General features: G+C 38.7%; 1 protein-coding gene, 2 long non-coding RNA genes and 2 pseudogenes across 5 annotated transcripts; 3 read left to right on the plus strand and 2 right to left on the minus strand.

Annotated features, from left to right (window-relative positions):
• The first annotated feature begins 24370 nt into the window (after positions 1-24370).
• On the plus strand, positions 24371-209304 carry LOC106906001 (glutamate receptor ionotropic, kainate 2-like). The gene is made up of 10 exons (XM_088014033.1): positions 24371-24410; positions 25673-25840; positions 26999-27274; positions 55283-55464; positions 76727-76780; positions 84183-84356; positions 176771-176914; positions 179304-179411; positions 187728-187841; positions 208916-209304. The coding sequence occupies exons 1-10, from the start codon at positions 24371-24373 to the stop codon at positions 209159-209161; spliced, it is 1506 nt and encodes a 501-aa protein (XP_087870159.1). The 3' UTR covers positions 209162-209304.
• On the plus strand, positions 59852-60685 carry LOC148155165 (uncharacterized). Its single transcript, XR_015765687.1, has 2 exons — positions 59852-60245; positions 60566-60685. It is a non-coding gene; the product is annotated as an uncharacterized LOC148155165 (long non-coding RNA).
• LOC148155166 (uncharacterized) lies at positions 115837-116582 on the plus strand (annotated as a pseudogene).
• LOC148155167 (uncharacterized) lies at positions 137405-138567 on the minus strand (annotated as a pseudogene).
• Positions 209305-228357: 19053 nt separating the features above from the next.
• Positions 228358-237520, minus strand: LOC106913756 (uncharacterized). Of its 3 annotated transcripts, none has more exons than XR_015765686.1 (3): positions 236581-237520; positions 236388-236503; positions 228358-228440 (listed from the first exon to the last, which is right to left on the minus strand). It is a non-coding gene; the product is annotated as an uncharacterized LOC106913756 (long non-coding RNA). The 3 variants fall into 3 exon arrangements; XR_015765685.1 differs by lacking the exon at positions 228358-228440 and adding an exon at positions 231486-235089 and having other exon boundaries at positions 236581-237519; XR_015765684.1 differs by lacking the exon at positions 228358-228440 and adding an exon at positions 231486-236325 and having other exon boundaries at positions 236581-237519.
• Between the last annotated feature and the right edge of the window lie 41549 nt (positions 237521-279069).

Below are 279069 nucleotides of genomic sequence, written 5' to 3' on the forward strand. Positions count from 1 at the left end.
TGTCCCCTCTGAGCTTCCTTCTTGGTCTCTGTTACCTCCAAGAGCAGCTGATCTGCGGACCTGAGAGACCAATAGGGTATGTAGGGGTGAAGAGCCTCAGAGAGGTATTCCGGGGCAAGATTATGCATTGATTTAAAAACAAACATAAGAATTTTAAAATGAATCCTAAAATATACAGGCAGCCGGTGAAGTGAGGCCAAGACAGGGGTCACCTGCTCCCTCTGTTGAGTTCCTGTCCTAAGTGGTGCAGCAGCATCTGAACCAGCTGCAGACGTGAGAGCAGCAACTGACTGACTCCCAGATAAAGTGAGTTACAGTAATCCAATCGAGTTGAAATAAAAGCGTGGATCACTGTTTCAAAATGCTGCCTGGAAAGAAAAGATTTCACTGACGCCAATCGCCTTAAATGATAAAAACTGGACTTAACCACGGCTCTGATTTGGCTGTCCAATTTGAAATCACCGTCCACCTTAAAACCAAGTTTAAAATATACCTCCAAGGGTCCCAGGTCAACAGAGGAGGACTCACAGGAGCCACTGGGTCCAAACACCATCACCTCTGTTTTCTTTTCATTAAAATTTAAAAAGTTCAAGGCCAACCAAGCTTTAATGTCACCTAGATATGCCAGGAGATGTTTGATGGAATGTACATCGTTCTGCTTCAGGAGCAAATAAATCTGGCCATCGTCAGCATAACAATGAAATGAAATCCCATGGTTCCTGAGGATAGAACCCAGAGGCAGTAAATACAGAGAGAAAAGCAGTGGGCCCAGAATTGAGCCCTGCGGGACACCATATGGCATTGAAGCAGCAGATGACTCAGAGTCACTAATATTCATGGAAATTGTTCTGTCCTCCAGGTAAGACCTAAACCATTTAAGAACAGTGCCACCAATACCTACAACATGGTGTAATCGCGATATTAAAATGTCGTGGTCTACTGTATCTATCCAACAACTATTCGACTGCATCTATCATCCATCAACTTTGTTTGTGTCTACCCAGGCTGTTGAGATCTATGAGATGAATCAATAAGGTGCTCTCGGTCCATGATGAAGATTTTGAGAATTCCATGAAGTCATGCAGGCTGCGACCTTGAGACTGCAGTAGTATGTCATTACAAAATATGTTGATACAATAATGGGGAGCCATCAGAAGTACAGAGGCAGCTGTGTACTGAATGGGTGGAGCATGGAAGCAATGATCTTATTGTGCTGGCACTTCACAGAGGCAGAGAAAAGGCAAGAGTTTTCTCTGCAGACACATAAGGCTGTGGCTGTCTGACAACTGATCACATTCCCAGGTCTATGAACACTGGAATCTTGTCGGTTTCCTCTTGAGGAAGATACTCCCTTCCACCTTTCATGCTCATTTTGCTTCATATAAAACCTCTCTCACACATGGAAATGTTGCTGACTTAATCATTCTGTTAAATCAACAACTTTCTTGAACAAGGCTTTGTTTTTTAGAAGTTGCTGAATAACTTTGAAAACATTAAATTTTTGGCATGTCTGAGCCTTTATTTGTTGCTGTTTTTCATGTCCCAGCTCTGTGCAACGATGCTTATGTATTTTGTGTAAAATAAGCCCGTAATGGAATAAGTGTTTTACTGCAGCTGAGTATCACACCAGAGCATGTGGTGTAGCAGCTGGTCCACATGAAGACACCATCACAGAGTCAAGTTCTGCCTCATGTAGGCGTCAATAAACCGGTTTCTGGAACAGGCAGTGAGAAAAAGCAAAGTGGCAGAATAGTTTACCTTAAAGCACTTCTTTGCGTTTGTGCATTTGTGTTTCATAAATGTTTCTCATTAGAAATAGAATAGAAACAGCTTCATTGTCCCACAAAGAGGAAATTCAGGTGTAACAGGAGCACCAGATATAAAAGTTCACGCAAAAAGTGTTTAGTGTCAAAAGCTATATAATAAACAAGATCGACAGTAATAATAATAACATAATATACGGTACAGGCCTATAGCAAAAAATACTGTGCAGTTATTAGAAATATTCACTACCCAAAGGATCTTCAATCAAGTCAGATGACGTTTTCAAAAATGTACGAAATGGTAATGTGCAATTGTATTTAAAACAGAAAAAAAAGATACAGACTACTTACAGTACAGTATATTAGTGCAGAAAAACATATGCAATGATAGCTGAAATGTTATTTAAAAAATAGTAATACAGGTGATTGGGTAAATGCCCAATCACTTATGGATTTAAGAATCTAAACAGTTATTGATTTTGTTGGGAGCAGTAGTAATAACACAGTCTAACAACTGCTGGAAGGAAGGATCTTCTGTAACTCTTTTTTATGCACTAAGGATGCAGCCGTCTGTCACTGAAGGAGTTCTCCAGTTCAGCCACAGTTCCATGCAAGGTGGGAGACATTGTTCATCAGTGATGTTATTTTAGCCCAGAAGTGTTCAATACATCGATCGTGGAAGGTTTTGAGTCGATCTCTACAGTAGGTGACAAACTGAACGCCGCCAAGAGGCTGAAACCAGCGCGTTGTCTTCTGACGCGCTTATCAAAATATTCAAAGATCCTAAACGTTTGTAACTTTATTTACAAAAATAAAATAAAATAAAATAAACAAAACGTGTTCAAATTAATGATCTCAGTAATTATTTTTTCAACAAGGTCAGGGCTGTGCAGAGACCACTAAAAGGGCAGGTGCTCAAGAAAAAAAGGGCACATCTAACCGCATTTTAGGACAGAATATTAACAAAGCCACACAGCTTTCAGTTTAATAAACAATGATAAATTACACAATTGTAAGATATACAATCAAAGCTAAGGAAAATCTCTATATAGAGCATACAACTATGCATATGTAAAATATTTTATTAGTAATTTCTTTCTGAAGGTCTATTTTGTTATAGGAAAGTATTGTAATATTCAAACCCGCAATTTAGCAGGATATGTAAATCAGAGCTGGACCACCAGACATATTTTGTCTTTACAGAATTACACTATTAAAAATATAAACAAGGGCCCAATGCAACCTTTTAGTGACTGTAATCTATAAAAAAGAGCTGCCTGTTTGCTACACTTGCAGTGGAGATGAAGATGGTCCATTCAGGAAAGCAGAGCTGCATCAAACTTTAATGTGGAACTGGAGAAAAATGAAACAAAAACAAAACTTTAATTGTTAATGCATGTCACCATGAGAAAGGAATACTGAGTTTTGCTTTAAAAAAAACTTTTTTTTTAAATTAAAATCACATTTTTGTCTCATGAAGTGAAAAAATTATTTGCAAAACAAACTTATTTGTGCATATCATAAATCTTTTCTTAAGTTTTTGTTTGTGACTCAAAGTTTTGCTTGTGATTCTCACATGACGTCAGGGGCAGGGCCCAAAATAGCAACAAAAAAGATTTCTGATGTGTGCAAATAAAAGTTTGTTTGGCAAATAACTTTTTAAGTTCACGAGACAAAAATGAGTTATTTAATTTAAAAAAGTTTTTTAAACGTACCTTTTTGTTTTAAAAAAAATAAATCATTACAATTCCAAAAGTTTTGATTACAATTTTATTTTACTTAACTGAGGTTAGTTTTTTTTTATTATTGAATAATTGGGAAAAAAAATAACTTCATACTCTGTGAACCAGACCCTAAACTTACATAAAGTCTGGATTGAGTTTTTCCCCTTCATTAATGACACACTTTTATTACATACATTATATCTATCATGGTAATTCAGGGTGAGTTATTTTTAATTCTAAATGAATATCCTTGTTGGATTTTTATTTAAGTGCTATTCTCCTTCAAGACACATTTACCTAACGCTAGAATAAATTGAATGTAAATTATGCAGCAAAGGAAATTAGACAACATATATCCATTATGGAGATGGTCGGTTTTGGACGGTGATATGCCCCATTGCATAAGCGATACTGAAGAATGACTGATATCATTAACGATTCAGGGAAGAAGCTTTTCAGTTATTTTGCTTTGCTAGCAAAGTTGTTAGCTAGCAGCTAGCTAATAGCATAACAACAACAGCCTAATGTCTGTATGATAAAAAATACTGAATCGATAGATAAGAACAGTTTTTCCTCACCTGTCTCCTCCCCCTCAGTAGTTCTTCAGAGAAAAGCAGACGCAGAGGCCTGTCAGTGTCTGTGGTATCTCATTACCTCTCTGTTTAAACCGCTGAAGCAGAAACGATACTTCAACGTTTTCTGTCATCTGACAAGTAGCAAGTCTACTCCACTTTATTCACCAAAAACGTTTTTTTAAAAATTCATCAGAAACTGTTCTGTAATCTGGAACGTTCGCTACGTTGAGCTCCAGTTAGCCGCCTTATCTCACTGCGCGAGAGGCAACTGCATCATGTGTCACGGGTTAAAGGTCAAAGGTAACAAGGGGACCGGAGGGCTTATTATGTTGTACAAAAAAACCCAACAAAAAACAAAATAATTTTAGTACATGTTATTATGTGTCAGAAGAGGGCTTAGGAAATAATACAAAAAAAAATGACCAAAAGGGCACTTGGGGGCAAGGAGCAGGTGCTCAAGCCCCCTTTGGCACCCCCCCCACTGCACGTGCCTGTTGTTGAAACAATAATTACTGAAATTATTATTTTTGTTGGGTCATTAATTTGAACACCTTTTTTCTCTGTTCTTTTTTTTAAAGATTTTTTTTGGCTCTAGTGGCCTTTATTTGATAGTTAATTGACAGGAAAGTGGGAAGACATGCAGCAAAGGTTGCCAAGGCCAGTAATCGAACCTGCGACAGCTGCGTCAAGGACTAAGGCCTCCAAATGTGGGTTGTGCTTAACCCCTGAGCCACCACAGCACACCTTCTCTGTTGTTCTTTAATAAAGTTATGCACGTTTTGATAAGGAGCCAGAGGAGGACGTGCTGGTTTCAGCCTCCTGGCGGTGTTCAGTTTGTCACCCAATGCTGAGATCGACTGAAAACCTTCCGCGATCGACATATTGCGCCCTGCTCTAGCAAAGCATGAACAGTTCAGAAACAATATGAAATGGTAAAAAAGTTATTTATTAACCGATTAAGTTGTGTTTTAGACTGTTCTTGAAAAACTAATCAGTTGTGACTGATTAGTGGGTGAACTCACAGCTGCATAGTGAACCCACTGATTTTCTTCAGCTGACAGCCACTAATCTCCCTTGCAGGCATAGGCGTAGGAAGCGGGGGCACGGGGGGGACATGTCCCTCCCAATATTGGAGAGAGTCACATTCGTCCCCCCCAATAATTTCACCTCTGTTGCGAAGAATTTTAAAATCTTCCACTCGCGTGCTTTTATTTTGAAGGCGCACAACAGCGCATTCAGCAGAGCGCTTCCTGCCCCTCCCCCTCTGAACAGAGTAAAGGCAGCAGCGGACGGAGTCAGAAACTGTTTGAAGGAGGTAAACGATCTGTCAGGAATGTTGAATATCGCTCGTGTATAACATCTTGTTGTCAGTTTACTTTCATATATAGAACTAAATCTTTTAGGTTAAGCCGTTTTAATTCTGGGATAGTCACATATCCAAAATTTTACTGCTAACTTTGTTTAAAAGTTAGCTAGTCTAGTCATGATTTAGAATGAGACTGAAACAGCAGCAAAATTAGCCTTTTTATTATTTAAAGTGAGCAACATCTGATCATACTCGACCACTTAACATGTATTTATATATTATATTATATTATATTATATTATATTATATTATTTAGATATTTAGGAGAACAGCAGTGCTAGAATGATGTTGAAGAAAGGTGAAGAAGCTCTGGTGAGATCTTCATTTAGTTTACTGAAATATGTATTAACTGTTTTTAATTTTTAAATAAACTAAACTATTTTATTGTGAGAGGAGCAGGTCAGGGAAGACATAGGAGAGCCAGGTGGAGTTTCAGTGTAAAGATATAAAAATTATATTAATTACATTAAAAATTATATTAATTAATTATATTAATTATATTAAAAATTATATTAATTACAGGAGACAATAAAAAAGTACTTGAGGAGAGGTTTAAAAATAAATTAGTGAAAATTGTTGCCACACAGTAAATAGAGTTGCGATGTATAATAATGTATACATCTGAAAATTAAGTTGTTTAAATTCTCATTCTGTATGATAAAAACATACTTTTTATATTTAGTTCACATTCTGACACTGTACATTACTGAAGTGTCTGCTGTAAATACATGATCTATGCAGGAACATCAGGCTCCAGAGAGTCAGAGGGAGGCAGAGACAGAAACACATATCCGTAGATATTTTTGCGGCTGAAAATGACAGGAGAAAAAAAAAACATTTAGGCTTTTTGCTTCAGTGTTTTTATGGCTGTTCTTTGGTAAGTTACTGAATGCAGGGCTGGAAAGTGAGACTGAGTTAACAGTGAGGAGCTAAGGTGTCTGTTAGACGTGAAAAGTATAATTTTTATTTATTTTGTAGATCAAACTGTTGCACTGATGTAGAGAGTTGTTAAAGAAGAACAAAACTTGTTTAGATTTTATTTTTGTTGGTCAAATTGCTGTATTGAGTTTAAAACTGCCAAGTCCTATTTTATGAGCTGTTTTCTACTTTGGTTTTAGAAAGAGGCAGAACCTGTTCAATTACCAGTCAATTTATATCAATGCATTTTGACCAATAATCAAATGTCTTTTGACCAATAAAATATATCAGAATCTGGTAGCCTGTCTGAGCTGCCAGAGTATTTAGCTTGCTAGTTGTGTGAGGCAAATGCTAAAGTGAGTGTTCATCCTGGAATGACAGTCATTATACTGCATAACTTTAATCTGATTATTGGATTGTAAATAGTAACATGTTAGAATACTTGTTACTGAAACAAGGGTCAGATTAGAGTAACGCATTACTGATGTGTTGATGGCATCAGGCACGTGCAGAGGGAGGAGGGGCTGGGGATGCTTGAGCACCTGCCCCTTTTGCTCCTTGCCCCCAAGTGCCCTTTTGGTCAAACTTTTTTTTTTTTTTTTTGGTCTTATTTTCTAAGCCCTCTTCTGACACATAATAACGTACGAAAATTATTTGTTGTTTACATTTTTAATAGTGTAATTCTGTAAAGACAAAATATGTCTGGTGGTCCAGCTCTGATTTACACATCCTGCTAAATTGCAGGTTTGAATATGGCAATACTTTCTTATAACAAAATAGACCTGCAGAAAGAAATTACTAATAAAATTTCTTACATATGCATAGCTGTATGGTCTATACAGAGATTTTCCTTAGCTTTGATTGTATATCTCACAATTTTGTAAATTATCATTGTTTATTAAACTCTGAAAGCTGTGAGGCTTTTTAATATTCTGTCCTAAAATGCGGTTAGATGTGCCCTTTTTTTTGAGCACCTGCCCCTTTAGTGGTCCCTGCACAGCCCTGGATGATAATTGTTTGACAATTCTGCTAAAGCTATTTACTGATCTGTCAGGTTTCCGATATGCGTCCCCCCCAATGACAGACTCGTTCCTACGCCCTTGCTTGCAGGTACTGCGTACCCCCGCTAAATCTTTTAGGGGGACGCAGTACCTGACCGTACCCACCTACTTTCACCCCTGGACAGGGGTAAGGAGTTATGCTGGTATGGTGGTTAGAGCTGCTGCTGACTGACTTATCTGTTGTTAAGTGTGGTAAAAGGTACAGGGACAAGTTATGAATATCTTGGTATTTTCCTTAATTCATTAAATGTTATGGAGGCAACAGTAGTCTGTAGCTAAGTTGACTATGCTAAATGGTTGATAATATCACAGTCTATTCACCTCTCTTGGAGAAAAACTGTTACAAATAGACACTCTTGTCTTTTTCCTCTCATCTCTATTTTTTTAAAAACTTGACTTTATTATTTTTCTAGGCAGCATAGTAACTGCCACAGTCTTGTCTTGTCTTATACTGTATGGTGCTGAAAACATCTTAGCATCAAGCACACTAAGCAGGAACAAACCATTTAATGCAGATAAGGGGGGAGTTCAGTGCAAATATGGATGTGTGCTTTTTGGTCTGGGAGGGGTGACATTTAAATTTTACTGCTAAAAACAATTTTAAAAAATACAATAACAGTAATTGACAGGGCCTCAAATTTTTTTCTATTGCTGTAAAAAAAAAAAAAATGTGGTCAAGGGTCCTTAGAATTGTTATCACTCTCCCCCCTATACCGCCCCTCTGGCTGGTGTCCTGTAACTTTTAGATGTGTCCCTGGTTTAACACACTTCAGTCAAATGGCTGAATTACCTCCTCAGTGCAGCCAAGTTTTCCAGGCATGCTAATCACCTGATTATTTGACTCAGCTGTGGTGAAGCAGAACCACATCTAAAACCTGCAGGACACTGGAGCTCGAGGCCTGGATCTGAGGATCCCTGGGCTAGACCTTCATCCACCCATTATTTTCACCAGGGACTGTTTTCATTTTGGTGTTTAACACATAAATTATATGTCCATATAAAACATAGCTCCGTTCTTGAAGTGATAGTGGATGTCAAAGAAACTCTGCTAGATATGTCTTTTCACTTTTTTATTTAAACATCCCAAAACGTGTTCATTGTTAATTCATCATTTCTGTGTTATTCCAGTGTTTCAATGTTTTTCTGAGTGCCTGCCAGTTTACATGCAGGCTTCCCCCACCCAGTCTCACACTCACTCACACTTGCCCTCTGCCCTGCGTGAAATTCTCTCTCTTCATGAACAGCAGCAGATAATCTGAACTCTTCCTCAGTATGTCCCTGGTCACGTCTCTCTCCTCATGCTCTGACGATGATGATTCACCTGAATCATTATTCTCCCTCCCTCTCTGCTTCTGAATATACTCCAGTGGTTGAAGTTTGTGTGGTAAACATATTGGTTGGTTTCACACATTTAACTTATTTTTTAAATATGTTCCACCATATGAGTCTCAGGAAATGATTGTAGAAGAACTGTGATTCTGATGCTCAGTTATTCTGAGCTCTATGTGTCTGCAGTGTTGCTTCCATGATCTTTCCTGTCTGTCTACCAGTCTACTCTAAAACACTCACCGGCACATTTTCAAATTTGCCTCGTATTCAGCCTCTATGATGCTGTTCAGCCAGGGATGTGCTTCTTCCTACTCACGTCTGTATTATTGCAAGAGTTTCTGTCTCTGAGGACATGGTGAGACAGCAGGTGGACAATTTAAAACGGTGGAGATGTTTACAGCAGCATGATGTTTGTTGTCTGTCTCTACATTGTAAAAAACCTTTGTAATTTAGGGTAAAATTTTTCTTTGTAAATACAGCCGTCTGTATTTTACTGTAAATTACAGATCTTTTTTTTCAGTTTAGGCAACTGTGACAATGGGTTGCCAACCAAATAATTTTGTTATCATCATTGTATTAAGACTGTTTACCAGTACTTCCCTCTCCTCTATCCAGTAACTTTAGATTTGGAACATTGTCTATTTCTTATTTTTCAACATTTCTCCAATTTTTTTTCCTTAAAAAAATGTATTTAAAGTAAAAAAAAAAACACACATGGAGACATTAGTATTGCATTCAGTTTTTATGAAATAAAGATCTTACGCCACTAATTTGAATTGAAAAACACGTTTTTTCAGTTTTATTTTCAATCCAATCAATCAATTTTAATGAAAAATATTTTAAATGTGTCAGTTAGTACATTTTTCTGAAGTATTGTCCTAAAAATAAATTTCTTTCTTGAAAAACAGTGGAAATCTACTTCAGTGAATTTGCTGTAGGAAATTCCTGCAGAGGCAGCGAGTTGCTGTAAATGTGGCTGAAAGAAAACACTTGGCAACTTTTGCAAGATGTGTACAATTTAATAGACCTGTGTTTGTTGAAACTCTATTCAGCTAAGCAAACACTCCTTATTGATCAATTTACAGCTAAGAGACTTTATGGAGAGCTGGTATATGAGCTGACAGGAAATGTATACCTTAATTAATCAGAATAATTGACAGTCAAGGAAAGATGTGTACATGTGCAGTCATCAACTGATACTTTCCTGTTCCCTGAATATATCTGAAGAGCCCTCCCAGTACCCTTGAATAGACTTGGAGTATGTCGCAAATGGAAGAGGTCAAAAGGCTTTATGCTTCTGCAGCGTGAGGGAATATTCCCTTCAAGAGGAATCTTCCCCTGACCCTCTCATTTTCTTTATTTTTCCTCTTTATTTGAGATAATACCACTCACAGTCTGAGCAAAGAAAGTCAATAAGTTTCACCTTAGTTCAAAACCAAAGCTAGTCATTAAAGAAAGAGAGAGAAAACATACTGATCAGAGTAATGGTACAATGAGGGCACGTAAGCTGCAGTGACTGTTACCTTTGCTAAAAGTAGATCCGCAGTGGGAGAGATAGAATGGAGAAATCTCATTAAATACACTTCTTATTTTCTTGACAAACTTTAGTTTCTTTTATTGTTACAGGCATAGAATTGGCTTTCTTTACATATCAAACTGACAAAACTGTAGGCAGCAGGGCGCCGCCAGCAAACTTGGGCCCCATGACAAAAAAATAAATTGGGCCCCATACTGGTACAATTTCTTGAGTCTATTTGACCCATAAAATGCATCAAATTTTAAAGGCTTGCAACTGCCTTGCTTTCTTTGATACTAGGACAATATTTATTGCTAGTGAATTTTACATGCAACAGTCCGCATGCTGTATGCAAATAGCTCGCTTACACTTTATTAAATTAGTTTTAGATACTGAAATGTCTCTTTCCACAAGCAACAATCAGAGACAACATGCAAAAATATAAATAAAGCAATCAAGACTTCTCAAAAAAATATGTAGTTGCATTTCTTTAAAGTTGCAGTATGGTTCTTGGGATAATCTGTTTAAGCTGGTGCCGAGAGAGACTCATCTAGCCACTAACTAGCTACTAACCAGATGGCATGCGCTTTTTCAGTTAATGGAGCCAATCAACTGAGTAGCCCAGTAGCTGCATAACTCCAAGAACCACATCTGTTAACAGCATCTCTCTCTCAAACAACTTGAACTTGAACTTGTTTAGAAAGATTAACTTTCTAAACTCTAAGCTCCAATGGCATTGTTTATATTAATCTCTAAGATAACCACGAAAACCTCCAAAACTCTAGAACTATGCACCATTGGTTTTATAATCATCAAAAGAACTCTAATTAAAAGATGTCACCAGTAACTTGACTGTTCACAACTCGTCTTAGAATTTTCAATGCTTTTTTATTTTAGTAAGCTTTTAGAAAGGTTAAACAACAGCAAGAATTCCAACAATCAATAGTGATAAATTCAAAACACATACTCAAAATCAACTTTCTGTCCTTAACCACAACCACTAATACTAGGAGAGGCTTTGGAGGCAGTTCACTCATACCCCAGAGTCTTTGTTTCTCCGTAGCTCTTGTGTGCGGTCCCTCATAGATCTTCAGTCTGTGCGCCTGCTGACTTTGACTATGCGCTTTCTTCCTCTTTTCAAGGTCTTTTATACCTTTTCATCCCATGGTTGGGTATGGCAAGATATGCTGTGACTTCTTACCCATATTACTTAACATCCTTGGTGACTCACTTCTCCTTTTCAACTGCCATCTGGAGCTACTCACTTAAATTCACCCTTGCCCATGTTTTTGGTTCTGCTTTCACTGTGGTCAGAATCCTCTTTGCTTTTATCAACTTTCCTCCTTTCTGCACTCCCTTCTATCCCTTAGCTGACTGGCATCTCTTATATTATTAGGTCCATTTAATTTCTGTTAATAAAAATATTTTTTAGTTCACAACGCAACCTCATATTTTTAATTATCAAAGAATCACCACTTCTTTTCAGTCATCATTCACCAATTCTAATTAATATAAACATTTCTTACATGAAACTGGGCAGAACTCACCACAATATGCCAGTTTGCACAAGCTACAAACTTCAAACATAAAGCTTCTGCTTTTGCCTGTAATCTAAATACCAACTCCAAGGTGGGACAGTTATTCAATACAAGACTCCTTCTTTTATGGAATGGTTTGTTGAAGGCTTCTTTAGTTAGGGTTGACTAAATAGATCTTTGTAGTGGGTAGAGGACGCTGTGATTTCTGCATTCTCAAAATCTTCTTTTCCAATTGTAGTTTGCTCATTGACATTTCCAGATGTGCACAGTTCATGAAGGTGGTGACAGTGGAGGGAATCTGGCATTTTCTGTCTCTGCAAGTGCTTGACAATACCTGAGAAGCACTGACATTTGTGAAAGTGCCGAGCAGAGCTCTTGTAAGAATTTCTATTATGAGAAAGTGAGGTAAATTAGACATTATATCTGTGCAGTGATCTACTCTCAGAGGATATTAGCAGAAAATGACATGAAAAGACGAGTGACTGGGAAAGAGAAAACCAAGTACAGGAAGGAGGTAACAGAGAGAGGGAAAAGACATAAGCATAAAGAACAGAAGATAAAATACATACAACAGCCTAGTTGCAATTCTCAAGCGATTCATTGTGTGAAAGCGTCTACAGTCTTTTGCCTCTAAACCTCTTTCAACTGCAGCAGACAGCTCCCTGAAGTGTAAAAAGACTTCTGCTGTTGATCTTCTATGAAAAAGGTACAAACTGTTCAGTTCAAACAGGCCATTGAATAAAAATGACACATCGCTTAGAAATAAATTCACAAGTGCTTGTAGATTTAAACAGGCTCACAGAGAAAGAAGGCACTCACCAAAGAGAATCAGAGTATAAATCCCATTTTTGTTGCACATCAAATCTGCAAAATTTCCACAGTAAAAAGATTTGATTTTTCTCTAAGCTACAGAGAATACTAAGACAATGTATAAAATCATGTTAATATCCAAGTTACTGAACATATGATAGATCAGTCTGATTGTTGAATTTTTTGTTTCACAACATTCCAAGATGGAGCAGAGAATATCAGATGATCAAGACAATCTTTGTGAGTGAAAATGACATTGAGGCAATTACTCAGCACAACAATTTTGTATAGTGTAGTGATTGCAGTGATAGTGATGATATCATAGTTTTGAGGTGATTTAAAGGAAATTTGGATGAAAACTTGGACTTTAGGTGCTGCAGGGCTGAGGGTTTAATCTTGGCACCACAGGTTTCCAGAAATCCTACAGAACATGTGGATGTTCCAGGGTGGAAGCTAATCTGTGTCCCACCACACAATGGAAGATGTCTCATTTTGCTTACAATTTTCTTACTGGATCACAAAGAGTCTCATCAAAAATTGTTAGCATTAGTTTGGTCACAATCATATATGTCACTGTGGCTTTGCATGGTGCGGTGCCACTTCCATCTGATCTCTTCTTGCCCTCAGAAACAAAAACCCTACCTCTACCCTGCCTTCCTGTACGAAGATTTAACATGCTCTCAGAAAATGTCATGCTACACTTCCTGTTCTGCAGCACTGATATTTTGACATTGATCACCATCAAACTGTCAACAACATACATAGATGAGGCGCTGGGGTAGTAGGGAGGTGCTGTGGGATGATAACATGGTTTTCCTCATAAATGATTTTCTTTCAACAGAAAATGTGCACTGAAGCAGGACTTACTACTAATTTGCAATTTTTTCTTTGTGGGAGAAAATTGAGATGAATGAAGTCTGTGGTTACTGTCACAGAGGATGGATAATGGAAGTCTGCATAGCCAGCTGAAGTGCAGTGCTCACTGCTTTTAGTCACCCCGTATATAGAATAGAATAGAATATATATTATTGATCCCCAAGGGGAAATTGCTTATTTGTTGAAAGCTACTCCATCTTAGGTAATAAATACAAAGTTTGTAAAATATATATGTACCTAAGAGTGATGAGTTCAAAATGACTAGATATAAACAAATAAATAAATAACAAGCAATCACATGCAATATATTAATCAATAAATAACCTGTAAATAAGCGCAGAATAAATTGAGTCAATTAGCAAAGACTTGGGCGTTGTAAAGCCTGATGGCAACAGGCAGAAATGACTTTCTGTGTCACTCTGTGGTGCACACTTTGGCAAAATGAGTCTCTGGCTGAAGGTGCTCCTGTATCTGGCCAGCACGTCATGGAGTGGATGACACTCGTTGTCCAAGATGGCCTGCATCTTGGACAGGATCCTTCCTTCTGACGCCACTGTCGGAGAGTCCAGCTCCACTCCAACAATGTCACTGGCCTTCCGGATCATTTTGTTCAATCTGTTGGTGTCCGCCGCCTTCAGCCTGCTGCCCCCCCAGCACACCACAGCATACAGGATGGTACTGGCAACCACAGAGTCATAAAACATCCTAAGCAAGGTCCGGCAAATGTTGAATGATTTCAGCCGCCTCAGAAAGTAGAGGCAACTTTGGCCCTTCCTGTAGACAGCATCAGTGTTCTTGACCCAGTCCAGTTTTTTATCAATGTGGAGTCCCAGATATTTATAGCTCTCCACAATGTCCACACTGACCCCCTGGATGGTAACAGGGGTCACCGATGTTCTGATCCTCTTCCTCAAATCCACCACCTATTCCTTGGTCTTTGTTACATTGAGCTGCAGGTGGTTCAGTCCACACCATGGGACAAAGTTGTCCACAGCAGCCCTGTACTCAGTCTCATTACCCTCTCTGATACAACTAACCACAGCTGAGTAATCTGAGAACTTCTGGAGATGACAGGTCTCAGTGCAATAGCTGAAGTCGGATGTATAGAGTGTAAAGAGGAAGGAAGAGAGGACAGGTCCTTGTGGAGCTCCTGTGTTGCTGATCACACTGTCTGATACACAGTGTTGCAGGCGCACGAACTGTGGTCTGCCAGTTAGATAGTCCACAAACCAGGACACGAAGGGGGGATCCACCTGCATCACCGTTAGTTTCTCACCCAATAGAGCCGGACAGACGGTGTTGAATGCACTCGAGAAGTCATAAAACATAATTCTCACTGTGCTCGCCGACTGGTGAGTGTATGCGCGGTTCAGCAGGAAGATGATGGCATCCTCAACTCCAAGTTTGGGCTGATAGGCAAACTGCAAGGGGTCCAAGTGTGGTTGGACCAGAGTGCGGAGCTGCTCCAGGACGAGTCTGTCTAGGGACATGATCCTATCTACAGGATAACAGACAACATTTTGACTACAGTTACACTGTTACAGTTTAATAAAACAATAACATTTTATTTTAGCCCTATACTGTCCCAGCAGATTTCTATTTTTACATTGATATCTGAAAAGTGATTGAGTCTGAAAATGTGCTGCAAATATTTATTTCTCTCACATTCAGACTTGCTAAGCCATGAAAATCTAAAATCAACTTGAATCAAAGTGTTTATTGGTATTTATATCCACATTCAGTGTGTAAATCTAGCTTTGAACTCTGTTGATCCCTGGAGTCTGTCATTCCCAAGCTCAACATGGCCTTTACTCACTCTCAGAGAAGGATTAAGAGACTAGCAGACAAACAGATTATTTCTCTCCAGACCAAACAGCAAGGGTTGGCTGATAGAATCACCAAATGTAACCCTTTTTCTTCAACGCAATGATTTGCAACTTTCTGGAAAATAATTGTAAATAGTGTAAAATGTGTCAGTTTTAATTATGCTTTTTCAAAAACATATGTGTTTAGATTTATTACGTTAAAGTTCTGATTTCCCAAAAGTTTTTCCAAAACAACCGCGAAAGCCTTGGGCAAGAAATCAGTTGCAACTACTGTGTCTTACTTTGTTTTCCACATTTAAATCATTTAAGGCTTTTCAATATAATAATCTGTCTTTTCAACGTATTTCCTCTTGATTAATTCTTATACTACTTGTGTGTAAACATTTGTGATATTACATAAAATTCATGAATATCTGAAAGAAAAAAGGATAAGTTGTCATAACCTCTCCCCCAACCCAAGTAAGTCAGCACCATTGTTATAATAAATTTTTTAATCTGTTATTCTTCTCTGTGTTTACAATTTTTGGTTAACATTTTGTATTCAGGAAACGTGAAGCATTTAGGATAAGAAGTATAATTTTATTAAGAAGAATAAGGTTGTTGTTAGGTTCTGTGTTTTGAGTTTGAGTTTCTTTCTGTGTAGTCCTGTTTTCTCCTGAGTCTCTGTGCTGTCTTGATTGATCCCAGCTGTGTCTCATTCCTGTAATGACCCTCCCAGTGTATTTATTCCCACCTGTTGTCTGTATTCCTCGTTGGATCCTCAATTGTTAGCTGTGTGTGCATCTGTCTTCCCCGTTGCTACCTGTTGTGGATTATTCATCATTAAACATTATTTCTACATGACATCCTGGGGCCGCCAGCATCTATCTCACCACTCATGATTAGCACAGGGGGTAGAATTTCAATATGTTTATTCTTCTTCATGTTATTATTAATAATTATATTAAGTATTATATAACAATGACAATTAATAATATTATTAATTATTATTAATTAATAATAGTAATAATAAAATAAGGACGTATCCCAGATGCAAAAAAATCCAAGAAGAAGTTGATGTCATCACACGCCACAGTTGCAACCCTTTGAGTGTGTAGTGTGTGACAAACAGTGATTCTTTCTAAGTGTTGTAATGATCACACTGGGATTGTTGCCACTGGCAGAGTCATATTGAACCATTAATAACTTCTAGAGGAGTTGGGAGAAAGCTGTGGTGCATGGCCTGATTAAGATGGAATCTGGATGAAAAAAACAAAATGAAACAAAAAAAACAGGTGAATGCTGTATGCGCTGGGTTTTTACCTTAGAATGGCCAACTCTCTGTTATTCCTCTGTCAATTTGATACAGTAGGGGCTTCATTTCCCATATCTGTGTCCTCTGTCACTTTTATCAGCAGTTAAAACTGTTTAATCCGTTGTTAACTTGTGGTAACCTGTTTTTTTGACCCACCTTTAAACGCAACATGAGCTCTACGACACTTACGCTGGGTTTACACCTGTGCGGCAGTGAATGAGACCTGCTGCTGCTGTACAGAGCTATGCAGGTGTGTTAGAATCATGGCAGCAAACCAGCAAAACACAAAGAACTTTTCACAGTTTTTCCCCCAAACTAACAGACTGAGATGAGTAAAGCTGCTGGATGCAGGTAATGTTAGCTAAAAGATGACTAGCTAATATCAATACATCACCTTAAGCAGGGGTGAAAGTAGGCGGGTACGGTCAGGTACTGCGTCCCCCTAAAAGATTTAGCGGGGTTCGCAGTACCTGCAAGAAAGGGGAGCGGCTGTCTGCTGAAAAAATCAGTGGGTTCACTGTGCAGCTGTGAGTTCACCCACTAATCAGCCGTGACTGATTAGTTTTTCAAGAACAATGTAAAACTCAATCAGTTAATAAATAACTTTTTTACCATTTCATATTGTTTCTGAACTGTTCGTGCTTTGCTAGAGCAGGGTGCAATATGTCGATCGCAGAAGGTTTTCAGTCGATCTCAGCATTGGGTGACAAACTGAACACCGCCAGGAGGCTGAAACCAGCACGTCCTCCTCTGATTGGCTTATCAAAACGTTCGTAACTTTATTAAAGAACAACAACAACAACAAAAATAAATCAACAAAACGTGTTCAAATTAATGACCCAACAACAATAATAATCTCTGTAATTATTGTTTCAACAAGGTGTTGCGCAATTCTGTGCGTTTCGGTTCCATTACCAAAATAACTAGCAGAGCAGAAGTTTAAAATTAACTAATCAACCACCGCTGTGTTCAGGGAGGCCTATTAATGATGCAAAATAAATATCAGGCCTGCAAACCTAATATGGTTACGGACTGAATGTTATGTTTTTAACGTAATCTCTGGTCGGCTTGTGGACAGCAGGGCCGAGCGCAAATCGTGACAACGCACCTACTAATGGCACTTCCGGTGGCAGGTGTGACACCTGCCACAAGTGCCACTGCTTTCGGGACTAGCTGCCAGTGCTTCCACTGCGTTCGGCAAATGGACTACATATCCCATGATGCTTTATTACTAGTAGAAGAAGAACTTAAAGACAGACGAAGAAGACAGAATTTAATAAGAGTTTTTTTTCCGCAGAAATACCTATGTTAGCTGAATTCCTACACTTTTTCGTATATCATTATGTATGATCCGTTCATCCTATTTATTCACTAAAGTTCATCTGAATAATCCAGACGACTCCTTCGTCTTTGAATTGGTCAAATACACAGCAGGTATCAGGGATGCCATTGGTTTCAGCACCTTTGTAATAGCTGAGTCTGGCTTCCACTAGAGCTGCTGTTAGGTGTCCAGGATGTTTCAGAGCTGTCGCAACTGGTGCCGATGTTTTGGGGGATGGCAATGACAGTTTTTGGAAAACGTGTTACTTATATTGCCTGTTTATAAATTTGTATTTCAATGGTAATTGTATTGGTTAATTATCCTTGAATATTTTTGACTTAATTTAATTGAAGGAAGATGGCCAAAGTAATTGAATCTACCACTGTCACTATTACAGTGGAGCCTGTTGAACCCCGTTGGGTTGCCAGATAGGGCTTTGGCCAAGATGGAAATACGTAGCAGTTGTGTAAAACGTATATTGTAGAAATTAATAAAGTTTGAAAAATAATTTTTAAGAGTAATGATTATAATTTCTCATGGATGAATAATAAGTTATTTGATCCTGATGTAGTAAATTCACACGTTGACTAAACATGAATTGTACAGTAGACTTCAAATGATTTCAGAGAGGGATTTTATAATACACAAATATTTTAGTTCTTGGCTATTGAAAACTTAAATCATATGTTATTGCTGTTTAAAGTATTTACATACAATGGCTAATAAATATTGACAAATCAATTACTATGGATATACCTTGTGACATAAACTTTAAAAAATGTTGAAACATATTTGCCAAATAAAATATGTAAACAGCACAATTTTCTTTGAAAAATAATTTGCATCTTAAGTATAACCCAAAGTAATTTTTATTTCCAAAAATATGTAACAATCTTGTTCTTAATGCTGCTTAAGATTCACACATTGTCAAAGTTTTTGAGGTGTACATACTTTGTGTTTTGACTTATCAATATTCAATATTAGTGTAAAAAATTTGAAGGTGGTTTAACTTGAAAGTGAAAGTCCTCCTCCCTTGAAAATGCTGTTGAAATGTATTTTGTAGCTCAGATTTTAGTCATTCTCTCATCTTTGAATAAGAAAAGTTTGAAGACAATGAACAGAACCAGAAACAAACACAGAGAAGCAACCTTCATGTATGCCACACAAATCTGTAATGTACTTGACAAATAATGAAAAATAGCAGATTAAATTTATTAAATAATAACAAGCAATAACTCTTTAAAACTGGTTAACAGGCATTTTTGGAAAATTACGATAACATGTTTTTTGAAAAATTGCATTATCTTAAATAAAACACTTAAAGTCATGACATCCTGTGCACTGTCATGGAACCATGCTGAACATAATGTCACTCTGGAATTGTCAATATCTCATGTTGCCACTGTCACTAATATTAACTAATAAGTCAATATTAGTGAACTTACCCGGTTTAATAATCAATAGCATTATATTAAGGTCACTGTATGAAAATAATTATAATACGGAACTGACAGGAGCTTGTCAGCACTGACATACCATGGCAACCTAGTGTCAGTTGTAGTGGTGGGTACCTAGTGGTAGCTATTATCAGCTGTTGCAGAAGAGGTCCCATCTGACAGTGCAGGAGTTGTCTTTCTCTGTTTAAGTCTGAACACCGGCTGTATATTTAAATATGTATGAGAATTATGTTGGAATTAAGATATATTTTATTTCTATTTGTTTGAACTAAAGTTATTCATATGCTACATTCTGTCTGAAACAGATAGAGAATGAGGTTAGCAGCCTGTGGCACCCATGGCCACCTTACTTGTGCCACCTTACCCAGAAGCCCGTGGCACAAGTGACACCTTATGGCAGCTGTCAACATGTTTTCACTGAGGCTTTTTATTGGAAACTGAAATTTGAGACTGTATAAAAAATAGACCAGGGTATATTTGCTTTTCTAAGGGAACAGAATACTTAAGAGAAAATGCAATACTTTGTGCCAGATCCACCATTATTTTCATTAATTATAAATTTATTCATATTAAATCTGACACAGAAGCTGTCACCAAAGAATATTCTATTCCTATTCTATTGTTTTCCCCACTAAGCATATTTAAATATGCTGAAGTATGTATAATACAATTAAAAATACTTTAAAAATACAACTGTTTATAAATATGGCTGCATGTATAAGGTTTCCAGTAACAAAACAGCATGTTATGAAAGATTAAATGTTCAAATACATCATTGTGCCTGTTAAACATATAACGCTGAGTGGAGCGGTCGAACGCTATAAGATGGCCGCCCTAAATCTCGTCATCAAAAATAGGCGAGAGCGGTCCGTGAGGCGTGGGAGGTGCCAGTATGAGGTCGTGGAAACCCTTGGAAGGTGCCGAAGTCAGCCGAAGTCAGCTGAACGCAGTGGCAACACTGACAGCTAGACCCGAAAACAGTGGCACTAATGGCAGGTGTCAGATGAAGTGCCAGTACGAGGTGCCGAAGTCAGCCGAATGCAGTGGCAACTCTGGCAGCTAGACCCAAAAACAGTGGCACTTGTGGCAGGTGTCAGCGGAAGTGCCAGTACAAGGTGCCGAGGTCAGCCGAAGTCAGCCGAACGCAGTGGCAGCACTGGCAGCTAGTCCAGAAAGCAGTGGCACTTGTGGCAGGTGTCAGCGGAAGTGCCAGTACGAGGTGCCGAGGTCAGCCGAAGTCAGCCGAACGCAGTGGCAGCACTGGCAGCTAGTCCAGAAAGCAGTGGCACTTGTGGCAGGTGTCACACCTGCCACCGGAAGTGCCATTAGTAGGTGCGGTGTCACGATTTGCGCCTGCTGTCTCTCCTTGTGGAGCGCAACAGGAGGTTGCCATGGCAACGGGTGTGCTTAAATGACAAAGAGACGGAGAATAAAAAGGTGCGAGTGGTTTAGAGTTGATCGATGAAGTGGAACTGGAGGATCTTAAGAACAAACAGGTCATGATGCTGGACCCCTAACCCAACATTACAGCCAGTGGGCTGAGAGAAATTCAGCTTTATTTTGTAGCAATTCAAGAGCTACCAGCTTTTATCACTTTGCAACAATTTAATCAGCACAGAAACTCAAAAGCACACAAAGAATTAATTGTATATTTTGTTATATATATATAATAATATATATATATTTTTTGGTCATAGTACCCCCAAGAATTTAAAACTACTTTCACCCCTGACCTTAAGCTTAACAAGTAGCCTGTAGGCTACTGATGTTGTTGTCTATGTCCAACTACATACATTCATTTTGCCCCCCAAAAAAGTTAGAGACAGGGAATCTCTAAGAATCCTCCTCTTCTCCCCCCCATCCCCCCACCACCACACGCACACACGTACACACGTCGTTCAACCAGATAGCCATTTGTAATCCATGGGGGGCTCAGGAAAAAACTTTTTGGAACCACTGCAATAGATAATGACATATAATAGATACATTTTAGGAACTAATTAAGAAAAAAAAAAAAAAAACTGACTGATTTTTCCAACTGTAATAATTAATTGTTTTTTCGCAGGTTGAATGGTTTATGCTGATATGAGTGTTATATAAAGATTGCTTCTTTTGTGTCTTTCACAACTGCCATCAAGCTTTATAGAAGCTATATAGAAACTCCTGGTACTCTGTACTCTAACAACTTAATCTTAAAGTTTAACAAAAAAAAAAAACTTTACAAGGTGATTTAATGTGTCCTGCCCTCATTCTGTCTAGTATTTTTAGTCCACATTATCTTGAACTCTTAAATGATTAGTGTATTGAAAAAGTTTTAGTTAAAAGCTCTAAAATCACTGGCGAAATCACTGCAGGGAGCATTGATCAGAGCTGGTCTGCTCTGTAATAATCGCTTGTGACATGAGGGACCTGCAGTACTCCTTCAGCCTTTAGTGATGTGAACAGATTTCATTTTGGCTTGAACAGAGCTCTCCAGTTAAGTGTTTGTATTTAGAGTAAATAAAGCTTGGCTCCTGGTTTGCCTCTGACTGACACTGAGCCAGAAAAACCAGGCCATAGGGCTACCCCAAACAAAACACTTCAATCTGTAAACATTGCTTTCCACGACTCCCAAAGGACCTGATTGATCTGGAGGCCAATCAGAGTACATCGATCACATATTCTGCCTCCCTTCTACCAGCTCCTTTAGACTTCATTGTATCGCATTCATTTACTTCCTGTCAGAAGTACAGTGTTCCCCAGGAGAGCCATTGCTGTAAAGGCTCACAGTTTGGCATCCTTTTATTTGGAAAAAGCTGTTGTGGTGGATTTCTTTTGAAACAGTCTGCCAAAGGAAATGTGCTTACACTTCCATTATATTACATTATTGTTTTTATTTATAATTAAGCAATAAAAAGCTTATTCAATATTTAGTTAGAGATTATGAGCTACAACAAGAGATTATCATGCCACCACTGACAGTCTGTGAAATCCCCATATCCTCTGATGGTGAGCCACCTGGCACAGCTAAATATGCTGCTTAAGCAACAGAATGTTCACTTATTAAGAAACTGTATCATTTTTAAGTTTGGGATACACAGTTAATCTATTTGCTGGGTTAGTCAATGTGCTGGACTATAATATTAGTGGATGAACAGTTTAAATGGTTGACATTAATGTTCCAGGCAACACAAAATAAGTTGCAGACCTACTTTTTACTGCAACTGCAACTATCAGAAAAATGACCATTGACCTTTGCGACGTCTTCCTCTTATCTCAAGACTCACTTTTCTGTCCATCTGCTGTGAAATAAAGGCCACTAGTCAAAAAAATCCTTTAAAAACAATGAGCGGTAGAACAAATCTTTCAAGAAAATCCATTTTCAGTCAATTTTCCAACATGCCACATGACAGGTTTTGTTTCAGCTTATTTATTTTGCAATGTGTTGTGTTGCTAATAAGATTTAGATAAATTATATTGTATAAGAAATTAAATGCAGTTGAGACTTGATATTTGCATTGACTGTAAAAAAGACACATATACAGATAGAGTGTGTGACCTCTATTATATTCCTCTTGCTGAAAGTCATCATTTGTGTGCAGTGATTTTTCTTCTTTTATGGGAATTCAGTTCTAACAAGGTTGTTTGAATGTGCCTTTAAACTGTGTGAAGACCTTGCATCAAGAAATTAAATTATAGGAATTACTTTGTTTTCCCTTGGTAATGTCTCCATGTGGGCTTTTTGTGGTTCCTAATGGAGTGTGATGGCTCACAAACATTTTAAAACATGCATAAATCTTTCACAGTGAGACTGTGGTGGTTTATATTTGTGATGGCTGCATATCAAAGTATTAAGGAGTCTGGTTGTGGTACTGACAGTGGTGGCAGCATGTTCATTACACAGCGTCAGCACAATTGTGTAGTTTCTGACAATCTATGGGTTTTTCTGCCATATTCCAAGAGCTCACGTCTTTTGTTCTCAAAACTTAATACTTTTGCTTACATTTTTATTTTGAAAGCAGGTCTTCATGTCTTTCTCCTCAAAACCTGTAATGCCTGTACTCAAAACTTGTCCTCGCACTCAGACATAGTTTCTGCTTGGATTCTCTGCTCGCTTACGAAACATTAGCCGTGTCCGAATTCAGGGTTTGCATCCTTCGAAGGACGGATTTGTAGACCATTTGGGTCATAGCACGGCGACAAGGCCTGTCTGAATTCAGGCCGCATTTGAAGAATTCTTCAAATGCGGCCTTCAAATATGTCCTCGTTTTCACCAGATTTGAAGGATGGGTCCGGTGTATCCTTCATGGTCCACCATATGCCATTATTCATTGCGGGTCCAAACCAGGGATTCAGGCAAAGCGGCAAAGGTGGTGAAGTGCGACAAATTACTTTGCTATATATTTTGCTATAGCATGAGGCGAAAATATAAGCGTGTAAGTCTCAAATATCTGCTTGGTTCATCAATACATAACCTAAATGCAATATTGCTCCAACATTTTTGGAGATATCTGTACCCGCTGCATTAACAGCCAGGTCCTTTCGCCAGCTGTCAGCTGGCCGGGCGCTCCAGGTTCAGTTTACCGGGAGAGAACGCTTGACTCCCAGCACATTGTTATAAAAACCCCCGCTAGCTTTTCCCCAAAGAGATTATTCAGACAGGTAATATCTAGTTGTAAAATGTTTGGTTTACTAAAGTATTTAATTTATTTCTGACCAAATCGACTCTTATAACATAGTAGTTTTATTTAACTGTAATGTCTTATCTGACATCTGGAGAATATTATATTTGAAAATGAATAATTTGCTTATATTTATTCCTTGTAGAAATGTGCAATACATGTTTGAACATTTTAGAATCAAACTAACAGATTTATTTTGTTTTACAATGGAATACCCTTTACTATAAAAAGTAATGCATGACTCAGGAGTAATACATAGCTATAAAACAAACTTCGACTCCGTTGTTTTTGTCTTCGCCGCTCTCTGCTTCACGCCGTCACAGTTGCTATGCAACATGAGTTACTCTGAGGTTGGGGCGGGGACAGTTGGTGAAGGTTAGACTTGTCCAAATTCAAAACTTTTCTCTTCCGGTCTTCGTTTATTTGCAGTCTTTGAAGGACCTGTCCTATGTAGACCCGGTCCTTCCAAGAATGCAGACCCTGAATTCGGACACAGATATTTTTCTGCTTGCTTTTAGAACAAATAATGCACAGTCACCTGGCAACCTCCGAGCCAGTATAATGAAAGTGTTGTACTGGGTGTGTTTGTTTCCTTCTTGCAGGTGTGGCTGTGTGGCTACTATTGATTGTAGCAACCTGCGCCACCCACTGGATGCAGGGAGAAACAACCACCTCAGCTTTCTGCTCCGTGTTACACTAAACCAGTGTTTCTCAACCCTGGTCCTCAGCGCTCCCCTGCTCTGTATGTTTTAGATGTGCCTCTGTTCCAGAACAGCTGATTCAAATGATTTCATGACCATCAAGCACTGCAGAAGCCTGTTAATCACCCAGGGATACAATTCAGGTGTGTGGCAGAAGGGAAATACCTAAAACATGCAGGACAGGGGGGGTGAGGACCAGGGTTGAGAAACACTGCACTAAACATTATCCACAAGCAGTGTGCTACTGATGTTAACAGCCTTCTGACATTAGGCAGGAGTTTGTTCATCCAACAAACTCCCTACATCCAGTGGGTGGCGCAGTTTGCTACAATCGATAGAAGACACACAAACACACCCACTACAAGGAAACAAACACCAAGTACAACAATTTAATTCTATTGGCTGAGAGGTTGCCAGGCGACGGTGCCAAACGCTGGTTCCAAAAGCAAGCAGAGAATGCTCATAAGTGAGCAGAGAGTTCTGCCAGTGTGCGTGAAGTTTTGAGAAGAAAGACATGAAGTTCTGCTTTCAAAATGAAAATGTAAGCAAAAGTATTAAATGTTTTGGGAACAAAAGACCTGCTTTCAGATTGAAAATGTGTGCTATGGAATTATGGCAGAAAAATTCCCCCATATTATATTAGATTGTAAGTAATTTATTCACTCAAATGTTTTGATTTTTTAGACAGCTGCACCATGGCTCAGGTTGTTGCTTATTTTACAACTTAAAGATCTGGAGTCAAATCTCAGTTGGGGCAGTTTTGTTTAAACTGATTATGAAATGTTTTAAATTGCAAACCAGAAGTTTTTATTACTCTGTTCTTATGAGTCCAACTGAAGTGTTTCACCAGTTTTCATAGTGTAACAACTGGAGTTGATGATTGTATTTTTTAAATTTATTTTCAACAGCTTATAACTCTTCTGTTTTCTTTCACAGGAGGGATATTTGAGTCCATTGAAAGTGGTCCTTCAGGTGCTGAGGAACTAGCCTTCAAATTTGCTTTAAACACAATCAACAGGAACAGAACCCTACTTCCAAACACTACTCTCACCTATGACATCCAAAGGATAAACATCTATGACAGCTTTGAAGCCTCAAGGAAAGGTATGCGTTTGTAGTTTGAAAGCTTTATGGGCTGAGATTATGCTCACTATAGTCAAGCAGTGAAACTATGCTGAGTTGTGGACATCTGAAAACAGAAAACTGATTAGCTTTTTCTAACTCTGCCCATAAATATGTGTATGTGTTTGCATCAGCCTGATATTTCGACTCTTTGCTCAATTAGACCCCACAATATTCTGTCTTGATGATTTACATAAGTCTCTTATACTAAATGTGCTCTAAAATAAAGCTAATACATTGGTAGTTAGTTGTTTAGGTTTCACCCAACTGCACTCAAATCATCTCAGGAACACTTTCAACTTCATGTCATGGAAACAAATTCAAGGTTGCAGCATTTCATACACAGTGATGAAATGCTGCAACAAAATATGAAACAAAAACTGACTGTATTTATTTGAGCAATTTAAATAATCCTGCTTATGGCACAGAATATTATTGCTTGCTGTTCTTCCCTTTATGGAGTAAAACTGAAACCTACAGCAATGTTAGCTGGCCAAGAAGCCAGTTAACATTAGAGCATGGCCAGATGTAGCATGGTCAGACATGCTACTTTAGACTTTAAATATTCAAGAACTGCTTTAAATTTTGCTTTAACAACAGTCTCATTAGTTTTTATTCCATAACTTCCTGAATAGATAATCTTTTTTCTTGGAAACAAGAGAACTCAGAGTAACCTAAGATGGTGAAACAGATTTAAAAAAGGGCAAATGTGCAAAAGTGGAGCAGCATGAGTAATTCCAGAACTTTCTTTTACATTTTATATAGCTTTAACTATTATAACTCTTATTTTATATTCATGCTTCATGAACTTATTAGAGAAAGACATAGTACAAATAACAAATGTCTTAAGAGCCCCTCATTTGTTTACTTTTCTTTATACAATAGTTTACAGTTGGACTAGGTTACTGATCCTGTGCTATCAAGGTCTTTAAATTAGTCTTGGCTGATTAATTCACTTAAAATCCAATGGAAAAATATTCTGATTTCAGAAATAATGTAGAATTTTTTTTTTTAATTATTTGTTTTAAAATCTGTGTAAAGGCTTGGTACAACCCAACTTCTTTAATAGGCTATAACTTAACAAGTGGAACAGTTTTAGATTGTAAATGTTCTGCATAATACAAGCATGTAACTAATTACTCTGTTTCCTCTCTTTAGCTTGTGACCAGCTTTCTCTTGGTGTGGCAGCCATCTTTGGTCCCTCTCACAGTTCCTCTGCCAATGCAGTCCAGTCAATTTGCAATGCTTTGGGTGTCCCACATATTCAGACCAAGTGGAAGCATCAAGTATCAGACAACCGAGACACCTACTATGTGAGCCTGTTTCCAGACTTCTCCTCCCTCAGCCGGGCTATTCTGGATCTAGTCCACTTCTTCAAATGGAAGACAGTTACTGTGGTTTATGATGATAGCACTGGTAAGAGTATTAACATGTCCTCTATTGTGTTGGTTCCCAGTATCAATCCATGTTTTTAATTTATCTACAGATCATTCTTAATTGCTTTGAAAATGATTCATGTAGAGGTTTCGTGATACCAGTTTTTTCCAGACTAAGTAGGAATATGAGTACTTCAATACCAAATATTATTAACGAGTAGTTAACTAATTAGTATTTATAATTCACACAATAACTTTTAAAAGCAAATACATTTAGAACAGTGTGGCTCTTCTTTTTAAGCTTACTGTCATGGTCTGTCAGTAAGCTTTTAACCCACATGCACAATCAATCAGCGGACACCAGGCTGAAATGACAATCAATGTTTATTTACAACATTTACAAACTTTCTCTATGTGAGCCTGTTTCCAGATTTTGCCGGGGATTTGGGTTCAGTGATGCCTGGAGATGAGACTGAATTAATAAAATAACTGAAGGTTTGGGTTTGACAAGGAGATTCTTTGAATGAGGAAGTTAAAAAGTTATGTTACGGTTTGGAGGAGAGCAATGTGAACATTTGGGAGAAGTTTAAAATCTGTCAGTGAAATCACAAATGGTCCAGTTTGCCATATGAGGTTTGGCTCGAAGGAGTTTGGTCCCAAAGAGCTGCTTGCAGATAATCCGTGGGAGAATGAACAGGCAGAAGGACTTGAGAGGAACATGGAGTTCAAAGGGCTAGAGAGTAGCAGTACAGAGGGATTATAAGGTGAGGCCACGTTGTCAGCAGCCACACTACTGCACATGTTGCCTTCAGAATTCAAGCAAGAATATTTTATTCTAACTATTTAAACTATTTACAATTAGGCTGATAATATACAACTCACATCCACCATAGATCACTTCTCTTGGCCAGGCGCAACTCCCACACGCAGCTTTGTTTAAAGTTGTCAGAAGACTTTTTTTTAGCACAGCATCACTGTACCTCACACTGCCGACCGTTCAAGCCGCTGAATTTTTTATTTCTGAAAGCTTACTTTATCACCCGCCTTGATGCATGCAGCTACATCTTCATTATCCCTCTAATTATGACCAAAATGTGAAGAAATGATTGTATTTTATTTGTCCCCTTTATATGAATATTAATTTCTTTTTTCAAAATAAAAACTTACATTTTAGGAAAGCCCTATTCTGGTGCCCTTTTTGCTCACCATGTATATGTTTGTCTTATTTAGAGGGACTTGACATATCGATAACTGATGATCTTACCTTGAACAAATTGCTTTAATATTGCTGGGAAGTAATATCCGACTCATTTATCAACTCACCGCATTTAATGCTTATGGCTCATTATGATGCATCTCATTCACTAAAGTCAAATTTTTAGAATAACTTATTTTGTTACATTGTGATGAACTGCTTTAGTACGCTGACGACATGCTAGCTAATTTTAAAACAAATGTGGGTAACCATGGTAACCAGTGAGCATCTAAAGCTCTTTCAGCAGTCAAATTGCACGCTCATCCACTGTATTTACAAACAAATAATCCCTCTATAGATTAATCACCAGGTGTCGAATGCTTCTCCAAAAGCTCCTTATATCCAGCATTAGGCCTTCAACATCAAAGCCATGACTGTGCTTTAGGTGACTAATCAAATCTGATGTATTAAAAGCATTGTTTTTCTCCTCGCCAAACTTTCTTTCAACATGTATTAATTGGGTAATTGATATTGCATTTTTTTATTATTATTGAGATTATGCCAGATGTTCTCTGATATAAGGAAATTGTAAAATGACTTATTCCAGCTGTAAAGCTGTTTTCTCCAATTATACAGACACCAGTTGAACTCTGTGCAGGTCTCATACAGTTGAAACACTTGATTAAAAAAAAAAAAAAAAACACCCACACCATCTAACATGTTGTTGGTGCTATACGTTATGACATCAGGTTGATAAGAATGACTCAAAATTTCTTATCGACTGATAAATATCGAGCCTGTAATTATTTTGCATCCCTTGTGATAGGCTTACGTGATATTATTATTATTATTATTATTATTATTATTATTATTATTATTATTATTATTATAAGTATCCTTATAAAAACACTGCATGAAAAATTATCTAGTAACAGAGAATATTCACATTTGCCAAATTACTACAAACTAATATATGAGGTGGCAGTTGAAAATATATATATTAAGCCGTTTGGGAGCCAAAATTGTCTGCAAGGAGTGACCTTCTTCCACTAGTGAAGAGAAAGAGAAAGTCTTTGTCCTAGGAGTGATGTCTGATGTCCCTGTGACATCAGAGTTTTCTTCCTGAAACTCCTCCTTTTTCCTGCTGCTGGGACCAGTGTTCCAGCCATCCATCTGTCCATTTTCTAAATACTCGTATGGCTAGTGGGGTCACTGGAGGGGGTGATGTCTATTTCCACTGGGCGAAAAGTGGGGTACACCATGGTTATACCAGCCCAGGACCATTATCATAATGCAATAAGTCCAATCATAAAAATATCTTGTTACTAAATATTCCACACCAAGATGCAGCAAATGCAAACTTGATATCATAGGCATTCCTAATCTACAAATAACATGCAAACATGATTGCACTACTTCCTGTTTTTGGCATTATACAGGTGGATTAACCAAACCACTTACACATTGGATTAGTGTGGTTATGAAAATGAAGTTTACTGAAAGTTTCAAAATAAAACTCTGAAAAATCCACTCACAAAAGTGCACCTCCATAGGCGGTGCAATAATATTAATCTTTTTTTATGTTTTTTTTCTCATTTTCTCATTTCGCATTTCATGGGTGTCTCAAAGACAGAAATCCTTCCCCAGCTTTCTGTCTCACACACACACAGCAGTTGGCTGAGGGCCAATCGCTATAGCAACAGAATCCAGAGAAAGGCAGAGCTGCTGGTTTGGACTACAAACCAGCAGCCATAACTGCCATAACTGTAGTTCTATCTATGGCCAAGACTCAGTTAAAACAGAGGCCTGAGCAGCATGTCAGAACTACAACATGGCGGAACACTCAATTATTACAGAGGAGGAGTTGGCTGGTATTATAAACTACTTGTGCTTTGAGCATTATATAACTGATTTAACCCGATCACTATTACACATGGAATTAGTGTGGCAATTTCAAATGAAGCTTATTGAAAATTTTCAAAATAAAAGCCTTGACAATTTTTACATCATGTAATTGCTCTCTTTTGTGTTAGATAACTGGTTTAACCAAACCACTGTTACACATGGGATTAGTGTTGCCATTTCAAATGAACCTTACTGAAAGTTTCAAAATAAAAGCCTACATACTCCCCTCACGTCAGTGCAGGCGGTGCAAAAATATTATTCTTCTTTTATGTTTTTTTTCTCAGGATAGTGAACTGCTATCAGCAAGGCAGTTCATTAACATCAGCACAAACATTAGCATTTCACTGCCACCCACTAGTGCACTTCCTTGCACGCATTAGCATTTGACCTAAAATAAGCTTTTAGCCAATTTATTTACTTATTAGCCATGTTTAGAATACTGATTGGACTGAGTCAATGGGTGACACCATGGTGGTGATACCCCACATTCTACTGATACCATTCATGCTATTATTAGCATTTTTGGCTAATTTTACCGTATGCAACATACTGAATGGTACAAGTACAGCTTAGTCCACATGCTTCTGACTCTCCACAGGTTATTGACTACACTGAAGCTTTCTTTAGCATTAAGGCTAATTTTTAGCATTGGAATGCTGGGTCCAAACTGACGGGCACACTTTGGCAGGCCCCTTAAAATTTCTGCAGGAATTTTCTAGTTATTATTACTATTATTATTATTATTATTATTACTATTATTATTATTATTATTATTATTATTACTACTACTACTACTATAAACACCTCCTGGCTTTCATCTTTATCTTTATGACTTATTTGCTCTTCAAAACTCTCCATGATGACAGCTGGTATCATACAAAATCCTCATGAAAAGTGGACGGTCTGCCCCACTTTTATCTGTAATCAAATGCAACCACAATCTTTGTCAGTCGTGCAACATGCCCACTTACTGCACATGCAGGCTTTTTCCCCCCCCACAACTTAGTACTTCTTGTTTGTAATCTTTGCATATCAGGCCTTAACATTTTAGTGGTGATCTAAGCCACAAAGTGATTTTGTGAAATAACAGCAAGATCAGTGGATGCTGAGAGGCAAAGTGTACAGATGTGTCTCATGTTCTGAAAAGATTCCAACCTTTAAACTTCTGGTGGTTTTACAAAAGCTCAAGAACAATGTGTAGAGATACTCATGGAATAGATTCCTATGGCTAAATAGCTGCATCCAAATCTTCAAAAAAAAAAAAAGATTCAGTGGAGTCACAGATGTGATCTCTGGGTTTGGAAGCTTCCTGGAGGATGGAACATGTGTAATTGCATTGAGTCAGATGTGTTTATGTTGCTGAGCATGGCCTCTTTGTTGTGAAGTTAACTCTGAATGCATCAGCATGCAAAGGCATTTTGAACAATTGGCATATACATCCTGTCCAAAACAGAAAAATAAAAAAAAGGGGTTAAAGAAAATTTAAATCTTCCATCTTGAATTTTTTAGACTTTGAAATAGTGTAATTTTTATTATTCATCATGTCTGAGTGAATATTTATCTGGGAAAAGCTTTTTTACTGTTTAATTTTGCAGTCTTAGTTCAAAGGTGACATTATGCCAGTAGGTTGGATATATATGTAGCATATGCTGGAGGTCATATTGTGTGTGCTAGCTTAAGGTAAAACTGCCCGGCCTCCCAAAGCTTCATCTAGCCAGGAAGCTGGAGTTAGTATAGGCAGACTGGTCATATTGCATCATATGTTCACTATCTTACATATTTAGGCCTGAGTTTTGCTCAGACCTACACTGTATCTCTGTTTATATCTTCTCCCTGTGAGGATTTGAGTTTTCTTTGTGTTTATTTTGGTTTCTGTAGCTATGGAGTCTCCGTGTTGTCCTGGCTACCCCTTGATTGGTTACACCTGTTCCTTGTTTCCCCTGATTGTCTCCCTGTGTATTTAATCCCACCTGTGTTCCTTGTTGTAGTGATGGGCACATGAAGCCTCATGAAGCAATGAAGTTTTCCAACCCTTTGCTTTGCAAAAAGGTTAATCACTCACTAGTGACATCTGCTGGTGAAACTCTAACAGCCTTGTCACTCAGTTGAATCATACTTCTTAAAACTACTAAATGCAATATTGTCACAAAGTTTTCATCAAACTCATGTTTAGTAACAGGAGAATCAATTAAACCATATTTAATTGTCATTTCAATCAATCAATCAATCAAATTTTATTTGTATAGCACATTTCAGCAGCAAGGCATTCCAAAGTGCTTTACGTATTTAAAAAAAACAACATGTGACATTGAATAAACAGTAAGAAAGAGATTTTGAAAATTTTTTTTAAAAAAGATAACATTAAAACCCGCACCCCTTTTAGGACTTCAGTTAAATGTTGTTTAACTGGGTTAAACGACGTTTGTTTTAATTATTAAAATTATTTCCACCCAATCTAATCCTGGTATGTTGAAGGTCAGTGGTTGTGTTGGGTTTTCCTTTATGTCATAGGCGGATTTGACAATAAAGACATTTGAAGTTTTAGTGTCTTGTTCCACACATGGAATCATTGAATCTGGGAGCACAAGAGAATATAACGAGCCAGAAGTTAATGATTTTATTCTCTTAACACAGGGCAACGATCTATAGTCATTGATGTACAAGGCACCCCCCATTGCACTTCCCACACCTCCTGCTAGTGCGGGAGGTGCAACACTAGCAGGCACTGCATCTCGTGTCATGTGCCCAAGTGTGTGGGGTGGGGGCATGGCTGGGGTGGTGGGGGAGCTGGCTAGTAGGGTCATTTGCAAGCTCTGCAATGTCCGGTTCCCCACCCCCATTGTTGTCTCTCAGCATAAGTGGCACACCCTAAAAGATTTAGCGGGGGTACGCAGTACCTGCAAGAGAGGGGAGCGGCTGTCTGTTGTAAAAAATCAGTGGGTTCACTGTGAGTTCACCCACTAATCAGCCGTGACTGATTAGTTTTTCAAGAACAATGTAAAACTCAATCAGTTAATAAATAACTTTTTTACCATTTCATATTGTTTCTGAACTGTTCGTGCTTTGCTAGAGCAGGGCGCAATATGTCGATCGCAGAAGGTTTTGAGTCGATCTCAGCATTGGGTGACAAACTGAACATCGCCAGGAGGCTGAAACCAGCACGTCCTCCTCTGATTGGCTTATCAAAACGTTCGTAACTTTATTAAATAACCAAAAAAATAAATAAAAATCAACAAAATGTGTTCAAATTAATGACCCAACAAAAATAATCTCAGTAATTATTGTTTCAACAAGGTGTTGTGCAATTCTGTGCATTTCGGTTCCATTACCAAAATAACTAGCAGAGCAGAAGTTTAAAATTAACTAATCAACCATGGCTGTCTTTGCGGAGCGCTTATTAATAATCACAAAAAAATAAATATGAAGCCTGAAAACCTAATATGGTAACGGACTGAATGTTATGTTTTTAAAACTAATCTCTGCTCAGCTTGCGGAGCACGGCGGTTGCCACGGTAACTGGTGTGCTTAAATGAAAAAGAGAGACGGAGAATAAAAAGGTGCGAGTGGTTCCTGTTCAGGTTATTTTATCTTTGTTTACCTTTGCTGTGGCGCTTTACAGCCGCTGTAATTTCTGAACGTTCAATAAACAACAAACTTGGACTAATTATCTCGTTCTTTGTGACAATACATCATTTACAACAAACATCAAACACCGTAAATATGTTTCATAAGTATTTAACAAACAAATGGCTTCTACCGCAATAATTATGTGAAATTAAATTAACTGTCTAATATAAAAAAATATGTTGGGCATCTCGCTTTGAGCTCAGATTCTGAGAGGCTTTTCCTTTATCAAACAATTTTTTCTTTTGCCTCTTATTTCGTGGAAATATTGATGTTGATGAGACTTTCTCCAAAATAATAATCTTTTTCAATCTTTATAGCTCCACTGTTGAAAATGAGGCTCTAACATTAGAGCCTCATTCAGATGTTGGACTGAATAAAATCCAGTCCAACATCTGGTTTGAGGTGATTCCTCTGGAACCTTTTGGAGGAAAAATATCCCAACTTCAGAAGATGAGCTTTTAACCTAACAGAGCTCTGTGGTTCCTCCTATCAGTATGAGAGTCAGGGTGAGGAGGCATCATGTTAGGAAGACGAAGTGGAAGCTGCAGGATCTTCAGAACAAACAGGTCATGTTGTTAGGCTACTGATTATCCCTCTGTCTGGACACAGGATCAATATATTCAGTTTAAAAGCTAAAATGAATGGTTATATGCCAGACATGGAAAACTGGGATGCACTCCATGCCATGATGTTCAGAATTTAGGTCTCATGGTATCTCAAGGTGTCAACATTGCAGCCAGTGGGCTGAGAGAAATACAGCTTAATTTTGCAAGAGCTACAGTTAATTTTAAATCAGAAGAAGAACAATTATCTAACAATTATTTAACAATTAAAATCTTTTTACTAATTTTTATTCTTTCTTCTGCCCGGATTCCTTGATGTCGTCATTTGTATCAGCTGAACCACAAAGACAAACACTTTCCAAGTCCAATCATAAGAATATTTATCAGACGAACAACTAATTAAGCTGGCAAAACTCATAATAAAATCACAAACCAGCATCTAATTCAATATTTACCTTACTCCACAGACTTCCACACACCAAGACAAACTTACGGGGAACCATTTCACCGATGCACCGTTCCCCGGAGACAGCATCATGGGTAACCCCGGAGTGATCTGAAGTGAAGGTTCCAGGTCCCATACTTTTAAAGGGAGGCGTGTTTCGCTTCTCTGCTGTATTCAAATTAGGGGACTGTCCTTAGCTAAATTCATTTAAATCTAGTCGACTATGTTCCAGTAAAAACCTGTTTTTAAGATCAAAGAAGTGTTATTTTCTTTTGAATGAAGACAGATGTTTTTATGACCCTGTTCCAAGAGGAAGCTCTACTCTGTTGGCAAGACCAGATTATTTTACACCAGCTGTTAAATCTTATCAAAGTGGTCAAAAGGTTAAACTCACACACAGAGCCACGACCCCTTGTGAATGTCTGCTCAGTCCACAGAGAAACTAGCTGGGTTTTAAATTATAGAGAACTACAAGCTAAATTATTTTAATTCAACTTAGTGTATAATGTTTCAATAGAAATATCCTACATAAGAGATTACGCTAATTGAACCATGGATATAATTTGGAGTTAATTTTCTTATTTAAAATACTATTAATTTAATCTAATATTGAACATATGGTTAAGTTTTTACAACTAGCATATTTTACATTTATTTTCTTAACACTGCCCAGCTTTTATCGCTTCACAAAAATTTAATCAGCACAGAAACTCCAAAGCACGCAAAGGAGCAATTCCTTGACACTTTTGTCACAGTGCCCCCAAGAATTTAAAACTACTTTCACCTCTGGATGAGGGTAGTTTGGTTCCAAACCCTGAAACTCAGGCTGAGTGGTTTCCTTTATCCTGTCATTGGACAGGATAAAGGAAGCATTGGAAAGTTGAGGCGACAGGGAGAGGGCAAGGAGGTGAGGGCAACCACTGCATTGGTTAGGGATGTAGATCAGAACCCTTTTCTTATCGAATTCTCAGCATCTGAAATAATCTCAAAGTTGGGTGGGAGAGTGGTTCTGTTCTTGAACAGAGCCCTGTACTGTTCGAGAACACAACCAAGCGAAGAATGCCAGTATTGGTATTCGAGGGACCATTCCAGGCTAGTGACACAAATCCTCAATGGTGCCGAGAGCCAGGAATGTGTTCTACCAGTGAACCAGATCTGCGAAGCGCTTCGTCTGAAATGTAAAGTTGGAGGGCAGTTCCACGGGCTTGGGGAGTTCCGGACGAAAGTAGTCTCCAATAACTGGGAGTTCTACAAAACCATTCTGGCTGCTGAGGTGATGGGAAAATGGCACGGCCCCTGGCCCAGACAGAATCAGCAAAAAAGGGTTTGCTGAACTGGGACCCTCAGGGTAAGCAACTGGCATGACTGTACACGACAGAATGACATTGCTACCAGAGTCCACCAATCTGGCTGAGTTGCAGGATGTCAACAGGTGGTGGCCTGTGACCATCAGTTTGGTGGTGCTGAATCCCAAGGCGTTCCCAGGCCACCAAAGAAACATAGTCCCTCCAGAGTGCCCTGGGTCTTCCCCGGGGCCTTCTCCCGATGGGATGTGCCTGGAACACCTCACCAGGGAGGCGTCCAGGAGGCATCCTGACCAGATGCCCGAGCCACCTCAACTGGCTCTTCTCGATGTAAAGGAGCAGCAGTTCTTCCCTCCCGGATGACTGAGCTTCTCACCCTATCTCTAAGGGAAAGCCCAGACACCATACGAAGAAAATATATTTTGGCTGCTTCTATCCGTGACCTTGTTCTTTTGGTCATGACCCGAAGCTCATGACCATAGATGAGGATAGGTACGTAGCTTGACCGGTAATTGGAGATCTTCGCTTTTTGACTCAGGTCTCTCTTCACCATAACAGACCGGTACAGTGCCAACTTCATTTCAGACGCTGCGCCAATCCGTCTGTCAATCTCCCGCGCCTTCTTCCCTCATTCGTAAACAAGATCCTAAGATACTTAAACTCCTCCACTTGGGGCAAGACATCCCTGCCGACCTGGAAAAGGCACTCTCCACTTTTCCAGCTCAAGACCATGGCCTCGGATTTGGAGACATTGATCCTCATCCCGACTGCTTCACACTCTTCACACTGGAGAGCGAATCGCTCTCCAGTGAAAGCTATAGATCAAAACCTGATAAAGCCGATTAGGGCTGTAACAATTCCTTGAATGATTCGAATACCTCGATTATTCCTTTTTGGGAAAAGGTGGGTAATCTGAACTGTTGTTTGGCATGTAAGCACAAACAACAATCAGAATCCGTCCCCCCACTCATAGGCAAAGGAAGGCTAGCCTCTCGTTTAGCGGGGTAAATCCCAACATATAGGCATCAATATGGGGGGCAACAAGTATGCCCAGCTCCTCTCACCATGGACAGCTCCAGAGTAGAAGTATGTCCAACCCCTGTCAAGAAGACTGGTTCCAGAACCAGAGCCATGCGTTGAGGTGAAGCTAACTATTTCTAGCCGGAACCTCTCAACAACACACACTAAGCTCAGGCTCCTTCCCCATCAGAAAGGCGACATTTCTCATAACAAAAGTCAACTTCTGCAACCGAGGATCAGATTGTCAGGGTCCCTGCCCTTGGCCATCACCCACGTTGCCTCTTTGGGTTGAGCCTGGCCAGGCCCCATGGGTAAAATCCTGACCACCAGGCACTTGCTAGCGTGCCCCACCTGCAGGCCTGGCTCCAGGGTGAGGAATTAAATTGAATTACTGTTTTTTTCATGAATAATGTGTTAAAACTGTGGTTCATAATTGACTTTTTTATGTTTATCTTTATTTTTTATTTATTTATTAATTTTTTTACTGTTTATTCAATGTTACATGACTGTGATTCTGTTTTTAATGTTGTAAAGCACGTTGAAATGCCTTGCTGCTGAAATGTGCTATACAAATAAAATCTGATTGATTGATTTGATATTGGCTGCTGAGACATACTCAGCTGCATACCAACCATTTTGTCTTTGCTGCTTTGATGGATAAATGAAAAAAAGTAAAACTTTTGCCATCTGAAGGCACAGGGACCTTTAGATGGTTTAAACTGTAAGTTATCAGATGTGGAGAAGTAAGACATACATTTCTTGCTGAGTTAAGTTTTTATGGTACATCTCTGGTCATGTGCATTTTGCATGTGTATGCGCTTTGAATCTTAAATTAGAACAAATTTTTAGCGCAGCCTTTTCTGGTCATATATATCATGCATGATATATATGGTATATCAGCAATGGAGATAATTGTAGAAAATTGAGTAGTGTTTCAGGGAAAAGAGTAATTTTCAGGACAAATGAAAATTGTCACTGTAGGGTATTTAATGACAAGGATTATTTTTACTGTTTTAAGTGGCCCATATTTCCATCCACTGGTATATTTATAGGGAAAAAGCAGTTCTATTCATTCTCTGCCTTCATATGTCTGAGCAAATATTTTACACAGGCCTACTTTAATCCTTCTTCAACATGTCCCACACATTTATTTTAACATAAATAAGCAGCCAATGTGTTGAGGATCACATTAACATTGACCCTGGAAGTCTGCTGCTCAGTGAGTCATCAGCCATTACTTCCATCATGCAGCAGCAGAGATCAGTCGTCTCAGGGAATCACTCCAGCATCTGCATGGCCAATTATGATTAAGCAGCCCTGTGAAAGGAACACTTCTTTCTTGTCGGTGGCACTGCAAAAGGAGGACAGTAAGAAAGGGTAAGGCTTTGAGGGGCCATTCCCTCACAAGGATATTTATCACAGGCGGACTGCTCTGTTTTACGCTCAGGAGACTCCCATTCGGCTCTATAATAAATGCTTGCTGGAGATGAAATATTCATGCAGAGTTAAATATGGATCTTACCGTTGTCACTGCACATTAAACACTGCCAATACTGATCAGTTCTGATGCCCCTTTTACTGCTCCAAGTGGATTTCCTGTTGGCAACACTTGCAGATTTTGGAAAAGGGAAGGAACCAGTCATCAGAATGGAGGAAGACATGTTATTATCTGAGAGCTTGAAAAAAATCTCCAACGTGCTTATAATAAGCTCGTGCAACAGTTAAATGTGTCAGCTGCTTTTATCAATGTTAACTAAGCATAAAAGTGAAACTGCTGTTCCAGCAGAAGCTGTTTTTCTCCACAGAGCGTATGCAACACCAAGTTCTTACATGAGACGTACATGTGATCAAAAAACAGTTTTGTTTTCTCATACATTTTTTAGCATTAAAATCAATTTGAGCAAATTTAGTTTGGAAGCCCTAAAGTGGTAACAATGCAAAAACTCTGAAGATAAAAAAAAAAACTATTTGACTATATGGTAATATCAAAACTGAGACATTAGCCAAGGTAACAAACTAAGTCTCTTTTGTGTATTTCTCAGTTCGTATTTTCATTCAAAGATGAGCGAGTATTTTACCAAAAACAAATAGCTATCTTTAAATTTAATTTTTGACTAAACTGACTCCAACTAAGAGAAAGAAAAGATATGGTTAAAAACAACTGTCATCTTCCCCAGTCTGTGCGAAGACAGTAACATCTGCATTTTAATTCAACAGGTAAATGGAAAGTTGTAGGTGTATTTGGATTCAGATCGTGGGAGGTTGAGGGGGGATCGAGTCCACCCGCGTATCGCTAAAATCTACTGGGAGGGACAGATGAGGAGGGGAGGCTTAGTGCACTGTTAGAGTGAGGGGTGGCAGCATATGGCAAAAGGTGGTGGGGGTCTGGAGGTCTGACTGTATGCCGCCACCCCCCCGTGTACCCCCTCCCCCCCCCTGCTCTGACTTTACTGGGAAAGTATTCTCAAATTCAAAACATGACAGATATGCTATTTTATTTATATAATTATGAGTGATTATATAAACATTACTGAATTACTGTAATTTAGTAATGTTGTGTCTCCCAGAGGATTCCTCTTGTCATTATCTTTCATTAGAACATCATTGATGACTGTATGTTGAAGCACTGAGGAGTTACAGTTACTTGAAGCTTGTATATCAGGTGTTGTCCAAGTGGGCCATTTAGAGACTCCAAATGCCACACTTGGACAACACCTGTACATCTTCATAGATAACCATGTCCAAAATGACATTTCTTTTTTGTGCTATTTTGATCATTTTTGAAATCCATGAGCAGAATACTTTATTCTAAAGATTTATTGTATTTTCCAATCAGTACATTCAAAACTCAATGTGCATTTACAAGAAAAAAAAAATTAAGAAATGTGGGTGAAGCAAACTTTTTCAATTTCTTTTGTGTTAAAAACGTAATAGCTACAAACTACTTATAGTTCAATTATTTTCAATTATTTTTGACTGCAAAAATAGAAAATTTAGCTCGTCATCTTCATAAAGAGACCAAGCTTTTGAATGTACTCCAAATTGTTCAAGAACAGCAGCTGATTTAATTTGGGTTTATGTTTTCAGGCGTTTTTGGTGATTTTGGAGGCAAGTGTTAAGGGGTTAATCAGGAGCAGCGGCAGGAACAGTAAATTTTGCAGCAGAGTGACCACGAACAACTAACAGCTCATCTTTCTTAAGAATGAAAACTGTGAAGCTGTGATCAGATGGAGCTGCTGTTACAGTGTGAAACACCAGAAATAAATTAAATTGTGTTATGAATTTAATTTTTCATTTGGATTTAAGAAAAAATAATAATAATAAGGTTCATGTATCCTTTGACTCCATTACCTAGAGGTTTCACATTTAAAAAAAATAAAGTGCCAGATGTAATTACATTTAATGTATAGCAAAATAATCAGCTGATCTGAGTCTTTATCATCTCTATCAGTCTGCTCCTCAGACTCCTGCCTGGATGGAACAGTCTGTGTGCAGGATGGATGGAGTCCTTCAATGTGCATCTCCTGCATTGTGATGTGTAGGTCCATGGTGGAGGGCCCACAGTCCTCTGTGAAACCTTAACCTCTGCAGATCCATCCTCTCAGCAGCAGTGCAGCTGCCATGCCAATGATGATGGAGGTGCAGAGAACACTCATCACCACTCTCCAACACACCTCCTCAGCCACACTCTGAGGAGTGATAGAAGCTCCAGCTCTCTGCATCTTTCTGATGTAGTAGAGATGCTGGTGGGCCTTTGGACCAGACAGGAGGTGTTGGCATTCCTGTCTGCACCAGGGTCTGTGGTGTTAAAGACCTAGGAGGAATCCAGTAAGATCTGATGGGTATAAGAATTTTTGCTCTCCAGGTCGGTTAGGGCTGTGTGGACCACAGATGAGATGGCGTCAGAGGTTGAGCAGTTCCTCCTATAGGCATACTGATGTGGGTCCACAGTGATGTTGTTGGAGTCCTTAATGTGTGTCATGACTAGCCTCTCAAAGCATTTCTTGACTACTGATGTTAAGGCTATTGGTCAGTGGTCATTTAGGCCTGTTACTGAGGAGCACTTTGGGACACGGACAATAGTGGCGATCTTTAAGCAGGTGGAGACTCAAAGACAGTGAGGTGTTGGAGATATCCCCCAACTCCTCAGACAGGTGTTAGTGGTGGACATCCTTCTTAGTCATGCTGACGTGGGTGTTAGGAGGCATAGAACCTATTGAGTGCATTTGGGAATGAGGGATCCCTTGGGCATTGTGCATCCCTGATGCTGTAATTTGTGATGCACTTAATGCCCTTCCACATGCACCAGGTTCATTGATGGTGAAGTGACCTTGAATTTTATGGGCGTATGTGGCTTTGGCCCTTTCAATGCCTGCTGTCAGACCTTTCCTCAACTCTCAGACTGCTGATGCCTCACCTGTCCTGAATGCAGCAACCCTAGTTTTCAGCAGAGCTCTCACCTCGGCATTCAGCCAAGGTTTCTGCTTTGAATAACATGTTGTTGTCCAGGTGGTGGTGACATCATCAGCACACTTAGAGATGAAGCCTAGAACAGAGGAGGCATATTCCTCCAGATCCACCTCTCCCTCATATATATTCGCCTCTCTGAAGGCTTGCCAATCTGTGCCTTCATCAGTTCCATTTTCTTTGATTTGTGTCACTTAAAAGCTGCACTATACAAGATGTGTCAAGGGCAACTGGAAATAGAAGGTGCTTAAACAGAGTGGTTTGGATTTGTATATACCTTTTATTTTTCCCTTTAAAACTTCACACTTTTGGTACTCCTTAGCCTAGATAATGTAGGAGCTTTTCTTTTTCAACACAGAGATACCATGTAAAAATAGACTTCCCAGGAGCAAATGCCAGACTGCAGATAGGAAAACATTAAACAGCCCAAATTACTAAAATAAGGTAACTCCTTGCATTCATCAGCTTACACCTTATGCATTTCACCATAACTAAATGCTAACACATTTACAATACATCGTTTATAAGTTAAAGACTTCTCTTTTAATTTATACTCAACCTATGTAATGACAGATTATCTGTTGCCCTGGTCAAAACATACTTTGTGACACATCAGCAAACCTCGGTGAGATAAATTGAGTCATGTTTCTGTTGTGAGGCACAACTTGTAAGTCACTTTGTCAACTGAGAATTATATAGAACACTGTCAGTGTCTCACAGGTCAGCACTTTGAGGATATCAGCATTACATCGACAGAGTGCTTGATTTAATGAAGAACAGGGAGCCATTGTCACAGATGCAGCAGTCTGTGGGCTGGTTTCCCACAGAGCAGTACACTCATCTAGAAGCTGGAAGTAAACAAATAATGCCACAAGCCAAACAGCTGGTTATGCTGGGCTGTGAGCAGACACACATGAGACTTCTACATCAGTTTAGAACATGACTGCTTACAGAAGCAATGTCCAACTGTCTTTGCAACAGCACCAGGTCTGGTTGCTTTGTGATAAATCTGGTTAATACCCAGGCAATCTATGACAAAAATGTGTTAAATATGTTCTCATTTCATACATTCAGCAGAAAATATGTATAGGTCAGATGTTCAGTTGCTCCAAAATGTACTTTTTATTAAAAAAAAAAGTACTTTTTTTTAATAAAAAAATGCCCCCCCAACCCCCTGCCATTGCAGGGGGTGGGGGGGCTGGGGGGAAGCCGTCTGGATGAAAAAAAAAAAAAAAAAAAAAAAATGAACACTGTATGCGCTGGGTTTTTACCTTAGAATGGCCAACTCTCTGTTATTCCTATGTCAATTTGATACAGTAGAGGTTTCTGCACTTCCCATATATGTGTCCTCTGTCACTTTTATCAGCAGTTAAAACTTTTATCAGCAGTTAATCCGTTGTTAACATGTGGTAACCTGTTTTTCTGAGCCGCCTTTAAACGCAACATGAGCGCTACGACACTTACGCTGGGTTTACACCTGTTGGGCAGTGAATGAGACCTGCTGCTGCTGTACAGAGCTACGCAGGTGTGTTAGAATCATGGCAGCAAACCAGCAAAACACAAAGAACTTTTCACAGTTTTCCCCCCAATCTAACAGACTGAGATGAGTAAAGCTGCTGGATGCAGGTAATGTTAGCTAAAAGATGACTAGCTAATATCAATACATCACCTTAAGCTTAACAAGTAGCCTGTAGGCTGCTACTGATGTTGTTGTCTATGTCCAGCTACGTACATTCATTCCCTCCCCAAAAAAAGTTAGAGACAGGGAATCTCTAAGAATCCTCTTCTCCCCCCTTCCCCCACCACACATGTTACGCCCCTGTAAAGGAGAATAATGAAAACACGGACACGATGTTATTACTCTCATCTCCAGTGTTGTAATGATATTTCAAAACAGTTTCAGACATTACACTGTCACATATGCTGGCACAGTAAAACAAATCTAGCACACACAGAACGCAGCTAGCCAGGAAGCTAAGGTGAGTATAGTAGTGTAGAAAAGGGTATGGTTGTGTAGGAGATTTCCTATGCAGCCTGAACGCATCACAGGTGTGCAGCTTGGTAACCCCCCAGAGAAGAAAAAAAGGCAGCAAAGAAGCAGCCGAAAGACTGTGTGCGTTCATAAACCTGTACGTTTTTTGTTATTATTCATGCTGTTATGCAAGGGCGTAGGTTCGGTCTAAGTTTTGGTGGGGACCTTGATAACCCCCCCCCCCCCCCTCCCCCGGCAGCACAGTGAAATGCCCAAGAGCACCGAACATTTTTGAGAAGGGGGGGGAAACCACATTGGCTTAATAACCCCCTCCCCCCAACCATAACCATATCATACATCTTGTGGATACAACCAGATACAGTCATACTCAGCAGATCAGTTCAAGAACACTTTACTTTTTCCTTTACAAAATTCAGCAAACGTTGCAAGTAAGATCAAAAGAAATATCCTCTGGATACTCCCTGGTCACTGGCACTCACACTGACTGCCTCCTATAGAGCACACAAAGCGTAACCTGGTTTGTATTCACACTAGCTTAACTTAATTTAAGACTAACACTTCAAATGCCATATTTACTGAGATAATTTCACAGTATATTTCATATCTGAGAACTAACACCTCACCTGGAGCCCTGAAGCTCCAGCCACCTCTCCATCGTTCTGCTCTGCCCCTTGCTCTGTCTGAGCATCCTATGTGAAAAAATATTACATAATTAACAGACCTATTCTACCTCACATTCAGTGCTGACCTTACTAAACACCGGACTTTACAACAAATGCGTTGCGTGATAGATATCTAACTTATGGGTCCACTCACTGTACTTACAGCCGACGTAGCGAAATAACTTCTAATGTCTGTCCTTTTCTTTTTTGGTGGAGACATGGTCTCGGAGACTCAGAAGGAGACGCGTGTGCCCAGCTAGCCGCCGCCTTTTGCAGCTAATCAAAGAACGTCCGACGATTCAACTGACTCCCCCTCCCCCCACCCCCCCGACAGCGCCGTTCCGACACGGTCTCGGAGGCTCATAATAAATGTCAAACTAAGAAGCTTCCTTTCCGCGCACCGCCTGTTGCTGCTAGTCAAAGATCGTAGATCCACGTTCTTTGAGCCAATATGGCAAAAATTGGTCGGGACTTTTTCATATCCCGTGAATATTGGTCGGGACATGTCCCTACCGTCCCTACCCAAACCTACGCCCATGCTGTTATGTTTCTGTTTGAGAGAACCACACACACTTCCATGTATACCTGCTTCATGTACATTCTGTAAAAGCTATGAGAGTGAAAATTGAACGGGACTCTTCCTGCTTTGTTCCGCATCCACATACCACATAAAGCTAATAGGTGTTCTGATCCGACACTCTGAGGCGATTGCTGCCAGCCTGGTCCCAGACGTCTTCCCAACAAGTAGCTCTTAAAAAAAACTATAATTATCACAGCCACTACAACGCTCCCTGTTCATTCAACAAACATACTAAATAGCTTTAAAGTCACACCTTATATGTAAGTTGCTTTACCTGTAAATAGGAATAATGAAAACACGGACACGACGTTATTACTCTCATCTCCATTGTTGTAATGGAGGAGCAGAAGCGTCGAACAATTAAACTCTCAAAATTTAAATCTAAAAAGGTTGAACTTTTCAAGAATTATAAACATTCTTGAAATGTTTATAATTTCAAGAATGTTTGAAATTATAACATTCTTGAAAATGTTATAAAAGTAACATTTTATAACATTTTCAAAACCGGAAAAGTAACATTAAAAAAATACATTTTAAACTTCATTAAACTTAGGCTACTTGTTTTACTGTATCGGTCTGTAGTGCTGAACTTGAAAGACCAAAATAATCAATCGCAGATCACTAGATCTTGTTTTCCCTTTTTGTTATCTAAAATAGTTTTATAACCACTACACACACACGCACGCACGCACGCACGCACCACACGCGCACACACACGCACGCACACAGCTATTTGTAATCCATTTGGGGGGCCCAGAAAATGTTTGGAAACCGCTGCCTTAAAGTATCAACATGGTGAAGCATATAACTCAGAATTTTGCTGCCTTTTCCAGGATCTGCATCCTGATGATGACTTAGGTTTTCAGAACTACTAGAGACACTGTTGCTCTATGCATGCTCAGTATGAGAGATTGCTGTTAAGTCTATGACACAATATAATCTGCTGGGTTTCCTTAGAAACTGTTTTATTGAAGTTTCTCATTAACACTTGCATTTCAAAGTATCAAAGTAATCATATTTGGTAACACTTTATTTGATGAGGTGAGAGTAAGACTGACATGACACTGTCAAACATGACAACACCTGTCATGAATGTAAGTCTTCATGAATATTTATGACTGTTGTCATTAAGTGTCATTCGGTAAATCATGACATTTTTAATACAAAGTTGACATTATTCAAAATGTCTTTGTTATGACAACTTGACATTAACCAAGAATCAATATGTCATAAAAGCAGTCATAATAATGTCATTGTTCGCTTACCTACGTTATGATAAGTTGATCACCCATCCACGTACTAGTACCCCTAAATTATCCAACAATGTATGACAGACAGCCAGACATAGCTGACGTTCACTTCTGAAAGAGAAACATGCAACAGATCACGGCCTATGAGGATATAGAGCTACCCGTATTCCAACACAGAAACTATCATCAGCAAGATATTGAAACTGACATTGATCCTGATAACAACTTCTATAATGTCAGCAATGATAGTTGTCACTATTACAGCGATGATCAGTTCAACAACAGCATTAAAACGGAACAAAAGCTGTCAATAATTCACTTTAATAGCAGAAGCCTTTATGCAAATTTTGACAGCATCAAACAATACCTCCAACAACTTTCACAGACCTTCAATGTTATTGCCTTATCAGAAACTTGGCTCAATAGTGATAAGGGCATAGACTTTGAAATAAATGGTTATGAAATGGTTTGTAAGAACAGAGAAAACAAAAATGGAGGGGGAGTAGCTTTATATGTTGACAAGAAGATTAATTATAAGTTGATCGAAACAATGTCAACTGTGATGGACAACATGTTTGAATGTGTGACTATAGAAATACTCGTGGAAAAAAGGAAAAATGTCTTAGTGAGTTGCATTTATAGAGCCCCTGGATCAAACATTGAAGTATTCAACAACTGGATAGAAGAAAAATTTATAACAATTAATCAAAAAATAACATTTTTCTGTGGGGATTTCAATATTGACCTTCTCAATCCAAATAAACATAGAATGACTGAAGAATTTATTAACACCATGTTCAGTTTAAGCCTGTATCCTAAAATCACCAGGCCCAGTCGCATTACATCGCACTGCGCTACCTTAATTGATAATATTTTTACAAATGTGCTGGAAAATAATTTAACTAGTGGAATATTAATGAATGACATAACTGATCACTTACCAGTTTTCATAGTCTACGACTGTAAGTGCAAACCAGACGATCAAAAAATAGAGACGCATTACAGACGGGTTACGTCTGAAGAGACACTAAAAGCTCTAGAAGCTGAGTTGTTGGCCTACGATTGGAGATTAATATATAAAATGAATGATGTGAATTTAGCATATGACAAATTTTTAAAAACATTTAAAATATTATATAACAAGCACTGCCCAATCAAACAATATAACAGGAAAAGCAATCAAAAAAATGAACAGTGGATCACAAAAGGAATACAAAAGGCATGTAAAAAGAAAAACAAACTTTATAGAGAATTTCTAAAACATAGAACGTCTGAATCAGAAAACAAATATAAGAAATATAAAAATAAGTTAACTAATATTATAAAAACATGTAAAAAGGACTATTATCATAAATTACTGGATAGGAATAAAAACAACATTAAGGAAACATGGAATATTTTAAATAGAGTTATTAGAAAATCTAACAATAACAACTATCCAGACTATTTTATAGATAATGAACAGAATATTACTGATTTGAAAAGTGTCGTCAATAATTTCAATAGATTTTTTGTTAATATAGGACCTCAATTAGCAGAAAAAATACCGACTACAAAAACTGCAACTCAGCAATATCTAATTGAGAATAATCCCAGCTCCTTATATCTCAACCCTGTACTAGAAGAAGAAATCATAGACATTGTGAATAACTGTAAAAATAAGACTTCCACTGACTGTGATGATCTGGACATGAAAACTATTAAAATAGTAATTAAAGGAATCTCTAAACCACTAACTTATATTTGCAATTTATCATTTCAAACAGGATCATTTCCCAACAAAATGAAAATAGCTAAGGTCAAACCAATGTATAAAACTGGCAACAAACACCTCTTCACTAACTACAGGCCTGTCTCTCTTCTCCCACAATTTTCTAAAATCCTAGAAAAACTCTTTAAGAAAAGACTGGAACAATTCATAGAAAAACATTCGCTACTTATTAGCAGTCAATATGGATTCAGAGCAAACCGGTCAACATCGCTGGCTGTAACTGACTTAATAGAAGAAATAACCAACGCAACAGATAGTAAGAAACTGGCAGTAGGGATATTTATAGATCTAAAGAAAGCTTTTGATACAATAAATCATGAAATCTTACTTAAAAAATTAGAACGCTATGGAATTAGGGGAGTAGTTTCTGACTGGATGAGGAGTTATTTAAAGAGCCGGAAACAATTTGTGAAATTGGGAGATGTGGAATCTGATTGGCAGGAGACTGTCTGTGGAGTACCACAAGGATCAGTATTGGGACCAGTTTTATTTAATCTTTATATAAATGATATCAGTAAAGTGTCCAATGTATTAAAATTTATCTTATTTGCTGATGACACAAATATTCTAGCCTCTGGCGACAATTTAGAGCATCTTCTCTCAACAGTCACTTCAGAGATTAGTAAGTTAAAGATATGGTTTGACCATAACAAATTATCCCTAAATTTGGACAAGACGAAAATCATGGTCTTTGGGAACTGTTATAAAAATACTGAAATCCAAGTTCAAATAGAGGACGTAACTCTAGAAAGGGTTTTTGCTAATAAGTTCCTCGGTTTAATAATAGATGACAAAATCAGTTGGAAACCTCATATTAAACATTTACAGAGTAAACTCAGTAGAAGTATATCCATATTGGCTAGAGCTAGACATGTATTGAATGCTAAATCACTTCATATTCTATATAACTCTCTGATTTTACCATATCTATCATATTGCTGTGAAGTGTGGGGAGTTAATTACAAGAGCTCTTTACATCCGGTAACCGTCCTACAGAAACGAGCCATTAGAATCATCCATAATGTCGGTTATTATGAGCATACAAACCCACTCTTCATAAAATCCAGAATTCTCAAATTTGACGAGCTTGTAGAATTTAAAATGGCTCAATTTATGTTCAAAGTATCTAAAAAGTTGTTACCTGAGCACATACAGAGCACGTTTTCTGAAAGAGAAGGGGGGTATAACTTAAGGGGTCACTCAAACTTCAAGATCCGCAATTTTAGAACAACAAGAAAAAGCTTCTGTATTTCAATTAAAGGCGTAAAGTTATGGAACAAGTTACATGAAGATTTAAAACAAAGCAATAGTTTAACACAATTCAAAAGAAATTACAAAGAGGTAATTTTCAATAGATACACATACGGGTGATAGAAAGCAATAAGGTGTGTATTGCAGATAACTTGGTGTAAGGGTTTAGAAAGACAAACCAGCATAAAATGGGAAAATGTATAGGTAATTATTAGTAACTGTTACTTCTGACTGCCACTTTGATTTTGATTTTTTTAATGACAGTAGGACTCTAAAGTTTCAAGTGTTTAGGGGGTAGGAGTTTATAAGTTCTCACTTCTTCCTACCCCATTTTGAGCATGATATGTTAACTGAAACAAAAAAATCTGTATTTTCTCTTCTTTCTTATGCACTTCTTGTTACTGTGCACTATTTTATTTTTATATTTGTATCATGTTCGAATAAAATTTCATTCATTCATTCATTGTTATTACACTGTCAAAAGCTTTAACAAAACAATAATTAATATTTCCCCCTACCTGAAATAAAGCAGAACAAGTAGGACCAACAATGAAGATTTCATTAAGCTTTATTACTCTGTCAAATGATTTCATAACCATCATTAATAATCCCTCTTAAATCAAGTGGAACAAGATGTCATTAAGTGTTATTACAGTGTCATTAATATCACTAACCTCAAGCAAAGTGAAACAAGTAGCAAGAGTTATGAAAATCTGTGATTTATAAGCCTGGTGGCCCTCCATGCTTTACTATCCCCCTCCCCCCATACTTGTTTATGTTTTAACCCTCTGATGCTTAGTAAGTGGGTCCTTTTTGACCTGGTGAGGTCATCTTTTTGCAATATCTTTGTAATGAAAAGTTTTAATCACTTCATATTCCAGGTATTCCTTAAGAAACATGTTACTGATATCATGCAATTCAAATTTTTAATTTACCTTTTATACATTTTAAGAAATAGCATGTTTTATATCACTACCCCATTCTTCCATGAGTGGGTCCAAAATGACCCGCATTAATTTTCTATGGAATTTAAGCTACAACTCCTTGGCTGGAAAACATGAATTTTTATGTAGACATTATGTATATACGCATGTGCATACAAATGTGTAGTTTAATACATATTATTCAGTATTAATCATTATTTAATCATCTTTGTTTCTCTATGATTGCATAATTTTGTGTTTGTTAATTTTTTTAATATGTATTGATATTACTAAATAATATATTTAAAATATATGACTGGTTGTGTACTTTGTAAAATGCTCATCATAGATCAGTATCAAAATATTCTATTCCGAATCTATTCTGTTTTCCCCGCTAAGAATATTTAAATATGCTGAACCATGTATCAATCCAATTCAAAAATACTTTTAAAATAACATCCTTGTAAATGTAGCTATGATAGCTGTTTGAATAAGGTTTACAGCAAAAAAAAATCATGAAAATCTGCTTAATATTTAGTGAGTTATGATTGATTAAATGCGCTGATACTTCATTGCGCCTGTCAAACATATAAGCAGTCGACCGCTCTAAGATGGCCGCCCTAAATCTTGTTAGCGACAATAGAGAAGAGCGGTTCATGAGGCATCTATTCTTTATATATGTCTATGGTTATAGTTCCACACGACAGGATTTGTTGACGCATGCCTACGCCATGTGAAGGAAAGAGGAGATAAGCTGCACACGCAGGCTGAGAAGTGAGATAAATATGATCGATTTTGGTGATCGGCAACAAGAAACAGTGATTGCCAATCACCAATCATACACTTTTTCATGGAAATCGGTCAATTATGATTTCCAGCATACCTCTAGTAAATTTGTTTATATTTTATATTTGTCTTATATTCAAGTTGATAACAAAATCGATCAGCATCTGAGAAAATATTTTGTCTATTGAAACTGACTGAGTTGTGTTCCATGCTTAAATGGAGCCATGGAGATATTTTGCTGGTATTCAGTAGCTTGGACAGTATTGTGATAAGTATCTGTACAGTTAAATCATATTGTGTAAATTCTTTATCAAAAGTGAAAGGAAACTGTTCAGTAAATTGAGAAGAATTGATCCCTGTCTTTTATAGGCTTTATTCGAAGAGAAACTCATCCCCTGTCCATAAAAGAAAACAGATCAGCAGATGGAGATAAGAGTCATGCTTAAACACATTCTGTTCTTGATGGCTTCACCCACATTCTGTTGGACGTTTGGGTACATCCGTTACTTGTATTTTGTGCTAGATACTTGCATGCACTATTGAGCTGAGTAAAAGGAAATTAGACATATTTAAAATTTGCTTATTTACTGACAAGTCGCGCACTAACTGGTTAATATCTCCATTATATGCTTTGTTCCTCACGATTTTGGGCAGGTTGTGAGTGTGCAGCAGGTGAGGTCAACTCTCCATTGATGTTTGCAGGGACACTCAGCATTGGAGAACCTGATGGACTCAAATCCATCCATCCATTTTCTTACACCCTTATTCTACTGAGATTTTAAGGGGTGCTGGTACCTATTTTCAGCAGTCAGCCAGCGAGAGACGGCGTCACCCTAGTTAGGTCACCAGTCCATCGCAAGGCAACTTAGAGTCAGACAGGACAAACAACCATGCACACACACACACTCACACCTAAGGAAAATTTAGAAAGACCAGTTTACCTGACAGCAGTGTTGTGGTACTCGAAATTGGTCTTGGTCTCGAGACCGATCTTAAGACCATTTTTTGATAGTTTCGGTCTCGTCTCGGACTCGACTGCATTTTGTCTCGGTCTTGTCTCGGTCTCGGGCACTGAGGACTCGGCATTTTATTTCAAGACCAGTCGGACCGCAACTATGAAAATATCACTAAACGTACAGCATACTGTCCAGTTTATTTGTTAACATATTTGTTTTCAGTGGATGCAAAACGCACCGTTTAAAATCCAAGCAACTACATGTTTCTGTTACTCCCCCCTCCCCACCTTTCACTCGCCCGCCACGCTCCAGGACATGCGCAGTTGTTTTCTCTCAGCGGCAGAAAATGTTTGTCTAATCGTCAGTAATATAATAGCGCTGCAAAAATAGTAAGAAATCCGATGGCCACAGCTAACTCAGCAGCGCTTCGCTTTCACAGACGGTGGGGACAACGTCTAACTTTTTTCGTCACTTAGAAAAGTAGCTCAAAGAAGGTAAGATCTGTTATGTTAGCAAAGCTAGCTGTATAGAGACACGTTATTTGTGATGAAAAAAAGTTGTCACTCACTGTGCTGAATTATTGTTCGGAGATGTTGACTGACTTGTCGCATATATGGGACAACGCTGTGTCCAAAAGTCTGCAATATAGTGAGGTGACATTCAGAAACAGTCGATTCTTCTCCACGGCTCTTTATTTATTAGATAGGACTGGAGTGTCACTCACTGAGAGCCGTTGTTCTATCAGATAGCCATACGCTGTCAGAATAGCAAACATGCAGTGAGTACCATGCCTGCTCATGCGCATTAAGAAGTCCGACCGTCAGAGTAGTTGTCAGTTCACCATATGCCCATATGCAGCAAGTTATGACGAAAATAAGTCATTCAATTGTTTTCAATGATAACTATATAGATATGTGTTGTCATTGTTTCAAAGTGTATTTAAAGCAGGGTCTGGCTGCAGCTGGAGTCAGCTAAAACACACGCCACACACGCCCGTGTAAAACTCACTTAACCGCTAAGTCAGGATGCCATACAACTGTTAAAGTGTACGACGATCTACTCATGATTCTGTATTGCTAGCATACATGCAGTGAGTACCATGCCTGCGCATGCGCATTGAGAAGTCCGACCGTCAGAGTAGTTGTCAGTTCACCATACGCAACAAGTTATGACGAAAATAAGTCATTAAATTGTTTATAATATGAACATAAAATGATAACTAGATGGATATACATGCGTTGTCATGGTTTCAAAGTGTATTTAAAGCAGGTCTGGCTGCAGCTGGATGGCATACAGCTGTTAATAACTGTTAATAATGATCTACGTCATGATTCTATGTTGCTGATTAAATAAAATCATATGGTAATGACAGCGTATGCATGTCTGAGCTAAGCGTACGACTATCTGACAACGTATGCTGATCTGACAGAACACCGTGAGTTCGTGCTAAGCGTATGACGATCTGACCTGACAGAACACCCGTTCTTTGTTCTTGTAATGCTCTGAGTACACTGCATCATTATTTTATTTAATTATGTACGTTGATATTTAAATTAACAAATAACTAAAACACAAGAATGAAAGAGCACGTAGAGCATGCACATTGCTCTTTGATTGTTTTTGTTCAAAGTGGCAGCTATAATGTCTGCCATGATGTCAGACTACCTGGCTTCATGTACTGGGATAGAGTGAAAACAGTCACGGTGAGCGCCTTCTGTTTGGTTAATTCTTGCTTGTTGCTCCTTGGTCAGTGTTCATAGTTGAGCGTTATTTACCGTCAGGGCATTGCCTCAATTGCTATGTTTAATGGTACAACAGTGGTGGTTTCTTACATGAGCAATATGGGCAAATGCCCAGGGTGTTATGTTTTTAGGGATGGCACAAGACCATCACACATTGTAGCACAGAAATGGAATATTTAATATTGGTAAAATGTGTTAAGTATTTAATATCTAGGTGTTTTTATGGGAATATGGATCTTTCAGATTATTTTGAGAAGCAATTTCGATCATATTTTACATTTTATTGTGTCATGTAGCACGGCCGCTGGTCTTGGTCTTGACTCGGTCTCGACTTTCCTCAGTCTTGGTTTTGACTTGGTCTCGGACCCTAAAAGTCTTGGTCTTGTCTCGGTCTCGATACACTCTGGTCTTGGTCTTGTCTTGGTCTCGGGTTAGGTGGTCTTGAACACAACACTGCCTGACAGTCATGTTGTTGGACTATGAGAGGAAGCCAGAGAACCTAGAGAGAACCCATGCATGCTAAGGGAGAACATGCAAACTCCATGCAGAAAGACCTCAGGACCTTCTTGCTGCACGGACAATAGTGCTACGAACTGCACCACTGTGCAGCGCTGGACTCAAATAAACCCAGATATTACATTTTTTGTAGAAATTCATTGCTGGCCCAAATATAATGACATTTCCCTCATGGGAGACAAATCAATGATCTTATGTTAATGGAAGTCTAGGTTACAACAGTCATCTTAAATACTTTATATCCTATTACATATTACTGTATTCAGCATAATCCCAACATACCAGACATATGTACAAAATGTTCAGAAAAAAGAGGGGCACCATTTCATTGCATCTGGGAATGCAGAGAAATTAAAAAGTTTTGGAAAGTGATAAAACAAAGCATTTTGTCTCAAAGCACATTGTACCACATCTAGGTTTTCTCATACTGGGTCTGCATCCCACTTGGCATCATACTTTGTTTACCAAATATGAACAGTTACTGATTGATATGTACCCACTACAAGTTAAAACACTGATTGCACTTTTCTGGAAGAAAACAGAACCAAGTATCAAGCAATGGATCAGACAAATGCTGATGACTTCACCCCTGAAACACTTTACATATCTCCAAAAAGAGAAAGGCGACTAATTCGAAAACATTTCAGGATGTGTGTGAAAAATGTGGACATGCCTCAAGAGGAAGAACCCAACTAAGGACAAGTTGGAGAGTAGTAGAAGAAGAAAGTGAGGAAAAGTGATAATTTTGTCCTCTAGCAGCCTAAGCCTTTAGCAGCATAACTCCAGAGACCAGCTCAGGATAACCTGAGCCATGAAATGAGGGATGAGAGAGGCAGAGACAGGGGGAGTCGTTTTTCTGGATGTATCATTAGAAATGTCTGTAATTTCAATACACTAAATGGTGCAAAATGAAAGAGCAATTGTTACATCAGTAATGTAATTTACCAAATTTAACCCTCCTGTTGTCCTCGGGTCAAAATGACCCGAGGACAACAGGAGGGACTACGATTTAAAATTTCCAATAAATTTGCTTGATGAAATAGCTGTGATTAATTATATTGAAAGTGATCTGCTTCTGTGCTTGTCTTTCAGGTCTCATTCGGTTGCAAGAGCTAATAAAGGCACCATCCCGGTACAACATCCGTTTAAAAATCCGCCAGCTGCCTGCAGAAACAAAGGATGCCAAGCCTCTTTTAAAGGAGATGAAAAGGGGAAAGGAATTTCATATCATATTTGACTGTGGTCATGAGATGGCTGCTGGGATCCTAAAGCAGGTATGGACACATCTTTCAGCTTCGCTTTACGCTGTGTGCTGCTGCTTCCATGTAGAAGTGAATCATTTGAGCCCGAGAAAGCAGCAGAAGGTAGTCTGAAGCTGTGGATTGTACTTTCTCTGAGGAGGCAGGTTTTTTGGAACTGTATTGGTCACCTGATATTATCTAATATGCCACCATATTATATGTCAATTTCCGATTGTTACATGTCACACCACCAAATCTGCTCAAAATGTTTTGATCTTTTTGTTTTAAATTCTGCATGCTTGTTAATTATTTTTCATCTCCCATTTTATTATGCAGATTTGAAAGTGTTAATAGTGTGTTTAGAAAAGCACCAATAGTTGTACTTCTGTACATGTAAATGCATCGGGAACACTGCACATTTTATTATAGAACAAACAAAACATCTCACTGTACAGAAAATGAGGATGAAATAGTACTTGATTGTTTAGAACAAGAGTAACAATAGCAGTTTAAAAAACACATAAAAATAAACTCTTAAATGCTTGAAGATGTAGCTTTCTTGTGAATAATCACTGTTTCGGAGAACTGCTGCACCTAAATAAAGAGCAAATGTTTGGGTTTTAAGAAATCACTTCTTAAATTACATTTGAGTACACTTATTACAGTATACTCAATGAGTATTACAGTGTACTCATTTGTTGGGTCTTTTTATGCTTCTGTGTCTCTTATTCTGTGTTTGCATTTTCCTTTATGTTGGAATTACTGTTATTTGTTGTTTTTGTGTGCAGCACTTTGGCCAACAGCAGTTGGTCTTATATATATAAATCAATTTGATTTGATTGGAAATTTGATTGGACTTCTGTTTTTCACAGAATGAACTATCTCACAAATTGAATTTCTGTCATGATGTGGTGTGTGGTGGTGAGAATGAACGCAGATGAAGATGGTGATGATGAGGATTTAATTAAGAACAGCTTAGACAGTCCAGTTCAGGCAGCACGGCAGAAAACTTAGCAGCAGCTAAATACCGGTAGCAACTGAAAACTAAAGACTGAAAACAAGAGCTAAGTCGACACAAGACTTCTCAGTACAATTGTGTGCAACAACTGACATGCGACGACGACAACTTACAAACAACAAGGATCTGACAAGAGACAGAGACAACAGGTGGACTTAAATACACAGGGAGTAATCAGGGGAACTAGACACACCTGGGAAACAATTAGGGAGCAGAATAAACACAATAAACACAGAAAACTCAAATCGTAACACTTTTACATTATTATTTTGAACTTACTCTTTTCGGAATAAGCTACATGTATAACTAGACTGTAGGCTCTATTGTTTCTTTCTTACTCTATCACACCTACTAGTGATATTTTTTTGTCATCTAGAAATACTTCTCTATCAAAACAATTATCGATCTGGTTAGTGATGTTGGCCTCTTATTTTGAAGAGTGGGGGATTTTGTGATGAAAAAACTTTACACACTTTTTGTTAATTTATATTTAAGACATTTAGCTGCATACGGCTCAGGAATGAGAACACTTTTAAGATTGAAGTTTCTTCCCTAATGAAACAAACAGTTTGAAAATATGAATAATTTAGAAACAAACATGTCTCAGCTTTTAATTTGAGGTCAATATCAATATACTATTTGCCAAGAAATAATTTGCATGTAATAATTTATATCAATTCCAAGTTTTTTTTAACTAAACATTGTATATTGTATAGCAGTTGTCATGTGCCAATACTATTTGGATTTTGTTTTCTCTTGTGTTTGTATTTTAATTAGTGTTATTGATGTTATGGTTTCTCTATATTAGTTTATTCCTTTGTTTTCAGTTTCTTTGTTCTAATTTGTGTCTTTTTCTGTTAAATTTGGTTTAATTAGCTAAGGACTATTAGCTTTTCTCAGTTAGAACATGTGCATATCAGTTTCTCTTGTGCCCATTATTCAGCTTTTCCTTAGTTACCTGGTACTTGTTCAGCATTCTGTTGATTGTATCCACCTGGTATCCATGTCTCTCATCACTCTTTTCTTTCTTGTTTACTGTATATTTTCATGTTTTCCACCAATTCATTGGCACCTTGATCCTCCCAAGTTATTGTCTGAATTTTGGTTCTTTGTTAGATTCCTCTTCATGACAGTTATAGCTAGTTGCACTTTGTAATGTTTAAATTCCCAAAGCCATGAGAAATGTACAGGTTGTTCTTAATTTTAGTTTAAAGGTTTAGGTTAGGAATAGAAAAGTCCAGAATGCACAGTTTCTTTGCTTTGGCGTTAAATTAGAACAGAAGTGGAAACGCTACAGCACTATTGCAAACTGCTGCCATCCACTGAGTTCTCTGTGTTTTTTTTCTTCATGCTGTAAAACGTGGAGCCAGGCATGTTTTAGTAAAATACCCATAACTGTACTGTTTGTTCTTGAAATGCTACATTATTTACTGTTATGGTTTTTTACTAACCTTCATAATAGAAATTAAACAGACACAGAAATTACAGGGTTTTCCCCAGAAAATACTGCATGAAAAGTGGGATTTTTGACCCTGTATTCTGACGCGAACGCGGCTTGTGAGCGACAGATATCGACAGTTTTGCATTTTCTCTCACGGGAGTCGAATTCTGTCGATTGCGGAATCCCAGGAGGGGGGGAGTGGAGGTGCGGGGCAGCGGGCGGGCGGGAGGTGTTAACGACCATAGACATAATATAAGCATAGACGCCTCATGGACCGCTCCGGCGCAGGAAATACGGCGGCCATCTTGGAGCGGTATACCCTCCTACTTTGCTCAATCAAAACAGCAGAAGATGCCTCAGCACTGAGGGATATTGTTGTTCGGATCGATGGATTATTGATGTGAGGGCTCCACAGACAACGTTTCAGAAGTAAGATGGACATATTATTGTGTATATATTGTGATTAGAATATTACTTTACTGTATTTATGTCCACCGGCGAGATACCAGCTAATATTAGCTACAGTGCTTGGTGTAATACGGGTTCAGCCCCGTTATGAAGGCTAACTGAGATTCTGTTAATTTAAAAAAAAAAAAATTATTCTCTAACATTGACTTAGATTATCTGACACAAGGGCCTATATTAGAAATGAAACAATATAACACATATTATAAAACTTATATTATGTGTTATAACATTCATCGGCAAAGTTTACACAGGTGGTAAAGACTATTATTTATATTCTTTCACTCTGTCAAAAGTAATATACAAACTAAATCTTCCGTTTTTGTTTTGAAAATTTCCTAAAGACACGATGTGAGGAAGAAGAGGGAGAAATCTATAAAGAGAGACGGATTCACTGCAGCACGGATGAATCTCACATCGGATTTTGGATTCGTCGGCTGAAAAACATATTTTAGTTTATATATATACATATATATATATATATAATTCAGTATTAATCATTTATTTGTGCCATTATTAATCTTTATTTATTAGTGTTTGTATAGTTATATAAATATATATTGATATTACTAAATAATTTATTAAATAAATTATGAACGGCTGTGTGCTTTGTAATATGCTCTTCATACATCGATATCAGAATATTCCATTCCTATTCTATTGTTATAGCCACTAAACATATTTAAATATGATGAACTATGTATTAAAAACATACTTAAAAAATATAATTGTGTATAAATGTTGCTTTGATAGATGTTTCAATATGGTTTACAGTAACAAAAAAGTGTGTTATGATCGATTAAATCCGCTGATACGTCATTGTGCCTGCTAAACACATAAGGCTGAGTGGAGTGGAGTACCGCTCCAAGATGGCCGCCCTAAATCTCGTCAGCGACAATAGGCGAGAACGGTCCATGAGGCGTCTATCCTTATATTATGTCTATGTTAACGACTCTACTTAGCCTAGCATATGCAAAGGCGCTTCAGCAGACCCACGTGGATTCTCAGTCATTAGATGGAAAAACAATGACATCACAGTTCATCATTGACATGTAATTGGTTGGTTGATGTGTGCCCATTGGACAGCACTTATGTCTTTATAAATAAACCCCGCCCCAATCATTAATATTTTTAATGTTGAATTTTAAAAAATCTATATAAAAAATAAATGTTGTATTAAAATATTTTCATCTGATATTGCGGTAACACTTTATTTGAAGGGGGTTGAATAAGACGGTCATGACACTGTCATAAACATGACATAACACCTGTCATGAACATGAATAAGTCTTCATGAATAGTTATGACTGTTGTCATAAAGCGTCATTCGGTAAATAATGACACTTTTAATACAAAGTTGACGTTATTCGAAATGTCTTCATTATGACAACTTGTCATTAACCAAGAAATCATGATCTGACATAAATTTGTTATAAAAAGTATTACCGATTAAACTTAAAAAATTAGCTTTATGTAGTAATATTATATAGCTCTGCCATGTTGTTTAGTCTTAATTTTCTTAATTTAATCGATCCTAAAGTTTTACAGCAAGATGTCTACAAAGCACTTATGAACTTAGCATTTGAAACATTATTTAAGGCTGTTTTAACCCTTGTGCGTGCGAGGACTGAGGCAAACGTAGAGAACTGTGGCAAATGATAAAAGTTTTACGTGTGTGGGGTCGGTTGGTATGGACCCCATTTCTAAACACAAGGGCTAAGTAGTGCAATACACCATCTCCACCAGTGAGAGGCAGCAGTGCACAAACAGGCATGCAGTGTGTTGGTGAAGAAGAAATCTTCCATATTGTGGCGCAAACCTAACACAAGTTATAACGGCCAGACCTCCTGTTTAAAAAGAAGCCGAAGTTTGATACCTAATACATATGAGGTATGTGTCTTATTAACTTTACATTTTCTTTGAGAAAATAACATTGACTATGTTCTCTTTCTCTGTAATGTTAGCTATAAGCAATTCAAGCCAATCCTACCTTGCTGTAAGTTAATGTTAGCTAAAGTTATTAAACACAATTACTGTAGCGTTAGCCCTTAATATTAAATATATTTTAAAGACAGGCAAATTGGTTTTTCCCCCTCCAATTTTAATCTAGCAAATTAAAAGCTAATATATTAGTCAAAGTTATCCTTCATGTGCATTATTTAGCGACTTGGCTGATGTGACACAGTGCTTGTGTTCTTTGCTTTGGCAAGTTTAGCCACATGAAGACCCAGGCTAGCCTAAGGACACATGGTGGGGAGGACAAAGTTGGCTAATGAAGACATGCTACGAGTGTGGAGGATGATAATAAGGACCAGCCACCAGAGAAAGAAGTTCCTATTTTACCAAAGAGAAAGAAGCAGATGAAATATTCCTCAAGAAAATTAGGTAAGTCGTTTTTGTGTTAATATTTTCACCATGTGAAGTGGGGTGGGACAGCCAGGTAAGTGGGGAATGGGGAGCAGGAATCAACATTCACCAGCTGAGTTAAGTTACGTTTTAGACAACTAAAAACTGGTGTTAAATCTGTTTATTTATTAATAAGCTTCTTGCAAACAACCCTAAGTTAGAGTATCTGGTTAGAAATAATTTAGAATGCTCATTAAGTAAAAAGATGAATTCATGTGCCTAAAACTATATGTTAAATTATGCATTCGAATAACAGTGGCAGTCTGTCTGAATTTCTGCCAGACAAATATTTGATCAGAATAATTTTGTTCAGCTCCAGTTATTATTCCACTTGTATTAAGAAATACTTGTATTACACTTTATAACAACCAGTCATGTTAACTAGGCATTTGTCTGCCAGTCTACCATTCTGACAGTGTGCAGCAAGGGACATTTTTGAAATGGTATTTAAATAAATGCTGAATTATGATGACATTGTTTTTTGTTTTTGTTCTTTTTTTAAGTGACCACAATGAACTGAGTCATCACCGACTATGAGAATGTCCAGAAGAGATTCACCACGTTTCAATTCATGAAAAGGCTTTCGCCATTTCATGAATTGAAATGGCGAAATATGCTCAGCTATAATTTCTGAGCATTTCTGGACACCTTCAAAGAGCTGCTTCCAGGAAATGAAGACAAGAAGAAGATCTCCTGTTTTCAGAGCATTACAGGAAGACTATTACGAAGGAGATGGCTGACATAATCAAAGCAAAAAATGTTACTGTTGAAAGAACCTATTTTCTTAAGTTAAAGAATAAGTAATTCTATTTTAGTTTTTCAAGCAGCATTTCAGAGTAACAATATACTGACCAGACGTTAAACCCTCTGTTATCTTAGAACAAGTTATCTTTTGTTTTATTCCAATGTACAAAGGGTTTGTTCTACAGTTATGATGGTAGTTATAAGTAGTCCAGTGTGTTTCACTTCATTTGAGGTAAGACTTAATATCAATAAATCTGTTAGCATTGCATTTGACACTGTAATGCTAAATTACATCTTTATAATTATTGCTACTAGTTTCAATTTACTTGAGGTAAAAGTTAATATTAATGACACTGTAATGACACTTAATGACATATTTATAACTGGTGCTACTTGTTCCACTTTAGTTGATGTAAATGAAATTGTTAATGAGTCTGTTATTAAATCATTTGACCGTGTAATAAAGCTTAATGAAATCTTTATTGCTTGTTCTACTTGTTTTGCTTTATTTCAGGGAGTGGAAATATTAATCATTGTTTTGTTTTTGCTAGTGTAATAATTAAATCATTATGACTACTATTATGACAAATTTATGTTGGATCATGATTTCTTGGTTAATGTCAAGTTGTCATAACGAAGACATTTTGAATAATGTCAACTTTGTATTAAAAGTGTCATAATTTACCGAATGACACTTTATGACAACAGTCATAAATATTCATGAAGGCTTATTCATGTTCATGACAGGTGTTATGTCATGTTTATGACAGTGTCATGACCGTCTTATTCAACCCCCTTCAAATAAAGTGTTACCGATATTGCTTATATGCAACATGTTCATATATGAGGAACATAAAAGAGGCACAGAAGTTTTTTTTTTATTTCATTTTATTTATTTTTTTACTGTTTGCACACAAAATAAGACATAAATGCTTGTCCATTTCTGGACCATCTGGCAGTGTTTTTTTTTTTTTTGTCCAAACATGATCCAACATTATGTTGCGGTTTCTCCTGCAGCGTAGACCTGACATCTCTTCCTGTAGTATAGTCCTAATGTCATTGAGCTCCTGATTCGGGGAACTTAGGGTCTCAACCTCACCACAGTCCATTCTGACATCCCATCATAGCTGCCATCCTCCCAGAATGCCATCTCCTCTGCTGCCAGTACTCTCTGCCTTCCTCCATCAGCTGTTAACCCCTAGAACCCGACGGACCCACCGGTGGGTCCAGCTGCCACGACCTCGGCTCGCTCTGTAAACAAAGGCTCCACGTGCCTTTAAATTTTTTTTATTTTTTATTATCCGCTAAAAGAGGCTTTGATCTTTCAAAAACTATTCCGCATAAAGGTTTTGCCCAAAATGTTAAGTTTAAATTTATTTATACCCCCTGACGGTGTAAGAGGTTAATAGAGAACAGACAATCATTAAGAGCTACAGGCATCTATTAGTCATTATGAAACTACAGTGAAATTGGCAACTTCTATTTTAGTATGCACACATAAGACATTAAAACAAAAAAAAAAAACAAAAAAAAAAAACACATTAATACATTCTTACAGAAAATAAAAACTTTAATGAAAAAGTTGGAAACAATTGGAAGAAAAAATAATTAAAAGCAGTTGGTAATAAATAGTAAAACATAACTCAACAAACTCTGAGGTAGATAATTTGCTTTGATGGATTTTAATAAATCACAGTGCTTTAATCATTCAAGGAATTGTGACATCTCTAGATTAATAATAAATCTTACCTGCTTCTTTCTTGACCAACATCTGGATGACTGGCAGTAGGTCCTTGATGCAGCTGGAAAACATTTTTGTGCATTGTCAATACATAGTATAATTACATTATGTACATAAACAATATTGAAGCATAAAACATCAACATTCTAAAATAGTAGATACTCACACACAGTTGCATCTCTGTCCTCATCACGGACATCAGGACGTTCCTGAAGATTCTGATTGACACTAATGTGACTCCCATTCTGTGGAGTCTGTGGAAATAAATGTAAAATTTAAAAAATATTGTACCAAATATATCGCTTTCTCAAAAATACATAAGTAAATAAGTTAAAATTATTCTCAACCAGCCATTGTACAATCGGGAATCAACGCAGTTCTTTGTTAAAAATGAGTTATTTAATTTAAAAAAAGAAATCATTACAATTCCAAAAGTTTTGATTACAATTTTATTTTGTTTAACTGAAGTTAGTTTTTTTTTTTTCATTGAATAATTGGGAAAAAAAATTAACTTCATACTCTGCGAACCAGAACCTAAACTTACTTAAAGTCTGGATTGAGTTTTTTCCCCTTCATTAATGACACACTTTTATTACATACATTATATCTGGTAATTACATTGATACATTACATCATGGTAATTCAGGGTGAGTTATTTTTAATTCTAAATGAATATCCTTGTTGGACATTTATTTAAGTGCTATTCTCCTTCAAGACACATTTACCTAACGCTAGAATAAATCGAATGTAAATTATGCAGCAAAGGAAATTAGACAACATATATCCATTATGGAGATGGTCGGTTTTGGACGGCGATATGCCCCATTGCATAAGCGATACTGAAGAATGACTGATATCATTAACGTTACAGGGAAGAAGCTTTTTAGTTATCTAGTTTTGCTAGCATAGTTGTTAGCTAGTAGCTAGCTAATAGCACAACAACAACAGCCTAATGTTTGTAAGATAAAAATACTGAATTGATAGATAAGAACAGTTTTTCTATGGGGTTCCATTTGTGTCAAAAATAAGTAGAAGTCATATGTGTAGATGTCGTTGCTATGTGTCTTTGGTAGATGTCTTTAAGAGGCCCCATAGGCCAAAACTTACAAACTCTCTTACACATTCTATAAAACTCTCTTACATTTGCTATCAAACTCTCTTACATTCATAGTCAAACTCTCTTACACGTACTATCAAACTCTCTGAGAGTTTGATTGCAACGGAAGTGAACTTACAATTTCAGTTTCTGATTGGACCCTAGGCAGGCTTTTCAAAATAAAAGCAGACCTCCGGTTTATGTTGATTCATGTTTCTCTCCTGCAGCTTTAAAAATGTAAAACTTTGTGTTAATTGATTTGCTAAAGGAAATCATGTATCTGAAAATAAATTAAAACATATTATGTGGGCAAAAAATTCTGTAAACCACATATGTGCTACCTCAATCAAAATTCCTGACATTTGACATGCAAAAAAATCTTTCAGATTACATAAACAATACCTTACCAGGTACTTCTCTCACTTCAGGATGACACAGGGACACCTATAAGACCAATTTTAACTGAGGTTGCACATATGTGCTTTACAGGATTTTTTGCCCACACAATACTTTTTTTCAGATACATAATGTTGTTTTGCAAATTAAAACCCTATGGCATGGTGTTGCCCTCGGGCAACAAACCACATTTCTGTACCTCACGTTGCTTGGGGAGAATGATTTAAAATACCTGTAGACATATTTTTGTCCAAATAAAAAAGGTATTGAGGTTCATGTGACCTTTTACTTAGAAGAGGAGCAGTCCTTTTTATGAAGCAGAGGTGCATGCTACACCTTGCCTCCTACTTGTAAGTTATACATCCAGGGGTGAAAGTAGTTTTAAATTCTTGGGGGTACTATGACAAAAAAAAAAAAAAAAAAAAAAAAAAAAAAAATATATATATATATATATATATATATATATATATTAAAAAAAATTCCCTTCTCACCCTCCGCCGGTGGTCTCTCTTTCATCCTCTGAGCTCGGGTCCTCTACCAGAGGCCTGGGACCTTGAGGGTTCTCCTCCAGTATCTTGGCTGTGTCTAGAACTGCACATTTCTGGACTGAGACGTCTGATGTGGTTTATATATATATATTATATATATATATATATATATATATATATATATATATATATATATATATATATATATATATATATATATATATATATAGTTAATTTACTCAGAAGAGGAAGAATTAAAATCTTTTGACTTGTTTTATTCTCTCTTCTGCCCGGATTCCTTGATGCTGTCATTGTTTCAGCTGAACTATAAAGACAAGACAAAACGTTTTTCCAAGTCCAAACATTAACAACATTTATTAGACAAACAACTAACGAAACTGACAAAACTCAATAAAATCACAAACCAGCATCTAATTCAATATTTACCTTACTCCACAGACTTCCACACACCAAGACAAACTTACGGGGAACCATTTCACCGACGCACCGTTCCCCGGAGACAGCATCATGGGTAACCCCGGAGTGATCTGAAGTGAAGGTTCCAGGTCCCATACTTTTAAAGGGAGGCGTGTTTCGCTTCTCTGCTGTATTCAAATTAGGGGACTGTCCTTAGCTTGTGTTAAAATGTTAAATGTTAAAAACAGTTTAGAAAACATCTCTTGAGCTTCAATACCTTAAGGGAGAGAGAGAGCACAAAAACAGGCCTTTAGTGAATTTAAAGGTAAAGGGAGACATTCTCAAAAACTAATTTCTGACTGATTCTAGTTTAACACAAAACCTCACTATTGAATGTGATGCACTTATTTAAACAATTTGAGCATGATTCAGAGATGAAGGTTGACTTACAGACTGGATATCAATGAAAACATCTGAATTTCCAGGTTGATGGATCTGAAACTTCTCCCAAATTAGTAAGGTGGAGCAGGGAGGGGTACTGGCAGCAGCTGCAGGACTACATCATCTTCTGTATCAAACATAAGTTAGTGTTAAAATGTTGCAGTAACTAGAAAGCATGAAAACATTTTAGAGAACATTTCTTCTGAGCTTCAATACCTTGAGGGAGCAGACTCATCATGTTCTTGGTCATGCAGAAGGTCTTCGTTGAGAACAATGAGTTTGGGTTTCGCTTAATTCTCCTGAAGATCCTGGATGTAAAATTACAAAATCTATCAGAAAAGACAAAATCACAAATCAAACTTTAAGAATGACTGAATTAAATCTTATAGCTGTCTCCACTGCAAATAACTTGTAATTAGCCAGCAATTTCAAATGTTCAGAGTAATTTTATGTTCCTAAAAATAAAATATAGCACTTAATAAAATAAAATGACACATATAATTTAATTTAGAAGAAAAACATAACACGAACTTAGTGTTGAATAACTTTCAGCACCAACTTTAAATAAATGTATCAGTGATTCTTGAGAATAGGGAAAATGGGTTTTAATTTTCCCATATTTTTTTATTATTATTTCTCAACCTTATGTATGCAAATATGACAAATTATGTTTTGGAAATGTAAAGATGCTAAGGTGCAGGCTCCCACTTGCAACATTTTTTTTTAATTTACATTTTTAATTGACCTGACCCAGAAGTTTGTCATCACCATCTGACAAAAATAAATATAAAATGATTTTATAAAATACCCTATTAGTGATATTTTTACTCATTTTACAGACAAATGCTTCTCAAGAAACAAAAGAAATATTATTTAAAACAAAAAACAACAAAAATAAAAATATACATTGTATATTATTATTATTATTATTATTATTATTATTATTATTAATATACATTGTTGTGCTCACATGACCCAGGTTAGTTTAGTCAGATATTTGAATAAAATATACAAAATATAATTTTTTCAAATTTTGTGCTTTATCCATAGTATCTGTTTTGTCCCTATTCTCAAGAATCACTGGTACTATAAATGTATTTGTAGTTAATAGTAACAATAATAAAATTAGCAAACATTAACGTTAGATATAGTCTTATTTTTGCTTTTAACTTGTTGCCGAAAACCAGCGGGAGTTTGAAAGCAATGTGCCAGGAGACTGTCGTTCTCTCTCGGCTTAACGAGCCGCACCCGATGACCCGGTCAACTGACAGAGCGAGACGAGCCAGCGGCCGCAGGGGAGCGCTAAGTCCGAACACGTCCGAGAATGTTTGTAATTAAGCTATATGTTAATAAACCGAGCGCATAATTTAGGTTTACACAACTAATTTATCGCCTAATAACTTTGTAAAAGTTATTTTATTTTCAAAAAGCATAATATACCCAGTGGTGGGAAGTAACGAAGTACACGTACTTCGTTACTGTACTTAAGTACAATTTTCGTGTATCTGTACTTTACTTAAGTAGATTTAATAATGGATACTTTCTACTTTTACTCCACTACATTTTACAGTAAGTATCTGTACTTTCTACTTCACTACATTTTTACACAACTGTCGCGTTACTCGTTACATCCAAGTCGCGTTGCTCTTTTTTGTCCGTTAAAATGTGACGTTCAGGGTCTTAAGGTGGCGCCGTAAAATCCAAGCATAACGTGACTTAGTGTCTGTTGTCACCCATGCCTCCACCTTTACTCGCACGCGGAACTCCAGACATGCGCAGTGGTTTCCTCTGAGCGGGAGAAGATGTCTAATCGTTAGTAATATAATAGCGCTGCATAAATCATAAGATATGGCGACATGTAAAATAAGCAGCGCTTCGCTTTCACAGACGGTGGGGACTTCGTCCAACTTTTAGCGTCACTTGGAAGGAAAGCTTAAGGAAAGGTAAGATCTGTGGACGTGATGCTAGCAAAGCTAGCTGTACAGAGACACACATGTTGCATCTGCGATGAAAAAAGTTGTCAATCATGCGCTGAATTATTGTGTGGAGGTGTTGACTGAGGTGTCGCAAATATCGGACAACGTTGTGACCAAAGTCTGCATTGATATGACATTCAGGAACGATCCGATTCTTCTGGACGGATCTTTACGGATTACATTACACTCTAAGTATTTAATATCTAGGTGTTTTATGGGAATGTGGATATTTCAGATCAATTTGAGAAGCAATTTTGAAGGTAAAACTTAATGTTTTTGTGTCACGTAGCGTGGGGTGCTGGTCTTGGTCTTGACTACAACTCTGCTACTGGCTCCTTGGTTGCATGTCCTCCCTCACCCACCTTCTTTCCATCCCTTTTCTGTTGGATTTCTTTAAAAATAAATGCCACTAATGGCAAAAAAAAAAGTGAAGTTCATGCTATATTAAGACAGGAGACAAGATGTTTCCATCCCTGAAATTATGATGCATAGAATCACATATCTAAGTCTAAGCCAGGGGTCACCAACCTTTTTGAGACTGGGAGCTACTTCATGGGTACAGAGTAACACGAAGGGCTACTTGTTTGATACAGACATACATTTTCTTAGCTCACTCTTAATAACAATAATACATATGTACACATGATTACATGCGGTATGATCATATTAATGTTAGAGATTACTCACTATAGTTGTCAGTAACGATTTATCATGGCAGATATAGTTAATTGCTATTATGTGATCAGAAGTTCTTAGTTCAGAGTTTTAAGTTTGAGTCCCTTTTGGAGCTTTTCTGTGTGATTCTAAATTTCCTCCAAGTGACCGACAGTATGGATTATTGCAGCTGTAGCTGTACAGCTGTAATACACTTTGAGTTCCTTGAGATTTTCCTTTTAAATAAAAAAGAAAAGAATAGTAATTGTATATTTTATTATCTAACCCTCTTTACTATTAACAAAATTGTGGAGAAAAAACCATTTTGTGTCAAACCATCTTGTACGTAGCTCACATCAGTGTGAGTCTGTGGGGGTGGGCAGCAAAAGGCTAAATCATATTGGTCAGTTTACTTTTGTTAATTTGGTGCTTTTTCTGTGAGCTAAAAATGAATGAGCTCCTCCCGTTGTCCTAAGATCCTGCCTGAGCTTTTTACCCTGCGCGGTTCTGACGGTCGCCGGTTTATTATCCTTTTTGTGGTTTCGCAAACTGAAAAGCTGACAGGTCAAAAAAAAAAAAAAAAAAACTTAGACAGGTTGGAGAGTAGCACAAAACTATCACTGTCTGCACCTAACCAGCACAAACCTAAACCACAAAAGCAGTGGAGTTTTTTTTTTTTTTTTACAAACGATGCTAAATAATAGACATGAAAGCGAAGCCTACCCGTCTGATCCACAGAAAGACGGGATGTTGATTCCCAGGTTCAGGTGGTGTCAGACATCCAGAGGAGGAGAAAGTGATGCAACATTGTTTGCTTAGTTTTTACTCTTTTGGGGACTAGATTAAATTGTTTAGGTTTCTGAGACGCTCAGTAGATGTGACCCGCCAGAACCGCACACAGTATAAAGCTCAGCTGGGATCCAAATGACCGCTGTTAGAACTACGAGTGGGATCAAACTCCGCTCATTCATTTTTAGCTTACAGAAAAAGCGCCAAGCCGCCAAATAAACATAAACTGACCTGTGACATTTTGCTTTGACGTGCCCACCGCCATAGACTCGCTACTACAAGACGTTTTGAAAAAAAGAGGGGTTTTTTTCTGCACAATTTTGCTTATAGTAAAGAGGGTTAGATAATAAAAAAATCCATATTATTCTTTTCTTTTTTTAAAGTGGGTACAAAACATTTCATTGAATATTTTTTTGGCAGTGGTCCCTAATAACAATGGCTATTTTTAGAACTTGCTCCTGGGCCACTGACAAGGTCCTCTCGGGCGATCGGGGGCCCGCGGGCACCGTGTTGGTGACCCCTGGTCTAAACTATGTTACAGAGAGTAAACATAATAAAAACATGCTTTATCTGTGGCATTGTTCATTAAAATTGCACATTACTGATGTATTAAAATTAAATACGATCGGTTCACTTAATGATATTGTATTAGGAATTTGGTAATGCATTCAGCAAGTACTTTTACTTTTAATACTTTACGAACAAATATGATTGAGGTTATATTAAACTGAATTTAATTTACTTGACAAATTGTGCCCTTCCCCTTCATCTATTTTTCCCCAACATCCGTGTTGTAGCAACACTGAAGCTCTTTGTCAGAGGAACCTACCGTAATAAACATTTTAAATAACCATAAAAATAAATATCAAACATGTTTGAAATACATCTATTTATTTATAAAATCCTATTCACGTTGAAACTTTATCTTCTTTTTACTTACCATGTCTTATTTCAAAGTAGAGAAGTCCGATATGCAACGTTCACAGTCATGTTGAAAATGGAGGCTTGTGAAGAGGGGCGTGGCTTCTTCCAAGTTTCGCCTTTAACTTAACCGTTTGGGTAAATCTACCCAACTCCTGGCCCAACAGAAGTGTGCAAAATGTAGACTTCCAGTAAATTTCTGTAATTTTTTTTGTTGTTCTTTAATAAAGTTACAAACGTTTTGATAAGCCAATCAGAGGAGGACGTGCTGGTTTCAGCCTCCTGGCGGTGTTCAGTTTGTCACCCAATGCTGAGATCGACTCAAAACCTTCCGCAATCGACATATTGCGCCCTGCTCTAGCAAAGCACGAACAGTTCAGAAACAATATGAAATGGGAAAAAAGTTATTATCTGATTGAGTTGTGTTTTAGATTGTTCTTGAAAAATTAATCAGTCACGGCTGATTAGTGGGTGAACTCACAGCTGCACAGTGAACCCACTGATTTTTTCAGCAGACAGCCGCTCCCCTTTCTTGCAGGTACTGGGAACCCCCACTAAATATTTTAGGGGGACGCAGTACCTGACCGTACCCGCCTACTTTCACCCCTGTATACATCACTTTTCTTCATGTTTAAATTTGGGTCACTCTAACTAAAATTATTTTAATATCTGTGAGTATGTAAAGAAGCATTATAGATCATTTCAAGACAAATTTTTTTATAATTTATATGCTAAAACTGTGTTTTTTTGTTTGTTGCCTCAGGGCAACATTGCACAGTTAGGGCCCTTTTGCTCAGACAATATTATTTTAATGCAATGATATGCAATTGATTGCAAAATAATTATCAAAGCCAATTTTTTAAACTTTATTATTGACTAACAGTAACAGGAGATAGATGCAAGATCGTTTCATTCCCAATGAAAACATGAGGATCCACTGCACAACCATTATTTCATTGTTTGTTTATCCTCAAAACTGACTTCAGTCCCAAAGGGTGAAGAGCTGGTCATCAGTGAACAAATGGCCCCATTCCAAGGCAGGCAAAGACTGAAGCAATACCTGCTGAACCCAAATATACGGGTCTGCAGGGTACTTCATATGGCTGGAGCAGATGGTGTTCCTTACAACTTGAAAATCTACACAGGGCCAAATCTACCAGATATGGGAGCTGGTGGAAATGTTGTCCTCTGATTGGCTCAAATTCTACCAAAAAAAATCAGAACTACAAACTCTTAAAAAAAGAACCTGCAGCCCTAAGTCCTGTCACTGATGTGAATCTGGTCGCTACAACCCATAGATAATCAGATAAACAGATGGTGATTCCCAGGTACGCCAATTATCAAGTGCCAAAAATGTGATGCACACTTTTTTCACATCAGCAAGCAATTCCTTCCTGATGTTTAACATATAATGGGGAAAAAGACTGATTTCAACATCCTTAGTGATTCTAACTCTGCCAAACATACACATGTACAAACACACAAATGCTCGTTTTAGTAATTTGACCAAATGTACCATTCATTAATGAAAGTTAGTTGTTTATTTTATATTTGATGAGTTGGAACCATGTCTGATTTTGTCAAAAAAAAAATTTTTTTATATACATATAGTTTTTGTTTGATTTGTATTTAATTTCTCATAATCACTGTAGAAAACTTGCCGTTTTAGACCCCTTGTTGCCTCAGGGCAACATTGCAGGACCTGAAAGTGATTCAAGTTTTACTTGATGGTCAACCTGTGAAACTGTGGCAAATTTTAAATACCTCGAGTCATTCTGAAACCAAAAACAACTCTGTCTCAACTGTTTGCTGAAAGAACATGGAAGATGGCAGGAATACTTTAGCAGGGAGCATCCATCCTCATTTTTCATCAGTTTGGACCTCTGAGCTCATGAAGGTGTTACTTTATTTTCCTCTGGCAACTAAGAACATGTATTAGACGTCATTTATTGAGAGTGCAATAATTATTCTTAACCAAACTAAATAAAATTTACCTATAGCGTGCTAAGTATTTTGCTCTATTCACAAATTGTTGATAATCAATCATATCAATCAATCATATCTTTATTCCAGACACTAAAAAGGTCCATAGAAAAAGGTAAAAACAAGCAAAATAAGAAAAAAATAAACATGACATGATATTATTCACCGAGTCACAAATAAATTATGACGCCAATGATTCCATAATCTTGAAGAGAATCTCACAGTACTAAAAGCAAGATTTACTAAAATTGCAGTTATATTATTGCATGACGCAGATAATCGACACATGCATTTATACATAAGATTCCTGAGCACAGCTGCACATGTGGAAACAGCACATGTGGAAACAGCATTATGGCTAGCACTACTCCATCTAGGCACTTTGAGTAGTAGCCTCATGACATCATTGTATGACACAAGGTTTCTGCAGGCTACTTTTTTTGTATCGTCGCCACAGATGGGCCGTGTAATAATGTGATTCATTCATTTGTTTATTGACTTTTGCTCAATTAAATTTCTTACGTATACATTGCAAATGGTATTTTTATTATAGTTGATTATGTTGTTTTTCATGTCTCCTTATTTCTTTTGTTCTTCCTATAATTGATGGAGATATATAGAAATTATTTATAATGTATAAAGGTATTGTTTGTCATTTAATTAGCTCTACATCCTTAAGAAAATAAAAAAATATGTTGTTTTATAATGCCAGTAATGCCAGAATTAATAGTAAATAATAAAGCCTTTGTGGTATTCTGATTTAGTAATGTAATTATATTGGTTGGGTTACCACCCCCACGCCACTAGAGGCAGTAGCAGGCCCGAAAAGATGCGACTAAGGAGCCGATTTAGAACTACACCGAAAGCTACAGAATTTGCTAAAAACTGTGAGCTGCCGTGAAGTAAATAAAAGATTGAAGTTCAAATACATTCTGAGAGTGAAACTCCTTCCTAAAGGTGAAAATATATCACAGATTTCAAAAGAAAATAAAAGCGGAAGTGTAGGAAATAGCGCCCCCTTCACTTCCGGATTGCAATGGCCCCATTTCCAAAATAGGTAAGAGACTGACAGTGGTCCGTCCCCGGCCCTTTCTGTTTGCTGCAGTGAGGTGTACTTGCAGCGAACACATATGCAACATAGACCAACGACATCTACACATATGACTTCTACTTATCTTTGACACAAATGGAACCCCATAATTTGTGTCATTATTAATCATTATATAATTGTGTTTGTATAGTTATATAAATATGTATTGATATTACTAAATAATTTATTAAATAAATTATGAACGGCTGTGTGCTTTGTAATATGCTCATCATACATCAATATCAGAATATTCCATTCCTATTCTATTGTTATAGCCACTAAGCATATTTAAATATGATGAACTATGTATTAAAAACATACTTAAAAAATACATTTGTTTGTAAATGTAGCTTTGATAGATGTTTGAATATGGTTTCCAGTAACAAAATAGCGTGTTATGATCGATTAAATGCGCTGATACGTCATTGTGTTGCTGAGTGGAGTGGAGTACCGCTCCAAGATGGCCGTCCTAAATCTCGTCAGCGACAATAGGTGAGAGCGGTCCATGAGGTGTCTATCCTTATATTATGTCTATGTGTTGTACAAAAAACCCCCCAACAAAAAACAAATAATTTTAGTACATGTTATTATGTGTCAGAAGTGGGCTAAGAAAATAATAACAAAAGCAAAAAAAATAAAAAAATAAAAAATTGACCAAAGGGCACTTGGGAGCAAGGAGAAAAAGGGGCAGGTGCTCAAGCACCCCTAGCCCCCTCACCCCGTCCCTCCCCTCTGCATGTGCCTGACGATGGCTGTTGCTAGATAAGGTTTGGATTGGATCAGTTCCACAAGTAAGTCATGGCCAAATGGTGACCACCCAAAGGGGATATATATATATATATATATATATATATATATATATATATATATATATATATATATATATATATATATATATATATATATGTATATATATATATATGTGTGTGTGTGTTTGTGTAACTATGATTAAGTAGGGCCCCCACCTTGGCTCAAGCCCAGGAGCCCACGTCCTCCTAAATCTGGCCCTGGCTCCGCTAGTGAAATGCTCAGAGCAACAGAGACGCTTGCAAACCACATAAAAAAATTAAGTGATTTCTTTTTTTATTTTATTTTATTTTATTTTTCCCCTAAAAACATAAACAAGCAAGACTTGTTTATGGTGGGGGGCTAGTAAAGCATGGCAGGCTGCCAGGTTTATAATACACTGGGGAAACCCCTGAAATTATTTTGGTTCTAACAGCTCTTAGTTATTTACTAATTTTTGAAATCTTGTCTTCTTTTCATATTTGTCTTTTTAAAAGTACTGCATTCAATATGATGGAACCTTCTTGATGTTTGTTTCCTCCATAAAATGCTGGAGCTTGTCTTAGTTTCTCATCTGACATCAGCAGCTAAAATGTTTTTCCATCTAAAATCATCTGCTCCACAGAGAGCTAACTGGTGATTCATTGTGGTTTGGAGAAGAAGGCAGAGCTCCAGAAACATCACAGCCAGGCAGGATGGCTCACAGCCAGATACACGTGCACACACACGCACACACACGCACACACACACACACACACACACATGCACATGCACACACAGTGGAATGATAATAGAAAAAGGTGGCTTTACCTCAAGCCCATCTCATTTTCAGACATATCTTGGTGAGAGTCTGAATATGCACATCACCTGGAAGACACACAGTGGCTTTGTGAGTTGATAAGAAATTACAGAGTACATCTGAAAGCCAGTATTTATATTTATTTATGTTTTTTGCTTTACAACTTTCACAACTTTTTGTGAAATTGATAAACTGAGGTTTGCCTTTTCAGTATTTTATAAATTGTTTTTACTGTTTTCATGTATTAAAGCAGACAGTAAGCAACCAGTTGGTTGTGTTGCATAAATGTTAGGGATTGGGCTTCTTCATAACCAAATGCTCCTTGAGATCATTTTACTCAATTTAAATTTTTATTGAGTAGGAGCATGAATTTTCTTCTGAAGTTATAGTGTCTACTTTTGGATTTGTCTAATGGCTGGCCTGAACTGTATAAATGCAAGTCTGTCTGCCTTAGTATTGACAAAAAAATGTGTATACAATAAAAGCAGTATTGAAATCAGACCTGGAATAATCAGGGATAAACCCTCAGCCTACTAAATCATCTGTTTTATTTTTAGTTATCATTCTTCCGACCACTTGACCTTCTCTAGAGTCCAGTCTTTGTGCTCCCTTGCAGATGATAGCCTTTTTCTCCAGTTAGCCTCTCTGATTACTGGTTTTCTTAAGGCTGTACAACTGTTCCAATCCTTTGAATTCTCTTCACATTGTGTGGAAATTTTCTTACTTTCATAATTAAACATAGCCATGAGTTCTGCTGTTGTTTTTCTTCAATTTGATGTCACCAAATTTTTCAGTTATCACTGATCACGGTTATTCAGTGATTTTTCAAACCACATTTCTTCCTCCAAAAAAAAAAAAAGTAACCCCTTTCCTTTCAGTTTTTAATAATGCACGAGACAACTCTTCACCCAATTTTACCAGTTTCTGCAATCCCCTTAGAGGCTTTCTGTGTGTGATGTATGCCAATGATTTGACCCTTCTTAAACCACTAATATTTTTTACACAACCACAGAGTGTGTCTTTCCCCATAGTTGTTTAAGAATTGAGAAGCTACTCATTGTATGGTGGTAAAGAACTTGTTGTAGCTGGAAGACATTTGTCCATCCTGTAACTATCCAATAGGAAGCTCTTTATTATTAGGTCAGTTAATTCAAGTGGCAACTTTTTAAAATAAATTGAGATTAATCTACTCCAGTAAAGTCTTTTTAAAGACTTTATTATATTCCATGATGTAATTAATCTATTTTCAAACATTATATTCAGGAGAATCAACACTAGGAAACCATTATGAAGTAATCTCTAAGTGTTGCTACAGAGTTGCTGTGTGGGTTCTGCTTATAATGATCCAGATGTTCTTCATCTATGGAATTGTGCAATCCTCTATGCTCTATTATCTTAAATTTGCTCATTTTTTTTAGCCTGAGCTCAGTCTTTTGCTGACTTAGTGGGTGTTTACCTCTCACTCTTAAGCCTGTGGCTGCAGCAGTTGTGAAATATATGCCTTCTACATGGTAGTAGGAACATTGGATAAGGCAAACAACCAAACCAATATTTGTGTGTAAGCATTTGTGCAAATATGATGACATGGTCAAACTTATTTCTAAACCTTACGGCTTTCTCTCCTTCTGTCACTCTTTGTTCTAGGCTCTTGCTATGGGAATGATGACAGAGTATTATCACTACATCTTCACCACACTGGTAAGTACAGAAGTGGCAGAGCTGCAGATGCTTTGTTGTCTCTTGCTACAACAATAAAAAATTGATTGAATGTCTAAAATAGTTTTTATATTCTATTTGTTTACTGTTCAGACCACAACCCCGTTCCTCCTGGCCACTCACCCAGTGAACAACTGAAATTTTCATCAGTATATGTGCACAAATAAATGCACATGCATAACTGGCAAAACATGAAATGAAAGTTAAATTAAATATGTGTTTTACATAAACCAAGAAGAAAAAAAAAAAGACTGAAAACAAACAAGACCCCTTTACAACCTAACCACCACATACACTCACTTGCCACTTTATTAGGTACACCTGTCCAACTGCTCATTAACACAAATGTCAGCAGTATCTCAATGCATATAGGCATGCAGACATGGCCAAGATGATTTGATGCATTTCAAACTCAGCATCAGAACGGGGAAGAAAGCTGATTTAAGTGACTTTGAACGTGGCATGGTTGGTCTAAGTATTTCAGAAACTGCTGATCTACTGGAATTTTCACCCACAACAAGTGGTTGTGGGTGAAAATTGCATGGTTGTTCCCCCCACGGAGAATGACCGAGCTAAGATCCTGTGAGACTTCCAGATCCAGACAGACAAAATGGTTATGGCAAACCAACCGGACATTGTGGTGGTGGATAAAGCCATTGTGGTGGATGTAGCAATACCAAGTGATTACAACATCAGGAAAAAGGAGCACGAGAAGAAATACCAGGGCCTCAGAGAGGAACTGGAGAAGGCCTGGAAGGTGAAGACCACAGTGGTGCCTGTGGTCATCGGGGCCCTCGGGGCAGTCACCCCCAAACTGGAGCAGTGGCTAAAACTTGTCAGTCCAGCAATGTGCAGTTCTAGGCAAAGCCAAGACACTGCGCAGAACCCTCAAGCTCCCAGGCCGCTGGTAGAGGACCCGAGCTCAGAGGATGAGAGAGAGAGAGAGAGAGAGATCACCTGCGGAGGGTGAGAAGGGATTTTTTTCTTTTTTATATAGTACCGTGATCAGAATATTGTATATTGTATCGTATTGTGAGATTATTATATCACTACTATCACTACACCCCTACAAACTGGTACTAGCAAGGTGTACCCCATATATAGGTATATATCTATCTATATATATATATATATATATATATCAGTGACGTGCGGTGAGGTTCATTGCTGGTGAGGCACTGACTTATGACTTAGACACCATGCATGTTATTGGACGTACGGAAATTTCGCGCAGGCATACAACACTGGAGGGCAAAAAGACTAATCTTTTACATGTCATCCATAGCTGCGTTAACTCAGTGAAACTTAGAAATGTAGGTATTGATTTCGTGCTATGATCCACAGCAAAGTGATCTGTATTTGTCAAGCTACACAGACTCGCTGCCATAGCAACTGACAACAATGCCACTTCATGTTTTAGGATTCAACACCAAAAAACATTCAAGAATATTACACACAGAACAGAACATTTAGTCTGTTGTTGTAGTACGTTTTAGGCTTAATGTTTAATTAATAAATAATTGCTATGGTAGATTAGCTACCGCTTCTACTTAACTGAATTATTTAGACATACAAACTGCCCACAAAACACACATTTCATAAAAACAAACAAACATCTTATTGCTGTCTTACCTTTACGTATCAATGAAATCCATCCATCACTAATTCTGCACAAAAATATCCGTTCATCCAAAGCCAAGTCTATCACCGGCATGTCTTTTCTACTCCGTTTGAGAATCATCAAACTGTCTCGAAGCAAAACTTTCAGCTCCGGTGTTGGTCTTCCTTTAGTTATTATCTCCTGCTTCAATTGAAAATCCACTTTAGAAAACTGTTTAATTGTAGAAATGTAGTTTTTAATGTTGACGTCGGAAGAGAGGAGAAAACAAATATATCGCTGTACTTTACTTATTTACTGTATGGCTAGCTCCATGGCTTGCTCACTGTGTCTTACTCTGCACTTGTGGAATCACAATATCTGGGATCATGAGCGCCCCCTGCCATGAGGCAAGAGAACTCCCTGCTTCCCCTGGAGTCTGTTCTCTGCCGTTTCTGATCGCTCCTCCGCACACAAAACACGATACACACACAGTTGGTGACAAAAAAACACTGTACATTATATACATAAGCGAAATTATGGAAAATCAGTCCATATGTTAAATTTTTTTTAGCCATTTTATTACCGGCGTACAGACGGGACGAACATGCTTCCATAGAATGGCAGCCAGTGCAGTTCGCGAGAGGTTGATCAATCCCAGGTGAGGCTCAGCTCACTGCTGCCTCACCAGCTTCGCTTCTGAGCATTTGAATGGGAAAATGCGAAAATCCAGCGATTTTGAAGACAAAAACAATCAGAATTGGTTAAGCTAAGTAAAAAATGGATACTTTATAGTACTAACCACAGGGTGAAAATAGCAATATAAATGGTTTTATTATTACATATTATTTTTCCATGATGGCAGGTGAGGCTCTGCCTCCCCTGACTGCACGTCACTGATATAATAATTCCCTTCTCACCCTCCGCGGGTGGTCTCTCTTTCATCCTCTGAGCTCGGGTCCTCTACCAGAGGCCTGGGAGCTTGAGGATTCTCCTTCAGTATCTTGGCTGTGCCTAGTACTGCACATTTCTGGACTGAGATGTCTGATGTGGTTCCTGGGATCTGTTTTAGCCACTGCTCCAGTTTGTGGGTGACTGCCCGAGGGCCACGATGACCACAGGCACCACGGTGGTCTTCACCTTCCAGGCCTTCTCCAGTTCCTCTCTGAGGCCCTGGTATTTCTCCAGTTTCTCGTGCTCCTTTTTCCTGATGTTGTGGTCACTTGGTATTGCTACATCCACCACAACGGCTTTCCTCTGTTCTTTATCCACCACCACAATGTCTGGTTGGTTCGCCATTACCATCTTGTCTGTCTGGATCTGGAAGTCCCACAGGATCTTAGCTCGGTCATTCTCCACCACCTTTGGGGGTGTTCCCCACTTTGACCTCGGGGCTTCCAGTCCATATTCTGCACAGATGTTCCTGTACACTATGCCTGCCACTTGGTTATGTCGTTCCATGTACGATTTCCCTGCCAGCATCTTGCACCCTGCTGTTATGTGCTGGACTGTCTCAGAGGCCTCCTTGCACAACCTACACCTTGGGTCTTGTCTGGTGTGGTAGATCTGAGCCTCTATTGCTCTGGTGTTTAGGGCCTGTTCCTGGGCAGCCAGGATGAGGGCCTCTGTGCTGTCCTTGAGTCCAGGTTTTTCCAGCCATTGGTAGGATTTCCTGATATCAGCCACTTCAGTTATTTGTCGGTGGTACATCCCATGTAGGGGCTTGTCCTCCCATGATGGTTCCTCCAGCACCTCAACTTCTGTTCCCCATTGCCTGAGACATTCGCTGAGCACATCGTCCGTTGAGGCTTTGTCCTTGATGTATTTATGGATCTTGGATGTTTCATCCTGGACAGTGGCTCTCACACTCACTAGTCCTCTGCCTCCTTCCTTACGGCTTGTGTACAGTCTCAGTGTGCTGGATTTGGGGTGGAACCCTCCATGCATGGTTAGTAGCTTCCAAGTCTTAACATCCGTGGCCTTCATCTCTTCCATTGGCCAGCTAATTATTCCAGCAGGGTATCTGATTACTGGTAAGGCATAGCTGTTTATTGCACGGATCTTGTTCTTGCCATTGAGCTGGCTTCTCAGGACTTGCCTTATTCGTTGGAGGTATTTGGCTGTGGCTTCTTTCCTTGTGACCTCATCGAGGTTGCCATTTGCTTGTGGTATTCCCAGGTACTTGTAACTGTGCTCTATGTCTGCTATTGTTCCTTCTGGGAGTGAGACCCCTTCTGTGCGGACGACCTTCCCTCTTTTTGTAACCGTCCGACCACAGTTCTCTAGTCCGAATGACATCCCAATGTCAGTGCTGTAGATCCGGGTGGTGTGGATCAGAGAGTCGATGTCTCGCTCGCTCTTGGCGTACAGCTTGATGTCATCCATGTAGAGGAGGTGACTGATTGTGGCCCCGTTCTTGAGTCGGTATCCGTAGCCAGTCTTGTTGATGATTTGGCTGAGGGGGTTCAGGCCTATGCAGAACAGCAGTGGGGACAGAGCATCTCCTTGGTATATGCCACATTTGATGGACACTTGTGCAAGCGGTTTGCAGTTGGCTTCAAGGGTGGTTTTCCACAGCCCCATCGAGTTTGCAATGAAGGCTCTTAGAGTCCTATTGATGTTGTACATCTCTAAGCATTCAATGATCCAGGTATGTGGCATTGAGTCATAGGCTTTCTTGTAATCAATCCAAGCGGTGCACAGGTTGGTGTGTCGGGTTTTACAGTCTCGGGCGACTGTGTGGTCTACAAGGAGTTGGTGTTTGGCTCCTCTGCTGTTTATGCCGATGCCCTTCTGTGCCGTGCTCATGTATTTATCCATGTGTCCGCTTATCTTAGCCGCTATGATGCCTGATGTGAGCTTCCATGTTGTAGAGAGACAGGTTATTGGCTGATAGTTGGATGGGACTGAACCCTTTGAGGGATCCTTCTGTATCAGGATTGTGCGCCCTTCAGTTAACCATTCAGGGTGAGTCCCATTTTGTAGCAGCTGGTTCAGTTGAGCTGCCAGTCGCTCAATATATATATATATATATATATATATATATATATATATATATATATATATATATATATATTTATTAGGGCTGAAACGATTCCTCGAATGATTCGAGTACCTCGATTACTAAAATTCCTCGAGGAAAATTTACCTGCCTCGAAGCTTCGTTAATTTATGTTTTATTAGTTAGCGCACCGTGTTCCGGCCGGGACTTCATTTGCGTTGCGCGGAGCTCTCACTTCCGCCTCTGAGTTGTTGACAAAAGCTAAGTCTCAGCGGCATAAAGTCCAATCTTCAAGATTGGCCCGTGGGGATTTTATTGATTGATGATAATGCCCGACTTTTTATCGTTTTTGGGGAACCAATAAGCATCCTTAAAATGACTGGGGAATGCCTGGAGTACGGCAGCATTTCTCCTCCGGGGCTGCTGGTTGAAAGCGAACGGCGGGAAGAGCGCTGAGGTGAGCGGATAGACTGAACAGGGCGGGTGGCTGAGTAGCTGATGCTTACCGTGTAAATGTAGCTTTACCGACGAACCGCACAATAAATTTCATATCCCGGTCTAAAGAAACGGGTGGCGGAGCGCATCGTACATGGTTGGTAGATGAGTTTCTGAGTGTGACCAATGAAGGTGTAAATATCCCGTATTGCTTCCCCCCGTGTTCGTCCCCCGGCCTAACGGTTCGTCAGTCCGCTGGTCTATTTCCTCCCCTCCACCCCATCTTACGTTCGTTCATTCGCCCTCTCCTCCCACTCCAGGCGGCATTTCCCGTATTTTCAAACCCAAAGCGTGACAGGTTAGGTGGCAAGGTGAGTTTAATTAATCTATTAAACTCACTGAAGATGAATACATAAACTAAAAGCTGGATTGTAGACATTTTTATAAGCATATTTGTGAGCCTGCCTCTTTGTTATTAAATTCAATATAATTTCAGATTTTTCTATAACTTTTCTTCTGGTTAACTTAGAAAGTGAACCTGTAACAATACAGGTTAGTTTTCTAAACTACAAAAAAGCAACTGTTCGGAATGCTCAAATATGAAAAATTGGACTGATATTGATATCTGATAGTAACACCGGTATTATGCCAGATTTACCAATATTTCATTTTAGAATTTTTTTTTATCCGATTACTCGATTAATCGTAAGAATAATCGATAGATTACTCGATTACTAAAATATTCGTTTACAACAGCCCTAATATATATATATATATATATATATATATATATATATATATATATGTGTGTGTGTGTGTGTGTGGGCAAATGATGTTTACCACAGGTGATTGCTAGTGTCAAGAAATTTCATTAGCTTAGAGCAGTGGTTTTTGTGGAGGTGTGGGGGAGGATTCATGTGTTCACAGCTTCGTGAATTTAAATATTTAACCTGATATTATTAATACAGTATTTATCTATACAAACCACTGTATACATTTCTTGTGCCAGCATCCTGTATACACTCAGCTGATTATCAAAACATATGAATAAAAGAGCTGCTGCAACTTAAGCTTTATTGAAACTCATTGTATTGTTTTAAGTCTGAAAAGAATCCAAGTTCTATTCATTAGCTTAATTTTGACAATCAAGGCTTCTCAATCTGTAAGATTCTGAAAAGAGAAAAAAATGCCAAATTCACTCTAATGTGCATTTAGAGACCAAACTCGGTAACATTACACAACGTTATTTTGGTTACTTGTTGGATTCATCAGCTAATTCCTTTTTTAAAAAGCATAAAACTTTCTATACATTTTTTTTTGTTGCAATTTTTTTCAATATTATTTCCTCTACTTTGTCAGAAGAGATGAAAAGTTCATAACATTTTACATTCATAGTAAACCCAGGGTTATGTAGGCTTTTTTGTGTTTCTTGCTTTTTTTCTGCTACCTCCACTTGCTTTTTTCTTTTCATTGAAACAATACAATGCGAACCATTTTTTTTTTTTTGCCATTTCACAGCACTCGTTGTTAAGCCAAACTAAAATCACTTTGAAGGTTGTTACATTTACAGATATATAAAATAAATGAAAGCCCAATATAACATGTCCCTGGGATCATTAACGACACATAGCAGCAGAACCTGAAATGTGAGATCAGCTGGGGTGTGTGGGAGGGGGACGCCCCGTCCCCCTCCCACACACCCCACCGACACCCCACCGGTGTCAGTGTTGGTTGAAAACGACACCACGGAGCTGCATTACAGTAATATTGTGCTGAATGGGTCGGGGTTGCTGGGGTTACATATTGAAGCACTTGACTGGAAGAGGAACTATGAGTAAAGGACCACAAGAGCAAAGACTGAGGATGGGACAAGTCGGGTACATCATGTCTGCTTCCTGGTTGCCAGTCAGAGTAATATATGACCAAAAAGATTTCCAAGTTGCGCAGTATACATTTTAATCATTTTCCCATCCCACAGAAAACCTTTGATCAGAGTATCATATTGAGTAAAAATATCAGGCACTACAATAATTTATAATATCATAAGTGCATAGTTGAGCTGTGGTTTTATTACCACCATTTTAACTATGTTCACTCTGTCCCTCAACCCCAGTCTTAGTCTGATTTTCTTCTATTTATCTAATCTTTATTTTTTTGTAGGATAGGCTTTAAATTTAACAGGCATTTCTTCCATCTACTTGCTTAATTTGATTCCTAGATACTTATATCCTTTGAAATCTACTTTTAAATCCTGTTATCAGCATAGCTTCTGATTTGGTTCAGTTAATTTCAGACCAGATTTCTTCCAAGGTGAATCAAACTCTTGATTACCATGATTTCTTTCTTTCCAGGATCTGTTTGCACTGGACGTGGAGCCTTATCGATACAGTGGTGTGAACATGACAGGGTTTAGGATCCTTAATACCGAGAACAACCAAGTTGCCTCAATCATTGAGAAATGGTCCATGGAAAGACTACAGGCTCCACCAAAACCTGACTCTGGTCTACTGGACGGCTTCATGACTGTAAGTCTACTGAATTCTGTGAATTAGTGATAAATTTGTAGTTGTCAATGTGCTACCAGATTTGTATCATACGTTAAATATTTATATTTATTTGTAAAAAACAACATCTGTTTCTATTGCATGGATTAGTTGGAGATAACTAAATCTGCCTGACTGGTGACGCGCATTAGGGAGTCATCTCATCTTAATCCTCCTAAGATTGGCATAAAAGCTATTATATATCTTGGATTTTTAAATTCTTTTTATGAATTTTATTACTCACTTTAGGCTCACCTTATATAATTATTCATGACATTTTTGAACTTCTAATCCCAAATTCCAGTTTTAATGAATAAAGCTTCTTCTTTTACTATCTTGACAAAGTGGAAGACAATATAACACATTGTTTTGAGGGTTGAGGAGAGGTATTTCCTGGTCACAGGAGAGGTCCCCTCAGATTGCTCTTATGAGCTGTATGTACACTTTTTAACGAATGTCTAAGGGCAAAACATTTTTGCACCCCAGGGCAGAAATATGTCACCAATCAGACAACATATATGAACAAAATAACTTCACTCATAGTAACTATAAAATAGTAATCTTACACAACTAAAATAATATAAATATATTTCAAAAGTACTTTTATTATTTCATTTTTATTTAATCTTTTATTATCTTATTCAAAGTAATGTGGTGAGTGGTGGGGTGGCGCCCTTGTGCCCTCTAATGGCGCAAAAACCATTTATGAAATTAAATCTAACCTAATCATTGAACAACTACAACCTGAGAAAAAGTGGGTGTAAATTGCTTTAGTCTGCTGGATTCGAGCAGGATTGCTTCTGCATGTATTTAAAGCAAACTGCTCTGCAAATCCTCTTCAGAAACAACCCAGTTTCTGAGAGAAAACAGCTGTTAAAAAAAAGGAGATTGCATTGTTTTGGGAATCCCCCCATGTTTGATTGTGTGTTTTTATAAGATTCTCACACAATCCAGTGCGACATTCTACAAGAAGCTTTTAGTTTGCCAGAAAAAAATTAAAGATTTTACTGTTCTGAGAGTTTGTTATGCCTCCAAACTGTCTAATAATATAAGACATGGTAGGCCTGTATAGATGAATATGCAGATGTTATTCTGACTGTAATTCTCACTCATCCTGAGGGAGATGAGGCAAGACCTCAGTGCTCTGTGTTCCGAATGAGTCCTGGGTGTGATAAGAAGAGTCTTTGTCATTGGGATCTGAAACCTCCCTGATCAGAGCACGCTGCCTGTAATAACTGTTCCACCACACTGCTTTCATACCACTCTCTTATCTGGGAGCTCGGCCAAAATTGTCAATGCACCAGAGACATGGAATGCAAGGCAGAAAAAATACAATGAAAAGAGGGACCAGAAATGAGAAGAGGGAGACAGATGAAAAAGAGGAAAAATAGAGAGTGGGAAAAGGCAGACTAAGAGTTCCTATGCTTTATTCCCACAATGACTGTTGAGGTGTTAAATGTTAGGCTGTTTGGTCTGATTCCAGTTGGACAGAACTGCCGGCAGCAGCAGCAACATGTTGGCTGCTGATTAAAAACTCTTGCTTGTCTCTGGGGAGGAGCAGATCCTTTTTTTATTCCAAAAAAGCAATATCATGCTGAGTCATGTTTCCGGATTGATCTTGGAGAGTGGGTGTTACTCAGTTTAAGCTGCTTTTGTTAGATTTGTGGCTCAATCAATAGTTTCTCACTTGAGACCTGAAATGGACTGTGTGTGTAAGAGCTGGACATTTTTAAAACACAGAATCCGCAGGTGACTTTGTTGCTATTAGTTGCTAACAAAAGCTGTTGCATAAAACTTTAGAGTCAAACTAATTTCTAAAATTACACAAACAAGAATGAACTGACTTTATTAATATATTTGCTTTTCTCGTCTCTTTGACGAGAGTAAGTTGCTGCACCAAGCTTGGTGGGATTTCTTTTAATCCATAACAAGCAAAGATTTATAGGTGTGTAGAGTGCAGTGACTCTGCTCATCACTGACCTAATGGACATGAGTTTGAAGGTGAAAATTGATTAATTAGACCACTGCAACTAGTCAGTGGCTAATGCTTATTGGCAGGGTGAAAGCTTCTATAAGTCTTTGATTAATGGCTTCATCTGGGGACTGTGATTACAGCATTGGGAGCTTTTTCAGTGAAATGCTTATTTGCCGTAGCTTAAATAAGTAACACTTGTTTTTCTCTGGATCAGTGATCACAGCATTAAAGCTCCATCATATCAAACTAATAAAAACACTGATGTAGAAGTTTTATGGAGAAAAGGTGACAAGCACAGCTTTTTCAGCATTATTGAGCTGCTTCACAGCCTTACATTGCTGCATATTAACCACTGTAAACTGGTGGTAGGTATGCAGTTTACCTACCACTAACTGATGGTTACTACTAACCATCAGTTGGTAGTAATGGTTAGTAGTAAACTGGTGGTTTACTACTAAACCACCAGTTTACCACTAACCATTACTACCAACTGATGGTTACTACTAACTGGTTGTTAGTAGTAACCATCAGTTAGTAGTAATGGTTAGTAAACTGGTAGTCTACCACCAGTTTACTGATGTTGTTGATACACATGTACTTAGCACTCCCCTTGTGCCTGTTTTCTGTCCCACTTAGTAGAGTAGCAAAGGAGGAGCTTATGTGTGTGTCTGTGAGGAAAACGGCATCAAAGAGAAATAAAAAGCGTTATCTCTGTTCTGACCCTTTATAAAGAGTCAGTCAAAAGACTTTGTGAACTTAAAAACTCATTGTGGTACATCTCAGCTCTATTATTTTGAGCTGTAAACCTTGGTCTGTTATTGAAAAGTTGGGAATCTTAAAGTTTAACAACTGTCTACCTTTTGCTGTGAATACGCAGACACTGTTGTTTTGGTACAAATAATGATAGCTGAGCCAGTTTTGATAATTGTGTGTATTGATGGTATTAAATCCTGTACTGTGTAACAGTTTACTCTTTGGTTTAAAATACTCCTATCTCTGTTTAACACCAGTTTCTCGTCATACAGTAATGACACATCACATCTGCTCCTAAAGCAAACAATCAATTAACTCCTTTCAGTGGGAAGGCTTTAGAATATTGTTCTTGGGGACTCATGTTACTAAAAGCGAAACGGAATCATCTAAAATTGGTCAAAGGTGAAAGCTTTACATAAGCAACAAATCAGAAACAGGCCAATTCTGATCGGCACTGTTCTAGTACTGATTGCAGTTACCCCCCTACCACATTTTCCTCAGCCCCCAAAATATGCACACACAGCAGACTGCACTTTACATTTTAAACTAGACATTGCCCCTTATGTAGCAGATGCCAGGGTCTGCCAAACAAGAAAGCAAGTGCCTTTTCCCCATCATGACCTGATTCTTGCATTATGCCTGTTCACACTGAGAGGATGAGATCTGACTAACTGTCAGCATTATACAGAACAGGATTGCCAGTCACAAGAACCCCTGATGAGATCATTTTACCAAAAGCAAAATGAATGTACGCTGGTTGGAAAATAATGAAAACTTGATTTGACAGTCAAAAAATACATTTGTTTATTGTCTGTGTATCTGTCAGAAATGATCAGAAGACATGCATCCTCACACAAGACTGTCCAGTTTTACTAGAAAACTTGCACAGAAATGTTTGTCCATACTTCTAAAATGAAGATCTATCATTATCTGTACCTAAACATGTCAGATCGCAAACAGAAAAAGCCTAATTAAGGTGGGATTCCAGAGCTCTCGCTTAACATGCAAATGGTCATTCACACACCAACACCAGCTTCATCTGCTCAATCCTGCAGCACTGTCTATCTCACATGCATGAATATAAATTATTAAATACACCCATGCACTTATTTTCTTTTACTTAGATGTCTGTATGACAAATTAGATAAACTAATTCTGCATTTTAGAATTAGTTTAGTTATGATGTGATGGAGGAATGCTGTTCTCACTCTTGACTCAACATGCACAATGAGAGTGACCTTACAAGCTCCAAGCTCTCCATAATGCCTGTCCTTTTTAATTGCTTTAATTTCACCTGTTCTGCAAAATTAAAATAGTTCTTAAAGGAAAGATTGAATGTGAGTGTACTTTTTGCATCTATCTCTTTTGTCATAACTTTACAGTTTTATATAAAAAAACATGCTGCCACCAAGGTCATGTGTTTGTTTGTCACACCTCCAGAGCACAGTTGGTATTCAGAGCCACAGAGCTACAGCTGAATCACTTTGATTTCCACATTACCATAAATGTGCCATAGATCTGGCTATATTTAAATAGGATGGCGAAGGAAAGCCATTTCCTTTTTGACAGATATCATTTAAAATCTGATCCTCACAGAGTTATAAAAAATGTCACACAGACATCAGACATATTTCAGCATAAATGTTGTGTGAGCATTATTCTAACAGTCAGGCAGTGGGTGCAGAGGGAAAAATGATAGAATGAGTCATATCAGTAACATATTATTAAAAGGCCTGAAACTCTGTTGACGGCTTAACAGTACCCTGCAGAAAAAACCCTGCATTAGCATTTTACTGCTATTAGGTTGCTCCCATTAACTCTATTTACATTTCAGTTTTTTTTAAATTTTTCTAGTGTTTTTCTCTCATTTGTTTTTTTTAATCACCTCATTGCAAAGTATCCATTAAAACAATGATTTTTATACAGTTTATTGTAATAATTTTATTTCTGATTTTTCCAGCTTACAGCACTGCACCTCCATGCAAGTATTAGCAAACTTGTTAAAGGGGCCACCGGACAGGATATATTTTATTTTCTAGTTCTTGGGTGCTCCACCCCTTTCTGGTGCCATCCTGGGCAACTTCTCACATAGCCCATATCAAAAAGGTGTCAGGAAGTGGTTGTGGGTGGTGGTGAGGATAGACGCAGAGACCCAGGTTTCGGTGATGATGATGATGAATTTAATAATAAAGCTCAGAACAGTCCAAGAACAGGCAGCACGGCGGAGAAACTAGCACACAGCTAAACACCGGTAGCAACTGATAGCAGGACTGGAAATAGGCGCAAACTCTATCCAGGACTTCACAGTTCAACTGGAGCGCATAGACGTCAACACGACAACTTAGACAAACCTAGACATAGACAAGGACCCGACGAGGAACACAGACAACAGGTGGGTTTAAATACACACGGGGTAATCAGGGGAATGAGACACACCTGGGGAGCAATCAACGGGGAGGACAGGACTGAGACTCACAGGAAAAAACTCAAAAGTAAACACACAGAAACACGGATCATGACAAAAGGTTTTCAGAAGATGTTTAAGAAAATGTTTTGTCTCAAACCAAACATGTCTGAAGATTCTCAATTGTACAGGTTTTTATATTCAAGAAGGTTTAAAGGAAATCATTTTATGTTAAACATTAATTCAGAAATGTCCCTCTCCATTAATTTATATGTTCAATTTTTGTTGATGTCTACTGTTGTTGCCCTGTCGTTCATTGCTCCCCGTGTGTCAAGTTCATAGTGTTCAGCTGTGAACTAGGTTAACCCTCTGAGGGAGAGAGGCTTTTACGTCAAAATAGTAGTTCAATTAATCAGCATTATGTAATATTAATGTGGTAAAATTTTCAGATTAATTACATGTGTTAACATTGACAGCCTTAGTTTTAGTTGTAACTGTTTCCCAAAGAAATGTCAGTTTCACTCAGTTTGTTAAGACAATTCATTACTGGATACATTATAATTAACCATGTTCATGCTAACAGAACATTCCATTTACTACTAGTCAAAGGTAGCTCGGATCAAGTTGGGTTTGAGCCTTGCTTTTGTCATGTTTGAACGAAGGTTTCTGAACCACATGCAGAATCGGAAGCAGGATGCAAGGTAATTCAAAAATGTATTTACAATCTGTAATATAGAGGTACAACAGAAGTTCCCTTCTTGGGTCTGATCTGAGGTTCGTTTGAAGATGGAGAGATGGATTAGAGATTGTGGGAGATGTTGACGATGGTTATATTTGACTAGGAAGTGAGACAGGCTTACGTTCCCTTGAAGGTTTCTCAGAGGGAGGAGGAGGCAAGCAGGATCTGGGCAAACAGAGGTGTCTGAAGTGAGTCTCTCGTCTGTAGGGGGTGGAATGAGCGGAGAGCAGGCAGGCAGGGGAGGCTTCAAGCTGCAGGTGAGCTTTCAGTTTGGTTCTTGTCCTGGAAGCAGATGAATTCAACGGAATACCTGGGACAAGAAACAGAGATCAGGAAGCGAGGCACAAACGACAAGATGAGCTTTCTCACAGACGTCACAGATAGCATTTTCTCAGGAGAACTACTACAGAGCTGGAGACTACCATTGGTGAGTAATCATCTAGCGGAGAGTTGAGGTGTTGCAGCTTCTTAAATGCTCTGGCTGATAACCAAAAGTGCTGCAGGTCTGCTCCAGCCACTCCAGCAGGGAACCAATGGAGAGAAAACAGACTTGCAAAAAACAGATCCTGACAGATTTAAAAGAACTGTATTTAAGCTGTTTGCAGTTTCCTGGATGTTTGACCAGATTTGTGGTCCATAGAAGCTGAATGCTGCTTTTCCTTGTTTGGTTCTGGTTCTGGGGATGCAGAGCAGACCAGAAACAGAAGATCTGAGAGGTCTGGAAGGTTGATACAACAACAACAGATCTTTAATGTATTGTGGTGCTATGTTTACTGTTTATAAACTAACAACAGTATTTTAAAATCTAGTCTCTCAGTGGAAGGATTTTAGAACTGGTGTTATGTGCTCTATCTTCCTGGTTTTAGTGAGAATGCCGAGCAGCAGCGTTCTGGACCAGCTGCAGCTGTTTGATTGATTTATTAGACAGTCCTGTGAAGGCTGCAGTAATCGGTGCGACTAAAGATAAACACATGGATGAGTTTCTCTACATCTTGTTGGACATTAGTCCTCTAATCCTGGAAATGTCCTTTAGGTGATAGAAGTCCGACTTTGTAACTGTCTGTATGTGACTGAAGGTTCAGGTCAGAGTCCATCAGTTCACCTAAATTTCAGGGCTGAATAACTGAGGCTATGTGCTGACACTAGATCAGTCCTCTTTAGATAATGTCATACTCCTGCAAATCTATTTTGGCATTTAATGCTGGAGCACAAACAGTTGAATCATATTGATTTGAATATCTAAAAAAAAATTGCTGGATTGTTGTTGCAGCTCTCACAAACCATGTGTACCGCTTGGTAGTAGTGCAATTTTGTTGCACTACTACAACAAAATTAACACCAACTCAAATATCATCACTTAATTTCTGATTAGTGTACCCAATCTGGCTACATGAGAGAGAGAGAAATCACAGAAAAAGTGGCACTAGGCAAAGCAAAACACTATGTATCTGGGTTGAGTTGATTTTATATTTCTGTTTATAGAAGTTGGAAATGTTTGTCCTGTAAAGTGTGTTGAGGTGTTCAAACCAAATTGAACTTATCTCAACACACAAAATATTCACATCAAAAGTGACATACATTATTTGTGAGACGCAACAGAACTTGTTTCACAAAATCCCCTTTTGTCATGTTTTTTTTTTTTTTTTTTTACCTAAAATGCACAGCTGAATAAGAATCTTTATGACAGCAACTTTAAGAAGTTACAATTTTGGGCTTCAAATGAATCACATTTGTGCAGATTTACCGTATTTTCCGGACTATAAGCTGCACCGGAGAGATGAGTGCCTAACCCTAACCCTTCTAAACCACGTCCATCCTGACCTGCCCTCTCCTAAGTGAAATTAAAGCTGCAGTATGTAACTTTTATAAAATATATATATTTTTACATATTTGTTAAAACTGTCATTATGTTGTGACAGTATGGCATGAAAGATAACCTGCGAAAAATCTATTTCCTCTGCTTTCTCCCAGTTCTTTCTAGAAACAACCAGAGGCAGGAGGCGGGTTTTAGCGCCGTCAATCACAGTCTTGTGTCTGCTCAAACTCTGTCCCCTTGCTCTTGCGATGCTCTTCCTAGTGCAGCCTGTTGTGAATGCTCAGTCTAGTTAGCATATCTACAAATGACAGCAGATAAATAATATGAATGAATGACATTTTTCTTGTCATTCATTCACATTTAGCAGTGAATGAATGAGATTGATTGACAGCGCTAAGAGCATCCTCCTGGTTCTGATTGGTTGTTTTTGGTCAGAATGGCACATTTCTTTAGACAGCAGTATCAGCTCAGGGAGCAGGTGGAGGAGACTGATAGTTTTCACAGATTATCTGTCTCATAACGAACTGGCACGGCATGGCGACAGCTTTAACAAATATGGACAAAACTTATTTTTTTAATCAAAGTTATATACTGCAGCTTAAATAAAATGAAACTACAGACCATTTTTTTGAGAAGTCTGGATAGCTTCATGCATATTTTACATGTTGACTATCACTGTTGCTCATGGGGAGAGACATTTCAGTAAGTTAAACTAATAGAAAAATTTAAGCAACCTACTTGCATAGTGTATGTGGACTGTTGCATGTAAAATTCATGAGAAGTAAATATTGTGCTAGTTGTCAGTCTTGGACCAAAGAAAGCAAGGCAGTTGCAAGCCTTTGAAATTGTGATGATTTTATGGGTTAAATAGACACAAACTGTAACAGCAGCTGCGCAAAAAATTGCAATCTAATTTTCTTGTCATAGGGCCCAAGATTCCTAGCGGCGCCCTTGGTCTAAACAGAGGAGCTGGAAGCTTACCTTCAGGAAATAAATAACAGTGCAGAAGTTAGACTGTAACATCCGCTGCACAACCAATGCAGATGCGGCTCCGCCACTGTGAAGAACTAAACTTAACTCACCTGCGGTTTTAACAAATGGAGCCTTCCCTTCCCTCCCGCACCCAGAGAGTGGTGTTCTGGAGGAGCGTGGTTCTGCTTCCCCCATTTCAGGGAAGCGGAACTACGCAAAAACAAAACAAAACAAATCCTCTTTAAAGCACACGCCCAGACCGTGTACAGGGTAAAAACTTGCAGAGTTCAATCGATTGATTTGGATCAGACAGATCCAACTGACTGATGAACTAGCGCAGATTTCTCTGCAGATGCAATCAGGAGGAATTTGTGAGGCTGTGCCTTCAGACCCCAGCAGCTGAAGTGCTGGTAATTTAAGTAGAGTCGTTTAATTTAATTTATTATAAGTTATTGGGGCCACAGTCAGTGGTTTTTGTCACTACGGAGAAAAATTTAGATGCATTTATCTGCTTTATGTGTGATGGATTCACGGTTATTAACTAAATATTAACTAAACCGCATAAAAATGCAGCTCAATAGCCTAATGTTAATATGATTATAATTTGACGGGTAAAAATAGTACATGACGGATTTTTCTTTTTTTTATGTTGTCGGTCAAGATGACGGATAACTAAAAAGTCTAGCGCGACCTCTGTGCCCGAGCCACCTCCACTGGCTCCTCTGACATGAAGGAGCAGAGGCTCTACTCTGAGCGCCCCCCGGATGACCCAGCTTCTCACCCTATCTCTAAGGGAGAGCCCAGACAACCTGCGGAGGAAACCCATTTTGGCTGCTTGTGTCCGTGATCTTGTTCTTTCGGTCATGACCCAAAGCTTATGACCATAGATGAGGGTAGGAACGTAGATCGACCGGTAAATCAAGAGCTTGGCTTTTTGACTCAGCTCTCTCTTCACCATGATGGACCTGTACAGCGCGTGCTTCACTCCAGACGCTGCACCAATCCGCTTGTCGATCTCCTGCTCCTTTCTTCCCTCATTCATGAACAAGATCCCGAGATACTTAAACTCCTCCACTTGGGGCAGGACATCCCCCCGACCCGGAGAAGGCACTCTGCCTTTTTCCGCCTCAAGACCATGGCCTCAAATTTGGAGGCACTGATCCTCCAAATCTGGATCGCTGGAGCGCTCTCGCTGCGAACCGCTCCAGCAGGAGCTGCAGATCACGACCTGATGAAGCCAGTAGAACCACATCATCCGCAAAAAGCAGAGATGCAATCCTAAGGCCACCAAAATGGATCCCTTTAACACCTTGGCTGCACCTAGATATTCTGTCCATGAAAGTAATGAGCCTTAGCTGAGTCCAAACCTCGCCAGAAATGAGCCCGACTTACTGCCAGCAAGGCGGACCATACTCTGACACTGGTCATACAGGGACCTGACAGCCCGTATCAAAGGGCCCGGTACCCCATAAAACACATGTAGACTGGTTGGGCAAACTCCCACACATCCTCCAGGACCCTGCTGAGAGTGTAGAGCTGGTCCATTGTTCCACGACCAGGACGAAAACCACACTGCTCTTCCTGAATCCGAGGTTCGACTATCCTTGCCAGGGAGACTTAAGAGTGTGACCCCTCTGTAATTGGAGCACACCCTTTGGTTCCCCTTTTTAAACAGGGGGACCACCACCATTGCCATTCCAGGGGAGCCCCGATGTCCATGCAATATAGCAGAGTTGCATCAGCCGACACCAACCCAACAACATCCAAAGCCTTAAGGAACTCTGGGCGGATCTCATCCACCCCCCGGGACACTGAGGGGCTCTTTAACCACCTTGATGACCTTGTCCCCAGAGATCGGAGAGCCCGACCCAGAGTCCCCAGGCTCAGCTTCCTCAATGGAAGGCATGTTGGTGGGAATGAGGAGATCTTCAAAATACTCTGCCCACCGGCCGACAACGACTCAGGAGTCGAGGTCAGCAGCACATCATCCCCACTATAAACAGAATCGTATCGAAGCCGTATGGAAGTCTTTCTCCATGGCCTCTCCAAACTCCTCCCACACCCGAGTTTTTGCCTCAGCAACCACCCGAGCCGCATGCCACTTCGCCTGCCGGTACCCATCAGCTGCTTCTGGAGTCCCACAGACCAAAAAGGCCCAATAGGATTCCTTCTTCAGCCTGACAGTATCCCTCACCAAAGGTCTCCACCAACGGGTTCAAGGGTTGCTGCCGCGACAGGCACTGACAACCTTGCGGCCACAGCTCCGATAACCGCCTCAACAATGGAGGCACAGAACATGGTCCACTCAGACTCAATGTACCCCACCTCAAGCAACACAGCAAACAAGACAGCAAAAATAAAGAAACCAGAAAAGAGTACCACCACCCGGAAAGTCCACCACCAACACTGCGAGCTGGCCGTTCCTGTCAAAATAAAGGAAAAGGAAATGACATTCAAATTACATACATTAATTCACAATTATGCAGTTCAGTCCACAACAAATAATCAAGCAGCAACAGTTCAAATTAAGGATCCGACCTGGGACGAACTGCCACCCAGAGCAGCACTAGAAGAATCAGTCCGAGCTGGTCACAAACCAGCCCAAATCAGCAACACAGGAGAAGTGACAGGAGCCACCATTACGCCGACCAGGACAGCGGGCATGAAGCCAGCAACCAGGACGACAGGTAGGCAGCCGACAACAGATAACCAAGACGACAGGACTGCCAGCCAGGGACAAACAGGACAGCAGGCAAACAGCCGTCCCAGGACAAACAGCAGCCTCTATCAAAATTAAATGTCAGAAATGGAATCTGGAAGCATTCAAAAGATGAACATTTCACTTACCACTGAGCTCTATATGTAGTGCCTCTGACAGGAAGGGACATCATGCAGCTTGTATGGGCAGCCTGGATATACAACAGAAGTATAGCTAAAGCTAAGCTAAAAACATTGAGTGTGGGAAGCTTCTTACCACGAGGAGGATCAGAGCGTCGTTAAGCACACCGTTCGAGTGTGCATTAATATGTGGCTGTTATACAGAAAATGGAAATAAATCACAAGTAATAAGCTCGTTAAAGAGAGATGAAGCCTGCCTTACCTAGTGTGCAGCACCAGTAAACGCCAAGGTCTGAACCGGAAGGAAAACTACATGATGTCGACCAGGTGAGGGAGGGCCCTTTATATACAGACAACCAGCGCCACAACCAATTAGATTTAGGCACTTGTGTGGTGCGTTCAGAGCATACAGGCCATACTGCCGCGCATGTTCCAGAAGACTGTTTTATAATCCTTATATGACAATTGTATTGTGTTTGCTCGGCTGATATATCATGCTTTTGCTCCACAGTAGTTTTGTCTTGATTAAAAAAGAAACAGTCTTAGAGGCAGAAAGGCCAGTAATTCATAACCCATACTGATTTGTACTCATTTGTGTCTCTGGGCAAGGCACTTCACCCACCTTGCCTTCTGATGTTGGCCAGAAGGGTTGATGGCGCAAATCGCAGGTTGGTTTCTGTGAGCTTGCCCCAGGGCAGTCATAGCTACAATTCAGTAGTTTATCATCTTCAGTGTGTGAATGAACCCTTTCAGATTTCAGTTTGAGACACAAAGGGCATTATAAATTGATTATTTTTATTCACTCCCTTTTAGATGACGCCTCTCTGTTTAGTTTATTCCATCTGCTTGCTTCTTTGCATGAAACTGTCGCTTAGTCCGTCTCTCTGGCTCATACACTTGGCTCTGGCTTCCAGTACAGTTCACATGCCGGGGGAGGAATTTGGCTCTAACATGATTCTGGGACCCTACAGCAACAGCTGGCATTACTTGTGCAGAGGCTGTTGGTACTTGGCAGCACTCACTAGGACAAGGAGAATGCCTTTGGTACCTGAGTTTCTTCACCCTGATAAGAGTAGAACTTTACAATAATAATTTTACGGGACTTAAACGCTTCAGAAAGTAAACATTTTACCTGATAACATGACAAATACTGATTATTTTTTATTTACATTTGCTTCTTATGCATTTGACAAACATGGTGGAACCTTATATGTTACTCCACAACCTCTTTTATTATATAAAGTTAATACTTTAAATAGTATAGCAATGACAGTAATAATAATGTGGCTGTTTTTTAAATGTGGAATAATTGAAAAAAAAAAATTATAAATAGGAAATCTGAAATGACTTGTAATATTTGCCAGTAGCCGTGGTAATGGCAAATGGCTAGCGGCAATACACTGATGTATGTGAGATGTAAGGTGATAAGTAAAAAATCTCAAACTCATTCTTTAAATCCACATATTTATTTGCTGGAAACCACAGTAAATTGTTTTACAGTGGTTCCCAAACTTCTTCCTCCAGTCCCCCAGGCCTGATAGAAATGACTGCATGACCTCCTCTGCAGCCACTAAATGCTGCAGGACCTTATTAATAACCCATTCATTTAAGTGCAGTAATTGGAAGTAAGGAGACACAGGGCAGGGGTGTTTGAGGACCAGCTTCAGGAACCACAGATTAATAAGGAGTGATAAACTGCTTTGCAAAAAATGTGTTTCATTCAAGCCTGTAAAATAACTTCTACGTGAGGAATTAATTTTATTTATTTTATGTTCAGTATTCCTTTGATGCTGTGATGGGTTTCTAGTCTCTGGTGGCTGTTTATAGTAATTTTTGTTTATTGTTGTGGTTTTAAATATTGTCAGCAGTCCTGCTGCACAAATCTCACCTATGGAGACGTCTTTGGTCCGCACAATTTGTGGAAATGCAGCAGATATAAATTGCACCACGGTTCTGGGCTTTAGGCCATCATCCAAACATGATATTTGATATCAATTTTAGTATTATTATTATTATTATTATTATTATTATTATTATTACTACTACTGCTACTACTATTCTGTTAATGTTGTCGTGTTTCTATCATTGTATCTTTGCTTCCTTCTCGGGATAATTGTGTTGGGCGGATTTTGCACTTGCAAAAAGCAGGAAGTTAACCATATAAAACTAAGCAAAGACGACATAGGTCGTATTCCTTTTAAAATATAAGAGTCATTTGCACATTGTAGTCAATATTTTATCCACATACTTCCCAGATACTGCAAAATGTTCTTATTCTTAATCTTGACCTGTTGTCATTCTGTATAAGATATGGGACAAAAAAAAGAGTAACATGAATGAATCTGCTGTCAGATTCATGTATTATAATATTGAATTCAATTGTTCATTTACTAGGTTAAAGTTGTTTATTTGAGAAAATGACAAGTATGACTATGACATTTTTTTAGTTAAGAATGATTTGGAAATATATTTTTTGGGGCTAATTACGTATTTAATTTAATTGATCCACTATCGTTTGCTGTAGCAGCAGCTTTTTTATTGAGTGTGCAGTGCTTCAATTCCTCATAATCCTCAATCAAAAGTGTCATTTTGGTAACGACAAAATTATGTTTGGTGTGAGTTGTGGCGTACGCAATTTATCTAGCGTAGCATCAGTGATTGATCTCATCGTCTGATGAAGAAATCTGTGATTCACCTGAATTACTTAGGCCTGGCTCAACTTTGCCCCGCCTCCTGAGCCTGGTTTGGTCTTTGTGAGATGGATAAAGCCTGGATGAACTGATGAAGCTATGTCAAGCCTGGCTTTATGACGTATCCTGGATTTTGTAATCTTGCGTTTGTGAAACAGCCTTTTCAACTATGGTTTGATCACATATCAATCAATCAAGCAATCAAATTTTATTTGCATAGCACATTTCAAGCAGCAAGGCATTTCAAAGTGCTTTACATTAAACACAAAAACACAGAGACATGCAACATTGAATCAATAATCAAAAACATTCAAATCCCAATTGTTGTTTATGTTCCATAAGCAACTCTAAACAGGTGGGTTTTTAGTCGAGATTTAAAGGCTCTCAGTGTTTCAACTGTTTTACAGTTTTCTGGAAGTTTGTTCCAAATTTGTGGTGCATAGAAGCTGAATGCTGCTTCTCCTCAATTGGTTCTGGTTCTGGGGATGCAGAGCAGAACCAGAATCTGAGGGGTCTAGACAGTTGATACAGCAATAAAACATCTTTAATGTATTGTGGTGCTAAACCGTTCAGTGATTTATAAACTAACAGTATTTTAAAGTCTATTCTTTGAGCTACAGGGAGCCAGTGTAGGGACTTTAAAACTGGTGTTATGTGCTCTATCATCCTGGTTTTAGTGAGAACGCGAGCAGCAGCGTTCTGGATCAGCTGCAGCTGTTTGATTTATTAGTCAGACCTGTGAAGACGCTGTTGCAGTAATCAATGCGGCTAAAGATAAACGCATGGATGAGTTTCTCTAGATCTCGCTGAGACATCAGTCCTCTAATCCTGGAGATGTTCCTCAGGTGATAGAAGGCCGACTTTGTGACTGTCTTAATGTGGCTCTGAAGGTTCAGGTCAGAGTCCATCACTACTCCCAGGTTTCGGGCTGATCGCTGGTTTTCAGTTGTAATAACTGAAACTGAGCATTGATTCTACTTCGCTCCTCTTTAGGTCCAAAAATAATAACTTCAGTTTTGTTTCTGTTCAGCTGGAGAAAGTTTTGGCACATCAACTCATTTATCTGTTCTAAGCATCTGGATGGGTTCAGAGTCACCTGGTGACATCGTGATGTAGAGCTGTGTATCATCCGCGTAGTTATGGTAGCTGATCTTATTGCCTTTTATAACTCGAGGTAGTGGGAGCATATAAATATTGAATAAGAGGGGTCTTAGGATTGACCCTTGGGGTTCCCCACATGTGACCTTTGACCTCTTTGATGAGAAGTTTCCAATTGAAACAAAGTAATGTCAGGCTGTGTATGAATACTTGTACACATGCCTGAAAATGTACTCCTTTATAAAACAGATTTGTAGCCACAGCTCACATTTATTGTTTTGGACCCAGTTTGACACATTCATCTTTGACTTAACCATTAAGCATACCATCATAGAGATGAACATGTGGTAGTTATACCGTCAAACACTGTAGTATTCAGCTGTTTATCAGTTCAGTCACAGGCTTTTATGCATCTTTTACATTTTTCCAGACTGTTTGGATTTTATAAATGCAATAAAATGTATTCCTCTCTCTCAATGCTCTGGGGGCGTGTCTTAGAGGGATTCAGGATTAGTTGAACATGTTGGCCTAAATATGTTATAGTTTTCTTATAAACTAAGAAATCATAATTATTTAAAAAATGTACATCTTTTGTTATATTTTCACCCATTGAGGTCACCATTTTTCACTGATGGGTTGATGACCCATAATGGTCCATTCTGTACTGGAATCTGAAGAGTAAACATTCGAAGGCTAACTTTAACCGAGTAGTTGTTTATCATATTGCCTTTTACTGGTGTAATTTTAGATAATGCCACACTGTGTTGGCACTGTATTTTAAAAAAAAAAAAGAAAAGGAAAAGAAAAAAAAATGAGGCAAATCTGGATAATTTCCCACATGAAAGAAAGAAGAGCGCAGTGCCACAGGCGGTGCAGAAAACAACTTCTGAAGGACCTAATCTATACGCTAATCACTAGATTGATTGACAGATGGTATAATGTCAATTTTAACCAAATGCTTGCAAAAGTAAAAGCCTCTAGAACAATAATAAAAAGGACATATGCTCAGTTTGTTCTTATTAAAGACATGGATATGTTGTATTTTGTAGAGAGAAAGATCTAATGAGCATAAAAAATTTATAATATACAACCAAAGGTTGATTGGTCTTGTACTTTTCATGGAAATATTAAAACACAGACCCAATCACTGAAAAGGCACCAATCCCATGTTTAAAATTATTTAATTTGATTAGAAGTAATTTCACTTTCTCTTTATATTTTGTTTCAGTGTTGTGTAAGTTTTAGGCTCCTGTGTGCAGATTTTCATACAAGTTACTGATGTGTAGCTGCTGTTTAGGAAAGGCTGAGTGTTAGGGCTGCCTGCAGACAGCAGCAGCACCAACAGTTGGATTAATGACTTCTACTCCTGTGGCTTGCTGCTTAGACAGTCATCCCCTGAGATGCTTTACAGCAAAAGTACAGCTGTAATCTGGATTTCTAAAATGGATCAGACAACACTGACTCATAACCTTCTTTGCAAAATACCACCCCAAAACACCTGTCCTAATGCTTTCCCTCCTAAATGCTACATCAACATCTCTGCTTCCAGAGGTATGAAAGGCTGAAAGGAATTTACAGTGTTGGTCTGCTGCTTCTGTTGCTGTGAACCTAGCCTCTGAGCCAGACTAAAATAACATGTCTTTAAATCAGCAGTATATACATACAGTGCCTTGCAAAAGTATTTGCCCCCTCCCCTTGAACTTTTCAACCTTTTTCTGCTTTTCAGGCTTCAAACATAAAGATATAAAATTTGTGAAGAATGAACAACAACTGGGACACAATCATGAGGTGGAACGAAATTTGGGATCATTGTCTTGTTGGAAGATAAATCTCCGTCCCAGTCTCAGGTCTTTTGCAGACTCAAACAGGTTTTCTTCCAGAATGGTCCTGTATTTGGCTCCATCCATCTTCCCATCAATTTTAACCATCTTCCCTGTCCCTACTGTAGAAAAGCAGGCCCAAACCATGATGCTGCCATCACCATATTTGACAGTGGGGATGGTGTGTTCAAGATGATGAGCTGTGTTGCCTTTACGCCCAACATATTGTTTTGCATCGTGGCCAAAAATGTTTGCTGTGTCTCCCAGGTGGCTTGTGGCAAATTTTAAGCCAGACGTTTTATGGAGATCTTTGAGAAATGGCTTTCTTCTTGCCATTCTTCCATAAATGCCAGATTTGTGCAGTGTATGACTGATTGTTGTCCTATGGACAGACTCTCCCACCTCAGCTGTAGATCTCTGCAGTTCATCCAGAGTGATCATGGGCCTCTTTGCTGCATCTGTGATCAGTCTTCTCCTTATTCCAGATGAAAGTTTAGAGCAGGGGTGGGCAATCCTGATCCTGGAGGGCCGGTGTCCTGCCACTCTTAGATGTCTCCCTGATCCAACACACTTGAATCCAACAGCTGAATCACGTCCTAAGTGCAGTCAGGTTCTCCAGAGTCCTGCTAACGACCTCATTATTTGACTCAGGTGTGTTGAAGTAAAGACGCATCTAAAAGTTGCAGGAGACTGGCCCTCCAAGCCTGGAGTTGCCCACCCCTGGTTTAGAGGGACGGCTGGGTCTTGGTAGATTTGCAGTGGTCTGACACTCCTTCCATTTCAATATGATCGCTTGCTCATTGCTCCTTCAGATGTTTAAAGCTTGGGAAATCTTTTTGTATCCAAATCCAGCTTTAAGCTTCTCCACACCAGCATCTGAGACCTGCCTTGTGTGTTCCTTGGTCTTCATGATGCTCTCTGCACTTTAAACACAATCCTGAGACCATCACAGAGCTGGTGCATTTTTACAGGGACTTGGCTAAACACAGGTGGATTCTATTTATTATCATCAGTCATTTAGGACAACATTGGATCATTCAGAGATCCTCACTGAACTTCTGGAACTTCTGGAGTGAGTTTGCTGCACTGAAAAGTAGAGGCCGAATAATATTACACATCCCACTTTGCAGTTTTTCATCTGTTATAAAAGTTTTAAATATCCAATAAATTTCGTTCCATCTCACAATTGTGTCCCAGTTGTTGTTGATTCTTCACAAAATAAAACATTTAGATCTTTATGTTTATAGCCTGAAAAGCAGCAAAAGGTTGAAAAGTTCAAGGGGGCCGAATACTTTTGCAAGGCACTGTAACATTCGCCTTGCAACTGCATACTGCACAGATAACCCACACGGGTCATGCAGTGTACTGTCTGGTATATGTTTTAGTATACCAGACATATACCATATGTCTGGTATATGATAGATAGATATTATCATGACTATGTTTTCTTTGGTTGGTTGAACAAAATCCTGCCTAAGATCAGTAGCTGTTAGTGATCAGTAGCATAGAAAGAATAGACACCTCATGAACCGCTCTTGCCTATTGTCGCTGATGAGATTTAGGGCAGCCATCTTGGAGCGGTCGACCGCTCTAATCAACGTTATATGTTTGACAGGCGCAATGAAGTATCAGCGCATTAAATCGATCATAACTCGCATTCATTTAATTCATTTTACTTTTTTTAACAAGACAATTTTATTACTTATAAAAATGTTACATTCTCAATTCAAACCCAATATTTAGCACATTAAGTCACACTAACACTAATGCTACACTTTTCTGTTCTCCGTCATTTTGACCAACAGCATTAAAAAAATCGGTCATGTTCTATTTTTACCCGTCAAATTATAATCACATTAACATAGGCTATTCAGCAGGATTTTAAACATTTATTTGTATTCACCTAGTTGAACCGTGAATCCAGATCCCATCACACATAAACGCATCTAACTTGTTCTCCGTAGGTCCAAAAACCACTGACTGTGACCCCAATAACTTAAAATAAATTAAATTAAACGACTCCACCCACTGGGGTCTGAACACACAACCTCACAAATTCCTCCTGGTCGCATCTGCAGAGAAATCTGTTCATCAGTCAGTTGGATCTCATCTAAATCGATCAACTGAACTTTTTTTTTTGTTACCCTGTGCACAATCCAGGCCTGTGCTTTTACAAGGATTCTTTTACGTGGTTTCACTTCTCCAAAACGAACTGACGTTACGTTTGCCACGCTCCTCCTGAGCACAGCTCTCCTTCTGGGCGCGGAGAGTAACTGTTGTGATCTGTGTTTTCTGTTGTTCGTTATTCTGCAATAGCCAGCCACGCCTTAATCTCACCACCGACTGACTACTGACCAGTTCTCTAACAGGTCCGGAAAATCCCTGAAACCTGGGTCTTACCCTATCATAGGTTTACTAGAGAAATTCTGTTTTAACTGGCGGCGGAGAAAACTCGTCTAGCTCTAACTACCTTCAGATCCAGAAGTTACGGCCCTTTTCAGTTGAGAAACAGTCGGCAGAGTAGCCCTCACTGCCGCATAGCTTCAACAACCACTCCTGTTAACGGTAGCTTTCCTCCTGAAAATAACGTGCACTTGTTATCGGCTAGATTGGATTTAGTGACTTAGATTTAAGTCCCAGGGCCATTATTTTAACACTCACCAAAGGAAAGTACGAAGCCACCACATCTCTGGAATCATGTATGTTAATTTTACTTATTATCAAGAGAACCCTTAATGTTCAAACCGACTCAATTAATCTCAATGTCCACAAGTTCTATTAATTTTTGATAGGTAATTTATTATGCAAGCTTTAGCAGGGGTAAATAACAAGCAGAGTTTCTTTCAGAGATTACAATTCGTGACAATATAAAATCAAATTAAAATCGATCATAACCTACTCTCTTTCCTAACCCTAACCTGTGTCACTAGTTCCACTAAGCGAGGCTTTTGGGGGCAGTTCAACTCACACCCGGTGGCAAATTGATCTTGGCAGCTGAGGTCCTCAGATGTCCTTGGTCAGAGTCTCTGTCCTGACGGAGCAAAGTTCTCTTTTCAGAAAAGAAGCAAAGTCGATAAGTCCGTTGTCCATTAAACGAACAGGATCTTCATCACTCAGTGACCTTTGTCTTTTCTCCAAGTCCGCCGCAGTGGAATACGGATCATTGGGTGGAGGCAGAGGGGTCAGCCGAATCAGGAACCAAGGCTGGGGGCTGATGGATCTTGTCCCTTCTTTGCGGCGCGAAGTTTCAACTCTCCCTCGGTCCCAGGGTGTGGTCCTCTGCTGATCTTCAGTCTGCGCCCTTTCGTTGTCTCCTCCTCAGCGCCGCGGACAAAGAACGGTTTCCTCCCCAGCTCACTGGCTTTTAAACCCTCTTGGCCCATAGTTGTGTATGGGAGAGGTCTCATGACTCATCCTCCAGCGGAAAGTACCTTATTCTTTCCAACCCCTGCCCCTCCTTAACAGCGAAAAACCCCGAACCTTCCTCTCTTCTGTCTGACTGCTGCAACTCTTTTGCAATACTTCTCTTTTTTCTGTTAGCCATCTGGCAGTTATTGCCTTTTTTGGAGTTGTTCTGGGACCTCCGCCCAGCTCAGTACTGCTTGTAACACAGTTCATTCCTTCTTCTCATGTACTCAAATCTACAGTCCTCTTATAATGTACCATGAAACATAATCAACTCAAAACATATAATGCACCATGAAACATAATCAACTTGTTTTGTCATTATCTGAAATCATACAACAATTAAGTTGTTACTGTTATTACAGATCATGAATACAGATTATATATTTCAATTATACATTACAGACATTGTAATTACAAAACATCAATCATTCCAACGACTACACACATATGTATTTTGTATTTCTTTTCTTTAATCATCCTTAAATCAATATACAAGATCACTGTTACTCCTCAGGCCTTTACCCTGCTTTCTGCGTGTACCTAGAGAGATCTCACAAGTTCATGCCAGTTTTCTTGACACTGTGTATTTATTTTACGTTTTTCTGTGTTTATTAGTCTGTTCCCCTGTGAGTCTCTGTGTCTTCCCTGTTTGTTCCCAGCTGTGTCTTGTTTCTTTGATTACCCTCCCAGTGTATTTAGTCCCACCTGTTGTCTTTGTCTGTTGTCGGATCCTCGTCGTGTTACGTCTTGCTGCCTGTTGTTCCTCTGTGGATTATTAATTAAATTATTATCACCTTCATCCTGGGAGCTGCATGCATCCTACCTCACCACCCACTCCACAAATCATGACAGTAACGTCTTCCAGCTGCATTTGTTGAAACTGCTGCGTGAGTCAAGTTTAATTCTTCGCAGCGGCAGAGCCGCATGCATTAGTTGTGCAGCGGATTCCGCATGTTACGGTCTAATTAACTTCTTCGCCTTTATTTTTGTTTGTATGTTTAGACTATAAATGGATTAACACAACGTTGCATTCTTTTATTTCTCTGGTCTGTAATGGAGATTGGAATTAAACGCTCAATTTCTACCAAAGGTTTTGAATGCATTTTTGAATCAAACGTTCCAAAGCGTCCGGTCCATAACTCAACACACTGTCAGCTCCCGGTCAGAAAGACGCATTTAGTTCAGTGTCCAGGAGATGATATTCAAAAAAGATTTTGTTTATTAATTTTTGCCTCTACGATTAACTCTTTGCGTAAAGTCTATATCTGCCCCTGTGCACCAGTCAAGGGTGTTATTTATAACCTGTCAAATAACCAACGGTCTTCAAATTTTCTCGTTGTTTAAACAAAAATAACCGGTCAAATACATAAAATATTCCGTTAATGCGACCTCTGGGGCAGAAGGCACTCTGCAAGCGTCTCCACTTTGCCATGGTGGAAGTGGAAGACCTTCATTTATTTTACTTTTTAATATGACCAGGGTTGCACCAAGATTTTATTGATCCTTAGTGAGAATATAATTTAAGGCCACACTCTTCTGGTGGTTAAGAACATCACCATTGCTTACAATGTTACAGTACAGAGGAGCCAAGTTTAATTGGCCGAGCTTAAAAGCAAAAAGTTATAATTGGTTAATTATTTGTTGAGATGTAATTTTGAACAGACACTAAGATTAAACTTATAGCATCAGATATGACATCAAACTACAAACATTTTGGGATTTAAACTTTTAAAGCATTCGGCTTTAAAACTTAGGATTTAAAGCCGAATGCTTTAAATCCTAAGTTTAAATGTTAAAGCATTGCCATTGTCAACTGATTGCAGTTCTAGTTTTGTCTTATATTTTTAATTATTATAATCTGCAGTCAGCAGCTCAGTTTTCCTTTATGACAAGTTTCTGATCACCTTTTTTCAGCGTCAGTCAAGTCTTTGTTTTTGAACCCTTGTTGAATTAATAAGTTTTTATTTTAAAAAGATTGGCATGTTGTCTTTTGTCACTTGTTTTATTGTTAAACAGCCTAAAACAATAAAACAGTCTATTATGAGATTAAAATAACCATATATTTTTGCACCAATATATTGTATCTGCTTGTGTTGTAAAGTGCCTTGAAATTACACTTATTCTTCTTGTACCACTTTATTATGTCAACCAACATGTTTAACACGTTGCTGTTGTACATACTGACATTTTGAAATCCCCCAAAAAGTGTTTGTCTTTAACATGCTTCAAAAGGTTTTGAGTATTATTGGACTGTAGCCACCACTTTGTAGCACAGCCAGCATAACTGCTTATCAACAACCTTTGCTAATGAATAATGTTTTTGACCTTTTTTTTTATTTTTTGCAAAGGTTTTTATTTTGATGTACTGTCATGTTGGTGTAGCTATAAACTTCTAGCACAGATTTCTTTGGAAGCCATTATTGTTCAGGTGAGACACTGCAAGGTAGTGGAAAGAGTGGATGTCGACCTAAAAGTTTCACAGTTTCAATATTATTGCAAGTATTTATGAAAAATCTCATTTGTTTAGTGTTGATTAAATCAGACTATTGAACATTTGGACGACTTTGGTGTGCTTAACACTTTTTCCTGAGATATTTCCATGTAGATGGTGTTTTATGAAATTTTAAATCAGGGTCGAAGGAGATCGGCGGCAATAACGAAACCAAACACTGTTTCTGCTAGAATTAAATGTGCTCGATTTATTTCCCCACAGATTACAGCAAAATAACATGCATCAAACACTGTTACTGCTAGAACAAATATGCTCGATTTATTCCCCACAGAATACAGTACAAAACACTCTATGACTAAACACGTGATGCTCGATTCATTCAGGTTGTCAGCGCTTACCTCGTGAAACGTGGCCAGAGAGCCTTCGGCCTAGAGACAAGCAATAGCATCAACGTAGCTGGGCATTCGGACGCGATCCACAGCAGACCCTGACTCAAACCGCGGGCTTTTTCGTATTTTATCTCTTAAACAAAGGGATGCCTGCGTGCAAAGGGGGAGTGGCCATCTCCATCCTTGCAGGCGAGCCATCCAATCAGAGGTAGCCGCTCTCCGACCATGAGCCAATCATGGGCTGAGAGCGTGAACCAGCAGACCAATCAGAGCCCAACCCAAGTCAACCAGAGCCAAGTACGCCCTGTTCACGTGCTCCGTATGAGCACAATAATCTGAGCAGAATAAGTTTTATATCAAATTATAAAGCAAAGAACAAGTTAAAAGATAATAAAAAGAATAATGATTATCAAAGAACATAAAAGATAATAAAAAGATAATAAAAAGATAAAAATACAAAATACCATATCAACCATATCAGATGGTAAAGCGGCATATTTTATTATTACCTTTAATTCGGTCGGTAACACTTTATTTGAAGGGGGTTGAATAAGACTGACATGAAACTGTCATAAACATGTCATAACACCTGTCATGAACATGAATAAGCCTTCATGAATATTTATGACTGTTGTCATAAAGTGTCATTCGGTAAATTATGACACTTTTAATACAAAGTTGACATTATTCAAAATATCTTTGTTATGACAACTTGACATTAACCAATAAATCATTACTGTTTAAATTTTACCTTTAATAACATAAAGTTACCTAATTTTTAAAGTGCAATCATTAATTCTTTTATAACAAATTTATATCAGTAATGATTTCTTGGTTAATGTCAAGTTGTCATAACAAAGACATTTTGAATAATGTCAACTTTGTATTAAAAGTGTCATAATTTACCGAATGACGCTTTATGACAACAGTCATAAATATTCATGAAGGCTTATTCATGTTCATGACAGGTGTTATGTCATGTTTATGACAGTGTCATGACAGTCTTATTCAACCCCCTTCAAATAAAGTGTTACCATTCAGTCTTATTTACCTTCAGTTCAGATTTTCTATTTATTTCATTTTTGCTGTTCTGGGTCATCTACACAACCAGATATGACCTGGTCACTTTCATTAACATTACCCGCTCATATGGCCTCTGTAACAAACAAGGCTTGCAGAATAATTTCTGTAATATTCAACATGTAGGCCTGTTTCTTTAAATAATGTTATCTCCAGTACTTCATACTTGTACATCTGATAAAAAGGGATGTATCCCTAAAATTAATAAGCAGTTTTATAGACATTTTTTAAAAAGCTGCTCATAACGGTTCATTTTGCTACAGAGCCATCTTTATGCTCACTTTGGGTTGGTGGTTTCCACATAAAATGCATAGTGAGTTTGTTTTTCTGTGGTTCAGACTTGCATGTACATTGCACAGCTATAAGCTCATGCAAACCTTTTCTTGCTGTGCAATCTTTACACAGTCGATGCTCAGAGCCCACCCTGGCAAAGAAACTTTGTAGATCTCCAAAGTAACGCTCTGAGGGTCCTTACAGCAGATTTCTTTCTATGCTCATTATCTGCTTGCTGGGAAAAACTCATCAGATTCACTTGAGTGTTAAGACTATTAGTCCTCCTGACAGTGTGTCTTAGTCACGGCACAGTGGATTCTGCTGCTGAAGCAATATGGCAGAGCTCTGTTCCCAGTCATGTCTGCAGTCCATTCAAGGTCCTGGCATTAGGATGCCTGACAGAGTCTGAGGCTTTTTAATTAGCAAAGCACTGCATAAAGACTTAAAACTCATTTGTGTTTCTTTGAGCAAGAACAAATGCAGCAGTGTGAGTTTTATTTTCCTCTTCCTCTCATTTGGTTGTGGACTCTTAAAGTTCAATCTGACCTAATGGTCTGGTTGTCGTAGAACTACAGAAACCATTGGTCAGATGGGATGTGGCACATACTCAGCACACCCTGAGATCCAGCTGGACTCCCTCAGGTCAATGGGTGATAGATTATTTGATCATGATTTATTATAATATTGATTTTTTTTTATTATTTCATCCTAGCATTTAGTACAATGAGGGGACTGAAGAGTCAAATGCATGCTATTTTCAGGACAATCTATGCAATTATTTTATTGTCTGCCATGACCGAATTTACTGGAAGTATAAAATATCTTCTACATAAACTCATCTCAGAAGATTTTCAGATTTAGAAGAGGTGTGGAATTTTGTCGCAAGAGGCAGAGAACAGAGTTTGCTCACATTCACAAAGCACTATTATAATAACTACATTTAGTTTCATGTAGTGAGTGCTTAGTTTATTAAGCACTGAAAAGGTTTGCATGGTTGCCATCAGATTTTCACAACCAGTTAACATTTTGTGTAAACTTTCACGCAATGTAAATTTTTATTCTTCCTGGATTGTGCATAAATATTGGACCAGGAAGCTGAGATGCTGAGGAAAGGAAGTAATATTAGTAAACCCAAAATACAATACAGGAATTCATTGAAACATTAAGGTTTCTGTCTTTTGTCAACTGCACTGTAGTGATTCTGTATTCATAGGTGGCAATCCATTCTCGGTATGGCTAAAGCATTTTCACACATCCCTCTCACTGAAGAAGTCTCGTTGGTTTTAATGTGTTTCTGTCCTCTTTTACAATTTTAAACTTCCTCCCAAAGAGGGAATCATTGATATAGAAGCTGTTACATCTTGCAGAACCTGTTTTCCCATTCTCTAACTATGCTCAGAAAATGAACCTTCAGGTTTCATTGAAGTTCTGAAATGTACAGTTGTACAGTTTTAGTTTGAGTTTTATGTAAAAGTATTTATCTAAACACAATCATTAAAATTTCATCTTAGTTGTGGCTTAATGTCCTGCATTTGTTCCCAACATGACATGCATCCCCATCAAGTCTGAGTGCAGCAGTAGAACCATAACAGAGGAAGACAAATGTTGTTGGCATGACAACTGTCAGGGTATGATCACGTCAAAAATCAGCAGCTTTCTCTCACCATTTGGGATGTTTTCATGTTACCACAGGTATTTTCTGGCTTTTGCTTTCACATTTTAGTGCTGTAAAATTTGCTATATCTTGCGCTCAGTGTTTCATTTTACCTACACTCATTAACCAACACACACGCGTGCACACAATGTTTGAGGGATTGGGTGTGCTTTGTTGCTGTATAGCATTCCATGATGCATTCATTTCCAGTTACAAGTTGGACATTTACCCCTTTAAGCAGCTATCTATACCACAAAAACGTGTGAATGAGTTACAGAAATAAATGTTAATGACTATTTTTTGTTTCAAAGAAAAATAATTACTCGTATTTTCTGGACCATAAGGCGCAACGGATTATAAGGCGCATGCTAAAACATACGGTCAACAAAAAAAAAGTAACGGCAAAAAAACAGTAAGTTTAGTTGAACTTTATTCGACTGTGTAACAATATACTCACGTCATTTTTTTTATTCTTCTTCCACAAATCCATCAAAGTCCTCCTCTTCTGTATCTGAATTGAACAGCTGGGCAATTTCGCCATCAAACATGCCTGGTTCCCTCTCATCATTGTCAGAGTCAGTCTCGTTGCCAGGTGGCTGTTCAGCAATGATGCCGGCTTTCGCGAAAGCTCGGACAACAGTTAAGGCAGATACATTAGCCCAGGCATCCACCATCCATTCACACATGGTGGCGTAACTCGCCCGGCGCAGCTTCCCCATCGTAGTAAACGTGTGTTTGCAGTCTGTCATCCATCGCTCCCACGCCGCTCGCAACTTCTTTTTGAACGCCCTGTTTACACCAATGTCCAACCGTTGGAGTTCTTCTGTTAATCCTCCCGGAATGACGGCAAACTCCGAATTAGTTTGCTTCACTTCCTTTTTCACAGTAGCAGTGAGATGGGGTTCAAGGAGTCGCAGATGAACAAGGACGGTGATGCGTGAAAAAACCTATCTCCAATTGATAACAATTCTCTGATTGGTTTATTGCTGCCGGCTTACATACTGTACACTTTACGTCTCTGTGTCAGGGACAGATTTTGGAATTCAGGGCACACATAAGGCGCACTGCTGATTTTTGAGAAAATGTAAGGCTTTTAGGTGCCTTTTAGTCCGAAAAATATGGTAAATGTAAAACAAATTGTCATGCATATTTTAAAAAGGAATTGTAAATAATGACATATTATCCTCAGTAATTGTAAGAAAGGACAGTTAATTAGTGTAATTAGTTCCTCCCTACCCCTGTTGTTGGTGAATGACCTTGTCTCATACAAGATATGGATATTTTTACATTTTTTTCTGACAAAATAAAAAAACGAGTGATGAACTATGAATGGACAACTTCATTTAATGAATAACATTTAGATGTACACACATATTCAATTAGTTCATTTATTTAAGTAACTCCATCACTTAGTGAAACGCAATATAATTCAATTTCACACCAACTGATGCTTTCAAGCCTTCAATTCTGTAAGTAATTTTCTACTTGCAGCAACTCAAAGCATGACGCTTAAAATGAGATTATGTCAAACATCTTGAATACAGAAATGTGGTGGTAGCACTTTCTTAAATATATTACAAATCACATCTGAAATACAGTATGTCCTAACTTTGTTGATCCTGGAGTAGAATTTAATGAAAAGTATGTTTAAAACTTGATAAAGTACTTTTTTCTGACAAATTAACCTCATCGGAATACAGTCTACTTTAATGAATATGACTAGATCTTTTTATGGGTGAACTGGCACATCATGAGTTAATATATTATTAAAAAAGGGAGTATCCCACTAGTTTCAATTTACTTCACAACCTTGGACTGCAGACTGTGACTCTGGATGGTTCAAACCCAGTTCAGAAATACCCTTTATTATGAGTTTCCAGTGAGCTGCCTCCAACATGGAGGGTGCGCTATGGATAAAATTGATTGATTGCTTGATTGATTGAAATAAAACAAGTTTGTCATAACACAACTCACTAAGAGACAGGTTGGCTAGAAACCAAGTCAGAGCTGCAGACAATCTGGGAAACACTAATGCGAAACATGAAAGTTTCATAGTTACCAGAACAGGCACATGCAATTAAAGAAATCAGGGAGAGGGTAAATGGTGCATTCAAGGTAGGCTGAGAAAACGGATAACAGCTCAAACTGTGCACTAGCTCATAAAATAAAAAATGTTTGGAGACTACATTTTTAGCAGCAGCTAGCTGCTCACACCAATGTGAGCAGCTAGCTGCTGCTAGTTCCTCACATACTAGGAAGTAGATTTAGGGATCTGAGAGAAATCTTTTGTTTTTACTTAATTTTGTTGATTCATGTTGCAAATTGTGTATGATATTTTTTTTCCCTCAAACTTAAATCCATTTATAGTAACTCAGAGCCACTATAAGAATCTTATATCAGCCTGTCCTTGGTATACAATGACGATAAATTAGTTCTCCATTTCCTATAAACCAAATGAGGTGGTTTATGGGTATGGACATGTTAGGCTTATCACAGAGGATAAATGGCTCTGCCAAATTGTGCTGAATACAAACTCATTCAAGCCCTTTGTGTAGGAGGACAAGTCCGACTTAATGACCATCTCACTAATTCAGTGCTGTGTTAAAAAACAACAAAACAATCACAAATTGTAATGTTTTCTTCAATCAACTTTCCTCCCTTTAAAGCCATAATGCTTGATGACTTTCTTCATGAGTTAAGCCATTAACTGAGGGTTTAAATGGATAAACTAATCTGGACTGGGAGATGAAGGCACTGCATGGTGGTGGAAGTGGATATTCTGAAAGTGATGGTTAGGTGTTTTTTAATTTTGTATGCACTCTGGGTCATCTTATTAAGGTGCTAATGGAAATATCCTGCTGTGAGATGCTTTGAGCATTTCACAGAAAGAGATAGTCATTGCAAATGTACCATCATTGCAAGCCCAGATGAAACTGGCTTATACAACACAAAGACGATGAGTCCAAGCCCTGCACATAGTGATGATCAGGTAGAAGACAAAACTGCATAATGGTTTGTCTAAGTAAAGAAATATGCTGATTTCTTTAAATCACAAAACCAGCAAGGTGTTGGACTTTAGGTGGGCAGGGGTAAAGAGGAAATTTGGACAAGCACAAAATACAGGAATGAAAAACACTCAGGAGAGGGAAAAAGCCTTGAATGGAATAACAGAGCATAGCAGAGTGGAAAAAAAGCAATGACAATAAATCTGTGGCTGAAAACAGATGATTTCCCATTTAACACTCCATTGCATTCGCTGTTATCCTGGGTCCTGCCTGGGACTGTGACTGCGCCACAGCTTTCCTTCTGTTTCACAATAACATACCCTCAAACCACCCAGCCTCCATAAACAACAACACATTCACACACCTTCCTCTACACATCCCTCCCATTGTTCACCCTCTGTACTGTTCAATATACCCACCGCAGAGGCTTCCAGGACCATTTTAGAAAGCCTGCAGGATGCTGTTTGGGAGGGTGGAATTGGGGTTTTGGAGTGGGAGTGGATAGTGTCCAAATAACAACAATCTATCTCCCACACCTCTCTCTGCAGGTAGAGTAATGGACCACAATGAGCTCTATGGGAAGCATTGTCAACAAATGTTTTTAGAAGGGGAAATGATCAAGCAGCAAAGTGGTGAGGATGCTCTCACTTCTGTTGACAGAATTACACACAAACAGGACCATAGGGACACAGAAAATAAAAAGAAATGTGTTTCACAAATACCCTGCTGATATTCTTCTGCTGGGTTGCACAGAAGTGCATATATAACATTCTCTTCCACACATGTTTGTTACTTTACCTTTGGTGATCTGCTCAGAATTTACCACTTACCTTTTTTTTGTTTGATTCAAACAATGTGGAAATATAATGCAATAAAATGTTGGGCAAAAAGTCATGGATTTATAGTAACCAATTTTCTTTTGGTGTCTTGATTTATAAGGCTATTGTGCAGTTGACAGCACCTTAACTATCATGTTTTTAACTTTAAACAGTAGATTCTACAGCTTTCACACTCAAGACATTAAATTATAGTATTCGTTGGATCAGAACAGAAAAGGAGAAGAAAGTGTTTAGATTTTCGGCTCCAACCTCTTGGAACAGTTTAAATCACAGGTTGAGCTTAAAACACTGGGCTCTCTGGATGAATTTAAGACCATGATAGATCCCAACATATTCCAGTTGCAAAAGTACAATTGTTATTCGAGTGTCTTTGTATACATTTTGTTGTATGTCTCTGTTACATGTAATTATGTGTTGCAATCAAATGTTTTTTGTTTTTTTTTTCAACTGCATGCTACCATTCTCGGCCAAGTCTCTTGTAAAAGATCTTTTGATCTCAATAGGACAACACCTGGTTAAATAAAGAATATTATTGCACACAGCTGAAGGCATACAGCCTGTTGCGTTATTTCCTCTCATCGTTTTACTTTTTAAATATTTTAAATATTTTTTTGATTATTTAATTTTACCACTTTAATTATTTTACTGTACCAAAAAATTATCTTCAACAATGATGACTAAGAAAGTCATTCTTTTTCTTCATTGTTGAGATACTTTTTATACTCTGCCTAGCGCAACAACTTGGCCGCATTACATTGCTTACACCAGGGATCAGCTGACTGCACTGAAACCGGCTGACATGGAGTCCAGATCCACTGAAATCCCAGAGGAGATCTGGAGAAGGACACATCGGGGTTACAGAGGAGGAAACAAACAGCGGAGGAGAGTAAAAAGGAAGAACAAGACTGATGAATTAACATCGCTGTCCAGGAGCCAGAAGGAATACTGGGAATGTAGTTTAATGTGTTTTACGGAGACGTAGCTGCACCTGGACATTCCTGATGCCAATGTTACCATCGAGGGATACTGGACTGTTCGTGCTGGTAGGGATTGCACCGAGAGCAGTAAGCGGAAAGGAGGCGGGCTTGCCATTCTAGTAAACAACCGTTGGTGCAATCCTTCTCATATAATGGTGAAGGGGAGAATCTGCTGGCCGGACGTTGAACTGTTGGCGGTTGGTCTTAGTCCGTTTTACCTGCCCCGTGAATATTCTCATGTTGTTGTGGTGACTGTTTACATTCTTCCTCTGCTAACCCCATGGTGGCCTGTGACGTCATCCACTCCACTGTAGCTCGCTTGCAGACTGAACATCCAACTACATTCATGGTTGTCTCAGGTGATTTTAATGATGTCACCATGGACAAAAGCCTGCCCAACTAAACCCAGTATGTGAGCTGTCCCACCAGAGAGGAGAGAACTCTGGACTTGCTGTATGCTAACGCAAAGGATGCATACAGTTCCTCTCCCCTCCCTACACTCGGGCGGTTCGATCATAACATGGTGCATCTCAGCCCATGTTATATACTGTACCTCTGGTGAAGAGACAACCTGCAACCATGAGGACAGTGAGGAGGTGGTCAAAGGAGGCCACTGAGACACTACAGGGACACTTCTGTCTTGACTCCATCATCCCGACTGAGACAGTTTACTGTTACCCAAATAAGCCCTGGATAACAAATGAGATCAAGACCATCCTGAATAATAAGAGGGCTTTCAGAAATGGCAACAGGGATTATGTGAGAATAATTCAGAGGTGCTTGAAGGTGAAGATCAGAAGAGCTAAGGAAGATTATAAGAGGAAGCTGGAGAGGAAACTCCAGCAGAAAAACACAAGAGAGGTCTGGAGAGGGATGAGGACTATCACCGGGTTCAGATCAGCAAGCTGTGGAGCAGTTGAGGGCAACGTTGATGGAGCCAATGAACTCGACCTGTTTTTCAACACATTTGACACTGCGTCCCCTGCACCTCCTGCTCACACTCCCACTGCTGCTGTCCATTGGTGACCCCTGTTACCATCCAGGGGGTCAGTGTGGACATTGTGGAGAACTATAAATATCTGGGACTCCACATTGATAAAAAACTGGACTGGGTCAAGAACACTGATGCTGTCTACAGGAAGGGCCAAAGTCGCCTCTACTTTCTGAGGCGGCTGGGGGGGCAGCAGGCTGAAGGCGGCGGACACCAACAGATTGAACAAAATGATCCGGAAGGCCAGTGACATTGTTGGAGTGGAGCTGGACTCTCCGACAGTGGCGTCAGAAGGAAGGATCCTGTCCAAGATGCAGGCCATCTTGGACAACGAGTGTCATCCACTCCATGACGTGCTGGCCAGATACAGGAGCACCTTCAACCAGAGACTCATTTTGCCAAAGTGTGCACCACAGAGTGACACAGAAAGTCATTTCTGCCTGTTGCCATCAGGCTTTACAACGCCCAAGTCTTTGCTAATTGACTCAAATTTTGTCTGCGCTTATTTATAGTATTGTATATATATTAGGGCTGTTGTAAACGAATATTTTAGTAATCGAGTAATCTATCGATTTCTTACGATTAATCGGATAAAAAAAATTATAAAATAAAATATTGGTAAATCTTCCATAACACCACTGTTACCATCAGATATCAATATCAGTCCAATTTTTCATTTTTGTGCTTCCCTAACAGTTACTTTTCTGTAGTTTAGAAAACTAACCTCTAACAATAACAGCTCACTTTCTAAGTTAACCTGAAGAAAAGTTATACAAAAATCTGATATTATATTCAATTTAATAGTAAAGAGCCAGGTTTACAAATATGCTTATAAAAGCTATACTCCAGCTTTTAGTTTATGTATTCACCTTCAGTGAGTTTAATGGATGAACTCTCACCTTGCCCCACACCTGTCAAGCTTTGAGTTTGAGAATATGGGAAATGTCGCCTGGAGTTGGCTTGGGGGCAGGCGAGCAAACGTACATGAGATGGGGATGGAGGGGAGGAAATAGACCAGGGGACAACCGAACGCAAGTCCAGGAACCAGTAGACCAGGGGACAAAAGTAAGAACAGGGGTTAGGAGCAATACGGATATTTATGGCACCTTCGTTCATCACACTCAGAAACTCATCGACCAGCAACGATGATTTCCGCGACTCGTTTGTTGAGACTGAGGTGATATGAAATTTATTGTGCGGTTCATCCGTAAAGCTGCACTTACACTGTAACCATCAACTACTCAGCCGCCCACCGTGTTCAGTCCATCCGCTCACCTGTATAAATCTTCCTTAGCTTCTTCCCGCTGTTTGCTCTGAACCAGCAGCACCCGGAGGAGAAAGGCTGCCGGACTCAAGACATCGCTCCAATCATTTTAAGGATGTTTATTGGTCCCCCAAAAACAATGAAAACCTGGGCATTATCACCACTCAGTAAAATCCCCACGGGCCAAACTTGAAGATTGGACTTTATGCTGCTAACACTTAGCTTTCGTCAACAACTCAGAGGTGGAAGTCGGAGCTACGTGCAACGCAAATAATGTTCCGGCCGCACTAAATAAAACATAAATTAACAAAGCTTCAAGGCAGGTAAATTTTCCTCGAGGAATTTTAGTAATCGAGGTACTCGAATCATTCGAGGAATCGTTTATATATATACACACACACACACACACATATATATATATATATATATATATATATATATATATATATATATATATATATATATATATATATATATATATATATATATATATATACACATACATCACAATGTCCCAACCGGACATTGTGGTGGTGGATAAAGAACAGAGGAAAGCCGTTGTGGTGGATGTAGCAATACCAAGTGACTACAACATCAGGAAAAAGGAGCACGAGAAACTGGAGAAACACCAGGGCCTCAGAGAGGAACTGGAGAAGGCCTGGAAGGTGAAGACCACAGTGGTGCCTGTGGTCATCGGGGCCCTCGGGCAGTCACTCCCAAACTGGAGCAGTGGCTAAAACAGATCCCAGGAACAACATCAGACATCTCAGTCCAGAAATGTGCAGTTCTAGGCACAGCCAAGATACTGGAGGAGAACCCTCAAGCTCCCAGGCCTCTGGCAGAGGACCCGAGCTCAGAGGATGAAAGAGAGTCCACCCGCGGAGGGTGAGAAGGAAATATATATATATATATATATATATATATATATATATATATATATATATATATATATATATATATATATATATATATATATATATATTACAAACTTCAAACTTTGTATTATCTAAGATGGAGTAGCTTTCAACAAATAAGCAATTTCCCCTTGGGGATCAATGAAGTATTTTCTATTCTTTTCTTTCCTGCAAGTGTCATTTAAAAATAGGTTTTCCACCTTAAAAATATCACCTTACATGTTTCAGATAATCAGGGTAATTTTCATTAGCTTTTCTAATAGAAAAGTTGAGTAAATACAAATTAAGATTACCTTACTGTACTAACATTATACCATATTTAGGGAAAAAGTTAACCAATTACTGCCCAAATGGGTACCTGGCAGTTAGTCTTATATATTACTGTGGATGAATATTGGCCTTCTCTTCTGTAGAGAATGTAAATGTGTGCTTTCGATAATGCCCAACTGCTACATAACTCAAGTTCTTTTCTTTTTCACCTAGCAGAAAAAAGAATGTTCTTTTGTGGACAATGATGAAGTGATACTGATAGTTAAGACACAAACTGACATTGTTCTCAGGATGTTCTGGTACAGAGCAAAATTCATGGTTCTGTCAATGACGACAAATCATCCAGATCCCATCACACTATAATCCCCATGTTTGATTGCAGTTGTAATGTAGTGTTTTTTTCTGAAAAACTTTAAGTATTAATTCGATGTGTAATTGAATGGACACCTTGTCTCTTTAATCCTCAGAGTATTTCACCAAAGGTCTCAGTGATCTTAAGATGTTCTTGGGAAAAGTCACGTGGACTGTGGTGTTATTTGGAACACCACAGCCATTAACTGAGGGTTCTTTATGACCCTTTGGTTGAGTTGTCTATATGTTTTTGGAGTTCCATTCCCTGGAAGTTTTAATTTCATTCCAACTTGTGGACAATGGTTGTCACCTTGGTTTGTTGGATTTCAAAAGCCAAAGAAATACCGTTGTAACCCTTTCCAGATTGATAGATATTATTAACATTTCTTTTTTTCTGTTCTTATATTTATTTTGATCAGAGCATGTTATGTTGCTTTTTTTTAACTTATTCTATAGTTATACTGGTTTTATTTATGTCATTGATTCTATAAGTCAGGCTTAAAGCAACCAGTTTAAAATTTAAGGGGGGGGAAATAGCTTTTTCCCAAATAAATCAAATAATTTCTTGAAAACTCGAAAAAGTGTAAAGTATTTACAGTTTATTTAATAACATATTGATAAACAATTTTGCAGTGTTTAGGTGGACCCTTATTGTAAAGTGGAACCCGAGCTCAGACCAATACCTGGTAGAGAGTTTCCTCTGACACCAATTATTGGTGATGGTAGGTGATGTAATCCAATTACAATGGCAAAAAAGCAATCAGATTACTGTTACTTTGCAAACGCAAACTGCAGGAGAATGTATTTCTTTTTAAATATTGTATGTTGTTGTATTTTACATCTATTCAACTGTAGATGTACAATATCAAATGTAACAATTTTGTATGGTTGAATTAGTCAAAAAGATGGTTTGACAGAAAAAAAGACCTGCTTTTCTTAAAATGTAGTGGATTATTCAGAGAATATGTTTAAATATTTAACAAACTTCTTCGAAAGAGTTGCATTTTTGGTGATGTGCTAAAGCTAATAGGGTGAAATATCAAGTGTAAGATGGTTTCATTTGATAAATTTTTATATCATGGAAAATGCAGAAAAAATAGAATTAGGCTTAAAAATGCATTAACAGTGTATTCATGTGCATTGTTTTTTTGAAAAGTAACTAAGTAATTAATCAACAATTACTTTAGAAAACAATAAAGTAACTGAATTACTATTTTGGGGGAAGTAATGGGTAACTAATTACTATTTCCAACTAACTTGACCAACACTGGTCATACTAATGTGACATAGTAGCTGTTGTGGTTTGATTTACAAATGTTTTCCTAACATTAAAAGTATTAAAGCAATTAAAGGCCATATTCCCCTCAGGAAGACCAGAAAACTGAAATTATCCTGCTTGTTAAACCTGCCACTTAATTGAACTGGAATTATTATATGATCCATGGGAACCCTGGGCTAATTGTTTCTCTCTGTGCCTTCCCCTTCCTCCTTCTGCCTTCTGCTTCGTTTGTGGTGACAGAAAAAAGCTGTTCCATCAGCTCTGGTAAATGACTTCATCAGAAAGAAGCTGTGAGCATCATCTGCTTTACAGACTGTAACTGTTTTTCTCCATCCTGCAATTGATGCAAAGTTCTCAACATATTCCATGTGGACCAATGGTTTTCAAGAAACTGTGCTTTAGTTTTGTTCTTTTCACCAATGCCTTTTCATATGATGATTTCTGTAATTTGAATACCTTTTGCAGGTTATATGGGCTATGTATGATATTTTAATTTACAGCCATGATGTCTAAAGACTTAATCACAGTCAAATGTTTTTGAATAAAAGTCCAAATCTTACACATCAATCATTACGTCACAAGGGGTGCTGATGCCTATCTCCATTTCAATCTGGAAAGACTCAGACGGAGAACAAGGAACAATTAAAAGATTTAATGACAGCAATGAATAACAGTTCTTTGGCGCTCGGGCCCCGGCAGCTGAGTTGAGCTGAGATTTGATGTGAACTCGATGAACATCCCGATAACTGATTAGGGATGCTCTCCCCCGGGGCCCGACACTGGTGGTGGTGGTCAGGAAGGGTTCCATCCTGGAGAACCCAAGGATGAGGGTGGAGATGGGGAGGTGGTGGGTTGAACGCAGCTGGGAAGCGTCTGACGGTTTGGGTGTGGATCCTTTTATGCAGAACCTGATTGCTGATTGAACGTGCAGGGTGAGGTCCAGGCTGAGGATGGGGATGAGCATGACGTCGATGGGTGAACGGAGGGGGCGGAGTCTTCCAGCTTGAACTTCTGCTAAAGCTCCATATGTCATTGGGTGAGGGGCGGGGTCACCATTTGTTGCTGTGGCAAATAACCAGAACATCAACACCAAAAATATGCAGATATTTCCCACACATAGGACATTCATTTGGTTAGTTTTATGTAACCAAGCTTGATATATATTTTGTGCATATTGAACTTCTCAGGTGAACACGAGTGGTGGTTGACAAGCTAATTTTAACACCTGCTTAGGTAGCCTTATTTTAGCAATAACTGAACCAAAACACACTGAATTATGCAGTACGCTTACATGTTAAAATTGATCAAGGCAATCAAGCAATAACTAACCTCTAGCAATAACCCTCTTGTTATTTTTTTTAATTAAAACTTTTTTTTACTGATTTGTGAAAAACCTGGTCAGTAAAAATTTTTTCTAAAATCATTAGAACCAACCCAATCTGTTTTCATTTTAAGACTAGGTTTATGTGGAAAATCTGCCCTGTTGTACTTGCATACCATGATTCTGTCTCAGCTCTACTGTGTTCCTATTTGGAGTGAGGCAGTTCAGTCGCTTTAACACAGCATTAAAACTGCTGCTGTACAAACAAGCACTAAGAAGGTTTAGAACAAAAACTAATGAAGTGGCACCGTTGTGAAATATGTAATGATTATAATCTTGTAAGTTTTGACAATTTTTAAAAATTTTCATTTTTAAATTTGTCTTTTAAATGTTTTAACATTCTTGGTGTATAAAACATTTCTTTTTAATTACACCAAAGCATATTGCAACAGTGTGACACCAGCTTTAATTGTATGATGGGTTTCAGCAACATTGAAACCAACTCCTTAAAAAAGAGAGAATGATAATTTAATGCAAAGTTGGCATTTTTAATGGACTTGCAATGACAACTGTCATAAACATTCATAAAGACTTATTCATGTTCATGACAGGTGTTATGTCATGTTTATGACAGTGTCATGTCAGTCTTATGCACACTCCTTCAAATAAAGTGTTACCCAATAATTTTAAATATGAAGTAGTTATTCAAAGCTTTACATTTAAAAACCTACAGCTCATTGAAATCAATTTTCTTTAACCATCAGTGTCCTCAATGTCAGAATATTTAGTTCACTCGTTTTCTATCTTTTTTGTTTTTCTTCATGGCGATGCTATATCATGAAACAAAGCAATGAATAAAGCATTAGGACCTTTCTTCTAGCATCAACAGGAACATCATTAAAGACATGACAGTGACTGAAAGAAAGGGAGAGAAGAAAGAGCATGTCGCTTATTCCCTCCATTAGATTCATTAGTGCAGGAGGATGAGGCAGATTAAGACTGCAGCGGATTGGATGATGATGCGATTTGGCAGGGTTATCTGTTATTTCAGGCGCGGCCATTCTGGTGCCTCTCTTTGGGCTAGCTTTATAATGTGATGTGAAGCCTGGGCCCTCAGGGGCCGCAATGCTGTTGCTACCAGCCTCTCTGATTAAAATCTGCTCTCACCAGCCAGCCTCAGTCTGGATGCCCTCACGCTCCTCTCATTTCCATCCAGTTTTCACTTCTCATCCCACATGATGTCAGCACACTGCCTCAGAGTTTCACTGACAAATTCAGGCCAGACACTTTGCATGACTACACCTGCACACTATCAGGCGTTAGAAATAAAAGCTGTTTGAAAAGTTGAGTGAAAATAGACTCGCATTTAGAACTGACAACTCTGTGTACCAATATTAAATAGCTGATGTTTAACTTGTGAAAGCAATGACACTCCTCTACTGATCCTATCTGCAACTGGTGTTTTTATTTACCAAACGTTGATATGTGCTTGCTTTAATCCAGTCAGTACATGAGTAGGAAACTTCTGCCGGATGTAACACAAAAATACCAAACGGTATCTTTCTTCTTCTTACCCATTAAATCTTTATTTTATTTTATCTTTATTGATTCTCAAGGAAGTATCATTTACATGACTTTAGGCCTCTACATCACAAAACTAACTTCAACATTTGAAATAATTTGGACAAGTGGACCATTGTATTCTAACAGTCAAAACAAAAAAGTAACTTCAGTTCCCTGAGAAAGATTATAAAGCAAGGAGTAAAAGAGAGTGTGAAAGAAGAAATAAAGAAAAGAAAAAAATAAGTCACAAAAAAGAATACACCAATGAAAAACATAGTATAAAATACTTATGAAGTATGGCTATCATTGGACAGTGGATTGTCGAGGAGATTTCATCAAGTTTGATCTCTAAAAATGAAATCAGATCTTTTAAGTTTTACATAGTCTACCCAAATCTGCCACCACTGACAGAATTGTTCAGTCCTGTGATTGATGGAGGCTGTTATTTTTTCCATTTTATACATGTTAAATGTTATGTTGATCCAGTCGTCTACAGTTGGTTTGTCTTGTGAAAACCATTTTCTTGTGATGTTTTTTTTACTTGCTGTTAATAAAATAGTCATCAAATATTTGTTTGATTTGGAAGCTTCTTGAGGAATTCTGCCAAAATACATAAGACTGATCTCCAAAGGAATTTTCTGCTTGAAAATATCTTGTAAGGCACTATTAATCTCTTTCCAGTAATCTTTTATAATTGGGCAGTCCCAGAAGACATGATAATGGTTTGCGTTTTGATTTTTACATTTCCTCCAACATGCAGGAGGATTTCCATCATTTCTGAGAAGGTGTGATAAAGAATCTTACCAGATTTTTCCATCCAAATTCTTTTCATTGTAAAGATTTATTATATGTCCACTGGTATCTCCACTTTATTGCCCATTCCTCTTCTGTAATTGTTAAATTTGCCCTCTCTTTCCCATCTTGCTTTGATATGTAGGGTCGAATTGTTTTTGAGATCTACTAAGTTTTTATAGATAAGTGAAATAATTTTCCCTCTAATTTTTGATTTATAGGGATTAATAAAAATTTCCAATAGGTTTATATTCTTGTCAGTAATTGACTTAATTTTTAAGTTAACACAATTTCTTATTTGTAAATGTTGATAAAAGTCCTGTTTGTCCAGAGAATATTTTCTCTTGAGTGTTTCGAAATCACCGAAGATACTGTTGTTCATTATTGTGCACAGAGCATTGATTCCTTTGGATGTCCAGTCCTTAAACCTGGCGTCCAGTTTGTTTGGTGTGAAGTCTGAGTCATATGCAATCTATTTTATGACTGCCAAGTCGTTCTCTAGTGCATTTTTTTTTTACGATGGCTTTCCACACTCTAAGGGTTCTTTTCATTATTATTTATGAAACTTTGTAGATTTGCATCAGAGTTGCCTGTACAGGAATGGGTGTCGCCTTTGTTTCAATAGTTTTCCATTGAACATTATATTTTGGGTCACATCAGTATATCAGTGTTCTTGCTTGTGCTGCTAAATAATGATCTCTAAGGGAAGGCAACTCCCAACCTCCCATTTTCTTTTCCAGCTGTAACATCTTATATCCAATTCTAGGTCTTTTACCCTGCCAAATATATTTTGATAATAGTTTGTCCCATTCATTAAAAACTTTTTGATCTATTTCAATTGGTGAAGTTTGTAATAAATATAGCAGTCTGAGCAGTATGTTCATCTTAATCGAGTCAATTTCTAAAACTTAGAAAAGGAGTGAGATTCCATCTTGTGATATCCTCTTTAATTCTTTTTAGCATGGGAACATAATTATATTCAAATAGTTTTTCGAGGTCCTTTGATATAGTTATTCTGAGATATTTAAAATGGTCAGTGTGCCAAGCTAAGCTGTTTTGGATTTCCTGCAGTGGAGCATAATTATAAGACGGCAACTGAGTTTGGTTAATATTAATTTTGTACCCTGATAATTTACCAAATTGTTTGAATAATTGCATCAAAACTGGAAGAGAGTAGGTTGGTTGTTATACATAAATTAATATCCCATTAAATCTGTATAATAATTGTTTGGGGGATTTTTTGTAAAGAAAACAAAATCAATACATTGTCACTTTACAGATTCCTTCTGTTTTATTTCTTTTTTTCACACTTTGTTTCAGAATATCAGTTTAAAAATTAGCCAATGATAATGTAAATACATTTGCTGTATTATTATTTGTCTTGTTCTAGGTATTTGTTAAAACTCTCACTATGTTGTAACAGTGAAGCATGAGACAGATAATCCATGAAAAGAAGTGGAGCTCCTCTACCACCTCTCAGTCAGAGCCAGGATGACTTTGGACTGTTAATCATGCCTGTTCTGTCTGCTAAGCTAGAGCATCTTGTTTTATTTAGCATGTTATTGGCACTATTTGATAATAATCTAACAGGAAGGAGAGGCGACATGTGACAAAGGAACCGAGGCTGGCCGACAAATTCAGGTCTGTAGCCTTTGTTTACGGGGCCCTGCTCTAACCACTGGACCTCGCTGCAGCTTCTTCCTGACAGGTTGAAATAATTTAGTTTAATTCTAAGATTTACAAATAACTTTTAACTCATTGACATTACAGGCTTGCAGGACTTCTTGTTTGCCATGTCAAAGAGGTTGGAGCACAGAATTGTATGTATTTTTTATCTTTTTTATTTTTATGGGTTCACGGTCATTTTAGCTGCTAGGAATACGTGGGTTTTGATCTACAATAGAGATCTGTAGTCTTCTGGCTAACCACATGTTTGTTGATGATGTAATTGGCTGGCATCAAAACAGAGCAAGCGGGAAGCAGCATGGCTGAGAGTGCAAAGGAAGAGTTTGTTAAAAATGCAGGTACAGAAACATCAATTATCAGGAAAATCTGGAGGCCATTTGAGTTAACATAATTTAGCTGCGGGGGCGTTTTCTTTAAGTTTTTGGCTGTGGACTGCAAAATGGGGGAGAGGCTGTGCTGGACCGTTGACTTGATCTATGCCACAGGTGTCAAACTCCAGTCCTGGAGGGCCACTGTCCTGCAACATTTAGATGTGGCGCTGCTGCACCACACCTGAATAGAATAATCTGATTTGTTCTGGTAAACGTCCATCATGAATGCTTGATTATTATTGGTCCAAGTTTGATGTGTCTTATGCACTGAGGTAGAGCATCAGGGAGTGATGGCGAACAACAGAATGGATGACAGCGGAGCGCAGGAACGAAAGAAAAAGAAGAGCTTGAGAGAGAGGCAATGAAGAAAATATCCAAGCAAAGAGAGTTTTTTTTAAACCCCATACTGAACGTGGAACAGAACCATAATCCTGCTCTGCTAGTACTATACAAGTCAAATCTACCAAGGCGGTGCCAGGCCCAACCACTTTGGTGCCCTAGGTGAGATTTCTGTGCTGTCATCCCCCGACTCCATCAGCTTCCCAATCATTCCACACATTTATATATGCATAAACTCAACACTTTCATTCTATTTTTTTTTTTAGAAAACATTTTTCGCCTAAATGCAAATTCTGAAAATATTAAAATATATTCAGACCTGACACGCAGAGGATACGGCCAGATAGCAGTGTCTGTTGGTGCAGTTTGTATTTCTAATGCATGAATGAAATCCTGAATGTTTTTCTTGCCCCTTTCTATGGTGCCCCCTAGATCCCTTACAATTTGCCTGTAATGCCTAAGTCATGGGCGTTGTAGCATGGACAAATATGCTCAGTATAAAAACAGATTTGACATCTTCTAATGTAGATTTTCACACTAGGACAAATAAGAAAAGTGTATTCTGTTATAATGAGTTTTGTTGTTTCTACTAGGCCATATTAAATTTAGCTGCAAGAAGGGACCCAGCCATGATGGGAGCTTTACACGCAAAATATAATACAGAGATGACACTTTGAAAGCTAGTATAAGCCCAAGCCTCTACATCCTATACGCTTGCAAAGCAAACATAAAACCTTTCAGAAGTATAAGAGCAAACTGTGAGATATGAGCAGGGTGGACTGCCTCCAGGCTCTTGTTTATTTTTGCAACTCTACCCGAGGCTAAGACTCCAGATGGTTCTTTCAGTTTATAAAAATCTTTTTTTTCCCCCTCAAAGATCTCTCCCACGGCAACCACTTTTCCTCTCAACTGTTATTTTGTGACCATCACTTTCCTACACATAAAGCTTTGTTGAAATAAAAATCATTTAGAAAGAATTAGAGATTGAGTCAAGGAAGAAACAGAAACTTACATCAGAAATGGAGGACTAGAATAACAAAGCTTCACCATTTACTCTGTGGAATTGTCACAATAATGCACCTTGATGGGAGAGGAAATTGACTGTGTAAAAAGAAATCATTACTCGGGCTGACTTTTCTTTGTAATGACAATATGTGTCTCCCCACATCCCATCAGTGTACATGCCCCTAAAATGATGCTAGAAAATGAGTCCTGAGGATGACTGTTGACTTCCAATGAGAGTGATAGAGATGACAAGCAGATGATTGCTACGAGCCATTAGCACACAGAGCGAAACTTGGAGTGAGCATTGTATTGAGACAAGCATCATGATACAAAAGGCAAGCTCTTATGGGATTTAAGGCATGGTTGCAAAATGGCAGCTATTGAACCAAAACCATTAACAAATAGAAACAGAAAACTGATTAACTCAGGCCTGTCAAAAACTAATGGTACAAGCTTCTGTCAAATTTTAATTAATCGAGTTTGATGGATTAAAGTGCCACGCCCAAATCAAAATCAAAATAATACAGACTGTGTTCTGGAACATTCTCTCTCTCTCTCTCTCTCTCTCTCTTGCAACATATTAAATTAAGTTCTTATCAAAATAAAACAGACAACATTCTGGAACCTTCTTTTTTTTTTTTTTTTTTTTTTTTTTTTTTTTGTGTTTCTTGTCTGATTGGTATTGTTTCTCTGTAAAAGCACTTTGAATTGTCTTTGACTGAAAGGTGCTATATAAATAAAATTGCCTTGCCTTCTCTTTTATATCAAATGGTTAATAAGGGGTCAGGCCCTCTTTGTGACTTTTGACCCAGTTATACCAATGCAACTCCTCCTCACGCAGATAGACCCCACCCCCAACTGCTTTTATCTTCCTGCTCCTGGCAGATTACCCAGCCCACTTTTATGAATGAGCCAATAGAGAGAAAGGGGTGGGATTTCTGTTTTTCTGCTTTAAATCATTTTTCGGAGGCCCTGTCATTCTACTTGTTGCATTTGGTAGAGGAAGATCCACTTTGCTCTGACAGAAAACAAACAAACAAACAAAAAATGGTTCGCATTAAAAAAGAAAAGCCTCAAAAGAGAAGACAGCAAGAAGCTAATCGACTAGCATGTAGCTCATCTGCTCCAACCTCACAGACTACAGATGGACAAACCATCACGAGGCCCTGCTCCATGGCTGATGCTCCACCCTCTACACTTCTGGATACAAATCTGGTCTTACCTTCATCAGCAGCGTTCGAATCCTCGATTCAGCACGAGATTCCCACCTTCCAGGACTCTGAGCATGTCACGCCTGACTCCAATGAATCACACTCTGCTGAAGCTCCTTCATCCATCTTGGGAAAAACCAACACCACCCGGTGTTGTCCAGTGGGACCTCCCTTCTCTGTCAGACTCCAGGCTCGGTCTATTCAATTCCAGTCCATAAATTGGATGCTTCCCAGAAGTCCTCCTTTTTTTGTGAAAGAGAAAACCTGAAGACAAAAGGCAGCAGGTTGTGAAGTGAGGTGGAGAAGCTAGTCTGCTAACATCCAACTCAACTGCTTGAAGATCCAAAAACAATCAGATGGGAATCCCACCACCTGCTCCATGCATCACCCCAAGAAGTAAATCATTACAGTTGGACAAAGTTTCCTCTCTATTTTTTATATATTTATTTATTTTTATTTTTATTTTTTTGCTTCATTCATATAAATTTAATCCAATAAAGAACTTTTATCTCCACCTCCAAGCCTGAACCAACTCTCAGTCACTTCATCCCAGTCAAGGTTGATGAAGAAATTAAGGTCAAGGAAATTATAGTCACTATCTACTCAATAGTTAAGCATTTAATAAATCATGTTAGTTGTTATATTAATTTCAAATCATAATTAAAAAACAGAATAATTTATTTCATAAACAAAAATGTATCTGTGTTTAACTTCCTCACCGTTTCTTTCTCTGTGCTGCTCTCAGCTGGTATCTGATGAACCGTCCTCCACTCTGTCACTTCAGCCAACCGACTTGGTTCAGGGTGAATAAAGATCCAAAATAATGTCGAGTCATTATCTACTAAATTGTCAAGTATTTTATTGACTAATATTTTGTTTTTTACAGTAAATGTAAAAAAAATGCAATTTAAATAAGAGAATGGATTAATTTTGTGGACATGATGTGTATTTTTAACTTTGAGAGCTTTTCTTTCTCTGTGCTGCTCCAGCTGCTGAGCTCAGCCTGCATCAGATAAACCAACAGCCCCTCAGCAACGGTCACTTTACCTCTGCTAGGGATGGGAAATAGTAAAAGTCAAAGATATGTGGGACCGGTAAACTGTCAACCATCAATACATTTTAGAATAATGATAAGACAAGCATACTGTTACAATTATTACAATAGCTTAATCCTATGAATAAATGTTTGCTGTTTCTTTCTCTGTGCTGCACTCGGCTTGTATGAGATAACCCAGCAGCCTGTCTCCAACAGTCACTTTAAGCTGTTGCTTATTTAAAAAAAAAAAGTCAAGGAAATCTGGTTCTACTGTTCCCTAACTCAACAAGTATTTACTAAGCCATCAAACATGTACAAAATTATTAATATTAGCACAGGTTAATCATTTTAAATTAAGTTAGAATTGCTTACCATGTCTTTAGTTTTTTTTGTTTTCCTTCTGTCAGGTAGTTTTCTATTTATCATTTTAAACTCCTCTCCTATCTAGAGATACCAAAAGAAAAAACACCATAGCACTAGCACACGATTAAAGAACATACTTTTTCATAGAGATTAGGACAGAGCACAAGAATGACAGGATTGAGTGGAAGTTTGATATCTTGGCCTCTAGTCAAACGTGACCCCATATAAGAAATAAATGCATAATTAAAGATTAGTCTGACTCATTCTGCTCCTTTAACTCTGAGACTCGGCCAAACTTCTTCTTGAACATCACCGCTATGCCTGCTCCCATGCGACAGTCTTCACTGATGCAGTGGGCCAAGGATTCATCCCGAGGGCAGGAGAACAAATCTCCAGTGACATACTTCAATGTCCAGCTGGTTGATCGATGGAGTTTCTCAGTTTTGCACATGTTGAGGTTTTCTCTAAACGGTAGCTACTTGGAGAAAACTATAACAATAAAGTGCCGAGTTGGTAACAGCGCTTACTACAGCCTTGCTTAACTCCCAACACTTGGCTGAGTCACATGTGCCTTAAAGCACCACCCACTTTAGCTGAATTTTTTTTTTTTTTTTTCAAAATTTGTCAAAGGGGATTTCAGTCCAAGTTTACAGTAAACTACAATAAGCTGGATTTTCTGTTTGCCTCAAAAATGAACTTTTGATGTTACCAAAAAATACCAATCTTTGCTTTCGTCAACCTATAAAACATTGCTAATCATTTAACATCTTCTGCTTGAGACGGACAGTTCCTTCCCAGTGCAGCACCGCCTCACTGGGAGGGAACTGAAAGGATAACATTGATCATTTATAAGCTTATCAATTACAAGAGGTGAACTGTCTGTTGGTGAACAGATAGTATGTGAATTTGTGCAACAAACATTGAAAGAAAAAAATATATTTTTTCATATTGATGTGCAGTGAAGACCATTTGCTGAAATCATGATTTAAACAGTTTGAACATTCCTTGATTTTCATGCTTAACTTATTTCCACACTTCATCAAGTTGAGGACTACAAAAATTTTCTTTGTGGAAAGCCAAACAGATGCAATTGAAAATAAACTAAAATATTCACTGGACCCTTCCTAGCAGACAGAGTTAAAACTCAAATCAAGGTTGTCAAAAACATGTCTTGCAGGGGGTTTTTTTTGGTCACCATCTTTTCGATTACACAGCACAGAATTTAACAGTACGAATTCACAACATAGATGAATTTGAAAGATCGTACATTTTAGTAGAGAGAAAAAAAAAAACTTTGTTAGCATAATGCTTTTGTTTCTGACTTTACTGCGATCACATATTGACGAGCAAAAAAAAAAAAAAAGACTGTCAACTACTTTTTTAAAAAATAACTTATTACTTGCAAAAGGGAGAAGGTAACAAAGATGAAAGTTTGTGTCCTGTATGGCTCGGGTCTGGCTGCAAGTACATCCGTGACCATAAACTAAACATGTTCTTATTTCACTGATGCAAAAACTTACATTGATGAAGCAGAAAGAAGTTTGCTGTGTGGTCATTAGCAGGCTAGGGTCTAATCAAAGTCCTGCCTCTGAGGTAATAAAAGAAATCAACTAAATTAACATTTCAGCTAAACTGCCCAATCACCTTTTTCATCCTAATGAAGTAAACTGTTGGTGATGACATATTGACTAGAGGGATTTATTATCAAGAATGGTTCACTTGTTAGCTTACAAGAAAAAACAATATGAAAATGATAAATGTTCATTTTTGAAACTTTGTCTGTACTGATGATTTCAGTAACGAGAGAATTCAAAGAGCTAAAAGATTCAGACATTCAACTAGAGAGAAAAAAGAAAGTAGAGGGCAGGAGCGTAACAAATGTAAGAAAGTAAATAACCACATATTTCAGTGTATTCCTTTTTTTTCCCAATAGATTGACAATTATATGGGATACATGGTTTATAAAGTTAAGGATTAGAAAAAAAAAACATCTGAAAAGTGTGGTGGACTTGTGGATCTACTGATACAGTTTTGCTTCAGAATTGAATTTGGAGACCAGGTCTGAGTGGATTTGCTTCTGTGGTCATGTTTTCCTGTTTTTTCTTTCCAACGTTTCTCCTTTCAGGGAGGTCTATTTCCTACAACACTTAACTGCATGCATGTTCTTGCCCTGGTGTTTTGAAGATGGCAACCAGTAATTGAACCATAGATGGTACTAAATGGGTTTTAGGAAAGATATTGAGGAAAAAATAAGGTTGAACGATTGAATAGAATCACTAACAGCATGGGCAATGCATAATCAGACAGGATGATAAAAATGTTCCTCATATGTCTTGTGCAGGTATCGGTAGATGTAGTGTAAACGTAGTAGAGGTCAGGCTTGTTTCAGTCAGAAAAAAACAACTAAATATTAAAATAGTTTTCCATAAACTAATATTGAATAAGAGACTCTTCTTTTTGTGTGTGTGTTTAAGCCTGACACACATGAACAAGAGGAATTTTATTAAAGCTGGTTCATTTTGGTTTACGATGAAATGCACAAAGCTAATCTTTAATTATGCATTTATTTTTATATGGGCTCAGGTTTGACTAGAGGCCAAGATATCAAACTTCCACTCAATCCTGTCATTCTTGTGCTCTGTCCGAATCTCTATGAAAAAGTATGTTCTTTAATCGTGTGCTAATGGTGTTTTTTCTTTTGGTATCTCTAGATAGGAGAGGAGTTTAAAATGATAAATAGAAAACAAAAAAACTAAAGACATGGTAAGCAATTCTAACTTAATTTAAAATGATTAACCTGTACTAATATTAATAATTTTGTACATGTTTGATGGCTTAGTAAATACTTGTTGAGTTAGGGAACAGTAGAACCAGATTTCCTTGACTTTTTTTTTTTAAATAAGCAACAGCTTAAAGTGACTGTTGGAGACAGGCTGCTGGGTTATCTGATACAAGCCGAGTGCAGCACAGAGAAAGAAACAGCAAACATTTATTCATAGGATTAAGCTATTGTAATAATTGTAACAGTATGCTTGTCTTATCATTATTCTAAAATGTATTGATGGTTGACAGTTTACCGGTCCCACATATCTTTGACTTTTACTATTTCCCATCCCTAGCAGAGGTAAAGTGACCGTTGCTGAGGGGCTGTTGGTTTATCTGATGCAGGCTGAGCTCAGCAGCTGGAGCAGCACAGAGAAAGAAAAGCTCTCAAAGTTAAAAATACACATCATGTCCACAAAATTAATCCATTCTCTTATTTAAATTGCATTTTTTTTACATTTACTGTAAAAAACAAAATATTAGTCAATAAAATACTTGACAATTTAGTAGATAATGACTCGACATTATTTTGGATCTTTATTCACCCTGAACCAAGTCGGTTGGCTGAAGTGACAGAGTGGAGGACGGTTCATCAGATACCAGCTGAGAGCAGCACAGAGAAAGAAACGGTGAGGAAGTTAAACACAGATACATTTTTGTTTATGAAATAAATTATTCTGTTTTTTAATTATGATTTGAAATTAATATAACAACTAACATGATTTATTAAATGCTTAACTATTGAGTAGATAGTGACTATAATTTCCTTGACCTTAATTTCTTCATCAACCTTGACTGGGATGAAGTGACTGAGAGTTGGTTCAGGCTTGGAGGTGGAGATAAAAGTTCTTTATTGGATTAAATTTATATGAATGAAGCAAAAAAATAAAAATAAATAAATATATAAAAATTAGAGAGGAAACTTTGTCCAACTGTAATGATTTACTTCTTGGGGTGATGCATGGAGCAGGTGGTGGGATTCCCATCTGATTGTTTTTGGATCTTCAAGCAGTTGAGTTGGATGTTAGCAGACTAGCTTCTCCACCTCACTTCACAACCTGCTGCCTTTTGTCTTCAGGTTTTCTCTTTCACAAAAAAAGGAGGACTTCTGGGAAGCATCCAATTTATGGACTGGAATTGAATAGACCGAGCCTGGAGTCTGACAGAGAAGGGAGGTCCCACTGGACAACACCGGGTGGTGTTGGTTTTTCCCAAGATGGATGAAGGAGCTTCAGCAGAGTGTGATTCATTGGAGTCAGGCGTGACATGCTCAGAGTCCTGGAAGGTGGGAATCTCGTGCTGAATCGAGGATTCGAACGCTGCTGATGAAGGTAAGACCAGATTTGTATCCAGAAGTGTAGAGGGTGGAGCATCAGCCATGGAGCAGGGCCTCGTGATGGTTTGTCCATCTGTAGTCTGTGAGGTTGGAGCAGATGAGCTACATGCTAGTCGATTAGCTTCTTGCTGTCTTCTCTTTTGAGGCTTTTCTTTTTTAATGCGAACCATTTTTTGTTTGTTTGTTTGTTTGTTTTCTGTCAGAGCAAAGTGGATCTTCCTCTACCAAATGCAACAAGTAGAATGACAGGGCCTCCGAAAAATGATTTAAAGCAGAAAAACAGAAATCCCACCCCTTTCTCTCTATTGGCTCATTCATAAAAGTGGGCTGGGTAATCTGCCAGGAGCAGGAAGATAAAAGCAGTTGGGGGTGGGGTCTATCTGCGTGAGGAGGAGTTGCATTGGTATAACTGGGTCAAAAGTCACAAAGAGGGCCTGACCCCTTATTAACCATTTGATATAAAAGAGAAGGTTCCAGAATGCTGTCTGTTTTATTATTGATAAGAAATTAATTTAAATCAAAACATATGTTTTTATACGATAAGCATTTTATGACGTAAATAAACAGATGTTTGTGTGCGATAACATCGATTTTGATTTGGGCGTGGCATTTTAATCCATCAAACTCGATTAATTAAAATTTGACAGAAGCTAGTACCATTAGTTTTTCCTGTCAATCAGACTTTAGTGCAGCTTTGCAATCCTTTTATGATTTTTGATATATTTTATGAAAAATAATCTATTTTCGTTAAAATTTGTACTTTGAGGATTTTTACCAAAAATAATCAATCCATGTTTTAAAGAGGATTAGCTCTCTCATTCTCTGCACATTTATATTTATTGATCTACACTTAGTAGATCAATAAATATTCCAATTAGACCAATGCATGACTGCAGCCCTCACCATCTTTGGTCTTCTGCCAGGATTTACATACAGTAGGTACTGGTCAGCGTAACAAACAAATTCATCTCACAGGAAAATTCTGGAGGATTCTTGGAATTATACAGTCACCAGTCACATTATTAGTTACTTCTGTTCAGTTTCTTGGTAACATAAATGATGAATCAGCCAGTCTTTACTGACATGGTGATGGAATCAGAATCTGAACATTTGTTGGTTGCACATTCACAATATATAACTCCTGCTCCTCTGCATCCCAGAGGAGCTCTGTTGGTGAGATTTGGTGGCTGTTGAGACATTAGAGTAAAATGAGCTCTTTGCCATAGTCAGTGTCTTTCACCACAGCAACTTGATGTATGCAGGCCTCCAAATAATGTGAACGCAAAGACAAAACACCAAAACATGAATTTGACAGCATGGTCAGCAACAATACTCAGCTATTGTTGCTGATTATGTCCAGGCCTTTATGACCACAGTGTGCTCATCCTCTGATGGCTACTTCTACCAGGGTAATGCACCATGTCACAAAGCTTGAATTTACTCAAACTGAGTTCATTGTTCTCTAAGGCCTCAGCAGTCACCAAATCTCACCCAATCAGCCCCCTTGGGATTTAGTGGAGCATGCATTATGGATGTGCAACCAACAAATCTTCAGATTCTGTGCCACTATCATGTCAGTATAGACCAAAACCTCTGAGACCTTGTGGAGTCCATGCTATATATGGGATTAATGCAGCACTACCAAGTGAAACTACTGAATTGACAATTGTGTAATTGAACTTTTGAACCGTTATTTCTGATCCAGCGCTGTAAAACTGTGTGAATCTGTTATTATCCTTGAGCATCTTGTCCATTGATGGAGACTTAAAACAAGCACCTGATTCACTGGAAAAATTAACAAAAGTTTCACTGCACAAATTGGACAGCTTAATCATCTTCCCATGACTTCCTAAGGGTAGGAGGATTCAATATCCTGCTTGGGGGATATGTTGAGAAAATTGTTCCGAGTAGGAATTTTCTGTTAGTGTTTCGATGTGTTTAAGTGCTGTAGTTCAAACCTGCATGTGTTCGTGTACAGAAGCAGTTTTTGCAAAAAAAAAAAAGTAAAATAAAAATAGAAAAAACCAGGTTAATGCTAATGCCAGTCAATATAAAAAGGTAAAATGATGTGCTCTTGTTGAAATACCCTCCACCCTTCCATCCACTTTTTCATTGCAGTGTTTAAAAGCAGATTTATTGAAAGTGTGTCTCTGTGGCTGACATTCAGGAAGGGGTTTTTTTCATTGTTGGAGCGGTCTTTCATCAGGATGAGTCTTTCTTTCAAAGTCAAAGCTGCATTTCATCACACTAACCGATATCCACTTCCTCTGCATGTAATTAGAGAACCTTTTAATTAGAACTGAGATGAATGATTGCTAGTTGTCCATCATGTCTAAAGGCTGCTGCCTCTATGCATTTATGAACAGCACAGGACTTACTGAATGTGTGCAGTAAAGCCCAGAGGAGATGGATAAATATGCACTGTTGGTAGAGTAGGGAGAGGAGATATGAAATGTCTGTCTTCATCTGCGTAATGTTCAGCTTTTAAAAGGAACTCGCGAATAAAACATTAACTAAATAAGGATTCAATGATGTAAAAGTAACTGACTGTAACATCTTTATGTAGGTCTCTTGGCACCTAAGTGGCAAATTTAAACTATGAAAAGAGCAAATGAAAATGAGCATTGTGCCGGGGTCTAATGTAGGGTTCCCATTGGCATTAGAAAAAAAAATCCATGACTCTCCATGACCTTCAACATAATTTTCCATGTACAACAGGTTCATAAAGAAAAGTGTATAACTGACAGACTAACCCCACCAAGTTGAACTATAGCGAACAAAGTGTAGTGCAGGCAGATAGGGAGGAAATATAAACGACAAAAATGTGGAAATTTGCATGGTTCACAACAGTCACTCCAAGTTAGTGACTTTATTTTGCACACACATAAAAAAAAATCGACAAGTCAGGTTTTTTAAAGATTGGTGATTTCCTGTTACCTGATCCTGACAGGAGGATCAGGTAACAAGGCTGTGTTGAATTTTATTTCTTCTCCTGTCCCAGGACTGTATACCAGCACTGAGCCAGTAGGTCCAGAAACCTCAAACATAGGGGCAGTGACCTGCACCTCGAACAGTCCTGGGTCAGAGTCAAAGTTTTTATTTTCAGCATCCAACAGCCTTGGAGCCATTTTCTTAGATGCATGTCTTCTGGTCTGGATGACACAGGCTCATCTTTTGGTTCTGTTCTCTTTAATTCTGACTTGATTACTGAGTGAGGCTGGGATTGTCCTGACACTTCAGCCTGGAAACCTGGAGCAGGCGGTGCGGTTGCCAGCGGGCCAGCCGGCTGGGGTCGTCCTGAGGCACTGGAGTCCAGGTCCAAATCTGTGAGCCGAAAAACTTGCAGGTCCACCTGTAAAGAGGTATATGGACATACGAGAGGTGAAGAACCGCTGACAGTAGAAGTTGGCCTATATGGTGGTGGAGCACAGGGGAGATTGGCATTATCTGTGCGATCCCCCACTGGTCCACTCAAATCTTTTCCCCCTGGCATTTTCTTCAGTTTTATTGTTCTTTCCCTCTCTTCTGCTTCATTCATCCACATTTTCCAACATTTATAATGCAATTCTTTTTTTTTTACCAAGATATTGTACTTGTCTTTTCTAATTCCCAGTCCTCATTTAATCTGGTTCTTATTTTCTTAAATTGGTTTGCACTGAAACTTTCTCCATCTGGAAATCCATACTGTTGCTCCCACACTCGCGCACACTACATACATTAATCTCCATATTTTTTTCTCATTAATTTGTAATTTGAACTTTCTGGTAGTGATGGACCATACCCTGGAAAACCTTTTGAGAGTCTAGACCCCATATTCCTTTCAGTTTGACGTCTCGACACTGGATTTCCCTTATTTGAGATGAGGAAATTCTAAGTCCTTCAATTTATCAAGGTGTGAAGTGCAAGCTACCTTTTCCTTCTATTTTTTCCCAGTGGGAAATGTTAGCCACCTTTTCCAATTTTCAGTAGTCTGGTCAATTACCCCACAGACACTCCCCCTTTTTTTTTAAATATTTATTAAACAGTTCTCACCCGATCTGTTCCTCAAAGGAGGTTCTTGGGTCTGGCCGTTAAGAAAGCTGTGCAGGCAGGACATCAGATTCCCCTTTCTTGTAAAATGAGGTGGACTAGAGATTTAATTTCTTCTCTAGGCAGGCCACACATCTGCGTCCCACTCCACGGGCCTCCTGGCTTGCCGGCCCACCCAGGGATGCCAAATTGCTAAAGAAAATTTTAAGAAAGGGTAGAGAAACTGTTAAGAAATGAGAAAGATCGATCTTTGTCTTTAAATGTTTTATTTTGAAGTCCTGAAGCGTTCAAAGGCTGTCACTGGAAGACAGACCACCAGAGAAGTGAAGAGCCCCGAAGTACAGCTGCATACAATTCTTATACACTTAAGTTAAAACCACATCCTGTCTTGACACACAAACACACACGCACGCACACATATTGGAAAAGCACAAGGGGGAAAACTGAAGAAAGTAATAGAAAATAAAAAACAACGTGATGCACAGACACCTACTTTGAACTTTCTTAGCACTCTGTGGTTATCACCTACATTATCTGACCTTTCAAATGCACCTGCTTGTTGCACGGTGTGCAAATATGCAAGTATGATACTTGCAAAGGAAATAAAACAGAAACGTCTATAAAAATAAGAATGTAGACATACACTCCTGATCAAAATCTTAAGACCAGTTAAAAAATTGCAAGAATTTGCATTTTGCACTATTGGATCTTAAGAAGGTTCTAAGTAGAGCTTCACAATGTTAAAAGAAGAAATCAGCGTAAGAGACAAAAACTTTTGAGCGGGGAATTTTCTGAAAACTGCATTTACACTCAAACATGAATTTTTCAGCTGATCAAAAGTTTAAGACCAAAGTCTTTAAAAGCCAAAAGCTGTGCAAAAAATCTGGATTCCATGTCATTTTCTGTCAAGTCTTTACACTGTCAAGACCTCCTGATGGCAAAAGCAAAAAAGCTCACTGACTTTGAACGTGGTAGGATTGTTGAGCTGCATAAGCAAGGCCTCTCACAACGTGCCATCGTTGATGAGGTTGGACGCAGTAAGACAGTCATTGTGCCGTTACTGGTGCATGTCTGATGCAAAGGCTTTCTAACACCTTTCTCGTGTCAAGACTCTGAAGACCGAAGAACGTTGTCAGCAGGTTTAATGACAATTAAAAGGGTAAAACTGAAATGAAGACAAAAAATACAATAAATATGTGATCATATGCAGCATAAAATACAATACACTCAATTTCCACCGAACATCACATCCACATACATCTAGGCTACCAAATGCGCACCCGATAACCTCGCGATATCCTCACATCTAATTAACATAAACATACTCCACCTTAAAACAACACATTAGAGCGCTATTGCTTAGACCGAAACAATGTTGCAAAGTTACAAACTTAATACATACCGGCAATGCAACCATACATGAAAGATTTGAACAGTAATTTACACCAACGAACACCAACGGTGTCTATTTCTACCGTTTAATAAGTTTTGTTTCGAATGACAAAACTTACTACATTGTAGTACCTTAAAATAACATGAGAGGGCAGGCTTTCTCCCTTTTTTCTTGTATAAAAAACAACATTTATAACTTCAAAACAGAACACTCCCCCCGTCTGGCGTGAATAAAGGCCACAAATTGTTTTTTTTTGTTGTTTTTTTTTGCAAAAACAAACAAACAAATATCTTATGAAGGAACCAAAACTACAATTTCTGAGATAGGTCTTACAAGCATTTTTGAACTATCTGCTTTAGCTACCTTAACTTCTACTTTACGTACTCTATCATCTTTACTTGGAAACACCTGAGTTATGAGTCCAAGAGGCCATTCATTTCTTGGTACTTGACTGTCTTTGAGTACGACGACACTTCCTAAGCTCACATTAAGTTGGTTGGATTGCCACTTGCGACGTGGCTGTAGAGTAGGAAGAAATTCTTTCTTCCACTTGTCCCAGAAGACAATTGACAGATGCTGCACCTGATGCCACTGGTGTCTGTAAATGTCCGAAGCTGTGAAGTGGCCAGCTGGAGCCTGAAAAGGGATAACTTTCTGGGTAAGAAGAGTAGCTGGAGTCAAGATGAAAGGGTCACTTGAGTCTGAAGAGACTGGGACAAGAGGTCTTGCATTTATAATAACTGCCACCTCTGCCATGAAGGTGATGAGAACGTCATCAGTGAGTTTTGTGGTCTTGAGTTTGAAAAACATAGAGTCCAAAATTCTCCAGGCCAGGCCTATCATTCTTTCCCATGACCCCACAAAATGGGAAGCATGCGGTGGATTGAAAGTCCAAGTACATCCATTTTCCTTTAAGTAGGACTGTAGAGCTGCATTATCCAAGTTTGAGGGGATTTTCAGTTCCTTATATGCACTGACAAAATTGGTACCCCGATCAGAACGAATAGTTTTTACAGGTCCTCTTATGGCCAGAAACCGTCTAAATGCATTAATAAAGCTAGATGTGTCGAGTGAGTTTATCACCTCGATGTGAACTGCCCTAATGCTCAGGCATGTAAAAATGACAGCCCACCTTTTGTTTTGGTTCACACTTCCTCTGGTACGTCGGTAAGACACAAACCATGGGCCAAACACATCTAAGCCTACATTGGTAAATGGAGGGTCTGTTGCAAGACGGTCTGGAGGGAGGTTTGACATTTTTTGTGTGCTCAGGGGAGCCCGAAGTCTTTTGCAGGTTACACAATTGTAAATGATTGTGCTCACTTTTCTTTTGCCACCCACTATCCACCATCCTGCAGAGCGAATAGCTCCTTCTGTAAACAAGCGACCTTGATGATGAACTTGACTGTGATAGTGCTTTATGAGAAGAACTGCAACATGGTGGTGGCCTGGAACTAGAAGTGGGTTATTTTCACCGTGAGTCAAGTTTGAGTCAGTGATACGACCACCTACTCTGAGGAGTCCATTTTCATCCAGGTAAGGGTCTAAGTTCTTAAGAGGACTGCTTTTAGGTAAGTTCTCATGATTTTGTACACACTTGATCTCTTCAGAGTACACATCCTGTTGTACTGCTCAAATCACAACATTCTGAGCTTGTTTAAACTCGTCCACAGTGAGTCCTATCTCACAGTAATGCCAACCACAGCAGTGACTGTTTGTGTTTGGTGGTGATTTGAAGTTGTGGATGACATGTAGTAGTCTTGAAAGAGCACGGGTAAGTGATCTCCAGGTAGAAAACTTACTGAATCTTTCAGAACCAAGTTGCCTGGTTGAAGTTGTAGTTTGGAGAGTAGTTACATGAGGTCTAACATCTGAGTCCATGTTAGGGTCCACAAGATCATAGGAGTCATTTGGGAACTCTTGGAGTTGGAGTAAGAAGCTGGGGCCAGTGAACCAGTTACAAAGGGGCAACTGATGTGTAGGAACAGAACGAGTGGCGTGATCCGCTGGGTTTTGACTACTAGCTACATAATGCCACTGGCTTGGTTGAGAAGATTTGCGGATCCTAGTTATACGGTTACTGACATAGACATAAAATCTCCTAGTTTCATTGTAGATATAACCTAAGACTACTTTATGGTCTGTGTAGAATGTAGTGCAGTCTAGTTCAAGGTCAAGTTCATCTGTGATTAAATCTGCAAACTGTACTGCCAGTACTGCAGCGCTAAGCTCTAGTCTTGGTATGGTGTGATCTGGGCGTGGTGCAAGCTTCGCTTTGCCCATAATAAACCCTACTTCACAATTTTTCTCTGCATCTGTCACTCTTAGATAAGCCACTGCTGCTATTGCTTTAGTAGAGGGGTCCAAAAAACGCATAACTCTTTTTTTGTGGCTATTGAGGGAGAAATGTTTGTATATGTTCTAGGAATAATCAGGTTAGATAGTTCTTTAAGTGAGTCCTTCCAGAGAGACCAGGACTCTTCTTTTCTGGAGGTAATGGAGCATCCCAGTCTCCATTTTCAACTGTGAGTTCACGTAGAATAGACTTTCCTTCTATAGTGATTGGCGCTACAAAACCTAATGGATCATAAAGGGTGTTAACTGTTGATAACACACCTCTTCTTGTGAAGGGCTTTTTCTCATCTGGTATTTGAAAGGTGAAGCAGTCTCTACCTAAGTCCCAAAGGAGGCCCAGGCTGCGTTGCATGGGGACTGAATCGGCTTCAAAATCCATGTTTTTTAGATCTTTAGCATGATCTTGTGTAGGGAATGCCTCTAACACTTCCTTTCTGTTGGCTGCTATTTTATGCAGTCTAAGATTTGACTTTGCAAGTGTGTCACGGGTCCTTTGGAGTAGGGACACAGCCATTTCAATGGTGGGAAGAGATTTAAGTCCGTCATCGACGTAGAAGTTCCGTGTGACAAACTGTATCACCTCTGGATCACTGTCCGAATCGCTGCGTAGAACGGACTGATGCAAGCCATATATTGCCACTGCTGGTGATGGGCTATTTCCAAAGACATGGACTCTCATCCTATACTCCACAATATCTTTGGAAATGTCATTGTTGCGGAACCACAGAAAGCGCAAGTAGTTCCTGTCTTGCTCATGAACGTTGAAACAGTAAAACATCTGTTCAATGTCTGCTGTAAAGGCTACAGCTTCTTTTCTGAAGCGCATTAAAACACCTAGCAGTGAGTTGTTAAGATCAGGTCCTGTTAACAACACATCATTCAGTGATACAGCCTCGTATTTGGCGCTGCTGTCAAAGACAACCCTGATCTGTTTGGGTTTACGGGGATGGTAAACACCGAATAGTGGCAGATACCAACATTCTTCTCCATCTTTTAGTGGAGGGGCAATTTCTGTATGTTTATTTTTGAATACTTTGTCCATGAAAGTCACAAAATGTTCTTTCATTTCCTCATTTTTTTCAAAGTTACGAACAAGTGATATTAGTCGCTTCAGGGCCTGCGGTCTGTTGTAGGGAGCTTTTGGCGTGGCAGTTTGAATGGTAAAGGTGCTGTCCAGCTGTTGTCATTGTCCTTTGTTAGTCCTTCTTTCATTATCTTTAAGAAGACTTTGTCCTGAATGGAAGGCGAGATGTAATTGTCATGCCTGGTTTGTTTGAACACATTAAATCCTAAGTGGTCTGGTTCACAAGCGCTGTCCACAAACTGGGTGCTGAATGGGACTTGAATCTCACAATGTCTCTCTTTTATATTGAAAACATTGGGGCATGGCTCAAACATTGTGGGACGACCCTTCTCAGTGGCATTTGTGAACAGAGTCTTTACTGCAAGGGTTTTGTGGATATCACCTACACACACGTTCCCTACTACGACCCATCCGAGGTCCAATTTTTGTGCATAGGGTGCATTGTTAGGTCCACTTATCTGTTTACGGACTTTGTGAACTCTAATAATGTCCCGTCCAAGGAGAATTAAGATGGGGGCTTTAGAGTCCAGTTCAGGGATGAGGTGAGCTACTGACTTCAGATGTCTGTGATGCATAGCTGCACTGGGTGTGGGTATCTCATCTCTGTCATTTGGGATACCTTTGCATTCAATAAGAGTAGGCAGTGGAATGTGGACTGAGCCATCCAAGGCTTCCACTACATAACCTGTAGCTCTCCTTCCCATTGTACTTTTAGTTCCAGCACATGTCTTAAGTGAGTAAGGGGAACTGGGTCCAGAGTCATTAAATACTTCAAAGAATTCAGGACGTACTAATGATCTGTTGCTTTGTTCGTCATGGATAGCATAGAGCCTCACTGCTTGTTGTGGGTTGCCTGCTGGATACACTTTAACAAGACAGATTTTAGAGCATGATCTTCTTGCTTTATTCATGCCACAAACCTGTGTGCAGTTGGAACTTATCTCTTCTGGTGCTGTGGAGTCGGGCTCCCCGCCATGCTCTACTGCAGGTTCAGTTTCTCTTAGCCAGGGAGCTGGTCCTGGGTGGAGAGCAGTAAGTGTTTCTCATTGTTGCACTCAGAACACTGAACCTTGACTTTACAGTCCTTTGCAATGTGTGAAGATGAGGCACAGCATTTGAAGCAAAAATTGTTCTCCTTTAAGAACGTTTTCCTATCGTCTATTGTTTTCATACGAAATGTCCTGCATTTTGAGAGAGAGTGAGTTTTTTTGTGAATGGGGCAAATCCTGTCACTATCCACAGCTTTGTTCAGAAATCTATGCATATCTGTACTTGAGTGAGAGACAACATCAGTTTTGTGCACTGAAATCTCTTTTTGTCTGTTTGTTCTCCAAGGTGGCTTGTCTGGTTTGGAAACATCAAGCAATGACACGAAGTTAAAGCTGGGATCATTTTTAGCATCCGCTTCTTGTGTGACAAAGTCTACGAACACATTAAATGGTGGAAAGGGCACACCTCTCGTGCGTTTGTAGTTAGTTCCTACTGTAATCCATTTTTCCTGCAAGTAGAAAGGAAGTTTTTGGACAATAGGATTTACTCCTCTTGCTGTATCCAGAAAAGCCAAACCAGGGAGGTCTCCTTCTTCTTTAGCACACTGCATTTCCATGAGCAGGTCACTAAACTTCCTCAGTTTTGTGTAATCTTTGGGCGTGATTTTTGGAAATGTATCAATTCTTTTAAAAAGTGCATCTTCAATCACTTCTGCCGAACCATAACATTGTTCAAGTCTGCTCCAGATCATGTTGAAGCCATTGACTGGGTTATTGATGTGTATAGCCCTAATTTGCTCCACCTGCTCAGCAGATTCTTTGCCGAGCCACTTTAACATCAAGTCCATCTCTTCACTTGCTGTTAGATCCAAACCCCTTATGGCATTTTCAAAGGAGCGTTTCCAAGCTCTGAAGTTTTGAGGCTGGTCATTGAACTGTAGAAGCCCTGTTGTTACCAATTCACGACGAGCAAAATATCTAATAAAATCACTTACATTAGAGTCTTGAGACTCTTGGCGTGGGGGTCTAGCATTGTAGAAGTTAGATGCTTCTATGTGATGTGACCAGTTGGGTCTGAAATCTTTATTAGTATGTGGAGACGTGGTAATGACTGGGGGGTTTTGGGAGTTGTTGAGATAACTGGAAGGACAGACTGGAACTTGCCGTGAATCATCTTTTTCAGAGTGTAATAACTTTTTGCTAGTGAACTCTGGTTTATTTTGAAGTGCATTTTCCTCTTCCGCTTGCTGAAAATCAGTATTTTCTTTTTTTACAAATTTAGCTTGGCTGATGACATATTGTTCAGTACGGTCATCTGTTAATGAAGAACATGGGTTGCTGCATGCTTCTATCTGTGTGGCAACAGCTGCTTCTAATGCCTCCGCTTCTGCAATAGCTGAAGCTACATCCTTTTCTTGTTGTAGAAATTCAATAGATGCCTCAATTTTGGCTTTTTCTACTTTTAAGTTAACTTCTTTTGCTGCAAAACTGAGACGGGCTTTGGCTGCCTCAGCTTTTGCTCTTGCCTTGGCTGCTGCAGAGCTTGTAGAGGAGACACTGGAAGCCTCGGACCGGGTCTTAAGGGATGACGTCTTGTTAGACATGGCGACGTTGACTAGGTGACGTTTGCAAGATCACTGCTGTATGCCGTGTTGCGGTAAGGCGTAGTAGCGGTCTGCTTCACTCTAGCTTCAACAACTGCCTTATCTTCTTCGGTTAGGACGCTGCCGTTTTACTGTGCGGTTACTGGTGCATGTCTGATGCAAAGGCTTTCTAACACCTTTCTCGTGTCACGACTCTGAAGACCGAAGAACGTTGTCAGCAGGTTTAATGACAATTAAAAGGGTAAAACTGAAATGAAGACAAAAAATACAATAAATATGTGATCATATGCAGCATAAAATACAATACACTCAATTTCCACCGAACATCACATCCACATGCGCACATCTAGGCTACCAACTGCGCACCCGATAACCTCGCGATATCCTCACATCTAATTAACATAAACATACTCCACCTTAAAACAACACATTAGAGCGCTATTGCTTAGACCGAAACAATGTTGCAAAGTTACAAACTTAATACATACCGGCAATGCAACCATACATGAAAGATTTGAACAGTAATTTACACCAACGAACACCAACGGTGTCTATTTCTACCGTTTAATAAGTTTTGTTTCGAATGACAAAACTTACTACGTTGTAGTTCCTTAAAATAACATGAGAGGGCAGGCTTTCTCCCTTTTTTCTTGTATAAAAAACAACATTTATAACTTCAAAACAGAACAGTCATTTTGCATTTTTTAAATGATCCTGAGGGTTATGGAACAAAAAAGTCAAGTGGTAGACCCAAAAAAATTTCACCAGCTCTGAGCCGCAGGATCCGATTGGCTGTCCATCAAGACACGGGACGATCCTCTACCCAAATTAAGGCCATTACTGGTGCTGACTGCAGCCCAATAACCATCAGACGGCATCTGCAAGAGAAGGGCTTCAGAAACAAAAAAAGTCTTCAAAGGCCACGTCTTCTTCAACGCCACAAAATTGCCCGTTTGGACTTTGCAAGGGTGCACCAAACATGGGACATTGAAAGGTGGAAGAAAGTTGTCTTCTCTGATGAGAAAAAAATGTAACCTTGATGGTCCTGATGGCTTCCAACGTTACTGGCATGACAAGGAGATCCCACCTGAGATGTTTTCTACACGGCACAGTGGTGGGGGCGCCATCATGATTTGGGGTGCGTTTTCCTTAAATGAAACAATGGAGCTCAGGCTATACAGTGGCGTCAAACAGCAGCTGGCTATGTGGAGATGTTGCAGTGGGCATCCCTCATGACTGAGGGCCCTCGTCTGTGTGGTAATGATTGGGTTTTTCAACAGGACAATGCTGCAGTTCACAATGCCCGCCTGACAAAATAATTCTTCCAAGAGAATAACATCACTCTTTTGGACCATCCTGCATGTTTCCCGGATCTAAACCCAATTGAGAACATTTGGGGATGGACGGCAAGGGAAGTTTACAAAAATGGACATCAGTTCCAGACAGTGGATGCCCTTCATGAAGCCATCTACAACACGTGGAGCAACGTTCCCACTAGCCTCCTGGAAACACTGGCATCAAGCATGCCTAAATGATTGTTTGAAGTCATCAACAAGAATGGTGGAGCTACTCATTACTGAGTCCTTTTTTTTTGACACTTTGATTTCTGTTTTGGGGGGTTTTCGAGGGGTTTTGAGCTATGGTCTTAAACTTTTGATCAGCTGAAAAGATCATGTTTGAGTGTAAATGCAGTTTTCAGAAAATTTCCTGCAAAATAGTTCTTGTCTCTTGCACTGATTTTTTCCTTTAACATTGTGAAGCTCTACTTAGAACCTTCTTAAGATCCAATAGTGCAAAATGCAAATTCTTGCAATTTTTTAACTGGTCTTAAGATTTTGATCAGGAGCGTATGTACTAACTTTTCCTCTTCACGGGAGAAAGCCATATGAAGCAAGATTTTTAATTGAGCAGAATAGCGCAGGAAGGCAAGGGCCAGGATAGTGTTATATATATGTTGGGTAGACGGAGAGCAATACTAATTTACCAGATCCAGTTAAAAGAGAAGAGAGCGACCAAAAACTAAAGAATAATACACAAATAGAGCACAAAGATGAAAAAAATAAATAACTTAAAGTAATAAGAATAAAACTAAATCAATTTCAACAAAAGTATTTAAACTGCAGTCACACCTTGAACACAATATTGTATTGTTGCAGTGCACATAATATATTTACACCAAAGTGAGAGTTTTGTTATTGGGAAGGTTTATCTTTGGATTTTTACACTTAGGTTGAAAAAATTCACACTCCACATACATTCCAAATATTATTCTTCCAAAGTAATCTTATGACCAACAAATTATTGTGATGGATTTTTCAGTGAAAAACAATACCAAATGACAGCTGTTTCTTCAAACAATAGTTTGCGCACCTTATAGGGTCATGAGGTCATTCAGAGAGAATAGGTTTTTCTTGATTTTTGAGCATTATCTTTGCATGCAAAAGTGTTTTAGATTTTTGCATGCAAAAGACCTAAAACATTTTCTATATACACAAAATAATTTCTCTCAAATATTGGTCACAAATTTGTCTAAATCTGTGATAGTGAGCACTTCTACTTTGCATAGACAGGTGGGGCATATTAAGATGCTTATTAGACATTATGATTATTTCACAGGTGTGATTTAGGCCGGCTGCAATAAAAGGTCACTCTGAAATTTGTTGTTTTATCACACAGCTTGTTGTTTTATGCCACAGATGTCACAAGTTTTTCAATGCTGACCACAGGGATGTCGACCAGAACTGAAGTTGCTAATGAATTGAATGTTCATTCCTTTACCATAAGCCGTCTGTAAAGGCATTTCAGAGATTTTGGCAGTACATCCAGTTGGCCTCACAATCGCAGACCATGTGTAAATAACCAAACCAGCCAATGAAGAGGAGTGGAAAAACATTCCACAGGCCACAATCAACAATCTGATCACCTCTATGTGAAGGAGATATGTTGCACTGCGGGAGCCAAGTATTGATCACACCCCAGTATAACAAGGCAGCACATTTCAGATTGGTCTTTTATTGCAGCTAGCCTAAAGCACACCAGTGAATAACCATGCAGCCTAATCAGCATCTTGACATGCCACACCTATCTATGCAAAAGAAAAGTGCTCACTATCACAGATTTATAGACTTGTGAACATTTGAGAGAAAAGGTTATTTTGTGTAAAGTTTTAGATCTATCAGCTTAGCTCGTGAAAAATGGGAGCAAAAACAAAAGTGTTTCATTTTTATTTTTTTCAGTGTATATTATATTTACATTTATATTATACTAAAATATTATTTATATTAATATATTTTTCAGCTATATTGTTTAAGGATTCATAAAATTGTTTTTTTTTTTGTTGAATTAGAACTTTTTTGTGTTGAATGCATTTTCATCTGCCATTTTAGATCCTTTTTTATCAACATTTTTAAAATGATGTCTGTTAATTTGGTTTTGAAGTTCATTATTAATTTTTTAGTTTAATTTTCTATCCATACTTTTTTCTTTTTAATAGTTACATTGTATGTAAGCATGTCTGATTTATTTCTGCCTTGAATATTTCCATAATAGTAATTTTCCTAACAGTGTGTGTGTGTGTGTGTGTGTGTGTGCGTGTGTGCGCGTGTGTGTGTGTGTGTGTGTGTGTGCATTCAATGATAATACTATGTTAGTAGTACTTTTGCATGGTATGAGTAACAATATTAAAGAAAATGGGCAGACAACACATTGACTCCTCAGTGAGGTCTTTTGTATTTGTTTTACAATTTGGAATATCTCTTATTTGTCTCTTTAGAAATATATTACTGAATATTGCCCTGAATATATTTTTGCTTGTTTCTATCCAATTAAAGATTTTTGTATTTTCTACATATCTGTATTTGTAGATATAACAGAGAAAAGCAGATAGTACTTGTTTGCTTTTCTATCATCTGAGACACAGGAGAATACATTAGTATGATCTGAATAAAATAATTTATAATGTATCAGAACGGCTTGTGTTTACAGAGCCGAGAATAGCAAAAATAGCTGATGGCAGTGAGTGACATAGTCATGACGAAGGCCACTGAAAGATTCCAAAAGACCACAGAACATGCTCAATTTTTAATCCCTTCAAGAACTACAGAGGTGGGGCTTGAAAAGCCACTGAACAGTGAAAGAAGGATACTGAGAAGCTTTAGGGCACCGTTTGAGTGTGAAATCTCCCTCCCACTCCCCACTCCTACACCTCCTACATTCCTTCTATAGCTGCTTCCCCTGGCTTGCTCCCAAGTGTGCCTGCATGTCTCAAGGTGTTTATGTTTCAATCAAAAAACCCAGAGCACTGTGACAAGTCCTTTCTGCGTGACTACCAACTGCCATCCTTCACTGCTTTAAGATCAACCATAAAAATGCCACTTCACTAGTGCACTCCCATTTTTTTCCCATCTATTACCAACCTAGACTCTGGATGACTGCTGTTGCCATCATGTCTAACTTTCTGAAAGATCACCAAATGAAATCAATCTCTGTCCCCATGAAAAACTGTAGGGAGGGACTTGTATCAAACCGTTTTTGGTATCTTCCTTATGTTTTGAATTCATCATGTGCAATATTTCTTCCGCAGTTTTGACAAAATGTGCCTAGTAATGCATGTCATCATAGTGGTGTTCCACAATTCCAGCAGAAGCAACCCAGATAGAATAACATTTACTCAAAAACACTTTGTACTATTTGACATGCTTTTTATTGTATCCTGTGTGTTTGAATCATGAAATAGTCCTATTTATGAGTTATGACTAATTTTTGAGATAATCTGTTAGTGTCTTGTTCTCCATCAATGTTCCAATAATTTAAGGAACATTTGCAGAAATTTTTAAATATTATTGACACAGCAAATAACATTTATTAAATTGCTCTCTGTGGTTCCTGATTTCTATTCTGCCGTATTGACCCAATATGGGACGCAATTTGTTCCGTATTTCTATAAATGTCTGATACACACACCTATCACACACATAGCACCACAAAGTGTATCAATAATGACCAAAATAAAACAGAAAGTACTATGGTCAGCTAAATTGTCATGGCAGGAACTACATAGGACCCCCCAGGATGCTACGGACCAAAACTGTTGTCACGGTTGCCTGGAGACAGACACTATGCAGCACCGTGTTGTTGCACAACACCTCCCCCCCCCCCTTCTCTCTCTCTACTTCCTCTTCTGAGAGGAGGGAGATGTTGCTCCCAGCTCTCCGTCTAACGGGTGAATTGAGTTTCCTAAATCTGCCGAGATTTACCCTACCCAGAACTGAAGTAAACTCTGTTTAAGCTGGGTGCGAGAAAGACTAGCCTGGTTTCTAACGACCTTCATCCAGATGTCCCACCCTTTTTCACCCTGTGAATTAGCCAGATAGAGTAGCCCGGAATCAGCTAGTTTCACAGAGCACACCTGTTAACGGTCGCTCTTTCTCTTATTACAACTTGCACTTGTTATTGAACCAGGTTGGTTTTAGTGACTCGGGCGAGTCCCAAGGGTGTTGTTTTAGTTTTGGCTAAAAGCAACCTATAAAACATTTTCCACTTTCTCCTCCCAGAATCAAACTTCATAGCTATTTTACAACCATCAAAGAACTTTAAGGTGACTCATTAACTGAATGTCCACATCTTTTAGATTTTCTTAATGCTAATTATTTTATTAGTAAGGCAATTTTGCAAGGGTCAGTACAGCTTAAATCAGTAGCAGAAATAATCAAATAAGTAAAATCAATAATCTAGCCTATCTTTCCCTAATGCTGACACTGTGAACTAAAAAAGATAAACTTTGAAAGAGACGGATGGTGTTTGGCATTTTGAACCCCTGAACTGGCCTGATGATGAAAAAGGTGTTGCAGCAGCAGGAGGCTCCCAGTACAGGAAGAGTACTGAGTCAGAGCGGCAGATCTCGGGCCTCAGGGTGACTTCCTCATGCGCGTAGCGGCCCTCTCCTTCTTGTCTTGCAGCTCTGTAGCTCCTTTCTCCTCGTCTCACGATCTTTCTGGTCTCTCGAGATGTAGAAGAGCTGGTCTCACGGAAGGAACACACCAGTTCTTCCTCTTTGCCTTTGTTCTTTATCTTTGTCTTTATCTTCATCTTTGCCTTGGTCTTTGTCTTTAGCTTTGTCTTTGGGGTCTCGAACCCAGCTGAGAAAAGTGCAATTTGAAGCCACATGTTGCGGGGCTAACGGGTTGGTCCCCATGTGCAGAACAGTCTTCGGTTCTGTGGCCCCGGCTCTTCTTCAGCTGCAGAGTTCTTTGTCCATCTCGATCTTGGCTCGAAGCTGCCTGAAGGATCCAACCAAAGACTCCTCTTTGCACTCACCTTATATAGGATATACCCACCCTTTTGGTGCATTTGCATTGGCTAGCTTTGTCTCATTGGCTGACTGCTTGGACCGATAATCTCATATTCATCACCATCTTTGGACATGACCTGATGTCTGTTCTAATGTCCCAGGGTTGCTCAACAGCCCTCTTGTGTCTAACCTTCTCTTAGGAAAGTTGAAGTTTAGCAATAAGGCGTTGGACACCTCCGCTCTCCCATCAGTTCCTCTTTCCACCTGACCCTTCACCTACCATCTACCTCTAACACAACATCAGTGACCTTTAGTTACAGTTACACACTTTACACCATTTCAAGTTCAATGTCAAAATCACATTTATAACCTTTTAGTTTCTCTGGTTTAGCATTCACTTATAATATTATAATAACCATATCTTATTAGTTACTCTTATAATCATAATGTGTTATTACAGACATTTCTGAAAAGAAACCAATAATAATTCATTTTTCTAATTATTTGACACCATGTTACAGTTACTTGTTTCACCTTTAAGTATAAGACTAAGTGTAAATATTCTTATAATCAAACCAACATCAACCACCGGTTAAACCAATATTGATTATTAACTTAATTACAAGTTATCATTATTAATTCAAATATTTTACTCTGGGTTTTATCCAATTACTCAAAATGTCTAGATTTTATTCCTTAAACCTTTAGAGCTCAAAATGAGCAGTCTGAACTATTTTTAATCACTGCAGGCTGGAAACTTCCTCTTTTTTCAGGAAACCTGCTTTTCCTGTTTCATAACTTTCCTTCTGTCAGACTATGATTTTTTTATGATTAAATAGAAAAAAGTAGAATTAAAGCAGGACACAATAACACACACACAACCAGATTAATTTTATTATTGTCTGACTCTACTGTTGGGTCTTGATGTCACCTGTATAATCAGTTTTAAAGATAACTTTATTTATTGTTATTATTAAACTAAAATCTCCAGCATGGGGAAGTGGGATGAGCTCGACTTTTCTCGACAACCGGTGAGCTGCTATCAACCCGGATTTTTTTTTAAATGTCCTTTAACCGATGCTCCAATGTCCTTAGAAGCAAGTACTCTTGCAAAAGTACAGACGTGAGTGGGAAGACGCACATTCCAGGCAGAACAATGTCAGTGGAAATGAATTCAGGCAATTTTTTAAAAAATCCATCTGCGATATTCAGTGGCCCACAGTGTGTTGTATGGTATCAGGCAGAATGGGTCAGGAGAGGAACACTGACCAGACATCGGCGTCTCTTGAGGTCCAACATGATCAAGAATATTTTTCTATGATTAAGCTTCCTGTTGTGCTTTTAGTAGACTATTATGGTTTGATTATTGATTATTTTTCATAATAGTATTAGCCAAAAATAATATAAATGACCCTTTAAATGATAAATCATACTATTAGATTAATAGTAAATAAATATTGTTAAGAGAAACAATTTATTTGGCCTACATTGAAAGAGTTTGTTAGGGCTTTCTGTGCACAAAAATGTTATCTTTATACAGTGTTTGGTGATCAATATTATTTCACTATTATTATATATTAATTTGGATAACCTGACTTCCTATCAAGCTATAAGAAGGAAGAAAAACATGCTAACCAACAGGTCAGACACAGACCTGCAGCCCATAGGTGGTTCTAGACAAATGGCTGACTCAAAAGCTCTTTGGTTCACTTATGTGTAAAATAATGAAATATTGCCATTTTACTTCATTCTTTTTTAAGTTCCCCCATGAAAAAACACTGACTACACTATTCACCATGGTTGGTCTAGAGCTCCTTATTTGTGTAAATATTTTCGTATTAGTTTTAAAATACCAGAATTTACTTTTGGCTGTCTGACATTAATTTAAAAATATGAAATCATGTGTTGTGAACAATTACTCAGTACTTGAGTTCTTTACTTTTTAAAAAAATACTTTTTGCACTTGCTTATTTAAAGCTTAATCTACTTCTACTTAACATGTTGAAGTACTACTCTGATCATACAATTTTTGGGTCCCCAGTCAGTCATGGCAGATGACCACTCGTATTGAGCCAGGTTCAGGTTCTGCTGGAGGTTTCTTCCTGTTATGGAGAGTTTTTCTTCTCCATAAGTTAAATACAAAATGCAAATGATTGTCCACTGTTGCTCCATGTTGATCACAAAATAATCAATATGGATCACACAAATGTTTTGGTCATGAGACCAAAAGAACAAACTTTGTCTTATAATCATGACTGTAGAATTAGAGGCATGATTTTGGTAATAAAAATTAAATGTTAAAACTCCTGGCTATAAGAACATCATCTCAGGTTCTTTGCTCTGGTTGTTTCTATTTTCCTGACATGTTTCACATTTGCTTATTAGCATTTCAATATCCTTATTAAGTCCAAGCCAGAAAACAGATTCTCTAGCTCTTCTTTTACATTTGTTTTTTGCCTAGATGACCCTCATGAATCTGCTGCAGAATGTCCTGTCTTAACACTTGTGAAATCACAATTCTGTTGTTTTTTTAATAACAGTCCTTGCACATCACTTCAGTCAGTTGAAAAACTGTGAGCATGAACCTATTGGCCATCCATGTTCTGTGTGACTCTGTATCCCTCTATTTGGTTAAACTCTTCAGCTGACACAGGCAACACCATTGACACACGTTCACATGACACTGTATATCCTCTTCAGTTGAACTCACACAAGAATCAGGCGTTAATCTGGAGTGTAGATCAGTGTAGTCCTCTGCATCTTCATCATCAGCCTCTAAATCCTCAGTGTCGTATTCAGATTGTTTTTGATGATGGATGATCTGTTCCTACTACAAAAGATGAAAGACCATGCACATAGCCGAAACCTTTCTAGTCCATAAGCCAGCCCCAAGCATTCTTTTTCTATCTGGGTATGTCCGTATTCAGCTTTTGTCTTGGCTCTGGATGCATAAGCCACTGGTTTCCATTGTTCTTCCTCAGCCTGAAGATGAACTGCTATTAGCCCATCTTCAGTTTCAGTCCATTCTTCTGTATGTGCTCCTCAATCTGTCATTGTGTTCTTGAGCTGTTGATGAGCTCATAAAAGTAGACTCTAACTCTTTCTGGACCCTCCATCGCCCCTTTTCCACCGGCTCTACTTCAACAACCCGGCTCGGCTCTGATTCGGAGTGACCGCATTTCCACCGGCCCACTTGGCTCTGTTGCAGGGTGCCGCCTCCTGGTGGCGGGGGGTGTAGCGCCCCGCCTCAAGGAGCTACGTGCTGTGCTTCGTTACATGTGACCTAACGCGAGTTGTTGTTTTTCTGATACAAAAGAAGAAGAGAGAGCTGAGCTATTTTTTTATAGCCTGATTGCGATTTTTCTGAGACTAAAAGAAAATGTGACAGTGGGAGGAAAGCAGCGATGTGGTGAGGAGGAGCTGATCTCCGCCTTGCAGCGGCAGGAAAGCAGGTGGCTCAGACGGTTCAGGTAAGCTAACGATGATTTTTGTATTAAACTACGATAAAACTTGTAATAGTGCCGAATATACATGAGCTAATGTCAGTCAGGGTGTTGCAAATAACTTAAAAATGTCAGAATTAATTCATAATATATTTCAATGTGTTTTCATGTTGGTAAACTGCAGACCATCGTGGTTCTTCTGCAGCCTTTGGGTTGTAGGATCTCATCAGTGTCCGTCTTCCTGACTGCTGGTCGGTTTTTACCTTCAGGATGTCCAGAGACCTTCACCTTTCTGGAGCAGGAAAAACATGAGCTCAATATGCTGATGAAACATTTCTGCTTAAAAAAATGTGGCTGATGTTCTTACAGTTGAAGTGCATTAACAATCTGATGTCCAAGTTATACTGAGAACAAATAAAGCTTTATTCCTTCTGACTGGTTCTAGTTCCATGTTTTCACATTTTCGACACTAAGAATTTAAAGTTTAAACTCAGTCTTATTTATCACTAATTAAGGTTACAGGTTTTGGACACATTTTCTCCCTTTCTTACATTGAAGATTCTGCAGGAAGACAGATAAACAGTGAGTGGATAGAATGATGATGTATAAACTAGAAACTAACATGATTTGTATTTAGGGTTCTTGTTAATAGCAACCCTGATAATAATGTCAAAATGTTTGGTTTGCTGAATAACGTATTCAGTTTTGGATGGCTTCATTGGTAATCTACAATGTTAAGTTCAATGAAATATTTATATAATATAATGTTATTTTCACTCTGTCTAAAGCTCCTCACATTTTGGGAGGATTGTATTAGGACCTTGATGCCATATAAACTACAGTATGTACAATAATGTGTGGAGTGAGACTTTCACTGAGAAACAACAGCATTTATTTTTCCTTTTGTTTGTCTCAACTCTCCATGGAGCTGCCACCTCTGCTGGTAGCTGCTTCCTCCTGAAGGAGATCCAGTTGTCAGCCATGTTGCTCTTCTTCTGTTCCCTGGGAAAAGTAATCAGATGTTATAGCTTATAGCACATAAATGTAGATAAATAACATAGTTACTGTGGAAGTTAGATACGGATAAGGAATTATTTAAAACAGACATGTTACTTTATATATACATGCAAACACTGTTTGTTTTTTTTTTTTACCATCCAGACATACAGAATTATAAATAACTGGAATAGTTATGTAAATTAAAGACAAAATGTAATTGTAGCAGTTGAGAACAGGATGTCAGAATCACACCGGAATCAGGAATCAGGATAATTTTATTCCTGTTCAAAACAAGAACATTTTTATTCCAGCAGCTCCTGGGCTTCAGCTTCCTCACACACACCTTAACCAACCAAAAAAATACACAAAATAATCACATGGCAAGGAAAACTTGATAGACGTTACAAACGTGGGAATTAAATGCCCAGTGAGGTGCTGCTCTAAACATAAAACAATTAAATAATAATATATATGAAAACTTATGAGTTTACAACATACTTTTTAGAACATTTTCAATATTTTAATACGCAAACAGAAAAACGCTCACCTCTCAGCGCAACTCGGCACGAACTGAGGAGGGCAGCGGGAACACACAGGATGTGACACAAAAACAGGAAGTAAGAAAATAAAAGTTTCTCCACCAAAATAAAGTACAATAAAAAAACAACAAAGGAAAACAAATATTCATAGATGAGGATGGATTTTTACACACTAGGAACCAAAAATAAAAGCAATATAAAACAGAAATAATATATAACAGACATGTCAATTCAAAGAAAATGAGTTTTCAGAAGGTTCATTACGAAAAATAAAAATAAATAAATAAATAAAATTAACCCTGCTACATAATTACTTGTAAGTTTTAGACCTATGCAGACATACAGCCATGGATAAAATACCACTATCGTTTTCCTCAGGTTTATTGTTCATTCTACAATTAATAATTCATAACAATCTGATTAGAGAACTGATATCTAGCCATTTTACAATAATAGGATGTCATATAACATGTTTTATTATCTCACAACGGGGGAAACTCAGATGCAACAGCAAAATGAGAAACAATCGAAGCACGTAGATTCACGCAAAGATAAACAAGTGAAGGTAACATGCTGTATAATTAATATTGAGTTATTTATAACTGTAATGTGCAACTGAGTGTCTTCAGAAAAAGTGCATGTTGTGTTTGAGCAATAAAAATACAGCAGACTTTGTGTTTTAAATGTCTTCCATGACTGTATGTATGCAACCTTAAATGTAGTAAAAACCAGACAGATATATCTACAAACTGCTCACCTGGCTGGAGAGCAGCAGCGGCGTCAGCTGCGTCTGGTCAGTGTTCACCGTGGGGCTCCGTTGCTCCGAAGCGGCTAACGAGGCTTTACATTCGCTCCACTACTGACAAAAACGACTCATTCCTCACGGCTCCATCAAGCTGCCGCTGAATATTGAAATCCAAAGCAAAGAAAAAAGCCGGCATGTTTTAGTTAATGTCTTCAATCACTTCCGTGTTGCAGTGAGTTTCAAACGTTGCGCCTTCTAACCCTGGCAACAAATTGCCAGATGATAAAAAATTACTTTTTCTGACTCATTTTCATAGTTCACAATGCCAATAAAAATGTGTCACTTTGATCAGTTTCATCTGTTAAGTCAGGAGTGCCCAATACGTCGATCGCAATCGACCGGTCGATCGCTGAAAGGTTTTGAGTCGATCTTGGCAGGTGACAAAGTGAACGCCACCAGGACGCTGAGACCATGTCCTCTTATGACAGGCTTATCAAAAATATTCACTAAGATCCTGAACATTCGTAGGTTCTTTAAAGAAAAAACAATAATTATAAAAAATCAACGAAACATGTTAAAATAATCTCAGTAATTATTGTTTCAACAAGATGTTGCGCAATTCAGTGCGTTTCGGTCCCATTAACAACAAAAGAAAAAAAAAAGCGACTCAAAGACCGACTGAGAGCAGAGCAGGAGTTTAAATTAGCTACTCAACCACCGCTGTGTTCATGAGAGGCTTATTAATAATCGAGGAATAAATATCAAGGCTGGAAACGTGATATCGTAACGGACTGAATGTTGTGTTTTTAAAGTAATCTCTGCTCAGCTTGCAGGGCGCATGCGGTTCCCACGGCAACGGGTGTGCTTAAATGACAAAGATTAATAAAAAGGTGCGAGTGGTTTTCAGTTGATCACCTGTTCGGGTTTTACCTTTGTTTACCTTTGCTGTGGCGCTTTACACCTGCTGTAGTTTCTGAACATTCGACAAACTTGAACTAATTACCTCGTTTGTTTGTGAGTATACGTCACAACAAACATCAAATAGGACAAATATATTTCATTAAGTTTTAACAAATTCTACCGCGATAATTATGTGAAATTAAATTAATTATATCCCGACTTCTGAAGATTTGCCTTTACCTTTTCTGGGCTCTTGGTTAGTTTCTCATATTGAGGTCATCAAACCAAATTTCAGATCCACCATGACTGACACCTGCTGGCCTCAGGTTTGCAACCAGCTTCTGACTGAGAAACCAGTAACCTCCTCAGAATCTCACTGAAGAAGAAACTGCCAGGTTTTCTGTCACTTTATTATTTCTGCTATAACTGATGCATATTCGCATATAAAATAAGTCAATAGAGTTTAATTTGCAATTTTTATGTCTTTGTGTCATGAGGTAGAGCTCAGGTGGCTGGTGAGAGAAAAAGTAGATCTTGCTCTCAAAAAGTTTGGGCACTCCTGTTCTAAGTTTACACAATTCCCCTTCTTTTCTTCCTTCCTCTTCATAAAGCATTGCTTTATAAAATGGCAATTTAAACACTGCTTACCATAGGCAGGACATTGTCTCACTTTAGTGGCTCACAGCACTTACAGTTGATGATGCCATCCTCCTGCAGCTGCCTTATCTGTGACATTTCTTCTGGCAGGACACAGCTCCTGCTGCCACTGCTCCATCACTGACCTGTGAAGTAGTTCCTGACAAAAGTTCAGAAAATGTCCTTACTTGCTGTCGAGACAGTTGACTTGCCTGGCACATCTTTGCAGCTGCTTCCAGGGTCAGTTCCACTTCTCTCACCAGTGTCTCTCTGAGCTTTCCATCACGTACACCAAAGACAATCTGATCTCTGATCATAGAGTTTTTTAGCAGGCCAAAATTGCATGACTGAGCTTTCACTTTCAAGTCTGTCAGAAAGTTATGAAAAGGTTCATGCTGGTTCTGCATCCGGGATTGAAACACATATATCTTGTAGCATTCATTCTTCTTGAGTGAACAGTGAGCATCACATTTACTTAAATGTTTTACTAGCAGACTTTGTGCTAGGAGGAAATTTTCGTAACTTGACTGAGTTTTTATTGAATATACCTGATTTAGAATGAGATCTGGTGTCTGCTGAGACTATAGGAGGACATTAAACGCTTTGTCATATTCAAATGTACAGTCACTGATTACTCCTCCAAGAAAGTAATCCAGTTATTTTACTAATAACTTTTCAAAAGTAATTAGTTATTTACTTATGTGGCTGCCATCGGCGGCAGTTATACAGTTTGGTTTAATTTGATGATTTTAAGTTGATGTAAAATATTTTATGTTTATTATAAGTTGTGCAAAGGTTACCGGAGTGGAACCAACGTTTAATTTGTTGTTTCATTTAGGCACATATTTTTAGTTACACGCCGCACTCTGTAGAGGGCAGCATGCTTTATTATTTTCTTAATTGATGGAGAGATTTGGTGAGGCACCGAGGCTCCGGTAGCTGGATTGACAGAAGAGGCTTCAGGAGTTTTTGTATTAACCCTTTCATGTTGAAGCGGCCAATGAGGTACGCATTTTTGTATTTTAGTTTTGTTTGTAAATGGAATGTTTATTTTAAGAATTTCTCAAGTTTGTTAGCCACGTGTTGAATGACGTAATGAGTCTGTTTTTGTAAGTCAAGCCACTTTATTGTAAATGTTTTACCGTAGTTTTGTCTTTCTTTCTGTAAAATGTATTTTATGTCTTTTGTACAGTTCTCACGGCAATAATTATTAAATGCCAGTAACTATCAAGAACGCCTTGTGTCCGTTTTCTGCCTGGAGGGAGTTATAACTTATATATTTTTCAAAAAAAATTATGCACGACCTGAATATGCAATATATCTTTCAGCCTAACTATTCTTTCTGTATATTCCATGATATGAAATTTAATCAGTTGAAACATCTCTTTTTAAAACTTCATTTGTTTCAAAACCCTTTAACTTTTTAAAATAAAACTTATTTTATAAGCTTAAGAAAAACAAGGAAACTGATGTATCTGTATAAGAACATAAAATGTTATGATCTTTCTGCTTTCAGAGAACATCAACATATTCTAATCATTCATGATCCATTTTCATTATTGCTCACTATGTTGCAGTTGGAAAAGTCTTGTTTTTTTTTTTTTGCATAGAATTAGATTACTGCTGGAGGATCTTGCTAGTCAGTTTAATTCCACGTCTTTGATATTTTATCAGTTCAAGCTTATTTCTTTGTCAGTCTAGGGCTGTACTATGTGCTGAGAACAAAAATCAAGGAGCCTTAGGAAATGATAACCCCATCCCCACTATGGTTGAAAGCTATTTCTTGCCACTTTGTTTCCATGGTAATGATGAGAAGCTGGTTGGTGAGGAATGGTGAGTTGGGGGCAGGGGTACCTCTGCAGTTGCCAAATAAGACCTGGGCATTTTAATAATTCATAAGTGTTGAAATCAAACAGAGCTTAAGAGATTCAATAAATCACTCATGTGAGTATGTGTGTGCTTGCATGTGAGGAAGACGGCAAGTGAGAGAATAAGGTGGAAAAATAGAGTGTCAGGGATAATGCTCATATTGGCTGACACAAGGGAAAAACAGCTTTTAAAGCGTTTAGCTTTAATTTCATTCAGGAGTGACATAATTGATTTTAATGAGATGTTTATAGAGTGAAGTGCTGGTGCTGCTGAATCATTTGCAAGTCTGCCTGACGGGTGCTTATGAGACTCACACTGGGGAGAAGCAGAAAGAAATGGAAACCTTTGCTGCCAAAACTCCTCCAGCATACGTGTGTCTAGCTCCACTCCTCACACCACTGCTGCTGACTTTAATTAAGAGAATATTTAATTCATGAGATACTTTTCCGACTTTGCCTCTGTTCACAAGAAAAACCTTTAGAACAAATGCTGATTTATAAAAAATCTCCCAAAAACAGTGATAGAAACTAACACGGTTCCAGCTATGTGTAGAAAACTTAAGCTGAAATTGCTGGGCGTAGTGCATGAGAAAAGCCTGACCATGCAGGGGCGCTGCCAGGATTCTTGGGCCCCCTGACAAAAAATTTTATTGGGCCCCCCACGCAGCTGCTGTTACAATTTTTTGAGTCTGTCTAACCCATCAAAAGCGCCACAATTTTAAAGGCTTGTAGCTGTCTTTCTTTCTTTGGTTCAATACTGATACATACAGTATGCAAGTAGGTTGCTTAAATTTTTTCCATTAGTTTTAGATACTGAAATGTCTCTCCCCACAAGTAACAGTCATAGGCAACATGCACAATATAGATGAAGCAATCCAGACTTCTCAAAAAATGCTATGTAGTTGCATTTTATTCAAGCGGCAGTATATAACTTTAATAAAAAATGTTTTCTCCATATTTGTTAAAGCTGTCAACATGTTGTGATAGTTTATGAGACAGACAATCTGAAAATATCAGTCTCCTCCACCTCCTTCCTGAGCTGCTATTGCTAGCTAAAGTAATGCGACATTCCTGCCACAAACAACCAATCAGAACCAGGAAAAGGGTCTTAGCGCTGTCAGTCAACCTCATTCACTCACTGCTAAATGTGCTAATAGTGGAAAAACATCATTACAAGAAAAATGTTTATCTGCGGTCATTGGTAGCTATGCTAACTAGACTGAGAATTCACAACAGGCTGCATTAGCTGCAGCATAGCACATGAGCAGCAACATGATATTGTGATTAAAATGCTCCTGCCTCTGATTAGTTGTTTCTAGAAAGCACTGGGAGAAGGCAGAAGAAATAGATTTTTAACAGATTATCTCTCATGCTGTACCGTCACAACATAATTACAGTTTTAACAAATATGTAAAAAAAAAAAAAAAAGATTTTTTTTTTTTTTTTTATAAAAGTTACATACTGCAGCTTTAATTTCACTTAGAAGAGGGACAAGTTGAATATGTTGGTAATTTCTTTCCTTAAGTCATTAAATGCTAGTGAAATGGAGGCAGACAGTAGGCTGCAGCATAGTAACTGCCACAGTCGTTCTCATCTTCTACTGACTGCTGCTGAACACCGTCAATGGCAAGTGCTCCAAGCAGTAATGAACCATTTCATGCAGATCCAGGGGGGCTTTAGGGCAAATATGGATGTCTGCTTTTTGGTCTGGGAGGGGTAACATTTAATTTTTATTGCTAAAAACAATTTTAGAAAACACAATATAAGTAATTTTGTAATTGATAGGGCCCCATTTTTTTTTTTAAATTTCTATGAACAAAAAAAATTGTGGAGGGCCCCATGTTGATCAGGGGCCCTTGGAATTGTTATAACTTTTCCCCTCTATACGGCACCCCTGTGACCGTGAATGGAGGCAGATGTCACTGGTTCATTTCCCGCCTGATGAGCCTTTCTGCATGTCTTCCTCCTCTCTCATAATGTGCTTTCTAGTCTGACCACTCTCAGATAAAAGCCACCAGAGCCAATAAAATCTTTTTAAAAATCTAAAACTTCTAACTTTTCCTGTTTCCATCATCACTCTGTGAAAGACTGACAGGGTGTCACACAGCTAATAAAAAGGTTCCTGTGCACAAAGAATGGATAACTGTGAGAGCACTGTGTCCGCTCTGGGCCTCAGCACTGAGAGGCAGCCTGGCATCATGTCAGGCAGGATCTGAGAAGCTGTCCTCATCATTTATAATATGGCCACTGATGGAACAAAGCTACAGTTTCTTTAACATAAATGGAGCAGTGGCATGTTTTGTATAATTAACATAGAATCAACAATCAAATCATTACATCAAATCAAGTGCCATCATTAAATACATAAAGTTGATTACATTTCAAATACAACTCTAAACAGGTGGGTTTAAATTGAGATTTAAAGGCACCCAGTGTTTCAGCTGTTTTACAGTTTTCTGGAAGTTTGTTCCAGATTTGTGGTGCATAGAAGCTGAATGCTGCTTCTCCTCGTTTGGTTCTGGTTCTGGATGCAGAGCAGACCAGAACAAGAAGACCTGAGAGGTCTGGAAGGTTGATACAACAGCAGATCTTTAATGTGTTGTGGTGCTAAGCCATTCAGTGATTTATAAACTAACAGTATTTTAAAGTCTATTCTCTGAGCTACAGGGAGCCAGTGTATGGACTTTAAAACTGGTGTTATGTGCTCTATCTTCCTGGTTTTAGTGAGAACACGAGCAGCAGTGTTCTGGATCAGCTGCATCTGTTTGATTTAGTAGGCAGACGTGAAGATGCTGTTGCAGTAATCAATGCGGCTAAAGATAAACGCATGGATGATTTTCTCTAGATTTCACTGAGACATAAGTCCTCTAATCCTGGAGATGTTCCTCAGGTGATAGAAGGCCGACTTTGTGACTGATGAGGTGAACCGCTTTGTGTCATGGTGTGGGAACAATCATCTCATCTTAATGTAAAAAAAAACCCAATGAGATGATTGTAGATTTCAGGAGAAACATGGTTAGATCAAACTAACCCTGGACAACAGATGGACTGGAGATGCAACAGTGAAGAGTCTATAACACAGGTGTCAAACTCCAGCCCTGCAACTAGATGTCCCTATGCTGCACCACACCTGAATAGAGTAATTAGGTCATTAGGAAGGCTATGGAGAACTGATCTACACAAGGAGGAGGTGTAAGCCATTTCATTCCAGTGTTTTGTACCTGTAGCCAGGGGCGCTGCCAGGAATCTTGGGCCCCCTGACGAACAAATTAAATTGTCCCCCCTCCCACCCACGCAGCTGCATTTACAATTTCTTGAGTCTTGCTTTCTTTGGTCCAGGACTGATAACTAGTACAATATTTACTGCTCATGAATTTTACTTGCAAGAGTAAAATTCAGTATGCATACAGTATGCAAGTAGGTTGCTTAATTTTTTTTATTAGTTTTAGATACTGAAATGTCTCTCCCCACAAGTAACAGTCATAGGCAACATGCACAATATAGATGAAGTAATCCAGACTTCTCAAAAATGCTATGTAGTTGCATTTTATTCAAGCTGCAGTATATAACTTTAATAAAAAATATGTTTTCTCCATATTTGTTAAAGCTGTCACCATGCTATGACAGTTTATGAGACACAATCTGTAAAAACAATCAATCTCCTTCCTAAACTACTATTGTTAACTAAAGTACTGCATTGTTCTGACAAAAACAACCAATCAGAACCAGGAAGAGGGTCTTAGTGCTGTCCATCAACCTCATTCACTCACTGCTAAATGTGCTAATGGTGGAGAAACAACTGATCATTACAGGGAAATTATTTATCTGCCATCACTGGTAGTTATTCTAAGTAGACTGAGCACTCACAACAGGCTATACTAGCTGCAGCATAGCACAGAGCAAGGCAGAGGAAGGATAGCATAACATGAGATTGTGATTGACAGCACGAAAACTCTCCTGCCACTGATTGGTTCTTTCTAGATAGTACTGGGAGAAGGCAGAGGAAATATGTTTTTCACAGATTACCTCTCATACCATACTGTCACAACATAATGACAGTTTTAACAAATATGTGGAAAAAATATTTTTATAAAAGTTACACACTGCAGCTTTCATTTCACTCAGTAGAGGACGGATCAGGAGGGACATGGGTTATAACTGCTGCTGACTGACTCATCTGTTTAGTGGTAAAAGGTGTAAGGGACAAGTTCAATATATGAATATGTTGGTAATTTTTTTCCTTAATTCATTAAATGCTAGTGAAATGGAGGCAAACAGTAGTCTGTAGCTAAGCTAACTATGCCAAATGGTTGATAATCTCACACAGTTTACCCACCTCTCTTGGAGAAAAACTGGGTTATAAATTGACAATCTTGCCTTTTTCTCTCTCTCCCTCTGTTTTTTTTGAAAACCTAATTTTATAACTTTTCTTAGGAGCATAGTAACTGCTACAGTTATTCTTATCTTCCACTGACTGCTGCTAACAGCGTCACTCTCAAGCACTCCAAGTAGGAACAAACCATTTAATGCAGATAGTAGGTGTTCAGGGCAAATATGGATGTGTGTGTTTTTTGATCAGGGAGTGGGAACATAAAATTTTTACTGCTAAAAACAATTTTTGAAAATACAATATGATTAATTTTGTAATTGACAGGACCTCAAATTTTTTTTCAATTTCTATGAACAAAAAATAAATAATTAAATTGTGGAGGGCCCTCTGTTGGTCAGAGCCCCTAGAACTGTCATCACTGCACCCCTGAATACAGGAATTGAACATACCAGGCAAGAGTGTCCTAATATGGAATAGAATGCACATACACATGTGGTCTCAGCTACACTGTTTTACAACGATGTGATTACATGTTCACAACATGTAATCTCATTAATCGCATTAAGTACTCTGAACACTCATTTAGCAGTAAGAATATTTCAAATGTTATGACGTAATTACTCCAGTAATAGTCTATGAGCAAGAGGCCAACATCCATCTCAGGTCCATCTCAGGGTGGCAAAGTCTATCCATATATATTTTTTGAAAGGATACATGTCTCTAGTTAATATTTTGGTATGATAGTTATCAGCTCATGAAGTTAAGAACTCCTGTGGACAAACTGTTTTTTGAAATTGGTTTAGGCTCATGGTATGGGCATTTGTTAAAGGTCTATAATATAGTCTTTGGTATCATCTTAAAGGGGACACTCTTGGCTTTCATTTAAGTCAGGTTTTGAGTCTCTCTGACCAACACAGAGGTCACTAGAGCTCGTAAAAGCAAAACTAATACACATTTTTCCACACTAACCCAGACAACCCTAACCCTGAGGTATTCAGGGACATCAGGGACACAGAAGTTAACAACTAATGTACTCCTCAGACTTTAAGGATTCAGAAAATGTATAATATACCTGTACTGTCTGCCTATGGGAGGCGATTCTGAGCCTAACTATAACTAAAGTTATAGTTAGGCTATAACTTTAGTTATAGCCTAACTAAAGTTAGGCTATAACTTTAGTTATAGCCTAACTATAACTAAAGTTATAGTTAGGCTATAACTTTAATAGGTTCTTTGGTGTGTGTATGGGGTTGGTTTGTTTTGGGTGTCACTCATGTTTGTTTGTTTTAAAAAGGTTAATCAGAAAAAGTAGAAATTTACATTAGATAAACTTTAGGATGCTTAGGATTGCATAATGCAATGATTATTTTCAGATGCTTAGGCTACTACTGACAGCATAATTCAAATTATTATGTTCCTTTCTGCCAATAGATGATTATGACCATAGGCATATTGGTACCAGCTACATTATGCTCGTTGATCATGTTGATTTCAGTCTGACCCACAAATGAGTTAATTCAAAATAAATAAAATCAGTAAGATTCACCCTTAAAGGTGCAGTATGTAACTTTTATAAAAAAAAATATCTTTAACATATTTATAAAACTATCAATGTAGCACACTCCCCTCTCACCCCCCTCAAATGAAGAATTTTGGCTTTACTGATGAACAGTGAAGTTTATTGAGAGTAAACCTTGAGTTTCACTGTAAGAGCTGTATGCACAAACACACAAAAAGACAGTGTAAGCTACGAAAACATGCTCTTACAACCATAATGTATCAACCAAAACATAACGTTAACTACTAAAAATATCAACTCCAATTCAAAACTATGCCCTAGTGTTTGCATACAATAAAACAAATTTACAATTCCAACCAATCAATAAAGGAAATATCCTTATTTACAAAATAAACATACCTTGTGCCTCTATCAAGGGGGCCGCTAATAAGATACATTTTACAATCTTGTATCAGTGGGAGAAGAGTTTTTGTGCTGTCAATCACAATCTCATGTGGTGCTGCTCATCCTTCCTCCCCCTCGATTTGTGCCGTGCTGCAGCTAGCATAGCTCAGAGCTGTGCAGATTCAAACTGTAAATGCTCAGTTTAGTTAGCATAGCTACCAATGATGGCAGATAAACGGTTTCTTGTAATAAGTTGTTTTTCCACCATTAGCACATTTAGTAGTGAGTGAATGAGGCTAATTGAGAGTGCTAAGAACGTCCTATTACTTCTGATTGGTTGCATGGTCAGAACGGTGTATTACTTTAACCAGTAATAGTAATTCAGGGACCAGGTGGAGGAGATTGATTATTTTCACAGATTATTTGTCTCATAACAAACTGTTACGACATGGTGACAGCTTTAACAAATATGGAGAAAACATATTTTATTAAAGTTATGTACTGCAGCTTGAATAAAATGTAACTACATAGCATTTTTGAGAAGTCTGGATTGCTTTATGTGTAGTTTGTACATTGCCTGTGACTGTTGCTCATGGGGAGAGACATTTCAGTATCTAAAACTAATAGGAAAAATTTAAGCAACCTATTTGCATACTGGATGTGGACTGTTGGATGTTAAGTTCATTAGTAGTAAATATTGTGTTAATCAGTATTGAATCAAAGAAAGCAAAACGGATGCAAGCCTTTAAAATTGTGATGCTTTTTATGGGTCAAATAGACTCAAAAAATTGTAACAGCAGCTGCGCAGGGGGGCCCAAACAAATTTTTTGTCAGGGTGCCCACGATTCCTGGCGGCACCCCTGCTTGCATTACTAATTCAACAATTGTGCTGGTAATCTTTATTACAAATTTTGTGCTTTCCAACAAACCAAAAACTTTTGCTAAAAAGCAAAAGTTTTTGGTTTGTTGGAAAGCCATATTCAAGTCTGCCAGTATGAGCTATATCTATTGTTCTGCTGCTGGTTAAAACTGTTATGGTTGTAGGAATACAGCATATTAGTTTCAGGCCATACATTCAAGTGTATTGTCCTCCATTTGACACTAGAGGAAAATACTTCCACTTCAACATCTTCTTTAGCACTAATTATTATCACTGCTTTCTATTCATGCTTTCACACTCTGCCTCATTTCAGGCTGAATAATCCAACGTTTTCACACAAGCCATGTGCACACATACAAACAGCCTTACTGGTTCTCAGACCTTAGACTGTCCTAGATTCAGGTCTCAATTGGGAAAAATTGATGGCTTGAGCTTGTTTCCTTCCGAAAGGACAATGCTTTCTCCTACAACCTGAGGCACAATTTATATCCAACATCTGTGGAGAGCTGTGTTGATTACTTTTCAATCAAACGAGATAAACACTAATTCAATTCGTTTTATGTATATATTTATTTATGAGGATCTGTAAAATTACAGGCTTCTTTCATGAAGCGTGAATGACTGGCAGTTCTCTGACAGCTCGGTTTGGGCCGACTGTTAACTGTCTTAGACTTAAACATATAAATATATCAACACAGATTAAAACAGTGAATTCTGGCAACACACAGAGAGGCTGGAAGGTGTTTGTCTTTGAATATCAAGCTGCACAGGGGAGCCTCTTTCTTTGTTACAGTAAATAATACAGTTCACACACTGTTATTGACTTTGAGAAAATGCGTTAGTCCAACACTAATTTGTTGCAGCTGTGCCCTAAAACATGAAATATAATCAAAAGTGAGTTAAGCAAACTTAGTTGCCGAAAACATACTCTTGGACTTAGCATCATGGACAAAAATCTATCTAACATACTAGAATGTGAACCCTCATTCATCATTATACAGATTAGTTACATTGATTGGTCACCAACTGGGGAAAAAAAATTATTTTACAACAGAAGTATACTGTAGGTTTGTTGCATTAGGTGAATTTCTGACAGCAAAGTGCATCTAGCACTTCAAATTTAAGAAATCTGAACTTAAACAATCCATTCATGAATTAATTAACATCCATAAGCTGGTGCCTATCTCTGTATCTATAACATTCAGTTGGCGGGAGGCGTTCAGGTCACAGTCCATCACACGGCAACACAGATATACAGGGCAAACAACAATGCACACACTCATTCATAACTAATGGCAATTTGAAATACACTACACTCTAAAAAGTGTATTTGGACTGCAGTTCATTATTTACATTAATTTACATATGTAGCACTATTTAAAGTGTAAAAGGACTGGATGGAAAAAATAAGACTAGAATTCGTCTACTGGAGCTGTCAGTAATCAATAAAACAATACAAAAGAATTGCTTTCAATACCATGTAATAGACAAAATTAAAGTGAACAATGCAAGACAAACATACATAGGACCAAAAATAAAAACAAACAAAAAAATATACACAGTACTGCGGCCGTCCTTCATTGGTTTGTGCACAACTGGTCTTGACTTCCCCGCTGGTCAGTCCAAAACCTGACCGACACACATTCAAAAGTCCATGGTTGAATTATCCAGATATTTAAGTTGAAAATGTCCCAGCGCAAGTTCTTTCGGATGAAAAGATGAATAATGGAGTGTGTGCCTGAGTGGTGAGATGGAGGGGAATTGATACAGACCAGACCAGGATGAAGTGATTCTTAGGGCTCTCCTGGCTCCAGCCAGTTTTCAGAAGCTCGCCATCTTTTACCCTAAAAAGGGATCACCTGGCCTGTATTAAAATAAACAGGACCAGTAAATTTCCAGCTGGCTAGTTAACTAGAGTTTTCAGTTTCACACAGAAATAAATGCAATATATCTAATCTATCAAACCAAATGAAGAAACATTTATCTCATTATCTTAAAGAAGTTAGATTACAACAATTGATGATCACAGTTAGCATTGGCTACCAACCAACATGCTAAAACAACAAAACATTGTGCTCACTACTTACCAATTTCAATAATAGTTGGGAGCATGGCAGCTTCAAGGCTCCAAACTCACTGGATTTTTTGGATCTACATGATTTTTATATTGTAACGTTAAAAAGTGCATTACAAACAAAGAGATAACTGATTGCTTGAGAACACCAACCTGTAGCTCCTTTGTCTCCATCTCTCCCCCTCACACCTGACTGGGGAAAGCTGGAGCAAGCCTAAATAATTACATCAGGTGTGTCAATTGGCTGCATGCATTGTGTGACTGACTGTCACTCTAACCAATGGGGCAGTAAGGCGGGACTAAGAGCAGTTTTTCCACCATGGGTTACACATATTCATATGTATTATTTACATATGTATTATTTACATTAATTTCACTTAATTCTTTTTGCTTTTGCTATGACAACTTACTTTTTTGTGTTCATTTAACTCAAAACTTACAAATCTTTAACCTAAAGGAACTTTCCACTTTGACTTAAAAGAATTGAGTTCAATGCCAGTTTTGTATCCTATGTCTGACCAACTAAATTTATTCTGATCATCCAACTCAATTCATTAAGTCCTTCCATCTCAATTTGCTAAGTTTTTATAACTTAATTCATAAGGGTGTTCAACAGGACAAATTTAAGTCAGTGGTACTCAAATAATTTATTTTGTTCTAATAAAGATTTAAAATCTCTTTGACTTAATTCTACAGAAAGTCAAGTCAAACTTTTAATTAGCTCCAAACTAAATATTTTGGGCTCCAAACTTCTTAGTTTGCAGTCTAATACTCTATTTTCAGTGTCCTCTAAATACACTCTAACTTAAAAGTTACAAATCTTTTCTGTAAATGACCTTTTTACTTTGACTTTACTTGAAATAATTAAGTTCGATACCATATTTGTATCCTACGTCTGACACCATGACTCAAGCTTCCCAGGTAAGCGACCGTGGCTCTGTGGGTAGCGTAGTCGTCTTGTGATCAGAAGGTTGTAGGTTCGATTGCAGCTTCCTCCTGTCACATGTCAATGTGGATATCGGTGTGTGAATGTGACTCTGGTGTACTTTGAGTGGTCAAATGACTGGAAAAGCTCTATTTAAGTTCAGTCCATTTACCATTTTTTGAAGTAAACTAACTGATTTGAGTAAGACTGACTTAAATCTGTTATCTTAAACATGCTTAATAAAAACAAATTGAGTTGGATGATTATAATATGTTGAATTAGTTAAACTTAATAAATTAATTTGGATAAACTTAATTGCATTGCTTGTTACCTATAGAAGCAATTCATTTAAGTTGGTTCAACTATTTTATTTTTAGAGTGTATTAACCTATCACATAGATTTGTGGAATGTGGGAGAAAGCCAGAGTAATCCAGTTAGAAGCCACACATCCAGATGATATGATTATTGTTCGCCAGAACAGTGAGATAGAATAGATTAGGACATACTTTATTGATCCCCAGGCAGAAATTGCTTATTTGTTGACAAGTGTTAAATATTAGCAAATGCAAATATAATTGTAATCATTAAAAAATTACAACCACAAACATGAATACATTTCATTGGGATTTAATGGGAAAGATCAACACAAACTGGTATACAATTGTGAGGTAAGAAAGAAAACAAGCGGCCCTCGCAGCCAAGCGCCGCGAAGGCCTGGCCACCGCGGATGTTCCAGCACCGCCTCCCCTCAGCACCACCTCCCCCCAGCCACCGCCTCCCCTCAGCACCACCTCCCCCCAGCCACCGCCTCCCCTCAGCCACCGCTCACGCTCTCACAGAGCAGCCCAACCTGCCCTTAAGATAGTCACTCTGTCATTTTCGACATTGCTCCCAGACAATGCACAAAAATCTGGTGCAGATCGGCTGATATCGCAAGGAGACCCAGCTGTTTGATTAACCTGGGTGCGCAGTGGAGTCAAATTATAATGTAATGCTTTTGGGCTCTGTAGAGGTTCTCCAGAGTCACTGTTAAAGCAAGACATCCAGCAGAAAAAATGGCTACTTTCTGTTGGATTGTGGTGGGGCAGAGTTGATGTCATCACTTGGCCTTTGTCAGTTTGATATTACAGACATTGATGCAATTTATTTCTCTGAAAACTAAGCTTCTCCCTCAATCTCTTTCTCATTGGTGCAGTAACAGTGACCCCTACTGACTTATTTTACATACTGATCAATTTATTTATCATCTTTAGCTCTGTGATCCAATTTAATGATCCCAGAATTCCATTAACCCATCCATGTATTTGTCATTTGTGGAGCAATACTGACATCTGTTGGAGAATTACTGAAATAGCTTCTAAAAGGTGACTTCTGATGAATGTTGTACTTCATCTTTTTTAAAACCAAAATTAGTCAATTTTTGTACTCTAACTGAAAAAACACAATTATTTAAAAAAACATAAATCATATAACAATGTATATTTTCATACATATTATGTTAACATGGCCTGGATGGATACAAGCCATGTATCCTAGCCTCCCAAATCCTTTATGTTTAATGATTTGGGAGAATGTATGTGTATCTGAACAGCTGGATTAATGCTTTATCTGGTAACATAAGTTGCATTCTTTTCAGCAGTCTCTTTGTCATTGGTGGAGCAATACTGCCCCCTTCTGGTGAATTAGTGAAAAAACTTCTAAACAGTTGACATTTTATTAATGACTTAATCTTATTTTTAACCAAAATTAATGCATCTTTGTATTGTAACTCAAAAAAGACCATTTGTAAAAAACAGGAAACATAACAATTTATATTTAAATAATTATTTTCTTAGCATAGTAATTGATGGATGCAATGTTCTGTATTGCATGGCCTGTTTTTCTGTTTAAAGTTTTGGGAGTATATATGTGTATATGAAAAGCTGGACTGATATTTTATCTTGTGACTTATGTTGACATTATCTGAATTGTCTTTTCAGGACCGTCCCCTTGTGAAGCATGCAATATCTCGTGTAGATCGGGTGATGTAGCAAGGCGATGCACCTGTTTGATCAAACTATTGGGCACAGTGGAGTGAAGATATAATGTAATGATTTTGGGCCCTTTAGAGGTTCACCAGAGTTGATCACATAAAGTCTGGTGCAAATCGGATGAAGCATGTTTGATTTAGGGATGATTGTACACATGGCGAGCATTGCTACTCGCTATTTAGTCACCCCCACATGGTTCAGCCAGCAGCCAACATTCACAGAGGGCATCATCATGTCATTTTGTATCAGTTGGCACAGGATTTAATCCATGTGAATCAGAGTAAAAGTAAGACATCCAGCAGAGAAAAACAGGTGACTTCCTTTTGGAAGGGGGCGTGGTTTAGGTGATGTCATCAATTGACCATGAGAATGTGATCAAGGCTTGTCAACAATGAGACATGGAAAGTCTGATTCAGGTCTGACCTGTCCTGGAGAAGTTATTGCCCTCTAATATTTCATGGCTCAAAGCCAAAGTTTGATGCTTAGCCAAGCCCACATGCTTTGATATACGAGAATTCTTTTGATAACTTCTGACCTGTACTGTCTCACGTCTCTGCTGAGTGAGTTTGAAGTCTGTATCTCAAAAGCTGTATGAGTAGTTTGATCAGATGTGACGTCTATGAAATAGGGGAAATTACGGCTTTGATCCAAAATGGCCGACTTCCTCTTGGGTTTGGACCATGGCTCCAAGAGACTTTTTTGTACATCCTGACACGATACACATGTGTACCAAGTTTCATAATTCTGAGATAAAGCATGGCTTGGGGCTGATCATGTTTTGGTGAGAAGTGTCATTTCACAAAGCCAAAGTTTGACGCTTAGCCACGCCCAGATGCTTTGATGTACAAGAATTCTTTTGATAACTTTCCACCTTTAAAGTCTCACGTCTATGCTGAGTGAGTTTGAAGTCTGTATGTCAAAACCTGTATGAGTAGTTTGATCAGATGCGACGTCTATGAAATAGGGGAAATTGCGGCTTTGATCCAAAATGGCCGACTTCCTGTTGGGATTGGACCATGGCTCCAAGAGACTTTTTTGTACATCCTGACCAGATACACATGTGTATCAAGTTTCATAATTCTGAGATAAAGCATGGCTTGGGGCTGATCATTTAAAATATGCTAGGGGGCGCTGTTGAGACATTAGGCCACGCCCACCAAATATTGCACATATTGTATCCATCCTAGTGAGTTTGGTGCAGCTGGACCCAAAATTGTGGAATTCAGAGCCAAAAGTATGGGCACATTCTGACAGGTCACTTCGCCACACTGCCACACCCACCTGCTACATCCAAGCCAGATGGGGTTGGAATCCAATACACACCCACATGTCTTCTGTCTCTGGACACAGCTTCATGTTGATTAGGTCAAAGGGGTCAGATAGCGACCGCTCACAGTAAAACATGACACTTCCTATTCTAAGGGGGCGTGACTTAAGAGATCTCAAAATTTCACTATACCATCTTGTAGAGCACTCAAAGATGATCAAACACAGAAAGTTTGGTGTCTCTCTGGCTTTTTGAGTATGAGATGTAACAGTTTAAAATTTCTTGGTGAGTCGGTGAACTTTGACCCCTGGTTTCACCCCTTCAGCATGCATGAATTTGGATTGTTTTGATAACTTTGAACCCCACATGCCTTATGAACCAACTGACCAAGTTTGAAGCCGATCCATCAAAATCCCTAGGACAAGTTCGATCAAATACGAAGGCTGTAAACGACCAAAATGGGCTCAAATTCGCAACTTCAATCCAAAATGGCCGACTTCCTGTCATACTTGCACTATGACATTAATTGTAAATTCTGAGCATCTTGGTGAGCTCTACCAGTGTACCAAATTTCATGTCTCTACGATGAACTAAGTGAATAGGAAAGGGTCTTTTGAAAAATTCTAGGGGGCGCCGTTGAGCCATTTTTTTTGCGATTTTTGAGTCGACCTTAAAATACATAATTTTTAAACAGGATCTATGGGACCACCAAGTTTGGTGAGTTTTTGAATATGATAAAGCCCCCAAAAAGCCGATTCATTTGGCGGAAGAATAAAAAATAAATAAATAAACATTTGAAAAACAATAGGCCTTCACAGCACTTAGCTGCTCGGGCCTAATTATAGATGACTGAAGGAAGTTTATTCAGTTAATATCTGAACAAACAATGTCAAACAGTAAAAATAGGATAAAGAGCCGTTTTGCAATATTAAAAGGGACAGTATGCTATTGAACTGCGCACTGATGGTTATTTTATGAACCTGAAGAGTTGAGGAGAGTGACTGTGAGCAGAAGTCTATGCCTTCATCTAATCAGTGGTCCAGAGTCAGTCCTCAATGATCGGTATCCAACATCTTTTAGTTTTTTTCCCTGGTTAAACACAGCTGAATAAAATGATGGTTAATTTGCAGAACCTCTTTGGAAATATGACTTGCTGAGGAGACAGTTGGACTGTTTGAATCAGTTATGATGGAGAAGAGGCATTTAAAACTAGCATCATTCAACCCCTTAGGAAGGGAGCTGGACTCCCATGGACTAAAGTGTGACAGTGGTTATCAAAACAAAGAGAAGCAACAAAGAACATATTTTTGGTATTCAATTTTAATAATAAAGCTGAGAGTATTTACAGTTTTTCCTCTTCAATCAAGCAGGGTAAGTCGCAGTAGCACAAAGGTTTTAAACATGGAGCTCACAACATTTTAATTGGTAGTTGGTGTCCATGAGTTTCCACTTAACTTCCAGTGCTGTCCTTATATCCAACCAATACTTGGCACCAGATTATTGGAGATCGATAATATCTCCAATAATCGGCCACTATCGATGATAGTGTTTATATTCCTCCAGACAGTCATATACTCATATGACTGTCTGGAGGAATATAAACACTATCACTAGCATAGTACTGGAACTATTTGATACAAAAAATAAGGCTTTGGGATCATTACTAAAAATAACTAAATGATTGCAAAAAATATCTGGCTGTTTGTAAGAAAATACTGAGAATGAGTGAAAACCTGTAAACCAGTGCTAACCTAACAAAGTCATTACTGTGCTGAAACACATTCAATTAAATTATTAGTATAGGACCATCATTGCAACATAGATTTGTGACCTTCTCCATGCTAAAGCTGTAAAGACAGTGCCATGTGAGTGTTGAAGTAAAGTCTTTGATTTAGATATGAAGCTACTAATATTTTCTTGTCTGTACACAGATTTCATGCCAGCTGCCTTACTCATGTACTTAGAGCTGTGCTCTATGGTGATGACCTTCTGTTTCCCCCGTGTCTTGGTTTGTAGACGGATGCCGCGCTGATGTACGACGCCGTGCATGTGGTGGCCGTGGCTGTGCAGCAGTCTCAGCAGATCACCGTCAGTTCATTACAGTGCAACCGACACAAGCCTTGGCGCTTTGGAGCGCGCTTCATGGCCCTCATCAAAGAGGTAGATCCTAGTCTACATGTTCGACATTTAACTACAATCCTCTGTATACTCTGCACCATCACACAAAAAACACATTCTCTCAGAAAAGCAGACAAAGTTGGAATGTAATCAGGATGACCAAGTGAAGATGGGGAAATGGGAAATACAAACATTTGATGTTTGTTTATATGGAAATTCAATTTTATTCAATCTGGCCAAACAAGATATCTTTTTTTTCTGAAAAGGCAAACCTTAAACTGCAGTATTTACTGCTTTATAACATCTGGTCCATGTTATTGAGATGCACCCACAAAATGACATCTAGAAGAGCACATAATGAGATCAAGTCATGTTAGTCCCACCGTTTCCTCTCATCCAGAACTCAACTTCTTCTCACAGTCCTTTCACATTTCCTCTGGTGTTTTTATTTTTGTGTTAAGACCATAGTGATAAAGGCAATTATCACTACTACATTAACATTTTAATGTCTTTTAATTGTGCAATGTAATATCAACTTTTATACAAGACACTTTAAGTGAATAAGTTAATGCAGGAATTCAGAAGAGCTACAAAAGACAAACAGAATAATCTGTAGTTTCCACTGATTGATTGGTTGATAATATAAAGAAACACTGTTCTACAAACTAATTCATTTACTGAAAAAGGAATATATTGAAGTCAATGCTTATACTTGCCTCCTCTATTCAGTCCATAAATCTATGGTAAATGGTAGGTACTTGGTCTGTTCTAGTGCTTTATCAAGTGTAGAAGAACCCAAAAAACTTCACACCACATTTAATCATTAACTCATTCACACACGCATTCACACACACATTCACATACTGATGGTGGTAAGCTATTGGATAGTAGCCGCAGCTGCCCTAGGCAATCTGACAGAGGGAAGGCTGTCATGCACCAGCAGGTAAAGCAGTGACTGTCTTGCCCAAGGACTCAACAACAGAGGTAGACAGAGTGGGAATAAAACCATCAACCCTCCAATTTTGTGTTTCCAAGTGAAACACATAACATACAGTAGATTAAATACGCACAAGTGAAAGACTGAAAGTTTTTATTTCTATTAATTATGATTGTTTTTACTTGTAGTTAATGCAAACATGACTTTAAAAATTAGAATACTACACCAGACCAATAAAAACATCTTTAATACAGAAATGTTGACTAAATGAAAAGTGTTTTTTATACTTGCTTAAAAATTGTCAAAACTATCATAAATGCTTGATGGCCATTACTCCTATTAAGCTACTTTTTTCAAATGATGAATGAAATCACCTGAGGGAAAGGCAACAGGAATATATTACTAGAAGTAATCTCAGAAAAATACAGCGCAAGCTCAGAGGGACACAGAGTACCATAACTGGCAAACACTCAGGCGTCGCAGTGCTGGCAGCCTGCTCTTCATGTACTCCTAGATGATTAGGTGATATATCACAGGTGCATTGATATCAGTCAGCAGGCACGCCCTCTAAGATGGTGCAGCCTCTTGGTACCATTTAGTGGATGAAGAGGGAAGCAGCAGACAACAGAAAATCCCCAACAAACAGCCAAACCCTGGTTCCCAACAGAAACTGCATTTTATATTTACACAAGCTTGTTTGTCTGATATTAAAACGAGTTTTTGTCAAACTTAGGAGTTTCAAATAATGAACAAATGAAAACAGAACAAACATGTGAATAAAGTAAATACTATAAAACCATCTAATATGATCCCAAATAAGGAAAATGTAAATATCTAAAATGAGACAGAAAAAACATGTAATAGACTGGCAACATGTTCAGGGTAACACACACACACCCCTCGCCCATTGACCACTGGAAATAGGCATCAGCACCCATTCGCGACCCCACTAGGGATAAGCGTGTGACTTACAGTGAATGTTTTTTTTAGTACATAATACAAATTTACAATGATCTCCACTGAAGTAAAACATTCTCAGATATGCCACAACACTTCTGTAAATGAAGAGGCACTCAGACACAGAGCCACCTGCTGTAGGGTCAGAAAGGTTTTGAGTAGCTCACAGAGGAACTTCCAGATCTGTTGCTCCCACTCTCTGATTCAAACATGGGCCCTGAAGTGCATTTCTGCCTGTCTGTAGAAACTGTCATGATTTGCCAAGTCATCTCTGTTGTGAGTCACTTTCATGCTATAATGTATTCTATCGTGGCTCTAAATATCTGTAAAGATAGGGTAATTGCTTTCCCACTGTTACAGACTTGGAGTCTGTTTAGACACCCTGAAACAGAAAAGACTGTATGCAAACAGAGAAAAGGAAGATTTCTTGGATGTTTCTTTCAAGGCTTACATCAAACCAATAGCAGAGAGGTAGACTTGATGTTGCTGGGTTGTTGTCTCCTCTGATGATCTGAGTCTTACTCCTTCTGTCTGCAGGCACACTGGGATGGCTTGACTGGAAGAATCTCTTTCAACAGGACCAATGGCCTGAGAACAGACTTCGACCTTGATGTTATTAGTCTCAAAGAAGAGGGTCTTGAGAAGGTTATGTATTTTCTGATTTGTGTGTGTGTAAATCTTCAGTCTTCAAATACATAATTAATATGAGTTGGACAAAGAAAAAACAGTCAATCTGTGTACCAGAGTGAGTGTAATTAGTCAATGATCAGTGTGAACATTGTGTGTGTATGTGACCTGAAGTCAGAATGTGCTCAGTCTCTACATAAAAATTCTAGCTAAAACACATGTTAATCATCTCATCTCACAAAACCTCCTAAGCTTTTAGTGACATCAGAGATCATTTGGTCTGTTAGTCTTCATACCTGAACAAACTAATCCATTTCTTATGGATTTTGTGTGATACACAAAAGCAAAATAGTGCTTGATTGTGAAATTGAAGGAGGATCATACATGTTTTTTTTTCAGAACTGTTACAAATAAAAATATGAATGCATATCTATTTGACCCAATTTACCCCTAAACAGAATAAAATGTGTTTATTGTTAAATAAACTTAAACCCCATCTTTCCTATGTGAAATTAAACCCGTGTCTTTCAACTTTGTGAGTTAATGTTTTCACATTCATGTGAAAATCTGATGGGATGGCACTGTAGAATGTTTTTATACACACAGGAAAAAAGTGGGATAACTCTGTTATTCACATAATGAACTATTCAGAGTTAATTCTTTAATACCAGACATTCTAATTGGTTAGACCAACACTTGAACAAAAGTTGCGTTAGCTCAGTTAGCTTAACTAAACTAAAACTGTCCAGACATTGCAGTTTGTTCATGAAAAAGATCATTATTTCTCAAAAACTATATGCGACGTGTAGTATTCTGATATGTTTTTTAACTTCCATAATTATTGATGTTGTTCATGGGATGTGATGAGGGTTAAACACATGAAAGTTAGAGTGAATGTGCAAACTACTTTCCTCTACTTTATTTTTATTTTATTTTTTTGATTTATGTTTTCAGACATCTTGTCACTTTCTGTGAATCCCTTACTGGATATAACTGGCTTCCATATTTGGAGATTTCTGATGCATCTCCAAATGAATAGAGACATACAGATGAATTAATATAAAATTTCAAGGCTGGTTTTTAATCTCCAGTTTTTGCAAGCTTTGATCTGCAGAAACCCATTTTAACAGATTCTAAAGTGAGATGTAAGCATCTGTAACAGCTTCCAAAATGTTTATTCTTGCCTTCCTGTTCTAAGCAGCCATTAATTATTTACATTGGGAGCCAAGGTAGTCACACAGGGTTTGTAAGAAAGAGGTGGCAGCTAAGCAGCTTTGTAAAAACTATTTTCAAACCAGACATTTCAAACTACACATACTAAGCTCAGAGTCAGAAGGTCATATTTTATGCATAATAGTTTTATATTGTGTAAATGATAATTTCTGCTACTGATGACCCTCCAGAAGAATCTTTAGAAGGGTACATAGTGCTCACACTAAAAGTTCCAAAATGCCCCATTGTTCACAGCTAACAACCAGGATAAAAAAAATAAAACCTGTGCTGGAGCTTCAGCCTTCCCATCAGTACATTTTGCTGATTTTTTTCCAATTCATCTGTGAAACATTGCTCCAACTCTACATCCAAAATGCTGAAATGCTTTACATGTTAGAGCCTGGTTTGTACTTCTGCAGAAATGTATGATGTCTTGGTCTTTCTCTGGCTTTCTGCGATTGCTTTCAGGTTCACCAATCATCTGTGTTACATGATGCTTCCTTTTCCCATTTGCTTCTTAAGTGTTTAGTCACAACTATGCACAGCTATTATTCTGCCACTTTCCAAACTACTTTTGTGAATAATAGTAAAAACAGTAAAGAAGCTGATCCTACAGTTCTTGACTGTTCTTAAAATGTCTGTACAGAGGGAGAAACCATTCATAATGTGACTGCAGATTGGGCAAGCAACCTGTGGACTGGGAAACAATGGGCATCTGTAGCATTACCATTTGGCTGTGGGGTGTGAAAGCAGGAAAACCTGTGTGAAGCCAACAAAACATTCTCTTATACTCCAATCCACCCTGTTGATCATTTATGATCACTAGAAAAATACGTATTAGAGCAGTAATATCCTTAATGCTATAAGAATAAACCTGAGGAACATGTTGACAATAAACTTGGTATGTAAATTAACAATTACCCTTTAATACAACCCTTACACACAAGTAATCACAAAACCAGGCTCAAATGAAGACATAAGGGGACACACCAGAATTTTCATTTATCTCCTCAGATAGAGATCTTAATCCTTCTAGGACCTTTGCAATCAACCCATCAGGAGCTGTATTATTTGGAATGAAATTATAACCAAAAAGACTGCCTGTCACCACTTAATCTTTTGCTTCAAATATATTCAGAATTCTGAAAAACACACCAATAGCATTGACGATGCTTTCAAATACTGAGAATGGGGTCGTCTTCCTGCTCTTACGAGAGTGTTGGGGGCAAATCACACCTCAATTTGTTTGGTCTGCTTGATCTGGGTTGCATCCTGCATCTTTCTTACAATGGGGTGTTAATGGGTCTGCTTGAGTGCGAATGAGAGAGTGGATTTGTATGCAAATGGCCTTTGATGGATTTTCAGGAAGCGCTTTGTCAATATGACGTCACTTTAGTGAATAGCTGTGTGATATTTTTCTTATTTTAAACTAGGGACAGTGAAGGTTTTGTTTCATAAATTTACTTTTACTACTGCTTTACGGACAATTTTACGGTGATGATTGCATATTTTGGTATCACAATCTGATTTGAAGCAGAGTCATCTGCTTGTGCCGTAGGATTAATGCACACAACAGAGGCAGTACAACTTCGGCCTTGGCTTGCAGCAGATAGAATTAGTGATTAAGAGACTGTCTCATCCACTTTGGTATTTTATTTTTTGTTTTTATTTTATACTAACACACTAACTGAATTAACTGTTGGTTTATATGTCACATGAGTAACTGATTGGACATGTTGAAATTTTAGCATAATGGGAGAAAGTTCTTCGATTTTAGTTTTCCACCTGTAAATTGTTTTTCTTTTGGAAATAAGAAAACACAGGGGGATATTATAAAGATAAGATATTACTGATAGAACTTTGAAAATTCAAACATCAGTCTATTTTGAATACTGGATGGATGATTTGGAGAAATGGTGGAACATCTTACAATATTTTAGTTTTTCAGCAAATTATATAACAGTGACACAGATTCAAAATTGTTTTTGAAATGATAATTTTATTATATCAACAGGGGGAGAAGGAGAAATAGACCCTACTTCCTGGTCAATTTTTGGATATGGTTAATTGTAAATTGTTAATCGATAATTTTAACTTTTTCATTCAACAATAGTGAATTATGGATTTCTTTAGGTAAAGAGCCTTTACATTGCCTTCCTGCTTGACTCAAATAATTTATATAAAACAGTGTTTCTTAAACCAGGGAAGGTGATCGTTGGATTGTTGAATCTCTTTTCATATGATTTAAAATAAGTTGTTTAACTAATAATAAACTTAGCTGTATCAAATTTCTCCCCAAAACTGAAAAGGCATTGATAATTGATAAACACTATAAAAACGGCAATTCATTATCCAATTAAATATTTTATAAATAGGTTTTCAAAAGAATAAATAGATCAAAGGTAATAATGGTTGAAATTTTGGGATTTAAAACTATGATTGGAATAAAGTAAGTCATTTTGATATTTAGTGATACGGTTAACTTTACTCATGTAAAACAGGCTGATCATTCTTTAAGGTTTTAAAATAGAAAATATGATGATTGAAATTAAATTGGTCTAAATTGGAGATTTACAAATTAGCAATTATGGAACTGCTTCTAAAATGTGGTTAAGATTTGGGTTCAGCACATTGGCAAACAGTTATTTCTCATGTAGGCCTTATATAAAAAGAGGGTCAAAAGATTGATAAAATACAGTTTTAAAGGAGAAGCTTCTTAAAATGCTAAGTTTACTGAGTTATAATACAAAAGGAAAATTACTGGAGGAGACTTAATATAAGGAAATAAATTATAATTAGAAATAAAGTTTTAAAGAGAAATAAATAAAACTAAAAGCTACCACAAAATCTCTTCCTTCCTGATAATACAATAAAATAACTATTAAAATAAGATTTGATAACAAGAACAATATATGACTTAAAATAGTACAGAATAATTAGAGTATTAATTAATAAATTAGTGTAAATAAAATATTAATTCAAATTGTGAGGAATTACTTATTTTATTTTAAACTACATTAAGGAGCTCTAGATAGGCGACAGACTCTGTTCCAGTATGGTGACCAGTGGATGACCTCATTGAATAACAAAGAACCAACCTGAGGATCTTCCCTGGCCGGAGGACGACCTCACACCTAGATGTTCATCAGGATTTCTTTCATTCTATTATGCTTTTGATGTCATCAAATTGGAAAAGAGGGAACGACCTCTTTGTTAAACTCACCAAATTGTGGGCACAATAAATCCCAAAAAAGGTGAGCATCGGTTGCTCAGCTGACAACCCTGAGTTCAAAACTATAAGGAAAATGAGCTGCTGGAGACCAGAGGATCATCTTTGTTATTTCTATTACCAAGTTTTCATCTTTCCAACGAACTCATCTTACTTCAAGGAGCACCAATAAACACAGAGACACAAAATGAAGATATGTGAGAAAAAAAAAAAAAAAATTGTTGTACAAAACTATTCAACTGGAGGTTTATTAATAGTTTGTAAGTCTTTTATATGCAGTATTTTGTATCTAACTTGCTCATTTATTGCAGGGATAATTTTGGACAAGTATTTGTGTAACATCCTATTTGTATCAGGAATACTTGATTGACTTTTCTAAAATATCATTTTAAGTATAACATTAAGATTTGTGGTAAGGTTTCTGTGAAGCATTGATAAAAATCATGCATTTTAAATCATCTTTTTGGTAAGACATGACTATGGGCTAGATTATTTTGAACATGTATTTTAGGATTTTAATCCTCTATATGATTTTGCTGTCTGATTTGGTCTGATTTTATTTGCAATGAATATGCCAACATTTTAACAACAAATGTTATGCAAAAAGAGGGGCTTAATTTATCAGTTATAATATGGTGTTTCTGAATCTAGGCTTATATTACCGCATAGCATATTTTAAATTTAGATTTTAGAGTGTAATCTCTATTAAGAGATTAAAAGAGGGAACTGTTGAGAAAATACATTTAAAATAAGCTAGTTTTAAAACTTAACACGTCTTGATTCAAATGGCCTAATTGTGGTTTTGAAATTAGTAATGTATTCTGACTTTTTGACCTTTATGTTACCTGTAGTTACAGCAGATGGTTTGCTAGGATCGTTTGAACTGCCTTTTGTCTGTGTGGGAAAACAATACAGTAGAAGTTGTAGCTTTTCACACTCATCTGTGAAAAGCCGTAAACACAGCAGGGGTTTTAGGCTTCAGATAGAGGGTCAGAGACAGCTCCTGGTTGGATGAGCAAAGATACGCCTTATTTGAATAAATTAAAGAAAAGAAGATAAAACTTTCTACACAGAAGTAACAAATCAGATTTTGCTCTTGCAACTTCTCCAAAGACGTCTTTGCTTTGTGTTTGTCGTTTCCATCTTTTGTCTTTTTCTCTCTCAGGTAAATTCATGTGTTGTTTGTGCTCTGAGTTTTCTGATGGTTTGTGATGTGTTTGTCTGGTGATAGTTTGCATCTGTCTTGAATAAATGCTGATTATTGTGACGCTGTTATCTCTGCGTGATCTCAGTCTTTGCGCACAGCATTTTTGTGAACCCGGGCATAAGAGAGGATTTAACGAGTCAAAAGGTTTTAAAGTTCAAGAATTTTTCCTCTCTTAACACCACCTGGTTTAATTTCTGTTAAGATCTAATTTGCTCCTGTAAGACTGGTAATGTTGAAATAATTGGAGGCTTCAAGCCACACGTAAAATGTACAAACCCTGGTTAAAACATATTTGATAAGTTGACTTAGAGTTAACTCAAAAAACATCTATGGACCAATGTTGACCTGGTCCCTGAGCTAATTGTAATTGCTACATCCTAGTTATACATGTTTTAATATTTGACAAATGACTGACACTTCAAATTGAATTCCTCGACACCACTACTTACAATTCAGCATGTTAACTATGACATGATTGATCTTTGTGTTCAACTTTAGCTGCTAAAGAGTTCCAACAGTGTGGTAAGATGGAAAGATCCTTGCAAAATCATATTCAAAACTACATTCTCTAATAATCCACTTCTCTAATGTATCTCTTAAGTTGGGACCTTGAGGTTGCTGGGAAGGCTCCACAGACCCATTTTTTGGTTAGGTACCAGTGTTTCCTGGGTTATCCTTTCTTCACTGCATCTTTGTATTGTTGTGACAATTTTGATGGCAGACTTATAATGCTCCTTGTTGCCTTGACTTAAGCTTTCAAGCTCTACTTTTATGACGGACATTACTCTGTATGGCTAATGCAGTGATTTGTAGTTTGTAACAAGTATCTCAAGCTGTTCATGCCTCTGTTGCTGTGGCATTACCAGCTTATTGTTCTCCATGAACACTAAGCATCAGAGTCATGAATAATGACTCTGATGCTCTTTATATGAAAGGTCAGAGCTGACTCTACCTGCTGAAGATGCTGGGGTCTTTTGGAGTGCAGGAGGCGTGTGGTGGCATGAGCCACCACAGAGCAGCTCCAACATACAATAAGAAAGCAGTTTGAGCTCATTAAGGCTGATTAACTTCTGCACCTTACTTTATTTCTTTCCTCACCAGGATAAGCTGCCTACTCTTCTGTTTAGATTGGAATAAGCAGATTGGGATAGATTTATATCACACATTTTCATTTAGTTTTCTCCGTTCTGTATGTATACTAGGTTTATAAAAAACCACCACAGAAGCTAGAGGCCAACCTGATCATCATCCATATAATTGTGCCCCGACCCAGTCCAAATTTCAAGTCAGGCTCAGGCTATAGATCTAAACTCCAATATGGCATTTGCTCAACTATATTGGTGTTCTCAGATGGAGAGAAGCATCCTCAGAATAGCACAACGACATTGTTCTCCACTCAGAGATTTACAAGATTATGAACAAGAGAAGAACCAACTAATGTTGCTGATACAAATAATATTCACTCATGGAACTGCAAGCACTTTCAACTTCATTATTCTCACTGGCGCATTCCTCTCAGCATCTTCTGACCTTTGGTCTATGTAGTGTGTGTTCTGGCACCTCCATGAATAATTTACTCCATTAATAAAAACTCATTCAAAAGCCCTCCAGTCTCATGAAACTTGAATTAAAGGGTTGATTTGCAATTCCAAAGACTATCTCAAGAACTCACTCAGATTATCATAGGTGCGGAGGAGTGTGCGGCTGATGAGGGTTGGAGTGTCTGTGGTCCCCTCTAGTGATGCTTTGGGTTGAGAAGCTGGATGAAGAGCAGGGGATGGTGTTTAGGAGACTTGCCTTTACACACCTAAAGTAAGAGTTGAAACATGAAAAGCCTTGAGGCATAATCTGATCTTTGCTGTGTCCTCTTCCACTTTGCTTCTCTGCCATGTACATTCCTCCCTCCCTTTTTCAGCTCCCACTGGTTAGCACCTCAAAAGGCCATGAGGCAGATCAGAATCTTAGATCAGATGTAACATTGGTCCCTGTGGGTGTCAAGAAGAAAACAGCCATGAAAGGGTTGAGGGGTCAGATTACTGTCAACTGTTTCCCCAGGATGCCGTACAGATAATCTTTGTGTTGAACTGAAAGGGAAAGATGGTAAAGTTACCAGCACAGTCGTATAATCTGTAAGGTAAACTTACAAAAACTGGAATTAGTTTTATCTTTCATTTCATGCCTTTTTTCTAAGTAAACAAAGAAATAGTTGCATTGAATAAAAATTTACATAAAAGTTTCAGTAAAATTTAAAGGTGCACAATTTTATTTTCCACTGATGGTGAAGTAAAAATACTATAGAGACCCAGCATACTATAATCTTGTGCGGTATATTTGGGTGTACCTACATACTGCTGTTGGACCTGAATTTTCCCACTGTGGGGACAGTGTTTCTGTTTCTGTTCTCTTAACATGTTATTTCTGTATCTGTGTATGTTTCTTACACATTTCTAATGTAAAGCACTTTAGTTACCTTTGTGGTTTTTGAAATGTGCTATAGAAATCAAGTGGATTGATTATTTTATGCTCGACTGAATGTCACACAAAATATTCCTTACTTGATTCCCTGCTTTCATTTTGGGAAAAAGTGAAAGTGAAGGCGATAAGTTTCAAAATGGGTTACTGATTATTCTTAAGCCTTCCTGCATAAGATACTTCATGCTAGGACAATGTTTTTTTTCTTTTACAGATTGGTACCTGGGATCCAGCAAGTGGCCTCAATATGACTGACAATCAGAAGGGAAAGACAACTAATGTCTCAGATTCATTGTCCAATCGATCCCTTATTGTCTCCTCCATACTGGTGAATATATTTTTTCCTATTTTTCTTAAACTTTATTTGATTTATTTGTATTTGATAACAACACAGTCTAGTTCTGTTTATTCTAAAAATGTGTAGGAAAAAGAATTAAAGACACCCAGCAGATTACATTGGGTTGAGTTTGCAATTATTCATCATACTGAGCATGCATGCAGTAAAAAGAAAGAAAGGAAAAGTTTCATTTTAATAAGAAAAAACCTCCAGCAGAGCCAGGACCTGGCTCAACATAAACGGCCATCTGCCTTGGCCGACTGGGTGTTTGAGAAGGCACAGAAAGACACACAACCACTGATCCAGGAGTACTTTCTATGTTATAAAGATAGATACATTCAGACACTTATATACACATCAGTGGGAAACTGAACGCAGTTTCATAGGAAATTGGACTTCAGCCATCGTCTTTCCAATTGCAAGATGACTACTCTTCGAGTTACAGTCTCTGCCTGCTGTTACAGTAAACACTGGCTGCCTAAGCTGTGTATTCCGGCAGATGGTTCTAGAATATACAAGGTTGTTGTATTAAATTGTATAATTGTATACATTAAAATTGCTGCAGCAGTAAGCATTAAGTAAGTGAAGTTATTAATAAAAACAAATTTGAATAGTGATACTAGTCCCAGTGATCTCTTTGCTTGGAAATGTAAAGATGTTAGAGTGCAGGTTCCCAGTTGCAGCAATTTTGAAAATTACAATTTTACTGGACTTGACTCAGAACTTTGTCCACACCGTCAGACAAAAACAAATTTAAAATTATTTTTAATGAACCTATATTTTTACTTAATTTTACAGACAAATGCTTCTCAAGAAACAAAAGAAATATTATTTAAAACAAAAAACAACATAAAGTCCATCTGACAGAGTTGACAGAACTGACAGTGGTGACGAACCAGTGAGTAAAAAGAAAACACTGCACTTAGAATGACAACTAGGTGCATTGTTCATTCTTGTTGAAATAAATGCTGAAATGTTGTACAGCATACAACATGCCTCTTATCAGATCATTGATATTTTTAATTTTTTCCTCTTCCACCCTCATAAAACTACACGTTTCTGAAAATAAACAGAAACATATTTAAAAAGAAATATTTGATGCATGTGAAGTAATGCTATTTATGTGAAAATACATTAAAATGTATTAACTGCCCACTTGAGTGAGATTTGTAAACATCACTAAGGAAGAAAATACTGTCAGGTAAAAACTGACGGTGTTGAAAAAAAGCCAAACTACCTCAATTTATATGATGCTAATCTGAAAGAGGCCATATTGTAGCTCATCAGTTCCTTGAAATCTTTACAATAAACCAAAATTAAGCATTTATTTTACAAAGTTTTATCAGAATTTTGTAAATTGTCAGTTATGGTGTTGACACAATATGGTTGTGACAAAAACTTAGGAATAAAACGGAAGAAAAAACTAAAGAATAACATAAGCTAATCAGAGCTGCCTACATCTTTTAGCAAAGGAAGAAACAGGAAGTGGTCATGGGGTCCTCGGAACTTCTGATGCCTCCCAATAATGCCTGATTTCTTTACATTCTTATTTTATCTGATTGTATTGACAAAAACTCAATTTCAATTGAGTTGGAAAATAAATACAAATGATTTTTAATTAAATGTATTGATATTTGCATGATTACTTATTTGAATATTCATACTTAGTTGCCATAACTTATTACTTTAGTATTCCTTAGAATTCCTTGAATTGTTTTTAACTATTTTTATAAACTATTGAGTTCTGCTCCTGGACAAGGGCTTTTGCAGACACCATCCACCTACTACATAGTTTAAAATAAAAAACATAGTAGCAGAAAATAGATGCAAACATTAAATCAAAGAGACAATGATATAATAAAATCAACTTCAATCCAACATCTCTCACCCTAATCTCTATCACTGCCTGGGAGAACAATTTGTGAGACGGACAACTGAACCACAAGCTCCAGCATGGTCCGTTGGTATGGGATCGGTCCTGGTAGAGGGAGGGGGACCCAGTTCCCAGCATGAGTGGAGGCCCATGGCCATCCTCTAGGATGCCAGAGTGAGTCTTAATCCAAAGCTGTGGTATTGGGTCTTGGGGAATTTCCTTTTTTTCATACACGTGCTCTGCTGCAGCCCCTCAGCTCAGAGGTCTCCTCCGCGTAGATCCAAGGCATCATTGATCCATCTTTGTGACCATGCAGACCTTACGGAAGGAAAAACCCACTTCTCCTCTTTTGCAGCTGACTTTTAAGCATCCTAGAAATGCTCAAAGGTCACTCTCACGTCACCTTTTTCCATTGGTTGTCTGCTTTAATAGATTATCTCAGAGCCACCTTTTCTTTTGAGACATTATGTCATGTCTTCTTGTTCTGGGCCTGTCATGTGTTCTTGTCCCAGGACTGCTCATGGGTCACACTCCATCCTTTAGCCTGCAAACTTTCCTTCTCTTCAGCAGTTTCAGTTCCTGTTTTGGGCCGGGCCATACGTTTATCTTTGCTCTCCCTGTGTTTCCGTTCAGCTCGCTCCAGTCTCACTTCCCTTTTCTCTCCAGACGTTTTGCCAGCATTACCTATCACTCTTCCAAACTCTTAAACTTTGCTCTAAGGTCAACTGCTGTTGTCAGCACTTCAACCTCAGGTCACACTCAACAAAGTTAGTCATTACAACATACCAGTCTCGTATGTCAAAGTTAATCACAATACCCCAATATCCTTACTAATACACATTTCAAAGTTGATCACAAAATACTGGTTGTACATTAAAATAATTGATCCTTACTGATTTCACATCTCAAAGTCATCTGTTTCACAATACTGGTTACATTTGTCAAGCAGTTCATTAAGTTTAAAATCATCAGTATAATATGCATTTTTATGTCAACAACATTAATTTCCCCAGAACACTGGCAGATCTTAATAGACCTCATGAGAGGAAGGCCAACTCTGACACCAGCACCTTCAACACAACATAGATTGTTGTGCTGACATTGTCCAGGTTAGTTTCGTCAGTTATTTGAAGAAATTATATTGCATGTATATTTTATTCTGTGCTTTATGCAGCAGACATATTTTTTCGCTCTTCTCAAGAATCACTGATATCTGCTGACAGTGTAAAAAGCCTTCAAGAAAACAAAAACAGCACATATAACATGTATGCTAGTGCTGTAGTACTCGAGACTGGTCTTGGTCTCGAGACCACTTTTTGATGGTCTTGTCTCGGACTTGGCTGCATTTGATCTCTGTCTGGTCTCAGTCTCGGGCGTTGAGGACTCTGGATTTTATTTCAAGACTGGTCAAGACCACAACTGCGGTAAAGTCACTAAATTGCCAACATATTGTCCAGTTCATTTGCTAAACTTTGTTTTCACTGGATGCAAAATAAACAGATCAAAATCCAAGCGATAACTTAGTGTTTCTGTTTCTGCTGTCACACATCACCTCCCCCTTTAACTCATGCGGCACTCTGATACAATGCGCAATGGTTTTCTCTGAGCGGTAGATGTCTGTCTTATCATTAGTAGTAGTATCCTGCTATATAAATCATAAGAAATATGATGGCGACATGTAAATTCATCAGCACTTTGCTTTCACAGACTGTGGTACTACGTCTAACTTTTATCGTCACTTAGAAAATAAGCTCAAAAAAGGTCAGCTCTTTGGACGTGATGTTAGCAAAGCTAGCTGTGCAAGGACAAATTGCATCTGCAATGAAAAATTGTCACTCACTGCGCTGAATTATTATGCGGAGGTGTTGACTTGCGTGTCATATATATGGGACAACGCCGTGACCAAAGTCTGCAATATATGACATTCACATATTGCAGAATGATCCGCATTCTGCAATATGCGGATATTACATAATGTCTGTCACAGAGAAACACAGACAGACAGGACAAACAACCATGCACACACACACACTCACACCTAAGCACAATTTAGAGAAACCAATTAACCTGATAGTCATGTTTTTGGATTGGGCGAGGAAGCCAGAGTACCCGGAAAGAACCCACGCACGCACAGGGAGAACATTCAGACCCCATGCAGAAAGACCGGGGCCGGGAATCGAACCCAAAACCTTCTTGCTGCAAGGCAACAGTGTCACCAACTGAAACCACTGTGCAGCCTTTATTTAATTATATACATAGATATTTATTTAATTAGCAAATAAATAAAGCACAAGAACAGAAGAGCACACAGAACATGCTCATTGCTTTTTGATTGTTTTCATCACCTGTCATGTGGCAGACATTGCAGCACTGTGCTGCCTGGCTTCATGCAGTGGGAGAGAGGGTGAGAACAGTCATGGACAGTCATTACTTCTTGCTTGTTGCTCCTTGGTCAGTGTTCATAATTGAGCGTTGTTTACCATTAAAGCATCACCTTAATTGCTATGTTTCATGGGGTAGACAGTGGTGGTTTCTAACATAGGCAATATGGGCAAATGCCCTGGGTGTTATCTTTTAGGGATGGCATGAGACCTCTGCGGATTGTGGCACAGAGATGGAAGCAAAGCAGAATGAAGAATTTGAATTGATAATGATATTGGTTACATTTGTTTCAGCTCTAAGTTTTTAATATCTAGGTGTTTTTATGGGAATGTGAATCTGTCAGATCAATTTAAGAACGAATTTTGATCATGTTTCACATTTTATTGTGTCATGTAGCACGGGGGGCCGGTCTTGGTCTTGACTTGGTCTCGGGTTAGGTGGTCTTCACTACAACACTAAGTATGCAACTTTGATTTGCAGTTGTCCATGAAACAGCAACCAGTGTTGTCAGTAGTGTCATAGTTTTTCCCCCTTTCAGTCATCTAGGTTTAAAAAACTCACTGAGATTAAAAATCTCATTTACAAATGTTTCCTGAGATAGAAAGCAGCAGAACAAGAGAAGAACCAAATAGCTATAGTGCTGAACAACATAACTGTAATGACTCAGTAGAAGAACCCGGAAAATCAGCCACAACACAGGAGTGAGTAGAAAGCTCAGATTTATTAAAACACAGCTCAGACCAGGCACACTGGATCGTCAGTTCCAGCACCGCAAGGAGGGGTGGAGAGGAGAGATTGGTGACTGGAGAAATATTACCGAAGGAATCAGTTAGTGTGTGAGGAGAGAACACTAACCTGCCCTGGCGACCAGGTACTGAAGTGATCAGCTGAGGGACGAGAAAAAGAACAGATGCTGCACTGATGCAGGGGTCAGGAGGGAGTGCCCGGGAAGAAGAAACGCTGATCCAGGACAGCGCCCCAATTCCGCTACGCTCCGTGAAGACGAATACCGTTCTACTCCACATTCAGCAGAAGTACCAAATCCAGATCCAAATCCTTGGTCAGACGGGCCGAGGTCATGCACGATGAGGCAGAGAGCAGAGTAGGTATCTGTGGGAGTGGGCATGAGCGGAGTATTCAAAACAGGCGTGGGTCAAGATCCAGATGGGCAATCATAGACAATTCAACAAGGGCAAGACAAAGGGGCAAATCCGGGGAACAAGAGCATGGTTGCAACGATGAGGGCGAATCATATATGTTATGGTTTGATGCCCATAACGTATATGTGTTGTTGCTTTGAATTGTTAGATTATGAAGATATTGTGATCATATCTTGCTCTGTGTCTTTTGTTTTGAGCTGATCCATGTCATGTCCCTCATTTCTGTTATTCCTTGCACCTTGTGTCACTCCCTGATTATTTCCTTTTTTATGCCTCTGTCATAACCACGCTGCCAGATGCTTTCAGCTTGTGGTTTTCCCCTGGTTCTCTCCCTGGTTTTACACACCTGCATCAAATGATGGCTCATTAGAGGCCTAAGCAGAACACTGACTTACTGAGGAGGTTGTTGCAACCACAAGGGATAGAACTAAAACATGCAGGATGCCGGCCCTCGAAGACCGACTTTGGACACCCCTGTTTTAGAGTCTCTGTTTCATCACAGCTGATTCCAACAGCTACATCCTCATCATGTCAAAGTTCTGCTAATGACCCATCACTTGATTCAGGTGCATTGCATCAGGGAAAGATGCAAGGTGGACACCAGACCTTGAAGACTGACCTTAGACTCCATGGGTTAAACCAGAGGTCTCAAATGGCATTCCACAAGGGCTGGCATCCTGCAACTTTAAGATGTGTCTCAGTTTCACCATGTAATGCCAATATGTAGGCCATGGGACACAGGTAAAAGTTGCAGGGCTTTGGCTCTCGAGGAATGGGGTCTGAGACCAAGGTTTGTTTAGGGAAAATTAAATTGAGATAGCATTTCTTTAAACCAGTTAAACAAAGCTAGAACAGCTCTCAGGCATAACACACTTGCTCCAAAGATGTCATTATTTTTAAGCCTTTCCTCTTGAAAAATCTCCCAGTGCTTTGTTTGTACTGCCCTTTCTTTTCATAGCACTTTCTAGAAATTTTGCTCTCTGATTCAATTGAAGTAGAGTACCTCAAAGCACTTCTCTTCCCAAATTGCCAATTGACTTCACCACTGTGGGGATTCCAATTTAGTAGAAGACTCAGGCAAGGGGAAATTAACTGACTGATTGTCCAATAAGATTTTGTGCTTTATGGCTCTGCCTCCTGTTGAGCAATTTATCAGAGACACCAAGTGTTTTTCTTTCCAGTGATTTCAAAATCAAGAAGATAATACTCAGCTTAAAAATCCTTCTGACTTGAAAAGCTCTTTATTTAATTGTTTGTTCAGAATTATTTGCTTAGATGTTTCAATGGTTGAATTTTTCAACTAGTTTCCATCTGATTTCCTTCTGTTCTAAAGATATGTAATTTTCATTGTTGGAAATTTTTTAACAAGTATCTGCCAACTATTACTTATGCAGTGATAATCACCACTGTTTACAATAAGATTATTTATTTATACATTTTAAAAGTCAAATACATATTTTCATTTTATTCTCTATTTTTTGTGTGCAGTGACTGTCATAAATTATTTCCCACATCAGAGAACATTCATAGTTGAAACCAGAAGTTTGCATACTTCTCCTGTTTTAGGTAAATTATGATTATTGATTTTTTTTTTTTTTTTTTTTTTTTTTTGCTAAATGCAGAGAGAGAGAGAGAGAGAGAGAGAGAGAGAGAGAGAGAGAGAGAGAGCTGTTTGAGGCAATTTTTCCACAAGCTTCTCACAATAGTTAGATCTGGCTCCCATTCTGCTCTTTGAGATTCTGGGAACCAGCAGTAAGCCTGCAGTCTGAGAGCAGAGTGCTCTGCTAGGAGTATCTGGAACAATCAGATCTCAGATGTATGATATAGGTGATTATACGAGCTTTGTATATGTGAGAAGAGGAATCTTAAATTCTGTTCTGGATGTAACAGCAAGTCAATGAAGGGAAGCTAAAACAGAAGAAATATGATTTTCCTTTTTGATTTTCATCAGGGGCCTCATGCATGAAGCGTGCGTACACAAAAAATGTGTGGCGTCATATTTTACATAGGAGTCGGCATGTATAAAAAGTGTATTTAAAGCAGGGTCTGCAGCTGGAGTCAGCTACAACACACGCCACACACGCCCGTGTAAAACTCACTTAACCACTAAGTCAGGATGCCATACAACTGTTAACAAAGTGTACGACGATCTACTCATGATTCTGTATTGCTAGCATACATGCAGTGAGTACCATGCCTGCGCATGCGCATTAAGAAGTCCGACCATCAGAGTAGTTGTCAGGTCACCATACGCAACAAGTTATGATGAAAATAAGTCATTAAATTGTTTATAATATGAACATAAAATGATAACTAGATAGATATACATGCGTTGTCGTGGTTTCAAAGTGTATTTAAAGCAGGTCTGGCTGCAGCTGGATGCCATACAACTGTTAATAACTGTTAATAATGATCTACGTCATGATTCTATGTTGCTTTTTAAATAAAATCATATGGTAATGACAGCGTATGCATGTCTGAGCTAAGCGTACGACTATCTGACAACGTATGCTGATCTGACAGAACACCGTGAGTTCGTGCTAAGCGTATGACGATCTGACCTGACAGAACACCCGTTCTTTGTTCTTGTAATGCTCTGTGTACACTGCATCATTATTTTATTTAATTATGTACGTTGATATTTAAATTAACAAATAACTAAAACACAAGAATGAAAGAGCACGTAGAGCATGCGCATTGCTCTTTGATTGTTTTTGTTCAAAGTGGCAGCTGTAATGTCTGCCATGGTGTCAGACTGCCTGGCTTCATGTACTGGGAGAGAGAGTGAAAACAGTCACGGTGAGCGCCTTCTGTTTGGTTACTTCTTGCTTGTTGCTCCTTGGTCAGTGTTCATAGTTGAGCGTTATTTACCGTCAGGGCATTGCCTCAATTGCTATGTTTAATGGTACAACAGTGGTGGTTTCTTACATGAGCAATATGGGCAAATGCCCAGGGTGTTATGTTTTTAGGGATGGCACGAGACCATCACACATTGTAGCACAGAAATGGAATATTTAATATTGGTAAAATGTATTAAGTATTTAATATCTAGGTGTTTTTATGGGAATATGGATCTTTCAGATTATTTTGAGAAGCAATTTTGATCATATTTTACATTTTATTGTGTCATGTAGCTGGTCTTGGTCTTGACTCGGTCTCGGACCCTAAAAGTCTTGGTCTTGTCTCGGTCTCGATACACTCTGGTCTTGGTCTTGACTTGGTCTCGGGTTAGGTGGTCTTGAACACAACACTGATACACACACTTTTTCGCTGGCCTGAAAATGTGCTGCAGCCACGCAAACTTTTTCTGTGAATAATATCAAACTAAAAAGTGCCAAAATTCACCTAAATACACTGAAATCTGACGACATTCAGTTATTTAGACCAAGAAGCATCAAATCTGGTGGGTTTTTTTTTCATGATTTTAATATTTTAGTGTTTAAATGTAAACAATGAAATCGAACTGCATTTATCCTCAGACAATAACCTAACACACACACAACATAAAGAAAATAAAAATAAAAAGATGTGAAAACCTCACTCCAATGTAAATAATTTTCCTCAGTTTTTGTCCCATAAAGATGTAACGCATCGGTCTGTGTGCCGAAGATGCAGAAATGTATCTATGGTGTAATTTCATTCTCACTAAAAAAAAAGAAAACAGGGTTGGATCAGCAGATTAACTCCAAACAGGTTTGATTATTTTTAAGATGATCAAGTTGTGTAGACGTATAAAAGTAGATTCATAAAGGTGAGCCGTGTAAATGTGGAGCGCTTTGGTTCTGATGGAGAACATCGCCAACGGAAGGATTCAGAGGGAGCGATTGATTCGAGATCATATTGATCTGATGGGAAATGATGACGATGGTTTAGTGTTTAGATTAATCCAGACTGATCATCCTGGATCTCTGAGCAGAACTTAAAGAAGGAGCCAAGCGGTACCGGTCCAGCTGTCATCCTTCAGTCGAGTCGCATGCTGTGTGGATGCGCCTTTATGGACATAAAGCATCTTTATCCTGTAAATGTACAACTTATGAACATGATTCCACTATTTAGAATAAACGTCCACATTCCCACTCAAAGACTCTCTGACACGCTGTTTGTCTTTAAATCCCGGCTGAACGCCATGATGTTCAGGCATTTGCACGATCTCTTTATTTTATATTTTTTTAACTTGAATTTTTTTTCTTTAAAATGTATTATTTTTATTTTTGTGAGGTGACCTTATGTGCCCTGAAAGCACATTTTAAATAAAATATATAATTATTATTATTATAAATACTTATACTGCTACAAACAAGGGCGTTGCCATGGTTACTGCTTTCATGTGGTGGCAGATTTCTGGGTATTTATAATAATTTACAATAATATGTATTTATGGGTGGCGACAGAGCGGACCAGAAGCTGCACTCTGTTTCCCGCAAGTTGGGATTTATAAAGGACAGTTGCATATGGCTATATACATCCGAATTTTTTTGTGCTCTGCACTTTTCTAAATTTTTCCATACGCCAAGTTTTTGTGTGAAAACTGGGCACTCTTTTATGCATGAGGCCCCAGAACTTTTGCTGCAGCATTTCAGATCAGCTCAAGGATTTTAAGTGTTTCTTGTGGACCTCCATCCATCCATCCATTTTCTTCCGCTTATCCGGGGTCGGGTCGCGGAGGAAACAGCTTAAGACCAGCCACTAACATAGATAGGAACTTAGATCGACCGGTAAATCGAGAGCTTCGCTTTTTGGCTCAGCTCTCTTTTCACTACGACGGACCGGTACCGCTTAACTGCAGACGCTGCGCCAATCCGCCTGTCGATCTCCCGCTCTCTTTTTCCCTCATTCACGAACAAGATCCCCAGATACTTAAACTCTTCCACTTGGGGCAGGACATCCTCCCTGACCCAGAGAAGGCACTCTGCCCTTTTCCGGCTCAAGACCATGGCCTCGGATTTGGACCTGAGATAGTAATGAATTACAGTAGTTCAGCCTTAAAGCAGCACATGAAAGGACTTTTTTGCAGCATCACTCTTGTTGCTGAACTGGAGACCTCCTTCAGTAGATCCTCTTTCCCAGAAGCCAACCATCACTTCCTCCAGCAAGTTTAATAAGTTGGTATCTGCACCACGTTACTTATTCTGGTCGACATTTCTGTTGGTATTTGCACATATCTGCTGTTGCACAGCTTTCATTGTCAATAACTGTAAACAGTTTGTCTTTTTAATACTGACATGCATATTTTGTATATTTTAAAATTAACCAACTCGGTTGCAAATTCCTTTGGAGTACACTATTTTTTATAAATACCTGGTAGGAATATTCTATTGTGAACTTTGCAAATCCCAAGAAAATAAAAATAAAAATTATAGCAAAATCTAGACTTATTTCATGTGACTGAGGTCAAACTGTTGTGTTCACAGCCAAACAGACTTTTCTTTAAAAAGAAACTGGAAGAGTTAAAAGGAAATAAACAATATAAAAAAAATCTAAGAAAGAAGTGGCAACCATTTATCCATTAGTTAATATGAACGAACCTCTTATTATTATAATAATTATTTTAAAAAACAAAGAAAATATTGCATCCAAAACTCAGAATAACTGTACAGTGGCACAGTTGGTAGCACTGCTGTCTTGCAGCAAGAAGGTCCTGGTCTTTCTGCATTCCTGTGTGTGCATGGGTTCTCTCTGGGCACTCCAGTTTCCTCCCACAAGTTTAATAAGTGTCCATGTTTTTGGACACTTATTAAAAACATGACAGTCAGGTTGATTGACCTCTTTAAATTCTCCTTAGGTGTGATCTGTCCTGTCTGTCGCTATGTTGTCCAGCAATGGACTGGTCACCTGTCCAGCCCCGCCTCTCGCCTGTTGACCACTTAGATACCAGCACCCTTTACAACCCCACTGGGGATAAGCATGTATGATAATGGATGGATGGTGTTTCTGTTGACATGTTGCCCTTACTGCACAGCAGTTTTTATTGTTTAAATATATTTTATATTCTGTCTTTGTGACTCAGTAAACTCACAACGTCTACTGGTTTGACTGACAATAATGACACATGTTCTACCAGTGGCCAGTGTAATTCCATCCAGATCAAGTGACTGACTTAGCAAAGGGTTTAAGGCAGTTTTGAAAGCAATACAGTATTAGTATGTTGTACCTAATGAAGGTTTAACATAATAATGGCAGTTATGTGCAATAACGACTGCCATTAGTGAGTTATTATTGCAGCAAGAAATGTGTACTGGTCCATCTCAGGTTGTAAGTAATTAATAATTACAATTATAAGAATACTGTAGCTCTAACATAGCAGCTCAACCTGCTATGTTCAGACGAACAAAATTGTTGAGTCAGAACCAAAGAAAATTATCCCCAAAGTTCAACTATAGGTGTGGAGACTTTCAGACTGAATCTTTGCTAAGGGTGGATGGCCGCTCCAGCTGCTCCAGGGCAAATTTATGTTGACATGTTCCATAAAATATTGAACAACTAACTTCATTAAATTGAGATAAGGGGTAGGATTAAGTAAGTGTTCACTTATTCTTACTCCTTTTCAAACAGAACAATAATTATTTTGTTCTTTTTTATATATGCACATTTTCTCTGTCCTATTGATTGCTTGTTTTCTTGCTTTAAAAAATCTGTTTGAAATAAATAACTCAAATCACACCAAAACTTATAATGCATGTGTGTGACAAATACTGAAAACATTCAAACAAAGCAACAAGCTGCTAATGAAGAACAACATAAGGTTATTTAATTATTAATTATAAATACAATTATTTAATCTTTTTGTGTGTGTTGTTTATTTCTCTACGTAAACTTACAGTCATATTAGCTATGGTGGCAGCCGTGGTTGTAAATTTCAATAGTTTGCCAGTAAATTTAGCAAGTTCCACAGCAGGTTGAAAATTAATCTGCAAATCTTGTCAAGTTATAAATTTTTTTGTCTTAGCAGGTTGACATATCTCCCATTTCTTTTTAAATCAAATTGGTATTTAACAATGTGACCTGAAAGTGTAGGAGCAGATTATGAATGAACATATTTCTGAATGGTATTTGGTCACATGGTTCATTAGCGATCTATTTGATAGGAACCTTTGTTGGTGAAGACGGGTGTTCCTCCCGAACATGGGAAACAGTTTTTTGACCGCTGAATGCTGATGCTGTCAACAAGTGTTTGATGAATGGAATTGTCATAAAAGATACATTTTCTGGCTTTGATGATTATTGCCAAGATGCAAAGAAAATAAATGGATGACTTGAACAACGATCAAACACGGCTCTGATTTTAATTCAGTTGACAAGATAATCAGCGTGTCAACTTTACCCCGGTGTACCACCTCAGTGGCTTAATGCATTGGCTTAGCCTCTGCAGAAAGAGTTGCTTTAGTAGAAAAAAAATCCTAATATCAGCACTGGATATTAAAATCAACAGCTGTTATTTATCATAGAGTTGCATAAGCTACGTATTTGATTTATTTGCACTCCTGTATTTGGACATCTTTTCACATTTTTATCAATCCAAACAAGAATCACAGACTCTGGGCTTTCCAAAAGGCATGGCAAAGGAAAGAAACTGAGCTCCAAGCTAAATTAAAACCAGTGATGATCCTGTTATTCAGGAAGCAAGCATAAAAATAACAATGTAAAGTAAATTGTGGGTTGTCATTATTTATCTTGGGCCTTCTTTCCTTCCACACACGCTGTGAAGTGATTGGATTGCAGTTATTAGCAAAGACTCTGCAGCTGTAATTGCCATATCAGGATTGAGTCATGGGGAGCTGTGTGATGGCTGTGAGCAGCGAGGAAAAAGGAGGGAAGGATGACAATAATTGGGTTTGTTACATTTGATTGATGCACACTTTCATGCAGTGTCTCATCATTTTCTCAAGGATTATGAACTATAAAACATGATGTAATTACTGATAGGATCTTGGCCTATCAACAGTTTATCTACTTTGGAAATCACTGGCATAATGTTGCAGGGTAAGTAGAGTACCTCTAGGCTGGAGATGGAATTCTGCAATGTCCTAAAGAGCAGGAAGTAGATCCAATTTAGCTTCCAGAGGAACAACTTAGGTTTATTTATGTGCACATAGGTGAAAACCAGTTACAAATATACACAGAAAATGGGCTGACAACTCGTGTAGTGTGCGCTGGACATTGCACTAAGGAAATGAGGAAAGGAGGGTCAGTGGAGAGCTTTTTTGAGCCTTTTTTCATTCAGTGTCATCAAAAGAAAGAAAAAAAGGCAGGAAGAGACGATAAAGCTGATAATTAAAATGAGGTCAATAGGTTTAATTTATCATTCCATTAATTAATTTATCGTTTATCGCGACAGGTCTAGTCATGACCGAAAGAACGAGGTCCTGGATACAAGCGACCGAAATGGGTTTCCTCCGTAGGGTGGCTGGGCTCTCCCTTAGAGATAGGGTGAGAAGCTTGGTCATCCGGGAGGAAGTCAGAGTAGAGTCACTGCTCCTTCACATCAAGAGGAGCCAGTTGAGGTGGCTCGGGCATCTGGTTAGGAAGCCTCCTGGACGCCTCCCCGGTGAGGTGTTCCGGGCACGTCCCACCGGGAGGAGGCCCCGGGGAAGACCCAGGACACACTGGAAGGACTTTTTCTCGGCTGGCCTGGAAATGCTTTGTGCATCAAAGCGCATGAAATGCATCTATGGTGTAATTTCATTTTCACTAAAATAAGAAAAAATGGTTGGATCAGCAGATTAACTCCAGACAGGTTTGATTATTTTTAAGGTGATCAAGCTTATTAGCTGCGTGAAGGTGACGTAATTGTGGAGCGCTTTGGTTCTGATGGAGAACATCGCCAATGGAAGGATTCAGAGGGAGCGATTGATCAGAGATCATATTGATATTCTGGGAAATGTTGATGATGGTTTATTAGCATCTATATTGCCTGGACTGATCATCCTGGAGCTCTGAGCAAAACTTAAAGAAGGAGCCGTGCGGTACCAGTACCGGTACCGGTCCAGCTGCAGTCATCCTTCAGTCGAGACACGCCTGCTTTGTGAATTCGCTTTTATGGACAGAAAGCATTTTATTCTGTAAATGTACAAGTTATACACATGATTCCACTATTTAGAATAAACGACCACATTCCCCACTCAGAGGACCCTCTTTAAATCCCGGCTGAATGCTCTGCTGTTCAAACAGCCATTCACACGATCTCTTAATTTTTTTATTTGGACTTTTTTTTCTTTAAAATTTATTCATTTTATTTTTGTGAGGTGACCTTATGTGTCCATAAAGCACTTTTTAAATAAAATATATTATTATTATTATTATGAATACTCATACTGCTACAAACAGTGACATTGCCATGGTTACTGCTTCACGTGGTGGCAGACTTCGGGTATTTATACTAATTTACATATGTATTTATGGGTGACGACAGGCGAGCCAGCAGCTGCGCTCTATTTTCCTTTATACAGGAAAGATGCATAGCCACATGCGTGCGCACCGCTTTATACATTCAAATTTTTTTGTGCACAGCACTTTTCTACATTTTTCCGTACACCAAATTTTAATGTGAAAACTGTGCAGTCTTTTATGCATGCGGTCCCTGAATCCATGACTACCTCACAAACAGACCACAGTTTGTGAGACTGAAGGACTGTGTGTCTAACCAGGTGGTCAGCAACACAGCAGCACCACAGGGCCCTGTACTCTCACCATTCCTTTTCACTTCAGACTTCCAGCACAACTCTGACTTTTTTTTTTTTTTCCAAGTTTATTTGATAGGGACAGTACGGAGCCCCTAAGGGGACATGGAGAAAAAAAAAAAAAGGAAAGAAATCCCGACTTATTATCGCGAGATCCCGAGAAACTAAGTCGAGATCTCGAGATCCCGACTTATTATCGCGAGATCCCGACTTATTATCGCGAGATCCCGACTTATTATCTCGAGATCCCGACTTATTATCTCGAGATCCCGAGAAAATAAGTCGGGATCTCGAGATCTCGAGATAATAAGTCGGGATCTCGAGATAATAAGTCGGGATCTCGAGATCTTGACTTAGTTTCTCGGGATCTCGAGATCATAAGTCGGGATCTCGAGATAATAAGTCGGGATCTCGAGATCTTGACTTAGTTTCTCGGGATCTCGAGATAATAAGTCGGGATCTCGCGATAATAAGTCAAGATTTCTTTCCTTTTTTTTTTTCTCCATGTCCCCTTAGGGGCTCCGTAGGACAGACACACATTGACATAGACAAACTGAATAAAACAGCAGTCCCATGTTTGCATCATGGTGCAATAGCAACAGCTAATTCGCAGCACTTGTCCCTAGATGGGCTTTTAAAAAGTAACTCTAAAAATTGAAATGATAATCAGTTAAAAAAGCACAACATAATATATACAAACAGCGAAATGTAAAACATCAAAAATGGGTACAGGTCTGTTTTTGACATAACCAGAGTTTTGTTTGATTTTTGAACGTTCTAAAACTGGTTACAGACTTTAAATAAACAGGGAGTGAGTTCCAAGTTGTAGATCCTCTCACAGACAGAGCACTTCTATCATTTGCAGAAATACTCAGATGACTGCAGTTGTTGGTTGAATCAGAGATGGACAAGAGGCCGAGTACAGCAGACTGGACTTCTTGAGGAAGCCAAGATCCTTCAAGGTTTGCAGCAAGATGCTGCAGATCTTCTATCAGTCTGTTGTTGAGAGCGTCATCTCTTCATCCGTCATCTGTTGGGGCTGCTACCAGGGACATAAAAAGGCTCAACAACCTGATAAAGAAGGCTGGTTCTGTTCTGGTTCTGTTCTGGGGACGACTGTGGAACCTCTGGAGATGATGAGGCAAAGAAAGATTATTCATAAAATCAAGAAAATTATGGACATCCCTGACTATCATCTTCATTAGACTGTCTTGGGAAAGCAGAGCATCTTCAGTCAGAAGCTTCATCAGATTTACTGTAATACAGACTGCTGCAGGAGATCTTCATGCCAACAGCCATTACAATCTATAATAACTCTTTGAAGAATTAATGAGTTACAAAAACATTTAATGTCCCTTTGGGACATTAAATTTGAATTTAATGCCATTTTTGAATTTGAATTTAAATGAATTTGAATCAACATGATAACCTTTAAGCAGGTTTTAAACATATTGTTTACTGCTGATGTAATATTCTAATCCTAATGCCAGGTATTCAGTAGCTGTAACCCAGAAATTATCACTGACGTAAGTAATAGCGCCTGTGTAATTAATCTATAACGAGTTTAGTTGCGAGCTGAGTTACTGAGGTACATTAACTTTTCATTCATACTCTCACTGTTTAAAAATGAGTGTATTGCAAGCACCAGAGGACTCTGATGAATTGGCTTCAATCGGAAGCCAATTCATCGGTTGCTTCGTCCAAACTATGAAAAACCTGATTGTCGGTGAGTTTCCTCGAGAGTTGAAGGACTCTGTAAGGCACTGTTCAGGTTTGTCACCACTCTGAACCTGTAGTGTCGGCCAGAACACCACTTAGACCAGGATTCAGCTCAGGACCAGATGCTTGGATGAGATGCAGCAGATGAAATAATGAAGACATAAGTCAGGATTCCTTTAACTGTTCTGTATTCCAAACTGTATCACAGATCTTGATCCAATGAACATGGATGGTGTTCGTTATTCTGCAATAGCCAGCCACGCCCTAACCTCACCACTGACTGACTATTGACCAGTTCTCTGTCCAACAGGTCCGGAAAATCCCTGAAACCTGGGTCTTACCCTATCATAGGTTTACTAGAGAATTTCTGTTTAAACTGGCGGCGGAGAAAACTCGTCTAGCTCTAACTACCTTCAGATCCAGAAGTTACGGCCCTTTTCAGTTGAGAAACAGTCGACAGAGTAGCGCTAGCTGCCGCGTAGTTCCAACAACCACTCCTGTTAACGGTAGCTTTCCTCCTTAAAATAACGTGCACTTGTTATCGGCTAGATTGGATTTAGTGACTTAGATATAAGTCCCAGGGCCATTATTTATTGCTCGCCAAAGGAAAGTACGAAGCCACCAATTTCTAGAATCATGCATTTAAATTTTACTTATACCAGAAGAACCCTCATCAAACAGTGACTCAATTGAATTCAATGTCCACAACCTCCTTTCTTATTTTTATTATATTTTATTAAGCAAGCTTTAGCAAGGGTAAATGACAAGCAGATTTAATAAAAGTAATTGTAAACTTGTAACAAGTATTAATCTCAAATTATAAAATCAACCAAAACAACCATATCCTATCTTATTTCTATCCCTAACCTGTGTCACTAATCTCACTGAGCGAGGCTTTAGGGGCAGGGCAACTCACACCCGATGTTAGTCGATCTTGGCAGCCGAAATCTTTAGACGTCCTTGGTTAGAGTCTCTGTCCTGGCCGGGCAAAGTCCTTTTCCGGAAAAGCAGCAAAGTTAATCTGTCCAACCTCTTTTAGACGGACAAAATCTTCATCACTAGGTGACCTTTGTCTTTTCCCCAAGTCTGCTGCGGTTGAATAGGGATCGTAGGGTGGAGGCAGAGGAAACGGTCCGATTCAGGGGCCAGGGCTGGGGCTGACGGATCTTGTCCTTCTTTGCGGCGAGAAGTCTCAAACTTTTCCCCCGGTCCCAGGGTGTGGTCCTCCGCTGATCTTTCGCCTGCGTCCTCTTGTTGATTCTCCTTCAGCGCCGCGGACTAAGAACAGTTTCCTCCCCAGCTCGCTGGCTTTTTAAACCCTCTTGGCGCACAGTTGTGTATGGGAGAGGTCTTATGACTCATTCTTCCCGAATATCTCATCGGGAAGTACCGTCCTGCCCAAACCTTGTTCCACCCTGAATTTGGTAATACCCAGACCTCCCTCTTTTGACTGTTGCAACTCCTTTGCAACACTTCTCTCTTTTCTGTTGGCCATCTGGTAGTTATTACCTTTTTTGGCAATTCGTTCTGAGGCCCCCGCCCAGCCAGCTCAGTGCTTGTGACTTTTCATTCTTTTATTTTCCTGTGCTCAACTCTGCAATCTTCTTTATAATGTACCATGAAACACATTTAACTCAAAACATAATCAATTTGTTTTACCATTATCTGAAATCGTGTATAACAACTAAGTTGTTACTGTTACCGCAGATCATGAATACAGATTATACATTTCAGTCATACATTTCAGACATTGTGATTACAATACATCAATCATTTTAACTATTACACTACTATGTCTTTTGTATTTCATTTCTTTAATCATTCCTAAATCAATACAAGATTACTGTTACTCCCCAGGCCTTTACCCTGCTTTCTGCGTGTACCTAGAGAGATCTCACAAGTCCATGCCAGTTTTCTTGACAATGGGCATAAATGTGTGTCTATATGAAGGTGTGTGTGGTTTCCTAGAATAAACAAAATTACAGAAAATAAATTCAAGGTGTCCAATCATTACACATTACTCCATGCCACAATATCTTAGATAAACTAAGAAGGAAATAGATGAAACAGAGATAAGCTCAGCCTCAAAATCACTATTAATAAGCAAACTAAGGCAAGTTAACTCCACAGTGAACTAATAATCATGCATCTACTCCAGTCAAAGTAGTTGTATGTTCAGCACAATGCTCTACAATACACACATAGCAGATAGCTCGGACTTAACAGGTGAAATAATAGCAAATGAATAAACTTCAAATCACTTATTTAGCTGCAGTAAATACTCAAATATTGCAACTTACTCATCAATGATGCACTTATAAGGAGAACACACGTCTTTCAAGTCTTTCCCACGTGTTAGCACAGTGGTTCGGTTACCAAACTTCTCCACCAGAAATCAGCAATGTTGGCTACGGCAAGGTGATGATGTCATCACTGCCCTAACTACGGTATGCCTTGAGGGACAAAAGTAATGCTGAATAGAAATCGCATAATACAAGGAGTAATACTCAACACCAAACTTAAACTATTTAAGGATCTTTTGAACACTGGTGGTGAACCTCTGAGTCCATGAGAACCTCGAACTAAAACACATGTTCTATCTGAGCTTCCTCACAAAAACAATAAAGTCAGGAGTTATAGAATTATTTTCTAATAAAGTTGCTGATCTTCAGTTCACTGGCATCTTTGTTGAAGATGCCAGTGTAAGTGTGATGCTAACCAACCAACAGGCTGAAGTGTTAAGACACCACCCTCCACATTTGCATAATTAAGCAGAAATGCATAAGGAAAAGTAGAAGAAAAACTAAAAAAAGAGGAGATGAAGAAATGAAAAAAGAACAAACACATGTATAATGAAAATACAAAACAAAATATATAAATTTCTTGATGAAAACGCATGTGTAAGGAAAAACAAAATATGTATATTTCTGCTTTCATTTATAATTGGTCCTCCAGGAATAGTCAGGGCAGAGGACACCCACTCCCCTCTGTGTACACATTGCAAACAAATCACACATTTGTAAAGCTGAATAATGCTTTCGAGCAATGCTAGCCAGTCACCACAGCAACACTTGCAATAACTCCTGACTGGCCACCAAGTGATCGGGGGGCAGAAAGAGGTGTGGAGGAAGGGAGAGCTGTGCTTTTAAATCTGTTGAAGTTCTACCAAGAATCGTTTGACCACAGAGGCCTGACAGTTTTAGGCCAAATAATCCTGAACTTAAAAAATTGCATGTCAGAATTCACACAGAAACATATAGATAGAACTTTAGATAACCGATGTAGACTCTTTATCAGCAACAAAAGTTGAGGTGCATGTTTCACCTTATAACATTAATACGTTAGAAATTTGCCAGAGAGTGAAATATTATACTCACTAAAACTAAATGTAATGTCCACAGGTTACTCTTGACCCCTTATGGTTTTTAAGTTTTTTGGGTCACACAAGAGCTGCTGTCCACACACAAACTATCAATCATAATAAATGTGCCTCATAATCATTTTATTTTTGAGTTTGAGGAGACAGATTTATGAGATTTTGTAATAAATGGCCCTTACTACGTATTTTAGTCTAGTTTAGTTTAGATAAGTTTTATTTTTTTTACTGATTACTATAAGAATAAAATGTGGTGGAGCTCAGCATTTTTTGGTTTTAGTTATGCCACAGCTAAATGATAACACCTGGCAGGTGGCATATTTTGTGATTTATATCAGAGAGACAAGGGGTCTAAGGCTAACAAAGACAGATGTAAAGTGGAGAGAAGGCCTGTGGAGGGACATGGAGCAGAGGAACTGTTCAATAGAGCTGGAGAGGAAACGGTATAAAAAAAGACATTAACAATCTTGGCAGCTGTTCATGTGAACAAAGAGAGTGTACCAGCTTCTGCTCTGTGTTTTTGTGTGTTATTGACAAGGAATGTTGTCTCCAGAAAGCTGGGCCTGGGACCAAAGCTAGCCTTATGTGTCTGAGAGGAGCAAAGTCATTGATATGGAGGGATTATCTCTTATTATGGCCATGTCTCACTTTGCACCCATCCTACATCAATAACAGGAGTTTCTTCTGCCAAGGACATGTACACAGCAGTATCACACTTGCTTCACTGGCAAAGCCGGTGATTTTTTTATTTTATTTTTTTAATTTGCATTGCTTAAAAGTCCATTTCCCATGTTGAAGAACTTTCATACAGGCCTTAACAGCGTGTAAAAGATACCAAGTGTTTCAGGGACTAATCTTTTCACTATTTGCCCTGACAGGAGGAGCCATATGTGATGTTCAAGAAATCTGACACCCCACTTTATGGAAATGACCGTTTTGAAGGCTACTGCATTGACCTACTGAGAGAGCTGGCAAACATCCTGGGCTTTACATATGAGATTCGCCTGGTGGAAGATGGAAAATATGGTGCACAGGATGAGAACATGGGCCAGTGGAATGGCATTGTTAAAGAGCTGATGGACCACGTAAGTACTATCTTTGCAAAGACAATTCCAAAGTGCTGAGACAATATGATGCTGCCATCCTCATTCTTCCTATTTGGAAAGATGTTCTCAGGCTTGAAAGCTCCCCCCACCAAAAATAGACATTAAGGACAAATAGTAAATTTTCAGTCTTACAGAACTCAGTGTTTTTCCCTGAGTGAATTCTAAATTGCAAATCTGGGGCGTCATGCATAAAGCGGTGTGCGCAAAAAAATGTGTGGTCCCATATTTTACACACAAATCGGCATGTATAAAAATTAACTTTGCATCAATGTTTGCGTAAATAGTGTAAATATACGTACACAAATGTGTGGCAGTCATGCAAACTTTTTCTGTGGACAATATCAAACCACAAAGCGTCAAAACTCACCTAAATACACTGAAATCTGATGACATTCGGTGTTATTTAGACCAAGAAGCACCAAACCCGATGTTTTTCATGAGTCAAATATTTTATTGTTTAAACGTAAACGATGAAACTGAACCCATTTATCCACAGACAATAAGCTAACATGCACACAAAATAAAGAAAATAAAAGTATGTGAAACCCTCGCTCGAATGTAAATAGTACTTTTCCTCCGTTTTTGTCTTATAAGGATGTAACACATTGGTCCGTGAGCTGAAGTGCATGAAATGCGGGGTAATTTCATTCTCACTAAAAGAAGAAAACGGGCTTGGATCAGCAGATTAACTCAAACCTGCTGATTAAAAATAATCAACAGGTTTGATTATTTTTAAGCTGATCAAGGTGTGTATGCAATCACACGTATAAGTAGCTGCGCAAAGGTGAGACGCGTAATTGTGGAGCCCTTTGGTTCTGATGGAGAACATCGCAAACAGAAGGATTCAGAGAGAGCGATTGATCAGAGATCATATTGATCTGATGGGAAATGATGATGGTGGTTTATGAGCGTTTAGATTAATCCAGACTGATCATCCTGGATCTCTGAGCAAAATTTGAAGAAGGAGCCGTCCGGTACCGGTACCGGTCCAGCCGCCCGCTTTGTGAATGCGCCTTATGGACATAAAGCATCTTTATTCTGTAAATGTACAACTTATATACATGATTCTACTATTTAGAATAAACGTCCACATTCCCACTCAAAGACTCTCTGTTTGTCTTTAAATCCTGGCTGAACGCGCTGCTGTTCAAAAAGGCATTTCCACGATCTCTTTATTTTTTTAATTTGGATTTTTTTTCTTTAAAATGTATTTTTATTTTTGTGAGGTGACATTATGTACCCTTAAAGCACCTTTTAAATAAAATATATAATTATTATTATAATTATAAATACTTTATATATAAAGTATTTACGTGTTGGTAGACTTCCGGGTATTTATACTAATTTACATTAATATGTATTTGTGGGTGGCGACAGGGCGGACCAGCAGCTGCTCTATTTCCCGCAAATTAGGATTTAGAAAGGAAAGGTGCGCGGCCACGTGCGTGCGCACTGTTTTATACAGCCGATGTTTTTTGTGCGCCGCAGTTTTCTACATTTTTCCGTACTCCAAGTTGTAGTGTCGAAATTGAGGCCCGTGCTCTTTGGTATGACGTGTTTTTCCTGTCTTAGTGGCCTTTAAGACTTTGTCAGTACAAGAGACATTTCTCATACAGGTGTACAATTTGCAGCAAAATGCTCTCTTCTCTGGACACAAAACTTTCTTTTGTGTCCAGAGGGTGTTGAATCATACTATTCAACACCCTCCTGAATAGTATGATTCAGGAGGGTGTTGTACTATCATAGTTGTTGATGAAGGTGGCACCTTAGGGCAAAGATGTCTGACACATTTTTATATTGGACCACATCAATATAAAAATGGTCATGAATGTGCTGAAAGGGCTGGTTGTGGCATGAAATATTGACCTTTTAACAAACAGATATTTTAAATATTTAACCATTCACACCAAAGTAATTTGGCACAATACAAATAAATAGTTTAACTTATAAAATAATATTTAAGCACACAACTGTGATTCTATTTTTGTGGCCCTCTGAGATTTGGAGGGCTCCAGAAATAGGTATGCCTAAAGTTTGACACATGCCTTAGGGCTTTTTGGAAATTTTATCTAGAAATTAGCCAGACATCCGTGCTTGGTTAGAATTACTAGACAGTTGTCTGTCTGTTACCTAAACTAGACAGTTTCCCATTTTGTTACTCAAGAAAATTGTTTGTTTAAGATGGACCTTATATTATTTCCACATATGTAGTTACCTCAAAAATTTTCAATTAACACTACAAAGCCACAACATCATCATCTGGGGCCTCATGCATAAAAGAATGCGTAGTTTTCACACTAAATCTTGGAGTACGGAAAAATGTAGAAAAGTGCGGAGCACAAAAAAAAAATCCGGATGTATAAAACCGTGCGCACGCACGTGGCCGCGCACCTTTCCTTTATAAATCCTAATTTGCGGGAAATAGAGCAGCTGCTGGTCCGCCCTGTCGCCACCCACAAATACATATTAATGTAAATTAGTATAAATACCCAGAAGTCTACCACCACTTGAAGCAGTAACCATGGCAATGTCCTTATTTGTAGCAGTATAAGTATTTATAATAATAATAATTCTATATTTTATGTAAAATGTGCTTTCAGGGCACAAAGTCACCTCACACAAACAAAAATACATTTTAAAGGAAAAAAAAATCTAAATTAAATAAATAAATAAAGAGATCGTGCAAATACCTGTTAGAACAGTAGCACCTCCAGCACGGATTTAAAGACAAACAGCGTGTCAGAGAGTCCTTTGAGTAGGATCAGACTGGTTGTCCAAGATGGCCTGCACCTTGGACAGGAAACGGAGGAGCTTAGGGATGGAAGTGGGGGAAAGGACAGATTAGATGGAAATGTAGGACGAAATCCTGGAGCAATTGGCTGAGCTGGATTCACTGTGCTTCAAGGTTTTGAAGAGAAGCTGGAGCCAAAATGGACTGAGAGGCACATAGTAGAAGGAATGAAGGGATGTATGTGCACAGGGATTTTGTGAAGCCTGCGAGGACAGGGATTAAATAACGGTGGATAAGAACTGGGAAACAGCCATCAATGGAATAATATTACCGGAAATGTTGGAGGAAGAAGCGGAAGTTGAGGAAAAAGCCAGAAGGCCAGGATGTTTGGATGATGGCGATGCTGTTTTTTATTGAGGTATTGAGGATGAATGCAATAGGAAGAGTCTTAATTTGTTGTCTGAGCAGCTGAATGGGATGCCTTTCTCTTTTAAAGAGCGTTGAGGGCGAGCGATAGTCCAGGATTTTTGAAGTTGGCATGTTGGGATGCCTGAGGAGGAAGGCTGAGATGTGGATGTGTTTATGTCATTTGGTTGAGAGGCTCTGGAATGACGCTGTGGCCCGGGAGAATGAGCTTGATGTCTGACACCTTGAAGTGGTCCATGGTCACAGGATTGGGATATTGTTGGAGGTGAGAGATGAACTGTAGGTGATGTAGTGTGAGACTGAGTTTGAGGATCAAATATCACGGAGCACAGGCTTTTGCAACCTGAAGTTTCAGAAGGAGGGGAATTTTCGACAGTGGATGGAGTGTATTAGAGATCATCCGAGTCAGAAGGGTTGAGCTGGATTGTTAAGGCGTTTTCCATGGTGAGTATAATTGCCAAAGCAATCGTTACAAGTCTGATAATGAAAGTAGCAACATTGATGGAATGTAACAGACTGAAAAGAATGGCTGAGCAGATTATAAATAGGCTGTTTGGAAAAGATTGAGGTGTGGTTTGGGCGTGGCCCTGCTCCTGAACTTAAGTTAACACATTAACATCATAAAATGCAACATGTTCCATAATGTTTGCTTTGAGCCTGTAGAAAGCCCGATGTCAATAATTATTTTATTTTTGTGTTATAGTTGCTATCTACAGTAAGTCAGGCTGATTACGCTTTTTACCGTCATATCATGCTCAGCAGTAATTTATTGATTTTAGTTTTCTATTGTTTATATTCCTATAAACAATAAAAGTTTTGCAATTCACCCAGAGAAACTGAAAAATATTCCTGCAGACATGGATGCCTCAAATCATATAATCATAGTCCTGGTGTTGTTTTCTTTTCACTTGTGTCTTTCTGGTTGATCTTGTCATCTCCAAAGTACTTTTTAATTTTTCCAACAGCCCGTTATAGCATGGGTTGAGTTATGTGATGGGAATGTAAATGAGCCATGTGTTTACTTCAAACTTTCAGCTAATTGGCCGAGACCAAAGAAAAGCACGTGAATAACCAATAAAGCTTGGTATGATATTCAGCTGTAAGTTAACACTACATCTTCTTAAACGGCTCAGATTTACTCTGTAAGCAAGTTAAATTCAAAGAGATAGTTTACCCTTTTAAACTCTCTGAAACTGCTAAGTTTTAAAATCACTGTGAGTTACAATATTTAGTTGAGGTTTTATTTTTTATTATTACTGTGCAGACATTTAAAAATATAAAAGATCAGGTTCAGCTATTGCTGTTTAAAATTGCATATGCTACTCTGACTTAAAGTTTTGGTTTGGTCCAGATTTCCTTCTCCCTTAGTTACATCCTACATGTGTACTGGTATGAGACATCACTGTATTGTTTGGTACAATACCTGTCAAGTCTCCCATTTTAGCCAGAAAGCTGCAGTTTTTTACCTTTCCCAATGTGCTCCCGTATGAGCATCCTGAACAGGTACATGTACCAAATGTGCATTTCTGTATATTTTCAGAATAAACACACGTGCTCCACAACCCCTAATTATGAGATTTGGTTAAATTGTGTAAGTAATTTAAACTACCATTTGGCAGCTTTTGTGCTTTTTTTTAAACATAATCAGACAAATGAATATTTAACACCAGTTTATAAAACATCTTGACTAGATGTTTTAAACATCTAGTCAAGATGTTTAAAACATCTTGTTTAAAACATCAGCCAATTGATTGGCTGATTTCCGTGAAAAAGCGTGTGATCGGTGATCGTCCATCACTGTCTCTTGTTGCCGATCAGAAAAAACGATCACCTGCATCTCATTTTTCGCAACCTGCAGAGGCCCCATGTGCAACGCATCACCAACTTTCCTTCAAACTGCGCAATGGCACAATGTCGTGTGGAACTTTACCGTTGTGACAGAAAAATACCTCGGAGGTGCAGGGCATCAAAATGCGTCAGTACAATGAATTTAATATGACATTTAAAAAACAAGGGTTGACGGAGTACGGTGATTTATCGAGGCTAACTGCAGGTAAAAGACATCTGGTGCTTTCAGACAGCAGGTATAGAAGCGCACAACTACCAACACTCACCCAGATGAGCATGATGGTCAGAAACTAAATACCTAGCTAAATAACCTGAAAAATAATTAAAATCATCGGGCTAGCGGTGAAAGCTGCCGGGTTCTGCTCTCTCTGTTGGACCGCAGCCACGCAATTCTGAGACGTTCATATTTCACGTTCAACCTCCACCAGACAGTGGATTCTCACATTAAACGTTTACTTAAAGCTGCAGCATGTAACAACAAAAAAAAGAAACAAACAAGAAAAAAAACTTTTTACATGTGTATTAAGACTTTTGCTGTCCTAACATGAGACAGATAAGCGCTGAAAAAATATCGAGCTCCTCTGCCCCCTCCCTGTGTTCTGCAGAATTACACCACTCGGTCAGAAACAACCAATCACAACCAGCAGAAAACAGCTGGCCATGCTCTCCAAAAGTTTTGAAATTTCAACATTCAGATGTTAGCATGTCTTAGAAAAGAAACCATACTGAATATGTTATTGTTTTTTCTTATGTCTGTATATTCTGACCTTTCTTATAATATTCATATATATTTTTTTCACTTCTTTTTCATATATCAAGAGAAAAAGTCAGACACGGACTTACAACTGAATGTTTAGTTGTAAGTCATAAAGAATGAGAAGTCCAAAGGAGGGTGAAGCTAAATAAAACAATTCACCAAAAAAATAAAACAGGGAAGTAAAGATGGCTCAGATAGAAAGTACAATTTTCCAACAACAGCATAGAAGTTCATGAGTTGTTTCCCCCACAGAGCTTATTAAAGTACAAACACAAGAGCACGCAGTCTGCTCACAGTGTTGATCATTGCAGCAAAGTCCCAGTTAGGATCAATTACATGGACAGAAAAATAGCAGGCGCTGCAAGGCCATTAGTCAAAATCTGACCTCATTAGATGCTGTACCTGCGAGGGGTCAAGTGGCCCTTAACGCCTCCACAGTTGTCTTCTGTTCTTGATCAGTGTAGCAAATGTCCATTGTGACAGATAGTCTTGTTTTTACATGGATGAAGGGCCCAGTCCACTGTGAGGTGTTGCTCCATGTGTGTTTGCCCCACTTCTTACTCTTGACTTAGACAGATGGTGATTGCAGCAGACAAGGTCTCAGAAGAGTTGAGAGAAGCGGATGCAGAGAAGACAGATCAGGCTCAGGACTGCTGAACTGCACTGAATAAGCTTCAAGGATAACATCCAAAAACAATTTTACAAATAGTCTTTAATCTGTGATATGTGTGAAGTTTAACAAACACATTGTGATTTAGTTATGTTGTTCCAATTCTTAAGAGTTATGATTTGAATCATAAATGCTTTTTATCAGCCACATTTAACATATAGCCTCTTTCAGAGCATGCAGCTTAGTCAGTTCATCCTTTAGTGATGGAAAAACAACCTTCATGAGACAAAAACAATATATATTTGAGGGATGAGCCCCTTCATTTTGTGAATGATTAGCATCTGGAGTCATAATCCAGAATGAGATTTATTAACTGTCAACAGGACGACACAGGCTGTTTTAAATAAAAAATGCTTACAGTACAATATTTCCGGAGTGAAGCAATAAATAACTACAAAATGCTTCTCTGCACTCACTAGCCATTTTGTTAGAGACAACTATGTGTGTTAACACAAATGCTGTATCACAACTCTGCAACTACTCAATCTATTTCGACATCTGGAAGAAATGAAGGATAACTGAAGAAGGATGTATTAAGTGTAACCCCTCTGGGTTCCCAGAACCATAACAAATGTAAGGTATCTAAATGCATTTATTAAAAAGAATTCATTTATTAAAAAAGGATATAATTCTTGGTTCTTGGGTTAAAAGACTGAAGAAAATAAAGAGTTGATTTAAAAAGACAATAGTTGAAGTAGAATGTGTTAAAATGTGTTCTGTCACTTTAAGAAAGAACCATACTGTGTAGTTTGTCTGTGAAGACAGGTCAGCGCGAGAGTGTGAGAGACTAGAGTGCTGGGTATTTTCTGGGTTGTTCTGCCCAAGATTGAATTTTATTGGGTGATTGCACTTTTCCTGAATTCGGATTGACAGAGGGGCGGGACGAGCGGGAGTGCCGCGAGAGAGAAAGAAAAAAAAAAAAAAAGAGAGAGAGACTGGACGTTTGGTGTGTGAGCTGGTTTTGGTGGACAGAACTGCTGGGAAGGTGCCACAGCCAAGGTGTGCACTTGGACCAGGGGATTGCTGGAGGAGCGAGGTTGGAGCGAGCGGTGAGCTGGACGCTGGAGGTTTGGAACTGGAGCGGTGGAGAGGGACAGACCCGCTACACCTGCACGGGGCCCGCTGTTTGGAGCTAGCTGCGCTTTCCCCGCCTTTGAGAAAGGCACGGAGCAACAAGCTGCTAGAGGAGGTTTGACTTATCTGGACCTTTGCTAAACCTTGGTTGGTGCATCGAGGACCTTGGTGAGTCGTCGGTATCAGGCCTGCAACGGGGTAATGACTATAAGGCCGGCTTTCATTTTTGTTAATTTTTGTGGGCCCACTTATTAAAACTTGTATTTTCTTTTGTGTATTTTGGGCAGTCTAATGGACCTTAACATGTTTGGGACTGACTAAAATAAGTTCAGTAAACGAATATTTAAAGGTTTGAACATACAGGGAAAGACCCTATTCCTAACTAGGTGTCTGAGCCTGTGATTTTCATTTGTATGTTTACTTGTTGAAGTTGGAGTGTTAAATAAAGGGTTTACGTTCATTAAGGTTCATTATTGGAGGGTCAAGTGGGAAGTAGTCGAACCCAGAGCGCTACATAAATGGAGGCACCGCTGGGATTAAGACACAAAAAATAAATAAGCAAATGATAAAATTAACTTGTATGTGAAAGCTAGACCCCAAGGTTTATTTAGTTAAGCTGTTTTTGATGTTAAAGTCTGACCCACTTTACTATCTTTGTTAAGTTGAATTTGTAGTTTTAAAAAGGGAAAGTAAATCATTAACTACAGAATGTCATTGTTGGAAAACTGGTGTACAGGGGAGGGCTTAGACACATCCCATGCACTTGTAGTGAAGCAGGTTCCCGTAGAGGCCACAGTTAGGCACATTGAAGAAACTCTGATGACTATCAAAGCCCTAGGACGAGTTAGGGTGAGAGGACGCATGTTTAACCCTCAATCACAGTCACTAATGGTGTTATGCCAGTGTAGTGAAAGAGTAAAGACAAAAACTATACCTCTAGATGTGCCACCTATTGAAGGAGGTGAACTGTGGACATTGCATGGGCCTGCAGATGAAGAAAATGTCAACACGGAAAAGAGACAACCAGAACCTCTCCCACAAGATAGCTCGACATCAACTGAAGAAGCAGCTGCACCAGAAATATTATCAGACACTATGCCAGGAAACTCTGCAGAGTCAATCATAAGAGCAGTTGGTGATCTGCTGGCAAAGACAATGAGGCCTGCCCAAGAAAGTAATCTCTTCAGACGTCTTCGTGTATATTCTGGCATAAGTCCCACACCTCCAGGGGAGGAAAGTTTGGATACATGGATGGAGCAAGCACAGTTAATGGTGGATGAGATTCACTGTTCCATTCGGGAGAAACGGAAAAGAATCAAAGAAAGCATGAGAGGACCTGCTCTGGAAATTGCACAAGCCGTGAGGGCTAATGATCCAGATGCATCACCAGAGGAATATATTGAAGCTCTAGAAAAAGCATTTGGATCACCAGAGAGCCCTGAGGATCTCTACTTCTCCTTCAGAGCCTTACGCCAAAGCGCAGGTGAAAGACTTTCAGATTTTTTACGGAGAGTGGAGAGAAACCTAACAAGAGTTGTTCAGCGAGGAGGGATAACTCCCAATCTGAAAGATAGTGCACGGGTGGACCAGCTCCTTCGTGGAGTCACAGAGTTCGAGATCCTGCTACTACAGTTACGCTTAAGAGAAAGAAAACGTGATCCTCCTTCCTTCCTGACACTGTTGAATGAAATCAGAGAGGAAGAGTTTCAACAATCACTGAGAAGGAAAAACACTGCTCCTTCCGCTAGACCAGTTGTCAGGCAAGTGAGGGTGGAAGATGAAAATAAGTCCGAACCTGAAGTTCAGGAGCTGCAAACTCAAATCAAGATGCTGCATTCCCAAGTGACTGAACTCAAAACTGGTCAGTTAAAAAACACCTCGAAATCTCAAAAAGTTTTCCATACTGATGAGGTGGAACCCAGACAAACTGATGAAGTTCAAGCTTTGAGAAAACAAGTTGAGGATGTGCAACATCACCTCCATATGATGACTGTGACACACACCAATCCTCCTCAGACTAAAGGTACAAGATGGAGACCAGAAAACAAAGCAAGTAAAGTGAATAAAGCTCCTCCTCACCTTAGTAGCCAAAGAACAACTCATACCAACCATGATGACGAGGATTTCTTCTGTTACCGGTGTGGAGAAGGAGGACTTGTGTCTACTCATTGTACAGCCCCTGAAGACAATGGCAAAGTCATTCAAAAATTGATTCGTTCTCTAAGAAGACAAAAAAGAAATGAGACAAACAAACAGGACAAAGAGACCTCAAGCACCAACTGCTATGTCAAAAGGAATGTAGTAGATGCCCAACATGCTACAAGCATCCCTAAGGGACTAGTAGGAGAGGCCTCCCTCAGTAGAGTAATTATTGAAGGTCAACCAGCCAACGCCCTGATGGACAGTGGTTCTAGTGTTACCATTATATTTGAAAGCTGGTACACAGACCATTTGTCCCACTTACCTCTCCATCCTATTTCCAGCTTGGCCCTTTGGGGACTGAGTGAATCCTGCTATCCGTACAAGGGCTATATAGCTATGAATGTTGAGTTCTTGGAGGATGGTCTTCACACTGAGCCAAAGACAGTGTTGGCCCTGGTCTGCCCTGATCCTAAGGGTCCAGATCAGGCCCCAGTAATCATGGGAACCAAGGCCTGTCATTTTCACCACCAGCCCAAGACTTCAGATGAAACTGAATGCCATGGACTGGCTCAGTCATGGCGAGTTTCTGTCAGTACACCAAAGACATTTAAACAGAAACACCCCTCAGGCCGGCTGGATGATAATGTTGGACACATAAAATGGATGGGTCCTGGACCTCTTAAGGTCCCCCCTGGTGGTTCAGCACTGGCTGCCTGTAAAGTCATTGCAAAAAAGTCTTGGGAGCAGAATATGTTGGTGGTTGAGCCTCCTGAGCAGCCATCTCTCCTAGATGGAATAATGGTGACACCGTGTGTTCTATTACCATCTGACATGAATGTAAACAACTTCTCACTGGTGTTAAAAAATGAGTCAATAAAACCAAAGAACATCCCTAAAGGCACCATTGTGGCATGCATTCAAAAAGCCAATGTTGTGACAGAGGTGCACAAAACCAAAGAGTCAGGCCAAACAATAGACCCTGGATGGTTTGATTTTGGTGACTCCCTAATCCCAAGTGTTTGGAAGGAGAGGCTAGCTCGTAAGCTATCAGAGAAAGCTGGTGTGTTCTCCCTTGAAGAATGGGATGTGGGGCTGGCCAGAGGAGTCAATCATACCATTCGCCTCAGCGACTCACGGCCTTTTCGAGAAAGATCAAGACGTCTAGCCCCTGCAGATATCGACGACGTGCGAAGCCATCTGCAAAAACTGCTGGCAGCGGGAATAATAAAGAAGTCCCGTAGTCCGTATGCTTCGCCCATCGTAGTTGCAAGGAAAAAGAATGGCTCCATCAGGATGTGTATTGATTACCGCACCCTGAATGCACGTACCATCCCTGATCAATACACAGTTCCTAGGATTGATGAAGCCTTGGATTGTATGACAGGAAGCCGCTGGTTTTCTGTACTGGACCTAAGAAATGGCTATTACCAGATTGGTATGGCTGATCAAGATAAGGAAAAAACAGTGTTTATCTGCCCCCTGGGGTTCTTCCAGTTTGAGCGAATGCCCCAAGGCATCACTGGAGCTCCTGCTACCTTTCAACGGTTAATGGAGAAGGCTATTGGAGATATGAACCTCCTGCAGTGCTTAGTATACCTGGATGACATAATAGTGTTCGGCCGAACAATAGAGGAACATGAGGAACGTCTCCTCAAAGTCTTAGACCGGCTACAAGAATACGGCCTGAAAGTGTCTATCAATAAGTGCCAGTTCTGCCAACCTCAGGTCAAGTATGTCGGCCATATTGTGTCTGCTTCAGGCATAGCTACTGACCCCGAAAAAAATCAGAGCAGTCCTTAACTGGCCGCAGCCTACAGAGCTCAAGAGCCTCCAGTCATTTTTGGGGTTCTGTGGCTACTACAGAAGGTTCATTGCCAACTACTCATCCATCGTGAGACCTCTGACCGACTTAACCAAAGGCTACCCTCCTGTTAAAAAAGGACAGAAGGCAGTTAACTCCAACTCTGCCTTTCTTAAAAAATCGGAGCCCTTTGGAGACAGGTGGACGTTGGACTGCACCACTGCTTTTAAGAAAATAATACAGTGTCTGACACAGGCACCTGTCCTGGCGTTTGCAGATCCAACTAAGCCCTACATATTGCATATTGATGCCAGTTTTGATGGGCTAGGTGCTGTGCTTAACCAGGAACATCCAGAAGGCTTGCATCCTGTAGCCTTTGCTAGTCGAAAGCTGAGAAGCTCAGAGAAATTATCCGGTCCATCAACTTGAGTTCCTCGCCCTCAAGTGGGCTGTGGTCGACAAGTTACACGATTACTTGTACGGAGCCAAGTTCACAGTGAGAACCGACAACAACCCACTGACCTATATCCTTACCACTGCCAAACTTAGTGCTACAGGTCATAGGTGGCTGGCTGCATTGTCCACCTAGGATTTTGGCATACAGTACAGGCCAGGCAGGGAGAATATTGATGCCGACCTGCTTTCTAGGAAGGCAAACTCTGAAGAGCAGGGGTGGATACCCCCGTCTGGGGTGAAAGCCCTATGCAAAACTGTGAGTGTCATTGGGCGCTCTGAGAAAAAGAGGTGTGTGGATCAGTTGGGTGTATCACCAGCTGCCATTCCTGATCTATATGTGTACCCCATCTCTCTTGACGAGAACCCAGTGCAACCGTTCAGCATGGCAGACCTACTAGATGAACAAGACTCAGATGAAGCTATTGGAAAGATTAAACAGGAGATCAAGTCTGGACATTGGCCCTGTAGTTTCCAGAGCGACCATCAGGAAACCATTCTTCTACAGCGAGAAAGGGAAAAGTTGCAGATAAAGAAGGGACTGATGTACAGGAGGACATTAAGGGCAACAGGAAAAGAGGTGTTCCAGTTGGTTCTTCCTCCCAAACATCGGCTTCAAGTGTTGAAACAGTTGCATGACGACTTTGGGCACCTAGGTATTGAAAAAACCACAGAGTTGGTGCGAGATCGGTTCTATTGGCCGAAAATGGCTCATGACATTGAACATTATGTCAAGACCTGCGGGGTATGCGTGGCTTACAAGACCTTGCCTCGCAAGACAAGTCCCCTGCATCAAATCACAAGTCGAGGCCCATTAGACTTGGTCTGTATCGACTTCTTGTCGATCGAGCCAGATTCTTGTGGGGTGGCCAATGTTCTCATCATTACTGACCATTTTACTCGGTATGCTCAGGCCATACCCACCAGCAACCAAAGAGCTACCACAGTTGCTAAAGTTTTGCTGGAAAAGTTCTTTGTACATTATGGCCTGCCAAGTCGTATCCACTCAGACCAAGGTCGTGATTTTGAGAGTTCACTGATAAAAGAGCTTCTGAATATGTTAGGAATTAAGAAATCCCGAACTACACCCTATCACCCCCAAGGGGATCCTCAGCCAGAGCGCTTTAATCATACTCTCTTGTCAATGTTGGGCACTCTCGATCCCAAGGACAAACAGAAATGGAGTCAGCGTGTAGCCTCTATGGTGGCAACAGGATATTCACCATACTACCTGATGTTCGGGCGAGAGGCTCGCCTGCCTGTGGATGTGAGTTTTGGTCTGTCTCAAGCTGAAGAAGTCACAACTCATCATCAGTATGTGAACAAACTGAGAAACGAGTTACGTCAAGCTTACCAGCTTGCGACTGAGGCTTCCAACAAGAATCATCAGAAAAACAAGCGAGGCTATGATAGCAGGGTACGAGCCCAGAACTTGCAGGAAGGAGACCGGGTTCTTATCCGAGCTTTGGGCATCCTTGGAAAACACAAGTTAAAGGAGAAGTGGAATCTGCAACCTTATGTGGTTGCTGGAAAGCTTCCTAACTTACCTGTGTATCGGGTGAAACCAGAAAGTGGACGGGGAGTAGTTAAGACTCTTCACAGAGATCATCTGCTACCAATAGGGTTCCTGGTGAGGATTCCAGAAATCCAAGAAAGAAAGTGCCTGCCTCAGAAACCTTCCACCAGATCGACCGATGTGTCCAGAGCCCAACATCTGGAACAACATTCAACAGAGGAAGGGAGAGCTGAGGATACGGAAGATGAAGAGACCTCTCGGTATTACTGCCGAGAAGTTGCCCAGGATTCTTGGTTAGCGTGTCCTCCAACTATCCAGTGGTTGTCCGCTGCTACTAACAGACCAGAGGTCATCCCTGAAAGAGATCCCGGGGAACCAACTCTGTCATGCCATGAGGAGGAAGTGCTTGACCCCAACGCAACTGTAGAGGAGGACACCAGTGGTGTTATACTTTTGTTGGAAGACCCTGTGGCGGACACAGGGCTGGAAGTGAGAGACGTCCCAACAACCTGTGTATCTGAAGATAAAGTCGACTCTACTGAGGTTTCTTCTACAAAACGACTGGTCAAGCCTGTCATCCAATTGAGCTATGATGAGCCTGGAAAGCCCACTGACAAGCCGTTGGTCATAGTCCACAGGGGAGTGAGGATATACATAATCAGAGAGACAGAGGAAGATCCTACTATTGTCTGTAGTCCGTCCCGCAATGTCCCGGTTCAAAAAGCAGCAAGATGTAGCTGTGGGTGTTTGTAATATACAGAACTGTCCAATGGGGACATCTAGACATTTAGGACGGGGAGGGTGTAACCCTTTAGGTTCCCAGTTAGGAGAGTTTGTCAGCTCTTTTACCAAATAGAAAGTTGTCTGATGGGGACATCCAGACATTTAGGACGGGGAGGGTGTAACCCCTCTGGGTTCCCAGAACCATAACAAATGTAAGGTATCTAAATGCATTTATTAAAAAGAATTCATTTATTAAAAAAGGATATAATTCTTGGTTCTTGGGTTAAAAGACTGAAGAAAATAAAGAGTTGATTTAAAAAGACAATAGTTGAATGTGTTAAAATGGGTTCTGTCACTTTAAGAAAGAACCATAATGTGTAGTTTGTCTGTGAAGACAGGTCAGCGTGAGAGTGTGAGAGACTAGAGTGCTGGGTATTTTCTGGGTTGTTCTGCCCAAGATTGAATTTTATTGGGTGATTGCACTTTTCCTGAATTTGGATTGACTGAGGGGCGGGACGAGCGGGAGTGCCGCGAGAGAGAAAGAAAAAAAAAAGACTGGACGTTTGGTGTGTGAGCTGGTTTTGGTGGACAGAACTGCTGGGAAGGTGCCACAGCCAAGGTGTGCACTTGGACCAGGGGATTGCTGGAGGAGCGAGGTTGGAGCGAGCGGTGAGCTGGACGCTGGAGGTTTGGAACTGGAGCGGTGGAGAGGGACAGACCCGCTACATCTGCACAGGGCCCGCTGTTTGGAGCTAGCTGCGCTTTCCCCGCCTTTGAGAAAGGCACGGAGCAACAAGCTGCTAGAGGAGGTTTGACTTATCTGGACCTTTGCTAAACCTTGGTTGGTGCATCGAGGACCTTGGTGAGTCGTCGGTATCAGGCCTGCAACGGGGTAATGACTATAAGGCCGGCTTTCATTTTTGTTAATTTTTGTGGGCCCACTTATTAAAACTTGTATTTTCTTTTGTGTATTTTGGGCAGTCTAATGGACCTTAACATGTTTGGGACTGACTAAAATAAGTTCAGTAAAGGAATATTTAAAGGTTTGAACATACGGGGAAAGACCCTATTCCTAACTAGGTGTCTGAGCCTGTGATTTTCATTTGTATGTTTACTTGTCGAAGTTGGAGTGTTAAATAAAGGGTTTACGTTCATTAAGGTTCATTATTGGAGGGTCAAGTGGGAAGTAGTCGAACCCAGAGCGCTATATCCAACATAGATATAAGAGAGCGCTACATAAGAATTTACCAAAGGAAAATAAAATATTGTTGACACATATCTACATTTCTTCAAAGACTTGTCATAGATGTGTAGCAGTCAGTGTTAGTGTTTCTGAAGAAACCTCTGACTGAAGACATGGCCTTATGTAATAGTGTCATGAAGAGGATGCTCAGTGTTCCTAATGTACTTCATATTTGTAACACCTTCAGAAGTTCTAAAGCAGTTCCAAGAACAAAACCACTCGTCTTTATCTTTTACTACTTCAGCTTTTTTAGGTCTTTGGATCTTATGTTGCTACCCCACCAAATGATCGTGGAAGAGAATGCACTTTGCAGCATACTGAAGGATCTTCAGATGAGCTAGCAGATGATTGAAACACTGGAAGTGTAGCAGAGTGAGGCATGATTATAATCACAAAAACACATTGGGGTGTTTTGTCTGTAACTCAGCAACACCTGAGAGGAGTATGTATATGATTTCCAAAGCAGCAATTGTGAACTCCACTGGTTGATAATATGGACAAAAACTTACTGCTGTAGCATGTCCTGGATGACACCATCTGTTGTCAACAAGTACTGCTCATCCATGTACTTTGCTTTAGCCAACCCTCTTTAAATGTCTATCTGCTTATATAGTTAGATGCACATGCAAAGAGATGTTAAACTCAGAGATTTGACTCTGCTGACTTCTCTCAATGAAGCACATAATACTGCATTCCTGATAATCTGGCTGCTTCATTGTTATGGTTTGAATTCATCAAAATTATTTGATGAATAGGCTAAATCTCACATTTTGCCTACTATGATCAATGGAAGAGATGGTTTTAACTCTCTCCTTTCTATCCTCTGGGCTCCTGATTTGCATCCACAATGGCTTTTTTCAACTCATGTAGGAGTTGTGATTGTAGCTTAGATGTTATTTAAACATCATAGATATTATTCATCTGCCTTAAGATATAAAAAACACCTTATTATATATCATAACAATAATGGTCTAAAAGTTAAAAAAAAGTATCAGCAAAAATTCTTCCACCTGCAGAGTATTTAAGCTAGGATTGAATAAACATCCAACAAAATAGTTTTAGTCAGTTAAGGAGACATAAAGAAGAATGTCACAGAGCTACTCCAACATGCTGTCAACCCAGGCATCACAATTCCATATATATATTTTTCATACAATCGGGGAAAAAAGTTGAATGACTGAATGTTGCTGATGCCAGACACAGGCTATTCTGGAAATATCATAAACTTTTTGAGAAAATATCTATGGAGTAGCAATTGCATTTGAATAATCTGGTCATATATATGTATATATAGTGAGGATAAAAAATATTAATTTTCTTCCTCAAATAAGTATTTGAACACCCTGTGACTTTGCACGTTCTCCCACTTAGAAATCATGGAATCAGGTATAGGTTGAGCTAATACCTGAATATTGTTGTTGATCATGTTCATCTTTGATTACCACATTGTAATCTTCTGATGTCACTTACAGCAGGATAATGGACCATTTCACAAAGTTCAAACATGTCAGAGTGGTTTCTTGGCATGTTAATGAGTTATGCTATAATTGGAATTGTTGCATCATGCAGTTATGAATGTAAAAGAGACTTCAACCCAGCACTAGCAATGTGTGTCTAATAACCAATAGCTGGATTATATGAAATATAAGTGTGAACTAATAATAAATGAATTTTGTAAATATTTACAGCTACATCTTTGTATTAATAACAGAATTTGTTTACCGGTAGAATTTTACGGTTATACAGGATATATCATGCTCTTAAATCCTTCCTTTTCACATGTAAATTATTTTCACATCTATAGATTTATGGTCTATATAAAGCAGAACTGCAATCAAATGACCTTCCATAGTTTCCCTTTTATAGTCAGTAAAGATAGTTTTGATTATTTGGGCGTCTGTGTAACATATGACTACAATTGCTTGTTTAACAAAAATTTCACAGAGGCACTGAATAAGGCTAGATTGGATATGGAGAAGTGATCAAAGCTCCCTCTGTCTCTTGTAGGAAGAATAAACTCAGTCAAGATGACAGTTATGCCAAGGTTCTTATATCTGTTTCAAACCAGATATACCAGTCTTTATTCCTAAGAAGTTATTCAAAGAATTAAACAAACGTATATCTGTGTTCATCTGGAATAAAAACATCCCAAGAATTAGAAAGGAATATCTGGAGAGACAGAGGGAAGATGGTGGGCTATCCCTACCTAATTTTCTCACAGAAAATGTTAGGATATTGGTTAGGATATTGGTTGTCCAATAATTTACTATTATTGGGCAACCAATATCCATACGTTTTTGTACTGGTTTACGGATCAGTAAGATGCCGAGTCTCCAGTTTGGGTCCACCTGGAACAACATTCCAGCAATCCAGTTTTGCTTAGTTCATTAATATGTAGCCCTTTACCACTGAGTAAATGTCATCGGACAAACAATCCAGTTGTTGGAGGCTCTCTAAGGATATGGTCCCAATTTAGGACTAATTTTTAATGCAGAAATGCACTGACTGCATCTCCTGTGCAATGCAATGTTCAGTTCACCCCATCCTTGATAGACCCATCCTTTCAAAAGTGGCATGAGAGAGGCATAACTTGCATAAAGGATCTTTTTGAAAGAGGCCAATTTATTTCTTTTGAACAGCTAAAAAGGGACTTCGGTGTCACTCAGGCTGACTTCTTCAGGAATCTCAAAGTACGTAGTTACATGAAAGCTAATTTCTCATTAACTCTGCTTTGAGTAACGTGGATTGATGAATGTTTGGATATGAATCCGACTGATAGGGGGTTAGTATCAGCTATATATTGCAAAATTCAGAACGCTGCATCCCCATCACTTAGACATCTGAAAGAATCATGGGAAGAAGAGCTAGGGGAACTATTTACTGATACTGCCTGGCAGGCTGCACTCTCAAGAATCCACTCTTCAATTTGCATTAGACATAACCTGCTCCAGTTTAAGGTGCTGCATAGATTATACTTGTCCCCTAATAAATTATCTAGAATGTATTGTGGCGTAGACTCACCTTGTGTTAGGTGTGGGCACATCCCTGCTGATCTCAGTCATATGTTCAGGCTTTGCCCCAGGCTCCTCCCCTTTTGGGAGTCAATCTTTAGGACGATTACATTTATATGCAAGAGGAATATTGATCGAATTGCTCTAACTGCTCTATTTGAGGTTGTCCCTCCGACTACACCAACACAGCAGGCCAATGCCATAGCATTTGTTACATTACTTGCAAGACGCCTAATATTCAATTGGAAGAGAGCCACTCCTCCGTCTCATAAACAGTGGATGGAAGATGTTATGTTCCATCTGAAGCATACAGTCAATGACTCCAATCACCAATACATCACTTGGCAGCCATTTCTTTTGTATTTTGAGACAGAGTCCTCCTAAGTATATAGCCCTCCCACCTTTCCTTCCTCCTTTTTCCCCCTCCTGCCTTCTTACTAAATATCTGATGTCAGCACCTGTTGTCATTTTGGTTTTGTTTCATTGTTCTTGCATATCTAAAACAAATAAAAAGATTTAAATAATAAAGCACAACTGCAATGCTTTGGTCTGAATTCCTGGTTATTGCATTTCCACATACCCCTCGATTTCCTTTGTTCTGAGGCGTTTTAGATTATCTCACTTTGCTGTGTTTTTTTGTGAATGAGACATTTCACACACCAACCCCTCCAGGCTGCAGAGTGTTCCACTCCACCCCGTTCGGCCATTTTTGTAGTTTGAGAGCAGAAATACAATTACCTGCTGACAAAAAACCCATTTATTCTGTGACCAGCAGGTGGGGATCTTTTTAAAAATTACAAGATGCACCCAAACACAGACTGAGCAGTGCACAATATTTTATTAAACAATTTCCTTAAAACATCTTTTTGTAAAAACGAGGCTTCAGGCCCACTACTTGGTCCCTGGAACAAAAGGGAACACATAAAGGATGGAAAAGTTCAATTATTCCAAAAGAAATAAAACATGCAATGCAAAAGAAATTAGTAAAAACAAAAAGAAAACTTCAACACAACAACAAATACAATCTGTAAAAAGGAAACACTTCAAAGAACGGAACACATCGTCATCCAGTTCCAAATGCCCTTCGATGGGGCCAGAGGAGTAATGCCCCGCCCACACAGCCTGTCCAACCAGCAATAGACCCTTTTCACATGACGTCACACAACCTCCGTTTTGGCTCGAAGCTGTGTATCCTTAGTGCCGGTGTACATAGTAAGTAACGATAAAGTTGTCTATTTCATATATATATATATATATATATATATGTAAAATGGACACATATGTATCTATATATATCTATATAGAGACATATATATAGAAAGAGAGATTTATTTATATATATATATATATATATATATATATATATATATATATATATATATATATATATATATATATATATATCTGACAGCATATGTTGATCAGACAGAACACCGGACATGGAGTTTACACAGTCTCTAAAACATTTGCCTAAAATAAGATTTGAAGATAGATCACGATTTGCAAACCAATTTTCTCTGACAACAAAATCTAAATTAGAGAAAAGCTAGAAATTCTTCACCGAACAATACCTGTTTGACTATGAAGGTAGGTATTTTTGCTTTGCGTAACCGTTAGCATTAGTGAATTTTGTTAGCTAGCTAACTACATGACATAACTGTTCCTTAACCAGAACTTTTTACTGTTTTTGAACTATAACGTTTTAGGCTCTAATCTTGATCAGATTCTTAAATTATAGACTGGAGTTGCCACTCATCCCATAAAATAGGGGTTTGTTTGTTATAAGCAGAGATGTCCGGTGCCACCGCTGCTTTGTAATGCCTTCCTCTAATCGGACCACTTTTTCCGGTAACGAATAATCTAACGAGCTCGTATTTCAAATCCGGTAATCAGATTAAAGTTATTTTTATGTGCTTTATTTTCCATTAATACAGAAAATGAACCTCTAAACGTTACATCACTGACAGGCGGCGGTGTATATGTTTCCTAACTGTGGCTAAAGCTGCTGCTAGCTGGTTTACTCATGATCGGAGGCTGGTTGGAGAATGGTAAATTGACAATGACTAATAACGGTTATCTAACACGTAAACACTGTTTTAGAAAATACAGAAAGTGAACCTCTAAACGTTACAGCGCTGACAGAGAGTATATTTTTTCCTAAATGTGGCTAAAGCTGCTGCTAGGTGGTTTACTCTCCGATCGGAGGCTGTTTATTTTATACACAGTTAGAGAATGGTGATTTTACAATAATTAATAACAGCTCTCTAACACTTAAATGCTGTTATTATTAAACTTACCTTTTATTATATCCTTAAGATTATGAGAATGCGGGAATTTTTCAGCTTGGTTCCCAAGGCAAAATCACACCGGAAGTAAAGATACCCAGGTTTGAGTTATGGCGGCCATTGTCTGACGTCACTGTGAAAAGGGTCTATGGGCTCTTTGCACCTACGGCGTTGACGTCACATCTCCAGGAGCTAATGCGGCTCACTTGTTTCCGCTTTGAGTTACCATGACTGGTAGAAAAGACTAAGTCGTATTTCAGATGCAAAAAACGCAATACTATGAACGTTGTTGTCTTCCTAACATAATGAGCTTTTAAGTTTTCATTAATTTCCAAGCGATCCTGAATTAAGAAGTAGGTGGCTTGTAAATATTTACCACTACCAGTTAAAGCTAACGCTGCACAACACAAAGTTTGCAGCCTTCACTCCGGATCAGCCTAAAAATACCAGGGATACGGATGATAAATAAAGGAGCCTCCCTGAGTTATTTCCATGGAGTCACTTCTGTATTCAGCCTGAAAGAGTTTATGGGAACAAGAGAGCAGACCAGAGCCAGACAGCCGAGCAACTGATCCGCCTTTACACACTGCTGTAAACACCGTCCTATCTGAGCTCTTCACAAGAAACATGCAAAGGTAATAAAACGAAATAACACGGAGACATGAAGCAACACGGTCATATTTTTCTAAAAGCAGCAACTTTTAACCTGAACAGCTGAACCAGATCTCTGACACCAGAGCTGCGCTACTGTTAAGCTACAGGCTTGTTGTGCTTCATCGTGCTTCGGAAGTAAAAAGCCCGAACCGTAACCGAACCCCTTTAGTCTGACACTAACGACAATAAACACACAGTATACTTGAAAATTAGGTAAAAACATTGTCCATTAGAATGTTTAGATACTTAAATAGCACATTTTTACAAGATCAATATCCGAGAATATTGCCTACTAGCATAAGCTAAGGTTAATGTTAGCCACAAAGTTTAAGTAAAACTCACCTTCGTATACCGCAGTGAAGTTAGTTTCAAGTTGGATATTCGATATTCGAGCTCCGCGGAGTGAGCGGCGTTTACCTCAAGGTTGATCCGATTTCGGAACGCTACTCTCGGCCAGCGGTTCTCTATCGCTCCCGGCCGCAGCGCCCGAAGGTTCACTTAGGGACTATCAACAAATTACTGAACCTAACATTCCTGTCAAAGAAATATAATGTTTTCTTCAATAGCTTCCAGGTCATGTGACCTAATGACTCAAAATCACTTTGAAATAATTATACTAGTCCCTTTAATTGAGGCACAGACATTTGATTTCCATTTTAAATAATTTTCCATTTTTAATTAATTTTTTTCATCAAAATTGAGGGTTTTTATTCAATAGCTTCCAGGTCATGTGACCTAATGACTCAAAATCACTTTGAAATAATTATAATAGTCCCTATAGATGAGGCACAGACATTTGTTTTCCATTTTAAATCATTTTCCATTTTTAATGAATTTTTTTCATCAAAATTGAGTGTTTTTCTTCAATAGCTTCCAGGTCATGTGACCTAATGACTCAAAATCACTTTGAAATAATTATACTAGTCTCTTTAGATGAGGCACAGTCATTTGATTTCCATTTTAAATCATTTTCCATTTTTTATGAATTTTTTTCATCAAAATTGAGGGTTTTTCTTCAATAGCTTCCAGGTCATGTGACCTAATGACTCAAAATCACTTTGAAATAATTATACTAGTCCCTTTAATTGAGGCACAGACATTTGATTTCCATTTTAAATAATTTTCCATTTTTAATTAATTTTTTTCATCAAAATTGAGGGTTTTTATTCAATAGCTTCCAGGTCATGTGACCTAATGACTCAAAATCACTTTGAAATAATTATAATAGTCCCTATAGATGAGGCACAGACATTTGTTTTCCATTTTAAATCATTTTCCATTTTTAATTAATTTTTTTCATCAAAATTGAGGGTTTTTCTTCAATAGCTTCCAGGTCATGTGACCTAATGACTCAAAATCACTTTGAAATAATTATACTAGTCCCTTTAATTGAGGCACAGACATTTGATTTCCATTTTAAATCATTTTCCATTTTTAATTAATTTTTTTCATCAAAATTGAGGGTTTTTCTTCAATAGCTTCCAGGTCATGTGACCTAATGACTCAAAATCACTTTGAAATAATTCTACTAGTCTCTTTAGATGAGGCACAGTCATTTGATTTCCATTTTAAATCATTTTCCATTTTTTATGAATTTTTTTCATCAAAATTGAGGGTTTTTCTTCAATAGCTTCCAGGTCATGTGACCTAATGACTCAAAATCACTTTGAAATAATTATACTAGTCTCTTTAGATGAGGCACAGTCATTTGATTTCCATTTTAAATCATTTTCCATTTTTAATTAATTTTTTTCATCAAAATTGAGGGTTTTTCTTCAATAGCTTCCAGGTCATGTGACCTAATGACACAAAATCACTTTGAAATAATTATACTAGTCCCTTTAATTGAGGCACAGACATTTGATTTCCATTTTAAATAATTTTCCATTTTTAATTAATTTTTTTCATCAAAATTGAGGGTTTTTATTCAATAGCTTCCAGGTCATGTGACCTAATGACTCAAAATCACTTTGAAATAATTATAATCGTCCCTATAGATGAGGCACAGACATTTGTTTTCCATTTTAAATCATTTTCCATTTTTAATTAATTTTTTTCATCAAAATTGAGGGTTTTTCTTCAATAGCTTCCAGGTCATGTGACCTATTGACTCAAAATCACTTTGAAATAATTATAATAGTCCCTATAGATGAGGCACAGACATTTGTTTTCCATTTTAACTTTTTTAAATTTTTTTAGCAATTTGTTTTGTCAATATTTAGTATTTTAATTCAATAGCTTCCAGGTATTGTGACCTATTGACCCAGAACCAGTTTGAAATTGTTCTTTTATCCTGTATAGATGAGGCACAGTCATTTGTTTCCTATTTTAACATTTTTTTTATGTTTTAGCAATTTCATTTGTCAAAATTTAGTATGTTTTTGCAATAGCTTTCAAGACATGTGTTCTATTGATTCAAAACCACTTTGAAATCGTTGTACTAATCATTAGAGATGAGGCACCCTCATTTTTCCCCATTTTAGATCTTTATCCATTTTTTTACATCATTTAAATTTACAAATTAAAAAATATGATTGGTGTTTAATATCTTAAATTTCATGTGACCGACTGAAAAGGAATAAAAAGGGCTAAATGGAATAAAAATGAGTTTGCACCACCTATCCTGTCTAGTAGAATAATTTCACATTGATTTTGAGTTAATAAGACCCAATTAACTTATGGGTCTTATGACCCATAAGCTATTGAAGAAAAATCAATCAATCATCTTCCCCTTGTCTGCAGTCAGGTTGCGGGGTCAGCAGAGGCCCAGACTTCCGTCTCCCCAGCCACTTGTTCCAGCTCCTCCAGGGGAATCCTGGGTCTCCCCGGGGCCTCCTCCTGGTGGGACGTGCCCAAAAGACCTCACTAGGGAGGTGTCAAGGAAGCATCCTAATCTGATGCCTGACCCACCTCAAGCTGGCTCCTCTCGAAGTGAAAAATCAGCAGCTCTACTCTCAGTCCCTCCTGGATGACTGAGCTTCTCATCCTATCACTAAGGGAGAGCCCAGACACCTTATGGAAAAAACTAATTTTGGCCGTTAGTTTGTGATTTTGTTCTTTCAGTCAATACCTTTAAGCCTATGCCATAGATGAAGGTAGGGACATAGATCGACTGGCAAATCGAGACCTTTGCTTTTCGATCCAGCTCTCTTCACCACGACAGATCGGCATAGCGACCACTTTACTGCACCAATCCTTCTATTGATCTCCTGTCCATTTTGCCCTCATTCTTGATGTTATGGATTCTGTATTTTCCTCCATCTCTTTTACCCTCTTAACACGCTGCAGCATACATAACCATGTTTATAAGTGACTGCTAACATGTAAACAGACTGAAACTGATTAGAGTACCGTTTGGGGAGGGTCCACATTGCAGAGATGAATAAAAAGCTAAACTTGCTACAATCTTTGCCTCACTTGGCACAACGCTGGACGGTGATTATAACATATGAAGCATGAAGTTCAATTTGGATGATAAGTATGGCTTGTGGAACTGGATCATCTTTTAGCATTAAAGTTTGTTTTTATATATAACCAAATCTCATTATTTCTCAAGGTCATTTACGATGAGTGGTTCTGGTCGGGTCCTGAAACTGGTTAATGGACATGGGTGGAGAACAGAGACAGAAATGAATGAACTCCAACAGTGAACAAGATCCTAAGATGTTTAAACGCCTCCACTTGGGTCAGGACAATCTTCCCTGACCCAAATAAGGCGCTCTACCCTTTTCCATGACCATGGCCTTGGATCTGGAGGTACTGATCCTCCTCATCTGCATCCTGCTCCAGTAAAGCTGTAGATCATGACCTGATGAAGCCAGTAGGGCCACATCATCTGCCAAAAGCAGAGGTGTGATCCCAAGGCCACCAAAATGGATCCCTTCAGAACCCCGGTTGTGCAGAACGTGGCCTCAGACAGAAAACACCCAAATCCAAAAATCTAATCAAATTTTATTTATATATCACATTTCAACAACAAGGCATTTCAAAGAGCTTTACACCATAAAAACACAAAAATACAAAGTCATAGAAACACAGCCAACAACTGAAACATTACATTTTCTCACTACATATCAGATTGTTAATTAATGTTCCATTAATTAGCGCATGGCTCTCATCTCGGGTCATGCGATGAGATGAGACTATTTCTAGTCAGAACCTCTCAACCTCACACACCAGCTCAGGCTCCCACCAGAGAGGTGATGCCCATGAAAAGTCTACCACCCAGGGTCAGATGGCCAAGGTCCCCTCCCTCGGCCTTCTAACATCCCACATTGCACCCAGCCCTTCTGGCCCACAGTTGGTGAGCCCATGGGAAGGTGAATCCACTGTGGGCTGAGCCTGGCCAGACTCCATGTGTTTTAGCACCAGATGCTGCCACGGAGCACCAACTCCAGGCCCGGCTCCAGGGTGGAGCCCGGGTGACCTGCGTCCAGGTGAGGGGACACTGTATCCATTGATTGTGCTCTTTATAAAGGGTCTTTGGGCTGCTCTTTGTCTGGTTCATCACCTCTAGCATTGGGTGACCCTACAAGGGGTATGAAGCCCCTGACAGCATAACTCCTAGAGTCACTTCAACACTCAAACACTTTCATCATGATAAGGTGGCAGCCTATGGAGGTGAACAGAAAATAGGAAATATATATTTTAAATATAAAATTGCCTAAAAAATAATAAAATGGGTCAAAATGAATTAAAAATGAGCGTACCTCATTGCTCCAGTCTACTAAAACAATTTCACACTGATTTAGAGCAATTGGGTGAAAGTTTAGTGAGAACTCCTGCTCGGGTTCTCACTAAAACCAGGAACATAGATCACATAACACCAGTATAAAATTCGTCAATTTTGACGAAAAAAATTCATAAAAAATGGAAAATGATTTAAAATGGAAATCAAATGTCTGTGCCTCAATTAAAGGGACTAGTATAATTATTTCAAAGTGATTTTGAGTCATTAGGTCACATGACCTGGAAGCTATTGAAGAAAAACCCTCAATTTTGATGAAAAAAATTCCTAAAAAATGGAAAATGGCTAAAAATGGAAATCAAATGTCTGTGCCTCATCTATAGGGACTATTATAATTATTTCAAAGTGATTTTGAGTCATTAGGTCACATGACCTGGAAGCTATTGAAGAAAAACCCTCAATTTTGATGAAAAAAAATTAATAAAAAATGGAAAATGATTTAAAATGGAAATCAAATGTCTGTGCCTCATCTAAAGAGACTAGTATAATTATTTCAAAGTGATTTTGAGTCATTAGGTCAAATGACCTGGAAGCTATTGAAGAAAACATTATATTTCTTTGACAGGAATGTTAGGTTCAGTAATTTGTTGATAGTCCCTAAGTGAACCTTCGGGCGCTGCGGCCGGGAGCGATAGAGAACCGCTGGCCGAGAGTAGCGTTCCGAAATCGGATCAACTTTCAGCTAAACGTCGGTTACTCCGCGGAGCTCGGGCCGGGAGCGGTGGAGAACCGCTGGCCGACATTAGCGTTCATAAATCGGATCAACCTTGAGGTAAACGCCGCTCACTCCGCGGAGCTCGAATATCGAATATCCAACTTGAAACTAACTTCACTGCGGTCCTTCGTATCACTAAATGTATACATCTTAAAACCTTTCTCCAGCTGACTTGTTGGGGCTTCGGATCGATGTACAAACCTTGGCCAAGCCCTGAAAGCACCTATTGTAAAAGGCCATTTTCAATAGATCGGAAACAATCGAGCCGCTTTGGAAGCTGAGGTGCAAAGAGTCCATAGGTTTAATTGAGAGCGGTTCAAACAAACAATGGGAAGACAAGACAGCAGAGCGTCCAAAGCGCTGCAGCTCCAAACACAATCAGATGCCTGAAACAGAAAACCCATTAAAGGTGGATCCAGATAAAATAAATCAAAAGCAGGTAACTTACCCAGGGGTGGAAACGCAGCCTAACCCGGGAGGAAGTGGGTCAGCAGGTGAGGACCAGATGGAAGCCGCACGCCACAACAACCCCCAGCTGCAGCCGGCAACGCCATCAGAGCAACACTGCAGAAACGCACGATAAGTGTAGCACCCAAAAACCAACCATGATCCCAGCCACGGATAGCAAAACTGACACTTACGATCGCAGACGAGCCGATCAAACACACAAGCCAACATTTAGCCGTCGACTGTAGCAACAGTGGGAGAAACAAAGACACACGCACCTTCTTCTTCTTCTTCTTCTTCTTCGTTTTGTTTTTAATGGCGGTTGGCAAGCAACTTAATGGTGTGCATTACCGCCACCTACTGGTATGGAGTATGGATCAGAACGCAACTTAAAAAAAACAACAAAAAAACAAACCCTAAATCCTTTCTATCAGTTTAGTTTTCTTAAGAAATTTTATTAAATAACGTAAATATTCAGAGGAAGAGGAATATCCCAAAATATCTGGTATTTTTAACTGTAACTTATTCTTTAGAAGTCTATATTCTAATTTCCTTCTCTCCTCAGAGTACTTTGGACATAACAATAAAACATGTTCTACTGTCTCTTCTTGAAAACAAAGATCACAATTACCTGATGGATGTTTCCCCATTTTAAATAGTGTACTGTTTAAACCTGTATGACCAAAACGTAATCTGGATATAATGTTTTCTTCTTTTCTACTTCTTCCTGTTCCCCTCATTGCACCAACTTTCCTTTGAATACTATAAAGCCATCTACCAGTTCTTTCTTCTTCCCACTGCTTCTGCCATCTTCCCTTAACCTTTTGTTTTATAATAGATTTTATTTCCTCTTTACTAAAAGGAATCAGTATCTCAATGCAACTGTTTTTTGAAGCTTGTTTTGCATATTTGTCTGCCAACTCATTTCCTTTTATTTCTATATGCGATGGAACTCATGTAAAAATGACAATTAATCCCATGGCCTGAATTCTATAAAGTATTAACTTAATCTCCAATAAAAGGTCTGGCCTACTATTAGACTGATTATGTTTAATTGAATATAACGATGAACTTGAATCAGAACAAATTAAATTTCTCAGAGGACGAACCTCTTCAATCCATCCTAACACACTCACCTTGCAGCGGCCTGCCCAACTATAAAGGCACCTGCCCCGCCCACCAATCAACGGTGAGCTCCTAGCTGCACCTGGTGCCCAGAGTGGGGGAGGGTGGAACACCATCCCACCACAATTCCAAAATGCATTATATATTATTATTATCTGGACCATCCAGCATCCATACACGTTGGAGCCAGAGTCTGACTCAGAATGAAGACGACAAACCTGCTGAACCACGCATTCAAATTAATGTATCATTGGTGTTATTAGTGTATTTACACTCTCTCCATCCATAATAACTACCTAAAATATGGAGCATAGTTTAGGTATGTTAGATGCCTATTAAAATATTAATGCTACAACAATAGACACTCCTAGACACTCAAAGTACACAAAAATGTATTAAAGGGCTAAAAAAGTGGATTTTACATGTTATGTCACCTTTAAACCACATTCCTATGTAGAGAATATTGTTAATTAGGAATTTCCAGGCCATGCTAGGTTTATTGACAGCCAACACTGCAACTTTCATCATATTTGAAAATATGATGGGGGAAAAAATTAAATAAAGAGAAAAACATAAAAACAAATAACACATTTTAGGATTTCAGAAAAAGAAAAATGTTAGTGAAACAGTGAGAGTATGAATAAAAAGAAGAAAAAGAGGGTTTTAAATTTCTTGCAAAGTGCTTTTAGACATTTTAAATTGTGAAAGAAATATGTCTTAATGTAATTGCCTCTAAATGCTTTCTGTACCTGTAACTTAAACCATATCCTTTTTCATGTTTCTTTTTGCTGTTGACAGAGAGCTGATCTGGCAGTGGCTCCCCTCGCCATCACATATGTGCGTGAGAAAGTTATTGACTTCTCCAAGCCCTTCATGACGCTGGGTATAAGTATACTGTTCCGCAAGCCCAACGGGACCAACCCTGGGGTCTTCTCCTTCCTCAACCCACTCTCACCTGATATCTGGATGTATATTCTGCTGGCTTACTTGGGTGTCAGTTGTGTGCTGTTTGTCATAGCCAGGTAACATGTCACTTTGAGTGGTTGTAGTTCCACACAGAGTCAGATACATGTCTAGTTTCCATCAATGATGCATTCCATCTGACTTTGAACATTTTTAATGATAGTCCTCCGTGACAGTGGTGAAATTAATCAAAGTTTAGGCTCAATATGATCACTCTTACATGTTTTCAATGTCAAACTGTGATGAGCCACTAAGATGGTCTCCATGTTCCACTCACATACATGTTTTACAGATGAAATGTCTTCTTCCAGATCACTGTAGGTTTTGGGATAACCAATAAATAGAGGTGCCAACAATATTCAGGTAGCCACAGGTGCTGGGGTCCTGAGCAGAGATACTGCAGAACTCTCAACAATCTCAGGGTTTTATGTATGGAGTGAAAATAGTCTCAACATATCTGTGCGTGTGTAAAAGGATTTGTGCGTCCGTAAAAAGATTTTTGCGTGTGTAATACTGGATTTGTAAACCTTAAAAATAAAATAAACCTTCTCCTACACCTATACATGTTGAAAAAGTACACATAAGTCACCTGGTACCAGTGACGTGCGGTCAGGTCACCTAATCATGGAAAAATAATATATAATAATAAAACCATTTATATTGCTACTTTCACCTTGTGGTTTGAACTATAAAGTATCTATTTTTTACTTTGCTTAACCAATTCTTATTATTTTTGCATTTTCCCATTCAAATGCTCAGAAGCGAAGCCGGTGAGGCAGCAGTGAGCTGAGCCTCACCTGGGATTGATCAACCTCTCGCGAACTGCACTGGCTGCCATTCTATGGAAGCATGTTCGTCCCGTCTGTACGCCGGCAATAAAATGGCTAGAAAACATTTAATATATGGACTTATTTAACATAATTTCGCGTATGTATATTATGTACAGTGGGGGTTTTTTTGTCACCAACTGTGTTTTTATCGTGTTTTGTGTGCGGAGGACTGCAGAGTAAGACACAGTGAGCAAGCCATGGAGCTAGCCATACAGTAAATAAGTAAAGTGCAGCGATATATTTTTTTTCTCCTCTCTTCCGACGTCAATATGAAAGACTACATTTCTACAATTAAACAGTTTTCTAAAGTGGATTTTCAATTGAAGCAGGAGATAATAACTAAAGGAAGACCAACACCGGAGCTGAAAGTTTTGCTTCGAGACAGTTTGATGATTCTCAAACGGAGTAGAAAAGACATGCCGGTGATAGACTTGGCTTTGGATGAACGGATATTTTTGTACAGAATTAGCGATGGATGGATTTCATTGATACGTAAAGGTAAGACAGCAATAAGATGTTTTTGTTTATGAAATGTGTGTTTTGTGGGCAGTTTGTATGTCTAAATAATTCAGTTAAGTAGAAGCGGTAGCTAATCTACCATAGCAATTATTTATTAATTAAACATTAAGCCTAAAACGTACTACAACAACAGACTAAATGTTCTGTTCTGTGTGCAAAATAAATTCTTGAATGTTTTTTGGTGTTAAATCCTAAAACATGAAGTGGCATTGTTGTCAGTTGCTATGGCAACGAGTGTGCGTAGCTTGACAAATACAGATCACTTTGCTGTGGATCATAGCACGAAATCAATACCTACATTTCTAAGTTTCACTGAGTTAACGCAGCTATGGATGACATGTAAAAGGTTAGTCTTTTTGCCCTCCAGTGTTGTATGCCTGCGCAAAATTTCCGTACGTCCAATAACATGCATGGTGTCTAAGTCATAAGTCAGTTCCTCACCAGCAATGAACCTCACCGCACGTCACTGCCTGGTACACACACACAAAACTCCATTTACACACAGATCCGGAAATGAGTGCGTAAGTATTTTTGAGACTCATTTCACGCTTCCGGGAGCTCCCAGATTTGTATGTAGATGGTGCGTTTACATGCTAGTAAAAGCTGGGTCATCTGAGTTTTGCTCTGAGTCTAGTGTTTTTATCGTCTGACGTTTCTCACTGTGCTTGTACCGAAGTGGCAAATATGTTAGTTCGGTGGAAAACGGAATATCTCAGCACTTCCTTATAATATCCTAAAATTATGTACTGTACAGATATATTGTGCATTTTTGAGCGGTACAGGAGACTAAGTGGTCTGAAAAAGGACGACTGGGTGGCGGAATGGTTCGCTGGCCGGAAAAATAGCCAGGCAAACCCAGAAGCAAGACGGAGCGTCCCGGTGGTCTGTCCCATAGACATCAATACGTAGATGCCTCATGGAGCGCTGAGTTGTACTTAACACCGTCCGCCATCTTCTATGTGGCAGCAGAGGATCGGAGCTCCTTAAGTCCTGTGCTGTGAGGACTTGTTTCAACCGTTTTACGAAACAAACTGGATTCATTGGCAATACATTTTACAGGTAAGGATGAAAGATCAGAATTACTTTACTTTGCAGCCAGAAATTCGCTTCTAAACAACCGAGAAATATGTAGCTAAATTGGGCCGAAGTAACCGCTGATTGTTAGCGTAGCAGCTAATGTTTTCATACTGTTTTCTAATGAGAGCTGATGTAAAGCCGCTGTTAGAGGAGAAGTGCATTGAAGATCAGGGGATTTAGTGAGGAAAGATCAGTCAGGATCAGAGCTGGAGCTGCTGTTCTTCTGTTTCCAGCTCAGTTTCATCATGTCGGTATTTAGCTATAAAGATGCTACGAGTCAGAGCCCAACATGCTGAAAATGTCTTTTTATGAATGTGAAGGAAACATGTATGTTTTTTTTCTATTACATTTTGGATAATTTCTCTTTTATCCTTGGCTTTAGCCTGTGAACCAGGACGTCTCAGAAGTCATTGAGTTCTCCCAGTGTGACCAGCAGACTGAAGCCTGTGGCCAGTGTTCCCAGTATAATAAATAAATGTTTTATTCTTTCACTTTTGTGTATTTTTTAAATTCTCAATCTGAAGTATTATTGTATTAATGTAGCTTATATAATGAAATAAAAATAATTTACTCTGTTAGAATTATTTTCACTCTTTGCTGTCAATAGCAGAGTTGATGTACTGTAATAAATATTTTTCTCAGGAAAAAAGTAAGAAAAATGTGTAGTTTATTGTTTGATAATGACTGATTTATAAATAAAAAGTCATTTCTCAATAATGTATAAAAAATAAATACAAGAAAATAATTTGTTGTCTTGAAACATTAAATGTACATTAAATTATGGAATTATGTAAATATGTTATTTAATTAAACACTGTAAAAGTGTCTGTTCATCAATGTTAATATAAAAATTATCAGAATAATTGGTAACACTTTATTTGAAGGGGGTTGAATAAGACTGACATGACACTTTCATTAACATGACAAAATCATTACTGTTTAAACTTTACCTTTAATAACATAAAGTTACCTAATTTTAAAAGTGCAATCAGTAATACTTTTATAACAAATTTATATCAGTAATGATTTCTTGGTTAATGTCAAGTTGTCATAACAAAGACATTTTGAATAATGTCAACTTTGTATTAAAAGTGTCATAATTTACCGAATGACGCTTTATGACAACAGTCATAAATATTCATGAAGGCTTATTCATGTTCATGACAGATGTTATGTCATGTTTATGACAGTGTCATGACAGTCTTATTCAACCCCCTTCAAATAAAGTGTTACCGAATAATTTATATCAAATAAAAACATTGTGCTCTTTATTCAGAAAACAATTAAATAATCACATCAAAAGTTAGAAACTCTGTCTTTAGTTATTTCTTTAGTTATTGCCTGATTTATTGTTTCTCTTTTTTTCTCTCTTTCTACAAAAAACTGGAACTTGAAAAGCAATTTTGTTTAAAAAGACCTCAGAATTCATTAGTTTTATGTATTCTGGATACTAAAAATGTCTTCCAGTTCCAGTGTTAAATGTTCATTAGAATTTAAAGTTTAATGACCTTTGAGAATGTGTTCTAGCATTATTATTTCATCATTACCATTATATAACTTAAAAATGGTCTCAAAAGAACTATATTATCGTTTGTTGAGAACGTTGGAACAACTTATCATACAGTAATTTTTTTTCATGGTAACAGACCTATTCACACATCCTCCAGAATCTTCAGATTAAACTGTTTGTGTCTGGACCCCATTTCATCGGCCCTTAAGCAAATATATACCTCATCTGCAAACCAGGACAAACCTGCTGTTCCTGTTCGTCTTCATTTCAAGTTGATTAATGTAGATGGTAAAATGTATTCAGATGGTTTAGATTTTCACAAGTAGTAAATTTCTTTCTCAATTGATATTATGACACAATTGAGAGCTAATAAAGACATACTTAAGAAAATAAATATTTTATGCATTTATTTAAAGCACCACTGCAAAAATAGCCTTCACAGCAAAACATTTAATGTAAAACATTTGATCAACATAAAGAAGAATTTCTACATACATTGTGATCATTCAAGTAATTTTCAGGTTCAGTAATGTTCTGTCACAGTCAGGTCTGTCGGTGCATCAGCTGTTCAGGAAAATCAACATAGCTGTAGACTACTGTATATTTGTACTTTTCTCTGCATCTTCAGACAATCTGCAGCAGCTGAGATTCCAGGAGGTTCAACACCAAAACCTGAAGCTTCAAACTGAGCCGTCAACTGAACCAAGACGCCTTTCAAACTACAGTAGTTAACCTGCTCTGTTGGTCGATGTTATGGTGTCTCCTCAATCTGTACAGACTGACCTTGGTCGTATTTGAATACACAGCTTTATGGTGTATATAGTAAATATATAGTCAATATTTGAACATCCATGTAAGTTTGAAGACATTTCATTGTTAACTTTAGGTAGCTGTGAAACCACCCATGTTAATCTGAACCTATTTTGTTAAAGATTCAACAGATTTTTTGCAATCTTAAATATTTAATCTGTCCTTTGTGTGCAGTGAAATGAACATTAAAGTTAATTCAGGAAATACTTTTGTCATCTTCTTTCTACGTTATAAATCGAATGAGGCCTCTATTAAAATCATATATTTGTGAGATCAAACTTTTTTTCTGTCATAAAGCAGTGGTCAAACTATGTCTAAATTTTTGTAATTTACTTTCAACAAATGGAAACCAAAAAGGTTTTAAAGTAAGGACGCTATGTAAACTCATCTACCTCAACACAGGTAAAGTTTCCACTGTACGCAAGTAAGGTAAGGTAAAGTAATTTTATTTACATAGCACATTTTCAGCAAGAAGGCCATTCAAAGTGCTTTACATGAGTTAAAAGGAAATATAAACAAACCAAAGGAAAGAAAAAAGAGGAAAGAAAACTAATCTAATGTTCTAAAGTATGTAAACTAAGTGCTCCTATTCAGGGTTGCTAAGTATCTAATTCCATTTCTAAATAGTGAGTACTCTACAGTTTCTGATAAGCTAAAGAATGACTGATCTAAATCCTTTTCTGGGTTAAAGTGAGTACTCCACAATTCTAAGTTTGTCCTAAATCCTTTTCTGGGTTAAAAGTAATATAAACTAAGCAGTGACTGTTCCTGTTAAGTATTTCTGGATTCCAAGTTCGTAGTTATTCTAATTCTGATTCCATTTCTGGGCTGTATAATATTGATCTAAATAGTGCGTACTCCACAATTTCTGATATAAACTAAAATAATCCTTTTCTGGGTTAAATAGGGAGTACTCCACTGTTTCTAACAAAAAAGAGGAAAGGACACATTAGGGCAAATGGCAACATTCATACAAAACAATGGGCAAAACAAAGACATGGGTGAAGGTGGTGACGCCACAGGGCCACAAAGAAACGTTACTGATTCTCCTGGCAGAGTCTGATAGAGCTGTTGTTTATCCAGAAATGTCCTTATAGCGTTCAGCTTCGCAACTCCATAGATAGCAGGACCGGGTGAGGAGGGAAGAGCGTTGTGTTTACATATCTTCAAGGAGATTAGAGATATGCAGCCCTTCCAAGGCCACACGGGAAAAGCCAATTCAGAAACAGAATGTCTTAGGTCGGGAAGATTATAAATTTCAATCTTCCCTAAAGTCTCTCCTATACATCTCGGTTCCCATTCATCCAAATTAGTTTGGTTGTTCCACTGAACCGAAACTAGCAACTTCTCCAAGATCGATTCCAACTCGTTAGTGAGTTTTAGAGTCCTCGTCTCTGTCCACACCAACAATCTGAGTGTTCGCTAGTTTGGCCAAGTCCATCACAAATTTGTCGATAAGCCAGGAATCCACAAGCTCCAAACAGCAGAAATCCTGTTATCATGAATAAATCCAGGGTGAATCCCACCGGGTGTGTCCCCGCAGGACAACAGGGCTCTCCTGTGCCCAGACTTCTCGTCGAAAATTTGATCAATTGCATTGAGAGACCGGTTGACCAGATCCATAATTTATAGATTTGGATGATGTGCAAAGAAAGGCTCCAAAAATATAGAAAAATACATGACAAAAACAGAGCAAGAAGGGCAGGCATGGGCAGGGAGGAAGCAGAGGAAAACAGTGTCCACCTTCATCGAGAGCAAGAGAGAAACAAATGTGATTACAATTGAGTGAAAATTGTACAGCAGGACTTTAACTTCAGTTCAGAAGGGTCGGTGTCCTCCAACCTTTAGATGTCTCTTCTTTAACGCACCTGAGTCAAATCATGAGGTCAGAGGTCATTAACACAACTCTGGAGAACTTGACTGTCCTAAGCAGCCATTTGATTCAGGTGTGTTGGACCAGGAAGTTTCTAAATCTTGCAGGACACCAGACATTGATGCCTGGATCTGAGGATCGTGTTAGAGGATCAGTGTGTTCCTGCAGCAGCGCCATCGGATCAGAAGGTAGATGAGATCTGAAAGATCCTGATCCTCCAGAAAGTGAAATAACACCAGACCCGATCCAACAATCAGCCGTTTCGTCCTGTGTAGAGATAAAAATAAAATGTTATTTATACACATAGAAATTCAATATATTATAATCAAAAAGCAATTTATTTAATTTAATTATATTCACTTAGTGAATAAAGTAAAAGGAAAATCAGAATATCTCACAAACTATATATACAAATATCAGTCAGCAACATGACTTAAGAATCTGATTGGAACCTTTATGGCAAAACAGATACTGTAAGAATCACACAGAGATAATTTTTATGGATTAAGGACTCAAGCTAGGGCTGCACAGTGGCATAATTGGTAGAGCTGTTGCCTTGCTGCAAGAAGGTTCAATTCTTGGCCTGGGGTCTTTCTGCATGGAGTTTGCATGTTCTCCCTGTGCAAGTGTGGGTTCTCTCCAGGTACTCCGGCTTCCTCCCACAGTCCAAAAACATGACTGTCAGGTTAATTGGTTTCTCTAAATTGTCTAATTGTCCCTAGGTGTGTGTGTGTGTGTGTGTGTGTGTGTGTGTATGTGTGTGTGCATGCGTGTGTGTGCGTGTGTGTGTGTGTGTGTGTGTGTGTGTGTGTGTGTGTGTGTGTGTGTGTGTGTGTGTGTGTGTGTGCGTGCGCATGGTTGTTTGTCCTGTTTGTCTCTGTGTTGCCCTGTGACAGACTGGCGACCTGTCCAGGGTGTACCCCGCCTCTCGCCCGGAACGTTAGCTGGAGATAGGCACCAGCACCTCCCAACCCCACTAGGGACAAGGATGCACAGAAAATGGATGGATGGAGACTCAAACTGTGCTGAATGTGACACTAAAAATCTATGCTTAGCTGCGAAGCGCTAAAGTAGCATAGCTGACATAAACATTAGCTCCTGCTAACAGAAACTGAGGAGGGGAGAGTATCAAAATACCAGACATATAAAATATAATCTGAAATTATTTATTACTCCATGTCGGAGTAATTATAAATTGGAGAGCAAAGCCTGCAGCTTCTACTTACTAAAGAGGACAGACCAACAGGACGCTGGGTTTGCCTGGCTATTTTTTCCGGCCAGCAAACCGTTCCACCACCTAGTTGTCGTTTTTCAGACCACTTAGTCTCCTGTACTGCTCAAAAATGCACAATATGTCTATAAATAATTTTAGGATATTATAAGGAAGTGGGGCTGCACAGTGGCACAGTTGGTAGAGTTGTTGCCTTGCAGCAAGAAGGCTCTGGGTTCAATTCCCAGCCTGGGGTCTCTCTGCATGGAGTTTGCATGTTCTCCCTGTGCATGCATGGGTTCTCTCCAGGTACTCCAGTTTCCTCCCACAGTCCAAAAACATGACTGTCAGGTTAATTGGCCTCTCCAAATTCTGTGTGTGTGCATGGTTGTTTGTCCTGTCAGTCTCTGTGTTTCCCTGCAACAGACTGGTGACCTGCCCAGGGTGACATCACCCAGAACATTAGCTGGAGATAGGCACCAGCACCCCTCCCAACCCCACCAAAGGACAAGGGTGTGTAGAAAATGATTGGATATAAGGAAGTGCTGAGATATACCATTTTCCACACAAATCTTTTTACACACACAGAGATGTTTTGAAACTATTTTCACTCCATATTTATGTGTCTGGGAGAGTTGGACATAGCTTGTGTGCTCATATAGTGTGTGTGCATAAGTGTGTGAAATGCACCAAGCGTGATGTAATGGTGGCAGTCCCTCTCCCACCTTCCCTTCACTGTCCCTGGTGTCTTAGACTTCATGTTGTCTTTTCTATTCTCTTGTTTTCTTCACCTTCCTTCAAATACAGTATGACTCTGACTCAGGAGTATTTTTGTCACCAGACATATTAGTTGGCATTTTAGCTCTAAGGTTCGGCATGATAAATATGTTAACACTGCCTGTTACCTGTACTTGAGGAAATTGCTATTTTTAGCTAACAAGGGAGAGGAATGTATACCAATTGCTAAAATTAGACTTTTTGAATAATATTTTAAGTCTTGATTTCAAAATTGTAAATCAGGTAGGCTCAAAAAAACTTCTTGGTGAACTGGGTAAAATCATTCATTCATACTGAGATATAAACAGGAAGATCCTCTAGTAGTTGGCCAAATATAATTTGCTAATAAACAACACCCTTTTTGTAGCCATCAAGTTTTTTGACAGTAAAGGCCTGGTCTTCTTTGTACTATAGATTTAAAAATACATGAAAGTATATGATGTGTGTGGATTATAGAAGGTATTCTGTATACCGTACAAGTTCACTCATGCTCAAGTTGACTGAATGTAAACTCCAGATCTCTGAATCAGTTCATTTTTTAAATTCTTTGATTTGAAAATCCTGGAATCAAAAGAGGAATGTTGTTTCCTACTGGCTTAGATTGTGGTGAAGACTTTATAGTCGGTTCTATAGAGTTTTATATGTAATCTTCTTCTGTAGCCCCTAATCATAAAATCAAGCAGGTGTATTCAGTTGTTCAGAAAATAATTTCAACTGTGCTTTATATTAAAAGACAGTGGGAAAAATAAGCACATTTGAATCACTAAAGACTCAATGAGTTCTGATTTGACATTGTCAGGCGCATAGTGTTCTCCATGATTCTCTTTGTTTTTGAGTGAGTCATTCAAACTGTTTTTGTGGAGGTGTAGCTAAAATCAAGACTATATTTTTTAAAAAGAATATAATACATCTTGGGTGCTTGTTGTATGTTTTTGTAGCATTCTGCAAGTCTTTTTCTAAAAGGACTTGCAGGGTTGGGAAATTGCCTCTACTTTGGCAGTTTGAATCTTGGTGAAGAGTAGAAGAGAAAAGAAAGTCCTGTTAACCCTAAAACTGTTGGGCCACAGGGCTTTCTTACAGCATGAAGCCAACAGGTCTACTGTTAACACACACACACATATTTTTGATGTTACTGGCATTATGATCACGCAAGAGAATGTAAAGCAGCAACTGTCATCTAAGTTGGCTCAGAATATGCACCCATCTGTAATTATTATCACCATTAGAGTATTTGGGTAAGTGTATTATTTTCCCCTTCAGCTTACCTTCTATTCTCCTGTGTACACAAATGCATGCTGGGCAATAGTTGCATGTCTTTGCATTATGGGTAGCACAAATCCACAAAATGTCCAGATGGGAGAAGACTTTGTGAACAGAGACAAGTGATTCTACTTCCCTCCATGATGAAATTTAAGATCTCTGGATTTTTGTAAATTTATTTAACTTTATAAAACTATATATGCTTATTTGGATTCTCCTGGTTAGATGTTGGTTTTTATCCAGCATTAGATGAACTGGACTATATTTACCTTAACATTTTTACAGATAATATTTTTATTTTAGATTAATTAAATAAGGTTTAGGCCATGTTGTCCACACAATTGATAGTTATTTAATTGTGAGCTTTTTCTACAAAGCAATGTTCCTTTCAAACCCAAACATTGTGATCTTATGTTCTGTTGTTTCATGATTTCATGGTGGAGAGCTCCAATTCCTTTCTTGCAGCTCTTGGAGAGCTGCAAGAAAGGAATTGGAGTTATTCATTAAATAACTTATTTAATGAATCAGTTATTCCAACATAATTTTTAGAACCAAACCATAATGACTGGTTTAAAGCTCACAAGCAAAAGTAGATTTTCTTTTATTCACTACATGTTTCTGTACACGTTACACATTATCTATGTCAGTTTGTCTTTGTGCTGTGCTGGGTGAGTGTTTTGTTTATGTCAGTGCGACCACTACCAAGCTAAAGGCAGTAGTCAGTAGTGTAGGAGTTAAATCATCCCCATTTTCTTTTATTTGTGGGCTTCTTCCACATTGATGCACAGCTGAATGATTACTCACCACATGGTCTATTTCTCATCATTGATATCAGGGTTAGTGGGGAATATTGTTTCTATTGCTGTTTTCTGTTGCTGATGTGGTGGAAGTGGACATCAAAGCTCTGCTGACGTCTGTTCATTGTATAGTTATTAGGTTTAGGGAATCAGATATTCTGAATCTTTACCTGCAGAGAATTTTAAGAAAACAACAATAGAGATCAGGGAATTATTTGTTACACAATTAGTGAGTAGTGTGCACCCTTACTATATTTGTAAAACTTTGTTGTAATAAAATCTGATTATTATGTGCCCTTCAGGGCTTGAGAATGTGCTTCAACTCTGATCCTTTTTCATAGGCATCAAATGAATTAAAAAAGACATTCATATACGTTGTACACATATAATGGCTCAGCCTTTTAACAGACCTCTCTGAATCTCTCACTATCCAAATTTTTCACAATATTATTTAGATTTTTGAAATATATAGTCATTTAAATCCACCCATCCATCATTGTCTATACTTGCTCATCCTTACAGGGTGTTTGGTGTTTGGTGCTCATTGTAGAGTGGTCAGTTCATTAAAGGGCAACACAGAGACATACAGAACAAGCAGCCAAACACAGACATCCGCTCATACCTAAGATCAATTTGAAGTGGACAATAAACCTATCATGCTGTATAACATTTACTTATCATTATGTGTCTAACACACTAGGCTATATGTCTTAGGCCTAGTTCATACATAGTCAGGTGTTTTTAAAACGATGTAGCAGAAATATTCATTTCTATAAAATAATCTTGTCCACACCTGATCAGTTTAAGAAAAGTGTTAATCTACACAAACCCGTTGAATTACACCAGATAGCGTTGCTTTAAACATGCCAAACCCATAGGGAGCAGTGTAGAGCAAAGATAAAAACTATATTAGCAAATCATAATCCTCCAAAACAACCACGACTTCCTGTTAGGAATTAAACATGCCACCAGGACATTACTTTGTGTGTGGACAGACAAAGAGGTTGAGCTACTTTTAAATACCGTGTTAAAATATAAAAGTTAATAAAACACAAGACAGTATCAATTGGGAATCATGTAATAGAAAGTATGTGGACACATGTGGACATTAAACTGCATTGTGCCTCCACATTGGGAGAGATAGCTGGTATAAAACAGCTGACCTCCAAACTCTTTGTCCTTTGTAAACTCAAAAAAATTGCAAAGGAGAAAGAGTTTATAAAAAAAACAATTAAATGCAACAAAGTAAAATTAGCACCTCTCTGATAGCAGGCATCTTTCTTCCACTACATGGTCAAACAATAACAATGGTCACATATGATATTATTTGTTCCAGACTGTAATGCACTGACCTCTAAATCTCCAGTTTAGAGGTCATTTGTCTTTTAATTTGTCTACACGCAAATGAAAATATTAGCATTCGCAAATCTTCACTTGAGCCAGAGGTTTTATCAACCTTTTTTAGTGCTATTAAACAGAAGTTACATGTGGATTAAAGGCCAAATTGCATAAAAATCTATTCAGTTTATCAGATATCTGGCTATGTGTGCATAACAAAGACCTAACAATTCGCTCTACCTTTTTCCAACTCAAGACCATGGCCTGAAATTTGGAGGCACTAATCCTCATCCCTGCGCCTTCATACTCGGCTGTGAAAGCTGTAGATCACAACCTGATAAAGCCAATAGGACCACATCATCTGCAGAAAGCAGAAACGCAACCCCAAGGTCAACAAAATGGATCCCCTTCAACACCTAGGCTGCGCCTGGAAATTCTGTCCAGAAACTTTATGAACAACATCTGTGACAAAGGACAGCCTCGGTAGAGTCCAACTCTTACTGGAATTGAGTCTGACAGTAAGTCAGGCATGACACTGGTCATACAGGGACCTAACAGTCTGCAACTCAGACCCTTTGATTATCTCCTGCAGAGTACCCCCACAGGGTTCCCTAAGGGACACAGTCAAATGCCTTCTCTAAGTCTACAAAGCACATGTAGACTAGTTGGGCGAACTCCCACACACCTTCCAGGACCCTGGAAGGTGTGTGGGACCAGCTCTACACTGGCACTGCTGGTAGCCTGTGATGCATGAATGGATTTATAAAGCTATTAAGAAATCATCCTAAGGTATTCTGGCACACATCTGCTCCTCGACTCCCCTTTGTCTTTACAGCAAATTGACACTAAGAGTGATTACAAGGCTTCCATGGCCATCAGCTTTAATTTAGTTCCCTGGAAAGGTTTCTCCTCATTGAATGGGAGGGAATCTGTGGGATCAAATGGATGAAGGTGACTGAGAATGTGACACAGCGGTTTCCACGACTGGGACGGAAACTACACTGCTCTTCCTGAATCCGAGGTTCGACTATCCAACGGACCCTCCTCTCCAGAACCCTTTAATAAGCCTTACCAGGGACTAAAACTAGTTCTGCTAGTTGTAGTTTTAAAGTGTGAAATTCTACCACATTCTGTGGAAGAATTTATAACAACACTTGAAATTCAGGTGTCAATATATAAAATCCATCATCCTCTGACAGAAGCATTGTAAATGTTGATTCATTGCTCTGACATTGGCGTTATCAAGAGTGTCATCGAAGGATTTTCACTAGGCCCACATAGAAAGATAAAACACTCACAATGATTCTGAACTGCAGGTGAATTGTCTCGTTTTGTCTCTTCTTATCTCTGTATTGACCTTGCTCAATGTCCCCCCAACGCCATCCCGCTCCTCAGAACTGATGACATGAGATAGTGTAAGGGCAGGGTAATTGGATCAAACTGACAGAAAATAGGCCAAGCAGTGCTTCCATGAGAAACAGGTTAAACTTACTGGTCTCCTGTAGGCGGCATTGGTTTAGCATCTGCTGACCTAATCACCAGAAGCAGAACTTCAGTCATGCATGTAATCAAGCATATCACCTCTATACTTGCTGAATAGTGTTTGGCTCCTTGTGTTGCTTCCAGAGAAGATCCATGTACCACTGTAAGGTTGCAGTTTTCCTGAACTCAATCTGGCATGGCAAATTGACAAGCAAGCAAATCTGAGGAAATTTGAAAGAGCAGACAGATTTATTTAAGGCCAATCATTCTTTTAAAGCTTAAATCAAGAGGGCATTCAAAGGTCCTTGGAGCTACACCACACAATATCCTCTAAGTGATGCAGAGGTCAAAAGGGACACCTCTAACTACATTATAATGTTGAAACCCATTTGTCAATGACAGGATACAGACAAGTTTCTGCCATTTGATCAACACAGTCATATATCTTCATGTAGAGCCTTGAATAAAAAATTTAATCACAGTACTATGTAAAAAAAAAAAAAAAAAAACTTTGATCTTCCTTAGCCTCCATGCAAATAAAAAAAGGTCATTCACTTAACTTTTCATTTGCATTAGAATAACATGGCCCACACTGAGTCTACATAATGCATGGCAATTTGATTGGATAAACCTTAGAGTTTGTTAAGCAGCTTGAATTAAGACGGGTCCCTCTCACCCTCACCTCCCTCTAAAGTAGTACAACTCAAATCAGGTCAGGTTGCTTAATTGTACACCAATCAACCTTTACTAATGTAATGTCGCTTTTATTTAACATGAATAAATGAGAAATCTCTCTGCTTGAGAAGTGGGCTGAGTGAGAGGCAGCACCAGAGCCAGTGTGGGCACGATGGGAATGAACCGTTTCATCTGCTGAATATTAATGTTCCTCCAAGATTATAGGGATTATTAGTTCTTTTCTCAGCTGACAATGGGGTTATTTTCAGAAGCCATCGATTAAATTGCTGAGGGAATTGCCTTTGATATGAGCATGCCCACATGAGGAGCTACTTTTAGAATCTGAATAGTTCTAATTCGAAGCCACTCCTCAATCACTTTTGTTATTTGTATTGAAAACACCTGAGAGATTCAGATGAGGATGCAGTTTTTGGAGGCTCTTTGTAGAAGTCCAACATCTTCTGTTCCCTTTAGGCCATTAAAAAGGGTGACAAAGATTAGGAAAATTAAAATCAGTATAATAGCAGTCCTTTGCCATAGCTCTGTTGTTTATACAGTAGAACCACCTTAATCAGCAATGACTTAAGTCAATCATCTTTATATGTATATGTATATTTCTCACATTCCTGTCATTAAATTTTGGACTACTGTCCTTCAGACTGTTGAATCGGTTCAATAAGGTTGACAAACGGTTTTCATTATAATGAAAATGACAACATTTTCATTGTAATGGAAGATAACTGGGTCATTACAATTTCCTGTTTTTTTTCTTTTTCAGCTCCTCTGTTGCAGGTTTTGGGATCATTGTCCTGTTGAATCACCAAACTCCAGGCTTCAGCTGTTTGACAGATGGCTTCAGTTTTTACCTTTGTGTTATTTGCCTCTCAAAGGGAAATAGGATTGACTTTTTTAGCTGAAAACCATACAAACAGACCCCAAATCTTAAAGCTTTGAATACCATGTTTGAGATTTGGTATTATGTATTAGGAGTTTGGCTTTCACCAAACACAACATGGTATTGTCTGTTATGAAAAATGTATCAGTTTTATTCATTTCCATTCAGCAGAAGTCTAATGTTTTCTTGTCTGATTTTGGCACAACACAGCATAAGATTAAGTCTTTTGCCATATTTTGAGATTTTATTTTACCACCAGATTCAATCAGTGAATCTGGTGGTAAAAAATAGATGTCAACATAGCACATGCCCAAACCTGAAACTCCTTCTATACTACAAGTGTGAATGTTAATCAGATTATAGTCAATTTAATAAACTCTGTATTTTTTTTTTTGCTGTATTTACATAAACGCATACAAGTGTATTTTTAACTAGCTAACCAATATTTTGTCTTTATTTTTCCCTAGATGGAATGGCTATACCTACTCTCTTTTACCATACAGTACATGTGCAGTTGTTGGTGCAGCTACACTGAACATTGTTTGTGTGCTCTCTGTTAATCATCACAGGTTTAGTCCCTACGAGTGGTATAACCCCCATCCCTGCAACCCTGACTCTGATGTAGTGGAAAACAATTTCACGCTGCTTAATAGTTTCTGGTTCGGAGTTGGAGCTCTCATGCAGCAAGGTAGACGCCTCTGCCTGCTCCTCCTTTTCTAGAACATGTCCCACTTTTTTGCTGGGGGTCAAGCATTCTCTGAAACAGGCCCATGATCATGCATGGGGGCCTCTGTGCATGTAGTTAGATGCTCTATAGGTTGTCCAGCAAAACGGATTAAGTGGAATGAAAGTAATGCAAACAATAAATTGATATGGTGCTGCTGCATGTTTCCCAACTGCATTTGACTTTGACTTAGAATTACCTCTTTCCTTTCACTTCCCTATCTATCCTAAGCCACACAGTCAGGTAAGTGCACATACACAAAGTATTATACAGAGTGTGTACAGAGTATTGGAGTGGGATCAAATGGATGAAGGTGACTGAGAATGTGACACAGCTTTCTAAACAAAGATATGAACAAATATCGCCTCAACTATTTGCTATCTTAAAACAGAACGGTTTACGATGTACTGGGCAAGTAATCATACAAATTACAGGGCATGAATCTTTGTCAAATGTGGCATTCTTTCAAATTGTATTTGATTCAAAGTAGTTTCAATATATTAAGAATCAGCAGCAAATCTGAGAGTTCAGTAAAGGAAGTTACTAATCTGATAGGTTATAATAATCAGACCTGTAACAATACTGTAATAATGATTTTAAATGTGTTCTGTAAATGTTTAGGTAAGCGTTTCTTACTTCTTGTATGAGGCACTTGAAAAGAATTATATTGCTTGAGTATAATAATAATAATAATAATAACAATAATAATAATAATTTTTCACTCATTTTTTTACTACTGCTTTTCAGGCTACTGAAACAGCTACACATAATTCTAGCTTAATTAAAAGATTTTTTTTGTTTGTTTTATTATAGCTAGGCAAGGTATCTTACTTAGATACCAAAAACCAGTTGCTCATTTGAGCAACTGGCTCCTTGGACTTCTGCTGTCCAAGGAAACAGTTTTACCCTCAGTCATGCAAAATAAGTCGTTTAGAGCTGCAAATGTTATATCTCTTGGGGGAAAATAAATACAACAATGCTAATAATTTCTGATAACTATCTACTCTAGGAAAAATGTCATTTTTAAAGAACCATCATTTTAATTTTGTGCTATTTTAATTTTTCTTTTTGATTACATTAAAATAAGAAAAAGTAACACTTTTGCAAAAAGATGGATACATTTTCTACAATGGGAGGGTGATATTTGTGGAAAATATGTAAAAATAAATAAATGCAGAGTTACCAACCTAATGACAAGAAAAATACATATAAAAGTATTTTTAATGTAATTTTGATCAATTTCATTCAATGCAATTGCTCCATGAAAAAAATGTTAAAACTACTAAAATGTGCATTTTCTGTTAAACCTATATTTAAAAACAGAAATTGGTTATTTGTCATGAACCACTTGTGGCCCTGGGTCTAGGGCCCAGGCTCCTAGGTGAAGATTTGCAAACATTTATAGAGGTTATTAAAATCATCACATGATTCCTAACTAAAATCACTGTGAACATGTTCCACGAGTGTATTAGTGATGCAATATTGTGCAACCGCTCTCCATCAACAGTATAGGAATAATTAAAGTTAGAATTACAATAATGTTCTGCATTAATACAATTCTGCAATAGTGATGTGGATATATGTTTTAGCTGTGGCGTTACATCCATACTAATGCCACAGCATTTCTATTTTATTCATAGTAGTGATTAAATTAAATGAAAACTTTGACCTAATTGGTTAAGAAGCTATGTTTGAGAAGCAGAAGGTTGTGGAAATAGGCTGGACAAGCATTAATTGATCTACAATGTAGAGAGGCTCCCCTGTGTGGTGGCTTGCTATTCCCCCAGAAATCTGTGGGACGTGCTGTTTGGTCTTGACGTTACCTTGGGTACATGACAGTCAGCCCCAACCAGGTACTGTTTGGACCCGACCTCTCCAAACTGGCTGTGGTTCATTTTCTGCTGAGGTTTCTGAGGATAAGGAACCAAAGGATGGTAACATGTTCCAGTTTGAACTCTCTACTAGCTGTGCTTGTAACGGAACATGCTAAGAAAATGTCAAGTTCTAGTCCAATCCTGTTTGTTACTTTGATCTTTTCTTTTTATTTGGGTAAAAACAGGGGCACAGTGGGTCGTTGATGGTGATGTTGGGTAACTTTAATTATAGTAACACTTTATTTCAAACCAGATAAAGACATGCATTCATTCCACTTAACTATTACACTCTAATGAGAATGAATTCTTGGGGCAACTTAATTTTTTGCCATGGGGCCCAAGATTCCTGGTGGTGCCCCTGCATAAAGTTTCACTAACCTAAATCAATTTCAAATTATTAATATTAATTTCAAAAATACTTTATTCCAAAATAAATTAAATGCATATCACATAACTCATATAATCAACGTATCTTCAAAGACTTGTTGTGATGTTGTGGGCAGGAAGGTTCTCTGAAAGCAGCCTTGCAACAAATCTGAAGAGACCCCTGACCGAAGACTTCAGCATGTCATGACAACAGATGTTTTAACATTTTCCTTTTCTTTCTGCTCTTCGGCCCTGCTCTGGATCCATCAAGCTTCATTTTCACCTACTTTGGGATTTGGGGACAAAGTTACTCTTTGGGATGAGCTGTGAGATGTTATAAAGGCTGTAGAGACAACAAAAGACTGCCTCATTACAGATGCCATTACTTTTGTGGAAAGTCAAGACAAAATCTATACAATACAATTCAAAAATATTTTAATGATCCCAAAGGGAAATTAAATAAAGTTTTCTGTATACAGTTGAGTAGAAACACAAAAAAGATTAGTTTACTAACGAGACCTCACAAAAGCCTTCAGAACTTTGTGGAATTTCTGAGAACAGAGTGTGTTATGGCCTGCATTTCCTGCTCTGTTCCACTGTGCAGCAGCTGCACTTAGTTTATCATCTCTTCCCTCCTCTACTAGTCAGTTCACTCTAGGGACTGTGAGAGAAAAAGTTTGATGAGAAGTAGAAATGCAAATAGAGACTCACCAAAGGAGCATAGCACAGAGTTCTTAACCTTGTATTATTTGCTCTCTTTATCAGCTTTCTGTCTTAGTGAATGGGAAAAATCCCTTGTTTCACCTTCTCAACAGTTATAAACCAGTTATAAACACAGTTCAACTTGACCGCAGAAAGAGCCATTCGGCCTTTAAACGCTTACTGGTTAACATGGTTACCCACATTTATCTTGCTGTTTTAACATTAGTTGGTGTGTTGTCAGTGTACTACAACATTTTTTCACAGAGTGATAAAATAAGTTATTCTGCCAAACTGACATTAGTGAATGATATACATCTTAATGACCCATAAGCATTAAATACAGGTGAGTCGATAAATAATACATTTTTTCAAACATCGGACATTACTTACAAGCAATATTGAAGCAATTTCTTTAGGATAAGATCATTAGCTATTGATATGTCAAGTCCCTCTAAATAAGACAAATATATACATAGTGAGCAGTAAAGTTAAAAAAGGGTTTTCCTAAAATGTAAGGTTCAATGACACTGTGCTAAAATTAAAACTTCTGACATCAGATGGTGCAAAGCTGCGTGTGGGAGTTGCACCAATGAGTATCTAACATAACACTGGTTGAAGAAAGATGATCTGTATTAGCTGCAAGTTGTAAATTATTTTTAACCAAATTGTAAATAGTTTAAATAGTTAGAATAAAGTATTCTTGCCTGCCTTCTGAAGATGACATGTGCAGTAGTGTGGCTGCTGACGCAACGTGATGTTGACTGATAATCCCTCTATAGGTTCACCTTATTTCAATAGCCTCAAACACTCACACTCTCTCACTCACCCTCATACAATATATATCTTCCTAAGGACGTTACATTGAATCCCATTTTGTACCATAGGCCTTGTCCTACATTTAACAGTTTTCAGTACCTAAACACAAGTCACACTTTAGCCCTAAACCTAATCCCTAACTCAACAGCACTTTTTCTTATGTGGCCTGGGCTTTGGTCCTCATGAGTATGTGTTGGGGAAAATGGGCCTTACAAAGTGAGAAATGTTAAAACACACACACATTCTCTCTACCCATTCAGATATGTTTCTTTATGCAGTAAATATATTTTCCTCAAAGCTTGTACACAAACACCAACTAAACCCACCTGTTAAGAAAACATTGAAAATAATAAATTATGCATGAGGCTATATGGTGTAATGCTTTACAGCCTCTTCAAACTATTACAATTTTTTTGTAAATTGTAATAGTTGTAAATTGTAATACCATTTTTTTTGTTTCAGGGTGTCAAAGTCTATCAATATTTTTTGAAAAGATACATGTCTCTAGTTAATATTTTGGTATGATATCCCTTCCTAAATGGCAGCTGAGTCATAGTTATCATCTCATGAAGTAAACAACCCCTTTGGAAAAATTCTGTTTTTTTTAGACTGGTGTATGTCTGGTTTAGGCTCATGGTATGAGCATTTGTCAAAAGCCTATAATACAGTGTTTGGTATCATCTTAAAGGGGACACTCTTGGCTTTCATTTAAAACAGGTTTCAAGTTTGTTTCTCTGATCAACACAGAGGTCATTAGAGGTTGTTAAACCAAATATAATACACATTTTTCCCACACCTTTTGACCAAACTAGATACATTTCTTTTATCCCAGTGGTATCCAGGGACCTCAGGGACACAAGAGTTAACAACTAAAATACTCAACAGGCTCTAGGAGTCTGCCTTTCTATATAGGGTCTGCCTATCTATATAGGGTCTGCCTATCTATATAGCCAGCAAGCTGGTAGAAATTTATGTCCTCATATCTAATAGTCTAATAGCTTATTATCTTGCTATAAATTTATCCATCTATTAGACTGTATGTGAGGACCCCAAGCACCACTGGCATGCAAGCTACCTGACTGTTCCTGATGTGCCAACAGGCTGAAGAACTCAGAAATGTGCAAGCTCTAATGTTGCACCAAGACTGCTTTGCTAATAAGACTGCATGCTGGTAAGGTAGTTTAGCCAATGAATTTAGATGTGTATAACAAGGGACACATCTAAAGGTTGCAGGACTCTGGCCCTTGAGGAATGGAGTTTGACACCACTGCCTTAGTCTGTTGAGTATTGCAGTAGTAAACTTCCTCTCAGGTACAGCTGGGTTAAAAGAAATGTGGTAGTAAATGAATAGCAGACAAACAAAGGCTGTTCAATGCTGCTGGTCACCTGAAAAGCTTAATGGTTATATCTTACTGATTTAATTTTTTAATGAACTCATTTGTGGGCTGGATTGAAATCAACATCCTCAGCAAGCATAATGTAGATATAGCAAGTCAATGTAATCGGTAATATAATGGTACCATCGGTACCATTATATTACATTTCTATTGGCAGAAATGTAATTTAATAATCTGAATTATGCTGTCAATAGTAGCCTAAGCATCTGAAAATATATATTTTTTTTATTTTTACCTCAGAATTGGTCATTTAATGAGGGTGTTCTCCTCCCACAGAGTCTGTCATTCTGCTATGTCTCTATGTGGTCATCCTGGGCTACTATTGTGTAGCCCATGATGGAAAAACTCACAAAATCTGATAAATAGGCCAAATGTACGGCATCCTAAAGTCTATGCAAGTGTACATTTCTACTATTACTGATTAACTATTTTATAACTAACAAACTAGACACGAGTAACACTCTAAACAAAGCCCCCACTAACACCCCCACTCACACACCAAAGAACCAGTTAAGGTTATAGCCCAAGTCTGTAACTTCAAATTACAGCTCATAATCACCTCCCATAGACAGACTTTATAGGCATATCATACATTTTCTGACTCCTTAGAGCCTGTTGAGTATTTTAGTTGTTAACTCTTGTGTCCCTGAGGTCCCTGGATACCACTGGGATGAAAGAAATGTATCTAGTTTGGTCAAAAGGTGTGGGAAAAATGTGTATTATATTTGGTTTAACGACCTCTAATGACCTCTGTGTTGATCAGAGAAACTTGAAACCTGGTTTAAATGAAAGCCAAGAGTGTCCCCTTTAAGATGATACCAAACACTGTATTATAGGCTTTTGACAAATGCTCATACCATGAGCCTAAACCAGACATACACCAGTCTCAAAAAAACAGAACTGAGCTGATAACTATGACTCAACTGCCATTTTGGAAGGGATATCATACTAAAATATTAACTAGATATGTATCTTTAAAAAAAAATATCAATAGGCTTTGGCACCCTGAAATGGACAAAAATGTCAAATTTTGGCCTCTGGCCCATAGACTAAAATTTGTTTCTTTCCAGATGCAACAAAGATGCAAAATTGTTTAGTTGTAAGTTATGCTACTTATACAACTGGAAAAATTGTATAATGGTGCAAGTAACAAGTATTCATCTCTCACGTGACTCCATTGAGATTACACTTTGCAACAGCTTCTTTATTTCAAGAACAGAGGCAACAAATATTTTACCAGTAAAAGTTGCATAACCTGATGGACATAACAATTGTTTGTCCAATAAAACATAAGAATAGGTAACTAGAATAAGAACTACTATCAGTTTCCATCAACCTACACACTGTCCACTCTGTGCATTCGCGTTGGCATGAATTATCAAGATGGCAGATGCTCTGGTCTGGCTCGTACTAGTTGTGGTGCTGCTCCCTCTCTGATTCAGCCTTTCACTCAGCCTTTCCCCGTTTTCTGCTCCTTTCATTCAGGATCTGAGCTCATGCCAAAAGCCCTCTCTACCAGAATTGTGGGAGGAATTTGGTGGTTTTTCACTCTCATCATCATCTCTTCCTACACGGCAAACCTGGCGGCTTTCCTCACTGTGGAGAGGATGGAGTCGCCCATTGACTCTGCAGATGACCTAGCCAAGCAAACAAAGATTGAATATGGAGTGGTAGAAGATGGTGCCACAATGATTTTTTTCAAGGTAAGCTATAGCAGGATATTACAAAACCCACTGTATTTTTACAAACAGATTGTTTTAATGCCATATGCTGTTTTGTGTTAAGTAGAAATGTGCAGTCAGTATGTAAGCTACTTGTTTTTTATAACCCCCTTGATGTATATTTGGGTAAAAGTTAATATTTTGAAGGGTATGTTTTATTTTCCTAACAATAAATCTGGATTATGGCTTATTATTTTTTTACCTCATCAGTCAAAATGAAGGAGTGTATATTCAAGTCTAATTTTAAGTGACATCACTCAAAAATGAAAGTCATCAAAAAATGAAACAAAATTTAAATGTACAGCATATATGCACGGTTGTGATCAGAGGTAACAATTCCATCTTTTAACAAAAACATGACGTCTGAACTCTCCAGACAAGCGAGGGCTAACTCTGTTTGCTAATATTACTGTGACCTGCAGAGATGAAGGTCATTTAGAAGTGGCAAAGAAATATCAATTTCAAAGTTTAAAAAAAAAATCAAAGAGTGGAAGACCTGATGACTCATGCCATCACAAAAATTACAGAAGAGGGAGGCATTGAACCACCACCAGATCTATCTCCTATTGACAAACCAGAGACTCAGCCACTATTGACAAACTTTCCTGGAACTGTAATACTGGGAAAAAATACTGGAAAGTTATTAGTACAACAACTTGTAGTGGGTTGAGTATGAAGTAAGGGTGGCATTTTTTGCAAATGCTGCAGACATTTTCCTGGGCTTCATGCAGAGCAGATGTGTGAGATTTTCTCAGTGCCCATCAACTTGACGGAATTGCCTGCTTCCGTAAAATTGAAGTGCCTGTTTGTGCCTAATCAAATGACTCAAGGTTTTGATGTCGATCTACAGAATGAATCCGACTTCTGTTACAACATAGACTGAAATTACAAGCTCCACTTGAGGCAATCAGAAGTTGACTTTGCTCTCTGAACTTGGACAGCAAGAGAAAATGAATGTTTAGAACAGCATTTGGAAATGAATCTGGCAATATTAACATGACTATTTACAAGAAAACAAGACAGAGTGATCTTTCTATATAAATGGTCTCTATAAACTGCAGTCATCTACATAAAAGGAGAATGTAACCAAAAGGACCAAACACATGAATTTGTGATTCATGAACATGAACTTGTGATTCATGTTGCAAAGAGAACGTAAGTAGTTCTTTGTGGTGTTTTTAAGGGGCTTTTCCACTAACCCGGCTCTAACCAGTTCGGATGTGGTCTGCTCCAGCCAGATTTGTTTTCCATGAGTAAATTCGAAGCGGCTCAGCCCGGTTGTTCTCAGATTTTAGTGCCTACTTCAGGGGTAGTACTAACAGGACCGAGCCAGGTACGACACCGAAACAATTTGATTGACAGCTGATCACAGTCATTGATTGGCTTGTGATTTACGTCACTGAAAATTGCAAACAACATCATAGTTTAGCTGTGGACCATGAACATGCCATCTGCTTTCAGACAGATGTTCAGTACGGATGAGCTTGATGAGTTTAACTACGATCAGCTCCAGGAACACGTGGTAAGTTTAGAATGACTGTGATTTAGTAGCGCTACTAATAAACAATAAAGAACAGAAATAATGAAACTGTGGTCACCTTTCTGACCGAGCTGCAGTTTTTCGCTGACAGTTTGAATCGCTGGGAATACATAATATTAACTTGTAATGTGAATTTTATTTAATCTTTTGGGATTTAAATAAGTAAATAAAGTTCAGGCATGGCTATGTTTTTTCTTTACATCTTTCTACAGCTTTACTTAAATCCAAAAGGTTGCCCAGCTAAATAATCAACTGATGTGAGTCCATCATTATTTTTGGGCCAGCAATGAATTTCTATAAGACAACATGAAATATCTGGGTTTATTTTAGTTGATCAGAACCACAACCTCAAGGTTCTCCATTGCTGAGTGTGGCTGCAAACATCAGCGGAGAGTTGACCACAGCTGAAGCGAGCGCACAGCCCGCCCACAATAGCGAGGAACAGAGCATATAATGGAAAAACTCACCACATGGGGTAAATTCAAACCACACACTAACCGGTTAGTGTGCGACTTGGGAGCCTTTAGAGAACCTGTTAAGAACTGGCTTTTGTACCAGTCTTGGTTTGCACTATTCTGCCTTATAAGAAAAAATAGAAGCTATAGAATGAAATAACTCAGACACAATTATAATAATATAAATGACAAGTAGGTCGACCCGCCCACTTGACAGCCTTGTCTTCTTCAGTTGCTATGCCTGTATTATGAAGACACAATAGGATAAAAGCCATACTGTTTAGTCAAAGCAAAAATTGCTCTCACTAGGCCAACAGCAGACCAGGATAATACCATTAGGTAAGAAATCAGTGTTGGATGCTGTAAAAGAGAAATTTGGACTGTATCGTCATGAAGGAAAAGAAGTCTGTAGCCAAACAACAGTAGAAACAAACAAGTGCCCAGAAATATGAGAGGCCCCATCGGCCAAAACTTACAAACTCTCAAACTCAATGGACCTTACCAAGCTCCGCCCAGAAACGCCCCCTAAAATCCCACGTGGCTGCATGTCTCACAAACAAAGCCTCACAGGGCTTAGTTTCTATGTGTAAACATGGCGTCTTTCGTTTCAACTGACTCTCTACAAAGTATTTCTGAGTCGATTAGTGTAGCATTTCTGCCGGATTTTCAAAAAATATCAGCCACGACAATGGACAGGGGAACCAACAAGTTCATATCATCTTTTTTGGACGACATAAAGATGTTTGAGCCACGGGATGCCTCCAACATTGTGCGCGTCGCAGCTAAATGCTACCGGTCGATGAGGAAAACGGCAGATCCTCACACCCTCAGCATAAATATAGCTGTGGACAAGATCACTGATGCCTATTGTTCTTGCAAGGCTGGGTAAGTCGGCATTCATGGTTTTGAGAGTTACTTTTGAAATCAGTGATTTCTGTTGTTGGCAAATGTTTGAGTGTGCCTAGGCCTGTTACTCGGTACTCGGTGCTAGCGTGGCTAACATGATTACAGTTTCATAAAAAGCCTTTTCAGGTAAAATAAAATCTTTAATGTATGTCAGATACGGTACACATTGCATATTGATCTGTTCAGCTAACGTAAGACTGTGTAGCAGACAGGCTTCAAGGTGTAGAAGTTGTATCGGTACTGCCATTATGCTGTACTTAGCTAAAAGGTTTTCATAATGAATGTGTTTATTATTTACTTTTTTTTCAGACTTGGGGGTCATTGTTCACACATTATAGGCCTCCTTAAGACCTTACAATATTTCAAGCTTCAAAATTCAAAAGGGATCGGGAGGTGCTGGTGCCTATCTCTAGCTAACGTTCTGGGCGAGAGGCGGGGTACACCCTGGACAGGTCGCCAGTCTGTCGCAGGGCCACTCAAAATATCCCCATTCACTAAACACAAAGAAAGCAAAGTAATAATACTTAGACCAGCACACACTCCTTTGTTCTTATTGATCCTATGACGGTTGAGCTGCAAATGCGGTCGTGCACAAGCTTTGATCCAAGCTAGGCATTCCGTATCAGATTTGGGAAATCTGTGAATTTTATTTCCACAAATACGATCAGGACACCTGACATCGCCTATGCAGATACCCCACTGACAGTGGAGAACCATTCTTATTTGAGTTCTCTCGCAAAAACTTTGTGTAGATTGTGGTCTGCTAGTCCACAATCTACATTAGCATGTGTATACTACTTTAGCTTTTGTTTGTGAGACGGTCAAGCACGTGGTAGCTGCACAGTGACGTCAAATGGGCATTAGCCAATGAAACGCGGACCCTGTGGTAAGGTCCATTGCAACGGAAGCTAACTTAAAATCCCAGGTTCTGATTGGACCCCAGGCAGGAGTAGGCGGGTTTTCACGGACAGAAAAATAGCTGAGCAGCAGCGACTAACAGAGGCAACTAATATTTTAAATGACATCGTTAGCGCTCCCACAGTAATGTCAGTATTATCAGAAGTGTTTAGAAGCCGACAGCCAGCATTGGAACCCCCATCTATCAGTGGGATAAAGCTAGCCACCTCTTCGGAAATGGCAGTAAAGCCTGCACTCAATTTACAGTGCCCTCCTTTCAAAATAAAAGCGCACCTCCGGTTTATATAATAATAATAATCAATTTAATTTATAACGCACTTTTCATAAACAAAAATTTCAAAGTGCTACACAGTGCAGCTAAAAATAAAATCAACAATTGAAAAAAGACAGTCATTTAAAAGCGGAGTAGTCTTGTCTAAAAAGAAAAGCCGGTTTTAAAATCAGACAATAATTGCGGGGCTCTCAAACAGTCTGGGAGAGAAATCCATAGACGATGAGCAGCCACAGCAAATGCCCAATCACACATAGTCCTTAGTCTTGATTGAGGAAGTTGGAGAAGATTACAGGCGTGGGATCGTAAGGAACTAGAAGTTAAATGTGAAATAAGGAGGTCCTTCAAATAATCCGGTGAGGTTCCATATATATATATATATATATATATATATATATATATTAAAAAAATTCCCTTCTCACCCTCCGCGGGTGGTCTCTTTCATCCTCTGAGCTTGGGTCCTCTACCAGAGGCCTGGGAGCTTGAGGGTTCTCCTCCAATATCTTGGCTGTGCCTAGAACTGCACATTTCTGGACTGAGATGTCTGATGTTGTTCCTGGGATCTGTTTGAGCCACTGCTCCAGTTTGGGGGTGACTGCCCCGAGGGCCCCGATGACCACAGGCACTACTGTGGTCTTCACCTTCCAGGCCTTCTCCAGTTCCTCTCTGAGGCCCTGGTATTTCTCCAGTTTCTCATGCTCCTTTTTCCAATATATATGTGTGTGTGTGTGTGTGTGTGTGTGTGTGTGCAACCTCAGTCAAGATTGGTCTTGTAGAGGTGTCCCTGTGTCATCCTGAAGTGAGAGAAGTCACTGGTAAGGCATTGTTTATGTAATCGGAAAGATTTTTTTGCCTGTCAAATGTTAGCAATTTTGATTGAGGTTGCAAATTTGTGGTTTACAGAATTTTTTGCCCACACAATATATCTTAATTTATTTCAGATACATAATTTCCTTTAGCAAATTAACACAAAGCTTTAAACATTTATAGCCGCCGGAAAGAAACTTAGTGTGAATCAAACACAGGGTTTCCCCCAGAAAACTTGCTAAGCCCGGTGGTCGGGGTGTCGAGTCGGTCCACCGCCGGTCTACCGTGTTTTTGTATTAAAAGATATTAAGTTGACAGGAAATGTAAAAGTATTACTGTGTAATTATACGTTACGGGAAAAGATCTCCAGTGAAATGCTATTTAAACCCACAACTAGTCTAACAACAACAAATTTGCACTTCTGTTTAATCCAAATTAAGTCAGCAGCTCCATTAGGCCCCCAGGGCTTCAGGGGCCCCATAAACACAAATATTTTAAAACAGACCAGATACATAAATGTAACACTTGTTTATTGAGATTATCAATGCTGTTACATTTTATTAAATTGTTTAGGCATAGATAAATGATTTTAAATTGTTTAACATTTAAATACAAGATTTTAAGGAGCTGGCAAATTTACTTTGTAAAACTTCAAAGAACAATATTCATAGTTAGATTGTTTTGTTACCATAGCAACAATCTAATGCTGTGAGTTTAATCTTTGAACTTACAAATACAAATTAGTAAATTGCGATGATAATTTATTGCTTTTTAGGCTGGCCAATTAAACTACTCCCTTCTCCCATATTTCACCAAATCTAACACAGAAGCTATTAGAGGTGCTGATATTTTTAACAACAAAAGGGGCCCCTAAGTCAGATTCTGCTCCAGCCCTCATACAGCCTTGGACCAGCCCTGCATGATGAGGTAATCTGCTGCACTACGCAGAGATGCGCAACAAACAGGAGATTTAATTCAATGCTACTAATGTGGCTTTAGTAGCTCTTCCATTTCGTGTCTGTTGAGTTTTTTTTTATAAGCGTCACAGAAACTATTCTGATTGGTCAGGTTTATGGGACGAGCTTCTCAGATCTCCGTGTGGCCGCGCATATTAACTCTAAGTAGACAACGCATTTGATATGGTTTGATGCATCATGTAACCGGAAAAATAATAATAAAATATAAAATCTGCATGATGCGTGACTCCAAGGAGAGCATTAAAGTTCCTCACCGGGCTGAACCTGCATGATCAGGTTAGCGCTGCTCGTTATCCACAAACGCTCCGGCCAACCGGGACCACAGACAAACTTTACAGGGAAGACAGACACAGAGCCACACGCTGGGCAGCGTGTTGAGATGTAAACGCCGCATATAATTGTTCGTTCACAAAGATAAATCATTCTCACCGCTCCACAACGCGCATCTCTGAATTCACTACAAGTGTTGGGGTTTTTATGTTTCGCACAAAACCTGTAAAGAACCAGACACAAAACCAATGAGGGTTTATGGCTTCCTTTGCAAAGGGAGAGATCCACAACCTCCAATCCGCTGAGGATCAAAGATTGGTGAGCTCTACTCTCCTCTGCTTGGGAACTGGCTTTTATTGTGATGACCCTTTTCAGTAGAACAATGCTGAGATAACAAAACAGATCAACCCCATGAGTAGGAAATTACATTATAGATAACTGGTCAGAGTCAGTTAGGTAACTGAACACATGTAGATAAAACACTCAAATAAAATGATAAAACAATGATTAGTTTAACCCAACATTCCCCCCTGTTTAACATTTTATTTCCCAATATCAAGTAACGGAAGATCAGGAGCCCCCGTAAGTAATAAATTGTAAAGTAAAACAAAGACTTAGACACAAACTTCAAAACAGCTTCTGAGGAAACAACAAAACTGTAAATCATACATCAGTATTACACCGCTTTTGCTTTACAAAACTTTAAGTGACATACATCATAAAGAGTTACAGCTATATGTTTTGTTCAAGTTTCTGAGCAAGATTCAAATTCACAGCATGGGCTTGAAGCAAAACTCCTACCACAGCCTTGTGGACAAGAGCCTTTGTACATGGCAAAATACAAGTCATAAAAATCCCCTACCCATGGAAACAAGGCAAGTGCAACCTTTTCTCCATCAGTCCAATGTTTGTGTTCTGGAGGAACATCAGTCCCCCAGACTGACTCATGAGGTTTAAAGTCCAATACCTCACGCTTCCGTTTTCCAGAAGATGTTGCGGCTGGTCGGTGGCTGATGATAGTGGTGCCGTCTGACACCCACACAGGTGCACAGCGACCTTGAAATTCACCTGGTAAGAAGTCATAAAGTTTATGACCACAGAGCCACATCGCTCCAGGAGTTGAGAATCGAGGTATGGCGATATTGCTCGGACTGATACATGACATCAGGAAGGTATTGCTGCAGGAGGAGGTGTTACCGAGTTTTGTACCGCTAACAACCGATCCTGGGGTCCAGCAGCAAGGATGTTTCATATCTGGTCGGCGTTCAGTCCAGAAAGTACGGGGAGTTGCGTTTCCCTCCCACGTCAGGGCCGCAGGGAATTCGTCACACCCCTAAAGATCTCCTCTGGAAACATTCCGCCTCTTCTGCTGTCATTGGTTCATAGATCAGAGTGGGCTGGTGTGAGCTGAGCGGAAGTCTGGAACAAGCGTAGCACCCTGCCTCTCCGGTGGAATTTTGTGCCAGGTAATGTAGGTAGGCTACCCACAGGTTACCACCGCCATCGTGGAGTTCATCTAGGTTTTGCAGCCAAGTAGTGATGTCATCATGGTGGAGCTGTAGAGTGTAGCACACAGAGACCACAGCACAACAGAGAACCCACCCATTGAAGGCTCCCATTGTTGCTAGGTTACAGAGACACCAGAGGCACCTGTTCTAAGGGGTGAGAGTCCTTTCTTCACTGAAGTTGAGACGAAACACCTCTATACAGTGTAACCCCTTTGTAATCAGACTTTGACCTCACCCTTAGGGCTCCAGCACTCTCTGCAGCTTACAGTGGCTCAGGTGAATCCAGGAGGGTCTTTCTGCGATTTTAACAGCTGTTGGTGTTGTCAACAGAACTTGATAGGGTCCTTCCCATCGAGGACTGGCCCAGTTCTTTCTTTTGATGACCTTTATGTAGACCCAGTCTCCTGGTTTGATTTGTGGGTCCTCCTGTGAAGGAAGAGAATCAGAAGGCAGTAAATTTGCTTTTGACAGTTCTTTGTCTTTTAACATTTTTATCATGTAATCAGCCAATGTTTGTTCTTCATCAGCTTTTTCCAAATCTTTTCCGAAAAGAGGTAATCTGTATGATCTGCCATGAATGATTTCAAAAGGTGTTAACCCATCTATGTTGGATGTTATTCTCATATACAATTTCACCAAATCCAAACATTCAGGCCATGGTCTTCCTGTTTCTTCCATACATTTTCTTAATCTGCTTTTTATAGTTCCATTTGTTCTTTCAACCAAACCTGCACTTTGGGGGTGATAGGCGCAATGGTTCTTCAAAGTTATGCCTAAATGTTGAGCCATCTGACTGATGATTTGGTTCACAAAATGTGGTCCATTGTCACTGTAGATTGTTTCTGGAATGCCATGTTGTGGGATGATAGTTTTGCAAATAGCTTTAGCTACTGTTAGTGCATCGTTATGCTTTGATGGAACAATTTCTACCCATTTGGAAAAAGCATCAATCATCACCAAACAATATTTGTATGGTCCGCTTTGTGTTAGTTCAATGAAATCCATGTGCATTATTTGAAAAGGGTAAGAGGGTTTAGGGAAAACTCCTCTTTTGGGACGCACATATCCCTGTGGGCTATGTTTTATACAAATGGGGCATGATTTACAGAAACTCTTTAAGTATTTTTCTAGACTATAAGTTGTAAAATGTTTTTGGATTAATGATATCATCCCACCTGTTGACACATGGCAAGGACCATGGGCCACAACGGCTGCTGCTTTGAAAAGGGATCTGGGTAAAACAGGTTTATTAGCAACATGATAGAAACCGTCTGAGTTCAGAATTGCACCTTTAGTTATCCAGAGCTTTTGTTCTGTTACTGGGGCATGGTGTTGCATGTCAACTGTTGAAACCGTTAGAAATTTGTGAAGATAATCCTCATCAGGATTGATTGCCATGGTCACATGGAGGTCTTGACTTGGCATCACAGAATAGTCTTTAGTCAGGGGAGTCTGAGCTTCCTGAACTAGGTTTTTAACTGTGTTCCAGTTCCCTTTAGCATTCAGTGTGTAGGCACAGAATAGAATGTCCTTTGAAAATAGCACAGCGTTATTAATTCTGTACGCTTGCATTCCATCAGGAGTTGGGGCTACTCCTATCCCAAGTTTAGTCATCAAGTCTCTGCCCAACAGGTTTATGGGGCATTTAGGAGACAATACAACAGAAGCATGTACGCTGTGACCAGACACTGGATCAGTAAAGGGAAGCGGTTTTGAAATTGATTCTCTATTGACTTGACCATCAGCAGAATGTACCCAAATAGAGTTTCTAGATGGTTGGGCTGCTTTTATTTTGTCCTTGAGCACTGTTTTACAGGCTCCTGTGTCACATAAAAATTCAACATCTGCTCCACCTACACTTAACACAATGTAAGGTTTTTCTCTCAGAGCATTCAAAAAATCCCAAGCTGAGCAAATATCAATTGTCTCAGTAGGGTCTTCAGTGTCATTTTCCTGCTGATCTAGTCATGCAGAAAACGAGTCATTTTGTGATTGCTGGAACCGTGGGCGTCCTCTACCACGCCCCCTACCCCTACCTATAAGAGGCCTTAATATTGTGGACATTCTCTGCTCCAATGATCTGACTTTCCACAAATCCAACATGCATCAGGATTGTTAAAGGGTCTAGGTTGGAAAGAAGGATTAAACCTTCCTCTTCCTCGACCTCTTCCTCTGGAGTTTCCTCCTTGAAAATAAATGTCTGAATCATTAAAATCAGTTTGGAAAAAAGTGTCTGACTTTGGTGATTTTTTCTTTACTATTTGTTCAGCATGTCTCGACCACGCCATTATATCCGAGACTGATTTGGTTTCATAACCCACACAGTGTTTCTTTACCCACTGTGAGAGTTGTGGGAGTATTGCATTCAGAAGTGCAGTTTTCAATTGTTGTTGATAAGCACCCTCTGCGTCTTCATTATAGGGGATGCCACTATAAATTTTGAATTGTTGTTCAAATCTGACTCTAAAATCATCAACTGATTCTTCAGGTTTTTGTTTTACTGCAATCATTTTGTCATAATTTGCTCTTTGTCTGAAAACTATAAGGGCGTTTTGAAACCATGTATTTTTCATCTCCTTGTGGTTTATAACCCTTTCCTGGTTTATTTCCCATATTGCTCTAGTACTCTGTGTTGATTTTCACAAAAAAAAGGCTTTAAAAAGTTATGTGTGTGTTCTCTCAACAGAGGATTGCTATACTGTGAGCCCTGATTGTCCCCTGAAAGACAGGCTTCTAGGCTGAGACTATTTCTCAGTCCGGTCTTTCACTTAGGCTTCTAATGCCGAGGACAGAACGAGTTTTAAATCCTCAGTTGATTCTACACCAGTCATTCACTCATTCATACAAAGACAGAATTTTAGGACCAGGGACTCTAACCCAGAATTTAAGTTGGATGTTGTCAACTAGGGACTCTAACCCAGAATTTAAGTTGAATGACGTCAACTAGGGACTCTAACCCAGAATTTAAGTTGAACGACGTCAACTAGGGACTCTAACCCAGAATTTAAGTCGAATGACATCAACTAGGGACTCTAACCCAGAATTTAAGTTGAACAATGTCAACTAGGGACTCTAACCCGGACTTTAAGTTGAACAATGTCAACTAGGGACTCTAACCCGGAATTTAAGTTGAACGCTGTCAACTAGGGACTCTAACCCGGAATTTAAGTTGAACGACGTCAACTAGGGACTCTAACCCAGAATTTAAGTTGAACAATGTCAACTAGGGACTCTAACCCAGAATTTAAGTTGCTCTTTGTCTTGGCTGTTTCATAAGAAAAGCTTCTACTCACTCAATTGGCGTGTCGGTTTGATCAGGTCGGATCCCGTCAATCGGCCGCTGACAGACGAGGGGAGACCTATTTCACCGGCCCAGCGGAGAATTTACTCCCCGGGACTTTTGTTCGGGTCGTGATGACTCCGGCAGTGCACTGGCTTCGGTGTGTCGTCCTCAGTCTGCCAACGGTCGGTATGTTGGGATCCGGGTCACGGCACCAAGTTGTTGGGGTTTTTATGTTTCGCACAAAACCTGTAAAGAACCAGACACAAAACCAATGAGGGTTTATGGCTTCCTTTGCAAAGGGAGAGATCCACAACCTCCAATCCGCTGAGGATCAAAGATTGGTGAGCTCTACTCTCCTCTGCTTGGGAACTGGCTTTTATTGTGATGACCCTTTTCAGTAGAACAATGCTGAGATAACAAAACAGATCAACCCCATGAGTAGGAAATTACATTATAGATAACTGGTCAGAGTCAGTTAGGTAACTGAACACATGTAGATAAAACACTCAAATAAAATGATAAAACAATGATTAGTTTAACCCAACAACAAGTTATTCCTGCGGTTCACATTGAGCTGCGGGGGGTTTTAAACTCTTACCTAGAGTTCTCCAATGGACCATAATCCCTCACAGTGGGTTGATGTAAATATCCATACAGGTCAGCCTGAGTCCAGTTTGAGTGAAAGGAGGCGCGTGCGATCTGCGCTGAGGTAAAACAGCGGCAGCGCGAGGCAAAGCGCAGAGGCGCCAGCTGTGTGATTGGTCCGCGCGCTGTCGGCTTTAAATGCATAAACTATAAACTGTCATGGTGGGTTTAATGTTTCGAGCTCACATGCAGAAACACTCACGGAGAAGAGGAGTAAATGCAATAGTTTATTTACAATATGTACAAGTGATTTGGCAGAGCAACTTAAAGGATGACAATGACCAGGAATTCTGGAGCAGGTGCAAGCAAGGGAGAGAGATGGTGAGTTGAATGACGGTGGAAAATGACAAAACTCCTGGAATATAGTTAGGTGCTTACTTGTAGTATAAGGCTTAGAATCTGCGAAGGGAAGTGGGTTCCAAGTAGTGGTGTTAGAGAAGAGGGCGTAGGAAGGGCGACGGCGTTGGAGGGTGGACAGGTAGATCTGAGTGGAGGCACCGAGGAACAGCAGAGCGGAGCCGGCTCCCAGCTAGAGAGGGGTCTTCAAAGAAGGTAGTCCAAGGCCAGAAGACTTGGGAAACCTTTTCCAGAGTCACTGGTAGGCGTCCTGAAAAGAGCGACAAGAGACTGGTAAAGAAAACACGAAGAAACCTTGAGACTACTCTGAATGTAACACAGGGACCTGATGTACCACTAAAGGCAACACTCTGACAGAGAAGTGCTGGCAACCCGCTGCTTATATACTCCTCCAGGGAGATGGTAATATCCATCAGGTGCGTCCTGTTGAAACCAGTCAGCACGCCCTCCTGACAAAACCCGAACCACTGGCGCCCTCTTCTGGATAGTAGGTGATGCTGAAAAGGAAAACAAAACCATCCCCACAACCTGGTACCCAACATAAACCTATCTATTATAAACCTACCCTTTAGGAATAAATCTGCTTTGCTAGTGAAATGCTAAGAGCAACAGAGACGCTTGCAGCCCGGCTTAAAGAAATAAAAAATAAATTAAATTTTCCTAGAAACGTAAACAAGCGATGCTTAGCCTGGCGGCGGGGCTAGCAAAGCATGGCGGGCCGCCAGGCTTATAACACACTGGGGGAAACCCTGAAACATAAACCGGAGATGCGCTTTTATTTTGAAAGGAGGGCGCTGCAACTTGTGCTGTCGCGCACATTAAAGTCGAGTGCAGGCTTTACTGCCATTTCCAAAGAGGTGGCTAGCTTTACCGCATTGATAGATGGGGTTTCCGATGCTGGCTGTCGGCTTCTAAACACTTCTGATAATGCTGACATTACTGTGGGAGCGCTAACGATGTCATTTAAAATACTTGTTGCCTCTGTGAGTCGCTGCCGCTCAGCTATTTTTCTGTCCGTGAAAACCCACCTACTCCTGCCTGGGGTCCAATCAGAAACTGAGATTTTAAGTTAACTTCCATTGCAATCAAACTCTGTAAGAGAGTTTGTAAGTTTTGGCCCATGGGGCCTATCATACAGAAACACTTCTGTTTCATATGATTTCACATTCACTGGTTAATATCAAGAATGATGAAATTATGATATTGTAGTCTCAGTCTCAACAGGTCTTCCTCCAGGACTGCCCTGAATTTAGTTCTGATCATCTTCCGAGGAACACACACCTGTTTCTCTGCCTATCCTGAAAGAAGCATGCACACATCATCATGCTTTACTGTGGGAAGAGTGCGTTCAGAGTGGGGTACAGAGGAGTTTCTTCACCCCATACAGGCCAAAAAGTTTAACTTTGTTCACAATGTCTTCTTCCATACATGCTTTTACCTCTATATGAATAAATTGCATTACATATGACATTTCCTGAACTGAACTGAGCATGACTTGTAGCAAAAAAAAAATTGAACTGCTCCACTGGGGAACTATGTCCTGCCCTCATGTCTTTTATAAGATTTTACAGTAAAGTTATTTAAGTGTATTGGACAAAACATGCACACCAAACTTTTCAGATTCATTTGAGAACTTTTCCACTTTACAATTAAGCACTGTAATGTGTTTGTCTATCACTCATAATTCCAGCAATTTATGGTTGTAACAGCAACATTTAGAAAAGCTTAAGGAATATAAATCCTTGTCCACCATAAACCTTATTAAAGCCTTTTTAATTAGTGATTCTTACACTGCCCTTCACACTCTTTAACATATAATTTACTGCTTATTCCAAACAGGAAATAAATATTTAAATACATTCTGCTTCCTGTACTTTGCATTTTACTTAAATTATCAGATTAAATTAAATTAGTTTTACTGTTTTACTTTCTCTGTCAGTGATATTGTTTGCCCTGTTAGTTATTGTATGCTGCTGTGAGCTAATTAGCTTGAGGAATAATAAACTAATAATCCATCCATCTTTTTGTCTAGAAATAGGAGTACATGAAGAGACTCTTAGGTAAGCTAAACTGATCTATTGAAAGTTGTTGTAAATCAAAACAACATACGAAAGGATTTGATAATCGTTACCGCCTGAGAGTATTTACAACAAAAAGACAAATACTTCCTTTTCTTTTTTTGTTGTCTAGTTGTTGTCAAACAGAAGCTGAATTAATCAGAATGTAATTGTAGAAGAATAATGTGATTGTAGAAGAATAGCAGCATAAGGCATTGGCCATAATAGCTACTGTCAGATGTCTTTGGTATGTGTTATATATGCATCATCAGGGATCTTGGCTGCAATAAGAACAGAAGCAGTTTGAAATGTTTTCAAAACAATATTCTAAACGTGGATTTTTCATTATTCCCAATAAATTAATACAATGAAGCAGTGTTTTCTATGTTTTTATTCCAAAATTAGCTTTTAATTGTAATGCCTTATGAGCTCTAGCTGTGAACTGGATGAGCATTGGGACTTCAATCCTGTCCACATCAGCTGATTATAATCCTCACATACCACCCAACTAATATCCATCCATCCATTTTCTGTACACCCTTGTCCATAGTGGGGCCGGGAGGGTTGCTGGTGCTGATCTCCAGCTAGTGTTTCAGGCAAGAGGTGAGGTACACCTTGGACAGGTCACCAGTCTGTTGCAGGGCAACACAGAGACAGACAGGACAAACCATGCAAACTCCATGCAGAAATACCCCAGGGCGGAAATTGAACCCAGAACCTTCTTGCTGCAAGGCAACAGTGCTGCCAACTGCGCCACTGTGCAGCCCACCCAACTAATATATTAAAGAAATTTGTGCTTCATGCAAAGTGTCTTGTTGAATTAGAAAATACCTAAATGCAACGTGTATTGAACTGTTTCAATTTCACATAATGGTATGATAGGCATCAGTATAATTAGTGTCCCCACAAAATATATATTCATGTAAGTTACTAAATTGTCATGATGAATGCCATCTCCTTCATATTTCACTGGACTAGCAGATTTTAAAAAATGCTACTCAGAATTATCATACACTGTTTGGTCACTCATCTTCCTATATAAATTGACATCTCTGCACCCATATTTTACCTATTGTGGTCGAACATTATTAGTCATTTATCAGTTTTGTGTCATAGGCAAATTTGTTTCAGATTCATTACAGGGTCTCTAGATTGTCTTGATAACTAATATAAAATGTAAAGAAACAGAAAAGCAAGTATTTCCTTTTTCACACATAGGATACAGTTTTCCACAATTAAAATAAAGTGGCTGGACAAATTCCTCGACACTCAAATGAATATTATATCATCAAGTTTAATAACCCTCAACCCTTAAAACACCAAAACAGCTGAAAAGGCCTACCCACATTAAATCAGCTGCTGTTCTTGAACAAATTGGAGTACATGCAAAAGCTTAGTCTCTCTATGAAGATGACAAGCTACATTTTCTATTTTTGCTGTCAAAATACTTTAACTGTAAGTAGTTTGTAGCATAATAGCTACAAAGTAGTTTGTAGCTATTATGTTTGTAACACAAAAAAATAGAACAATTTTGCTTCACCCAGATTTTTAAGTTTTATTTCTTGTAAATGCACATTGAGTGTTGAATGTACTGATTGGAAAATGCAATACATCTGTAGAATAAAGTATTATGCTTGTGGATTTCAAGACTGATCAAAATAGCACAAAAAATAAATGTCATTTTGGACATGTTTATTTTTGAGGATGTACAAGTGTTGTCCAAGTGTGCCATTTGAAGTCTCCATTTGGAGTCTCCAAATGGCACACTTGGACAACGCCTGATATACAAACTTTAAATGACCAACTCCTCAGTGCTTCAATATACAGTCATCAATGAGGCTCTAATGAAATATAATGACCAGAGAAATCCTCTGGTAGACACATTACTCATAGTGGAAATTACTTATAATTATATAAATAAAATAGCATATCTGGGATGACGGGGGGGTTAGCGTACAGTCAGACCTCCTCTCCCCTTCATCCCTCTTCTAACGACACGTCCCCCCACCTCGACTCACTCCCCCCCCCTACCACCTTCTCTTTGACAACCCGCCCCATTCCCTTGGCCCCCCATTCTCGCTCTTCGGTACGTTCTACCCACCTCGCTCTGACTGTAGCAGTGGACGACTAAAAGTTTCCCGTATTTTCAAATCCAAAACTTGTCAGCACTCTTACGCCCATAAACATCCACTCCCGTGAGTTGTCAAAACTGGATGTATTTCTTCAGCAGAACTTCACATGTTCTGATAACGTGTCTCTCCGTGGGTGAGAAAAAGTCCTGTAAACACATGTGTCATATTGGGTTTAATATTTTGAGCCCACATGCAGAAACACTTACAGAGAGGATGAATACATGCAAATAGTTTATTTACAATATTTACAAATGACTCGTCAGAGCAACAGAAAGGATGACTGCGGCCAGGAACTCCGGAGTGGCTGCACACAAAGGGAGATGGTGGCTGCTGCACACAAAGGGAGATGGTGAGTTCAATGACGGTGGGAAACGATGAACACCTTGAAATATTGTTAAATGGCGGAGAGAACTTGGTACCAGGTTGTGGAGATTCTGATGAGGATGTTGGTAGATCGAGGACGGACGTGGCATTGGAGGGCGGAAGGTAATATGGTGCTGGACCAACATGGCTGCGATGTCCGCCTCATCAGCCGGAAACAGAGGAGGTTGATAGCCTAGTGAGATCTCAAAAGGGGTCAGACCAGTAGCAGCGGAAGTGTGAGAATTGTGGGCATACCCTGGGTAGAGTATGCCCAACCCCTCCAGTTGGTGGGGTTGGACGTGGTGAGACACCTGAGAGTGGCCTCCATCTCTTGGTTCATGCACTCAACCTGGCCGTTGGACTGTGGGTGATAACCAGAAGTAAGCGAGGTCTTGGCCTCCAATGCCGAACAGAAATGTTTCCACACCTGCGCTGAGAATTGTGGACCTCGGTCTGACAGGATGTCATGGGGAATACCATGCAACCGGAACACATGCTTGACCAAGAGCTGAGCAGTTTGGAAAGCTGATGGCAATTTTCTCAGAGGAACCAAATGGCAGGCCTTAGAAAACCGATCAATAATAGTGGTCATCCCCTTAGAGGGAGGGAGTCCGGTGACAAAATTCACTGCTATGTGGGACCAGGGCCGTTTGGGTGTGGGTAACGGTTGCAGTAGACCAGCTGGAGACTGATGGGTTTACAACGGGTGCAAACCGAACAAGCTAAAACAAACTCCTTCACATCCTTGTGAAAAGATGGCCACCAAAAAACGACGAGAAGCTAAGACTATGGTTCTACTAATGCCAGGGTGTGCCAAAAATGTAGAGGAATGTAGTCAAGTGATCACACAAGCTCGCATAGTAGAGGGAACATAGATCCTGCCGGGGGTACCTGTACCGGGATCTGGCTCTGATTGCTGTGCTTGTTTAACCAAGTCCTCAATCTCCCAGGTCACCACAGCCACAGAACAGCTGGGAGGGAGGATAGGTGCTGGGAGTTTATCCGAGTTGTCTGGTGAGTATAGTCTGGATAATGCATCTGACTTAACATTCTTGGAGCCTGGGTGAAAAGAGATGGACAGATTGAAACGAGGAAAGAATAAAGACCACCGCGATTGGCGAGGGTTTAACCTCCGAGCGGACTGAAGGCAGGCCAAATTCTTATGGTCTGTCCATACGTCAACTGGATGTTCCGCTCCCTCCAGCCAGTGTCTCTATTCCTCCAACGCAAGCTTTATGGCGAGCAGCTCTCTGTCCCCGATGTTGTAGTTTCTCTCTGCCAGGGAAAGTCTGCGGGAAAAGATGGCACAAGGATGGGTTTTATGATCATGGTCAGAGAGTTGAGAGAGCACATCTCCCACTCCCGAGTCTGAGGCGTCCTCTTCTACAATAAATTGTTTAGTTGGGTTTGGCTGGATGAGGACCGTAGCATTAGCAAAAAGAGTTTTCAATTG

This window comes from Poecilia mexicana, unplaced genomic scaffold (genome assembly GCF_051168715.1).
Source record: "Poecilia mexicana isolate PSO_F unplaced genomic scaffold, ASM5116871v1 scaffold_16, whole genome shotgun sequence".
Taxonomy (NCBI): Eukaryota; Metazoa; Chordata; class Actinopteri; order Cyprinodontiformes; family Poeciliidae; genus Poecilia; species Poecilia mexicana.

What these genes read in the sequence shown, in the direction of transcription:
- LOC106906001 (XM_088014033.1), top strand. Translation starts at nt 24,371, where the DNA reads ATGAGTTACTCTGAGGTTGGGGCGGGGACAGTTGGTGAAG. An exon ending in TCATGGCCCTCATCAAAGAG is followed by an intron (nt 176,915 to 179,303) that starts GTAGATCCTAGT and finishes TTCTGTCTGCAG; the next exon opens with GCACACTGGGATGGCTTGAC. An exon ending in TTATTGTCTCCTCCATACTG is followed by an intron (nt 187,842 to 208,915) that starts GTGAATATATTT and finishes TTGCCCTGACAG; the next exon opens with GAGGAGCCATATGTGATGTT.